Consider the following 241,618-nt stretch of genomic DNA (forward strand, 5'->3'; position numbering starts at 1 on the left):
GAGAGCAGGAGGCGGGGGTGCAAGGGTATAAGATTTGCTTCGGGCACCGAATACTCTTGCACCAGCAATGGGTTCCAGGGGAGGGGGTGAAGATCCAGAGGGTAGAGGGGTGACAGTGTTTAAAGTTTAGGTTCCTGGAAGGAGCTGTGCTTTTTTTTGGCAGGCCTGAGACAAAGAGTGAATGAAGTGTGTGGGGGGGAGACACTACAATAATTGTTCGCACAGGGCAGCAAAAAAGCTAGCACCAGCCCTGGATCAAGGAAGAACATTCTATGTGATATACTTGGATTTTAGTAAAGCTTTTGATACAATCCCACATAGGAGACTCACAAACAAAATGAGAAGCTTGGGAGTGGGTGCCAAGGTAATAGCGTGGATTGCAAACTGACAGGAGACAGCATGTAATGGTAAATGGAACCTGCTCTGAAGAAAGAACGCTGTTAAGTGGAGCGCCACAGGGATCGGTTTTGGTACCGGTTCTGTTCAATATCTTTGTGAGCGACCTGGCGGAAGGGATAAAGTTTGTCTATTTGCGGATGATTCTAAGATCTGCAACACCCATATCTCAAAAATGATAAAAACAGGATAGAGGCGGTCCAAAGAAGAGCAACCACAATGGTGAGGGGTCAGCATTGGAAGGCTTAGGAGGAGAGGCTGAAGGTAATTGTTTGGGTACTTGCCAGGTACTTGTAGCCTGGATTGGCCACTGTTGGAAACAGGTTGCTGGGCTTGATGGACCCTTGGTCTGACCCAGCATGGCAATTTCTTATGTTCTTATGATCTGAATATGTCACCCTGAAAGAGAGGAAGTGCAGGGGAGATATGGTACAGACCTTCAGATACCTGAAAAGTTTTAATGATGCACAATCATCAAACTTTTTCCGTTGGAAAGAAATCAATAGAACTAGGGGTCATGAAATGAAACTCCAGGAAGGACAACTCAGAACCAATGTCAGGAAATATTTCTTCATGGAGAGGGTGGTGAGTGCCTGGAAGGCCCTTCCGGAGGGGATGGTGAAGATGAGAACAGTGAAGGAATTCAAAGGGGCATGGGATAAACACTGTGGATCCCTAAAGGCTAGAGGATGGAAATGAAGAAAAGAGTGTATGAGGGTAATCAGGGGTAAACTTGCTGGTGTAGCAGTTACTACCCCTAACAAATAAGCATTGATACTGTTAATGCAAATCCATCATTGCTCTCTGCTTCAATGATAGTGGGAAAAGGGGAATTGGATTCAGTTAGCAACCAACAAGGGCCCCGACTTTTACGATTTGGGGAACAAATAAACATGGGGGCAACTTGCTGATGCGCTTTTACTACCCTTAATTGCTAAACCTGATACTTTTGCTGCAGCTCCATCATTTTCTCTGCTTCCACGGCAAGGGAAACTGGATTCAAACAGCATCCGAGGGCCCTGACTTTTACTGTCTGGGAAACTGATAAGCATGAGGCTAACTTGCACAGTGCAGCAGATACTGGCATAAGCATAAGCTTGCTGGGCAAACTGGGTGGATCATCTGGTCCTTTTCTGTTTCTGTGTTATGCCTTTATTTTTCAGTATAATGTAAATAGTTATTTCACTGCGCATGACTGCTTTACTGGTTTCCGAAAAAAGTATTGGCGTTTATTTATGCCCCTCATTATTATTCTCAAACTCTGACCATTTGTCCTGAAGGCACTTTTCAACGTCCTTGTCCTCAGATAAAGAACTAGGAAATTTCCAAATTTAAGCTTCACCTGAACACTCAAAGCTTTTCAATCCATCCAAATTAAAACATTTCTGTCTTAAGCACTCTAGAAAATAAACTATTAGAGGCTAATATATAATCTATGCATGACAATTTCATGTGAGCACAAGAGACATGGGTTTAATCTTTCTCTGTCGAAGGGAGAACTCTCAAAGCGTTCATCAACAACAGAGATTTACATAGATGTGAAATCCACTTATTATTCCCTAATCTAGGGAATCAAACTTCTGAGGATCTATCACAGCTAGGATCACTGATGCATTTAAAATTGCCAGCCATCCCCTCATATGCATGAATCTAATGTGCACCAAATGTGTGAAGAAAGAATAAGTTTTAGGTATATAGACATTACATAAAGTAAAATCCTTTCCAAACAGTTTGCCCAATACTATTATAAATTTTCTTTCTTTGTCTTTAAACAGAAATAAAATCAAAGTAAACCTTTTTATGCATCAATATTGTAACTCCAGCTTTACGGTTTTTGGCAGGCCAATACATTGACCCACCCACGCTCTATGTAATTTCAAGCTTTCTACATCTCTTAAGTACTTTTCTTGTATACAGGCAATTTGTACCTTATGTTTACATACAGGCCGATTCAGTAAAGTCCGTGGGAGAGCGGACGAACGCCCGTTCTCCCGGCGCGCGCACCGGCCACTCGCTGGTGCGCACGATTCAGTATTTAAATTAGGTGGTGCGGTAGAAACAGGCAAAAGGAGGCGCTAGGGACACTAGCGCGTCCCTAGCGCCTCCTTTTAGCCCGGAGCAGCGGCTGTCAGCGGGTTTGACAGCCGACGCTCAATTTTGCTGGCGTCGGTTCTCGAACCTGCTTTCAGCCACGGGCTCAGAAACCGGACGCCGGCAAAATTGAGCGTCCGGTTTTCAACCCAACAGCTGCCGGCCCATTTAAAAAATTTTTTTCTTTTTTTTTTTTACTTTTTTTACCCTTCAGGACCTCCGACTTAATATCGCCATGATATTAAGTCGGAGGGTGCACAGAAAAGCAGTTTTTACTGCTTTTCTGTGCACTTTCCCGGTGCTGGCAGAAACTAGCGCCTACCTTTGGGTAGGCGCTAATTTCTTAAAGTAAAATGTGCGGCTTGGCTGTACATTTTACTTTCTGTATCGCGCGGAAATACCTAATAGGCCATGACGCTATTAGGTGCCGTGGGTTGGACGCGCGTTTTCCGCCCCGTACTGAATAAGGGGTAAGGGAAAACACGCGTACAAGAGCAGGTTAACAGTGCGCTCCGTCGGAGTGCACTGTACTGTATCGGCCTGATAGTGACTGTAGCATTTTTTTTCTTTTAATCAGGTAACCTAATCCTGCAATATCAGCCATTTTTTAGCCAAATCATAAGCATGACCTAATAATGCATCAGTTAGAATACTATTGGTGACCAACGAGCCTGAAACACCAATCTGTATTAAATGATAAACATTCCTATTAGCCTGCTATGGGAACTCATGTAAATGCCATAAACACAAAGCAACAGCCCACCCCTTCCCCCATCCTCCCATTATTATACCATCTAACACAGGAACATTGCAAGAAAGAAACTGGCTCATCAAGTGGGCACACCCTGGCACATTCAGGTCCACTTCCCAATCCACTCCTTGGAACCTACTGAGGCAGAACATCTCTAAATAACAGTATTGCTAAAAAGAGGACATGAACAAATAATTTTGCAGCCAGCAGAGTGTATTCCAACACTGAAAAATATCAAAAAGAAAAAAGAACATTGCGTTGGTTTCTGTGTGATCCAGTTACAGAGACAAAATCATCAGTTTTCCACAATGAAGCTCACTTATAAAAGCTTTCGCTTCCTGGACATCTTCTATGATTTTGAAGTCACCATTGTAAACAATCCTCAGTTTAGCTCGGTATTGCAAAGCAAATTTAATGTTCTTTTTTAAATATGTGAACAAATAGGTGCAAAGTCTTTTCTCTTCAGCGGGATCACATTAAAATAATCCTGGAATATTAGGATGTGATTGCCCTCATAATCCAGCTCTCTATGCTTGTGGTATGCTTCAAGGATATCAGATTTGTCTGCAAAATGTAGGAGTTTCATAATAACAACTCTCAGCCTGCCAGAAGCTGCATTCTGAATGCCCAGCCTACACGCATGTTCAAATTTAAATTTCCTGACCAAGCCTGTCAGGCCTAGGTCTTTAGGCAGTCAAGTTACGCTCTGATATCTTTTCAGCAAATTCCTCAAACCTGAGATTTATTTATTTACTTATTTATTAAAGTATTTATTGTCCACCTAAAAAGAGATTGTGCTAGGCAAATAACAATAAAATAAAAACATAAAACAGTCAATAAAATACATGAAAATATTATAAACAAATAAACATAAACAAAGATATTAATAACACCTATACTGCTTTAATCATCATCCTTACATAAAGGCTTCAATATAAAGGATGGCAGAATGGCTTTAAGCTGCTTCCTGAAGACCACAATGTCATTAATCTCCTTCATGTAATTAGGTAAGGTGTTCCAGCATACTGGACCAGCAAGAGCAAAGGCTCAACTTCTCGTGCTATTATGGTGTACAATTTTAACAATGGGAGCAAGGAGTACATTATTACTACATGAATGCAGATTTCTGTTTGGAGAATAAGGAATCAAAAGAGATTTAAGATGTTGTGGCCCATTCTGTTTCAACAGCTTAAACACCTCTTGTTGTTGTCACACAATGGGGTAGATTTTTAAAGTTATGCGCGGTTGTAGATTTGTTCGCGCAACCCGGCACGAACACATCTACGCCCTATTTTATAACATGCGCGAGCTGCCGCACGCATGTTATAAAATCCAGGGTCGGCGCGTGCAGGGGGGTGCACAATTGTGCAACCTGCGCGCGCCAAGCCGAGCAGCCTGCCTCCATTCCTTCCGAGGCCGCTCCAAAATCAGAGCGGCCTCGGAGGGAACTTTTTTCCGGCCACCCCGACCTTCCCCTCCCTTCCCCTCCCTTCCCCTACCTAACCCACCCCCCAGCCCTAACTAAATCCCCCCTACCTTTGTTAAGAAAGTTACGCCTGCCCAAGGCAGGTGTAACTTGCGCGCGCCAGTGGGCTGCCAGCGCGCCATTCCCCAGCCCAGGGGCTGGTTCGGAGGCCTCGGCCACACCCTCGGAATGCCCCCGGGCCAGCACCACACCCACAGCACCACCCCCAGAATGCCCCGAATGCTGCGCCGCCCCGACATGCCCCCGACACACCGCCGATGCACAACACACGTGAAGCCCCGGGACTTACGCGCGTCCCGGGGCTTTGCGCGTGCCGGCAACTTATGCAACATAGGCGCACCGGCGCACAGGGCTTTTAAAATCTGCCCCAATGTTAGGTTTCACATTAGGAGTTACCACCCAGGAAAGAGATCTAGGTGTCATTGTGGATAATACATTGAAATCGTTGGCTCAGTGTGCTGTGGCGGTCAAAAACGCATACAGAATGTTAGGAATTATTAGGAAGGGAATGGCAGATAAAACGGTGGATGTCATAATGCCTCTCTATTGTTCCAAGGTGAGGCCACACCTTGAATACTGTGTGCAGTTCTGGTCATCGCATCTCAAAAAATATATAGTTGCACTGGAGAAAGTACAGAAAAGGGCAACCAAAATGATAAAGGGCGTACAATGGCTCTCCTATGAAGAAAGGCTAAAGAGGTTAGGATTGTTCAGCTTGGAGAAGAAACGGCTGAGGGGGGATATGATAGAGGTCTACAAAATCATGAAAGGACTTGAACGGGTAAATATGAAATGATTATTTACTCTCTCAGATAATAAAAGGACTAGGAGGCATTCCATGAAGTTAGCATGTAGCTCATTTAAAATGAATTAAAGAAAATTCTTTTGCACTCAGCGCATAGTTAAGCTCTGGAATTCATTGCCAGAGGATGTGGTTACAGCAGTTAGTGTAATTGGGTTTAAAAAAGGTTTGGATAAGTTCCTAGAGGAAAAATCCATAAACTGCTATCAATCAATAAGCAGTAGTAGCTTGAGATGTATTTAAAGTTTGGGTAATTGCCATGTACTTGTGACTTGGACTGGCCACTGTTGGAAACAGGATGCTGGGCTTGATGGACCCTTGGTCTGACCCAGTATGGCAATTCATATGTTCTTATGTAGGTGAATTTTAAAACATGCTCCCGTGAGGGACAACCCAGTTTTTCCAATTAGTCCATCAGTTTGCCCAGTTGATATTGAGGTCTTTCAGACCCCTCTGGTTCTTCATCCTGCACACCACCCAGTTGACCCAAGCTCCTCACCCCAGCTTATAAACCCTAACATTTGAGATCTACAGACTTGCTCCTCATCTGGAGCAGCTGTAAAGTTATGCAGATAACAAGCCGTCGCGTGCTCTAGTCTCCAGTATTAAAAAATGGAGTTCCGCAAATAACTGTTGGCCCCGCCCCAGAATGACAATGCTCAGCCCATGCCCTGCCCCTTTTCCACCTTCTTATTTTTGATGTGCGCACGGGAATATGCGTGCATTCTTTGTGGCTTTTTAAAATCCTCATTGCTTGCACGCAGCCCACGTACGCAAATATGTGGGCATTTTTGCACGAGCAACGTTTTTAAAATCAACCTTTAAAGTTGTACCTGAGGCAGTGGAGAGTAAAGTATACCTCGTCATTAACTTCAATTGAAAATCAATTATCAATAAAGCTATATTAAGAGTCCAGCAGGTTTTTTGCCGTATATCTTAAAGACTGTTAGAACAATGCTTGAGGCTTTGGAGAGAAATCTTCCCCCTACAGGGAATCCTGAAAAGAGAGTGGGCTTATGGAAGCTATGGAAGGAGAGGACATCTTAAGCCCTTGAAATTGAGGAATTCCCTCAGACTCCTTAGTGAGAACTTTAGCCCAGAGGTTCCATAATCTTTTTTTCACAAGACGAGGGGGAAAAAAGCTTTAGTGAACCAGACCCTTGAGTGCAGTGCAGTATGCAGAATAATGAAACTAACTTGTCAGTTATGATGAAATCTCGAGTGCCTGTCTTTCACAGCATATACCTGTGAGATGAGCTACTAAACAACTATATTAATTAATTCTTACAATAGTGCAGATCATACCCAGCACTAAATTACATGAATATTCTACTTTTTCTAATCAAGAACTTTTTGGGTACAAATGAAAGGAAAAAGTAGCACATGCTAACACAATGCATTATTTGCAACCTTGCCCTTATTACTTCTCAGTGTATTTGTTGTTTGCATAAGCAAATTAATTGCTTATTATACTTTCATGTTTTCTGCAAATATTAAAATGCAGTTTAATGGATTATAATCTTGTATTGTGTGACAGAATTTAATTGTAGTACTAAAACATCACAGAAGGGTGCTTAAGCTTTAATTGCTATAAGCCTAACACCATATCTCTGGTAACATTATGATTTGCACCAATAAGCCTAGCTCTGGAGTATCCAACATAGTATCCACACAGTATATGCAGATATAGAAACGAGATGGGGTGGGTCTCAGTGACCTGTTGTGTCAGAAGAGAGGGAAAGGGCAGTAGTAGCCACAGAGTGCAAAAATCAGTGCTGGTGTTGGACCTTGGTCTGGGTTTAGGTTGATAGGGTAGGGCCTGCTGGCCAATACCCCTGGCACTGCGACCCGGCCTCCGGCTCAGGTTACAGCTTTGGGTCTGGGCTCCAGCTCCAGCCTAGGCCAAGGCCTAGGCATCGGGACCGGCCTCTGGGTTGGGCCGTGGCATAGGTCCTAGGTTTGGGCTACAACCTAGACCGAGGCCCCGGCGTCAGGACCCGGCCTCCATGTTGGGTTGCAGTATCAGGCTTGGGTCCAGGCTCTGACCTAGTCCGAAGCCTCGGCCTTGAGTAGGCTGAGGCCGTGGTGACCTACCACAGTCTAGGCCTATACAAGTCCAAGGCTTTGGCCTAGTCCTTGCTGGCAGATCCCCACCGGACCCGGTAAGTGAGGGCCGGGGGGATCCTGGCCCTGGCATTTTTCTGGGAAGGTGGGAAGAAGGCTTCAATTTTGGTTTTTGGCCATTTGTGTCTATGTGTGGGTGTGTGTGTGTGTGTGGGGGGGGGGGGTAATTGCTTGATTCATTTTTTTCACATGAATTAAATGAATGAAGCAATCCACAAACCAAAATTATTGGGGAAAAAACTGAATAATGAAAATGATTTTTTTCCTCTGCACATCCCTATTAGCCTCGACTTCAGTGATGGAGGAGTGAGAGGCAGGAGATGATGATGGTGAGAGAGAGTAGGCCACACTGACAGTGCACGAACAAAGGATGAGTGAATCCTCTGCCACAGTTTCTCAGGATCCATTTGTCTCCACTGCCTCTTCAATGCCAGCGTAATCTACCCCTAGACAGAGGCAAGGGATCACAAAAGAAATCTGCGATCTGGAGCCATTTTCAAATAATGAAGGACTCATGCCTTGCTCATTGTAACTATTGCACAAAAGAGATCAGCCGAGGGAAGCAACTGGGCCATTTAAGTAATTCTGGGATGGAGCATTACAAGAAAAAGCAGCATGCCCTTCAATATAAAGCTGGGAATGGTAGTAGCAGTACCCTTTCTGCAAGCCAGAGGACATTATTTGAAAAGGGGACGAGTGTTCTTCAAGCTGCTTCCAGGCCTTCGGCTCCTTCTACCAGTCAGGTGGCAGGCCAGCAGCAGCAGCAGCCCCCATCTATACCTAAGAAGCAACAGACAACAATGGAGAAAATAGCATCGTGTTCGTTGGCACTGTCACAGGGAAAGCGGCAGGCAGCATCCAAAGTGGTGACCGGGAGCATTGGCGAGATGGTCACTTTAGATGATCAGTCCCTGTAGGGTAGTGGAGAACATGGGTTTCAAGTGTTTGCTGCAGATGTTAGCGCAAACCATAAAACCCTCCAGGACCACTTTCAGCAGAAAGATCATCCCCAGTTTGTATACCCATTGCCATGGTCACATCCAGGCTCTGTTGGCGAACGCACAGGGGAGCAGTGTGCATTTTACAAGCGACATCTGGACATCCATAAATGCCTTACACTCCTTTCTGATAGCACATTGGTGAATCCTAGCTGAGGGTAGGGGCAGGCATCAGCTCCACAGGGGACAGAGCAACAGGGTGCAGGTGGGCTTTGCTGAATACTCACCTGGTGGACAGTGCCTAAACCTCTGCCAATATTTTAGGTGGCATTAGAGAAATGCTGGAGGGCTGGATCAGAAAGCCATTAGTCTAAATGCAGGATTCTTTGTAATTGACAATGACTCTAATATGGTAAAGGTAGTATCCGACGGGGGATATAAGGGTGTACAATGCTTTACTCACATCCTGCACCTAGCAGTGTAAGAGACCCTGGGCTGGGATCCAGGGACTCAGAGCAGGTGTACCTGCATGGTTTACTAGAGAAGTGTAGGAAAATAATTAGCACTTTCACTGAAATATGAAGGTGGGGAATCTTCTCTGTGAAAAGCATGAGGAATTAGAGATACCTCACAAGTTTCTCATTATAGATGTGGGCACCTGCTGGAATTCTACCTACATGATGCTGCAGAGGCTAGTTGAGCAGCAGACACCCCTGCAAGATCTGTCTCGGGAAATGGAAATAGATGTGCAGACTTTCCTAGGGCATGAAAGAGCTTGTGAAAATCCTGAAGCCTGTTAAGGATGCTACAGAGGAGCTGAGTGCCACAAGTGCCATCTTGGGAGATGTCTCCCGTAGTAAAAATCCTGTTAGAAAAGTTGGAGGGCTTTCAACAGGAAGAGGGAATGAGAGCTGAGGAGCTGTACTGTCTGGCATCTTGAAACTAGGACCTCTAACCAGAATCCACACATACATGCTTGCTACATTAAGTGATCCACATGTGAAAGGGAGACTTGCACCGCAGGCCAGCATTCTGACACATATGATGAGCATGCAGACATAGGAGGTCTGTCAACTAGAGTGCCAGAGGCTGAGGCAGAGGAGGAAGGTAGCAGAGGAGGAAATATCATTATTGGTCAGGTCAGACAGTAGTGCAAGTCAGAGCAGCACCCTGTCATCAATACCTAGCACACCCTCCTCCACTGCAAAACAGAACATTCTTCACGTCTGTCCCAGGAGATCGAAAAAGTAGCTGGGAAGAGAGCCATAAGTCCAACACAAACAAAGGAGATGGCAACGCAAATCTCAGTGACACGCTATCTCACAGAGACCATTGAGGACATGGACACAGATGTGCTGGCATATTGGTTCCACAAGTCCAGCGTCTGGCCAGACCTAGCAAAAGTGACTCATTACTGTCTCTCTTGCCCACCAAGTGTGCCCAGCGAAAGAGTGTTTTCGATGACAGGGGACATTGTAAGCCCTCATCGCTCCAGGCTGTCACCACACTTGACGGAAAAGCTAGTGTTCTTGAAAGTTAATCTACCTTTGCTTGGGTTTCCAAATTTGCCATGTGAGTGGCAAGAAGAGTGAAAGGAATTTGAAGGTTGTAGCTGCTCTGCCTGTTCTGCCTGCTGTGTCTCAATACCAGCAAAGGAGCCTACATCAAGCATCCAGAAACATCCAGTGACTGACTGCATCTGCCTGCTGTGTCCCCAACACAGTCAGTTGGGCTACACTTCAGCAAACACATTGCTGCTGCCTCCCAGGCCCTAGAAGCCATTTTGAGGGCATTAACACACCAATTCTGAGTGCTGCTATGTCCCCAACTCCGCTAGTTGGGCCATACTTCAACAAACATACTGCTGCCACCTCCCAGACCTGAGAAGCCATTCCGAGGACCTCAATACACCATTGCTGAGTCCTGCTTTCAACGGAAAAATAATTGACATCAAAACGACTACTAGTAATTAAAGATTAAATTAAATTTATTTCTATAAATTAAAGGCATGTAAAATGTTGCGTAATATCATAAGAAAAGTCCATTGTGGATATACCCACTACTATGTCACATAGTAACATAGTAGCATTGTAATGATGGCAGATAAAGACCAAATGGTCCATCTAGTCTGCTCAGAAATTTATTAAGAGTAGTAACTGCCACTCTGTGCAGTTAGCCCATGCAGTATGTTAAGGGTAGCAACTGTCACTCCGTACAGTTAACCACATGCATTCTATTAAGGATAGTAACTGCCACCCCATGTGTTCTGTTAATATCCACATTAAATATTTATGCACTGCCATATATCAAAAGTGTGGGGAAAATATTCAGCAGCATATAGCCAAATAACTCATTAATTATCTGGCTAAATACTGATTTTTCACTATTTCCCCACTTATCTGGCTAATGTTTCGTCAGATAAGTCATTATCAGGCTAAATTTTAGCCAGATTACACAGGTGCATTCTGGAGTGGAGTTAAGTTAACTGGATAAGTTATCTAGGTAATTCTAGTTGTGTCACAGATAAACTTATCGGCTATCTTTAAGATACCAAGTAGGGTTGCCAACTGTCTGGATTTTCACTAGACAGTAAGAAATTTAAAGGCAGTGTCTGGAAACCAGATGGAGTGCTAAAATGTCCGGAAATTATCTGGATTTTAACCCTCCAGTCTGGCACTTCAGCTATCTCAAAACCTAGCCTGAAGGAACTGAGATTTAACTCCACATTCAAAGGAGGCACTACACTACTATCGGCAAGTTGCCTTCATACAGCCCCTCTCCTTGCTGCATCACAAGCACAGGCAGGAGCTTGTTAGCAAAAAGACCAGTGGCTCCTGTAACTGCTTCTCTAGCTGCTGACAGATCTCCTCCCACCTCCAGTGCAACAGAAAGAAGTTCAGTGGGGCCATCGGCATCTCCTCCTTCCTGCCTGCAGCGCAACAAAAAGAGGCCTGGAAGGGCCATTAACATTTCCTCCTTCATGCCCGTGGTGCATAGAAAGAAGCTTAGAAGGCCATCAGGTCTCGTGCCTGTGGCACCATAGAAAGAGGCCCAGGGGGGCAATCCACACTCATCTGCAGTAAAACAACAAAAGGTCTAATCAGGCCTTCAACATTCTTGATGTACTGAAGCAGAGGCCTGGAGTATGTGTGTGTGTGAGTGTGTGTATGAGAAAGACAATGAGTGTAAGAGAGCCTGTGTGTGTGTGTTTGTGTGAGAGAGAAGGAGAGAGCCTGTGTGTGTATGTGTGTGTGTGCGTGTGTGTGTGTGAGGAAGAGCCAATGAGTGTGAGAGTCTCTGTGGGGGAGGGAAGAGAAAGAGACAGTGAATGTGAAAGAGACTGTGTGTGAGAGGGAGAGAGAGCCAGTGAGTGTAAGATAGCCTGTGTGTGTGAGGGTGAAGACAGCCTATATGTGTGAGGGTGAGAGATCCTATGTGTGGGTATGTGTGAAAGGGAGAATCAGTGAGAGTGAGAGAACCTATGAAGGGGGAGAAAGCCAGTGAGTGTGAGAAAGCCTGTGGGTGTGAGGGGGAGACAGTGAGAGAGCTTGTGTGTGAAATGTGAGAGATCTTGTGCATGTGTGGGTGTGTGGGGGGTGGAGGGATAAGAGAGCCATTGTGAAAGCCTATGTGTGTCTTTGTGAGGGAGGGAGAGAGAACCAGTGAGGCTGAGAGTGCCTCTGTGTATATGTGTGTGTGTGTGTGTGTGTGTGTGTGTGAAAGAGAACCAGTGAGTGAGAAAGCCTGTGGGTGTGAGAGAGGGAGAGAGCCAGTGATTAAGAGAGCTCCTGTGTGTGTGTGTGTATGTGTGTGTATAAGGGAAAAAGTCTCAGAGGGTGAGATAGCCTGTGTGTGAGGGAGAGAAAGCCAGTGAGTGTGAAAGAGCATATGTGTTTGTATGTGTGAGAGAGCATGAACATGTGTGTGTTAATGAGTTTTGTATATAAGAGAAAGAAAAAGAGGATAAAGTGTACACTTTCACTCTCCCCCACTAATCCACAACAATCTCAGAGTGACTGTAAATCACGGAGAGGGCTGTGGTGGCCCAGAAGTAAAAAGGATCATAGGTTCAAGGCTGCCCTGATTCCGCTAACCAGAGCCTTAGCCTGGACTTAAGAAAGGGCTACCTATAGGAGTACTGCAATAGGAGGCCTGCTGAACGCCTCCTGCTGCAGTAGAGTGAGGAGAGGCAGTGCCAGTGCTGGACAGGAGATGAAACAGGACTGCCTCTTGCTGCCACAGCTTTGGTCAAGTGGGCTGAAGGGGACTGAGAGATGCAGCAGGAACAGGATGCATAGGTTCTCACTGCTGACACTGCCCAAGGGGGCTCGGGCCTGCAGCAGCAGGAGACTGGAAACCTGCTTATAGCAGTGGAAGCTAAGAGAAAGCTCCCACTGCTGCAGCTGTTGTTCTGGGCATGCAAGAGCCATGAATCTGGGCGTGAGCATGGGGTTGTGGCAACCCGGATTGCCAGCATTGGTGGGTTAAAAATAAAACGTTTGGGTAAAAAAAAGCACCAGGGAGCCTTGGGCAAGCCCCTGCTGTCACTGTTATTGAAGGGAGATTTTATTCTGGCCACAGAGAGGCCTTATTAACTATAGAGCCATACAAAAAGAAGCCAGATAGGAAACAAAATGAGAGAACACTTGGGGTGAGGTCACAAACAGAGATGTGAACTCATTTGCATAATAATGCAGGGACAGTTTTAGTGCAAGGGAAACCTCATGGCCGATGAAGCAAATTTATTTACTGTACTGTAGTGGTGGAGGGTTATCAAGGGAGCACAGCAAGCGGCTACTGAGGAGATGGAGGACATTTTGACCTAATGTAATAAAAGAAATGTATTTATTGCATTCACCTAAAGAAGAGTGCTGGGAAAATATCAAAAGACCTCTTTAGGGCTGTTCTGAAACTTTTCTAATGGGACTATTTTTTTCATGACATCACAAAGTGTAATAATCCCTAGTGAAGTGGTTGGTTGTTACAGTTGGTGGAAGAGAGTTGAAGACTGGAACAGATCTTTTAAAAATTGGCAATTTTGAGAGAACTGACTGATAAAAGCAGTGCCAAGCAGTCATTTATGAAAACACAATAATTTACCACTGAGTTTTATTGATTTTAGAGTGAATGTGCAAGAAGAATGAGTTTTATTTAAGTACTGCAAAGGTGAGAAAATAGGATAATTAATCTATTGATGAAGCAAAAACGTGGTTATATATTTTAAAAAATCTGCTTATTTCAAGTGGAATGTTTGAAAAAATATATGTGCTGTTAATTATTTAATTAGTGAGCTCAGAAAAGAAGCTGAAGAAGTCTTTTTTTGTTTCACATAAAAGCCTTTTTAAATTAAGACACAGAACGTGACCTTTTCTGGTGGCTCCTCTTAGCTTTAAATCAGGAGTCTCCAACTACAGCCCATGGGTCATTTATGGCCCTTGGCTGAATTTCATCCAGCCTCCAGTAGCGACAGCAGAAGGAGCTTGATCCAACCTGCAGCAATGACAGCAGAAGGAGCTTAATCAAGCGTGCAGTGGCAGCAGACGTGCGTTCTACCATTGCTGCCACTCAGATATTTGAAGTTGGAAGTGCAAGCAGCAAACATCAGTATGGTGTGGGCAAGGCATGCCGATGCAAAGCCACCTCTGATTGCCTGTATTATGCATTACTGGTGTTAGTGACGCTTGTGCAGGCAGAGCTGCTTGGACCAAAGACAGGAAGAAAGGCTGTAGAACAGTCATGAGCAGTTTTGGGGAGCTGTGGAGGATGGTGTAGTCCACAGGGAGGAAGGCCCTGGTGGTATTTATCTATGCATTCTGCAAGTCTGTTGGGGACAAGCACTTAAGGATATTGGTGCCTGGAGCTCCTGACTGTGCTGCCATCTCTTCAGAGTTATAGCTCTATGAAGAAAATGGACATCATCACCTAAAGATGTGGGTTCTAGAGAAGTACAGTGCAGAAAACTTTATTATTATAACCCAGATACTGAATCAATGTTTCTCCCCAGGTTAGGGTCTCCAGCTGGAGTTGTTTTGCTAATACCACAAATCTGGCATGTTGCAAGGGAGGAGAGGAAAATGGAGAAGGAGTGGAGGAAAAAGAGAATGAGAAAATCTGGGGAGTATGTGAATATTTATTTATTTTATTTATTTTTAACTTTTATATACCGACGTTCCTGTAATAGTATACAAATCACATCGGTTTACAATGTAACTGCAACATTCGCTCTGGGGCAATACAGAGAACAGGGGTGACAATTAACTGTGGAACGGGTCATAACATAACATATCATAACCTAATATGTCATCTCAAAACAAACGAGATGATAACTGAGAAAAACAACAGAAACAATGCACTGGACTATGGAGTCAGACTGGAGTGTCAGCTTGAAAGAGTCTGGCTGAAAGTGAGGGAAAATTAAGTGTCTGGGAAGGCTTTGCTGAATAGCCATGTTTTAAGTTTTTTTTTTAATGTAGATGGGCAAGGCTCTTGCCTGAGGTCCGGAGGCAACGCATTCTATTGATGGGGTCCTGCTGTCGATATGGCACGCTTTCTTAAGGATGTTTTCGCTTGGGGGGCATACAGAGTGTCTTTGTAGGCACTTCTGATTGGTCTAGATGAGGTATGTGGTCTTAGTTGTATATGTGTGTTGAGAGATGTGAGGTTGTGTTTCGCTTTATGTATGATCATGAGGACTTTGAAGAGAATCCTGGATTTGATGGGTAGCCAGTGGAGGTTCTGGAGGGTGGGGGTGATATGTTCCCTTTTTTGGTATTGGTGAGAATCCTGGCTGCTGAGTTCTGAACCATTTGAAGAGGTTTGATAGAGTTGGCCAGGAGGCCGAGAAGAAGGGAATTGCAATAGTCCAGTTTCGACAGGATGATGGATTGCAGCACCAATCTGAAGTCCTGGAAGTGAAGTAGTGGTTTTAGGTTTCTGAGGACTTGCAGTTTGAAGAAGCACGCTTTAGTGGTGGTGTTCACAAACTTCTTTAGGTTAAGTTGGTTATCTAGGATCACGCCTAAGTCTCTAACAAATGGAGAGTGTTTAATAATTGAGTTGGCTGAGTTGGCTGAATGGGAAGAGGACGTGAGATAGGAGGCATGGCGAGGTCTTCTTGAGAGATGATAAGAATCTCAGTCTTGTCGGTGTTCAGGTCCAGGTTGAGCGTGGAAAGAAGATGGTTAATTGCTTGAAGGCAGTTGTTCCAGTGGTTAAGAGTTTTTTGTAGAGATTCTGTGATCGGGATGAGTATTTGGATGTCATCCGCGTACAGATAGTGGGATAGCTTTAGCTTTGTAAGTAGGTGGCAGAGAGGTAGAAGGTAGATGTTGAAGAGTGTAGGTGAGAGGGAAGATCCTTGGGGGACACCTAGGTTGGAGTGGACGGGGGGAGATTCTTTATTATTAATCCTGACTTTAAAGCACCTATTCGACAGGAAGGATCTGAACCAACTAAAAGCAGGTCCCTTGATATCTACGTCTGTTAGTCATTCTAGGAGGATAGCATGGTTCACCGTATCAAAAGCGGCAGATAGATCGAGGAGCGCCAGTAGGTAGGTTTGTCCTTTTTCCATGTTTATTAGAATGGTGTCTGCTAGGGATATAAGAAGTGTTTCTGTGCTTAACGTTTTATGAAATCCATATTGAGAGGGGGAGAGAATGTTATGTTCCTCGAGGTATTCTGAGAGCTGTTTGTTAACAATTTTTTCCTTGATTTTTGCAATTATGGGAAGGTTAGCTATTGGGCGGAAGTTGGCTGGGTCCGTAGGAGACAAGTTAGGTTTTTTTAGAATAGGTTTGAGAATGGCAAGCTTTAGTTGATCTGGCACTAGGCCTTGAGTTAAGGAGAGATTAATGATTTCCGAGATTGGCTTTGAAATGGTGTTTGGTATGCTGAAAAGAAGGTTGGGTGGTATTGGGTCTGAAGGATGCGAAGCTGGTTTCAGTTTTTTGATGATACTTTGTATCTCCAGAGAAGATGTTGGTTCGAAGGCTTCAAGCATTGAATTTTGTTGCGGCGAGGAGGGGAGGGCGAGAGGAGGCATTGCAAAGGGAGTGGAGAGCGAGGCGGCTAGGTTAGTGATTTTTTTCTCAAAGTATTTTGCAAGTTCTGTGGCTTTGTTGAGAGCTAGGTCATCCAGGATGATGGGGGGAAATTGGTGAATGCAGAGACATATGCGAAGAGGGCTTTCGAATCAAAGATGAAATGGTGGATTTTCTTAGCGAAGAAATCTTTCTTCATTCTGAGAATGGCGATCCTATAAGCGTTAAGTAGAGATTTGTAGGCAGCTAATGATGAGGTGGTCGGTTTTTTTTTGCCAACTGTGTTCTTTTCTTCTAAGGTCTTGTTTGAGAGCCTTTAGTTCTGGGGTGAACCATGGTTTTCTGTTATGAGAAGAGGGGCGTAGGACTTTGGTGGAAGTCGGACAAGCTTGATCTGTGACTTTTGTGGTGATATTAATCCAGGATGTGATGGCTGCATCTGCGTCTGAAAGGTCGAAATGAGTAAGTTCCTTGGAGAGAAAGCTGTCGAGGTGGTCGGATGAGCAGGGTTTTCTGAATTGTATTGTGGTTTTAGGGAATTATTGTGGTGGGTGATCTTTAATCTCAAGCGCAGTGGAGATGATCTGGTGGTCAGACCATGGGACTGGTGAGCTGTCAGGCTTGGAGGAGAGAAAGATACCATCATTGATGAAAATGAGGTCTAATGTGTGACCCGCTATGTGGGTAGGGCTGTTAATGATTTGAGAGAAGCCAAGGTAGCTGAGCGAGGAGAGTAGAGTTTCACAGTTATGAGATTGTGGGGAAGCGTCCACGTGCAGGTTAAAGTCTCCCAATATGATAGCTGGTTTGTCTGCGTTGATGTGTTTCGTTATGAGTTCAATGATGGGAGAAGGGTTGGATTCCAGGGTTCCAGGTGGGGCATAGATTAAGCAGATTTGTAGGTGATTTGACTTAAAGAGGGCAACTTCTATGTTGTAGGTAGAGTTGGTAAATTGTAAGGTGAGTCCTAAACCTTTTTTTGCCGCTAAGAGAAGTCCTCCTCCTCTTTTTTTAAGACTAGGCATGGAGAAGAGATCATAAAGATGTGTGGGAAGTTGATTTGTGATCACTGTGACTGTGGGTTTCACCCATATTTCCGTGATGGCACAGCTATCTGGATTTACTTCTAAGAGGTAGTCATTAAGGATGTGTGTTTTTTTGGTGGGTGATTGGGCATTAAAAAGTGAGAGAGTGAAGAGTGAGAGACCAAGGAACTGTGTGATAGGAGAGATCATTATCGGTAATAGTCTCTGTTGGCAAATGAAGAGAGAAGAGGAGATTCTGGAGTGGTTTTTGCAGTTTCTCGGGTGATATTTGATTGAGGGGATGGTGGAGGTTCCTATCTATGTGATTGAAGTGGGGATCTCTCTCGAGAAGAAGTGAGGCTGCTGTGGAGCAGGTAGCAAGAGGAGGCCGAACCTGGCTAGAAGGGAGCTGGAGACTAGGGCACTCTAGTTTTGGAGGAAGATATCGAACGGCTTGAACTCTGTAGATTTAAATTTAAAGGCTTGGGGGCTGCACGAAGGGGCTGCACGAAGGGGCGCACAAAGGGGCGGGCCCCTTTGTTGCGCACCTTCGGCACGCGGCGCTTGGCGTGCGGCGCCGGTCGGGTTCCAAATTTGAAAGCCTCTGGGGCCTCGCTTGATTGGCTGTCGGGAGAGGCAGCTCCTATTGGCTGGTCCCTGGAGGGCTGGCTCGGGGGCGGGCCTCACGGACGGCGGGACAGCGCTGGCGGCCTCGCGATCGGCGGTGGAGCCGCCAAGGGTAAGTGTTGAATTTAAAGGGCCTTGAATACACTACACACACATACAACCCATCCTGGCTTTTTAAACAAGCATTTTATAAAAATAAAGAGAAGGAGAAAAATGGTTGATGGAGAAGGTTGCACCAAGCTAGAAGTTATTATTATTATTATTATTAACCTACAAAAACATATTAATATTAAGTCCAAACCACCTTATTTGTACCTAACAATCAGGATTAACTTACACACTTAGTTTATTATTTTAAATTGTTACCGTACTATGATGGCACATGATTAATTTGTAATATATACCACCCATATTTCTCATTATTGTGCCCTTCTGTAAACTGTTGTGATGGTTATTTAACTCAACGACGGTATAGAAAAGTTTTTAAATAAAAAAAAATAATAAATCCCACCATCCATCCACACCCCCACCACAATCTCTTGGGGCAGATATTAAGGAAGGGGAGAGGCAGGGGCAAGATTGCTGTGGGTGTGGTATGGTCCCAACTTTGGAGAAATCTAGAAATATTATTACTGACAATATCTGCCATACCCCTGCCTCTCCCTTTTCCCAGCATTTCAAATCAGCAAAAGGCCAGACATGGTCCTGCCTCAAACACTTCTCAGTAAACATCTCTGAGAGGGCTCTCCCTCCCCTTCCCTGGCTCAGCAAACTCCAAGGGGGACCCGGTTGCTGCCCTCTCAGTGATTTGAAATGTCCTAAGCTTGGAGACCCATGCTTTAAATCCCAATTAAGGTGATCTCAGCAAGGAACATTATCTAAGCTTTAACCTTAATGCCTGATTTGAACTAAAGCTGGAGTGAATAGGAGAGGTGATTTCCTGCTGGCAACAGTAGGTTTAAAACCTTTTTCCTTAATGCCAGCAAATAAGCCAGTGCTAACAAGGAACAGTAACAAAACTTCTATGATAATAATGTAGTGTAGTGCAATCGCTACACTGTGAATAGAGCCTGTAAAAGAAAAAGAAAACACAAATAACTTAATAGTATTTTAAGTAACTTAGATTTAGTGTGTTAATTATTTTTGTAGCCCTTTAGGATATAAGATTCATGAAGTTTGAGTTATCAGAAACCAATTTTTTTATAGCACATTCTCTTCTGCCAGCAACACCTAGACAGATAAAATAAAACATAAAATAAAAATATACCTTACCATCTATTTGTAGGTCTTTATTCCCATAGGATGATGATAATTGTCTCCTTGCTTTCCCTCGCCATCCCAGGAGACTGGACTGGGTGGGCCTAGTGTCCTTATACAGTAAGAAAGAAGGTTTTGAGTGTGGCCCCTTCTGGGAAGCATTGTTTTGGCCTCCTATTTTCACCAATTACAATACCTCTGGCACCGTATTAGGGATTGGCGATCTCCCCCCTCCCCAGATAGTAGTTTACACATAGTAAGTTCTCTTTGGAAAGCTCCATCTCTAAATATTTAACAGAGAACTCAAAACAATGGGGATTTTGAATACCAAAAGAATCAGTCAGATGTTGTGTCCTGCATGGATAACAATTATTGGATAACAATTATAGAAATATCTGATTTAATCAGCGGTATCGCATTTATTAGAAGAAAAAAAAGTTCCATGAGTAATAGCAGGATAACTCCATTGGCATATCCCAACCAAAATTATTTGCAGTGCAGCATCAATAACGCCTCTAGTGACACTGGGAGCTGCTGCTGGTTTCTCAATCACACCATCATAAACTGCTTCTAGCATCTCTTCTTCTCTGTGTGCAGCACATCTATGTTATCAGAAACCTGGAGAGAAAGAACTAGGGACAATGATTTGGCAGAAGGGGGCTCCTGGGAGCCCCATGTTACACTATTGTATAAAAAAGAGTGACTCATCGCATGAAGTACAGCTGGCAAGAGCCCTTTGATAAGAAATTGATAGCATGTTAGTGGCTAGGAAAATACTGGAGATCCAGTGATAAGTAACTAAACCCAGATAATCTAGGTAAAATTTAGTAATATTCCCAGCTCTAGCAGGCATATTTGGAAGAGTTGTAAACTCTACGTCAACAATCAATTTGTTCAAATATTTCAAAAGATCAAATTTTTAAGAACCAGATCCCATTAAACAGGATGACATTGTTTATACATTAAGTGCAAGTCAAGTAGTTTTATAGACCTTCATACCGTCCCGCGGTCTTTTTGAGCATCTCTGCTCTTTGTTTAAGCCGCTTGTGGGATCATCTTTAATCATAGGTCTTTAGTTCATCCGTGTTCAAATTTTACTTTTTGTTTTTGTATTAATACTTTTTTGGCAATTTTTCATTTAAATAAAATTTGCTGTAAGTTATTTCAGAGTAAGACAATGAAGTCCCCTTATCATTTCACTTTTAAAGTGATAAATTCAAGGTACTTCCCTTCCGATGGTAACAGAGTACAGTTCGACGTGATCACGTTTCGCGTCCAAAGCTGCCTCAGGAACTTCTCTGGTTGTGTGTTAATTCTCCATTGTTAATAGGATACTCTTGGTTACATTTTAATTCTTTCTGAAAAGACAAAACGTTATTACAACCATTTTCTTGGGATTGTACTTGCCTTGCCTAGCTCTTGGGGTGTACTTACAGAGCCGCGAATGTATACATTGCGTCATCGCAGTGGGGGAGATGCCTCCTACTGAAGCGATCTCCACAGTCTCACTTTTAAGCGCATGCGTTTTGTTTGAATTAGACAGATTATTCATGATTGTGCACGGGTGCAACAGAGCTTGATCTTCGTGATTTCGCTTTTAAACGCATGCGTTCCATTAAAATTGGACAGAGTAGTCATGATTGTGCACAGGTGCAACAGAGTTAGCTTGGCTTGAATTGAAGATCACCAGGATTCACATAAACTGGGTCCATTCAATCTCTCGATTCAGTACCTGAATGTAAACCGATGTGATATCTCAGATTGAATGTCAGTATATATAAAAAAAAAAAAAGCAGAATATCAAAAGTTTGTACATAAATAAAGGGGACCGAAGCTCTAAAACAGTATCTCTTCCCCCCCCCCCCCCCCCGGCCAAATCCATTTTTCTGAAAAGGACTCCTTCCTTATGGGACCCCCTCCAAAAGTGTAAATTTGTAAGTCTTCCCTCATCAGCAAATCCCCTCCCAGGGCCAGATTTAAGATTATGGTGCCTCATAGGCAGAGGACTCTGGAGAGAGGGGAAGATTTTGCACCCTGACATCAGGATCTGCTTCTCTCAAACATCCAACACCCTCCTTAAAACCTTCCTAAATCCTTCCCTTATCAATAGGAACCACCAGGTAGTAAAGCGGTAGGCGTGATTCCTAGTTGCTCCTGTTCTGCTGGCACCGTCATCCAATATGGTGGCAGCTGGCTTGAGGTTCCCCTTTGCAATGCACATTTGGGGCAAAGGGAATCCTCAGGTTAGCCAATGTCATTTTGGACGATGGTGCAGGTGGAGCAGGAACAAGTGAGTTCTTTCCTGCCCCTGTAATATCTAGGGGCTCCTATTGTTAAGGAGTGGTCTGGTGGGGGTAACAAGTGGGATTCTTTTGTGGATGTGTTGGTGGGATCAAGGTTTGTTGATTGGGGGAGGGAGCACCTACTGGACAGCTCTAGTGCTTAAGAGGTGTAAACCTAGTTTGGGTGGAGGTGGGGGAGATGGTCTAATTGAGGTTTAGCCACTTCTTTCAGTCATGGTCTAAAGTAGCTGGGGCCAATTATCAGCCGTGTACTAGCATGCCAGTGCTCAGCCTAGAACGTACCTATTTTCAAGGCAGGACAGAGGCAGTGGCGGCCAAAGGCTGCTCCACCCCTTAAAGGGAAAGAAGGAAATCTCTTCTCCAGTGCCCCCTTGCGAGGGCACTCAGCCATAGAAAGTAAACTACACCTATTGAGCTGTAGTTAACTTTTGTTCATTGGAAGTATTAACGTTTTAACATGCTAATGAGCATATTAGCATATGTTCATTTGCATTTTAGCACAGGAAGTGGCGTTTGAAGCACTTTATTGCTAAATTATATTAATGCTTTTAAATAGTTAGCATGGCTTTCGCACTTTAAGGAGTGGGAGAAAGTTTTAGTAAGCAGACCCCTAAGTCTGAGGCCTACTGCACCAGAGAAAGCACTGGTCACTCATGACATTTTCACAAACGTGAGATTATTTTTATGGCCATGTCATTTTTTTTATTGACTCTCTCTAAATGCAGTGACATTTGGCAACCGTGTTTCAGAAGCATGCTGTACATTAGTCTTCTTTAGGGAGCAATCTCTGGAGGCTCGGCCTCTAATCTTGCGATCTGCGGCTGCCGTCACCCCTAGCGCCTCCACTACACACTCTCAGCTACAGCTCTTACGAAAGGCACGCACGGGAAGTTTTGTAATCGTTTCGGAGGAAGGCAGGGAAGCCAATCAGTGAGCGCTTGGCCGAGCCACGTGATGGCTCTTTCAATTTAAGCAACATTCTAGTCAGGAGAAAGTAATAAAGGGAAGGCACGAGGCGAAAGTAGGCGGGTCGGCTGGCTGTCGAACTCAGTACCAATTGAAGACAGTAGCAGCACGCGCGTTGAAAAATGAGGCCGCCGCGGGATAACGGCTTCTGAGGTGGCACTCGCGGTTCGGTCCCCGCTTGGGGCCGTCTGCGGGAGGGTCGGGGCCCGCAAGAGAAGGATGGCTGTCCCCACCGCTTTAAGCAGGCGGGCGCCCCACCAGGGGTCTGGGCCTGAGGGCGCGAGCAGCGTGACGGACATGGAGGAAGACGAAGGCGAGCGGGAGCTGCTGCTGCAGCGGGGCGAGCTGCTGGCGCTTGGAAGTCAGCTGAAGGAGGCGCTAGATACGTACGCGGCAGCGTTGCGGCTCGGCCCCGTGCAGCCCGGGCGCCTCGGCACGCTGGTGGACGCCCTGCTGCTGAGCTATCGCGCCCGCCAGGGCATCGCGCCCGTGCGGCCGCAGCCGGGCGGCCAGCAGGGGCCGGAATTTAGCTGTCCCGGCTGCAGGGGCTTCCTGGGGGAGCCGGTTACGGCGCCCTGCGGCCATAGCTACTGCCGGCGCTGCCTGCGTGGAGAGTTGCTGAGCAGCTGCCGCTTCTGCCAGCAGGCTCTGAGCTTCCGTGCGCCGGAGGACAGAACGGAGTCTCGTCCTAGCGTCGTCCTTAACCAGCTGGCCGAGAAGTGGTTCCCGGCCCAGAGCCACAGGGCGAAGGCGCTCAACAGGCTCGGGGAGCTCCTGCGCAGGGGGCACTTCGGGGAAGCTCAGGGGGCCATCGTGGAGACCATGAAGTCAGGTAAAAGCACAGGGGCTCTGACCGGGGCTATGGGGCACGGTCACCCTATTCAACTACTGATCTGTCACCCTCTGACCGGGACTGTGAGAGACTGTCTCCGTGCTCCCGTTTCTTCTCCTCCTCTGACAGGTGCTTAGGAGTGTGCACTGTTATGGCCTAGCAGAGAGTCCTAGGCTTCCCCAGATGACAGGCGGGCGTTATGTAAAGAGAGCAACGCAGGCGTAGAAGCGCGAGGGTTATTTAATGAAGTCACAAGGGCTGGTAGCGGTTTCATAACGGTGGGAGGGGTTAGTGAGAGAGTTGGAACGTATTGACGAAAGAGCTGTGTGTCACCTGGTTAAGTGCCCGGCTATTGGCTTGTGCTAAAGGCTTGTCATCCTGTGGCTGGTTCGGTGGCTGCAGAAATGGCATGTCATTGTAAAATTTTATGTTTGTACAAACATTTCTTAAAATAGCTTAAGGCCTGAAAACAGGCCTTCATAATTGCTGTGCCACTACAAAGTATGAATACTTCAGGAACTAAGATCGTTAAATAAGCTTTCCAAAACACTAACGTATTTTTATTGGCTAGTAATTGGGGTTTTGTGTGTTTTTTTTTTTTTTTTTACTTTGTGAGTGGGAATGAAGGAGGATATCACTAAACAAAACAGATGTAAGCTGAGAACTAACAGGCCGATACGCTCTCCCGGCGCGCGCACAGGACACTCTCCTGTGTGCGCGATACAGAAAAATAATTTATTTAAATTATGGTCCGCGGCAAAAAGAGGCACTAGGGATATTAGCGCGCCTCTTTTTGGACAGGAGCGGCGGCTGTCAGCGAGTTTGACAGCAGACGCTCAATTTTGCCGGCATCTGTTCTCAAACCCGCTGACAGCCACGTGTTCGGAAACTGGACTCCGGCAAAATTGAGCGTCCGGTTTTCAAGCCAAGGGCCCATTAAAATTTTTTTTTTTTTAATTTTTTACTTTTTTAACTTTTGGGGCCTCCGACTTAATATCGCCATGATATTAAGTCGGAGGGTGCACAGAAAAGCAGTTTTTACTGCTTTTCTGTGCACTTCCCCAGCGCCGGCAGAAATTTAACGCCTACCTTTGCATTATGCGGGCGCTATTAGGTTCATGTTGATGGCCCTATTAGGTATTCCCGCGCGATACAGTAAGTAAAATGTGCAGCCAAGCCGCACATTTTACTTTAAGAAATTAGCGCCTACCCAAAGGTAGGCGTTAATTTCTGCCAGCGCCGGGGAAGTGCACAGAAAAGCAGTAAAAACTGCTTTTCTGTGCACCCTCCGACTTAATATCATGGCGATATTAAGTCGAAGGCCCAAAAGTTAAAACAAAAAGTAAAAAAGTAAAAAAAAAAAAAGTAAAATGGGCCCATGGCTCGCGGGTTGAAAACCGGATGCTCAATTTTGCCGGTTTCCGAACCCGTGGCTGTCAAAAGGTTTGAGAACTGATGCCGACAAAATTGAGCGTAGGCTGTCAAACTCGCTGACAGCCGCCGCTCCTGTCCAAAAAGAGGCGCTAGGGACGCGCTAGTTTCCCTAGCATCTCTTTTTGCCGCAGACCCTAATTTAAATAAATTAATTTACTGTATCGCGCACACAGGAGAGTGTCCTGTGCGCGCGCCGGGAGAGCGGGCGCTCACCTGCTCTCCTGTGATTTTTACTGTATCGGCCCAATAGAGCAGGGGTGGGCAGTTCCGGTCCTCGATGGCAACAAACCAGTCTGGTTTTCAGGATATCCCTAATGAATATGCATGAGAGAGATTTGCATGCACTCTGCCTCAGTTTTATGCAAATCTATGTCATGCATATTCATTAGGATATCCTAAAACCTCGACAGGTTTGTGGCCGTCGAGGACTGGAATTGCCCACCCCTGCGATAGAGAGTAGTAATTGTACAAAGTGACATCCCTGGATGCTTTCTTTTTAAGTTGGTCAAGCTTTTCAAAACTAAGCCCCACATCATAAGAATTTGTGGCATCTTTATGATGCCAATAGCCACAATTAAATCATAGTAGAAAGATGTTCTTAAAATTGGTTCCCAGGTTATGTCAAGATAAGTCTGACATAAATAGCAAGCTTTGATGTAGTCCTCTGATTTGTTGTCAGAGCTATAAGACCACATCTTAAAAGGAATCTGTATTTCAGTTGACACTGCAATTTAATTCTGGAAGTAGATAATATTATAAATGATGGTATATAAAGAACAAAATGTTCCATCCACTCAGGGCAACCTCTAGGCTAACCAATGTCCTCTGTAAATAATGACACCCCCCACCACCTTCTTTACCCACAAAGAAAAATGCAGCCTCTTCAAGGATATATCTTTTTTTTTTCTCCCCCCCCCACACACACACTCAGACTTTACTCTCTTCTAGACACCATTTGTGCCATCCTCCCATCCCACCCTAACTCTAGAAGGTCAGACAAGACCAAGATGGGACAGAAGTCTAGTGTAAATTCTGTGCTGCAAGTTCCTTAAATATACACTACATCCAACTTCCTCAACAGTGGGTGCAGCGCTAGGAAGTTTCCCCTGCAAACCACTAGATACAAAAAGGTAAATTCTGGTCTCACCTCTGTAAAGCAACAAGAAATGCATACATTCTCTCCACTGCCAGGCTCTTTTAAATAGAGCAAAACTGTGCAAAGTCAAAGTACAAGGGGGAATATATTTCTATTTCTCCAATGTTGCACTATGCGCGGATGCTGACTTACTAGGTCTTTCTGTTTAATATTTATCTGCATATTTCTGTTTTTAATTTGTAGGCCTTTATTCTGTATGTAGTGTGGCCCTGGTTAGCAAGTTTGCCCACCCCAGAAAAATCTGGACTAGTGCGCACAGCGCCGCGCACATCTGTGCCGTGCGCACAGCGACGTGCATAAACGGCCTGAGCGCACAAATAATACCATGCGCACAGCGGCGCGCACAAGTAGTAGCCTGCGCGCACATCTGTATGCATTCCGCACACAACTTAGCCTCCCGGCGCGCACACCTACATTCACAGACCAAGTTTTGAAGCTTCCCAAGAACACAAACCATGGCACCACCTGCCAAGAAGGCCAAGGGAGAAGCCCTCTGCCCAGCCTGCCACCTTAGAGCTGTGCAACCTGAAGTGACCTCCTCCTTATGCCAGCAGTGTGAAGAGGCTCAGGGGGAACCTAAGCAAGGACCTTTACAGCCAGTAGAGGGATCCGGATCCACTAATGATAGTACCCCGGACCTCTGTATCTCCAACTCTGCACCTACACAGGAAGGCACCTCGGGGGCCTCCACTATAGCGCCGCCTGGAATCAACATGGACCTCAGGGGCCTTTCCCTGGGTGGAATTCTTCAAAGGGTTGCAGACCTATGTCCAAGTGCACTCAGTACCGGCTGCAACTCTGTCCCAGTCGCCAACAGAAGTGCAAGACATTCCAAGTACCTCTCGGGCCCTTCGAGACGTGCCTTTCCTAATCAAGAGCCTCCCTACCGGGGATACAGACACCTCTGAGGAAGAGGCAGACTCCCTGGAGGAAGGAGAAATTCCCCCCCCAGGGATGGAACCATACTGAACCATGCTGCGATTCTTCTCCAAAGACTAGTTACCAGCTCTCGTGTCCCAAACCCTGAAAACGCTGGACATTCCAGGCACGGACACCACAGCAGAACCAAAGATAAACCCTATCTTGGTCTCCCTCCATCAGGCCTCATGCTATTTTCCAATGTTGCAAGCGGTATGGCAACTGATTTGACCTGGAATGGAATGCCCCAGAGGCTAGCTTCAAAGGAGGATGGGCCCTAGAAGCCCTAGATCCCTTGGAACCCGAGGCTAAGGAACTCCTGCGGTTCCCAAAGGTGGACGCCATGGTCTGCGCAACCTCCAAGCACACTACCATTCCCATCGAGGGACATAAGAACATAAGAAATTGCCATGCTGGGTCAGACCAAGGGTCCATCAAGCCCAGCATCCTGTTTCCAACAGTGGCCAAAAACCAGGCCACAAGAACCTGGCAATTACCCAAACTCTAAGAAGAACCCATGTTACTGATGCAATTAATAGCAGTGGCTATTCCCTAAGTATAATTGATTAATAGCCATTAATGGACTTCTCCTCCAAGAACTTATCCAAACCTTTTTTGAACCCAGCTACACTAACTGCACTAACCACATCCTCTGGCAACAAATTCCAGAGCTTTATTATGCGTTGAGTGAAAAAGAATTTTCTCCGATTAGTCTTAAATGTGTTACTTGCTAACTTCATGGAATGCCCCCTAGTCCTTCTATTATTCGAAAGTGTAAATAACCAAGTCACATCTACTCGTTCAAGACATCTCATGATCTTAAAGACTTCTATCATATCCCCCCTCAGCCGTCTCTTCTCCAAGCTGAACAGCCCTAACCTCTTCAGCCTTTCCTCATAGGGGAGCTGTTCCATCCCCTTTATCATTTTGGTTGCCCTTCTCTGTACCTTCTCCATCACAACTATATCTTTTTTGAGATGCAGTGACCAGAATTGCACACAGTATTCAAGGTGCGGTCTCACCAAGGAGCAATACAGAGGCATTATGACATTTTCCGTTCTATTAACCATTCCCTTCCTAATAATTCCTAACATTCTATTTGCTTTTTTGACTGCTGCAGCACACTGAGCTGACAATTTTAAAGTATTATCCACTATGATGCCTAGATCATTTTCCTGGGTGGTAGCTCCTAATATGGAACCTAACATCGTGTAACTACAGCAAGGGTTATTTTTCCCTATATGCAACACCTTGCACTTGTCCACATTAAATTTCATCTGCCATTTGGATGCCCAATCTTCCAGTCTTGCAAGGTCCTCCTGTAATGTATCACAGTCTGCTTGTGATTTAACTACTCTGAATAATTTTGTATCATCCGCAAATTTGATAACCTCACTCGTCGTATTCCTTTCCAGATCATTTATATATATATATATTGAAAAGCACCGGTCCAAGTACAGATCCCTGAGGGAGGAGCGGCACTAAAGGATGCCCAGGACAGACTAGAATCCATCCTTAAACGGTCCTTTGACGTAGCAGCAATGACTCTTCAGATCACTTCCTGCTGCGCCCTGGTGGCATGTTCTTGCTTGCTCCTCTCCAGAGACGCAACCACGCCTGTTGAGACAATGGAACCTGCGGTATCCTTCCTCATGGATGCGACCTCAGACCTAGTGCACATGTCAGCCAGGAACCTTGCCTAGGCAGTGGCAGCCAGAAGACATCTATGGCTCCAAAATCGGTCAGCTGATGCAACATTCAAAGCAAACCTCACGAGGATGCTCTTTAAGGGATCTCTCTCTTGTTCGCAAGCGAATTGGAGAAGCTAGCCAACAAATGGGGCGAATCTCCAGTACCTCGTCTAGCGGAGGACAGGAACAAAAGAAATCAGTGCTCCTGCTCCCGAAGAACCAAGGGCAGAGGAGCTCAGCGCTTTAGACCATACAAAAACACACAATACCAAGCACCTTGCCCCACAGGCAGGGCTCAGTCCTTTCAGAACATACACAACAAGAGGGGAGCAGGCTCAGGTACAGGCCCCGGCCGCACCCCACAATCAGAATCAACAGACCTATCCACAGGAAGAAGTCATAGGGGGCAGACTTACTCTCTTCTGCCAAAGATGGATCGAGATAATGTCGGACAAGTGGGTCCTAACCATCATTCGGGAGGGATAATATCTGGACTTCCACAGCATCCCCTCCCCAAGACAAATTTGTGAGATCACCATGCCACTCCCTCTCCAAGAGGACGGCAGTGGAAACCACACTCACAAGACTACTCAGCATAAAGGCAGTAACACCGGTGCCCACGCACCAACAAAATACTGGTCACCATCTATTTTATAGTTCCCAAGAAGGAAGGAATGTTCCGGCCCATCCTGGACCTCAAGACCGTCAATCGTTACCTGAGGGTACCACACTTCCGCATGGAAACCCTATGCTCAGTCATAAGGGCAGTACAGCTGGGAGAATTCCTGATCTCACGGGATCTATCCGAAGCCTATCTCCATATCCCGGTCCATCACGAACAGCGCTTCTTACGCTTTGCGATACTGGACCATCATAACCAGTTCCGGGCGCTACCCTTTGGACTAGCTACCGCCACTCGGACCTTCACCAAAATCATGGTGGTAGTGGCGGCAACACTGAGGAAAGAAGGAATCCTCGTACATTCTTACCTGGACGATTGGCTAATCAGGGCAAAATCTCCAGAGGAAAGTCACCACGCGACCACCAGAGTCAAGAATCTTCTGCAGAATCTCGGGTGGGTTGTCAAGACAGCCAAGAGCTGCCTGCAGCCCTCCCAATCACTAGAGTACTTGGGAGTCCGGTTCGACACCAAGCAAGACAAGGCTATCCTTCCCCTTCCAAGGAGAAGGAAACTGATGGGTCAGCTGCGGAACTGTTGAACTATACTCGCCCCAAGTATGGGACTACCTTCATGTCCTCAGTCTCATGACATCCTGGAAGTCGTTCCATGGGCAAGGGCCCACATGCGCCCACTACAACGTTCCTTACTGTCACGATGGAACTAGACGTCCCAGAACTACTCCATTCACCTCCAGCTACCAGCAGAGGTTCGGACCTAGCTCCAATGGTGGCTACAGGAAGACCATCTGAGCAAGGAAATAAAACTATCCCCTCTGAACTGGATCTTGCTCATCACGGATGCGAGCCTGCGAGGGTGGGGAGCCCACTGTCAGGACTGACAGCCCAGGGACAATGGGACAAGGAAGAGGCGGGATGGAACATAAACAGACTGGAGGCCCGAGCAGTCAGACTAGCGTGTCTACGATTCGGCCACAGACTCCGGGGCGAGTCTGTCAGAGTCATGTCTGACAACACCACAACAGTTGCCTAGATCAACCACTAGGGAGGAACCAGAAGCCAACAGTTGTCCCTGGAGATAGTCCCCCTCATGGAGTGGGTGGAAACAAACCTGCAAGGGATCTCAGCCTATCACATCGCGGGAAAAGACGACGACTCTGTGGACTACCTCAGCAGAGAGAGAGCCTAGACCCAGGGGAATGGATGCTGTCGACCACGGCCTTCCAGTTGATAGTAAACCGCTGGGGAACCCCAGCCATGGATCTACTGGCAACCCAGTCCAATGCCCAAGTTCCCAATTTTTTCAGCCGCAGACGAGAACCGCAATCCCGGGGAATCAACGCCCTTGTCCAGACCTGGCCACAGGAAGACCTGCTATACGCCTTTCCCCCATGGCCACTACTCTGCAGGATCATCCGCAAGATAGAACACCACAGAGGACTAGTACTTCTAGTGGCCCCAGACTGGCCAAGAAGGCCATGGTCCACAGAAATGCAAAGACTTCTTGCGGGGAACCCTCTGTGCCTTCCTCCACACAGAGATCTTCTCCAGCAAGGACCGATCCTCCATGAAGACCCGACTCAATTCTCTTATGGTCTGGCCCTTGAGAGGACTTGCCTGAAGAAAAGCGGATATTCTAAGGCAGTGGTTCTCAACTGGTGTGTCGCGACACCCCAGTGTGTCGCCAAGAACACGCAGGTGTGTCACCACACTTCCCGGACCCCTGCTGATCCAGCTGCTCCTCTGTCCTCCTCCGCCCGGGCTTAAAATGCTGTCAGCCTGGGCAGAACGCAGCAGGACAGCTGGAGTCAGCGGCATCGGCATGGCCACGTCTTCCTGCCCCCCGCGGCCCGGAGGAGGAAGTGATGAGCAGCGTGCGCGGGAAGAAGAGACCATGCTAGTGTGTCAGCGTTGGCCCGAAGAAGAGAAGAGAGGCGCGGCCGGAGGAATGAGCAGCGCGGCTCAGAGAAAAAGGAAGAAGAACGTCAACCCCCCACGGCCGATGGGACGACTCCTCCGTGAGGGCTGAAAATGAAGGTTAGGGTTGGGAGGAGACTGCTGCTGCCGCTAGATCCTGGGAGGGAGGGAAGGCGAGAGAGTGAATAAGCAAGCATATGTGTGAGTGAGAGCCTGTATATGTGAAAGAGAGTATGTCTGTGATTGAGAGCCTGCCTGTGAGAGAGAGAGAGAGAGCATGAATGTAAGTTTACAGTTGGGAACCTATATGTGTAAGTTTGTGATTGAAAACCTGTTTGTGTGAAAGAGTATGTATGTATGATTGAGATCCTTTGTGTGTGTGAGAGATCATGTGTGTGTATGATTAAGAGCCTGTGGGGCAGATTTTAAATGCCCTGCGCGCGTCTATTTTGCATAGGCCGCCAGAGCGCGCAGAGCCCCGAGGCTTCGTAAAAGGGGTGGGGAGGGGGCGTTCCCGAAATGACGCAGCGTTTCGGGGGCATGACATGGTGTGGCGCCGGCCCGGGGCGTGGTCGAGGCCTCCGGACCAGCCCCCGGGTTGGGTGATGGCGCGCCAGCAGCCTGCTGGCGCGCGCAGATTTACGTCTGCTTTTAGCAGGCGTAAATCTGCCAACAAAGGTAAGGGGGGGGGTTTAAATAGGGCCGGGGGGGGTGGGTTAGGGAGGGGAAGATGGGGGGAGGGCGAAGGAAAGTTCCCTCCGAGGCCGCTCCAAAATCGGAGCGGCCTCGGAGGGAACAGGCAGCGTGCGCTGGGCTCGGCGCGCGCAGGTTGCACAAATGTGCACCCCCTTGTGCGCGCCGACCCCGGATTTTATAAGATACGCGCGGCTACGCGCGTATCTTATAAAATCCAGTGTACTTTTGTTCGCACAAATTTTTAAAATCTACCCCTGTGTGTATAAGTAAGAGAGAGAGCTTGTGTGTCTGTGTGAGATTGAGAGCTGGTTTAGGTGAGGGAGCCTGTGTGTAAATGATTGAGAGCATGTTTGTAAGCATGTGAATGAGAGTCTGTGTGAGAGAAAAAGACAGCATATATATGTGTGATTGAAAGCCTGTGTGTGTAAGCGTGAAAAGATAGCATGTGTAATTAAGAGCCTATATAAGTGAGAGAAAAAGCATGTGTATATGTGAGTGACTGAGAGCATGTGTGTATAGGTGTGTAATTGAGAGCCAGTGTGAGAGAGAGCGCTGGTATGTGACTGAGAGAGAGGAGAAAGTTCCAAGCAAACCACCCCTCCTCCTGCTAATTCAAAACAATCTCAGGACACCTGGATATCAAACATTTCCAGGTATGCAGAGCAAAAACATTTTTGTATCCTTATTTTTCATTACTGGGTCTTTGTGTCTGCTATTTTGAAATATTTTATTGGTATCTAGAAATTTTTTATGAGTTTTTAATTATTGGATATTGCACTCAGCTGTTTCGAAATAAATCTGTTCTTTTTGTTAGTATGGTCTTACTGCTACTGATTTTATATTTCTTGATTTGTTTTATAAGGATGGGTGATTTTTCTTTTTTCCTTTATTACACTACATACAGAGACTCTGGCTTGTTGCAGTTTCCAGTTCATTTTTTTCTGCATGCTTCTAGTTATGCGTTTTGGTTTCTTTATTCTTTGTTAGGTGAGGGTCAGTACATGTGACTCAGGTGAGGTTTCTGCTGGCGTGTAGTTTCTGTGTAGGGCTCTATAGCAGCCTGACTTGGTCCGTTTTCCTAATAGGAGATGTATTGGTGTCTTAAGGCCTGGTGTAATATTTCAGTGTTTCCTTTTCTTAGGTAAGGTGGTTACTGTTTAAGTGCTGGAAATTGGTGCTGTTTTGGTGTGGGATGTTTACTATTTATGCAATTTCTGTTCAGACAGAATATGTATCTTTTCCTTGTGTCATTTTAAACAAAAATAATTACCGGACTGTTACTTTTTATTTTCGCCGTGAATTGTAATGAGCAGTGTGTCACACATGTGAGCATGGCCTGTCTGGTGTGTCACGATGGGAAAAAGGTTGAGAACCACTGTTCTAAGGCAGTGATTGACACCTTGCTTCAAGCATGCAAGTTCTCCACATCACTAGCATACATACAAATATGGAGAGTGTGAGGACCGCGAGATCCTCCTTCAGACAGTCAAAATCCCCATGATCCTGGAATTTCTGCAGGATGGCTTGAAGGGTTTGTCTCTCAACTCCCTCAAGGTTCAGGTGGCTGCGCTGGCCTGCTTCAGAGCCAATTGACGGCATCAGTCTATCAACCCATCCAGATGTTCCCGCTTTCTGAGAGGGGTCAAACAAATCCGACCACCATTAAAGTGGCCGGTGCTCCTATAGAATCTCAATCTAGTACTAGACTTTCTAGCGGGAACTTCCTTCAGACCAACACGCGGCCTGTCACTACGGCTCCTGACCTTGAAGACTGCATTCCTAGTGGCAATATGTTCAGCCCGTCGCATCTTCGAGCTTAAAGCGCTATCCTGTCGGGAACCGTTCCTCGGGTTCACACCGGGAGCCATACAGCTACCTCCTTCCTAGCAAAAGTGGTTTCTCAATTTCATCTAAACCAAACCATCTCCAGACGAACATAAGGACTCAGAAGACTCATGCCTTCTTCATCATTTAAACATCGGTAGACTCCTAGTCTGATACCTGGAAAGATTGGAATCTGTGCGAAAGACGGGACCACCTATTCGTCCTTCACAGCGGGAAGAAACGGGGAAGCGGACTTGCAGGCAACCATAGCCCGCTGGATCGAAGAAGTAATCAAGGCGGCCTACGTAGAGGCAGGGAAGCCTCCACCTCTGCAAGTCAAGGCCCATTCAGCAAGGGCCCAGGCAGTGTCCTGGGCGGAAGCCAAGATGCTGTCCCCCGCCGAGATCTGTCGGGTGGCGACATGGTCCTCTATACACATCTTTTCCAGGTTCTACCACCTGGACATCCAGGCCCAGGAGGACACAACCTTTGTAAGGGCAGTACTAAGTGGACCACGGGCAGCCTCCCGCCCTGTTCGGGAGTAGCTTTTATGCATCCCATTGGTCCTGAGCCCATCTGCTACACTCTAGGAAATGGAGAAATTACTTTCCTGATAATTTCGTTTTCCTTAGTGTAGACAGATGGACTCAGCACCCGGCCACGGCTGTCCCAGAAACCAGGAATCTTGGGTAACAAACCCAGAGAACAAGACAAACACGGGTAAGCCAAGTATTACCCCTAGTTCAAGACACCCATAGTTGCTGGGTGTCGGCGTTATTTGGTTGAGTGCACTGGCGGTCTCCAGTTTGGAAATCAGTTGAACCAGTCCTAGTTAATCAGGTTATTAAAGCACACTTATATCCACAATTGCTTTTCGAGGAGAATACTGAAGAGCTGAGCTTCCTACACGGGTATATGTAGGCTGATGTTAGCTTTGAAATCTGATTCAGTCTCCCATCTGCTATCAGGAGTACACTATACCCATTGGTCCTGAGTCCATCTGTCTACACTAAGGAAAACGAAATTAGGTAAGTAATTTCTCCATTTTGAAACGTGAGCCAGAATATCTGTGATAACTATCGCAGCTCATCGCATGGCCTGGCTGTGTTGCAGTTCCATTGGCAAACCTCCCTTGTGCAGGAGACAATTTGTTCGGAGACAGATTTAAAGATGCGGTCAGTTGAATGATCAAAACATAGCAGTCCAATCTCTTTCAGGAACAGGGGGACCCGCAATCCTCTTTTAGGCACTATTTTCAAAGAATGCCTTTACTAGACGTCCATACAAGACTTAAACCCAATGTAGAACACAGCAGCTGCCTCGTTCACAACCACAAATAACTCAACCTAGACCTCATCAGAGGGAAAGGAAGCAACAAAAAATGGTTCAAATACCTCTACAGAAACCTACACAACCTTTTTGAAAATGCTACAGCCATAATTAACAATTGGGGGCTGACTTTAACATTACTTCCCAGAATGGGAGAAGTTTGCCTCAGACCAATGGGTGCTCCAAATTATGAAAGCAGGATACCATCTCCAAACCTCAACTTCCTTACCTTACCACCAGAGTGACTGATGTTTCCACTGTTCATATACTAGAGCAAGAACTACAAAATCTGCTTCAACATCAGGCAGTCCAACTAATCCCAAGCAACAAAATCAATTTGGGTTTCTATTCTCAATACTTTCTCATTCTGAACCAATCAGGTGGTCTCCGTCCAATTCTAGACCTTCGAAATCTAGACAATTCTTACAGAAGGAGAAATTCAAGATTACATTCCTCAAATTAGTTCTCCCATTCATACAACAGAACGATTGGATGTGTTCTCTAGACCTCAAGGGCACATACTCGCATCCTGTTACATCCCTCCTGCTGGCAATTCCACTGCTTCCAGGCAAACTCCAAACACTACCAATACAAGGTTCTGCCCTTTGGTCTTTCCTCTGCTCCCAGAGTCTTCACCAAATGCTTGGCTGTGGCGGTAACCCACATGACATCAGGGAATTCGTATATTCCCTTACCTGGACAATTGGCATATAGTTTCACCTGACCAGAACTCCTTGTCTTGACACCTGACTACAACAATCACGTGTCTAGAATCTCTAGGTTTTCTGATCAATTACGAGAAATAGGTACTAAAACCAACTCAAATTATTCAGTTCATAGGAGCGAAGATAGACACTATTCAAGCACATGCATTCCTTCCCCAGGAAAGAATAGATCACCTGCTTCTCCTTGCGACAGATCTACTGACAGACGACAAATTCAACAGCCCACCACATTCTTATTTTTCTGGGACACTTAGCAGCAATTCATGTAGTGCCCCATACCCGACTCCATATGCGTCATTTTCAATGGGGGCTGAAGGCTCAGTGGATTCAGTTCCTGATGCCCATGTCAACGAAGATAACAATCACAGACTCGATGGTAAAGGAAATCAATGGGTGGTTACATTCTAACAACCTAACACTGGGATCTCCTCTTCAGGACCCAGAACACGAATTAATCATAACAGATGCCTCAACACAGGGTTGGGGAGCACACCTACTACATTACAAAACAGAAGGTCTATGGATGCAAGTCGAAAGATTGTATCCAATCAACCTGTAAGAACTCATAGCCATGAGATATGTACTAAAAGTTTTCACACATCTATTGAGAGGTCAAACCATAATGATACACACGGACAATCAAGTCGCGATGTTCTACATAAACAAACAAGGAGAGTCAGGTTCCTGGACTCTTTGCAGGGAAGCCGTCTGGATATGGGGCTGGGCTCTCCAAAATTCAATATTGCTAAGGGCAACCTATTTACCAGATGTAGCCAATACGTCTCACCAGAAGTTTTCACCCCCACGAATGGTTGCTGAACCAAACGATTGCAGACAAGATATTCCTTCAGTGGGGTTACCCTTGGATAGACTTTTTTCGCAACGGAACACAATTGAAAAGTTCCACAATTTTGCTCAGTCTACCCCAGCCCCATCAGATACAGACAGGATGCTTTCCTGATGTCATGGTCTCAAGGGCTTCTTTATGCATTTCCATCAATTCCTCTCATATGGAGGACAGTTCAGAAACTGATACAAGATCAATCATGAATGATATTCATAGCTCCTGCATGGCCCAGACAGCCCTGGTTCACTTATCTAGTACAGTACTCTGAAGCGGATCCTCAGAATCTAGGTCAAGATCCAAATCTGACATAAGAAGATGAAACCCTCCTTTACCCCCTCCACGCCTCCCTTCACCTAACGGCATGGATGTTAAGCGCAAGATCTTTAAAGGATTTCACTCTTTCAGAAAACATTCAGCACAACATTATAGCATCTAGGAAACCATCAACACAGAGAAATTACTCCTTCAAATGGAAGCAGTACACTACCTGGTGCCACTCTCAAAAGGTCCCACCTTTCTCTTCAAGACCTACTTACTTCAGCTTTCCAAGTCAGGCTTAGCTACTTCATCAGTGAGAGTACACTTAAGTGCCGCTTATCATACGTGCAGCTTATGAAAGACTCAATGATAATTCCATAGCCTCACATCCTTTGATAACTCGTTTCATAAAAGAACTTTTCAACCTCCATCCCCCTCTTCGAAAACCTCTGGTTCTCTAGGACCTAAATATAGTCCTATCACACTTAATAAACCCCCCCATGTAGTTTTTTTAGTCGCAATAACTTCAGCTTGCAGAGTAAGTGAACTCCAAGCTTTGGTTCACTACTCTCCCTACCTACAATTTTTTCATGACAAAGTATTTGAGAACTCATCCGAAATTCCTACCTAAAGTAGTATCAGCTTTCCATATCAATCAAAGCATTATACTTTCAATATTTTTCCCCAAGTCTCATGCTAACAAAGGGGAGTCTCAACTCCATTCACTAGACCAGTAGTTCTCAACCTTTTTTTTTGGCCGGGACACACCTGACAGATGGTTCTCACATGCGTGACACGCTGAACATGTGACCATCACGGGGCTAAATGTAAACATGCACTCTGCATCCACAGGAATCCCCTCAACCCCCAGCAATGAGTGCAGAGCAGATCTAGGGCATTACCCTGTACTACTCGCCATACAAAAAAAGATATTCTGGTTCTGATGACTTCTCAGTAAAAGCAAAACAAACTCCCTTTACTACCAGGCGCAATAGCCTTCCTTATGAAAAGACAGTAATTTACCACTAATGTATATCCTATTGAGAAAACACATCAAATAAGTTTGATACAAATGCCTACATGCTGGTAAGCTACCTCACCGTGGTCACACACCCAGAACTGACTTTCACCAAGTACAGAAAAACCACAAATTATAAATTTGGAGACACAAACTGGAATGGAAAACCAAAAAAGCCACTTTGCATGCAGTGCGAACCTGGAGAAATGGAAAGAGAAATATAGCACCTAACAGACTCTCAGGATTTGCAATAATACCCACAAACTAACCCACACAAAGTTACACCTGTATTATGGAACACACTCAAACAGTAACACCCCTATCTAAGAAATACAACTATTAAACCAGGCCCTAAACAGCAATACATTTCCTATTGGCAAAACAGAATAAGCCAAGTTGCTATAGAGCCCCACACAGAAATAATTGTAAAGCTATACTAAAAATATTACAAAACAGCTGCTGAACAGAATAATATCCAACAACTCCTAAAAAATTATTAAAACATGTCCAAATATCAATAAAATATTTCAAAACAGCAGACATCGCATAATACCGAATAATTAAAATGGCAGTCAAGAAAAAATAAATTTAAAAAGCCACCTTTACTTACCATCTCCAGCAACTTTCCTACTCCTTTCCCTTCCAAGCCAAAGGCACTCACCAGAAGTAGCAATGGCTGCTGAAGCTCTGTCCTCACAGTCCTCTTCCTTAGCTCCCACAAACAGTTACATGCTCTCTCTCAAACACACACACACACACCCACCTACCCACCCAATTAGACCCCATGACCAGTCTTTCTCTAATCTTCCTGACCAGTCTGTTTCTCATACGCACACTAGTCATTTCTCTGACCAGTCTCTCTCTTTCTCAATCACACTGGGTCAGCAGGGGACCTGGAAGTGTGGCGACACACCTGCGTGTTCTTGGCGACACACCGGTTGAGAACTGCTGTACTAGTGGATTACCTTACCTCAGCCCATGTACAGAACACTTTTACCCAATACAAAATAAGAGACCACGAATCAGAAATAGAAACGTGCAAATAAACAGAATCCCCCCCCCCCCCGAAACTTCAGTGCAACACTAAAGAAGAAAAAAATAGAATACATTTCCTCCAGTATTATATAAAATACAAAGAGATCAGATGCATGCTCCCAGAGCTGACATATTCCAATTACTAAACTAGAAATAAAATCCTTTTTTGTTTTGTTTGTTTTGTTTTTATTTGGATATTTTTCTGCTTGCATCTTGTCTGCTTTCTAACTCCTTTTCCAAGGTGGTCTTTCTGTTTTTTGTCTCCTTCAGTTCTCTTACATCTCTCTGAAATTGACCCTCCATTTCATTTTTCACCATTTCTCTCTGACCGAAATAAGGGGCATGGAACAGCTCCCTTTTAAGGAAAAACTAAAGCTTGGAGAAGAGATGGCTACTATGACTTAATTGTGGCAATTGGAATCATAAAAGTGCCATAGATTCTTATGATGTGGGGCTTAGTTTTGAAAAGCATGGACCACTGGATCCACTACAGGTCAAGGGTCAAACAAGGCACAGAGGCCTTGTGCACAAGAGAATGCACAGAGTTAAGGGATCTTAAGTGGATTTAGTCTCCAGAATGAACACCCCATCAAAGCCAAAGAAGTCAGCACCTGAGAGAGGCTCCATGATTAACTTGTGAGTTATCTGGCTAAATGCCTCCGAATTTTGACTTCAATACGTTTAACTTGAATCTGTTTGTCAAGTGGTAGTGTAGGAAATTAGCAAAGTTAATAAAATGTCAGTGAGTTCTTAATATTGCTATAAATGTCCTTGCCAACTCCAATAGGAAAAAGAAATTCTGAAACGGCCATAAGTCTCTTGTGAAATAGTGAAGTCCAAGAAAATCATGGTTAATTCAATATTTTTTCTTGCTCGAGTTAAAACAAAAACGATTGCACTCTAATAAATGTGATTAAGTAGCAAATATAGAGCATAGATGTTGGTAAATGAGACAAAAGTTGCAGAAATATAACATAACTGAACAACACATTAAAAAAAAGTTGCCAAACCATATAATAGACTTAAAACCTAAAATGCTACATAGAAGAGTAAAGTCACATTAAAATGTGCAAAGAAAAACAAAATTTTTCTAAACTAGAAGTTATAAAAATGTATTTTTATATTAACGAGCAGTACACTGTATAAACAAATGAAAGCTCTAATGTAAAATTATAATAGAAAAAGTCTGAGAGACAAAAATTGAACATAATAGATTACCATTGTTAATGCCATTTGATATATTGTAGCAATGGACAATACAGACCCTCTTTTTGAACCAAAACAATGAAAAATGACATTCAGCAAAAAATGTAGACTGTTTCCTTCAAAAATAATCAATATAAAAAAATAAGGGAAAAATATCTAACCTTAATGCATATGTAATATGTTTGAGAATAGAATTTGATAAGTTTACATACCGCTGGAAGAATTTGTAAGATGTGTAACATTTTAAGAATGTCCAGAGTCACCTTTTGATACCTGCTGAGCTCAATGGGTGTGTTTTTGATAAGGACCACTAGTGCCAGTTATTTTTGCCTGCAGGACCCTACCTCAGTGAGGAGGGTTCTAATCCATCTAATTGGCAAGTATGCCTTTCAACCTATCGCCATATCTAAGGCTGAGGGAGTTGAGGGATGAGAGACCCCCATAACAGAGGTGCTGCAGTGGCTTTCAAGCTCTACTTCCCATTTTAGGGATGACACCTGTCTGCAGACAGGGGAGTCCTGGTTCATGCAACAATTGTTGCATTTACTGGACTGCGTGCTTCTTTGGGGGAAGCATATACTACCATGGCTGAGCCTAAGCTAAGTTCGGGGCAATCTGTTGAGATCGCCCTTGTACCCTTATAATTTCTAGGCCAGTGAAGAAATCCTATTCGACAGGGTATTGCACTTGCAGCACCTTGGCTTCCTGTCTTAATGGAATGTTTCTGGATTTCTTCCATGTGGAATTCGATCTCAGTTTCCATTGTACCAAGCAGGTTGAGGGCTCTATCTCGGTGGGTAGCTTCCTACTGGAATTGGCAGTGAGTTATTCGCATGGGGGGGGGGGGGGGTTTCAACATAGCAATGTGCTTACCCCTGCAGTCCAGCAGTCTGCCTCCTTGTGTTTTTCGCTTTTTCTGACTTACAGTTGGAATTTCGGGGAGAGGTGGGGAAAAGCTAAGGCATTTATGGTATATATACCTGCAGGGAAAGAGACACTACTTTTCCCCTATATTTTCACCAAGCTCTGGCCAGTACTGCCTTTAACTTTTCTCACTTCACTAGGTTGCCCAAAGTGTCTTTCTGCTCACTTGAACTATCCTGTAGACAGACTGGTTAGTCCTGCCCTTGACAGGATGCAGAGTGGGTGAGCTTCAGGCCTAACATATATCTCCCTGCTCGGGGGATTGCCTTTCATCCCCTGAAACTCTTGATGCTGTCCTACTGGTTAGGTGGTCTAGTGCTTTGGCATGTAGGATCTGTCACAGACCCTGCTATTGTTGCTTATAATTCTTCCAAGTGGTACTTGGGTTTTTTGTCCATTATGCCTATTAGCCAAACATGGGCAAACTTCTGCAGAGACATTCTGTTCTTGTTATGTCAGTGGACCGCAGTTTCTTTCTGAGGAGTTCTTGAGCCCCAGTTGGCTTTTTGGTTGTCTTGTAACACCTAAGAAAACTGTGCAGTCTTCATACAAGAATTCTCTTGTTTACGCCTCTAGACTTTTTCCTGTATTCAGGAGGTTCTAGACCTACTGTCATTGTTTGGGTTTACTGATCTGAAACCCTACTTCTGTTTTCCGTGATGCAGAATATGTTTCTTGTTGGCATTTGCATCTCTCCCTTGCCTTATATGCCTCTGCTACACATCAGGGTTTTGTGTCTCAGTGTTTTCTATGGCTTTCTGAAGGACTTGACAGGTATACATCCAAATTCCATAAAACCTTCAGACAGGTTGTTAAGCCCTTAGTAGAAATACTTGTTTAAGGGAAAAATTGTTCAGGGAAGAGATGGGAAACCTGCTGAATCAACGGCTCTTTAAGTGAGCCAAGGATAATCTATTCAACATTAATTATAAACCGTTAATTTCAGATGTATTTAGAGAGATGGAATCATTTGCAGTTATCCTGGTTGGGAAAAATTAATGTGTTCTGCTACATCTTCCAGACCCTCTCAATTCATATCCCAAATGAAACGTTAAGGGGTTGGGAGAGGAAAATCTTTTGACTCATTTGAAGAGAGAGGACACTGCAAGTGGCTAGAAAGGTACTATATCAGCCAAAACTTCAGGGAGGCTTGGGAGTGCAAGGTTTGTTTTTTATTATATCGCAGCTTAACTAAGGACAGTGTTGGAATGGCATTGGGTGTCCAAGAAAAAATAGTGCATAACCCTAGAGCATGATATGGCTGGGGTATCTTCTTTAGAAAGGTTAATTTTGAGATGGGAGATTGGGAGGGGTTTTAGAGGGGATGTCTCCATTACACTAAATTACATTAGCAATGTGAGTAAAATACAGAGATGTTTTGGTGGGGGATAAGTGTTATTGGCATAGAACTAATTTCCTTTTTAATAGTGATTTTCCCCCTGGTAACTAAAGAGGCATGGTGGCACAATGGGAGGCTTTGGGACTTATGAGATTGGGCCAAGTATGGGGGGGAAGGAGTACTCATTTGTGGAGCTAGGTTGGAAATATTTTAGTGGAGATTTATAGGTTTGCTTGCAAATAGCATTGTTTGGCTCGAAGGTATGGCGGAGGCCCTTAAGAAGACAAGGACGCTGTTTGAGTTATACTGTGATAGGGAAAATGGGGTCACTAAATTTAAAAAAATCTATGTCTTGCTCTTAGGGGATTTGAGTTACAAACCAAGCTAAATTGTTGGGAAAAAGATTTTAGGGCAGTATTGGAGAAAATTCTTTATAGATGGTATTTGACGCCAGTTAAACTAAATAAGATATTTCCTTCTGTCTCTGATCTGGGGGGGAAGGGGGGGTGTCACTTTTTTTTTTTTTCATATGGTGGGAGTGCCCTAATGTGGCTGGGTATTGGGACTTGATTATAGACTTGATATGGGAAATTTCAGGCTGTAAAGTGGCTAATAAGCTGAGGTTGCTATTTGTGAGCATGGAAATTGATGATCTGGAAGAAAAGCGAGACACCTGGTATTACATATAACTGTTGCTAGGTGTGAGCTAGCAGCCTGATGGCAGAAGAGTGAGTTGCCGACAAAGGTGAATGTACAGTTGTGGTTAACTAAAGTCTTTAATATGATGAAATTAACTGCCCTCATACATATACAATCCCAAAATTGGAAAATCGTGGGCAAAATATATTGTGTGGAAGGAAGTTTTGGATTCTAAAGATGCAGTAAATTAGTGAAATGGGGAGGGCATAGCAGAGTTACCTGCCTCCAGAAGATTGGTGGGGGGCGGGGGGGATGGGGGAAGATGGGTGGGAAATTGGATTGGGCAATTCTTAACCTTGATTTTCTGGGCTTAGGCTAAGTGGGTGCTAATGAATACAAGTTAACAATTAAGTTAAATGTGTGTTGGGGTGAGCGGAAAGGGGTATATGAAATTCCCTCTTATTGTGTTTGGGTAGGGGGGGGTGGTGAGGGAGGTTGAAGTCATAAAACATGGGCGTTTTATGTTTAAGTTGTTAGAACATTATTAATTAGACTTTATGGTACAGCTATGAAAAGGTTTTATACATTACAATAATATGAATGTGTTAAGTGTCATGCTGTTACTTTTTATCCTGTTAATAAATATTAAATTAAAAAAAGGAAAAGTTTGAAAAACAAGAGGAAGGAATAAAGTGTGGAGGAAAAAATATACAAAAGAACAAAATTAAGATGTACACCAATTAGAAAATAGTTTTCATTTTAAAAATTTTAAACTATTCATATATGCAACAGAAATTTTTTTTTACTTTATTGAAGTCTCACAAATATTAACAAGCACATCAGCTTATAGAATCATACAAGAGAAAATAATAAACAATATTTTCTTAGGAAATAAGATCCTTTTTTCTAGCAATATAATATATCTCACTTGTAACATTAAAGAAATAATGGAGGATTCCAATATGAAAGGATGCAAGAGCGGATCCTTTTAAGAGGAAATAGAAATTACTGAAATGGAGAGGCAGTCACAATACCAATTACATACAAATGCCGTTAATCGAAGTTATACATTCAGACAGGATCAACTGTGGGACGAGCATTCAAATATAAGCGCAAATGTACAAGATCAAAATATACATGTTTAACGCTTTGATAAATTATAATACATTGACAAGGAAATTGAAGATTAAACTTAGCACCCATAGCCAAATCTCAGGACGCATTTGAAGAAACATTTTCCTACGTTCCTGAGTGGAACGAGTAATATCAGGAAAAATCCACACTGGATGTCCAAAGAAAAGAATTTTCTAATTGCATCTGAATATACCCCTGCGTTGCTGCAGGAGGCAGAGGCCTAGAGGTTTTTTGGTTTTTTTTTTCCTCCTAAGTAACATGTAGGTTTTAAGATTTTGATGTAGGGCAGATTGTATGTAAATAGTGATCAAACACACTTTTTTTTCAGAGCCTGATGACCTGCTGCTTCGAGTTTACAGAGCGGAATTATATGCTGGTCGCCTGGAGTTTAAGGCAGCTCTTCATGATCTGAATGTGGTTCTTTCCAGGTTGCCATTTTGGCCTGAGGTGAGCTGCTTTGGGATTTGTGAGTAATCGGTATAAGTATATCTGCATTACAAGCAATGCTCTGCTAATCTTTTCCCCTACATGTGGAGCAATATGTGCATGCACATCTAGATTTGATTACAATCTTATATTCATTGCAGTATGTACTGCTTTGAAAGTAGTTCACAAACACACTTAACATAAAGTTTTTTGTTTTAAAATGACTTAAGTGTGACCTGGAATTTGACTGTAAATAAGCATTGGTGCATTTTTAATATATGTATTTCATTAATCCTTTGCAATTGGTGAAATAATTGAAAAGCTAAGAATCTAATATCAGTTCTCTCATTGTTTGACACTTGTCTATATCCATATGGAAAAGGACAGCTCCAAGGAATAGGAGTGATCGGTATTCTAGATCCAAAAGTTTTTGCAAACATGAATAGGCTATTTTAGGCTACATAGATACAACTAGAGATATAAAGAGTTTGAGGCAAGAGGACATAGTTGCACCCTCTGACTTCTCACAAGAGCTTAAAGCTGGACTTTGCTACTACAGTTTAGTATGTAGAAAGATAAAATTGGTAATCCTAATAATTTATTTACAAGCTGTGATCTTCCTTTAAGTATTATCCAAAGCTGGGGATGAACTCTCACTGAAGGAAAGGACCTATGTATTCTCAGAAGCTCAAGTATAGCTTTTTGGAGTTTTATTATTTTGTACCTTCAGCGCTTAGAGGCTCACTGGTACCAGTACTACTATTGGTAGCTGGAAGATTGCACTTCCAGTAGCAGTGATTAAATTAATCCCGCAAATTGCTGAATATAGTATATATCTGTTGGCCCAGTATAAGGGATCACAACCTACAAAGAATCCAGTTTTGGACTAGTATAACTTAGTATTCTGTATAGTAGGAGCTTATGACTATTTATTTTTAATATGGAATAACTTTGATTATGGCAGAGTACAAGGATAATTAGCAAATACTAAGTTGGTTGAGGGGAGTAGCCTAGGATACCAGGCTTCTGCTGCTGGTACTTGTGACCTTGGTTAAGTCACTTGCCTCAGGTACCCACTTAAATGCTGTCTGACACAGGGACTTGTACTTGTATGCAATTTGTTGTTCAGCACTACATAAATACCAAAAATGAAAGGAACTTGGAAGTTTACATATTATGCTGTTTACTGCTTATATTCTGTCAGCTTCTGCAGCATTCGCTGCTTCTGCTGAATAGCATTAGGAGAGAATAATGGCAAAAAAGGAAGGGGGCAACATTTTCGTAAGCAATATTGCAAGAGAGCCATTGAGTAAGGTTTTCTTTCTGCCGCTCATTTCAAAATCTGCAAGGTATGAAACATGAGAAGGGATTTGACAAAGCTTAAGAAAATAGAAAATAGCTATAAAGTGTTATTCTCACAGGACGAGCAGGATGGTAGTCCTCACATATGGGTGACATCACAGGCTGGAGCCCAATCACGGAAAACTTCTATCAAAGTTTCCGGAACTTTGACTGGCCCCTACTGGGCATGACCAGCATGGCATTAACCCTGCAGCCAGCAGGGGTCCCCCTTCACTCTTCTTTTTTCCGCGCAGCAGTAGCCACGCAGTTAAGGAGCTCTGCAGAGATTCCTGACAGGAATTTTCCTCACGGAATTACTAAAATTTAATTTACCCCACAGGGGTCCCTCCTTCAACTTTTTCAAGCCGCGGTACTCCGGTAAGCTTTTTACCCGTTTTCCGTCTATTACAGTCTAGTTTGGTCCTCGCGGCCTACTGGCCATCGACCATACCGTGGCTCAATTTTTTCATGGCCATGGTGTTGGGGTTCCGCCGGTGCCCGGACTGTAATTGCACCATGTCCATCACAGACCCCCACAAAGTCTGTGTCTCGGATGTGAGCATGATGTCCTTACCTGCACCAAAAGGTCGCAAGGCCAGAATGGAGAAGATGGGACTTCTCTTCCGCGCTCAAACCCCGACGTCGTCGGAACCAGCACCGTCAACTTCGTTCCAGTACTGACCTCCGGCCGGTGACTGTCCGGCATCGACGACTTCTCGGCCTTCAACATCCTCTACTCCCCCTCAGGACTGAGGGGATCGTAGAGATAAATATCGCCACCGGCATCGAAAGTCTCAGACCATCAAGGAAGCAAAATCATCGACCTCGCTATTGTCCGAGCCGCCGTTGAAGAAACTCCATCCAGAAAATGCACAGACCCTTTTCAGCGACCGGGTCACCGAGGCAACCATCACCCAACAGACTAATCGGAGAAAATTCTTTTTCACTCAACGGACAATAAAGCTCTGGAATTTGTTGCCAGAGGATGTGGTTAGTGCAGTTAGTGTAGCTGGGTTCAAAAAAGGTTTGGATAAGTTCTTGGAGGAGAAGTCCATTAATGGCTATTAATCAATTATACTTAGGGAATAGCCACTGCTATTAATTGCATCAGTAGCATCTTCTTAGTGTTGGGTAACTGCCAGGTTCTTGTGGCCTGGTTTTGGCCTCTGTTGGAAACAGGATGCTGGGCTTGATGGACCCTTGGTCTGACCCAGCATGGCAATTTCTTATGTTCTTATGCTCTTATGTCTTCCAAGGATCAATGCTCATCTCCAGAATTGCCTCTTATCAGCTCTATATGACCCAATATAATAGAGTCTTATTTAAGCAGATACAAGACTGGACAGACTCCCTGCATCAGCAATTTCAAGATCAACTCCAAACCCTAGCAAACATGAGTTTTGAGACAGGCAAGCATGAGATCAGATCATCTTACGATATCTTTGACACTGCTACCAGGGTATCTGCAGCTGCTATCTCGGCAAGACGATGGGCCTGGCTCAAGTCTTCTGACCTTCACCCTGAAGTACAAGACAGATTATCCGACCTGCCTTGTGTAGGTGGTGATCTGTTTGGCAAGCAGATTCAACGAACGGTGGCGGAACTGAAAGACCATCATGAGACCCTAAGACAGCTCTCTCTGATGCCTTCTGAGTACTCTTCAAAACAGCCCTTCCGAAAGGACTCTAAGAAGACATTCTTCCGCCCGAAGTAATCCTACCCGCCACCAGCTAGAACCCGTTCTACGAGACCATTTCAAAAAACCCAGGCTTGTCAGACACGAAAACAAAAACCGCAAGCAGCTCCTCAACCAGGTCCTGCTTCTGGTTTTTGACTCCTGCATAAAGAGCAGCAGCCAGCTTCCATTGCCTCACATACCAGTGGGTGGTCTATTGTGCCATTTCCACAACAGGTGGCACTCTACCTCAGACCAGTGGGTCCTGGTGATAATTGCTCAGGGTTATCATCTGAACTTTCTCTCCATTCCACCGGACTCCCCACCTCTACCGACGTGGAGAACATCCGATCACTCCATTCTACTGGAACAGGAGGTCTCCCTCCTCCAGTCCAAGGCAATAGAACAAGTACTCTACTCTCAGCAAAGCCCTAGGGTTCTATTCCCGATACTTCCTAATCCCCAAAAAATCAAGGGGGGGGGGGGTGTTTGTCCAGTTCTGGAACTACGTGCCCTCAACAATTACCTCCAGCGAGAGAAGTTCAAAATGGTAACCTTTGGTTCTCTTCTTCCTCTTCTACAAAGAGGAGACTGGCTCTGCTCTCTAGACCTCCAGGACACATATACTCATATTGCGATAATTCCATCCCATCGCATACCTGAGGTTTCTAGTAGGCCCCAAGCACTGTCAGTACCGAGTGCTTCCATTTGGCCTCGCGTCTGCACCACGAGTCTTCACAAAACGCCTCGTCGTAGTTGCAGCTTTCCTCAGGACTCAGTGTTCACATCTACCCCTATCTAGACGATTGGTTGATCAGGGCTCCCACTTAGCAAACTGCTCTGTCGTCCCTACATCTTACCTTACACACTCTAATTTTGCTAGGATTTCTCATCAACTACGACAAATCCTACTTAGTCCCATCTCAAACCTTATCGTTTATTGGGGCAGACTTGGATACCTTGCAGGCAAAGGCTTTTCTGCCTCGACAGCAAGCTCTCACTCTCATGTCTCTTGCACGCCAGCTGCAGTCTCAGCACTCCACGACTGTACACTGCTTTTTCAACCTCCTGGGACACATGGCGTCCTCAGTTCAGGTCACCCCAATGGCCCGCTTGGCCATGAGGGTCATGCAGTGGACTCTAAGGTCACAATGGACTCAATCCATTCAGCCCCTGTCGACCATTGTCCACGTAACCGACTCACTCCGTCAATCTCTCACCTGGTGGAAACATCAGGTCAGTCTCCTCCAAGACTTGCCCTTCCAGGCTCCAGACCCTCTAACTCTCACCACCAATGTTTCCAACCTCGGCTGGGGAGCCCACGTTGGCCGATCTGCAGACACAAGGATCTTGGTCTCCAGAGGAAGCCAAACACCAAATAAATTTCCTGGAGCTTCGAGAAATCAGATATGCTCTCAGGGTATTTCAGAATCGCCTCTCCAGTCAAGTCATCCTGATCCAGACGGACAGCCAGGTGGCCATGTGGTACATCAACGCCAGCAGCTCTCATGGCAGGAGCCCCAGCACATCACACTGTCCTCACCACAGACACTTCCACAAAAGGATGGGGCACTCACCTAGTCTACCTTCAAACTCTAGGCCTGCGTTCCGCCTGGAAACGATCGCATCAGATCAGCCTACTGGAGCTCAGAGCCATTCGAAACACACCTCTAGCCTTTGAACAAGCATTCCAAGGGAAGACAGTCATGGTCCACACGGACAACCAGGTGGCCATGTTCTACATCAACAAGGAAGGAGGGTCCAGTTTCTGGAACCTTTGCAGGGGGGCTGTGGAGATCCTAGAATGTGCAGAGAGCAGCTCCATTGCCCTAAGGCCATGTACCTATTCGGCATAAACAACGCAGGGTCGACAGACTGAGCAGGATCTTTCACCCCCAGAAGTGGGAACACCATCAGGACGTGGCGGACAGACTCTTTCAAACCTGGGGCCTGCCACACATTGATCTTTTTGCTACAGAACACAATCAAAAGATACAGACCTTCTGCTCGGTGTATCCCAACGACTAGCGCAGGACGCGTTCTTCATCGACTGGATGGGGGAGTCTACTCTACTCTACGAATGTGTACAGCGAGGACCTGGTCTTCGCTGCACACATTCAGAGCTCACTACTGTTTTGACAAGCACCCTGCAGCTGATGCAGACATGGGCAAAACAATTCTCAAGTCGGGCAGGTCTTAAAGCTGCAAAGACAACCAAGATGAACTGTCCGCCTATCTTCTCTACTGTCTTGAGCGCATTACCTCACCTCATCATTGGGACATGATCAGAAACTTTGCGCTCAATACTTCAGCTGGGGCTCCCAAACAGCATGGCTAGTTCATGCTGCTTATCTACAGGAAAAGAGCAAGTTTGCTTACTGTAAACGGTGTTTTCCGTAGATAGCAGATGAATTAGCCATGCTGACCCTCCCTCCTCCCTGGACAGTTATTGCTATGCTTCCTCTGCTTGGATACGGACTGAGGGAGATGGGATGGGGGAAGCGCGGGAGGATCCAAGCAGGCACACTACACTGAGACTGTTCTAAGAGAGCTCCGGCAGCTAGCTGCCCGGAGGACGTCCCAGACAGCATGGCTAATTCATCTGCTACCTACGGAAAACACTGTTTACGGTAAGCAAACTTGCTCTTGTGACTGTTTCTGTTGGAGCATAAATTGTACTGGGGTGGGGGGCAAATGAATATTTTATAAACAAATATGGGATAAGAGAATAGCTGCAAATGATACCATTACAAAGTAATTCAGGTGTCCCTAGACATTTCAGAATTCAGGAAATATATATAATGAATACAAGCTAAATACTAATGTTATTTTAGAATGTGATGAGAGAATTCAGTATTAGAGCTAGGAAAATAAAAATAATTTGTATGGCTTTTCCTAAAAGATGATTGGCGGTATGGGAATTGAATTTGTCTAGGTTTCACAAAGTGTTCGAGACCAGTGACAAAATGCTTTTTGTAGAAAGTTCAGCTAGATTACTTGAAGGAGATGGGGCACTTGTATACTGGGGACCCAGCATTCTCTTCACAATCTTGTTCTTGGATAATCACTTTTTTGAAAAGCATTTCTATGGGAGTGTGGTTTGTTGTTTTTTCCCTTTAAAGAATAACATCAATTTTTTTTTCCTTAGGGCTACTTCAGGAAGGCAAAAGTGCTGCAGGACTCCAGCTTTGTAGATGATGCCTTACAATTATATCTTCAGTGCTTAGCTTTGGATGAGGGTTTTGCACCAGCAAAATTGGCAGTAGAAAAGGTAATGTGTAATTTCATTAACAGAACTAGAGATGAGGCTCGCATCACATTGACAGAAGCAAGTTCCTGTTTTAGTATTCATTTAAAGTGGCTCAGGCATGAAGAATGAAAAATGAGGATAGTGAATATCTGTGAATGCAAATGAACAGATTCGTGGAGGTATATATTGGAAATTGTATTGGGCTCATTGTGCTTTTTACTGCATCTAGCTAAACTGATATCCTATAAGGCAACTGTCATAGGGTTTAAGAGGTGTGGACAAGTTAACATAAGACTTGACATACTAGGTCAGATTGAGGGTCCATCAAGCCCAGTAACATTTCAGTAGTGGCCAATCCAGGTCACAAGTACCTGGCACAATCCCAAACAGTAAATACATCCCATGCTGTGATTGTGCACTGATAATTAGTGACTATTCCCCAAGTCTGCTTATTTATAACAGTTTATGGACATCTCCTCCAGAACTTGTCCAGATCTTTTCTAAACCCAGCTATGCTAACTGCTGTAACCACATCCTCCAGAAATGGATTCCAGAGCTTAATTGTGCATTGTGGGAAAATATTCTCAGATTTTGTTTTGAATGTGCTACTTACTAATTTTATGGAGTGTCTCCTAGTCTTTGTATTTTTTTTGAATGGGTAAATGTAAATCTGTTTCCTTTATATTCCACTTATGATTTTATAGATCTCTATCATATTACCCCCTCAGCTGTCTTCAAGTTGAACAGCCCTAACCTCTTTAGCCTTTCCTCACAGGGGACCAGTTCCATCCCCTTTATCATTTGTCACTATCTCTATACCTTTTTCCAAAGCAACTACAGTATAACTATTTTTCCCTGTACGTACCAAGATCAGTCCAGACTGCTGGATTGTGTCTCCCTTCCAGCAGGTGGAGTTGGAGAAAAAAGTTCAAGGCACCTCATGATAACCCAGATAAGCCTGCGATCCTCCAGTATATTTCTGACTCCAGCAGGTGAAGGAAGACATTCCCTGCGGTCCTGATCCTCTCTACAGCTGAGTGTTTTTATCTCTGTCAGTCAAGGGATCTTTTAATCCCGGCTGATCTTTAACTAGATCAACTGTGAGTAAAAAAAAAAAAAAAAAATTTCTTATGGCAGATTTCTAGTCCCTGTGTCCGCAAGCCTTGTTACCCGGAGGACCCCTGTTAATTCCCGGGTAGGGGGCATTTACCGGTGGGCCGGTCCCTCACCCTCTCATTCCAGAGACGATTATTCCTCTGAAGGGAGCTAATTTACAGAGGTATTCCAGGGAGGTGCATTCCCCTGAAGCAGTGGCTCCATTTTGTGTGTGTGGGGGGTAGAAAGAAAAAAAAATTTATGTGGATATATATAGATAGATATATAGGCGCGTGGCTCCGGCAAATCTGACGGCCCCCCTGCATCGGCTGGCCCCGTCCCCGATTTGTGCGGGAACAGTGGCCATTTTGAATTTATCCAGTGACGAGGTTGCTCAGCCTTTGGGAGGAGGGGATCTTCCCCCGCCACTTTCCCCTCCTAATTTGAATCCCGAGCGCCCGATTTTGCAGGAATCAGAGGCCCTCCCTCCTGTCTTACCCTCAGGGGGGGGGGGGCCTTAAAGCGCCAACATCCTTTTTCCTCGCAGTTTATTTTGGTAATGCACAAAGCATATTTAGAAGCGGAGGCGGGTGCTGGGGGTCAGCAACCACCATCAGCTAAAGTACCCACACCTACAGAAGGACCTATGCCCCACCTACCAACTATATCTCAGGATCCTACCCTTCAAGACCCTCCCACGATGGGCACGGGGGATACGGCGGCCGATGAGGTTGAGGATGCGGCTCTTGTAGAAGGGGATGACCCTCAAGTGCTCCGATTATTTCGCAAAGAGGAATTGGACCCTCTTATACCTTATGTTCTGGAAGAGCTTGCTATTCCGGCACTGCAGCCGGTGGCGGATCCCTCCCCTGGGGATCCGGTTTGGGCAGGGCTTAGGGCTCCACCTAAAGCCTTTCCTTTTCATCCGAAGCTTCGGCAGCTACTTACTCGGGAATGGGACGTGCCGGAGGCCAGCCTGAGGGTTACTAGGGCCATGGAAAAGCTCTTCCTGCTCCCGCAGGATTCCTTAGAGTTGCTAAAGGTCCCTCAGGTGGACTCTGCTGTCTCTGCAATCGCCAAGCACACCACCATTCCGGTGATGGGAGGCACTGCTCTGAAGGACCTACAGGATAGGAAGCTCGAAGTTCTTCTCAAACGGATTTTTGAGGTTTCAGCCCTAGGCAGTGTGCAGTAGTCTCATGCAGAGGGCTACCCTTCGGTGGGTGCAACAGTTACTCACTTCTCCAGGATCTTCCCTCGGCGGAGCTGGAACAGGCGAATCGTCTAGAATCCGTGGTGGCTTATACGGCGGATGCCTTATATGATCTATGACGTATCTCTTCTTGCACGATGGCCTCCGCAGTTTCAGCTAGAAGGCTTCTTTGGCTCCGCCACTGGGCGACTGATGCCACATCCAAGTCACATCTGGGCTCCTTCCCATTTAAAGGAACCTTGTTATTTGGTGAGGAGCTGGAACATCTCATCAAGGACTTGGGGGATAATAAGGTTTACAAACTTCCAGAGGACAAGCCTCATTCGTCTTGCAATTTTGGATCGTTTCGGGGACGTTTTTGGGGCCAGCGACGTTTTCGGACGGGTAGAACCCAGTCTTTTGCTCCATGACAACAACCTTCGCGGTCCCAGGCTTGGGCCTATTCCTTTCGTGGGAGACGGCCTCTCCGTACAGGAAACTCCTAAACCTTCGCTTCCTCCAAGTCTCCTCAATGAAAGTGCGCCGGCCCGTTCCTCTGTGCCAGAGATCGGAGGACATCTCTCTCTGTTTCGCAAGAGTGGATCAAAATCACCTCTGATCAGTAGGTCCTAATTATCATAGAACACGGTTACGCTTTGGAATTTGCTTGCCCTTTGCGGGACCTTTTCTTGGAGTCCCCGTGTGGGTCCCACCTAAAGCAACAGTTGGTACTCCAGACTTTGAACCGGTTGAAGGACCTAGGGGTGATTGTTCCGGTCCCACGGTCCAAGTATCGGACAGGTCGATACTCCATCTACTTCGTGGTTCCCAAGAAGGAAGGGTCCTTCCGTCCGATACTAGACTTGAAGACTGTCAACAAGACGCTTCGGGTTCCTTGTTTTCAAATGGAGACGTTGAGGTCTGTCATTGTAGCCGTCCACAAAGGCGAATTTTTGGCCTCTTTGGACCTGACCGAAGCTTATCTACACATACCAATCCAGGAGTGTCACCAGAGATTTCTCCAGTTCATGGTCTTGGGCGAACATTACCAGTTTCAGGCGCTACCGTTCGGTCTAGCGACGGTGCTTCAAGTGTTTACCAAGGTGATGGTGGTAGTGGCAGCAGCCCTCGGATAAGAAGGGATTCTGGTTCATCCCTATTTGGACGATTGGCTCATTCGGGCGAAGTCGCAAACTCTTTGCAAGATGGTGGTCCAGAAAGTTTTACATAGTCTTCATGCCCTCGGTTGGGTAGTCAACTTCGACAAGAGCCATTTGATGCCGTTCCTGGGAGCGCGTTTCGACATGGCTTTGGGCAAAGTTTTTCTTCCACAGGACAGGATGCTCAAACTGTCTCAAGTGCGCCGCCTTTTGGATCTACCATTACCCACGGTGTGGGACTATTTGCAAGTTCTTGGTTCTATGTCATCTACTCTAGAAGTGGTCCCCTGGGCCCTTGCACATCTGTGTTCTTTACAGAGAGCGTGTTGTTTCCCGTTGGGACCCCAAGTCCGAGGAGTTCCATCTGCCTCTGCCCCTCATGGAGCCAGCCCGATCCAGTCTCGCTTGGTGGTTAGTCCCCAATCACTTATAGAAGGGAATGGGTCTCGAAAAGCCACAGTGGATAATTGACGACGGATGCCAGTCTCTTCGGCTGGGGAGTAGTCTGCCAGTCACAATCAGCTCAGGGACAGTGGACAACGCCGCAGGCCAAGTGGTCCATCAATCGCTTGGAGAAAAGAGCGGTTCGTCTGGCATTATGCAGTTTTCTCCCACTGGTTCAGCATTGGTCAGTGAGATTTCTCTCCGACAACGCCACGATGGTGGCGTACATCAACAGGCAAGGCGGTACGAAGAATCGTCCAGTCGCCACAGAGGCAGGCAAGTTGACGGCCTGGGGAGTACGTCATCTGTGTCGTTTAGCGGCATCTCACATAGCCGGAGTGGACAACATTCAAGCAGACTTTCTCAGTCACCAGCAGCTCGACCCCGGAGAGTGGGAGCTGTCCGGGGAGGCAATGAGACTCCTCACTCGTCGGTGGGGGACGCCCCGGCTAGACCTGATGGCTACACGCATAAATGCAAAGGTGGTTCGTTTCTTCAGTCGAAGGAGGGAGCACGGGGTGGAAGGTGTGGATACCCTGGTCCTCCCGTGGCCCCAAGACGTCCTCCTCTGTATTTCCTCCGTGGCTGTTAGTGGAAAAAGTCTTGCGACGGATAGAGTCCCACAGGGGCCCCGTGATTCTCATGGCTCCGGAGTGGCCACGGAGACCGTGGTTTGCAGACCTCATCAACCTAGCGGTCGATGGCCCCTTGCGCCTCTGCCATCTTCCCAACCTGCTTCGGCAAGGTCCGGTATTCTTCGATCAGGTGGCTCGCTTTTTGTCTAGAGGCTTGGCTTATGAGAGACGACAGCTGAGAAAGAGGAGTTACCCAGAAGCTGTTATTACCACCCTACTCAGCTAAAGGAAAACCTCTACCTCTCTTACGTATGTTCGAGAGGTGGAAAGTCTTCGATAACTTGGTGTAGCGGATTAAACGTGTCTCCGCGCCGGGCCACTGTAGTTAACATTTTGGCATTCTTGCAGGAAGGCTTAAAGAAGGGACTCGCTTATAGTTCGCTCCGCGTTCAGGTAGCGGTGCTGGGCTGTTTGCGTGGTAAGGTTGATGGTACGTCTCTTGCAACACATCCAGACGTGGCCCGTTTCTTGAAGGGGGCCAAACATTTAAATCCGATTCGGGTACTCTGTCCGTCGTGGAGTTTGAATTTGGTTCTTCGTGGTCTTTGTGCCCCACTTCTTGAATCTCTTAAGCGTACCGCCTTGAAGGATTTGACCCTCAAGACGATATTTCTCGTCACGATCTGTTGGAAATTCAGGCCTTGTCCTGCCGTGAACGATTTTTGCGCATATCTGATTCGGGAATTTCGCTGAGGACAGTCCTGTCCTTTCTGCCAAAGGTGGTTTCCGCGTTTCATGTCAACCAGTCGATAAGAGTTGCCGGTGTTTCCAGAGTTCGATAGGTCTTCTCCTCAATCTCGGGACTTAAGGAGGCTTGATGTGCGCTGTGAGCTTCTGCGTTACTTGGAGGTGACTAATGCCTTTCGTCTTTCAGACCACCTTTTTGTCTTATGGAGCGGTCCTAAGAAGGGCTGTCAAGCTTCTAAAGCTACCATTGCGCGATGGCTGAAGGAAACCATCGCTTCAACGTACATTTGTTGTGGCAGACCAGTTCCTGATGGTCTGAAGGCGCATTCGCTACGCTCTCAGGGGGCGTCATGAGCCGAGAGCCAATGTGTTTCACCGCAAGAGATTTGCAGAGCGGCGACTTGGAAATCTTTGCCAAGTATTATCGATTGGATGTTAGGGCTCTGGACGTAGAATCCTTCGGCAGTAGTGTGCTAAGGACTGGACTCTCCGGATCCCACCCCATTTAGGGCAGCTTGGGTACATCCCAGCAGTCTGGACTGATCCTGATACAGGGAAAGGAAAATTGGTTCTTACCTGCTAATTTTCATTCCTGTAGTACCAAGGATCAGACCCAAAAAGCAAAGTGGAAGCCGATCCAGTTGGCTGTGTAACAGTGAAGAAAACAAGAATTGGATGATGGAAAAAGCCCTTTATTTAAACGTGCCCAACTCTGGCCGAGTTTCGCTCTAGTGTATAGAGCTGCCTCAGGGGCAACTAAAAACAAATACATATAAAAACATATTAAAAAATGAACACACTTGTAAAAATTAAAATAAATCAACATATGAGTGTACAAACTCCAGAGATAAAATCATAACAAATATGTGTGTTTGACAACAAAATGGTGTGCAGAATGATGCAGACAAGGAACACGGGGAACACAAGAAACTGTGTTTGTAGAAATAGTTAATACACTGGATATAAATACAGATGACAAAGTGCTGGAGAGGCTGACTTTGTGTTAGAAAGAACTAAAATATTATGAGAAGTCAGGGAGTCAGTGATAATGTGAACTAAAATATGAGTTCTAGTATATTTTTCACATTATCACTGACTTCCTGACTCCCTGTATTAACTATTTTTATTTCTAGAAATACAGTTTCTTGTGTTCCCCTTTATTCACATGTTTAACTGCCTTAAACAAAACAAAAAAAACAAAAAACTAGCAAATTGAGGCGAGATTTCCCTTCCTCCTGGTGGAAAAGTCCATAAACAGCTATTAACAAGGTAGACTTGGAGAAAGCCATCACTTATCCCTAGGAGTAACATGAAATAGGTATACTTTTTGGGATTTACCAGGGACTTGTGAACTGAACTGGCAACTGTCTGAGACAGGATGCTGGAATTGATGGACTTGTTCTGACCCAGTATGGCATATCTTCAGATAAAAATAGTACCATAAGAATTTATCTGTATTGTTTTCTAGATTTTATGTGACTTGCTGTCACCTGTACCTGAAAATGTCAAAGAAGGTCTGAAGGAGTCTGTTTGGAGTTCACTACAACATACTCGGAGCAAACTTTTTGTGCTTGGTTCAGGAATGGAAGAGTCTTGTCACTTACAGCCCAGTTCACAGCAGGTAAACTTGTATCAATATGCAATTTTTTATGTTTAATGAAAAATAGTGTCGTATATATGGTAATTCCCAGAGTGGTTAAGTTTGAACCTTGTGTAGATATGCAATTACGAAGACTTCATATTCTTTGTTGCTTTCTGTTCACTTCCAGTTATACAGTTAAATCCATATTCAGTAAGCTGGTGAGCGGACAAGTAATCCCTCTAAAATTAGCAGGAAAAGTTGACTGATATTCAGCAAGACAAGTCTCTTGCTGAATATACTTGGATATAAATTTATCCAGAAAAATCTTAAATCTTACAGGCTATTTTTATTTGGGAAAGTTTGCCCAGATAACTTGAAACTGGGAAAGTTTGCCCAGTTTCAAGTTATCTGGGCAAACTTTCCAGGGGGCGGGCAGAGGAGAACCTCAGAGGGCAAGCAGGATTGCATTCCTCACATATAGGCGACGTTCAGTATAGTGTTCAACACAGAAGTTTGTTTCTAGAATCTTGACTACTTCATTGTGCAAGTTCAGCATGCCAACATACATAAGAACATAAAATGTCATACTGGGACAGATCAAGGGTCCATCAAGCCCAGCATCCTGTTTCCAACAGTGGCCAATCCAGGCCATAAGAACCTGGCAAGTACCCAAAAACTAAGTGGGGGGCCCTTCAGTTTGTTTCTGTGGAGCCTCAAGTCATGGTTCTTGGTATTTCTGCTTTAGGCCTCATTTTGTTTTCTCTTTCTAAGCAAGATTTTTTGTCATAGGGCTCCATGGTATTCTTTCTTCTCTCCTGGTAGCTTCCTTAGGTAGGTTTTTGGTGGTTAACATTTTGTTCTGACTCTGTGCCAGGCTTGCTCTGTACTTAGTGAACATAATTTATCACCACTATAGAGTTTGGTTTTTGCTTCTGTCTTTTTTTTTTTTTTTTTTTTTTTTTTGATCGATCATATCTAGTGGGTTCCAGTGGTGCCCCAATTGTGCCAGGGTCAGATCCACCTATGGAGGAAAAATATCAAGCAGTGTTCCAGGTCCATCATTCTCCCAGCAAGCCATACATCACATTTTCATGATTGTACGGGATGTACTTTCATCTTGGTACCCAGCGTTGCTACCGCCTAACCTCCCAGGTCCAAGCAGAGCAGGCATTCCCAAATGTACATGGGTTTCTCCAGAATCAACAGCGTCTTATTCTCCAGATTAACAGATCGAGCCCCAGTTTTCTCCCCCATCAGTTCCACAGTAGACTGTCAGATATGTCGCCTTCGAGCTCCACGGACATTCCTTCTGACCCATCAGAAGAACCCCCTGATCATTCTTCATCACTAGATCTGACACATTCTAAGTTTATGGAAAAACTAGGAGAGCTCCTGGGTGTAGACATCAAGAAACTTACAGATCCTCGAGAAGAGCTATTAGGAATCCTAAAGATCCTGGAAGTACCAGCAGAATCATCTGCTCCACCCTACCATAAGATTCTTGACGCCGTGCTGTTCAAAATGTGGGAATCTCCTCATTCCATCCTTCCTGTGTCTATGAGATTGGACTTAAGTTTAGGTTACAGAAGTCGCCAACTTATGGAGTCATTCAACTCCCGTACGCTTCTGCGGTGGAGTCCGCGATGAGGCGGGTTAAGAAATCCAAATTGCACGTGTCTTCGCCACAGTTACGGGAACAAACTTCTTGATATGTCCAAGAAAACTTTTCAGAGTGCGATGCTGACATCTCAAATACAACACCCATCAGTTTTATGTGGTACAATACTTATGAGTGTTTGCAATCACTGAAACCATTCCTACGCTCTGAAACTGGCCAACCAATCACCCCCCCCCCAACCATTCTATGACATGGAAGAGGGTTTGAGACATCTGCTGACAGTGGTCTATGAACCTTTTGAGACCTCCTTCTAGACATCTGCCACTAAAATTGTGGCACATCACTTAGCATGGCTTCATTCCAGCTCTGTTAGAGAAGAAGTCCATGACAAATTGGCGAACCTGCCATGTTTGGGAGACAACCTTTTTGGTGACTGTTTGTTTGAAGGACACCCTTGCACAAATTAAGGAACAGAATGTGGCGGTACAGTCGCTTTCATCAATATCTGATTCCCAATCCACATTTCGCAGGTATTACCAGTTTTATTTGAAATCTGCTTACTACCAATTGTAAACCGATGTGATATGTGTACATGAACGATGGTATATAAAAATCAATAAATAAAATAAATAAATACCAAAAAAGGCCATTCAAGCAATTTCTGTCCTTTAGACTGTAAACCTATCAGCAATTCCAACAACCTTGTCAGCACCCTCAACAATCTCAACAGAGGCCACATCAGAGAGACCGAAAACAGCAGAAGCCTTCACAGACAATTCCCCCCAAAAAACCCTCAGTCATTTTGAAGATACCGAAGCCACAGCCACGCCAATGGGAGCAAGAATCTTCCATTTTTCCTCAGTGGAGCTGTATCACCTCAGACAAGTAGGTCTTGAAAATAGTAGGCAAAGGGTAATGTCTAGAGTTCACGACACCACCCTCCCCTACCTGTCCAAACAGTTGAAAAGTGTATTCCAGCTATCTCTCTTGCAATATGAGGTTCAAACGCTACTCGAACAAAAAGCCATCTGAGCAGTACCAAAACACCAGATCAGCATTGGCTACTATTCCCCATACTTCCTCATCCCAAAGAGGTCAGGGGGACTTTGCCTCATTCTGGACCTATGTCCTCTCAACAAGCACATCTGGAAGGAAAAGTTCAAAATTACTTCACTCAAAACTAGTCCTTCCATTCATTCAACAGAATGACGGGATGTGCTCTCTGGATCTAAAGGATGCTTACATGCATATACAATACACCCCTCCTGTTGGCAGTCCTCTGCTTCCAGGTTGCCTCAACTCACTACCAGTACAAAGTTCTCCCCTTTTGGCCTTTCCTCAGCTCTGAGGGTTTTCACCAAGTGTTTGACTGTGGCAGTGGCTCATCTAAGGTGTTAAGGAGTCAAGATTTTTCCTGATCTGGATGACTGGTTAATAGTCTCCCCGGACCAGATTTTGTTACAGAACCACCTGGAAACAACCATCAAATGCCTCGAGTCTCTGGGATGCCTCACAAACTATGAGAAATTGGTACTCAAACTGACCCAGGTAATTCAGTTCATAGGAGCACAGGTAGACTCAGTTCAATCTTGAGCCTTCCTCAAACGCGACAAAATACAGAAAATTCAGTCTTGCACAGAATTACTTCCCAGACAGGACATCCAGTGCACCATCTACTTGTGCTTCTCTGACATCTGGCCTCGGCCATTCGTGTAGTATCTCACACCCACCTGCATATCAGACTACAATGAGCACTAAAATCTCAATGGACCCAGTATCTCGACCCTATGATAAAAAGGATAACACTCTTGAACTCCATGCGCAGGGACATTCAGTGGTGGCTGCAACCGGATGTACTGACTGGGGAGGGTCACCCCTGTGAGAGCTGATCCACACACTCTCTCACCACAGGCATATCCACCTAAGGTTGAGGTGTGCACCTTCTACAATACAGGACTCTGGGTCTCTGAACTCTGACGGAATAGTCCTACCAAATCAGCCTCCTAGAACTCAGAGCAATGAAATATGCTCTAAAATCTTTTGTTCACCTGCTCAGGGGGCCATAGCTTAAGGATCCACACAGCCAATCAGATGGCCATGTTCTATGTAAATAAGGAGGATTGGACTTCTGGCTCCTTTGCTGGGAGGCAGTCTGGATGTGGGAATGGACAGAGAAAAACTCTGTGACCCTGCGTGTGACATATTTGCCCGGGATAGCAAACACGTTAGTGAATTGTTTAAGCGGAGTGTTTCACTTCCATGGGTGATCCCTGAATCAGTTGATAGCAGACAAACTGTTCCAGAAATGGGGTCTCCCATGTTTGGACCTTTTCGCAATAGATGACAATCGGAAAGTCAGGGATTATTGCTCAATACGCCCAGCCACCTAGGAAGCATCAGGATGCCTTTCTTCTATCTTGGTCAACAGGTCTTCTGTATGCTTTCCCTCCAATACCCTTTGATCTCCAGGACAGTTCAAAAGTTCCTTCAATACAAGTCTTGAATGATCCTCATTGCTCCAGCGTGGCCAAGACAACATTGGGATGCATATCTAATTCTAAATATCCCCCCCACCCACTGCCTCAGTAACTTTTTTTTTTTTTTTTTTTCTTTTTACTGGCGCTTGAGACTCTCAAACAGTATGGCTAATTCAGCCTGCTTATCAACGGGAAAAAAGCAAGTTTGCTTACCGTAAACAGTGTTTTCTGTAGATAGCAGGATGAATTAGCTATGCACACCCTCCCTCCTCCCTGGACATGTCTGCTCTAACCTTCCCAGTCACGTCACTGCCATTTAGCTTTTCAATAGCTCTGAGGAGACTGACGTGTGCTATGCATAGGAAGAACTGTGCAGATGCAGCAGCATTTGAAGCTTTGCTTTCTGGGAGAAGTCCACGAGAGCACAGTTGACGTCACCCAAACAGCATGGCTTATTCACCCTGCTATCTATGGAAAACAGTTTACGGTACGCAAACTTGCTTTTCTCTTTTTTTTTTTGTTCTGGGCAGCCTGTAGCTAGGGATTCCCCATGTGAGGACTGCTATCCTGCTTGTCCTTGGAGAAAGAGCTGCTTACCTGTAACTGGGTTTTGTGAGACTGTCATCTTGCTGTCCTCAAAAAACACCTCCCACCTCCCGTTAAAGGTTTTCTCCAAGTCTAAGCTAAATTATAAATTAAAGGGGTCCCTGCATAGATGTGTTGTAGTACAACAAATTTTCTAGAAATGTTTTTTTTTTTTAAATCAGATTTCGATGCCGGGCTCCATCTGTCAGCTCTGTCCCTTTGGGGAAACCCCAAAGGCTGCTTGAAGTACAGTACATTTGTATTGTTTCAGGTGGATTTTGGGGGGAGGTACATGTTGCAGTTGTGATACGGGGTAGGAGGGGACCTGGAGAACATGTGGAATTCTCCATTTTCAGGTGAGAGGGCATAGGCCAAGGACCGTGCAACTTAATTCTTTTTGGGGGGTTGTGAGAGGGGAGGCTGGGATAGATTTATTTATTTAACATTTTTCTATACCGACCTTCAAGGAAGAATACCATATCAGGTCGGTTTACATCGAACAGGGGATAGATACATATAACCAGAGGAACAACTTTTTATAATCAGAGGAAGCAAAAAAGTAAGGAAGTAGAAAAGTAAAAAGTTACATTAAAACAAGGATCATGAACTTGGAAGCTGATTCAGCTGGAAGAAGAAAGGTCTTAAGAGAGTATTAATTAAATTAAATACAGTGATAAAACACTGTGCCCTGCTATGCTCCTTTTTTTTTTTTTTAATACTTATTTTGGGGGAGCAGGCTTGCTGTCCAGAGGGTTTCTTTTTCTTTAACCAACTATGCTGAATATAGCCAGTTAGGTAGGTGTACCAATAATTTGAATCTAACTTTAGAATTGCTCTAAGGCAGTCCTAAAACTTATCTGGGTGACTTCTATAACTTGATGTTGAATACTGCCATTATCTGGTTAACTTTGCTCTGCCCAGGACCTCCCCAACTTGTCTGACTTATGACTTGCATGGATAACTTGGGGGCAGTTAAGCAGACAGGAAACTTTAAAACCTTGGGATTTATCTGTCAGCTAAAGTGGACAAGCTCCTTTGAATTTGGACCTTGCTCTTTCCATGGACAGCTGGTTGTGAGAGGGATTTGAGACCTTTGCTAACTGGGTCTTGTCATTTTCATTATAAATTACTGTTTAATTGCTGGAATCCCCAGAGAAATGGAAGTATTTTAGTAGACCAGTTTCTGGGCTAACTGACAATCCATGGAGGCCGCTCCCCCTCAGATAACTTAACCAGCCGAGGTCCCTGTTTATGATGCAGTCACATAGGGTACTGTAGCTGCTTGCACCTGTGGCATGCACTAGAATCCTGTCCCTGGACAAGGTGAATCAGCACGCCTTAGACAGTCGTCCATCCCTTCTAACACCTGTATAGTAGCAATTTAATTTTTCCTCCAAGATGTAAATTTTAACTTTTAAACACAAACTCGTTAAGGAAACGTGATCTTTATTACTTGTAACTGATTTTTTATTGCCCCATTCAATGGGAATGATAATCATTTGGCTGGATGCATTGGATGCCATTATGACTATTGCTGTTGCACCAAAAAATCTTAAACTATCATCATTGGCTTAGCTTTATTCTGAAGGATTTGTAAAGGCAAGTAATCTAAATCTAAGATCAAAATCTTACAGTGTTATATTTAGATTTGGCTCATGCCTTTTCATTGGTAGCACAAGGTTAGTTACATTCAGGTACTGCAGGTATTTCCTTGTTCTTAGAGGACTTAAAAATCTGAGCCTTCCAAACCTAGCAACAGTAGAGCATTTACATGCGTAAGTGGATGTGCAGAAATTTTTATGCTACTATTTTATAAACTATGTAGTGGGAACAATAGTGTAGTTCTGCTCTGAAATTCTGTGCATATTTTTCAGTGCATACAAATATTTCCAATGGAAGAAAACATACATTATCTACCTGTTTTTTATGAAAGTATACATGTATGTTTTCTGTCAATAAGCAGACTGAATTAGCCATGACGTGGGTGTCATCTTATGGCACCGAACAGTCTTGTTGCTCCTAGCTGCTTAGAGCTTTTAGATCCACTGAGCATGTGCAGGAGTTCCTTCATGGGCATTGCATTATGAGCCACCTCTGTCATTTTTGTTCATCCCCAAGCATGGATGTGTACTCTGTATCTCCAGATATTTTTTGCTTTGAAATCTTTAAATCCTCTATTTTTTAATAAATTTCTTAAATGTTTACCTTTTTTAGTTGTGTTGCTGCCTCTACACCACCCACAACAGTACTTTTCAATGCTAACAGAAAAAAAAACCCCAAAAGGACTTTCTCTTCTACATGTCTGGCAAAAAGCAGCTTACAAGTGGATTGAAGACTTGAATTTTGTGGCAAGGTGTAATGTCCCTTACGGATGGGCACAAGCTATGTTGTTGATGCTTTAGAACCTGACCAAGATCAGCCAAACTCATATGCCTGTGGATGGATGTCCCTGTATTCAGTGTTCAGGCTGTCTAGGATTGCAGAGCTTCATAAATCTCTTCAGAGTCACAGGAGATCCTCTTCTGCCTTGCCAGGAAAAGTTAAGCAGGAGCTCCTCAAACTCCCCTCTCAGCCCAGGCTGAGGTGCAGGGTTGAGTAGTACAATCCGCCCTGCATCTAGAAAGAAGTGGAATTGCTCTCTGGGGCTGTCGGAGCCTGTGTCGAAGAAACACAAATCCTATAAGCATGGTACACCATCTGTACAAGGCATGTCTGCATGCACGATGCATCAAATCCCTTGGGGCATGGGACCTGCACTCCTTCTCATCTCAATGCATCAACATACCATTCCTGCAGTGCAGCAGTTTCACTACTGCATGATCCATCAATGCATAGTACAAGAATACACAGAATTGGTGCCCTTTTCAGACTAATAAACCCACTGCAGTTAGCGCTTGCCTCGACGAAACATTCCTGTTCCACACTGGCTTGGTCAATGCAGCTCAAGGGAGGCCCCTTGAATCTCTCAAAGCTATATTCTTCCACAGCTTCCAGGCATTGGACTCCATCAAAGCACAAGGCTCCTGGACTGGAGTCTTCCTGCTGCATTACCTACACAGCTATATGCCGATCACCCTCGCTTAAATGCAGAAGGAGATTTGTTGCATTTGTCCCCTCCAATTGCAAGAGCCCTCACTCCTTCAAGATTACTGTCTGAGAACTTCCTGTTGGAAACTCCAGAGCCAGTATGTCCATAGTACCACTCTCCTCCAATTAACTATCTACTGAAGCACAAGAACCTATTCTTGTCTCTGAAGAGGCTGTCCTACCATCTATATCAGGTCAGTGGACACATCAGTAACGCGCCCAGATTGCAAGTCTGGTAAGAAGTTTCTTTATTCCTTTTAACTAAGGAGACAGATGGAACTATCCAGTCTTTCCTCTCCAGCATTGCTGTGGTGATCCCTCCGATCAGTCCCAGTTTTGCCTAATAGGGCAAACACATCATCAGAACCCTTCCTATGGGGTTCTTCATTATCCCATTCGATTTGCAGTGGAGTCAAGTCTGTTAAAAGTGGTTAACCGAAGTGTTTCCTCTTAGGGACAACCTGGAGAACCTATATTTTGTCTTCTTCATCATTGGCAGTCCTGGATTTGTCAATAGGCACCCATTGTACCTGTGCCTAGGGTGGTAAGCATTTAGGGGCTGCAGGCTGGCTAAGATTTGCTGCCTTCCAGAGCTACTGAATCTCATTCAGCAGAGAGCGGTTTTTGTTGCCCTGTACCAGATCCTTACAGGAGATGGAGGTTAAAAGCACCACAGGTGCCTAGGAGTAGCAAAGTCCTAACCTGTCCCTGGTCATTGAGGTCCTAGATTAGTGAGCCCATGCCTTTAGGTTCAGAAGAAAGTTCTATAGGGTATACCTTTGACCTATTTCCAAATCCTCCTTACCATTCGGAGCCCCCAGAGAACCTTGCCTATTCAAAGTTTGTGGGGAAAAATGGGAAAGATACTTGGCACTTCTGTGCACAAGGATAAAGATCGCCCCCCCCCCCCCAAGCCAGAAGTCTCTTTGGTTTCCTCCAAATAGGGGATACCTCATCAGAATGAGTGGCTCTTCCAGTCCATGATATTCCAAATCTTTTAGATGAGAATGTGGTGTTCCTATGGCCAGGAGGCTAGATCTGAAGTATAGAACGGTCACCGGGATTTGGCATCATCCAATTACCTCATCAGTCCATTGTCATCGAGTCCACACTGAAAAAGGCAAAAGACAATTCATTCAAATTTGGCTCCAGAGAAACTATCACCCAAATCAAAGAACAGAATGTGGCAGTTCAGTCCCTCTTAATGGTTCCTGAGCAGCCTTCCTCTTCAAAATGTTTTGTATTTTTACAAAGTTTTTAGTGTTCATGACAAGATGAGAATTGGTTAAATGTTGGAGAATATGTAACCCTTGAAAAAGGCAATGGAAGTTCTCCGAACCATTGGCCAATGTCTGAATGCATGAGTAACTTATGAGTACAATGTGACTGTCGTTTGCACAAATAAGATAAGTAATATTATTGGTTTTAGATGTTCTATTTTTTTGGGATAGTAATAGCAAAAGTAGAGAAGCCTCATGCCAAAGTGCAAATGTAAACAAAGAAATGTGAGGAAATAATTTAAATCCAAAAGTACTATTTTTTTTTTTTTTTTTTGATGATCTGGTACAGTCATGAGATTTACAAATGTCAAGTTCAAAGTAACAGTTTCATGCTGAGATCACTGTATTGGTTATAGAATTCACCTTAGTGTCCCCCTTTAAGCATTAAAGTCCCCTGACATGGCCATGTTTCACCAGTCAGCTTCTTGGGGAGGGACCTCACTGTAAATGAAACAAAAAGACAAATCTTATTCTAAAAGTACAGAGAAAAACACAAATTATATAAACAGTGCAAATTTAAGAAGCTTTGAATATAATACAAAACAAAAAGATACATACCTAGAATACCGTGCAGAAGCTTATAGCCTGGTGATATACATAGCACAGTGATATACAAAACAGCTCCAGAATGAAATTCCTTTAATCCTCCAAAAACTGTGTGAAAAATCGCGTGACTAGGGGTAGCCAATAGGAATAGGTGAATCGATCCCTTTCTAAGAGCAGCTTAGATACTAGAGAGAGAAATAGAATAAAGTCAGGGAATTAAAAAAACGACACAAAGAATCAATTGACTTGGGAGCCCATCATAAGCATTTCAAACATTTCCCTTGCATTGTAGAATTACATAGACCCACTATAGAGCAGAATGTAAAGTCACATTAGAAATAAACAGAATGCAGTGAACTAATACCTAACAAGGATACCATAGACCTTCTTAGACATCAGGGATAGCAAGGAGTTCAAACAATGGAGCCCATAGACACATTGCTTAGGCTAGCCAATTAAAACCAAAATCCCTGTTGTAGAAAATCATCCATTGCATGGATCTACATAAATGCAAACCATTCAGTTTCTCAATTAAGTCCTGCTGGATGTAGTGAATGTAATTTGAAAATCCATTTTTGTTCTTTCTGTATGAGCATACGATCCCTATCCCCACCCCGGGGTCCAGGAGGAACCACATTAATGGCGCAAAAGCACAGATCTGCGATCAAATGATTCGTGCCAATGTGTAGTAAGGGGGGGTGGATTCTATGTCGCTGGATGGCACTATGGTTTTCAAAAATGAAGGTTTTCAAACAGCGGTATGTCTTCCTCATAAACAGTAGATCACAAGGGTATTGAATGAAATATGCCACCCATGTTGAATTACATTTAGGTGAAAACTGCAGTGTTTATATGGTGTTCAAAAGTAGTAAGAGTTGTGATAGATCATGTGCATGGCATTTACGACAAAGTTGATGACAGGTAGAAATCTGGGGTGAATTATCCTCTGTGTTGAAATCAAAGGATACAAGTATATCTCTTGAATTCCGGCCACAATAAAAGGCAGAATGTGGTAAATCTTCACAACAATTAAGAGGCGTAAGCACTGACTAATGGGAATGTATGGATTTGCAGATTTGACCAGCCAGTGATGAAAACGTGAGTACACATGTGAGACCTGACAAAGGTTCCTTTGGTTGTTGATGAATCAAGTCCCTATTAACATAGAGAGCACGTTTATATGCTGCTCCGGGGGTATCCTTTTTTATAGAATTGCTGTTTACAGATTTGGCTTGAACCATGAAATTCTGGCGGAAAGAACATGTACATCTAAGATGGAAGAACTGTCCTATAGATATACTGTCATGAAAAGAGTGTGGCTGGTGGCTGTCATATGATAGGAAGGTGTTTGTCCATGCTTTTTTTTTTTTTTTTTTTTTATATGGAGTCACCAATTTCTTATCCTGCATAATGATCAGAACATCCAAAAAGGATATTGGGAAATCACTGATAGTGAATTTTAAATTAGGTTTTAGACATTGAGCCAATCAATGAACATACATAGCTGGATTTTAGTACCTAGATCTTCTTTTTTTTTAATCTGGCTATGAATCTCTGCCATGTCACAATCAAAGGCCAGAATGCTGATGTGTAAATAGAACCCTCAAATTCGGCCACGTACAGACAAGCAGTCTCAGGGGCCATTGTGGCCCCCATTGCTGTACCTTTAGTCTGAAGAAAAACTATTGTCAAATTTGAAGTAATTCTTGGTCAGAGCTAAACAAGTGAGAGTAAGCAAAATCAGTTGGAACCCGGATAGGGGGTGGCAGTTGATCTAGGGCATGTCTTACTGTGGCTAGGGCTTGGTGTTGGGGAATATTTGAATAGAGAGCTTCAGTACCTAAGCTCACTAGTAGGACACGATCTGGTGGGAAATGCAGGGATTCTATGGATGCAATAAAGTGGCTAAAGTCCCGCACATAGATCTAATCAAAGGTACCACAAGTTTTAAAAAGTGGTCCACAAATTTGGATAATGGCTCTAATACAGAGCCCTTACTAGAGATAATGGGACATCCAGGAGGATTAAAAGGAACTTGTGTACCTTTCGAAGGTCATAGTATACTGGAATTGGGCTGACAACTTTACAGAAGAGAGCGGTTAGAGCAGAACTCCATGCAGCCACACTAACCGAATACCTTAAAGTAACATTGCATTCCGAGAGGCTTATGGATACTTAAAGAACCTCTCTGGTCTACTGGTAATTCATCATTCATAGAATACTGGAACAAGATTTTAAATAAATGCTCCCAAGACCTAATGATTCTGATTGAGACTACCAAGCAGGTCTCTCAGGATTTTCAGGAAAAGTATCAGCCCAGCTGGAACTTGGATACTACGATATTTGATAACCAGTTATCTGATTTCAAACAGAATCTTGACAAATTGTTGCAGGAAATACTCCAGCTCTTGGGATAGGAAGTACATCTTCAGGAAATCTCCGCCTCCCACATTGCGGGAAAAGACAATGTAAGAGCCAATTTTTTTTTTCAGCAGACAGTCTGGATCTAGGAGAATGGGACTTGTCAGTTTCAGTTCATAGTGGGCCACTGGGGGCCTACTGTTTATAGACTTGCTGGTGACATCGCACAATGCAAACATTCCTCCCCTTTTTCAGTCACTGGATATCTGAAGTCCTTGGGTATCGACACTCTTGAGCAGAGGTGGCCAGAAGACCAGATTCGGCATGCTTTTTCCCTTCCCCCATGTTGGACAGTGATCTGGAAGACTGAAGGACGTACGGGATTGGTAGTTCCAGATTGGCCCAGGAGGCTATGGTATGCAGATTTGCAGAGGCTCCTGGCGGACTCTCTTCCTGTTTACCAGTCTACAGGGACTTGCTATGACTGGACCTGTTCTTCGTGTAGATCTTCGGTATGGTCCTTGAAAGGGCTTGGTTGCTGAAGCATGAATTTTCCACTGCTGTGATTTCCACTTCTTCTTTAAATTACATTCGGCTTGGTGTGAGGAATGAGGCATGCTTCTTTGTTAAGATCCTGCTCATTTTGGAATTCTCCCAGAATGGTTCATGTAAAGGCTTGGCCCATAAATTCTTGAAGGTGCAGGTGGCAGCTCTTGCCTGTTTTCAAGGGTCAGGTGAATGGCAGACCCTTGTCAGCCCATACAAATGTGGCCTGGTTTTGTAGGGGGGGAGGCTTGTTCATCCTCCCTTGCAGTTGCTGGTGCCCTCATGGAGCCTTAATCTGGGTCTAGAATTTTGGCAGATTTCCACTTTTCGGCCACTGCGTAGATTCTCCTTCAGGTTAAATTCTTGAAGACTGTTTCTCGTGGTGAATGGTTCCATGCTTCATGTCTGAGCTGTGGGCTCTTTCTTGCCAGGATCCATTCCTGTGGGTGACTCCAGGGGCAGTCCAGCTTCAGACTGTTCCATCCTTTTTTGCCGAAAATGGCCTCTCTTCATTTCAACCAATCAATTTCCCTGCCAAGCTGGACAGGAAGAGAGATGTGGATGAATAGTCTGTTGTAGACCTTGGAAGTTTAGAGGCATCTGATGTGGTATTGGAGGTTATTAAAACCTCTCAGGAAGGCTAACCGCCTCTTTGTTCTCCACAGTGGAGGTAAACAGGGTGAGTCGGCATTGTAGGTTACCTTAGCCCATTTGGGTTAAGGAGGTTATCACAGCTGCTTATGTGGATACTGAGTTACCGTTGCCTAGACAGGTTAGGGCTCCTTCCACTAGAGCTCAGGTTGTGTCATGGGTGGATATTAGATTGTCTCCCATCAAGATTTGTCAAGCTGCGACATGTTCCTCCTTACACACACTTTTTCCAGGTATTACTGGCTGGATGTGCAGACCCAGGAAGACGCAGCCTCTGTTCGTGCGATGTGGGATGGACAGCAGGCAGCCTCCTGCCCTGTTCGAGAGTAGCTTTGGTACATCCCACTGGTCGTGGATTAACCTGTCTGAATGCTGAGAATTGAGAAATTACTACTTACCTGACTTCCTTTTCTCTAGTGAAGACAGGTTAATCCACCTTACTGCCCTTAGCTTCTGGTTTGTGGTTCTATTATCCTCCTGAGTGGCTGCGTTCCAGAGTGTTAGTTTCAGATTAGTGATGCTACACTTTGGCTGAGCTTGGTGTTTCCTGTTGACTGAGTGCTTGAGTAGTTGTCTATTGAGTTATAATCAAGTGTTTGTCCACAATTGGGTTTTGCAGAGAATACTGGCAGGCTGATGGCAGTACATTGGTATAAATGCCGTGATGTCAGCTTTGCTCCGTCTCTATCTGCTGGTAGAGGTGCATAACCCAAGTAAATAGTTTCTCATTGATCATTGCACCCTTACATGGAAATCCAATGCAAATGAGGGCATTAGCTAATCCCTCCCAATGCAGAAAGCTGGGCTGGAAATTTTAAATCCTGGTCAGAGATGGCGTAAACTTTACAACGCTAGGAAAAAGTCAGAATGTCACCACACCTCCTGTGCCCCATAAAGCTTCAATTTCCACCCAAGCAGCACCCAGCAGAATCCCCTTCAGACCACGTCTCCTCCATGTAGCCCAATCCTTTCGCTTTTCCTCTGTCAGCTGTATGTTCCCGGGTTTCTCAGAAACCCATAATCCATTCTTCTCGCACCCTCCTTTGTTCAGCGGCAGAGGACACCAGCAGGAACCCCTCTCCCAGCTCTTTGGAAGTTGCAGAAGCTGACAGTGGGACCCTTTTCCATCTTCCTTTCATTTGCTTCTTCCTGCAGTCCTCCCCTACCTCTAAGGCTCCCTCCTTACCTCTGCCTCTTTTTAGCCTCCTGCCCCCTATCCTACCGCACGAGTTAAAATGTGCATTTAGCCTATGTTGAATGCACATTTTCCCACTGTGAGCTTTATTTATTTATTTTTTTAAACTCCCAATACATTAGCATATCAACTTACTGCATCGGAGTAAAAAAAGTAATGTGTTAAATGTGTGCCGAAATCCAGACCACAGCTTCTTAACACACAGATTATTGCATCAGTCTTAGTTTGTACCTCAGGCAGTGAAAGGTGAAGTTACTTCTCAAAGCTTACACAGTTAGGACATTTTGTATCTTTTTTTTTTTTTTTTTTTTTTCTTTGTGGTTTTTACAAATTTTTTAAAGTAAGACATTTGTTTTGTTTTGTAGAATTCTGAGGTGCCAAAAGCTAGTAAACGAACTGTGATAAGAGATCTGGATCAAGCAGAGTATATACAGGAACTGAACTTGGTTGAAAAACATGCCAAAGAAGATGGTTTAAAAAGGGTTTCTTCTGAACCTTTGTTGTCTGGTCAAGAGAGGGGGGCCCTGCTGAAACGGAAGCTATCTATATCTGACCAGGACTTAGTCATGTGTGATGACAGGACCAAACACAAAAAACAAGGTGAGTGGGGTTGGGACCTCCCATCCTGTCAATCAACTGTGAATTCCTGCTAAAACTCTCTGCTAAAAAAAACAACCTAGTTTCAACTTGTACAAAATACTATTTTAAGATTTCTTAGCATTTAGATAGGTGCATCTACCCCAATGGGTTATGCACCTCTACCAGCGGAAATGGAGTAAAGCTGCTGTCATGGTATATATATACCCCTGCACTGACATTTGCATACCAGTATTCTCAGTCCTCCAGCATGTGGTGGATGTGCATATCCCTAATGGGGATTAAGGTTTTTTTTGTTTTTTGGGGTTTTTTTGTAGAAGGAGAAAAGTTTATTACCCTGCTCTCCTGTGTGATGCCTTATAGTCCTTCCCTCAGTCGAGTTTCCTGAGGTGTGATATCTTTGGATCTCTCCCTCCGATGAATGCCTTAGTCTGGTAGCTGGTTTCTGCTAGCATGGGCTTAACTTAAACTGAAAGGCAAGTGGGTGCAGGAAGCATAGCGCGGTAGTGAAGTTCTATGCCCTCTCCTCCCACAGCTGGAGACACTCTGTACTCAGCCGGGATGGACTGAGCTCAGATAAAGAGTAATTTAAAAAAAAAAAATGTAAGAGATAATTTTAGGAATTCCTCTCCCCTCTGGTCTCTATGCTCGGTGAGCCGATCTGATGTCCATTCCTGCCTCTGGGGGATCTTGGGGACTCAAGCAGCTTGGGTTGAGCAGCCTTCTGGGCTAGGCCCTGCTCTCAGGCTTGCATTGTTCACCGTGTGGTAAGCTATGGCAGCATTTGCATGGTTTTTTTTTTTTCAATTCATAAGGCTGCCCTCTTCAGGTAAGTTGGTTCGTGCCAGGCTGACTGTGCGTCTAGCTGTGCATCTACCTGGGCACTCAGTTGTGCGTGTAGGGGCGCCTAGGTGGACGCACAGTGTGTGCTTAAGGGTGCCTAGGGAGGCACTCAAGTTCCATATGTATGGTGATCGAACGAGTGAGCGCTCAGTTTGTGTGTCTACCTGAATAGAGAATTAGGCGCCTAATTTTTTTTCAAGCGCCTATTATGAGATGAGTTACCAGCTCTGATTTCCCAGATATTGAAGATGCTGGGGGTACCGGGGGCTGATTCCTTATCTGAGCCAAAGAAAAATCCCATTTCCTAGCGTGTAGCAGATGGACTCAAAACAAATGGGTATAGTGTGCTCGTGCTAGCAGTTGGAGACGGATCTGACGTCAGCATGGGTACATATACCCCCACAGGAAGTGCCGCAAATCAGTAATTTCCGTCTCCAAAGCAGTTTGGAGCTATCTCTCGCTTGCTGAGCGTGTTTCCAAATTCTTAACGACTAAATTCCTAGAAGAAACCTTTTGAAGTCAAGCCCCGCACTCCTGCGGTGATACCTGGCAGTCACTCACCCAGTTGAGTTTCCCGAGCTGACTTCCGTGGTCCCTCGGAGGTAAGAGCCTCTGTCCGGTGGCCTGTTCGCGGCAGGGACCTAGCCCTCGAGTGAGAAGAGCTCGGGCGCGGCTTGGCCCCCGAGCGAGACGAGTTCGGGAGCGGCCTGGAGGCAGCCTCTGTCCCGGCTTGGACTTGGCCCCCGAGCGAGACGAGTTCGGGAGCGGCCTAGAGGTAGCGGGCGCACTTCCTTATGCGCGGCGGTTGAAGGTACTCTCCCCCGCAGCCGGAGACCGGCCGGGTTGCAGCCGGGAAGCGCCGAAAACAAGGTAAGGCATATATCTTTACTTGGTCTCCGAGGAAGTGTGGATGCGCTGGGCCTGCCTACGAGGCAGCACGCCAAGGAGGTCGCCATTTTTGCCTGCCTAGTCATCTTCAAGCCGATGAGCGCACGTCGCTAAGCTAGGCGCACGTTGATAGGACGCCTGTGGATAGGCGCACGTTGATAGGACGCCTGTGGATAGGCGCACGTTGATAGGACGCCCGTGGATAGGCGCACGTGGACGCCCGTGGATAGGCGCATGTTGTTACGCGCACTTGTTAAGCACACATCATTGGGCGATACCGAATTTCAGGCGAATGGAGCATAAGAGAGCCCATGCGGCCGCAAAGCCGGCACCTCCAGAATCTGGCATGAAAGCTCTAAGCCTCTGCTCAGCATGCAACCTCAGAGCCACACAGAGCGAGGAAGCAGACTCACTATGTGCCCAATGTGAGGAGGCCATGGGAGTCCCAGGACAGGACCGGCCCCAGCCCAGCGGTTCCTCAGGGAGCACACCGGACTTAGCGGGCCACGGCGAGCAACCAGGGAACCCGAGAGACCTGGTGCCCCTACGGCCAGATCCGGCTTCGCTTTCCTGGGTGGAATTATTCAAAGGGATTCACGCCTTTGTCCAGATGCAGTCTGTTCCTCGAATGGGTCTTTCCGTCCTAGTTGATCCGGTCCCTGGACCCTCGAGACCTAGGCGCAGCCACTCACCACCCGACAGCCCCGCTTATGGGGATTCGGATTGCTCCCAGGACAGTGAGGAGCCCCCCGAGGAGGGTGAACTTCCCTCTGAGAGAGAGCCATATCGGACCATGAGGCGCTTCTTTCAGAAAGAGGATCTTTCAGGCCTGGTCTCGCAATGCCTATCGGATCTGGCCATTCCGGGCCAGGATATCCCAGGGGGCCCTAAAATGAACCCCCTGTTAGAGGGCCTGCGCCAACCGGCTCACCATTTTCCCCTCCTAAAGGCAACACCATTGCCAAACACCCAGATGTCTCACGTTTCCTGAAAGGAGTCAAACACATTCGCCCGCCACTGAAGTGGCCAGTGCCCTTGTGGAATCTCAACCTAGTATTGGAATTTTTGGCGGGATCAGCCTTCAGGCCCCTTCGAGGCCTGTCCTCCGTTTGTTAACCTTGAAGATGGTGTTCTTGCTGGCTGTGTGTTCCGCACGCCGCATCTCAGAGCTACAAGCACTATCCTGTCGTGATCCATTTCTCAGAATCACTCCAGAGGCTATCCATCTTCGCACAGTGCCATCCTTTTTTACCCAAGGTGGTCTCACACTTTCACCTCAACCAAACCATATCCTTGCCTACCACGGAAGGTTTGAAGAAGTCGGAGGAAGGTCGAATGCTACGCCATCTCAACATCTGCAGACTGCTGTCCAGATACCTGGAAATGTCAGAAGCAGTACGAAAGACGGACCACCTGTTCGTCCTGCACAGCGGGAAGAAGCAAGGGGAAGCGGCCTCACGGCCAACCATCACCCGCTGGATTAAAGAAGTTATCAAGGCAGCCTACGTGGAGGCGGGAAAACCACCGCCTCTACAGGTCAAGGCTCATTCTACCAGAGCACAATCGGCCTCTTGGGCAGAAGCTAAGCTGCTGTCGCCTGCAGAGATATGTAAAGCGGCGACGTAGTCCTCCCTCCATACCTTCTCCAGATTCTACCGTCTGGACGTCCAGGCCAGGAAGGACACAGCATTTGCGAGGGCAATCCTAAACGGTCCTCGGGCAGCCTCCCACCCAGTCCGGGAGTAGCTTTTGTACATCCCACTTGTTTTGAGTCCATCTGCTACACGCTAGGAAATGTAGAGATTACTTACCTGATAATCTCGTTTTCCTTAGTGTATGCAGATGGACTCAGCATCCCGCCCGGCTGCCGGCATACATGGGGATTCACCGACTCACGGTAAGCCATGTTTTCTTATAATAGGCCATCCACCCTGCCGGGTGTCGACGCCTTCCGGTTGTGATCACTGGCGGTCTCCAGCTACTATCAATCGGTCAGGGTAATCCTGTTCATTTAATTGATCGGTCAGCTACAGCTTTTGCAAGGAAGATTACTGATTTGCAGCACTTCCTGTGGGGTATATGTACCCGTGCTGACGTCAGATCAGTCTCCAACTGCTAGCACGAGCACACTATACCCATTTGTTTTGAGTCCATCTGCTACACTAAGGAAAACGAGATTATCAGGTAAGTAATCTCTACATTTTGATTTCTTTGCATAAAGCCTCTTGTTTCTTCCCTATTATGGAATCTATTCAAGAATTGATTGATCTTGAATGGGGCACTCTGAAATCTAATTTTAAAGGGGGACGATCCTTGGAAGGGCTGTACCCCCCTTGGATCCGGCTGTGATAGAGCAATTGCACTTTCCGAAAGTGGATGCTTTTGTGTGCCATCACCAAGCTGACTATCTCCGTAGAAGGGGGAGCAGCATTGAAGGATGCACAAGATAGAAGAATTGAGGCAAGCCTTTGAAGCGATGGCAATGAAGTTGCAGTTAGCTTCTTATTGCTCCCCGGTGGCTCGCTTTGTTTACTTCTTTCTCAGGAAACCGATGAATCTGGTGTGAATTCCAGGGCAGTGATGGAACCAGCAGCTGCCTTTTTGGCAGCTGTAGGCTGCGATCTGGTACGCACTTCAGCCAGAGAGGTGGCTTTGGTAATAGCGGCTAGGCATCAGCTATGGCTCAGAAACTGGTCAGCTGATATGATTTCAAAGTCTAATCTTATGAAATTGCCCTTTAAAGGATCACTTTTGTTTGGGGTGAGCTGGAAAAAATGGCCAAGAAGTCCTAGTTTCCTTGGTTGTCGGAGGATAAGAATCAAACATTGCGCTCTTTCAGCATGAGAGGTCGTGCTAGGGGTTTCGGGTGCTTTCGACCCTACAGAGGAGTGGCTTCTCAGAGGACTCTGCCTTTGGATAGGTATCAGTCCCTTCATCCCAGGCAGCCCAGAAGGGACGTAGGCTCAGATAGTAGTGCCCCTCCAAGCCTTTTAATGAAAGTGTGCTGACCCACCCCTAGGAACAGGGTGGGGGGGTGGGGTGGGGGGGGGGGGAGGGTCGCCTGTCCTTTTTTTTTTTTTTTTTTTTTTGTCAGAAGTGAGTCGAAATCACATTAGACCAATGGGTTCTGGAGGGTGATGATAGATGGCTAATCTCTGGAGTTTCTCAGTGTCCCTCAAGATGTTTTCATGATGTCTCTCTGCAGAAGAGGCAAGCAATGGAGTATTCGTTATCAAGGCTTCTCAGCCTGTTGGCTGTAGTCCCAGTACCCATGTCACAAAATATGGGCCGATATTCCATGTATTTCATTGTGCCCAAGAAGGAGGGCTCCTTTTGCCCCATTCTAGATCTCAAGGCACTCAAGGGTAACACATTTTCGCAGGGAAACCTTAACGTTCAGTGATAATGGCAGTACAGTTGGGAGTTTCTGACGTCTCTGCATTTGTCAGAGGCATACCTGCATATTCCCATCCATCTGCAGCATAAACAGTTTCTGCATTTTGCTGTTTTGGGGTGACATCAGTTTTAAGTGCTGCCTTTTGGGCTGGCCACTGCACCCAGAACCTTTTCCAAGTTATGGTGGTGGTTGTGTCAGGTTTGAGAGAGGTTGGCATTCTAGTTCAGCTTAGATGATTGGTTGATTTGGGACAAGAGTCAGGAAGAGAGCCTTCAGGTATCATGCAAGGTGATGTCCTTGCTACAGGAACTAGGTTGGGGAGTGAACTTGGCCAAGAGCAATCTACAGCCATCACAGACGCTGGAGTATCTCTGTGTTCGGTTCAACATGGAGCAAGGCAGGGTGTTCCTGCCAGAGGGCTGCATTCAGAAGCTGATGGTGCAGGTGCGACTATTGAGAAACAGTATACCTGACAGTGTGGTGGTATCTACAGGTGCTCAGGTTGAGGGCAGGCACCCCCTAACGGAGGTTCCGTGGGCAAGGGCGCATGTGTGCCCTCTTCAGCATACTCTTCTGGCTCATTGGAGTCCACGGTCTCAAGACTATGCAATATGGCTTCACCTACCAGTGGAGATCAGCATACAACTGCGGTGGTGGTTCTTCTTGGCTAGAAACACTTGAGCACTTACATCTATGCTTAACAACCATTAAAAAATGGCTTAATCAAAATAAGCTTTCTCTTAACACAAAAAAGACAGAGTTTTTACTCTTACATTGTCCTCATTCTGCACCTTATACAGATACCATTAGGCTGGATAATTCATCTTTCGATTTGAACAAACCTATTAAAAGGCATACTTCTTGATGACACGCTTTCATTTAAACCCCAGATTAAAGCCACCGTTAAATCTGGATTTTTCAAATTGTCTGATATCAGGTCTATGCCATTTGTTGTTCAATTCTGATTTTCTTACTATAGTGGAAAGATAATAGCTCGCACATCTAGACTACTGTAATAGTCTTTTGTTAGGCCTACCTAAATCCAATCTGCAGCCGTTACAATTACTACTTAACCCTGCTGTTAGACTAGTTTCTAGTACTAAACGATTTGAACATATTACACCTGTTCTACTTCACGTAAAATGGCTACCAATTTCAGAATGCATTAGATACAAAATTTCAATGACTGTGTATAAATTACTCAGTCCTGACTCTCCTCCCTGGGTGTATGCCCTTCTCAGAATTTACCATCCTACTCTGCAATTAAGATCATCACAACGTGGTTTGCTGGATGTGCCTTCCGTCCATCATGCTCATCTCGCGTCTACACGGGAAACTGCTTTCTCTGTAGCTGCTCCCTCTACTTGGAACATCTTACCTTTTGAGGTCCATATGCAGGAAAATCTGAAGAAATTTAGGATTTCTCTAAAATAAAATAAAAAAAAAAGTCCTCCTTCAATGCTCCTAATGTAAGGTCTGAACTTCTAATGCTGGCATTTCTATGATGTATCAGAGTCTACGTTATTGTATGTGATGATATTGTTTGTTTTTGACATTTTATGGATGTTCTGTTGTAAATCGCCTAGATCACAATCCTGTTGTGTTAAACGATTAATAAATTTTAATAAATGAAATGATTTGTCTACTGATTGCAGGGTTGAGTGGTTTGGATAATGTTCTATGTAAGCCATTGTCATCGCCAAGGAGGAACAAAGCTAGCAAGTGTCGCAGGAAATAGCCCAACTCACGGATGGATGGAAGTGCTGCTTCAAGAGATCTCAGCCTCCCACTTTGCAGGAAAAGATCATGGAAGAGCCAGTTTTCTTAGCAGATAGTCTTGTCCCAGGAGAATGGGAATTGTCAGATGGTGGTCCAGCTCATAGTGGACTGCTAGGGCCTTCTGTTGCTACACCTACTGGTAATATCTCACAATGCGAAAGTTCCTCACCTCTTCAGACGCAGGAGAGATCCAAAGTCTTTTTGGGCATCAATGCCTTCGTGCAGGAATGGCCAGAGGGTAAGCTCCTTGTATGCATTTCTCCCATGGCTCATGTTGGACAGAGTAATTTGGAGGATAGAGAGTCACTCGTGCTTGTGCTTCTGGTAATACCAGATTGGCCCCAGAGGCCATTGTATGCAGATTTGCAAAGGGGCCTGGTGGACTCTTCTATCCATTTACCGGTTCACAGGGATTTGCTACGGCAGATCAGACAAGATTGTCTTACTGTTTGGTCCTTGAGAGAGCTAGGTTGCTGAAGCGTGGATATTCCACTGCGGCGACTGCCACCTTGCTACGAGCAAGAAATTTCTCCACTTGCTTAGCCTAAATGTGGGCTTGGTATGAGGATCAAGGGGTTCATACTCATTCAGTTAAGATTGTGCTCATTTTGGAATTTTTGCAGGATGGATTGAGTAAAGGGTTGGCCCCTAATTCATTGAAGGTACAAGTGGCGGCTCTTGCCTTTTTCTGAGGTCATGTGGATGGTGGACATTTGTTAGCTCATCTAGATGTGGCCCGTTTTTTAAAAGGGTGAAGCAGCTTTATCCCTCCCTGCGGTTGCTTGTGCCCTTTTGGAGTCTTAATCTGGTTTCGAATCTTCTGGTGGGTCCCACATTTCAACCGCTGAGTAGCCTTTCCTTGAGGTTACTTATCTTGAAAATGGTGTTTCTGTGCATAGAGTCTCTAAACTACTGGCCTTGTCTTGCTGGGAACAGTTTCTGCAAGCAACTCCAGGAACTATACAGTTGCATACTGTAGAAGAGAAGCTGGAAAGCTATGAGCACAAATGCTTGTAGTCTGGGTAATAAAATCCCAGACCTGCAGACTCTAATAGTGGAAGCAGATCTGGACATTGTTGCGGCTACAGAAACATGGTTCATGGAGTCACATAACTGGGCTATGGTCATCCCAGCCTATAACTTAAGGAAGGACAGAGAGAACAGGGAAGGGGGAGGAGTAACGCTTTGTCAGAAGCAATACCCAATCAATTGAAATGCAAGGGACCTGTGGTAGGGAAGAAGCATTATGGGCTGTTCTTAAAAAAAAAAAAAAAAACAACAACAACAAAACAAAAAAAACCTATTTACATCAGTGTTGTCTACAGGTCTCCAATTCAGACAGACGAGCTGGACAGAGATCTGATCGAAGACATAGAAAAAATGGGGAAGAAAGGGGGAAGTGTTGCTCGTTGGAAATTTTAATCTGCCAGAGATGGACTGGAGCATCCCTTCTGCAGAATCTACAAGAAGTAGCGAGATGATAGATGCCCTTTAAGAGGCTATGCTCAAGCAAATGGTAATAGAACCCACGAGGGAGTGTGTGATACTTGACCTAGTGCTCACAAATGAAGATAATGTCTCTAATGTCCAGACTAGTGTTCAACTGAGTACAAGTGATATGGTTTGATGATATGAATAAGATCCAAAGAAGTTGCATGAAGTCACTCGAGTTTTGAATTTCAAAAATATGGACTTTGACAAAATGGGGGATGTATCTGGAGGAAAAAAAGAAGACTGGGAGAGGTGGAACAGTGGGCTAAACTAAAAGAAGCTATTGCAAAAGCAACAAATCTATATGTAAGAAAAGTAAAAGTACAAGGGAAAAAAACAGTTTTGTTCTCAAAGGAAGTGGCTGCAAAATAGTGTTCAGGAAGTATAAAAGATCCCCAAAAAAGGAACACAGGGAACAGTACCTGGTGAAACTGAGGGAGATGAAGAAAGCAATCAGAAAAGCAAAAGATCAAGCGGAAGAAAGGATTGCCAAAGAGAGAGAGATAACAAGACATTTTTTCAGATATATAAGAGAGAGAAAGAAAGCCGAAAGTAGTATAGTGAAATTGAAAAGTAATGAGGAGCCAGTGTGTCAAGACAGACAAGGAAATGTCAGAAATATTAAATTCTTCAGTTCAGTGTTCATTAAAAAAGACCCTGGAGATGGACCGTTGCTGGTTGACAATGCCGTAGAAGGAAATGGGCTAGACACAATTCCTTTTCCTAGCTCTTACCATACATACTCTTCTGTAAAACTGAATGTAGACAAGTCCATGGGGCCAGATGAGGTACATCCCAGGATACTGCTTACTGAGTAGATTGGATGGACCATTTGGTCCTTTTCTTCCATCATTTCTATATTTCTATGTACTGTCCCATCCTTTTTTCCAAAGATGGTGTCAGATTTTCACTTGAATCAGTCAATTTCCCTGCCAACTCTAGACAGGGAGAGAGATGTGGATGAATATCACCTGTTACTGTCCTTGGATGTCAAGAGCCATATCTTGAAGTATTTAGAGGTTTCTGAACCCTTCAAGTAGATGGGACCAGATGTTTATACTTCATGGTGGGAGTAAACATGGTGAGCTGGTGTCGTGGGCTACAATAGCCAACTGGATTAAAGTGGCAGTCACAACCGCGTATGTGGATGCCTAGTAAGTTTAGGGCTCATTCCACTAGGGCTTAGGCAGTGTCATGGGGCAGAGATTAGATTGCTGTTTCCAGTCGAAATTTGCTGAGCTACTATATGGTCCTCCTTACATATCTTTTCCAGGCATTACAGCCTGCTTGTGCAGACCCAGGAGGACACAGCCTTCATACATGTGGTATTAATTGGACCACGGGCAGCCTTCCATCCTGTTTGGGAGTAGCTTAGGTGGATCCTCACCAGTGGGATGTACCAAGCTGAATGCTAAGAAAGGAGAAATTCCTACTTACTTGATTTCCTTTTTATCCCCGGACAAGCAGGATGCTAGTCCTCGCATATGGGTGACGTCATTGACGGAGCCCTAGTGCGGGAAAACTTTCTGTCAAAGTTTCTAGAAACTTTTGACTGGCCCTGTGAGGCCACTGAGCATGCCTAGCATGCCATGATATTCTCTGCCACAGGGGTCTCTCTTCAGTCTTCGTTTTTCCGTGCTGCTGTAGGCATTGCGGGTTAGGAGCCTTTGTGAGTTCTCTCACAAAATTTGTGTGACAAGTCATATTTTTCTCAAAATTCTCCCACATGGGATCTCTCTCTGTTTTCCACTGGCTGGTGAGTAAAATCTGTGTCTCATTTTACTCCTCGAGTAAAACTAATTTTTCTCTCAAGATTTCTCTTTTGCCATCTACAGCTGTCGAGACAAAATGGCTACAGGATTTTAAAAAATGTCCCCTTTGTAATCATACAATGTCTATTACGGTCCCACACCTCGAGTATGTGATGTGCCTGGGTGAGAAACACGATGTCAATTCCTGTCCAAAATGTGCAGAGGGTGAAGGGGAGGAAGTCCCGCCAGGAAAAGATGGAGCATCTGTTCCATCTGCAACTTCTACCATCTCCCTCGACTTCGACGAAATCGTCTCCAGCAGGGGCCTCCAAGCGTGTACTGTTTAAAAAGCGCCGCCTGGAAGGATCGGGGGACCCATCCGTCGCCGCCGACGTCTTTGATAGCTTCGGTTAAATCAGTCGGCGAACACAATTCAAAGCATCAACATTGACACCAACGTCCATTGGCATCGGAATCACCTCTCTCCCCAGGGGAATCGAGCGCAAAGTGGCCACAGACCCAGGAAACACCCGTTCCTTCAACTCCTGGGCCTGTTTAACCAGAGACGCCGATTGCTGCACCTCCACAGGGCTCTGTGGATGATATGCCAGCTCAACCGCCACCGCTTACAACTGCTCTGCCCTCACCAGTTGTAACGCCAGAATTGTCTGATTTTATCAGACAAGCGGTCCTTCAGGCACTCAAGGAACAACACCTTACTCTGGTGCCTATGCCGGTAACCATACCGATGCCGGTGACTGCACCGAAGACTGTGTCCGCATCGAAGCTAATCCCTCCATCGACACCAATCTTCGCACCGATTCAGATGGTTCCATCGACGCCAATACCTTCAAAATTTTTGAAGCATCCGCTGGGGCAACCATCGATGCCATCACAGATGCCAACCCCTATGCAGCCGATGCCAACTGGGGACCCGGAACGACCAGAAATGGCATTTTTTCAACTTCTTATGAACAGGTTGGAAAAAGTGGTCGACGCCCTTCCTCCAAAACCATCAGAGGACACTTCTGCAGACATACCCTCTGATCCGCTACCAGGACCTTCGGGGCTCCATCATCCAACGAGATCCTCCCTGCTATCTCCATACCGGGGTGATCCAGATGACATTTGGGATGATACTCATACAGATACATCATCTGAGGATTTCATGTTGGAGCCCTCTCCTCCAGATCAAAGGAAAAAGTCTCCACCAGAGGATTTATCCTTTACCAGCTTCATTCAGAATATGGCAGATACCATACCCTTCAAATTGGTTGCAGAAGAGGACACCAGACATTGAGGTACTCCAATTTGTTGACCCTCCAAAGCAGGTATTAGCTATACCTATTCGAGGTCCTCCTAGATCTACAACATCGACTCTGGGAACACCCATGTTCTGTACCTGCTGTAAATAAACGAATGGACACTACGCATCTGGTACAGTCTGTTCCTGGATATCAGAAATCGCAGCTCCCTCATAACTCAGTAGTAGTGGAGTCTGCGCAAAAGAAGTCTGAGAATACGTCCACATTCTTCGAACCCCCCCCCCAGGGAAATATCATAGATTTTTGGACTCCCTGGGTAGGAAGATATACCAAGGAGCTATCCTAAACACCAGAATTTCCTCCTACCCAACTCTACATGACTCAGTACCAGAGGAATCTCTGGAAACAAATGCAAGACTTCACTACATCTTTGCCGCAGCAATATCAGGAAGCAGCCCAGACAATCATCCTTAAAGGACTTGAAGCTGGGAAGCATGAAGTCAGAACTGCTTATGATAGCTTCGAAACAGCTTCCAGAACAGCAGCTTCAGGGATTGTGGCTAGGCGTTGGGCATGGCTTAAGGCCTCTGATCTTAGACCTGAAGTCCAAGATAAATTGGTCGATTTGCCATGTGCTGGGGACAACCTATTCGGTTCAAAGGTCCAAGACACTGTGGCACAACTGAAAGAGCATTCAGAAACCCTGCGACAACTATCCCTAGTTCCACAGGAACCTGCTCCACAGACATCTCGCCGTCCTACACGACTTGAACCCAGATGTCCATTCTATCGACAGAGACGCTACTACCCTCCAACATTGAGAGGCAGGTCTACTAGGCCGCAACAAAGTTCTCAGTCCAGGCAGACAAGAACCGCTCTGCCTCAGCCCCCGCCTCAGACCGGGCCTACTGCGGGGTTTTGAGGCTACAACCAGAGAACAAATCCATCTCCCCAACCCTCGAGCAGATCTACCAGTAGGAGGCCGGATATCATACTTTTACAACCACTGGACAAACATAACAGACCAATGGGTACTGTCCATAGTCTCTCGAGGTTACAAACTAAATTTCCTCTCAATTCCAACAGATTCTCCTCCGAGACCCCTCTATCTCAGAGACAATCACATAATTCAATTGCAAGTAGAATTATCCACCCTTCTGAAAGCCAGGGCTGTAGAACCAGTGCCCCTGACTCAGCAGGGCAGAGGATTCTATTCCCGTTATTTCCTCATTCCAAAGAAAACCGGAGGCCTACGTCCAATCCTAGACCTCAGAAATCTCAACAAATTTCTAAAGAGAGAAAAATTCAGGATGGTGTCTCTAGGCACCATGCTTCCACTTCTTCAAACAGGAGATTGGCTTTGTTTTCTGGATCTTCAAGACGCTTACGCTCACATTCCAATATTCCCTCCTCATCGCAAGTACCTGCACTTCATGGTGGGGCATCAACATTTTCAGTACAGAGTACTACCATTCGGACTTGCCTCTGCTCCCAGAGTATTCACCAAATGTCTGGCAGTAATAGCAGCACACTTGCACAAGGAAAGTGTCCATGTCTTTCCCTACTTAGACGACATCAAAAGTCAATCTCAACAAGGAGCTCTGGCTTCTCTCAGTCGAACAATTACTCTACTTCACTCCATGGGCTTTCTCATCAATTTTCAAAAGTCCCATCTTACTCCATCTCACCTGCTTCAATTCATCGGAGCAGTATTGAACACCATCCTTTCAAAAGCCTTTCTATCACAGGATCGAGCAGAAACACTTTCCCTACTGGCAAACTCGATTCACTCAAAGAAACAAGCAACAGCTCATCAGTTTCTAACCTTACTAGGCCACATGGCCTCCACAGTTCGTGTCATCCTATGGCAAGGCTAGCCATGAGTGGTAACCCAATGGACTCTGCGAACACAATGGATCCAAGCCATTCAACCACTGCATTCTCCAATTCAAGTAACCCACCAGCTACGTTCCTCTCTACTATGGTGGGCGAACAAGGACAAATTGCGCAAGGGCCTACCCTTCCAACAACCAGTCCCACAGATAACTTTAACTACAGATGCATCCACCTTGGGTTGGGGAGCTCACATAAACAATCTCCAAACCCAAGGTACTTGGACAAAACTCAAAGCAACATTTCAAATCAATTTCCTGGAACTTCGAGCTATACGTTATGCACTGCATGTGTTCAAGGACTGCCTTTCACACAAGACTGTTCTCATCCAAACAGACAACACAGTTGCCATATGATACATCAACAAACAGGGAGGTACGGGCTCGTATCTCCTTTGTCAAGAAGCTGCACAGATATGGGGCTGGGCCCTGAACCACTCAATGTTTCTCTGAGCCACTTATCTGGCAGGCATTCACAACGTAGTGGCAGATCGACTCAGTCGTCAGTTCCAACCACACAAATGGTCCCTGGATCCCTCAGTAGTGACCAGGATATTTCAATGTTGGGGGCTTCCAACAATAGACCTCTTTGCGTCACATCTGAATCACAAAGTGGAAAAATTCTGTTCTCTACACAAACAGAAAAACCAGCCAGCCAAGGACGCCTTTGCTTGCCCTTGGAACTCAGGCCTTCTATATGCGTATCCTCCGATACCACTCATAACAAAGACTCTAGTGAAGCTACAACAGGACAAAGGGACCATGATACTCATAGCCCCATATTGGCCTCGACAAGTATGGTTTCCCACACTTCTAGACCTCTCAGTCAGGGATCCAATTCATCTGGGAGTAGCTCCCACTCTCATAACTCAGGATCAGGGTCAGTTACGCCATCCCAACCTTCAATCCCTATCCCTGACAGCATGGATGTTGAAAGCTTGATCTTACACTGGTTGAGAGATTGAGTGGTTGTATCTCAAGTGCTTATAGCTTCACGTAAACCTTCAACACGAAAGAACTATTCTTCGAAATGGGAAAGGTTTACCTTCTGGTGCAGGCAAAACAATATTGATCCTTTCACCTGCCCCACAACTTCTCTACTAGATTGGAGACCAGAGTCTGAAAGACGGTATAAGTAGACTTCATCTGTAAGAGTCCATTTAAGTGCAATCTCAGCTTACCATAACAAGATAGGAGATGCACCAATATCCTTATAATCTCTCGTCAGCAGGTTTATGAGAGGTTTAACTCAACTTAAGCCATCAATTCGGCCACCAGTCACAGAATGGGACCTGAATCTGGTCTTAACAAGACTCATGTATTCTCCTTTCGAACCCATGAATTCCTGTGATCTCAAATTTCTCACATGGAAGACTATCTTCCTCATAGCCATTACATCGGCTAGAAGGGTTAGTGAGTTACAAGCACTTGTCACATACTCACCCTACACAAAGTTCTTACATGACGAGTGGTTCTCCGTACACATCCAAAATTCCTCCCCAAGAAAGTTACGGAATTCCACTTGAACCAATCCATAGTTTTACCCACATTCTTTCCAAGGCCTCATTCTCATCAAGGGGAACAGGCCTTACATACCTTGGACTGTAAGCGTGCGCTAGCATTTTACTTAGACCGCACTGCAGTCCACAGGAAATCCACTCGGCTCTTTGTATCTTATGATCCAAACAAACCAGGTAAAGCAGTGGGTAAACATACTCTATCCAACTGGTTAGCAGATTGCATACAGTTTTGCTATGAAAAAGCAGGCCTTCCTCTCCAAGGGCGAGTTAAGGCACATTCAGTAAGAGCAATGTCAACCTCAGTAGCACACTATCGTTCGGTGCCAATGCTTGACATATGTAAAGCAGCAACATGGAGTTCTCTTCACACTTTTGCAGCTCATTACTGTTTGGACAAGCAAGGACGACAAGACTCAGCCTACAGACAATCTGTCTTACAGAACTTGTTTCCAGTATAACCCAACTCCTTCGATATCCAACCTGCTGTGATCTTCGGCTGCGTCATTTTCACCATCAATACTTCAGTGTTGCTTCACTACAAAATGACGCAGCCTCTAGCTTGATAATCACCCACATGTGAGGACTAGCATCCTGCTTGTCCTGGGATAAAGCAAAATTGCTTACCTTGTAATAGGTGTTATCCCAGGACAGCAGGATGTAGTCCTCACGAAACCCACCCGCCACCCCACGGAGTTGGGTATGTTACCTTTTTATTATTTTATTTTTGCTAAAGCTTATTGCTACATACGAGACTGAAGAGAGACCCGTGTGGCAGAGAATATCATGGCATGCTGGGCATGCTCAGTGGGCTCAGAGTGCCAGTCAAAAGTTTCTAGAAATTTTGACAGAGTTTTCCTGCACTAGGGCTCCATCAATGACGCCGCCCATATATGAGGACTACATCCTGCTGTCCTGGGATAACACCTATTACAAGGTAAGCAATTTTGCTTTCTTTAGTGTAGATAGGTGGATCCACCTTCCCGTCCTTGACTGCTGAATGGTTATGCTGCTGTTGTCCTTTATGCTGTGTTCCAGAGGTTACTAGTAAATGTTAATCCAGTCCCTAGACTAGTGTTACACTCCTTGTCTGAGCTCAGTGGTTTCTTGTTAGCTGAGTGCTGGAGTGGTTGTCTGTTAATAATCAAGTTTTAGTTTGTCCACAGTTGGCTTTTGCAGAGAATACTGGCGGCTGATGTCCATGCAGCTTTGCTCTGTCTCCATTTGCTGGTAGAGATGCATAACCCACTAGTGTGAATCCACCTATCTTCATTAAAGAAAAGGAAATTATCAGGTAAGTAATTTTTCTTTTAAAATTTAATTTTCTCAGAATTTCAACTTCAAAAATAGTCCCCTGTAGATGCATTTTCTCCCACATAATTATTCTTGTACTAAAGAATTTAATTTACTTATGACTCAGATAATCTGACCATCAGAAATCCCAGTCTAGAAGTATATGTATTTAGAGTTCCAAAACTGAAAACTCAGAAAAATTGCTCAGACACTTTTGAGTACTAGGAAAAAATTGACTCTTGACTATATTTTGAGGTGGGAAGCACTCAAAAATGTCTAGCTCAATACCAAGTAATGAACAGAGATCTAAATTTTTAAGATATGCGGACAGCTGAAGAAGAAATGATGAAAGCTGCAAGAGAAAAAGGAACATTAAACTGAGTGAGAAACAAATTCTTTTTCAAGATTTAGCTTTACGAATCCTGTGTTCAATGTTTTTATAGCAATAAACGCACTTGCAAAGCATAATATGAAATATGCATGAGGTTTTGCACTGGTTTCTTTACAATCTGGCTGGCAAAATAAAAGCATCACTGAAAACGTATCTCAACACTTATGTAATCTGCGAAAGAGGAAGATCATAGGCCCAAGTTTCAGGGATACACAAATTTATGGCAAGATGAGGCAGACTGACAGCTTTAGTTTAAAACTTCTATACTTTAAAGTTCTTAGAGTATGTTTTGTTGACATAGTGTCTGGAATATTAATTATTCCTTTTATTGAGTGTTATTTTGTGTAATCTTTTTAACATGATTTTGTTCTGAGATGAATAACCACTTTGAATATAATTTGTGTTTGATATTAAGTCTGTGTCTGAAATCACGACATAATTTTCAAAAGGATTTACACACGTAAAAGCATATATTGTGGCAATCTTCAAAAGCATATTTACATGTATAAATCCTTTTTGAAAATTACTTCCTTGTTTGTATATAAGACCTTGCTATGAGGAACTCGCCTGACTCCAGATCAACAAATAAATTGAAACAAAGATGGATGGAATACATTTATAGTTCCTTTTCATAGAAAAAGGATCATTTACAATTTGATATGGAAGGGGCTTTCCATTAATTTACATAAAACCTTCTCTGATCCTTAGTGAAGATAGATGGTAGTCTATATGTCCCTTGATGAGCAGATATATATTTAAAAAAAAAAATGTATAGGCCTAACTAGTACTTCAGCCCATTTAAGGATGGGGCAGTCTGGACTATCTCACCCTCCTTTTTCCTTTTTTTCTCCTTACTTTTCTTACCTCCTCTTCCCTATAGTTTCCTGTCTCCTTCCTTCTCTTCTATCCCTGTGCCTGGTGGATCTCAGTCCTCCAGCCGGGAGTGAGGGTCCCACCATCATGCTAGCCTCTCCAGCGCTACCAAGTGTTTCTACCAGCAGTGGAATATGGGCCCCCCTGGCATTGTGGCCACTGCTCAACTGCAGCTCATAAGGCTGTATGCCTCCCTCCTGTCAGTCATAGCAGCACAGGGGTGGAGCACATTTCAGGGACTGAAAGAGGAGTTTACTCACCAATCATGGTGTTGCAGGGGTAGGGAACTTCTCAGGAGACAGAGTGGAGGCAATCATTTGAATACCAGTAATGTGGATGCAGGGCAACTTTCCTCTTTCTTATAGTTAGATGTTTGTTCTTTAGAGAATATTATACAATTAATCCTATTGAGTAAATACTATTGAATGTAAACATGTTAGTGTTAACTGGTTGATTTTTAAAGAGTTCACACATAAAACAGCCACATACTCGCATACATACCTGTGCGTGTGTCATGAAAAAAAGCTGACCATGGTGCGCATTGTCTGCTTATCCCTGTAACTTGACTTCTGGACCTGATGAGGAGCAAGTCTGGAGATCTCATGTTTTAGGACATTTAGCACCTTGTGTGGGTTCGGGGTCAAGTGGGAGGCTTGCACGATGAAGAACCAGAGGAATCTTGAAGAATGTATGAACTGGGCAAACTGGCGGACTACTTGGAATAACTGGTTTTACCCTCTTGCGAGCATGTTTTAAAATCCACCTGTATACATGCATAAAAGCTGCTAAAGCCCTAGCTCAGGGATGGTGAACTCCAGTCCTCTAGGGCCGCAACCTGGCCTGTTTGCGGCCCTCGAGGACTAGAGTTTGCCATCCCTGCTTCTCTTCTTCTTCCCCCAGTTGTAGCTTCCCCTGTTTTATTGTAACTTTTTTGCTTCTAACCACTTGTTAATTGTTCAAAGTTATCTCACCCCTGGTTACCTGTAAACCAGCATGATGTGATTGTATCATGAATGCCGGTATAAAAAAGCTCTAAATAAATAAATCCCTGCCCTAGCTGAAACACATGCTGGAGGGCATGATACGTGTATACTTGCGTGTATTTATTTTATTTATTTATTTAAAATTTTTATAGACCGACATTCATCAGGGATATCACATCGGTTCACATTGTAACACAAACAGACGCCTGGGGAGGCGTTTTACATCGAACAGAGTGTACAATTTAAAATTGCAGAGTCTCTCACCTCACACACAGATATACAAATGTTTATGGGCACACGCACATTCCTTTTAAAACTACCCTGTCAGATTCTTTCTCTCTTTAAAAGAGATTCAAAAACAGCTATTCTCAGCCTGTTAGGGTTGTGTATGTGTAAAAAAAAAAAAAAAGCCTGAAGATGTGGTTGAGTTCTCATCAGATAAAAGACCAAAGCCCTTTTACAGTCCAGTGAATGGAGAGTCTTTTCCTCTTTATATGCATGATGCTTTGGAAAACATGAAAAAAACCCGCAATTTGATTCAAATGAAAAGTTGAAACCATTTTTAATAGAAACTCAGGGAGAGCACTGAGCAAGATCATTCTTAAAATGCAGGATATAAAAATTCAAGGTCTACTGGATGATATATTCTCCATATATGATTATGCCTTCTTTGTTTTAACACACATCCTTTTCTAGAATTTATTCTCCCTAACTTCATCCTTTGCATTTCCCTCCTAATATCAAATATATGAATAGAGAATGTTGGAAAGAAACAACATATTTTCACCAGGTCTATATGATCATTCTACAATTAGTTTGACTTTATATATTCCAGCAGTTTTACCGAAAAGACTGTAGATGGCAAATGCATATTAATCTCCTAAAAGATAAAATGAGAGAAATTACTGAATCTGAGACAGAACATTTTAAGGACAATTGTGTTGTACCCATTAACCATCTGTGATATAGGAAAAGCTGTAATTCAAGAAATGTTCATATCTAAAACATTAGCAGTTAAGAAAAAAAAATAAATTGTAGCCTTAAACTGAGAGAGCAAAGATAAAGAAAAATTACTGTCCCTCAATAGCAATCTTACAGAATTTGGTCAGGACTAAATATGAATACAATTTCATCTGAAGAAGTGAAATGCACCTTTATGTTGCACTATATTTAGGTCTAACACTAATGGAACTAATTGTCTTATGTTAACCTATCATTTTTTTTTTTTTTTTTGTAAATATCTTGTTTGACAAGGAAATACTAATACCGACCACTCATACAATAAGTTATAACATTCTGTAAATGTTTATTTTAAATCCACAACCATGTAATAGAGAGGGAAAATTAAAGTCTTCAACTCTTTTTCTGAGGACAACGATATCAGAATAGAGTACCTTGTGTGTAATCCACTGTCTCTCGCCCGCAATAGGCCTCAGACAGTATCAGCTGTCTCGGCACTATATTTCCATCATTTATCATTGCCTCATAAACGTTTCAACTTGTCCACCAATTATTTTATTAATTTTTTTGTGTTTTTTCATAATACCCATAAATATTTATCCCACCATTTTATCATATTAAAAATCAAATACTTAGCTCCCACTGTAGCGTTCACACATTACCCAGTATGGACCATGTTTCGGCCAGCACAGCCTTCATCAGGGGACATCCTAAAAATAAAATCAAGAACAAAAAGTTATTGCTGCAACCCCATCTAATACTCTTTCAAACATCATCTACCTACATTATTGTTATTAATTATCCCCTATTACAATGTTCAAAATATTCAAACACTCACTGAGGAGAAAGCAAATCATTCTCATAGACACCCAAGCAGATCAATGGCGCCATGGCGTTCAAAGGAATTCTCTCTTCATTTCCTCTTGACTTTATACATACGTCACAACTTCCACCGGAAATAACCATTACTTACATGCCAATCAAAGTACCACTCCACTATACAGGGGATAATTAATAACAATGTAGGTAGAAGATGTTTGAAAGGGTATTAGATGGGGTTGCAGAGAACTTTTTGTTCTTGATTTTATTTTTAGGATGAGGGAATAGTGGTGAAGGCGTACAATTTGTAACAAATACATAAGGTGTCCCCTGATGAAGGCTATGCTGGCCGAAACATGGTCCATCTTGGGTAAATGTGTGAACGCTACAGTGGGAGCTAAGTATTTGATTTTTAATATGATAAAATGATAGGATAAATATTTATGGGTATTATGAAAATAAAACACACAAAATTAATAAAATAATCAGTGGACAAGTAGAAACGTTTGAGGCAATGATAAATGATGGAAATATAATGCCGAGACGGCTGATACTGTTTGAGGCCCATTGCGGGCGAGAGACAGTGGATTACTCACAAGGTACTCTATTCTGATATCGTTGTCTCAGAAAAAGAGTTGTTGAAGACATTATAAACAGTGATTAATTTTCCCTCTATATTATGTGTTGTGACTGTCGCTGCCCGACGTCTCCACTACGCCCACCTTACCTCTTTGGCGACTCCCTCTTTGCCTGTTGGAAGTTTGGCTGCTGCGGCGTCTTCTTGCCATTCCCCTCCGGTGTCCCCGGACCGGCTAGACGCTGCACTCCGCCATGTTTCCCAGCAGCCTAAGGGCACGTGCGCGGCACGGCTCCGACTCAAGAACCAGCAGTGGCGCGAACCTCAGGGGCGTCCCCCTGAGGTGACGTCATCCTCACCGGATATTTAAGGTCTCTGAAATCGCTAACAAATCGAGTTAGCAAGGGCTTTCCTCCAGATATCAGCGGCTGGGATTCGCTCTCCGCATACCTTGCTACTCTGCCTCCTCAGACTTACCAGGGGTACCCGCTTCTTGGGGGCCTCGCTTTCTCTCTTGCTTTTCAGATCGCAGTCTGGAACCGGTACTCGCTCCTCGAGGACCCACGTTCCTAGACTTGCTACTGCATACCACTTCTGCCAGGAAGTCATCGCTGCCTACAACACCAGTGAGTTTCCATCTCTCTCTCAGAGCTTTCCCTGGAACCAGGTACTCGCTCCTCGGGTGCTACTTCATTCCAGCTCCTGGGCTACCTCCATGAAACCATTGTGTGAGTGTTACCATCAAGGTTCTGTTCCTGAACTCTGCAATCCCTGCCTACTCACTATATTCAGTTTCTCTACAGCTCAGTTATCCAGGATCGCTGTTCCAATATCTCTGGGATTACAGCCCAGCCGGGCATTTCCAGCTCACTACTGCCACCTCTGGTGGTTCGATATACTGTTTAATAAAATAACTAGTGTGTGTCTGTCTCCATACTCTGAGCCTGACTGGTGGTCCCTCTCGGGATCTTCCCCCGGGGGCAAGGTCATCTGCTACCGGCCCAAGGATCCACCCACAACTACCACGAACACTAACAGTATGGTTGTGGATTTAATTTTGGGAGGAGTTGCTTCTTTGTTAGTGATTTGATAACATTTTATTTTCAAACATTTCCCCCAACTATCCTCATCCCATTCCCTCCCTCCCCTACCTCTCTAAAAAAAATTTGATACCAATTTATCTAGATTCCTCAATACACTAAAAGTACTGATGGGTGGCATTCTCCTGGCATTTGGTCATTTTCATATCTGTCAGATGTCACGTTTCTATTAAGCAAAAACGCCACCAATAATCACCTCTTATAGAATGATTTCACTATAACCTCTGTGTAATTGGGACATGAGAAGTGGTTGCTTTGAGATAAAAGATTTGACATGGCTTTAAGATTTAAATTGTTTTAAAAAAGAATTCATGCAATATAAAACAAAAAAAAAATGTGGTTGGAGGAAGATTGCTAATGATTACAAATGAATGTATTACCCAGTTTTTTGGGGACAACAATACGAAATATGAAACTTTCCCTTCCTTGTTAAAAAATTTTTTTCTTAATTGTTTGGGTAAAATAATTCAATAAAGACAAAAATTAAAGGTCAACCCTGCATGGGAGGCTGGAAAGCCTGAATTTAAATGCACAGAGGTTATGGTGAAATCATTCTGTAAGAGGTGATTAAATATGCAAAAACACCACTAGTAATTTGATATTCTCTTTCTCTGTCTCTCTCTGTCTCATTATAGTGCAGTTATAAATTAGAGACTTTGGCTGTATAGCTGTTTCCATTTGACCTATAAATTGTACACTTCTGTCTAAAAAAAAATTTCAGTACAATAACTTATTCTATTCTGAAATATTGCCTATAATAGCTATTTCAAAACTCTCATCCAAGGAATACATTTTTTCCGTGGACAAATAGCCACATAAGTGGGTGACATTATCTAACAGCACCAGAGAAATAAACTTTTACAGCTCTTGAAGACTAAGTCTTTTGAGCATATGCAGGATTTTCCACGCTGCCATCCCCACACAAGCTCCTTGTCTTTTCAATTTGCTGTAACGAGCAGTTGTAAAGATTGGCAACAGCAGAGAGAGAGCTGAAAATCTTAAACTTTTTCACATTTTCTTTATACACTTTTTGTTTAAATTTACTTTTTTTTTTTTTAATTACATAAAAAAAAAGTCTGCAAAATCACTTAAATTAAGGAAGAGCCTCTTCAAATAATGTGAGAAATGCCAACACAAGAAGGATTTTCAAGATCTACACTGAATTTGTCTAGGTCCTGAGCTTTTGTGTCTCTGTAAACGCTGAGGTAAAAAGCTATGAAGCTCAAATAAGAGCTTTCTTCAGGCGATGATAGGGTTAGTCCTTCAAAAGGACATTCAAAGTAAAGAAAACATGATGAGCCAGAATCCCAGTAAAGATCGTAAAGAGTCTGCACCCTATAAGAAAAGACACCAAGCTGAGGAAACTGCACTGAAGAAGGCACTGGAAAAGATATTGCCATTGAATTTGGTGCCGATATCTAAGTGTCCATCAACTGATCTGTTACATAAGGAAAAAAGGAAGGCATAAAAACATAAGGCATTGTTAATTAATCAGGTCCATTCTTTACCCCTGTTACCAGAGGCATTTGTTCAGATGATGTATGAAAACCTTACAAGACTAAATCTGTACCATCAACCTACACTAATATTGGAAAAGATCTCATCTCATTGCAGCTTTCTAATCAAAATACTGTTCATTCTTGTAATCAAAGGAGTCCACCCATAATAGTTCTGTATTAGGAGGACTGAGAACTTTTCTTCTAATGCATGCAAGGAATCATCTGCTGATATACTATGAGAACCATCGCCTGAACCTCAAAAGTAATAGTATACTGTGTATGACATGGCTTATCTGGCTTTCCTACAGAAAATGCAGAGAATATCCGTTTCCAACTTAAAACCAATCAAGAAATGGAAGATGTTTTCAGGGGTTATTTATTCAACCTAAAAAAAAAAAAAAAGGTAAATACTGTACCTGGTTAGGTTTTATTGGTTCGTCAGATCAAAAAATGGAAGAGTCTTTTAACTCTTCTAGTGACTAAAAAGCTGACATAAAGTACAGAGTACAATAATGCTCAGGTCACTTGAAAGTTTAAATTTCCATATGACTCCCTTGTGGCAGAGTCTGCAGTGAGGAAGGCTTGAAAATCAAGCCGCCTTTTCCTTTTCCCCAACAAAGGAATCCAGACTATTGGATTCCTTTGGGGAAAAACATTTTCGGCCAGCCATTCTTCAGTCTAGAATGACAGGACATCAAATATAAATGGTTCAGGGGACTGAGAGGAGAGCATTTTTCCATCCTTGCTTCCTGTACCTTTGGCTGCCCGATGCCTGCTTCAGCTGAGTTCCCTGACTGTCCCGGATGTCATTTACCTGGGACGTCAGGAGGGGCCTTTAAATTTCAATGTGCTACGGCTTTATAGTTTATTTAGGTTTTCTATACCATTACATCAGTCGTAAGACCATCATAACGGTGTACAATTAAAATGAAAATACAATAGTGTCATGAGTACAATTAATAACTAATACCATAACGTGTTGGTAACATTAAATTATTCTAAAACAATAAAACATTATTACATCCTTTAAATATAAAAATCATAAAATAAGATCAATAAGCTAAAAAGATTACAATATAAAACTTGCTGGTTTATTTGTCATGCCTCTGTATATGCACATGTAAAAAGCCACGTCTTTAAGTCTGTTTTAAATTTCTTAATATCTGTCTGCAATCTTAAGTTGGTTGGCAATAAAGGCCTGCAATGGAAATCGTTCTGTCCCGAACCTCACTGAGTCTTGCTGATTTGATTGTTGGAACAGACAAGAGACCCTTATTACTAGATCGAAGGTCTCTTTGTGGGACATGTAGGTGTATAGAGTAAGCCATTCTGTGTTATTTCCGTGTATTATCTTATGCAGAATGCATGCTACCTTGTATTGTACGCAGAATATTAAGGGCAACCAAAGTAAAGAAATCAGTACGGGGGTAATATGCCCACACTTTTTTGTTCCAGTCAAAACGCGTGCTGCTGCATTCTGTAGGACTTGCAAAGGCCTAATAGTGCTGTTAGGGAGGCCAAGCAGTAATGCGTTGCAGTAGTCTGTGTTTGATAGTATCAGGGATTGTAATACAGTTTTAAATTCCATTGGTGCCAAAAGAGGTTTAAGCTTTCTGAGGGTGAGGAGTTTAAAATAACCCTCTCTTATTTTTAGTGCGATATGCTTTTTCATTCCTAGTTCTGTATCTGTTGTTATCCAAGGTCTCTAACAAAAGCGCATGGCTTTATCTTTGAGTTATTTTTAAGGCAAATAGGTTGGATGTCTCTTACCATGAATTTATGTTCCAATAAAAGTATCTCCGTTTTGTTAGTATTTAAGATCAGTTTTAATGGTTCGAGTAATTGATTAATCGTGTTGAGGTACATTGATACAGTTTTTAAGGATTGATCTATTGAGCCATTGATGGGTACAAGAAACTGTATATCATCTGCGTATATATAAAAATTAAGTCTTAACCCTGATAAAAATAATGGCAGACAGGTAAAAGATAAACATTAAACAGTGTTGCAGAAAGGGTGGAGCCATGTGGCACACCAGTTTCTAATGGGACATTGTTAGAAAATGCATTTTTTATTTTCATTTGAAACCTTCGATAATTTAAAAAGATGTAAACCAATTTAAAACAAAGTTCTGTATTCTGATTTCTTTGAGACGGGCAATTAAAATTCAGTGATCCACCGAATCAAAGACAGCCGACAAATCCAATAACACTAAAAAAAATAAAATAAAATAAAATATAGAAAAAAAAGTAGCTCTGGCCAGAGTCAAAACCCCTCAAAATTGTATCTGATAGATTAAAAGGGATTCGGTATTAAAATTTTATCTAAAACCGAACTGATTTGGAAATAAAATATTATTTGATTCCAAGTAATTATCTAGTTGTCGATGTACAACTTTTTCTATCAATTTTGATACAAATGGAAGATTAGATATTGCTCTGTAATTGACCACTTGTGTAGCATCAAGCTTAGGATTTTTGCCTTCAATTATTTCCAAGTAAGTGCTCTCCTCATTAATTTCTTTGGTTGCCTTCCCATCTAGCTTTATGGGGACGAAGAGAAAGGGTACTGTTTGATTCCCCCCCCCCCCCCCTTGATCCTTCAGCTCCCCCTTCGATGTCCCAATTGATCATTCTGGGATTTCAATCCTCAAGCTCGAGTACCCCTTCAGGGCTGATTTAGCCAGACAGGTCTTCTCCTGTCGCTTCTATGAATTCCATTTCTCTCAGCCCTGACCTCCGTCCACCACCTGTTTTAGAACCAGTGCTTTCTCCGCTTTATGGTGCTGGGCCAGCATTTTCAATTTCGGACCCTTCCTTTCGGACTAGCCACAGCCCCTCGCACCTTCACCAAGGTGATGCTGGTAGCAACAACGCTTTGGAAAGAGGGGGGTCTTGGTGCATCTATATCTGGACGACTGGTTTATCCGGGCAAAATTGGAAACTGTCTTCAGTCGGTCAGCAGAGTTCTCGAGATGCTTCAGTCTCTTTGCTGGGTCGTAAACCTGGCAGAGTCATTTGTCTCCGACTCAGTCCTTGGAATACCTGGGCGCTCGGTTCGACACTTGTCCAGTATTCATGAGTACATTTTCAATCAACTTGTCTACCAGATTGGGTAAATATTGAAAGAACTTTTGAAATCCTTTATCTTTGGATATAATTTCAAAACCAAGATTTGGTTATGAATACATATCTAGTTTTTATAACTTTTTGGTTAATATAATAATTACATAAACTGATATTTCCCAGAAGGTCACTGGGGCACCTTTGAGTAATACATTACATACAATTTTAAACTTTCAGCTAGAGGTCCCCTCCCCCTTTACAAATCTGTCCTGCACTCCCACCCTCACTTGTACTTTGCATTATTCTTAAATTTTGGTATTCTGCTTTTGTTCTTGCTGTAGGAACCATTGATGGGGATGCTGCATACTCACGACTTAGTCAAACTGTTCCTGAGGACCTAATTGATGCATCTGATTTCGAGTGTGCTCTGTGTATGAGGTAAATACTAGTTTCCCCTTTGAATACTAAATACAGTAAATATAACTAGATGTGAATATCTAAGTGAACTGCAAAGTATTTGCGGAGGGGTTAACATTTAATCAAGAAATATAATTCTATAAGGATAAACACATTGAGTCAATACACAGGGCAGAATTAATGGTCATTTTAATCAGTTCAGCCAAAAATATTTCAGAAAATATATTAGCATAATTACATGGTTCCAGCTATATTTCACTGGCTTCCTGTAGATCTATTGAGGTCAGTATTCAATGTCACTTATTTATTTATTTAGCGTTTTTCTTAGCCAGATAAGTTTGAACATATACGGCTAAGTGGGGCTGTTTTAATATTAGGCCGTGTTCAGCAGCCGCCACTTAACTAGATAACTGTTTATCTAACTAAATAGATATATGGCTTAGTGGTGGGCGAGATGAGGGCATAGCTACATATCTTGTTAACAAGTGCTGATATTCAGCCTTATTAAGCTAAATTGTCCGGATAAGTTAGACCTGCCCAATAGAAATGCCATGTTGAGTCAGACTAAGGTTCATCATGCTCAGCATCCTGTCTGGGATGTTGGGCATGAATTAGACCTATTTCCTGTTACTCATTCCCTGAGATAGCAATAGCTTTCTTTAGTTTGTCAGTGTTTCCCAACCCTTTGCAGGAGGCACACCTAGCCAGTAGAATTTTCAGGATTGCAACAATGTACATGATAGATTTGCATACCCTAGGTCTCCAAGGTATACAAATCTATTTCATGCAAATTTTATTATGGATATCTTGAAACTCAACAGGTTAGATGTGCCTCTGAGAGACCAGCATTTCCCTAACCCTATCTGACTGTTTATGAACTTTTCTCCAGGAACTTCCTTGCTATGCTAGTCTCCTTGCCTTTTATCTTTTTTTTTTAATTCTTTATCTGCTTTTCAGTTTACAAAAATTCATCATTTTTGCAATACAGAAAATGGAACAACCAATTGTAATATTAGAAGGAAAACAAAAAAACCCCCAAAAACTAGATGAAACTAAATCCTATCACAATTACTTCACCATCTTTTGTTATTGAAATATTTCCATTTACCCAAAAATCAATATCATTAATGGGACAACTCCATGGAATTTTAAGAGAGAATTACAGGAAATAAAATATTCAAAAGGAAAATGGCCTTTACATGCTCTTGCCTTTTATCTTAAGTGGGGAGGAATTTTGAGGGCATTCTGGGACAGAAATGAATACTTTAGATGTGGCCAAGAACAGGGTTAAAGTTATCTAGGAACATGTTCAGGATAACGTTACCGTAAGTGGTAAAAAAGAAAAAAAATGGACCTACTGGCCCTACCTTCCACCCGAGAGACAAATGTTGGGCTTGCTGGCCAAGCCCCCCAAAATTTTGCAAACTGTTGAATGGGGCCATTTGCCACTTTCCTGCCCCACCAGGCATTCTCCAAACTTTTCTGTCCAAACTGAGGGGGTTGGCGACTATTGGCTTCATTCAATATCAATTTCTGCAAAATCTTTGGGAGGGGGAATCAGGCTGGCAGGTCCACCAGTGGTCTTATTCTGATTATGGCATGGGGCAGGCAGGCCTGCTTGACGTTTTTTTTTTTCTCTCCCCTCCCCGCTTGCTACTTAATTAGCTATATTCTTTGAATCTAGCTGGATAAGGTAAAGTTAACCAGGTATGTGTACCTGGATAACTTTTTTAAATTAACCAGCAATATTCAGATGCAACCAGTTGGGTTTCAGTTATCTTGCAAATGTAACCCAATAGCATTCACACAAGGGTTTTTTTTTAAATGCTTTGCATCAACCTTTTTATTAGCAACTTGAATACCAGATCAAATTGAAAATTGAAATTGGGTGAGAAGGCAATTCATACCACCCGTGCATTACTTAAGCATCAATTTGCTGGGTATGCTTCAGATCGCTCTTAATCATAACGTCTTCACCATACTGTATACTCTTCATATTTTTTAAAACATTTTTAAAGTCTTTGCAAATAAAAGAATAAGTAAGATTAACGTTACCTCCTGCTACATGCTTAAGCAATGTAGAGCTCAGCCCGACATGGCAACACATTTCGCTTGTTGCTGCTTCAAGGGCATCTGGTCAAAGTTGTACTTGACTTTCCAGCAAATTAAACTTTGAATCCAGTCTGCACAAATGCCGGTTTGCTCTTGTTACTGTCATTCTAGTTTGATCACGGTAACAGAGTAAACCAGCATTGGTTACCTGTACAATCCAGAATCTATTTTAAAGTATTAACGATAATATTTAGCATCATTCATTTCAATAACACCGGCTTATTAGGAGTGACACTACAACCACACAATCCTCAGAACAGTAAAATCCCAAAATAAAGGTCTACTGTCTATTCCCACAATAAGGTTTACTCATCTTTCCCAAACAAGAGATTTAGTGTTTTCAATTTCAGGGCTAAAGCTCTGGAACTCTCTGCCTGGGGCATTACGTATTTTACCAGACAGAAAAATTTGAAATTGTATTAAAAACATTGCTATTCAAAAATGCTTACAATTTAACATAAAACAGAATAGATAAAACTACAAAAACAAGAAGGACAAAAGATAATCAAATTATGAAGAATAAACCAAACCAGGGAATGCAAGTCTCAAAACAACTCACTGGCTAAAACACAAAAATTATCATTTCATGTCAGTTACCTATACCCTTAGCCTTATGCGCTAGATCAATTAAAATACACTAGAAAACTTCACTTGATGCCTGCCAATGAGTACAACCTCCTTAACCAGTTGTTTCAGTTATAACTATGAATGTCACTCTGTAAACCATTGTGATCTATACATGGAATGATGTTATATAAAATGTCTAAATACGTTTGTGCAGACTGGATTCAAAGTTTAATTTGCTGGAAAGTCAAGCACAACTTTGACCAGGTGCCCCTGAAGTGGCAACAAGCGAAATGTGGCACCATGTCTGGCTGAGCTCTCTGTTGCATAAGCGTGTAGAGGGAGGTAACGTTAGTCTTCCATTTTCTTTTATTTGCAAAGACTTTCACTTTTTTTTTTTTTGAAAAGTTTTTAAAGTATACAGTGAGGTGAAGACATGATTAAGAGTGATCCGAACATACCCAGCAAATTGGTGCTTAAGTAACGCACGGGTGTTATATTCTGCCTTCTCACCTAATTTCAATTTTCAATTTGATCCTTTTATTCAAGTTTCTAAAAAAAGGTTGATGCAAGGCTTTTAAAAAGAACTTGTGAATGCTGTTGGTTTATATTTGTTTAATAGGTGTATTATACATTTATGTTGACTCAGTAATAGGAGTAATTTTTTTAGTTATCTTGCTGCGTATAGTTAGATAATTTTATTCAAGGATATTCTGCAGGATGTTTATGTTGCTGAATATCCCTAATAACTTAAGGCCTCATTTGCTAAACATAGATACAGAATGGGAGAAAAGCCTTAATAGATATGTTATCCATTTCACCAATTTTTAAATATTGAACTTTTATTTTCCTTTCTAACATAAGCATGTTTTCTTTATGAAATAAAGTTTTACCCTTTTTTTTATTTCAGGTTATTTTTTGAACCAGTGACAATCCCCTGTGGTCATTCCTTTTGTAAGAAATGTTTAGAGCGCTGTCTAGATCATGCTCCACAATGTCCCTTGTGTAAAGAAAGCTTAACAGAGGTAAATGCTTTTGAATGCCCCATTAAATTTTTGACCAGCTTCATAGATATCCGGTTTGTAATAACAAAAACAATTCATAAAATTAGTTAAAATGATTAACTTAAATCAGTTAATGCAGGTTTTAGCTTAATATCTTAATATTTTATTTACTATACTGCAATGATAGTTTCTTAGAGAACAAGCAGGATGGCAGTCTTCATACATGGGTGACTTCATCCGATGGAGCCTGACATGGAAAACTTATGTCAGTTTCTAGAACTTTGAGCCCCTCTCAGCCTGCTCTGGCATGCAATATACCACGCATCCAGTAGGGATGTGCATGGTTCGTGTTCGGGGTGGACCATTTCGGTCCACTCCCCAAACCCGAAAATTTTTTTCCATTAGTTTTCGGAAACGGACAGAAAAAAAAAAATTCATTCCAACCCTCCTGACACCCCCCCCCCCCCCCCCAAACTTACCAAAAAGTGGGGGTCCTGGGACTGATCTCCCCCTCTCGGGCCGTTGGCTGCCACTAATCAAAATGGCACCGGTGGCCCTTTGCCCTTACCATGTGACAGGGGCTACCGGTGCCTTTGGTCAGCCTCTGTCACATGATAGGAGCAATGGATGGCTGACGCCATCTTAAAAAATGGCAAACAAATGCACCTCCCTAGCATCCAGTCTCTTCTTTTCCGCTGAGCCCAGTGGTCTCACAGCAAAAAATGTATCTTTATTTAATTTTTTTTTTTACTTTTTTGAAGCTTTTTCTGGCGTCTTTCACTTTTTTTTTTTTTTTTTTTTTGGGGGGGGAATACAGGATTGCATGGTCAACACAGGGTCCCTCTTTCTCCCCCCCCTATCATTTCAGTTCATTTTTTTTTTTATACATCAGCATCTGTCCCCCATCGATACAGAGTTGCATGAGCTTCGGCTGTAATGCCCCTGAAGCAACCCCATGATGAGGAGCGCCAGTCCTGCAGGGATCCCAAGAGTTTGCCACGGCCTTTACTGGTCCTGATATCCACCACAGAGCCTCCTCTTGATTCCAAAAGAGGGTTTGGTCAAATCTACTGGCTCCCAGTCAGTCCTGGCATTGGCAATCTTTGAGGAAGAGCTGGAGAAGCATGTGCAGCTGGCTGAAGAGAAGGCATTTCGAGGCATCAGCATAGGGGCACCGACAGAACCGGACCTGCCATTGCTCTAATCCCTGCATGTGCTCATCTGAGTGCCATAGACATCTTCACTGGTGAGGATGATGGCCCTTGCAATCCTTGGGGAGATGTTTCAGATATCGGATCTCAGAAAAGCCAAGCACACTCAGACCCATTCCTCTGTGCCCTCTGGGAAGGATCAGAGCACCATGGATGCTCTTGGGAGAAAGTGGTATGTTTATCCTCTGCATAGCGGCTTACCAGCTCTACATGGGCCAGTATATGCAGGCCATCCAGAAGCAGTTACTGGAGGTGGCCGAGCAACTGCCTCATCAGCAGGACACTCTCTCCAGTCACTTGTGCACAAGGGGATGTGGAGTGCAAGAAACAGTCTGCTCGACCTATGATGTTTTTGAGACTGCATCAAGGGTCTCTTCAGCAGGGATTGGCACACGCAGACTCACCTGGCTGCGGGCCTCTGCTCTCTTCAGGAGGTGTAGGAATGACTCGCTGACGTGCCGTGCACAGGAGAAAATATCTTCAGAGTTAGTGAGGGATGCAGTAGCCCAAATTTAGGACCACCATGCAACACTCCAGCAACTCTCCACTGGTACTTGGGACCAGTCATCCTCATCCAGAAGGCCTCTGAGATCTGGCCACAGGAAGTTACTCCCACCCGAGGAGAGGGGGAGGGTGGGCGATGGGCAGGGAGCTGCTGCGGTGCCAGCAGGTCCCTCCTCTCCCTGCTTGTTCTGGTGGGGGGGCGGGGGGAAGCACGCCTAGCAAGTCCCAACTGGGGCTTCCAGTGCTGCAACCTACCTGGCCGTGCTTTGCCTCTGGCGTCGCCACCGAAATCTTCTGATGGAGCCTGGCACAGAAAACTTATCCTAAAGTTTTTAGAACTTTCACTGAGCCTCTCTGACCACCCTTTGTAAAAAAATCTTAAGTCTAAGTCAACCAAGTTTGGTGTAATTTGTCTTAATTTACTGATGTGCAGGGAGCTGCTGTGGTGCCAGCAGGTCCCTTATTTATTTTTATATACCGACATTCTTGTATAATATACAAATCATACTTTAGTGACTTATCCACTTTAGACAAGATTTTTTACAAAGGGTGGTCAGAGAGGCTCAGTGAAAGTTCTAAAAACTTTAGGATATGTTTTCTGTGCCAGGCTCCATCAGAAGATTTCGGTGGCGACGCCAGAGGCAAAGCACGGCCAGGTAGGTTGCAGCACTGGAAGCCCCAGTTGGGACATGCTAGGCGTGCTCCCCCCCCGCCCCCCCACCAGAACAAGTAGGGAGAGGAGGGACCTGCTGGCACCGCAGCAGCTCCCTGCCCATCGCCCACCCTCCCCCTCCCGAACAGAAAATTGTGGCGGCGACACCAGAGGAGCTTGCCCCTTTGTGTGCCCCTTCATGCACGCATGAATTCAAGCCCAAAATGTCTATATAACACTATCATATCCTTCTAGCCTATAATCTTCTGCGTGCCTGAAATAGATTGTCATTGCACTGCACTGAAAAGTACAATTATGGACCACATGTACTTCATTGAGCCCATAGTAGGACGGGACGGGGCCTGAATGGAGATTTAAAGAGTGCTTCGGGTAGGAAGCAAAGAAAGATCACAAACCTGGTCATCCCAAAGATAAGTACTATCACTTCCTCTATCTCATCCTGTCGTCTACTCTGCTTCTATTAAATGCTCAGTGTGTCAAAAAAAACCAATCCCTTTGATTAACGACTTACTAGAAGATCTACAACCAACTATATTTTGCATCACTGAAACCTGTCTGAAAGATAGTGTACTGCTAAACCAAATTTTCCATCCTATGAGGTATTTCACTTTCCTAGACCTAAACAAAAAAATGGAGGTTTATTAATAATCTGTTTAAAAAAATAAAGTGGCAATTTTAAAATCTCATCAGCTAAACATAAGACTGGTCTGTCCACCTGGTGTACTATAAAAAGATTGCTCATCACTGATGGAAACACTTTAGTGAATAATTCAATCACCAGAATCTACACTAATTATAGGAATCTTTAACCTCCAGGTAGACAAAATATGGAGAACCATAACTTGTGAAACGTTTTTAGAAGCAATGGAAGCCCTGGGATGGTCACAAATAGTCTCGAAAGCACTCATAAAGCGGGCCACAGTCTAGACCTCATATTTGCTAATACAAATAATTGCCTAATCAATACCTCATGCACGATATTGCCCTGGTCTGATCACCACTTGATAAAAGCAGACAACCAAATCCATAATAGTACAGTTAATAAGATTACATTCACCTTCAGGAAAAAGAGATGGAAGTACTTGCTGAAACAATAGAAAATAAAATCTGTGAACTAAATCTAAACAATACCACATCTGCATTTGATTCATGGGATAAGATAGTCAATAAAGAAGTGGAGATGAGCGGTATACACACTGGTAACAAACCATATGTGAGCAGTATAGCTCTAAAAGTTCTAGGATTCTTGGAGTGATGAGAATCAAAACAGTGAGAAGTATCTCCAAATAAACGAATCCTAGAGAAACAATGATGAATCCCAAGGAAAATATAAATCTTCTCTTACAAAATACCATACACTAAGGAACAAAGCAAAAAAAAAATTACTATGCCAAACAAATCCACAGGGTTATATTTAACTCTAAACTGCTCTTTGAGATTGTTTAAAAAAAAAATTTTAATTAAAGACCGTCATCTGCCATATCGAGAAACTACAACTTCACAAATACCTCTTGCAACGAATACACCACTGCACTCATAGACAAAATCAATAAGTTGAAAAAACAGTTCACTAACAATCCTCCAAAAAAATGCACCTGAAGATTCAAATGACATAGGTAAGTGCTCCACATTCGACACTATCAAAAATGGAAACAGTAATATTGCTAAAATTAAACCTGCTTCTCACCCATGTGACCCAGTATCAGCCAGTTCATTGAAACAAGTACACCATGTTATCACTCCGACAATCACAACCTTAATCATTCACTTGAGAAGGAATTATACCACATGGATTAAAACAAGCGGTCATAAAGCCAATCCTAAAAAATAAGTCTGGCAGGAACTGACAGTTGGGACAACTATTGTCCAATATTCAACTTGCCATTCCTAGCAAAAGTTCCTGAGAAATCAGTATTATCCCAACTTGTAAATCACCTGGAAGATAAAAATATTGTATACCCAAATCAATTTGAATTTAGGAAACGTCACTCAACTGAGACATTACTTCTCTCATTAACAGACTCTGTCCTATGAGGGCTTGATGCAGATGAATCCTATTGCCTTCTGTTAGTTGACTTTAACAGCAGCCTTTGATACTGTGGATCATAGCCTGTTATGGCATCAGATGAGGAGCATAGGGATCGATGGCACAATTCTCAGATGGCTCACTTTATTTCTTTCTAAGAGAACATTCCAAGTCAAACTAGACAACCATTTAAAACACTTTACAGTGTGATACAGGGGTCCCTCAGGGCTCAGCCCTCTCAGCAACCTTATTCAATATTTACATGCTCCCACTATGTAAATTGACTATTCTAGGAATAACTCTTCTTGTATGCTAATGACTTAGTTTTGCATCCCATTCTCCAAATCTTTTGAAAACACAGCTTCCCTGTACGTACCAGGATCAGTCCAGACGGTGGGTTATGTCCCCCGTCCAGCAGATGGAGTCAGATCAGAGCTCGAGAGTGTCACCTCATCTACCAGCGCACCCTCTGCTGGAGCTCAGTATCTTTCTGACTCCAGCAGATGCGAGTTGGGGAATTCAGTGCTTCCCCAGTGTGACAGGTTTTTGGTTTATTTTCGTTCTATTAACAGTTCTTCCTGTCATTTTGTTGTGTCTTTAACAATTTGGATCAAGTTAAAAAAAAAAAAAAAAAAAAAAAAAAAAAAAGTTGAAAAGTAGTTTAATTTCTGAGGAGGCGTGCTTTCCTCTGCTCTGCCTCCTCCTGCGCTTTCCTCTCTATACTTCGGGGTAAGTGTGGGTTTTTTCTTTTCAGCTGTTTGCTTTGTTGTTTTGGTCAGCTTACCGGCCACTGAGCACTTCGGTCCCGCGGCCCGGCAAACTTTCTCGCGGGCCTGGGCGCGCCGGCAGGGGGATTCCCGCCGGTGCAGGGGGACTCGTTGTCGGGTAGGGAGAGGCCTTTCGGCCCCCCCGTGGTGCGATCTTGTTTTTCGGCCCCCCCCGAGGCTTTGATTTCGCCGGCACGGCTATGCCGCGATTCTCCCGGTGTGAGTCCTGTGGAGACCCGGGGTCTCGCTTTTCGCGGGAGGGACTCTGCCCCCGGTGCCTTCCCGATGGGGAAGGTGAGGCGCACACTTCGGGGGCGTTTCCGACGCCATCCTCGCCACAGCCCGGGAAGCGTGGGCCGGCCACCTCTTCGCCGAGGGCGGGAAGGGCGGCCATTTTAGATGAGGATCCGTGCGCTGCCATTTCGCCGGAGGATGAGGACTCAGTTAAGGGGCCCCCTCGCCTACACCGATGCCCCGAAGAAGGTCGGCCTGCTCATCTGCATCAGGGGGACCCGGCTGCGGCTGCTGTGCCTCCCGGGCTGCCATTTTTTTCTCCGGATTTTATTTTAAAGCTGCATACTGCCTATTTGCAGGGCTTGGCAGATCCGGGAGGTGCTTCAGCCGGTCCCACGGCGCCTAAGGTTCCTAAACTTGCGCTCGCCCCTCCAGGGTCCCTGCCTCCGGCTGGGGCAGTTCCCGGGACCTCGGCCTTGCCATCTCAGCCACGGCTGGTAGGAGCGGCTTCCCCGTCGGGGTTTGACCCCTCGGATCCTTCGGACCCTTCGCCCCAGGAGGGACAGGCGGAGGGCGACGATCCTCGCGCCTTGCGAATTTTTCATAAGGAAGAGCTGGAGGATCTCCTTCGGCAGACCCTGCAGGAGCTGGATCTGGATCCCCCACCGGACCCTCCGGCACCGGTGGCTCCGGCGATCGCAACATCATCAAAGAAGGGGGACCCAGTGTTGGCCGCTCTCAGACCTCGGGCAAAGGCTTTCCCAGTACATGAGTCTTTCCTGCAGCTCCTCACAGGGGAATGGGACGTCCCTGAGGCGTCGTTGAAGGTTTCCCGGGCCATGGAAAAATTATATCCCTTGCCGGAGGATTTCTTGGATTTCATTCGCTTTCCGAAAGTGGACTCTGCGGTCTCAGCGGTGACGAAAAGGACGACAATTCCCGTCACGGGCGGAACGGCCCTACGGGACACGCAAGACCGCAAGCTGGAGACGTTTCTCAAGAGGGTGTTTGAAGTTTCGGCCTTGGGAATGCGGGCCGTCATGTGTACTTCTTTGACTCAGAGGGCCAGCCTTCTCTGGGTTCAGCGGCTCTTGACGTCCCAGCAGTTGCCTCCGGAGGAAGCCGCCCAGGCCGACAGCCTGGAGTCCGCTGTTGCTTATGGGGCGGATGCCCTGTATGATCTGTTCCGGGTGCTGGCTCGATCCATGGTTTCGGTGGTGGCGGCTCGGAGACTCCTCTGGCTGCGTAATTGGTCTGCGGACGCCTCGTCCAAATCGAGCCTGGGATCCCTTCCCTTTAGGGGGAAGTTTCTATTTGGCAATGATCTCGACGAAATCATCAAGTCGCTGGGGGAGAACTCGGTACATCGCCTGCCGGAAGACAGACAGCGTCCTTACCGAGCGTTTGCTTCCACTAGAACCAGGGCTAGAGCACAGCGGCGTTACAGGTCGTACCGACAGCCTGGTTCTCGCGCAGCTCCCAGTAGATCGCAGCCTTGGTCCCGTTCCTTTCGCGGGCGGCGTCCCGCGAGAGAGGCCTCGGGACAGGGGAATACCTCCACCAAGCCTTCCCAATGATGCCAGAGCGACCCACTCCTCCAGCCCGCCCATTGGGGGCAGGCTCACGGCATTCTTCGAGGAGTGGGTAAAGATAACCTCAGACCAGTGGGTGCTGGACACCATACAACACGGTTACGCCTTGGAGTTTGTCCGTCCGCCAAGAGACAGGTTCGTCTTCTCTCCTTGCGGCTCCGATCTCAAGCGGATGGCGGTTCAACAGACGTTGGACCGGCTCCAGGACATCGAGGCTATTGTTCCCGTTCCCTCCGCCGAGGTGGGCTCGGGCCATTATTCCATCTACTTCGTAGTTCCCAAAAAGGACGATTCGTTCAGACCCATATTGGACTTAAAGGAAGTAAACCGCTCACTACGGGTCAGTCGGTTCCGCATGGAGACGTTGCGGTCGGTAATTGCAGCAGTCCACCAGGGGGAGTTCCTGGCTTCTCTGGATCTGACAGAGGCGTACCTACACATCCCTATACGTCCGAACCACAGACGATATCTCCGCTTCAAAGTTCTGGATCAGCATTTTCAATTCCAGGCTCTACCTTTCGGTCTCGCGACGGCGCCTCGAACTTTCACCAAGATCATGGTGGTGGTGGCGGCGGCCCTTCGGCGGGAGGGGATATTAGTACATCCCTACCTGGACGACTGGCTGGTGCGGGCAAAGTCCTTCTCGCATGGACAGGCTTCGGTGTCCAGAGTGTTGGAGATGCTTCGCTCTCTCGGCTGGGTGGTGAATCTGGCCAAAAGTGCCCTAGTTCCCTCCCAGCGCTTGGATTTTCTGGGGGCGACCTTCGACACTCAACAGGGCATGGTCTTCCTACGAGCGGACAAGGCCCTCTCCTTGCGGGAGCACATCAGACACTTCGCGTCTTTGCCGGAACCCACCGCTTGGAATTATCTACAGCTTCTGGGAGTGATGGCATCCACCATAGACATGGTTCCCTGGGCATTTGCACACCTACGCCCGCTGCAGGCGTCCCTGCTCTCTCGTTGGAAGCCGTTGTCACAGGAGTATCAAGTGATTCTGCCTCTTCTTCAGTCGGCTCGCGACAGTCTAGAGTGGTGGCTGGTCCCGGCTCACCTGGCTCGCGGCGTCTCCCTGGAAGTTCCATCTTGGGTGGTGGTGACCACCGACGCCAGCCTCGTGGGGTGGGGCGCCGTCTGCGAGCGCAGCGCCACACAGGGGACATGGTCTCCGGTGGAGGCGACGTGGCCGATCAATCGTCTGGAGACCAGGGCAGTGCGCCTCGCTCTCCAACGTTTCCTTCCCCTGCTTCGGAACAGGGAAGTACGGATTCTCTCGGACAACGCGACTACGGTGGCTTACATCAATCGCCAAGGAGGAACGAGGAGCGCTCAGGTTTCAGCCGAAACCACGCCTCTGATGGCATGGGCGGAACTTCACCTGGCTCGGCTTGCGGCCTCTCACATTGCCGGCGTGGACAACATTCAGGCAGATTACCTGAGTCGACAAAGGCTGGATCCCGGCGAGTGGTCTCTCTCCGACGAGGCGATGGCTCTACTGGTTCGTCGCTGGGGAACCCCCCGCCTGGACTTGATGGCGACCGCGCTCAACGCCAAGGCCCCGCGCTTCTTCAGTCGCAGAAGGGAGCGGGGGGCAGAGGGGGTGGACGCTCTCGCTCTGCCATGGCCAGAAGGTCAGCTGCTCTATGTTTTTCCTCCCTGGCCCTTGGTGGGGAAAATACTTCGCAGAATAGAGAATCACAGCGGCCCCGTGATTCTCGTGGCGCCGGAGTGGCCGCGTCGGCCGTGGTTTGCAGACCTGCTGCACATGTCGGTGGACGGGCCGATCCGTCTGAGTCATCTTCCCCGGCTCCTGCAACAGGGACCGGTATTTTTCGAACAGGCGGCACTCTTTTGTCTTGCGGCCTGGCTTTTGAACGGCGCCGCCTCCGCCGCAGAGGCTATCCAGAGGCGGTAATCTCCACGATGCTCCGGGCGCGCAAGCCTTCCACTTCCGTAGCCTACGTTCGTGTCTGGAAGGTTTTCGAGTCTTGGTGTATCGACCATGGAGCCCGTCCCACGGAGGCGACGGTCCCACTGATCCTTCAGTTCTTGCAGGACGGGCTGGATAAGGGACTGGCATATAATTCTCTCCGAGTGCAAGTCGCGGCTCTGAATGTCCTGGTACAGACAACAGTCTCCCTGCCCCTCCAACCGGATATCGCACGTTTCCTGAAGGGAGTTCGACATTTACGGCCCCCGGTCCGGGATCCCTGTCCGTCGTGGAGCCTCAACCTGGTTCTTCGAGTACTGGCGGGCGCGCCTTTCGAGCCTCTACATGGCACCTCGCTGAAGGACCTCACTATGAAGACCGTTTTTCTGATAGCGATCTGCTCTGCCCGCCGCATCTCGGAACTGCAAGCGCTCTCCTGCAGGGAACCGTACCTACGCATTTCAGAAGCGGGGATCTCGCTTCGTACGGTACCATCTTTCCTTCCGAAGGTGGTTTCCTCCTTCCACATGAATCAGACTGTGGAGCTTCCAGCGTTCTCTCCCGCGGATGCAAAGTCTCTGCGTCATTTGGACGTCAAGCGGGTGCTCCTACACTACCTGGAGGTTACCAATGACTTCCGGGTTTCCGATCACCTGTTTGTGCTCTGGTCGGGGCCTAAAAAGGGCTCCGCCGCATCAAAGACGACCATCGCCCGCTGGATCAAGGATGCCATTTCCGCGTCTTACATTGGGTCCGGTCGGGATCCACCTAGGGGCGTCAGAGCTCATTCTACACGCTCTCAAGCTGCGTCCTGGGCGGAGTCTCGTGCGGTCTCTCCACAGGAGATCTGCCGGGCGGCGACGTGGAAGTCACTGCATACCTTCGCTAGGCATTATCGGCTACACCTGCCGCCTTCGGCTTCTGAGCACTTTGGCGAGCAGGTTATCCGAGCAGGGCTCTCAGGGGCCCACCCGGTTTAGGGAAGCTTTGGTACATCCCACCGTCTGGACTGATCCTGGTACGTACAGGGAAAAGAAAATTATTCCTTACCTGCTAATTTTCGTTCCTGTAGTACCATGGATCAGTCCAGACGCCCACCGCTTTGGGACTGGGAGCCTCTGCTCGGCTTTGTGTCTGTAGCTGTCTCTTTCTATATTCTTGCTATGGGGGTTGGTACAGCTCCTCACAAGTTTGACTGTTGCGACCTAGTTATGGGTCGTCCCTGTTCTTGTTCTTGGTGTTTACTTACGCCAGTTTGTTTGATCCAAATTGTTTTATGTTTCTTGCTCGTTTTTGAGCTTTGTTATTCATGATACTGAGCTCCAGCAGAGGGTGCGCTGGTAGATGAGGTGACACTCTCGAGCTCTGATCTGACTCCATCTGCTGGACGGGGGACATAACCCACCGTCTGGACTGATCCATGGTACTACAGGAACGAAAATTAGCAGGTAAGGAATAATTTTCTTCTCTATACGGTCTACATATATGAAAACAATACAAGAACTATCGCAACTCAAACGAAAATTCCTGTACATACCCAGATCAGTCCAGACAAGCAGGTTATGCATCCCTGCCAGCAGATGGAGGCAGAGAACAAAACCTTGAGACACTGTTACATAACAGTGCCACCTGCAGTTCCTCAGTATTTCTCTGTCTCCAGCAGATGGTAGAGGTGCTAACCTGCCGTCTGATTAAATTCAAGTCGAGAGACAGATCAACTCCCATCCCTCAGGTGGAGCAGGGCGACCGGGGGGTTGGAAACCCGTGGCTGGGGTTCGCTCTCATCTGGCCGGAGGTCCTGATAGCCAGGAGACTGACTCCCTCAGAACCACTGAGGCCTGCACCAGCCTGTCAGGAAAGTACCTTGCCTTTTTTAAGCTGCTGTTTTGTTTGTTTTTTTTGTTTTGTTTTGTTTTTAAAAAAAAAAAAGCGAGAGGGGTGTTGTCTTTTTGCAGCAGCTTCAGAGAGCAGTCTGTGGTGAGTGCCTTGGTTGCAGCGTGGGCTGCTGGCATGCCAGGAGGGGAAGGCGAGGATATGCTTCTCTCCCCTCTTTCGGGCCCTGGTGTTGAGGGAAGTCGCAGCTGTTTATTTCAGGACTGCGGATGCGGTTTCCTTTCAGGTCCCTGATCTCTTGGGGTGTGGGGCTGACGCCGTTGTGTTTGTTTCCTCGACGGGACCATTTGATATTTCTTTGGAATTTCCGCGCACTCTTCTACCATGTTTGGGAGGGCGGCCGATGTGCGCTGTGCTTGCCGTGTGTGTGGCTTGAGGCCTCCTGGGCGTGCCAGCGTGTGTGATTTGCCTGTGGAGCTGCATAAGAGATTGGTTTACTGTGATTATGGCACCAAAACAGTGGGTAGCGGCCTGCAGAGCCTGTAGAATCTAGTCTGCTCAGCTGAGCAGCAAAAATTTGGGCACTGGCTGCCAAGTAGGTGGTGAAAGGGACCTCTGGGTTCCATAGGGAAGAGGGCCCTCTGTTTAGTGTGCTCCCCTTCCCTTCTGTGCCCCCGAGGAGATCTCAGGGGGTACTTGTGCCAGGTGGAGAGCGTGTACAGGACTCTGTGCTCAGCACAAACCTGCTGGATGGGCCTCCGCCTCTGTCACCTGTGGTTCAGGAGGACTTCAAGGGGGAGTATAGATTTGGGGGCCAGTCTCTCTGATCAGGGGGCTGGGGACCCAGAGGATTTTTCTCTGGAGTTTATTCTGCTCCTCCTCAAGGCCTTTCTAGCAAGGAAGGGAGCGGCTGTGAAATGGCCGAAGAGGGCTCCTGGGCGGATGTCTAAGATTCCTAAGGTGGTTTCTTCAGGGGGATTCAGTGACCCGTTGTGTTGTCTGAGTTTGGGTCGAGCAAGTCTGGAGCCTGACCCCGAGGCGGAGGACTCTGATGCAGTTTCGGAGGATCATCTTCAGGTGCAGGACGCAGACCCAGATGTGGACACGGATACAGCCCTGGACGGGAATCTGGACCCGAATGAGTTGCCGGTTTCAGAGGGTGATGATCCCCACGTAGTCCGCTTGTTTAAGAAAAAGGAGTTATGTCCCCTCTTTCCTCAGGTTTTACAGGAATTGGGAGTGAAAGTGGCTCAGGAAGAGTCGGATAGTGAGGGCGTGAACCCGGTCCTGGATGAGCTGTGGGGGCCACCTAGTGCTTTTCCTTTTACTGAAGAAGATTCACAAACTGGTGAACAGGGAGTGGGACTCCTGACCTTCAGGCCCTCTTCCAGGAAGGGCCATGGCTAAGCTCTATTCCCTGATGGAGGAGACCTTGGAGCTCCTGCGATTCCCAAAGATGGATGCGGCGGTTTCAGCAGTCACCAGGAGGACAACCATCCCAGTGGCAGGGGTGGCTGCTTTGAGGGATGTGCAGGACCGCAAGTTGGAGATTCAGTGGAAGCAGCTGTTTGAGGTGTCTGCATTGAGTCTCCAGGCTGCAGTTTATGGTAGCATGATGCAGAGAGCGTGCCTCTGCTGGGTGCAGAAACTTTGGGAACCGGCTTCTTCCAGGGATAGGGTTTCCCTACATGCTACGCACTTGGAGGCTGGTACGGCCTATGTCGCGGATGCTCTTTATGACCTGGTCTGCACCTCTGTTAGGAGCATGGTCTCGGCAGTAGTGGTTCGCAGGCTGTTGTTGCTCTGAAATTGGTCCACGGACATGTCATCCAAGGCCCAACTGTGTAATCTTCCTTTTCCTTTTAAGGAGAAACTCCTGTTTTGGGGAAGATTTGGATCAGCGGTGAAGATTTTGGGAGAGTCCAAGGGAAATAAGCTCTCTGAGGACCGTAAGTCCGGCAAGAAGGTTTTTCTGCTTCTGTCCCGGTTTCGGGATTAGAGTAGGTTCTGTTCTGGTAAGTCTGCCTCAGGCACAGGGGCTTAAGCAGTCAGGTGGATGTCAGCAGTTTTTTCGAGGAACCCACAGACCCGCCAGGGACGGTGCCGGTCAGGGCACCAGTGGTAGCAAATCCTCACAGTGAGGCCAGCCTTTTCTGTAGAAGGGGGCAGATTATCCAGCTTTTATGAGGAGTGGGCAAGGATTACCTCGAACCGCTGGGTGTTAGAATTGGTTAGTGATGGTTGTGCACTAGTTTTCTCGTCCCATCGGGTAAGCCTTTCTGGAGTCCCTCATCTCCCAGAAAAAGCGGGAGGCTGTGCAGGGGACTCTGCAGAGGCTGTTACGCCTCAAGGCTATCGTGCCAAATCCCAAAAGAGGAACAGGGTTGAGGACAATATTCCCTTTACTTTGTGGTGCCAAAGAAGGAAGGCACGTATCTCCCCATCCTCTACTTGCAGAAGGTGAACAGAGCTCTAAGACTGCCGCATTTTCGGATGGAGATGCTAAGGACAGTAATGGCGGCGGTCCGCAAAAGGGAGTTCTTGGCATTGGACCTGACAGAGGCTTACCTTCATATCCCCATTCGGCAGGAACATCAAAGGTTTCTGTGTTTCAAGGTTTTGGGCCAGCATTTTCAATTTCGGGCCCTACCTTTTGGATTTGCCACGGCGCCTCGGGCCTTCACAAAGGTGATGGTAGTGGTGGCATTGGCCCTTCGAAGAGAGGGTGTGTTTCTTTGCCAGTCATCCAAATACAAATAGACCAAGGAAGAGGGTCAGGTCAATCCAGACAGTTATGGTCACCTTGCAGTCGCTAGGTTGGGTGATAAATGTGGCGAAGAGTCACTTGGTTCCTTTTCAGTCTCTGGAAGTGTCTGAGAACGCTTCTTTGGAAGCGTTCTCAGACACTCAGCAGGGCAGAGTGTTTCTGTCCTCCGGTAGGGTAACCTAGTTGCAGGCGCAGGTGTCACGGCTGCTTTGTCTTTCAATGCCAACGGCCTGAGACTATTTGCAAGTCCTGGGGTCCATGGCCTCCACTTTGGATATGGTACTGTGGGCATTCATACACATGAGATGGTTGCAAGACGCACTCTTATCCAGGTGGAATCCCATGTCAGAGGAGTATCATCTGCCCTTAACTCTCCTACAAGAGTCCAGATCTAGTCTGTCATGGTGACTATTGCACCCCAACCTGGAGAAGTGTGTGGATCTGGAGACCCCGGACTAGGCGGTAGTGACCACTGACAGCAGTCTCCAAGGTTGGGGTGCGACATGCCTGGGGTGTGCAGCCTAGGGTCGGTGGAGGACAGGACCTCGTCTGTCAACCACCTAGAGACGAGGGTGGTTCGGGTGTTGGAGGAGTTTCTCCTCTGGATCAAAGGCAGAATGGTACAAGTTTTCTTGGACAGTCTGACTGTGGCATACATCAACCGCCAAGGGGGAACGAGGAGCCATGTGGTGGCACTGGAAGCTTGACAGTTGTTTGCCTGGGCAGAGCTCCATCTGGAGGGGAATAGCAGCATCTCATGTCACAGGTGTGGACAATGTGCAGGTGGATCTTCTCGTCTGGGAACTATGCCTGGAGGCTTGGAATCACATCTGTGCCAGATGGGGCAAGCCTCAGCTGAATTTCATGGTGACGCGTGCTAACGCCAAGACTTTTTTTATCAGTCGCAGAAGAGAGCCCGGTGGGGTGGGCTTGGATGCCTTGGAGTACCCTTGGCCGACGGGGATCCTGCTGTACGTGTTTCCCCTGTGGCCTCTCGTTCTTCAGTGCATAGAGTCTCATCCAGAATCAGTGGTGCTAGTGGCACCAGAGTGGACGCATTGCCCTTGAGTCGCAGATCTCGTGTATCTTGCAGTCGAGGGTCTCCTCAGATTGGCTCATCTGCCTCGCTTGCTGCGACAGGGACCCATTTTTTTGGATTGAGAGGATCACTTTTATCTCACAACTTGGCTTTTGAGAGGCGGCACTTGCGTCTGACGGGCTATTCGGAGCAGGTGATTTCTAGCCTCCTCCAGGCACTGCTATTAATTGCATCAGTAGCATGGGATCTTCTTAGTGTTTGGGTAATTGCTAGCTTCTTGTGGCCTGGTTTGGCCTCTGTTAGAAACAGGATGCTGGGCTTGACGGATCTTTGGTTTGACCCAGCATGGCAATTTCTTATGTTCATTAGCGTATGCCAGAGTCTGGAGGGTTTTTGATTCTTGGTGTCTGCAGCGCTACCTAGATCCCCTTATGGTGGACTTGCCTCAGATTTTATCCTTTTTACAGGAGGGCTTGGCTTACAATTCGCTTCGTGTACAGGTGTCCGCTTTGGGTTCCCTTAGGGGCAAGGTACATGGGAGATGTTTAGCCTCCCATCCGGATGTGATGCATTTTCTCAAGGGAGTGAAGCATTTGTGTCCCAATTGGAGTCTCAATTTGGTTCTTTGGGTGCTTTGTGGGCCAACCTTCGAGCCCTTGCATAGGGCAACACTGAAGGATCTAACCTTAAAGGCATTTTTTCTGGTGGCAATTTGTTCTGCCAGGTGGATTTTGGAGTTGCAGGCTCTGTCGTGCAGAGACCTCTTTTTGCATATTTCCAATGATGTGGTTACATTGAGAACAGTTCCCACCTTTTCGCCGAAGGCAGTGTCTTTCCAAGTCAATTAGATGGTAGATTTTCTAGCTTTTCCAGAGTGGTCCCAGGATTCTCCTCAGGAGGGGGAATTGCACCTGTTGGATGTACGCTGGGTTCTCTTGTGTTATTTGGAGGTCACAAATTCCTTTTGGTGCTCAGATCATCTTTGTATTGTTTGGAGGAGTGAAGAAAGGTGATAAGGTCTCAATTGTGCGATAGCTTAGGGAGGCTATTTGCTCTGCTTACATTTGTAAAGTTGTAGAGTTCCAGAGGGGCTGAAAGCACATTCTACTAGGGAGCAGGCAGCTTCCTGGCCTGAGTGTCAATTACTTTCTCCTCAGGAAATTTGCAGAGCAGCAGTATGGTCTTCTCTGCACACTTTTATCAGGCATTACTGTTTGGACGTGCGCGCACAGCAAGATATGTCGTTTTGGTGAGGGTGTTTTGCGCGTGGGTCTTTCAGGTTCCTGGCCTGTCTAGCGGTGCTTGGGTACATCCCGCTTGTCTGGAATGATCTGGCTATGTACAGGAAAGAAAAATTGGTTCTTACCTGCTAATTTTCGTTCCTGTAATACCACAGATCAGTCCAGAAACCCTCCCTGTCACTGCTGAAAGTGTTTTTCTGATAATCGTTTTAGCATAGTTGCGTCTTTCTGATTAAGTTTGTGGAGTTTTCTAGAGTTCAGAGGGGCTCCAGGGCAGGCGGTTTCCAGCCCTACTTTTCATGTTCGTCCTAGAGGGGTTTTAGGTAGGGGTTTCTAATATTTTGGCTTGAATACAGTTAAATACTGAGGGACTGCAGGTGGCACTCTTGGTTATGTAGCAGTGCCTCAAGGTTTTGTTCTCTGCCTCTATCTGCATAACCGCTTGTCTGGACTGATCTGTGGTATTACAGGAACAAAAATTAGCAGGTAAGAACCAATTTTCCTTTAAACCCCAAAAAGACTGAAATCATTTGGTTGAGTAGAAACTCATTTTAAACCGCATGCCCTATACCTGGTTAGCTTTCAAATTAACCCCTAAAATCAAGTATGGGATTTAGATGTACAGCTAGATGAGAACCTCACAATGAAAATGCACATCAGTAAATTGAGACAGTTTACGCCAAACTGCGTATACTGCATTAGTTGAAAACATTATTAACTTTTGCGGACTTTCATACTGTATTGCAAACGCTAATCTTCTCAAATCTTTACTGTAATTACTACTAGGTCTTCCAGCAAGTCACTTAAAACCACTACAACTATTACAAAATGCTGCAGTAAGACTATTAATAGGATCAAGGAAACATGATCACATTATACCCACGCTGATGTCACTGCATTGGTTACCAGTACAATCCAGAATCTACTATAAAGTATTAATGATAATATTCAGCATCATTCACGCCAATAACACTGGCTTATTAGGAGTAACACTTCAACCGAACAGTCCTCAGCGAACACTAAGATCTCAAAATAAAGGCCTTTTGTCTACTGCCACAATACGGAGTACACATCTGATGCAAACGAGATCGAGTGTTTTCACTAGCAGGTCCAAAGCTCTGCAACTCTCTACCTGAGGCACTACGCATTTTACCAGACAAAAAGAAATTTAAACATGAATTAAAACATGGCAAATTATAAGCATTTTTGAATAAACATAAAATCATCAGAATAGATATACCTACAAAAAACCAGGAGGACAAAAGATAAATTATGATTAATCAAACAAGAGAATGCAAGATTCTCAAAACAGCTCACTAAGACATGAAAACTATCAGTTCATTTCAATTATCTGTAATCTCTGCCGTGTGTAATATATCAATTTTAATAGGTACAAGAAAACTAGACTTGATGCCTGCCATTGAATACCACCACTGTAACCAGTCTTTGGTTTTTATAATTATGAATGTCACCTTGTAAACCATTGTGATCTGTACATGGAATAACTGTATATAAAATGTCTAAATAAATGTAACCTATGTGTGAGGACTGACATCCTGCTATCCTCAAACACCACCTGTTTACAGGTAAAGCAACTCTGCTTTATATTTTGCTATTGGGGATCTAGGGGATTTTGGTATGCAACTCCCAGGAGTAAGAGTAGGCAGAGTTCTAGAAGGGAGGAATTGCTTTTAGAATACAAAGGGCCCTGGAAAAAACAAGTTAGGACTTCAAGCCTATTCCCTGAAGAGAAAGATAAAAGGAAACAGAAAATAGGACTGCTAGGAGGTGTACTCTTAACCTACAGGTAGCAATGTAGTTGCTGGAGGCAGTAACTGGGGTAGAGCCCCAGGACATGGCCTACCCACGCCTGAGTAACATACTAGAACAGTAGAAAATAAACACTTGATAGTCTGTGTAGTTTGACTGCAAGTGAACCCTGAGATGGCAGAAGTACTTTCACTGTATGCAGCTCTTCACAATTACCAAACATCTAAAATGCTTAATCTTATTTTGCAGTATCTTGCAAGCAGGAAATACAATGTTACACAGTTGTTGGAGGCATTAATAATAAAGTATCTCCCAGATGAATTATCTGAGAGAAGGAGAATATATGATGAAGAAATTGCTGAACTCTCAAAGTAAGTTGATCAATTGTAGTCTTACTAATAAAAGAAAAACTGCTGAACAGAATCATAAGAGTATCAGGCAAAAGCTTTGCAGGCGGTTTGGATATGTTTGCCTTTAAGTTTTAGTCTTAAATATTTGTTCTAAGGAGCTATTTTGCTTTGTGGGACCTCTCTATTTTGTTTTGTAGTTCAAGTATGCTGTGTTGGAGAAAACATATGAACAGTAATTCCTCCTCATCCTACTACACCAGTCCAGACAAGTGGGTTGTTCCTCCCTACCAGTAGATTAAGGTTGGAGTAAGGCAGGAGATTCTCCGGTGTCCTAGGGCCAGGTGCTTGATTTTCTAATACCTATGTAGTGTGCCTACTCAGATGGTTCCCAGCCCCAGAGAAGGGGTTAGGGTGAGCCTAAGGTGTTTGAGTTGGCAGATATTTATAAAAAATAATTAATTAAACATTAAAAAAAAAATTTGAGGATTCTGTCTGCCTCCCCTTCCTTCCCTCTGTTCTCTCTTGGCATCTCTGCCTTTAAAGGTTTATTATTAAAGGGGAAAAAAAAAAAGGGAAACAAAACAACTTGAGGCTCTTTGAGCAGTGTTGCTAGTATTTGGGAGTAAGTTACGAGGCTGAGCTTCAGTGCTTCTCTAATTTGACCATCCATGTTCCTGATGGAGGATTGCCGGTGCTTCATCCACTTGGGGATTTTATGCATGGCTTGCCTCAAAACCGAAGGAATGCCCTGAGAGAGTTCTATAGCCTTCATTCCTAAATCTACAGTACTAGTCACCATAGGAATTGTTGACTTCCCACTTGGGGAGCAGGGTGCTGGGGGCTAAAGAGTCAGTGCATTTTGGTGGGAGTCGCTGTTTTAGCTACAGGTCCCTTGAACATATGGCCCCCTATCGAACACCCCAGCCATTTTTTTTTTTTGTTTGTTTGTTTTTTTGCACCCATGTGCTTCTTCGAGATGTGATCTCGGAAGCTGCTGTTCTTTCAGGCCCTGCTTCCTTGGGGAGATCTCCCTGGAGTTCTTTAGATTTCCCCATCAGGCCTTTTGTGCTACTCAGAGGTCTGCTGGAGACATGCAGTTCTTGGGGTCTTCTGGCAGAGGAAATGTAAGTCCTAAATGAGCCCAGGGATCTTGTGATTTGGGAGATGCCTCCCCCCCATCAGAACAGCGTGTCCATTTTAGAGGATCTGGATGAACTTATGGATACAAGCAGCTTGGAAAAGTGCCCTCAGTAAGAGGATGATTACGTTTTCTGAGGACAAGCAGGGTGGTAGTCCTCACACATGGATGACATCATCAGAGCCCGATGCGGAAAACTTATGTCAGTTTCTAAACTTTTGACTAGGCGCATTCAGTATGCCCTATACCATGTGTCCAGGCAGGGTCCCTAGAGGCACCGAAACCTCCCCTTACTAATACAGGGGTCTGCATTGCTTCCGAGGAAGCTCCGCCAAGGCCGGCAGAGACACAGAGGTCGGTAGTCCCTCATCCAGTTCCATCGGTGCTTGCACATCTGGATGTCAGCCAAGCACCTAGGCCCACATCCCCTGTGGTATACAGTGAGGATGAGGGTCCCTAGGGGAATGATTAGACTGAATCCTTCGAGGATTCAGATGGTCTCTCGTCAGACCCTTCTCCAGAAGTGAGAAGGAATTTCCCTCCCTGAGGACTTGACCTTTGCAGGGTTTGTCAGGGTAATGGCTGAGGCCATCCCATTCCAACTTTTGACTGAAGATGCCAGGCACAAATGCTTGAGATTTTTCAGTTCATTGAGCCTCCTAAGGAGATCAAGGCAGTCCCGGTACACAAGATTCTTACGGAGTTGCTGCTGAGGATTTGGGAACACCCTCACAGCCTCCCATGAATAAGAAGGTGGACACTGTTAACCTTGTCCAAAAGGCTTCCGGATTTGATAAGCATCAGATGCCCCACCATTCTGTGGTGGTCGAATCCACCCTCAAGAGGTCCAAGTGCTCTTGAACCCATTCCTCAGTGCCCCTGGAGAAGGACCACAGAGCATTGGATGCTCTTGGAAGGAAGGTGTTCCAGGGCGCCATGCTTATTGCCTGCATTGCTGCATACCAGCTCTACATGAGCCAATACTCGGAACATCTGGAAGCAGGTGTAGGAGGTGGCTGAGCAGCTGCCTCAGCAACAAGAAACCCTCATGTTGCTGGTGCACAAGGGTTTGGAGTACGGAAAACACGAAGTCCATGTGACCTATGATGATTTCAAAACTGCATTGTGAGGATCTCTGCAGCGGGAATCGTTCCCAGACTGTCATGGCTGCAGGCCTCTAATCTCAGACCTGAAATACAGGAACTACTCGCTGATGTGCCATGTACTGGAGAGAATCTCTTCAGAGAGAGAGTGAAGGATGTTGTGGCCCAGTTCCAGGACCATCATGAAACCCTCCAACAACTCTATCAGCACTCCTCCTCATCCAAGAGGCAGGGGCCCAGGAAGTATTTCTTTTGCCAAACGAAGTACTATCCTCCACCTCCTCGATTCAGTACACACCATCAGAGCTCCCAAGCTCCAGCCAGCTCCTCAGTCAACTCCAGGGACGGGGTTTTGACTGGGCCATAGAGAGTGTAAGCCAATGGCCCATACCCTGGATGATGGACCCTCTGGTCGGGGGCAGGCTGCAGTTCTTTGCAAACTGGTGGCCCAGTGCAGCCTTGGACCAGTGGGATTTGTCTATAGTCCACCAGGGGTACCAATTAAACCTATTGGGTGTTCTGCAAATTGCCCTCCATGCCCATTTTGGGGGCCGGTAGTGCATCAGGTGGTACTACAAATGGAGCTCTCCTCCCTCTTAACAGCCAGAGCTATCAAACCCGTGCCAACAGAGCAAAGAGGGCGGGGTTTGTACTCCAGGTACTTCCTGATTCCATAGAAAATAGGAGGACTCAGTCCCATCCTAGACCTGAGTGCCTTGAACCAGTTTCTAAGAAAAGTTCCAGGATGGTTTCTCTGGGCACCTTGATCTTCCTTTAACATAAAGGGGACTGGCTATGCTCCATTGACCTAAAGGACGCATACGCCCATATCGAGATCTTCCCCAGTCACAGGAAGTATCTCACATTTGTGGTGAGAAAATAGCACTTCCAGTACGGGCCTCACAAGTCTTCATAAAATGCCTGGTCATGATGGCAGCACACCTCCACAGACTAGAAGTGCATGTTTTCTCATATCTGGACAATTGGCTGGTCAAGAGCATATCTCAGGCAGGGGCCAGCCGGTCCATGTACTTGACCATTTGGGTGTTGGAGCTACTAGGGTTTGTTCTCAAAGTCCCATCTCGGTGTGTCACCTCATTTAGACTTCATTGGAGCCCTGCTAGACACGCCTCAAGGAAGGGCCTTTCTGCCATGCCTAAGGGTCATTGCTCTGGTGACCATTGCGACAGAGGTGCAACAGAGCTGGCAAGTATCAGCTTGGCACATGTGATAGCTGTTGGGTCACATGTCTACGACCCTCCATGTCATTCCCTTGGCATGCTTGCACATGTGCAGAGCCCAGTGGACCCTAAGGTCGCAGAGGCGCCAAGCCACTCAGCTGCCAGGATTGCATCCAAGTCACCCCGTCTCTCCAGGACTCTTTGTCCTGGTGGTGGGTACTCTCCAGTCTGAACAGGGGATTTCTTACTCAAATTGTTCTAACCATGGATCATCTACTCTAGAGTGGGGAGCCGATGTAGATGGGCTCGACATCCAGGACTATGGTCCGCTTGGGAGCGTTCTTGTCAGATAAACTTCCTAGAGCTTCGGGCGATCAGATACACGCTATGGGCTTTCAGAGATTGACTGTCCAACAAAATTGTCCTGATCCAGACCGACCACCAGTCCAGATCTGTTCCTGATTGAAGTACCTGGCCAGAATGGAGAATGTGATAGCAGACAGGCTGAATCAAGCCTTCAGACCCTACGAGTAGTCCCTGGACTGGGGGTAGCAAGTTGGATTTTCCGTCTCTGGGGGAGCCCATATATCTGTTCACGTACCCCTGCAACCAGAAGGTGCCTCTGTTTTCCCTGTCAAGGTCAGATGGCAAACCAGCCTTGGACGTTCTTGCCTGTCATTGGGGCAAGGGTCTTCTGTATGCGTATCCTCGGATTCCCTTAGTGGTGAAGACTCTTGAAGCTTCACGAGGAAAGAGGGACTATGATCCTCATAGCCTCTCATTGGCCGAGACAGGTCTGGTTTCCACTCCTATGGGAGTTGTCCATCCAGAAGCTGATCCGCCTGGTGACTTCCCCGGACTTCATCATGCAGATTGCCTTGATCTTGCAGCATTCCAACCTCCGTGCCCTGTTGCTTACAGCCTGGATGTTGCGAGGCTAATCCTGCAGCTGCTTGATCTTTCTGACGATGTGTCTTGGATCCTGGTGGCTTCCAGAAAGCCTTCCACTAGCAAGTGTATGCATGGTGTGAGCAGAAGTCCCTAGATCCATTCTCCTACCGCACACAAAAACTGCTTGACTTCCTTCTACACCTATTGGAAGCTGCTTAAAGTGTCAGAGTTCATCTTAGTGTGATTGGCGCATACCATCATGGTGTAGATGGTACACCCATTTCTGTACAGCATATAGTTGTATGTTTCATACCGGGCCTGCTTCAATTGATGCCTCCCCTAAGGCCTCCTGCTGAGTCTTGGGATCTCAACATGGTATTGGCTCAGCTGATGAAAGCTCCTTTCGAGCCTCTGTACACCTGTGACCTGAAGTACCTGACCTGGAAGGTCAAAGTTTTGGTGGTGGTCACTTCAGCACACAGAGTCAGCGAGCTCCAGGCCTTAGTGAATTATCCATCTTATACTAAGTTCTATGATGACAGGATGGTCTTGCGTATGCACCCTAAGTCCCTGCCTAAGGTTGTGACTGATTTCCATCTTAACCAGTCAATCATCCTGCCAATTTTCTTTCCCAGGCCCCATTTGCACCAAAGCAAATGAGTACTGCACAGTTTGGACTGCAAGCAGCTTTTTACCTGGAGCGGACAGAAGCCCATAGACGGTCCTCCCAACTTTTTATTTCTTTTGATAGGAGTAGGTTGGGCATTGCTGTTGGGTCAGACAATATCCAGTTGGCAAGCAAATTGTATTTCCTTCTGTTATGGGCAGGTGGGACTGTATCTTGGGAGTCATGTCAAGGCTCATTTTGTCAGAACTATGGCAGCGTCAGTAACCCACTTGTGAGCAGTTCCCTTGGAGGAGATCTGCAAGGCTGCAACATGGAGTTCTCGCCACACATTCACATCACATTACTGTATGGATAGGGATGGCCGACACGACAGTAGGTTTGGCCAGTCTGTCCTCCGGCACCTCTTTGAGGTGTAGAACCCAACTCTCCCAACCTAGGGCCTGTTTCATTTCAGGCTGTCTCCCCCACTGTTACCAGCAGTACTGATGTTGTGCCTATTGGCACTTGGTTAGGTGTATTTTGGCCCCCTTTCGTGTTTGATCAGCCTGTAGCTAGGGATTCACGAACGTGTGAAGATTACCATCTTGCTTGTCCTCTGAGAAAGCAGAATTGCTTACCTGAAAAAGGTGTTCTTTTTTTGTAATTTACTTTTTACTGATAAGTCACAGCACAACCAAAAATAAACATAGCAATCAGCAATGTACAAAAATGTCAGAATACAGACATGGCAAAAAGAAGCAAATTGTCATTTGAAAACATGGTAAGGTCATAAACTCAGATGACCAACATCTAAAGATAGACCAAATTTATGAATAGTAGAACCTCAACCTGTATAGGGGACTGAGTAAACAGACTACCCCCCTCACCATCCCCCCCACAATTCATCATTGCCTTATCTACCCCACCCCCCTCCCACAAGTAAGGCTGATGATATAATGGAGTGCCCCTTAATACAACACTATAGATCATTGATTACACATTACATATCACTCATGGTCTTTCCACAATAAATAGGTGGCCCACGTTCTCTCAAATTTCAGTAAAAGTTCTGTGAGCTTCTCCATTGAGAACACTAGCCAGCCTAATATATAAATGATTTTTAGTGGAAATATCCGGTTTCCACCACCAGGCCGCAAGTTCGTAATGAGCACCCACCAGTATAGTAAAGCGCAAGCGATTCAAAGCCACACTTAGATTCCCCATTTCCATATTGAGCAAAAATAATTTAGGATCCTTCTGGACTTCCAGCCCTAGAATCTTCTGTATGAGCATTGTTACCATCTCCTAGTAATGAGCTGCTTTATGACATTCCCAGAAAAAAATCATCACCCCCCTCCCCCCAAATTCATGCCAACATGAATCAGAAATGGAGGGATATCCTGTGTAGTTTGACCGGGGTTAGATACAATCAATATAGAAGTTGTAAAAGGTGTTCTTAGAGGACAGCAGGATGTTAGTTCTCATGAAATCCACCTGCCACCCCACAGAGTTGGGTTTCTTCTGTTTTTATTTTTTCATAATTCTGTTACGAGACTGAAGAGAGACCTCACGTGGATGTGTGGTATAGGGCATGCTCAGTGTGCTTTGTTACAAGTAAGCAACTCAGAATCTCATCCCTTTGGAGAAGGTGGATGGCAGTCCTTTATTTACCAGGTGGTCACTGCCCTAAAAATTTCAGAAGACAAACCAGAAGAAGCTCCTGAATGAGATTCTATTAATGGTCTGTGTACAGGGTTGGATTTAGGCACAGGCAACATAGACCCGAGTAGGGTGCCAAATTCTGAAGGCACCCAAAAACCAGAACTCCCTATGCTGCTGTCAGATTTTCAGAGGGTGAAACCCTCTGCCATGGGCATCATAATCTTAAACCTGGCCCTGTAAGTGGAAGTCCACTAAGTATTTTCCCCTTCACTCCGAAGTGGAGGAAATGGTGAGAGCAGCTCAAGGGCGTGTTAAACATTTGGTAAGCTGTATCTGCTGCCACAGGAGCCATTGCAGTGCTTTTTCTTGATACCCAAGGTGGATGTGCTGGTTTCAGTGGTTATAAGAAAAACTATTCCTATAAGTGACACTTCTCTTAAGGATCTTCAGGATAGGAGGATTGAGATTCCTTTTAAACACATTTACTGCTTTTGCAGTGTCTCTACAGATGGTGATTTATGATGTCATGGTTGCTCAAACCTCTGCCCTAGGTCCACCAACTTTCCAAAAGGGATGAGGTTCCCTGCCTGGAGTCAGTAGCAGCCTTCCTTGAAATTGCCTTCTAAGATCTTATCAGGGTTTCATCTTGCTGAGTTGCTGCATCAATTTCTGCTTAAGAGACTTATGGCTAAGGTATTGGGTGGTGCATTTTTGGTCAAAGACCCATCTATGTAAACTTCAAGGGGAAACTACTTTTTGGTGAGGACTTTTGAAGGGTTTGAGATCGCCCAATCCTCCTTCAATATTCCTACTATGTCTGTTTTTGACAATCCAGTTGGAATCTAAGTCTTTACTCCTTCGATTTTAATTGCTACCTGTTCTTATGATTTTAATTTAACTCAAACCTTTTAATTTATTTTCTTGTATTACATATCTTTGTCTGTATTTAGTATTTTAACATTTGTATTCACCTTGTAAACTGTTTTGACTACCTCCCAGTAAAAAAAAAAAAAAATGGTATATAAAATTTGTTTAAATAGGCTCCTGAAAGATAAGGGATGAGCCTTTTATCAGCCCAGCAGATATTGGGCTCAGTATCAGGATATCAGGAGGTATAGATCAGGCAAGCAGTCTGATTCTCAGTTCTTCAATTTAGGAGCAAGGAACCAGTCCTTTCATGACTTTGTCGAGATTGGACTCTACAGCCTCCTTGGTGTCTCTTATCTTCCCCCTTTGAGCCTCTGAAGCAGGCGTCTATCAAGGATTTGTTTCTAAAAGTGGTGTTTGGTTGTGATCAGCTTGGCATATTTTAGAGCTGCAGGCCTTATCTTGTAAAGATCCTTTCCTGGTATTTTTTGCCAATTTGGTTACTATTCAGCCGGTGCCTTCTTTCTTATCTAAAGTGCTTTCAGTATTTCATCTGAATCAGTCCATTTGCCTTCCAGCTTTATCCAAGAAAGAGAATCAGAATGCAAGCAGATGTTTGAGGTATTTGGGTGTCTGTAAGTTCTCTTAAGATATTTGGAAGTTACTAATTTCTTTGATGCTCAGATAGGCTATTGGTGGTGTTTGGAGGCCATCACAAGGTGAGGCAGTCTCCAAAACTATCTTAGCTAAATGGATTAAGGGCTCAATCTCCTTAGAGTACATACTTAAGGGTCATCAAGTTCTGCTATTCTCAGTGCTCGTTCTGTTCCTGGGCCAAAGCTGAGGCTGTTGTGCCAGAGGACATTGTGAAGTGGCTACTTAGTCCTCGTTAAACTTTGTCAAGCGTTACAGTTTGGATGTTAGGGTAATGGAGAACTCAGCTTTTGGAACTGGTGTCAAGATGGCCTTTACTTCCTCTCTCCCAGATTAGTTGGGTTTGGATACTTCCTACTTCTGTAGACTGGTGTGCAGCAGGATGAGGATGAAGGAAAAATGTATTACTTGTTAATTTCTTTTGCTTTAGTCCTGCTACACCAGTTCAGGTCCCTCCTGGGAAGTTGGGCTGTGGTATAGTAGAGGACATGCTGCTTTCAGATTATAAGGATAAGAAGTGCCTAGTCACAGGAATTTTACAAGGTATGTATACTTTTTTTTTTTTTTTTTTTAAATCTCATGAGAGGTGCTTCTGTCAGAGGTTCTGAAATTTGTTACAAGTTTGGGATGCATTTAGTATGTTAGAATGCTGAGGAATTTTCTGGACTGTATCATATGTAAATATCTGTGGTGATGTCACAGAGAAAGCTGTGCTCTCTACTTCATCTGCTGGTAGGGAGGAACAACCCACTTGTGTGGACTGGTGTGGTAGGACTAAAGGAAAGGAAATTTAACAGAAAAAATATTCTCCATCTTATTTGTCTGTTATGCTGGACTTTCCTTTTTGTTTAAAACAATAAGGAAAATCATAAGAAATGTGTATTATATAATGTACAACTCACCCTGATAGGGCACCGAACATTGCAGTATACATGTCGAGATCTTGGGAAGAGTAAAATACATAGGACTGTGAAGAATTATTTTCAGGAAAAGCTGCATATGGTCTAAAAATGAACAAAACTGACAGATGTGTTTATTTTGTAGATTCATGCATTCTTTCTATTTTAGGAGCTTTCCTCATCAGGTTGGGTAACATTTGACGGAGAAGGGTAATGTCTGATTAAACTTGCACATCGAGAAATTCAAACTATGCACTGCTGAGTGACTATCTGCTTTCCTCGATGTTATAGTTTAAAAGCAGTTCTGTCTTCTTTTAAAAAGTTTAATGCCAGCAGCCTGTTCCGCTCTGGTTAAGGTGGAGCCCATCAGTTAGCGTAGGCTTCATCTTCACCAGAATGTTTCCCAGTTTCTAACAAACCTAAAACTCATTTCCCTGCACCATTGAATCATCCACATATTGACTCTGGAGCTTGGCCTGCCTCTGGGATCCTGTGCATGGATCAGGGGGCATTTCTGAGAATGCAACCCTGGAGGGTCTAGATTTCTATTTACTAAGATTCTAAATTTAGCCTCCAGAATCTCCCTCCTTCACTGTGCTGTACCATTAATACCTACATGTACCACAATGGGTTCCTCTCCAGGTGGGGTATGAGGTCCGCTACCTTTGTACCAGGCAGGCAAGTTACCAAGTGATCCTCTCACTCACCAGCCACCCAAATATCTACTTTCCTAATGATCACATCACCTCTACAATGGCTTTCTTAACTCTTCCTCCTGGGCACAGATCCCTGGTGACTCCTTTCTCTGTGCAAGAGGACAAAGCATCACCTGGAGGGCAGGTCCTAGGTATAGGATCATTGCTATCACACCAAGTTGATAGTCTCCTGCCAGGTGACCTTGGTCCTCTAGAATTGCAAGATGACTTCTAGAGTAGAGTTGCTCTACTACATCTCTAAAGGTCTCCTTTATATATCTTTCTGCCTCAGCTCCTCCAGGTCTGCTACTCTGGCCGCCTCGGACTCATTCTCTGCGAGCCAGAAGCTCTTTGCACAGAACTCTCATGTACAACCTCACCAACAGATAGATAATCATACGTTTATTTCATTTTTAAAACCTGCACCCATCATAAACGTGCATATTAAAAACAAACCAAACAAGACTGCATATATAGTAAACCTACATGTGCATAATATAGGCCTGGGTTTTACATGTGTAAATGCACTTTACCCATGTTAAGTCGGCTTTTGAAAATTGCTACAATATGCCATTGAATTGTCAATAGTTTTACCCATGCTAAGTGCACTTATTGTGGGTAAATGGTTTTTGAAAATTGCTGTGACTGTATGTTACACTTACATGCTAACTTCTTTGAAAATTCACCTGTAAATGAATACAGCACTGCCTCAAAATATCTTGGCCAATCATAAACTCATTTCCACATATCTGCCAAGTTGCCACCCATAAGATATTAAATGCCTGTTTAAGTTTTTAATGCCTTTTTAAAAGCTTTTGTGGAGTTCCATTTTCTGTAATGGCCTCAGCAAAATGTTTCAATATACTGGGCCAGCAACTGAAAAAGCTTTGCTATGGATTTCATCAAGATGGGGCCCGTTGTGGAGAGGGAACCTCTAAACTTTTCTTGGCCAGAAGATAGGGCACAAAGTGAATTATAAATGTGCAGTATTGAGCTTATAAGCATAGCAAATTTGAATTTTATTCTCCATGAAATGGGCAGCCAGTGGAGTAAAATAAGTAAGATGTAATACACTCACAAATCCTAGTCCAAGTTGTGCAGCTGCATTTTGCACTATCTGCGATGTTTTCAAGTTATTGGCTGGAAGACCCATATATAAAGCATTGCAGTGATCATGTGACACTCGGCTATCCAGTCTTTTGCACTATCTCTCTGCTGGGGTTTTGTCGGCATCTTAACTTGTTGAATGGATAGTCTCTTAAAGGTTGATTAAGGAATAGGTATGTCTCAATTTAAGGGTAAAATATGCTTAGGGTTTTTAAATTTTATTAGGTGTCTTAAAATCTATGGTTTTTAAATTTGATAATTAGGTGTTTAATATTGACCAGCAACAAGCCTAAATCAGTCAGTGTTAATTGAATGTTTTAAATGACTGGTTGATTTACGTTGTTTGGGTGTTTATAATTAATATATCAAAAAAATAAGACTGGGGGGGGGGGGGAAGGTTGGCTGAGTGGGAATCAAACTAGAAAATAGTTGAAGGACCCAGTACTCTTACCACCTCAGATCAAGTAAATGACCTTTGCTCCCAGTTCTATCACAGGCAAACACATACTAACCTTACAACTAGCACACAGCAAAAACAACCAGAAATAGTTTAACCCAACAAACTTTTTTTTTTTTTTGTCTGAAGTTTTAGGCACTTGTTCCTAGCAAGTCTTAAGCTTACCGTCAGCAGATGAAGGTTCTGATGTAACACTCCCTCTGGAGTGCTGACAGCAGATAGGAGTATCTTTGCAGGGCATGGAAGAATAGGGGCATTGGAGGGATGGGAGCAGGAATGAATAGCAACAGCAGTGTCTGGGATGAGGAAGAGCATCAGCAGAGAATGGTGGAGTCGACAAGAGTAAGAATAGCACATCTAACTTTTTAGAGTCCCAAAATGTACAACACCCATATTGACTGTATGTTCTTAATCCACACTGCTTTGAAGTTGAAATCCTGGGATTTGTAAAGCTGATACTTTTTAGGTTTAGAACAATTAAAGTAGTCTCTTGACATTTGTGGCATGATTTCCATCTTAATTACCCTGTAATTAACTGTAACTAAAAGGTCTGATTGCATAGTGGATTTCAAGATAGAAGTCTTGTCTCCTTTTTGACTGTATAGTGTATGAGCACTTTGGGCTAATTTAGGTGGTGTCTATTTTTCAGCTTGACTAAGAATGTACCAGTATTTGTTTGCACTATGGCATACCCTACTGTGCCTTGCCCTCTTCATGTCTTTGAACCAAGATACCGACTGATGATTCGAAGATCTATGGAAACTGGAACCAGACAGTTTGGAATGTGCATCAGTGATCCTCAGAAAATGTGAGTGTAAATGTGAAGATATAATTTCTTCTGTTCAGATGTTCTCCACAGACGAGCAGAAGCAGAAAGCCACCCAAATGGGTAACGTCATCCATAGGTGCCAAATTATAGCATGCTCTGGGGATAGAAAACAAGTCTTTCAGAGCATGCGCAGGAATTCTGTGCTCCTGTCACCTCACAAGTCCATTCAGTCTTTAGTCTGCTTGTCCACTAGTTGCTTTTCTATTTGTTTTTCTTTTTAAATCCAACCCCCCCCCCTTTTTTTCCCCTTCGCAGACCCTTCAAATTTTGTACCAAATGTTGCCACAAAATATTGACACAGGACCTTCTTGAGCTCTAAGATGCCGAATCCAGATCATGAAACCACTAGCTGAGGGCCCAAGCCACACAGAGGATTGTCCCCTAAGAGCCTGCATTTAAAGGGACATGCAACTAAAAGTTTTTCTCCTGAAAGAGAGAAATCCAGTTGTAAAGGACCAGCACCCAAAGGGTCAGAATCCAGAAAGGATAGAGAATAAGGCCTCTGCTTCCTAGAGCTCTAAAAATGAGAGACATCCTTCACTTATGGAACCAAGTTTCAAAAAACACCATGCCAAAAAAAAATCAACAAACATCATAGCGCGGTCACATTTGTTTGGCATTGAAAAGTTATTGACGTTTTTATAATCAGCTACATCTTCAGTGCCACAGACTTTGGAGCTGAAAGTTGCCAGCGCTGACTGCTGTTCTCAGCATAAATGCATACTGGTGTTGGCCATTCATCTCGACATAGACACTCTAGCCGTTCTCTTCTACTTTTGTTCCGGAGTCTTGATTCCTCATCCAGAATTTTTTGACCTCTTGCTACTTTCTCTTTTCTAAAGTGTTGTTCATTTGTCCAGGAGTTATGGACAGAATTTATTTAAAATTTTTTATAGATCCCGTCATTTGGAATAGACCATCATAATGGTAAATTTGTGAGCTCTTACGTAAAGGAAATGCCATCTCATTGCAGAACCAATTTTCAGAAGCCATTTTGGAAAAGCTTTCAAAGAGCTTCAATCTGGCTGCACCTTTTGATAAAAAGTAATCTTTAGCTTCCATTTCCTCAAAGATGTTATCTTCACTAAGCCTCCAGTTATCTCACTGGATTCTTTGCATCTCTGATCTGTTGTGTTCTATGCAACCTTCTCCTGAGTTCCTTTGGATATATCTCTTGAGCCTGCTGTAAGCACTATCCCAATAGAAGATGTATCCAGTTTTTGTACGGAAAAGTCTGAAGCCAAGCTCTTTAACTTGGGCGAAGAATCTAATCAGAGAAGAATTTGTGTTGAAATTTATTCACCCCCACCCCCCCCCCAAAAAAAATGTAAAGCTGTTCCTGAGCATAAAGTATTACAAGATCTTCTTCAGCAAAGATTTAGAAAACTCCTCTTTACTACCTGTAGCAAAAAAAGACATTAAGTATAGAGTGCAACAGTGTCCAAATCTAATTATCACATGAGTCTTTGGGGGTGGGGTTAGCTGTGAAGAAAAGTCAAAATCTTCCTGAAATACTCCTCCAGGGAAAGAATTTAAATTGGATGCTATGGGTAAAAAGATGGTCCAAGCAGCTACTTTACAATCCAGAATTGCAGCTTATCAGGTGCCTATGATTCAGTATATGTATAACATCTTGCAAAAAAATGAGTCTGTAGTCAATACTTAAAAGGTCAATAAAAATGTAGCTGTCTTTTGGCAGAGACTAAAGAATGATTCTTTGATACAGCTTTTTTTTTCTCAAAATCATTAGGTAAGACATGGAATACATAAGCCAGATCATATAACAATTTAACTTCCAACCATCTAAAGAACAAAGTAATAACATCATCTGAGCAATCATAAACAAGATATAATATATTCCTGCCTTACAACTTTTCAATATAGTCTCTCGCCTTCTCTTCCCCCCCCCCCCCCCCCCCCATGAATGTAGATGGAACAAAGTGTTGATACAGCTTCTAGATATTCGGCAATTGCCAGAGAAGGCTTGCCTGTCTTACAGCATCAGGATTAAGAGGATGAACATAATATAAATTGGTAGATGCACCATGCTCAGGAGACATCTTTCTTTGGAGAACAGCTTAAAAAACTTGTAGATAAGATAAAAGAACATTATGCTGCCCTGCAGACTCTAATACTACAACTGATCAGTCTTCCCGAAGTTGGTACCAGCAGTAACCATCTAGGAAATTGTATTATCCAAGAAGAAGGTGTAATTCTTACTCATACTGTAGGCAACGTATGCTACAACATCAGTCTCAGCCACTTCACCCAAGGTCTCAAAATAGACAGGACACAGCAAAAGCACTCAGCAGCTGCCTCAAAAGCCAAGCATGAGTTTTCGATTACCAACTCATGAAGCACATTCATTCTTTTCCAAGCTGTCCATTCAGGGGCGGGGGAACTGGGAAAGAGGGCAGTAGACTTCAATATTTTCATTCCCAGTAGTCTCACATTACTTGAAATTGGGTACTCAAAATAATCAAAGGTTATTACCTAAATTTTCAGGCTTTCTTCTCTCTGCCAAGTCATTCTTCCCAATAACTTAAGGTTCTCAAAGAGCTAAACTCCCTCCTGTTAGCTCATGCGATAGAACTTGTTCCTCTATCAGAGAAAGGAATGGGGTTCTATTTCATGTATTTGCTCATTCCAAAGCAGGAATTTATTCAGTCCAAGACTTCAGAGATTTGAATACATTTCTAAAAAAGGAAAATTTCAAAATGATTTTCCTAGCCACTATTCTTCTGCTTTTGGAAGCTGGAGATTAGCTAAGTTGGATCTCAAAAGATGCTTATATTCGCTTCCTGTGTAGTCTGTGGATTGGTACCTTCAGTGTTCTCTAGAGCATTATCAGCACAAATTTCTTCCATTTGTCATAGCAGTATCTCCCAATGTTTAGCAGCTGTAGCTGCACATTTTAGAAAAAGACAAAGTGCTAGTCTTTACTTAGATAACTGGCCAATATGAAGCACATCTTATGAAAGCTTTATATAAGGCGAAACAAGTTCCTCAAAACTTTGCAAAAGATTCTCAAAATATGGACTTAGTCAAAGTTTAACAATATTCAGCTTTCAGCAATTTATCTCCGGAGAAAAGACAATTCTTTGGCAGATACGTTGTTGATTTCATAAAACTCACAAATCTCTCCATCCACACCGTACAGTGTATTTTGTTTTTGTTTCATTAGTGGGGAACTCAAAGTATAGATCTCTTTGCAACTACTCACAACCACAAATTTCCCCTGTTTTTCTAGAAGGTCAGCAAGCAACTCCCTGTTGTCAAATGCATTCTTGATCCCTTGAAATGTATGCATTCCCTCCCATTCCTCTTATTCTAAAACCAATACTGAAATTAAGGAAGAACCACAGGAAGGATGATTCTCATGCCTCCTTGACCTTGATGGATCTAGTTTACATGGTTGCAGAAACTAGTTGTAGCCCCACAAGTTAGATTTTCCCAAATCTCCTAACTCAGCTTGAAGGCTCCCTACTTTACCCCAACCTTCAATCTCTAGCTCTGTCAGCATGGATATTGAGTGGAATAATGCTTACCATGCCCTTCCCACCCAAAGTAAGGCAGGTTCTTCTAGGACAAGCATTATGGTAGTCCTCACAGATGGGTGACATCAGGTGAAACCTGGTACGGAAAACTTTGACAAGTTTCTAGAACTTTGACTGGTACACTGAGCATGCCACTGTCCACGCAGGGTCCCTCTTCAGTCTTTTTTTTTTTTTTCCTCGCAAAGTAGTTGCCTCGTGTTTAATGGAGCTCTTAGCTCATCCTTTTCAAAGTATTTTCCCGGTCATTTTTTTTATATTCTCTGTGCTGGGTCCCTCTTCTCCGGTCAGTGCCATCCAGCATGTGGTAGGTGTCTTAAATTTTCCCTTCGTATGGTTGATTCCCAGCAAGTCGCCTCTCAGTGACCAGCCATCGACTGCTCACAAGCTATTTTTCATGGCATTGTCCAGTTTTCACCAATTTCCCCAGTGCCCACAGACCATGTTGATTACTGATCTTCATGAGATTTGTGTCCTCTGCTTGAGGACATCACACAACGTTCGAGGATGACCAGATAACCCCCAAAGGCCATCATGCCTGGCTGGATAAGATGGAAAAGCTTTTTGCCAGAAAGTCTGATCCATCTACTCTGGCATCAGGGGTGTCAACACCTAGGGGCTGAGGGGGGTAGTTAGATACACTGTCCCTCTCATGAGAGAGGAGCTAGTGATAGGCCGTCTCCAATGTCATTGCACTCAAGCTCATCAGGATCTTCATCTTCCTCGGCTCTGGGGAAAGGCCGAGCACCAAGAAGTCCCGCAAGCATCCTCAACCGGTTGGTGCACAGCGCGGTGTGTTTGCTCGCTCATTCACTCTCTCTCTCCCCCACCCCGGGAACTCGCGGCAGCAGCAGCCTCCTCCCGCTAACCTCTTCATTTTCAGCCCTCGCGGAGGCGGAGTCCCATCGGCCGCGGTTGAAGCTCTTCATTTTCCTCCGAGCCGCGCTGCAGTCTTCTTTTCTTCGGGCCGATGCCGAGCGCACTAGCGTGGCTGGCCTCTTCTTGCCGCGCACGCACCCGATACTCTCCACTTCCTCTTCCGGGCCGCGGGAGGGGGGGGGGGGAGAGAGCACGCTGGTGCCGCTGACTCCAGCTGTCCTGCCGCGTTCCGCCCGGGCTGACAGCATTTTAAGCCCGGGCGGAGGAGGACCGGGGAGCAGCTGGGTCAGCGGGAAAGTGTGGCGACACTTGTCTGCGAGCCAGATGCAGCCCTCAAAAGAGCCATATCTGGCTCGCGAGCCATGGGTTCCCGACCCCTGCCCTATCTGGACGATTGGTTAAACAGAAGCAACACCCAGCAGGGGATGCTCCACTCCCTGATGCTAACTACCCGTGTGCTCCAGGCTCTGTGGCTTGTCATCAACTACACCAAGTCTCATCTCAGCCCATCTCCTCATCTGGGTTTTATTGGAGTCAGACTAGACATGGTTCAGGCCAAGGCGCTTCTGCCCCCAACAGAGTGCTTGCCTTAGCATTGCTGGCGGTTTGGTCCATTGCAGTCATCAGGTTTCTGCTCGTCTGTTGCTCTGTCTTCTGGGTCACATGGCTGCACCTGTCCATGTTACCCCATTCACCCATTTGTGTATGCGCAGTGCTCAGTGGACACTGCACTCTCAGTGGCTGCAGACAACCCAGGTCCTCAACGCTGATGTTTGTATCATGCAGCCTCTTCAGGCTTCCCTGTCCTGGTGGGGAAAATCTCACCAATCTGGAGTAGGCACTTCCATCTCGAGCTCCCCCGCACCAGATTGTGCTTACCACCGATGCATCCACCCTGGGTTGGGGGGGGGGGGTGTGCATGTGGACAGCCTCCATACACAGGGTCGATGGTTGGCACAGGAATCTCGCTGCCAGGTCAACTTCCTAGAGCTCCGAGCAATCCACTATGCGCTCTGGGTGTTTTGGGACATTTTGTCTCACAAAGCTGTTGTGATCCAAATGGACAATCAGGTTGCAATGTGGTACGTCAACAAAAGGGGAGGCTCGGGCTCTTTTCTCCTTTGTCAGGAGGCAGTACAGATATGGGTCTGGCCCCTAACCCAAGGTATGCTCTTGTGAGCGATTTACTTAGCTGGGACAGAAAATGTGGCAGACTGCCTGAGTCGGGTATTCCGGCCACACAAGTAGTTGCTGGACCCCTCAGTAGCGGACCATATCTTCCACCTGGGAGGAACCCCGGATGTGGATCTCTTTGCCTCCCCTTTTAACAGCTAAGTCAGCCACTTCTGCTCCCTGTACAGGAGCAATGGGAAGCCAGTCTCGAACGCCTTTGTCCACTACTGGGGCAAGGGTCTTCTGTATGCGTATCCTCCGCTTCTGCTGGTAATGAAGACTCTCATGAAGCTCCAGCGGGACAAGGGGACCATGATCCTGGTGGCCCCATATTGGCTGAGGCGGGTCTGGTTTCTAATCCTGCAGGACCTGTTGGTCAAAGAACCCATCCGTCTGGGGACCTCCCCCCAAAAATGATCATGCAGGATTGGGGCAGGCTGTGCCATCCCAATCTCAGGTCATTAGCTCTGACTGCCTGGATGTTGAGAGGCTAGTCCTGCACTCCCTCAACATCTCTGACAACATATCTCAGGTACTGGTAGCTTCAAGAAAGTCTTCCACTAGGAAGTCTCAAGGCTCAAGTAGAGGAAATTCTCAGTCTGGTGTGGAGGTCATGGCTTGAATCCATTCGCCTGCCCCATGCTGCAGTTGCTAGACTACCTGTGGCACCTTTTGGAGGTTGGCCTGAAGACCAACTCAATCAGGGTCCACCTGAGTATCATCAGCACTTGCTATCAAGGTATTGGTGGTATGCCCATCTCTGTGCAGCACATAGTAGCGTGATTTATGCGGGGGTTGCTTCAGATGAAGCCATCTATTCATCGGCCTGTTTTTTCCTGGGACTTTAATGTGGCCCTAGCATGGCTCATGAGTGACCCGTTCAAGCCTATGCGTTCCTGTGATCTGAGGTACCTAACCTGGCAGGTTCTCTTCCTTGTGGCGGTCACTTTGGCTCGCAGAGTTAGTCAGCTTCAGGCATTGGTGACGTATCTGCCCTACTTGAAGCTCTTTCTTAATAGAATGGTCCTACGTACTCACCCTAAGTTTCTGCCTAAGGTGGTGACTGTTTTTCATCTTAATCAGTTTATTATTCTGCCCTTTTTCCCAAGGCCTCATTCTCACCAAGGTGAACGGGCTCTACACAGTTTGGACTGTAAGAGGGCTTTGGCCTTCTATCTTGAACGCACTGCAGGCCACAGGCAGTCCACGCAACTCTTCATATCCTTTGACGAACAGAAAGGGCGTTGTGGTGTGCAAACAAACTCTCCAACTGGCTGGCGGATTGCATCTCCTCTTGCTATGTGCAGGCAGACCTTCAGCTTGGAGGCCACTTTGAGGCTCACTCAGTGCGAGCCATGGCGGCATCAGTACCCACTTATAAGCGGTTCCCATTGCTGAAATCTGAAAAGCCGCAACGTGGAGTTCCCTACAAACATTTGCTGCTCATTACTGCTTGGACAAGGATGGTCGACATGATAATAACTTTGGCTACCTATTGTAAACACCATTGAAGAAACAATGAAACTTGCCAATATGTATCTTGAAATAATCAAACAGCTCTTAAATCAGATGGAACTGGTAATAAACATCGACAAAGAATTGTTATACCTTGAACGTAAAAACATACATCATATACAACCAACAATCACAATCAAAAATATTCAAACCGTTGAGTTAGCATTAAAAGTATGAAATCTAGGAGTAATAATTGACCCTGAGCTAAACATGAAACACATCTCGCTGAAAATAGAAGGATACGCAAAACTAATGATCCTGAAAAGACTAAAACCTCTACTAACTCTAAACAATTTTCACACAGTTCTACAGGCAATGATTTCGCAAGCACAGATTATTGTAACTCCCTGCTTTTAGGACTACTACAATCTACGATTCGGCCACTACAAATATTACAAAATTCAGCTGCTAGAATTTTGACTGGCAAAAAAAGAATGGCCACATTACAGGAACACTCGCCAATTTACACTGGCTTCCAATTGAACAAAGAGTACAATATAAGACACTATGTATAATTCATAAACTAATCCACGATGAAAAAGCAGACTGGCTTAACACTGCACTGCGCGTACATGTCCCGCAAAGAAACCTGAGATCTGCTAATAAGACTTTACTAACTGTCCCCTCTGTCCAATCAGCACGCCTCACGCAATTAAGGGAAAGAGCACTGTCAATGGCTTGCCCCATGCTATGGAACACCATGCCACTCGAAATAAGGCTGCAGAGAAATTTGAAAATATTCAAAACCACTCTGAAAACCTGGCTATTTAAACAAGCTTTTTATAAAGATAAGGAGAGAAACAGTTGAATGATAAGGACGCACCAAACTAGAAGTTATTACTTTAAACCTACAAAATGCATTTTAATGTTAAATTAAAACCGCCTAATACGTTCCTAACAAATAAGCTTAACTTACACTCATAGTTTTTTTTTTTATACTAAATTGTTACCGTTCTATGATGGCACATGGTTAATTTGTAATCTATACCACTCATATTTTTTCATTAACGTGCCTTTTTGTAAACCTTTGTGATGGTTATCTAACTCAACGACGAGTTTTTAAATAAATAAAAAATAAATAAATCTGTCCTTTGTAATCTCTTCCAAGCTTAAAAACCCAACTCTTTCTGGCTAGGGCCCATTGTTTGGGTTCAAGCCGTCTCCCTGTGTTACAAACAGCACTACAGTTATTTTTGGGCCCATTGGCACCTGCTTCAGTGCCTGTTGATCATAAACCTTACCGGGAGTAGCCTGTAGCTTGGTATTCACCGATCTGTGAGAACTAGGAAAAAGCAGAGTTGATCTCTTGTAACAGGTGTTGTCCTAGGACAGCAAGATGTTAGTTCTTAGGAAACCCAACTCCGCAGGGTGGCCGGTGAGTTCGCATGCATTTTTGTTTTATTTTTTTGCTCATGAATTCTATGTTACGAGACTGAAGAGGGGAGCATGGATAGTGACATGCTGGGCATGCTCAGTGTGCCAGTCAAAGTTCTAGAAACTTTGACAAAAGTTTTTCGTGCTGGGTTCCAGCCAATGTCACCCATCTGTGAGGATTAACATCCTGCTGTCCTAGGAAACTCCTGTTACAGGCAAGCAACTCGCCTTTCTCTTGGCAGCTAGAATATCTGTAACCAGATGATCATATAACTTTTAAATGGAAGAGATTTTCCATTTGGTGTACCTCTCATAATGAAGACATATTCACTTGTCCTACTGCATTGTTACTTCATTTTTTTTATATTATCAATTGAGGGTTCAAATCAGATTCAAATAGAGCATATTTGAGTGCAATAGTAGCATACCATTGACATTCAGAAGGACTGCTTATTTCTCAGCACCCAATAGTATTTATCAAAGGTTTATACCACTTATGACTGCAAATCTGGCTATCACCTGCTCAATGGGATTTGAATGTAGTTCTTTCACAGCTAATGAAATCCCTGTTGAACTTTGGCTACTGTAGATACAAAGTTTTGTATTTCTTATAACAATCACTTTGGCTCACAGAATTGGTGAATTCCAAGTGTTAGTATATTATGCATCTTATACCGAGATTTTGAAGAAGTGGTATTGAAAACCCGTCCAAAAGTCTTACCTAAGGTAATATGTCAGTTCTATCTGAATCAGTCTGTTGTGCTTCCAGTATTTTTCCCAAACTCTCTCTAATCCAGCTGAACAAAGAACCCTATTCTTGTTAAACTGATCTAAACCCTTCAGAAAATCTTGTGGTTTTCTTTTTTGTTCAAACTTATTAAAAATTCAAGCAAAAAAGGCCTTCCAGTGTTAAAAAAAAAAAAAAAAAAAAAAAAAGACATTATGTAAATGGCTCTCAGTGCATTTCTCTCTGCTTCTAGTCAACTGGAGTTCCTGTTTCACAAAAAAATACCATACCAAGTGAGAGCAACTACAACTTTATTGGTGCATCTTCAGCTAAATAGATTTCAGGATATCTGCAAAGCAGCCACCAGGTCATCCATACACACCTACATTAAACATGTTTGGATCAGGGCTCTCATAATGATAGTAACTTTGGCCAGGTTGTTTTAAGAAACATTTTAATCAGAAGCTTCAGCTTCTTTTCTTCTGTTCTCTTCGGATTGTGAAACTTTAAATACACAGAAGATTGTTTATATATCACAACCCTCTGCATGGGAGTCCTCACTTCTGTGGCAGTCTTTGTTTATGCTTGTCCATAGAGAGTTGCTTATGAGTATCAGGTGTTCTCTGTGGACAGCAGAACAAATAGCCACACAATTCCTTCCACCTCCCCATTCAATTGAAGCTAATTTGTGAAAAGATTGAGGGACTTGTGCAGCAACAGCAGCGCAGGAACTCCTGTACATACTAGAAAGACCTTTGTCTTCTGAGCTCTGAGAAAGCCTGCTCTGACTCTGTGCTGTTGATGACATCACCTACTTGTGCAAACGTTCTGTCCATGGAGAATACCTGTAACAGATAAGCAGCCCTGCTATGCCCTGTTCAGATTATATGCTGACAGATAATGACATTTTTGTTTTAGCTTTGCAGATTATGGATGCATGCTGCAAATCAGAAATGTTCATTTTCTACATGATGGGCGATCTATTGTTGATACAGTTGGTGGAAAGCGGTTTAGAGTTTTGCAGAGACTGATGAAAGATGGCTATTGTACTGCAGACATTGAATATTTGGAAGATATTAAGGTAATTAAATTTGTTTCATTTGAATGTTTTATGTTCAGTTAAGACTCTCTAACCTGCCTTTTACTGTTCTTGAAAACAGAGTAACCAATTCAAATTTGAAGAAGCAGAGACTTTGAACTGTTTCCAAAATATATTTTGCTATTATCTAATATCCAATTCCTTGTCAACTCCTGGGTTTATTATCCCGTACCTGCAGATGGAGGCAGAAAACCAAAACTGTTTGGCATCACCTTTCTCTTATCTAGTACAGTACTTGAATCAGCCAATAATTCTTTGCCTACAGCAAATGATAGGTCAATCTGGTGCAGTCTTGGATACCGAGCTTCTGGATATCAGACTATTTGGCTCTCCTTCAGTTGTACTCATGCCCAAGACTGTGTTCCAGCTGAAGATGATCTTCTCTCCCAAAAGGGAACTGGACTGATCATCTATGCTTTCTCCCAGTGGTGAGGGTTTATGCTGTGAGACACTACCTCTTCCCAACTTTATCTGTTAGAGGCTGGTTTAGACTCTAACAATACATAGTTTTTTTGGGGGGGAGCAGTAGCAAGCTGGTAAAGCAGCATCTGTCTGGCTAATTTCTTTCTGGGCCAATTCTGGCAGTGCAGTGTATGATCCTCCCTCACCCCAGGTATGCCAGAGTGGGGACGAGATAAGAGGGCTGCAGGGGTTGGGAACAGAGCGGAACTGCTGGTGCCTTGTGCAGTTGTGGCAGTATAACATTGCTTCACTGCTGTAGTTTGAGAGCTTCCAGCAGCTGCAGATGAAAAGATGGACCCAGGGACCATAGGGCTGGGTCATTTTAGTGGAGGGGCAGGGGGGAGATTAAAATATTGGCGAGAATGGTGGCTAATTTGAGGAGTCAGCAGGGCAGTTCTCTAACAAGCTCAAAACAGCCTTAGGAGGCTCTAAGTAGCTTGCAGCTGCTAGAGAGAAATTCCTTCTTTGGGGATTCAGGGTCTGCTCCAGGTTTTGTTTTGCCCATATGTCATGCTGCTTCTGTGCCACTCTTTCTGTGTTATGCAGGAATGGGCTGGAGTGGTCTCAGGGGGTTCATGTTCTCAGAGTTCAGAATAACATTTAGAGCCATCCTATTGGGGGCCCATGTTCAAAAATGTCTAGGATTGAGTTAAGTCTTTTGGAAGGATCTCCCTTCGAGGGCATTAGAAAAGGTCAAGAGATATCTAATCATTTAGAGGAATTGGAGGAAGGGAGTGAGATCCTCTGAGATCACAGAGGACTCTTCTTTCCAACTTTTCTGGAAAGAGGAAATTCTTCTTTTGATTATCTAAATGTTGGAAGCTTTTGAAAATCAGAGGTGCAAGCAGAAACAGCTACTCCTACAGGGGATCCTAAGCTTTCCCAATACATTGGACTGTTCAGGATATGAATATGGTGGAATGACTGTCTTCTGAGACTTAGGAAGGTGTTATCAAAGCATCAAAGATAACTGAGATGAATCACATGTTTAAAAATCAATCAGCAGAAGAAAGAGAGTGTGGAACAAACTAAATCAGTGGTTCTCAACCCTGTCCTGGGGACCCCCCAGCCAGTTGGGTTTTCATGATATCCACAATGAATATGCATGAGAGATAATTTACATGTTATGGAGGCAGTGCATGCAAATTTTCTCTCATGCATATTCATTGTGGATATCATGAAAACCCGACTGGCTGGGGGGACCCCAGGACAGGGTTGAGAACCACTGAACTAAATAGTCCTTACAAAGTCCTTGAAAGGAAATCTTAATCTTTTAGTATATAGATACTCCACAATCTTCAATAAAAATATTCAGTTTAAAATAGGTTAGTGTCCCCAGGCATGGTCACATGTTTCACAACACCGGCTGCATCGGGAGGGACAGTAGACCACAATTTAAAACGCTTAATGCATTCTTTTGCTCAATGTGCGGGGGACACTAACCTATTTTAAACTGAGGGGCAGGTTCAGATTCTTCCCGAACCCCCCAATAAAGTTTTGCTGATCCACCCTCAGAACGAGGAGATAGGGGGTCAACTGTCCCTCTTCTACCAGCAGTGGGTTGAGATCACTTCGGACAAATGGGTACTGGATGGTCATACAAGGATACGTGCTGGAATTTCACAGCACTCCTCAGGACATGTTCATGATGTCTCTTTGCCACACCTAGCAGAAGAACCAGGCATTGGAGTCTAACTTGATAAGGCTTCTCAGGATGAGAGCTATATTTCCAGTACCTATGCCCCAGTAAAATACGGGGCTTTATTCCATCTATTACATCGTACCCAAGAAGGAGGGTTCCTTTAGCCTCATCCTGGACCTCAGTGTCAAATGACATTGAGTAATTCATTTCTGCATGGAAACTCTCCGCTCCATTTATTTATTTATTTATTTTATTTTTAGTTTTTATATACCGATCTTCTTGCATTAGATACAAATCAAACCAGTTTACAAAGAACGTAAACTTGCCTGTAGGCTATACATAGAACCATGAACATTTAAGAAAAACTCTGGGAAACATAGAAAGTTAATTAACCTGGAAAACAATTTGAATTATATAGAAATAAGTCACAATAAGCGATTGATTCAATTAAATTGGGCTTGGTTTCAATTAGGTTGAAGAAAATGAGATGAAGTATAGAGTGCTAGGAAAAGGGGAAGAATAGGCAGAATAAGACCAAAGGGTAACTGGAGGTCTCTTCAAGGGAAATGAGTTAGAGAAAATGAAAAGTGAAATATGAGAGCAAAAATAAACAAACCAAGCCAAACTTGTGATGAGGAATGAGCAGGGATATGCTGCGAAAAAAGGAGAGAATGTGTTAACTAAAATGCTGTTTCTGGAAAGGCAAGGTTGAATAACCAAGTTTTTAGTTTTTTCTTGAAGGAGATTGGGCAGGGGTCCTGTCTGAGGTCTGGTGGGAGAGTGTTCCATTGAATGGGACCTGCGGAAGAAAAGGCCCTGTTCCTTAGAGATGTTTTAACTTGAGGGACGAAGAGAGTACCTTGGTAAGCTCTTCTCATAGGTCTTGTGGAGGTATTAGGGCGAACCTGGAAGGTGAGATCGATTGGAGCAAGTTTGTGGAGGGTTTTGTGCATGATTGTCAGCACTTTGTAGAGGATTCTATATTTGATCGGGAGCCAGTGGAGGTTGTAGAGGATAGGTGTGATGTGATCCCTCTTATTAGTATTCGTTAAAATCCTGGCAGCTGAGTTCTGTAACATCTGAAGTGGCTTAATGGTGACAGCTGGGAGCCCAAGCAACAACGAGTTACAGTAATCTACTTTGGTAAGTATGATTGATTGCAGAACCAAACGGAAATCATTGAAGTACAAGAGGGATTTAAGCTTTTTAAGTACTTGTAACTTGAAAAAGCACTCTTTTGTCGTATTGTTGACAAACCTTTTTAAGTTCAGCTGGTTGTCCAAGAAGGACCCTAGATCTCTAACGTAAGAGGTGTTTTTGATGTTATCTGGCATCGTTGAAGGGAAGATAGGTAGAAAGTGGCTATCGACTTGAGATTGATTATTTGGGTATGTAGTCTCCTTAGTAAGGTTTTCATCTTGAGATATGATTAGGAATTTGGTCTTGTCTTTGTTGATGACAAGGTTAAGCTTGAAGAGGAGTGAGCTGATCTCTTGAAAGCAAATGTCCCAGAATATAAGAGATTTTTTTAAAGAATCATTGATAGGGATGAGAATTTGGATATCATCCGCGTATATGTAATGCTTGATTTTCAGCTTGGTGAGGAGGAGACAGAGGAAGCAGGTATATGTTGAAGAGGGTTGGTGAAAGGGCAGAACCTTGAGGGACACCCAAGTTGGATCTGATTAGGTGTGATTGTTTATTGTTGATTTTAACCTTGAATGATCTATTGCTAAGGAATGAATGGAACCAGTCCAAGGCAGAACCCGCGATGCCTGTATTCACTAGTCGGTCTAGCAGAATTGAATGGTTGACCGTATCAAAGGCAGCTGAAAGATCCAGAAGAATCAGTAGGTGAGATTGTTTGTTTGTTTTTTGTCCATGTTCACAATGATGGAGTCAGTAAGCGAGATCAGAAGTGATTCCGTGTTTAGCGATTTACGAAAGCCATATTGTGAAGGTGCTAAGATCTTGTGTTCTTCCAGGAATTCTGTGAGTTGTTTATTAACTATTTTCTCCATGATCTTGGCAATGAAGGGAAGGTTAGCAATGGGGCGGAAATTTGCTGGGTCTGATGTTGACAAGTTAGGTTTTTTTAGGAGAGGTTTCAAGATAGCTTGTTTTAGAGAATCTGACACAAGTCCTTGGGTTAACGAGCAATTGATGATTTTTGCAATGGGTTTAGCAATAGTATTTGGTATTGAAATGAGGAGGTTGGGAGGGATGGAGTCTAGAGGATGGGATGAGGGTTTGAGTTTTTTCAGAATATTTTCCACTTCGAGAGAAGAGGTGGTCTCAAAGGAGTCTAATCTTGCGGTCTGTTGAAGTGATGGTATACTCAGATGGGGGATGGGAGGGTTTGGTGTAGAAAACTGTTTGGTAAGATTGATAATTTTGTTTTCGAAGAAGGTGGCCAGTTCTGTGGCTTTGATGAGAGCATGATCATCTGGGATGGACGGTGGTAGAGGTTTGGTGAGGGCAGAGATGTAGGAGAAAAGAGCTTTGGAATCGAAGATGAAGTGGTGAATTTTTTTCACGAAGAATTCTTTCTTTGTTTTGAAAATGGTGTTCCTGTATATATTAAGGGTGGATTTGTAACTTGCTAAAGTCTTGGGAGAGGGATTTCTACGCCAGATATGTTCTTTATTTCTGAGGTGTAGTTTGATCGTCTTCAGTTCAGGAGTGAACCAAGGTTTTCTGTTGTCTTGGGCCTTGTGAATCACCTTAGTAATTAGGGGGCAGGTTTGGTCTGCGACTTTGGTGATAGAAAGCCAAGAGTTGGTGGCGGAGTTCGCATCTGAGAGGTCGAGCTGTGGCAATTCTTTGGTAAGGTAATTAGTAAGGATTTCCGAAGAGCATGGTTTCCTGAAGTGAACCGTGGTTTTTGGGAAGGCAGGGGGAAGGATGTCTGCTATCTTGAGGGACGTGTTTATAATATGGTGGCCGACCAGAGTACTGGTGTACTTATCGGAGATGATGAAAGAGAGATACCTTCGTTAATGAAAATCAGGTCTAGAGTGTGGCCTGCTTTATGAGTTGGGTTGTTAATGATCTGTTTGAAGCCCATGTTCTGAAGCGATGATAAAAAAGTTTCGCAGTTGGGGGAGCGTATGACCAAGTCTACGTGAAGGTTGAAGTCTCCCATTATTAATGCGAGTGAATCGTAGTTGATGTGTTTGGTAATGTATTCAGTGAGGGGAGATGGATCTGTTTCCAGAATTCCGGGTGGAGCGTAGATCAGACAAATTTGTAGCTCTTTGGATTTGAAGTAAGCGCATTCTAGATTAGAGATTAGGCTTGAATTTTGCAGGGATAACTTTAGGCCTTTCTTGGCTGCAAGTAGAAGTCCGCCTCCTCTTTTTTTTTTATGTCTGGGAATCGAGAAAATATCATATGTTTGTGTGGGCAGTTGGTTAATAATTACTGAATCTGTAGATTTTAACCAAGTCTCTGTGATGGCACAAATGTCAGGATTGGCCTCTGAGAGAAAATCATTGAGACTGTGAGATTTTTTCGAGAGAGATTGGGCGTTGAAAAGGGTCAGGGTGAAGAGGGAGAGACCAAGGAATTGTGTAAAAGGAGAGATAATAGGGATTAGCCTTTTCTGCTGGAAAGTGCGACATGGAGGTGGTTTCTCATTATTTCTGAGGTGAGTATTGATAATGGGGATGTTGAAGGAGTGCATTTTAAGAGTGGAGAGAAAACTTAGTGGTAAGAAAGCCAAGGAGCAGAATTTCTAGAGAGGTCTGGAGCCTAGAGAGAGACAAAAAAGGCAGAAATAGTTATAATAAAGTCTATCCTCAGGGGCTGCACGAATGGCCATACAACCGGGAGAGTTCTTAACCTCCCTGGACCTTTCCGAGGCCTACCTTCATATTCCAATCCGGCAAGAACATTGTTTCCTATGCTTTATGGTACTGGGCCGCTAATATCAGTTCAGGATGCTGCCCTTTGGCCTGGCCACCTCCCCTAGAACATTTTCCAAGATTATATTGGTCGTAGCAGCTGTACTGAGAAAAGAGGGAATCCTGGTTCACCCGTACTTGGACAATTGGTTGATCCGGGCAAAGTCTGTGGAAGAGATTCTCCAGGTGACCAGCAGGGTGACGTCCCTGCTTCAGGAACTCTGGTCGTAAACATGGACAAAAGCTGTCTCAAGCCCTCCCAGTCCTTGGAATATCTGGGAGTCCAGTTTGACACCAAGCAGGGCAAGGTCTTTCTCTCATCCATGCGGATAAGGAAGTTGATGTCCCAAGTGCATCGGTTGATGAACACGATGTGCCCGACAGTGTGGAGCTATTTTCAAGTCCTTGGTTTGATGGAGTCAAGCCTGGAGGTAGTACCGTGGGCGAGGGAACACATGCGACCACTTCAACACTCCCTGTAGTCAAGTTGGAACCTGCTGTCTCAAGACTATTCGATTCGCCTCCACCTACCTATGGAAGTATGCTCTCAGCTCCAATGGTGGCTGCAGGAAGCTCATCCAAGCAGGGGTGTAACCCTATCCTTGCCAAAGTGGCTGGTCCTCACAACAGACGCGGGCCTCCGGGGTTGGGGAGCTCACTGTCAGGAATTGATGGCCCAGGGGCGTTGGACCAAGGAAGAGGCACTCTGGAACAGGACAGCAGGATGTTAGTCCTCACGAAACCCACCCGCCACCCCGCAGAGTTGGGTTTGCTTACATTTTATTCTTTTATTTTTCCCTTGTACTTTTGCTACAAACGAGACAGAAGGGGGACCCCTACTGGCTACAGGGTTAGTGGCATGCTCAGTGTGCCAGTCAAAGTTCTAGAAACTTTGACAAAAGTGTTCTGTGACAGAGCTCCATCTGATGATGTCACTCTTATGTGAGGACTAACATCCTGCTGTCCTGGGAGAACACCTGTTACAGGTAAGCAACTCTGCTTAACTCCTTGAAGGTCCAGGTAGCAGCTCTCTCCTGTTTCAGGGGCGAGGTGAATGGGAACCCACCTGTCGACTCATCCGGACATGGCCTGTTTTCTGAAAGGGGTAAAGCCCCCTCCAGCCACCCCTATGGTGGCCGGTTCCCTTGTGGAATCTTAATCTTGAGCTTCCTGCAGAAAGATGCTCAAAACATGGCTCTTCCACCAGGCCTTCCCAGACTAGCCACCCTCTCTACCCTCCCTCGCCCTCCCTGCTGTAATTATGTAATTGTTTCATCATTCATGACCACGATCAATGTTTGTAAATATGTTTTGTTTTTTATCTCCCATTCCCCCTCCCCCTCGCTTTACCTCTCAGGCTTCCCCTAGAGCCTCTACTCTCTCACTCATAATCTCCTGGTTCTCCCCTTCCCCTGTTCCATGTAATTTCAACCTTTTGTTACAATGTAAACCGATATGATGTGTATTTTAATGTCGGTATAAAAAGATGTTAGATAAATAATCTAGTATTGGAGGCAGGGCCCTTCTTTCAGCCACTGCTCAGTCTTTCCTTGTGCTTGTTAACCCTGAAAACTATGTTCCTGGTGGCTGTATGCTCAGCTTGTATTATCTATGAACTATAGGCACTGTGTCGAACAGTTCCTCCGGATGATTCCAGGAGCATTAAAACTTCATACCGTTCCATCCTTCTTGCCCAAGGTAGTCTTGGAGTTTCATTTAAATCTGTCCATTTTGTTGCCATCCCTAGATAGGCACAAGGATGCGGTAGAATACCACCTCCTCCGCCATTTAAACATCAGTAGGCTTTTGGTGCGATATCTAGAAGTTTCAGAACCAGTCCGCAAGACTGACCACTTGTTTGTTCTTCACAGTGGAAGGAGGCAGGGTGAACCAGCTTCGTGGGCTACCATAGCTCGCTGGATCAAGGAGGTGGTCACGGGAGCCTATGAGGCAGGAAATCCATTATCCTTTCAGGTTAAAGCTCATTCCCCTAGGGCTCAGGCAGTCTCCTGAGCAGAAGCTAGACTGCTGTCTCCTGTTGACATCTGCCGAGTGACGATGTGGTCCTCCTTACACACCTCCAAGTTCTATTCCCTGGATGTTCAGGCCCAAGAGGACACAGCCTTTGCAGGGGCGGTGTTAACCAGACCACTGGCAGCCTCCTGCCCCGATCGGGAGTAGCTTTTGTACATCCCATTGGTCCTGAGTCCATCTGGCTACGTGCTAGGAAATGGAGAAATTACTTACCTGATAATTTTGTTTTCCTTAGTGTAGACAGATGGACTCTGCATCCCGCCCATGGCTGCCCAAGAATGGTGCCAAGGAAAAAAAGAATATCTGTGAAAATAATATCAATTCCAAGAGATTACAGAGAGCCTTAGCCCAATCCCTAGATCAGGGCATCTATAATCTTGCTGGGATTCAGCGTTTGAGTACAAATAGTCAAGTTGGTTTTGATCAAGTTTTTTTTCCAATAGTATGTCCACAATGGCTTTTGAAGAGAATACTGAAAGGCTGAGGTAACTGCAGGGGTGTATCTAAGGTGACATCAGCTTTGAAACCTGATTCCATCTCTATCTGCTAGCAGGGGAGCATATAACCCATTGGTCCTGAGTCCATGTGTCTGCACTAAGGAAAATGAAATTATCAGGTAAGTAATTTCTCCATTGATGATCTTGATGGGGAAGACAATGCAATCAATGAGTAGCTTGTTATAGTTCAGAGTATGATCTCTAAATCAGGAGAAAGTCTGTTTCCTGATTTAGAGATCTAAAGCTAATTTATAACCATTTCTTGACTGTCTAGAGACAGATTTGCAAGAGCTGAAACTGGCAGGCCAGGTTGGCTGGTTGCAAATAATATCCATTTTTTTTAATCTGAATATATTTTGTACCCACCGCATAAACTTGCTTGAACTTTACACACAGGAGCCAGATAAATGTTAAAAAGTGCTGAAAGTGCCAACACCTGAGGAATATCTGTGTTAATGGCAGACCATTGTGAGCCTTCAAATCCCATTTTCACTTGTGAGTGTTCAGATAGATAAGTCTTAAATCAGTCTAACACAGTTTCCACTATGCCACATTCTTGCAACCGATACAACAGAATATTATGGTTGCTAGTGTCGAATGTAGATGAAATGTCAAGTGAAACAATGACACAGCTATTCTCACCCTCTAGACCTCTTCTGAGTGCATCTATTAAGGAAACCATGAGAAGTTCTGTGTCCTGGAATGCCAGAATCCAGATTGATGAGGATCCAGGATTTGTTTATTTTCAGTAAAATTAGTGAGTTGCCTTAAAACCATTGTTTCGAGAAGTTTGGTCATGAATGAATTCGAAAATATGAGTCTAAAATTACTTGGGATCAGAAGCATAAAGTTTTTTTAATGTGGCCAAACAGAAACTTGCTTAAGGCATGACTGAATGTGACATTGTGTCTGTGACAATCTCTGTAAGAACTGGTGAAACTCTCTCTTGTGGCTTTTAAAACCAGTACTGCACAGATATTCAAGGGACAATATAACTGTTCATTCTTGCAATAACCTGAGAAAGATACATTGTCAAAGGAGGCCCTAGTGTGGATCTCTTAATGGTACAAAGCTTTCATGCCAAATTAGAACAGTAGAAAATCATATGGTAAGTTTTGTTGTTTTTGTGGTGAAAAACGCGAATTTGAAGCCGTGAGCGTCTTTGACAGGAGGTAATGGTGAATTTTGCAGAGACAAATGAGTTAGAGCTTGGAAGTTTATTGTATGTGGATATCGTAAAACAGCGAAGCTGAGCTTGGAGAACGAAGACTGCATTTGCAGCGATATTAAGCAGAGACTGCCTTGATGTTTTGAAAAAAGCGAGATTTGAAGAAAAAATAAGAGGTGTTGAAGATCATCCAAAAGATTGAATAAAGCAGTTGTGTCTACAATTTAAAGTAGATTCGGTGGCCAAGTGAAACCAATGATTTTTCTATACATCACAAAGTAATGAGTAGAGAAGTGGTTCCTGTTCATTGACGAGAGTCATCTATTGAATATATTGGATTGAAAATTCCCCTGAAGAAGCCGTTCACGCGAAACAAGGGCCCTGTTGGGATTTATTAAAATTTGGGATTTATAAAAATTCAATAGATTAAATGTATCGGGGGTTTTAAAAATTCAATATAATTTAACATATGACAAGTATCTGGAATCTATATAGCTCGTTGAGTATTTGCCACATAAGGAGTATGTAAGATAAAATAATTATATGAACAAGATTAGCCAAATGAATTGGTCCAACAGTGTGAAATTAGAAAAATCAGAAACAGAGGTTAATTTCATTATGGCTTATGGAATCTGATTTTGGAAGTAGTTTTTATGAGTGAGTTGTTAGAACGATTATGTATGGGTATGAGTGATATAATGTTTTTTAATTGAGATATTTAAAATATGTTGAGGGTATTTTGATAACCGCACAATTAATGGATGTTAAATGCAATTTGTTGTGTATGTATGAACTATTTGAAGAATAATTTAAAACTTGTTTGTGAGACAGACAGTATAAAAATATTATATGTGCTTGTATCCACTCTGGAAGGAGTGGTTTTTTTGCTGTGTTTATAGATATAGATATGACCTCTCCATAATGTATTGTCATTTGAAACTGATTTTTTCGGATTCATATATATTTAAAAAAAAAAAAAAAAAAATCAGTGGAAGGAGTGTCAGAAGCTTGTGTTGCTTGACTACTGTTTTATCAGAATCATTAGTAAATGTTTTTGCTATGTAAAATAACTCCTTGGGATTATCGCCTACTTCCCTAATATATGAGGTCTTTTGGCATCAATCTGAACTGTTCATTGAAACGTATCCTGTAGTTGGCTATTAATTCTAGTATGTGAGGTTTACACCAGTGTTGCTTGCTCTTGTGTAAAGTGCGACGCTTTTACTGCTGGTGTTAGGCAGGGTTGGGATTTTTTTTTATTATGAAGGTGAACTGGTTTGAGAGGGGCTAAGATGTCTAGTGGCATTCAAGATGGAGTCCCATAAGGGGACGACAGAATCAATGTCAGCTGCATGGAAGGACATTAGCCTAGGTGAGATTAACTTAGAAAATTTCATGCTGTCAATATGACCTCTCCATAATGTATTGTCATTTAAAACTGATTTTTTTGGGTAATTTGAAGATGGTAAGAAAAAACACATTAGCAAGTGGTTAGATGCTTCATGGTGCTTACTTTCTGCCTTGATATTAAAATGTACATTTGGTTGATGAGTAATCAATGGCAAAATAACTTTCAAAATGCTGAACTAGCCTGTTTTCCTATAGAAAAAAACTGAGATTTTGCATGTCAGGAGCATTGAGGGCACATGAAAATTATGAGCTGGGGATCACAGTGCTCTTTCTGTGGCAGAAATTTGAATTAAATAGAATAAATAATTCAAAGTTTTGGGGTGGGAGAGACATACAAACATGTCTTTTGTAAATCCAGTTTCCCTGAAGGAAACTAAGCTAAAAAGCAAACAGTAAATATTTTTAAATGCTTCTGGAAACAGCATCAGCTTGTGTTAAGCAACCAGCAATCTACTATGACAGTGTCTGTCAATATTTCTAAGAATGATAGTCTGTCATTTATATCTGGTATTAAATCTATGAGGATCTCTGATTTGAAACTTAGGCATAGTCTGAGTTGCTTTGCCAATGAAAACATTATGAATATCCTGTACTACATTGTTTGCTTTAGGGATATTTAGTGTAGCAGAAGGCTTCTATAACAGCGCAGGAGAAAATTACAGTTCTAAGATAAGTGATGTGGTGAAGCAATTTGAAGAATTTATCCAGATTCGTTACAAGTGATTTTATATATATAGTGCATGTAACATTGTATGGCCAACAGTCTATTTATACAAATAATGGGAAATGAAAAAAATCTTAAATTGAATAGTGATTGACCGATTAAATATAAGGCAGAGTTTTAAAGTTGTTTCCAAGACTATACGATGAAGCCTATTATGAGGGTCAAACTAACATAAGTTCGTTGAGTCAAGAATATGGGATTTTCGGACTTTATGGTACTTCTTATATAATTTGTCACAAATTTACCTAAGGGTCCCATTGAAAAACTGTAGGTGACTGTGGTTTGCTAAGTGACTGAATTGTTAGAACAGATTTTTGCATACTTCGAACAACTATACAGTATCTCATTTGCAACATCAATCCTATAAATGGTTTGTTTTTTTTAGAAATTAGATTTGATGTCTCTTTGTAATGGGTTCTGCCACTTTTTTGACACTTGAAACCTGATCCCAAATGAAAGAGCTTGGGAACCATTAATGTAATGCTCAAGGAGGCTATGAAAAATGCTGTGTTCGGTTTTGGTACAATTTTTGCATTGTGTGCATATTAATTTATATGTTGGTAGGTTTGCAATGTGTCAATTTTCAAAAGCCATTTATCAGGATAAAAGGGATGTCTGAAAGCTGTCCATCCTTAACTTGGCTGAAAGTACCTGCAGGGTTCCATAGCGTGTGCACATTTAGCTGAGGGGCATATTTTGGGTACGATTAGGAAATACCATGTATACATGGAATTTTTAAATGCACATGTGCTATTTCCCAGCCTAATTTAATCCCCACAAAAAGCAGGTGGTATCCATAGGCCATTCATACCCATAGGCAATTTTCAAAGGGAAAGTACATGCAAATTTTTCCTTTGCACCTGCAGACTTTGTACAAATTTTCAAAGTACCTGGGGACTTTACACCTTGGTCAGTTGTTTTGAAAATTGTCCCCTTAGTTGTCTAAGATTTCAGATTTACTTTTTTCTCTGTGGCATTCAGTATCAATTTCTACTCTGTACAGACTTTTGCAGTGCCACACTACATGTGCCTTTTCACATTTAACATAGGTTGAGGATGAAGAAGAGATGCATAAACTTCAGGAGCTTCATGATTTAGTTTACAGTCAAGCTTGCAGCTGGTTTCAGAACCTAAGAACTAAATTTCGGAGCCAGATTCTTCACCATTTTGGATCAATGCCGGAAAGGGAGGAAAACATACAGGTGAGCAAAAGTGTCAGTAATAGGAGCTATATGTTTCATGAACAGGATTCAGACATTTTTGTGTAAATCACAATTGGAAATCTTATACTAATAGTATTGTCTTGTGTGCATGTGAATGCCATGTAAGATTTAGTAGTATGATTTTCTCACAGGACAAGCAGGATAGTAGCCCTCACATATGGGTGACATCATCAGGATCATCACAGAACACTTTTGTCAAAGTTTCTAGAACTTTGACTGGCTCCTACTGGGCATGCCCAGCATGGCACTAACCCTGCATCCAGCAGGGGTCCCCCTTCATTCTCTTTTTTTTTCCGCACAGCAGTAGCCACATGGATTAAGGAGCTCTCTAGAGATTCCTGACAAGGAATTTTCCTCACGGAACTTCGTTAAAAAATTTCAAAAAATTCTACCCCATCCGGGGTCCCCCTCTCTATAATCCATATCCGCGGTCATAAGGTAAGGCTTTTACCCTCAGTTGCAGTCAATTCCCGTCTAGTTTTCCCTTTGGGGCCTCCCGGCCATCGACTGCATCGCGTCTAAATTGTTGTCGAAGCAATAGCGTCTGGTTTTCTTCGGTGCCCCGATTGCCCTCGGACAATGACCATCACAGACTCGCATAGGGTTTGTGTATTGTATTTGGGGTCGGACCATGATGACTTAATTTGCACCAAATGACACCGAAGGGCCATAAGGCCTGCTCAGAGAAGATTGTTTCTTTTTCAGACAAAGCCACAGACTCCATCAAGCGCTTTGACATCGTCTGAACTAGTGCCATCGACCTCTCACCAGCAGCGGGACACCGGTGCTGCCCACCCGGCACAAACTGTTCCAAAGGCGTCGACTTCTTCCTCTTTGGCTCCGGAAAAGGACCAAGGTGAACATCAGGAGAAGCGTCGGCACTACCATCGTAAAGCTCAGTCCGCCGATCTAGGCAAGCCCTCGGCATCGACGTCGACAGAGCCACCAAGTAAGAAACCCTGCCCAGAGAAGCCCCCATCCTCCTCTGCGACTGGGTCACAGAGACTTTCCCCACCTTTAGTGGTGCCAGGAGCCACGACTCTACTTTTACCGGTGGACCCTCCGGCTATGCCAGCGCTGCCTCCTACTCTGGAGCTGGGGTTTCATGCCCCAGGCTTCCGCGAGGAATTGGATCGGATGATCCAAGAGGCCATCATAAAGGCGCTACAGGGCTTCCAGCCTCCATCAACACCAGCACAGATTCCACCTACGGTCACTGACCCGATTCCCACGGTGCTCACACCACTACTCGGGAGACTGGATGCGTTGATCGGTGCCCTTCCACCGGTGGAACCGAAGACACCAGTATGTCCCACGCCTTCCATCCCGATTCCTTTGTCGTCGGAGGATGAAGATGCACCAAGGCCAGAACCTATGCCCGGACCGTCTGGAGTCCTGCCACCGACTCGCCCACCGGTTCCATCTGTGCCTATTCCACCATTGATGCCGCATCGTCCTCAATCGGTGCCACTGTCGGTGCCTCCTCCAGTGCCATCGGTGCCTAGACCTGATCCCTCAGGTATAGCACCATTTGGAGATCCCATGGGAGCCAGAGACCAACCTTACGATCCTTGGACCGATGATTCTTCCCAAGATACTGATGACCTGCCTTCAGAACCATCTCCTCCTGAGGAGAGAAAATGTTCTCCTCCAGAGGACCTGTCCTTTATTAATTTTATAAAAGAAATGTCTGAAGCCATACCATTCCAGCTTCAGACAGAAGAGGACTCCAGGCACAAGATGCTGGAAGTGCTCCAATTTGTAGACGCACCCAAGGAAATCATGTCCATACCTGTTCATGAAGCTCTTCTGGACCTACTAAAGAGGAATTGGGAACATCCAGGCTCTGTACCTCCAGTGAACCGGAAAACAGATGCCACCTACCTGGTACAAACAGCCCCTGAGTTTCAGAAACCACAGTTGGCCCATCATTCTGTGGTTGTGGAGTCTGCCCAGAAGAAGGCACGTCGTTCTAAGCCTCATTCTTCCATGCCTCCAGGGAAGGAACAGAGGTTCCTGGATGCATTTGGCCGACGTGTTTTCCATGGCTCAATGCTTATTTCTCGCATTGCTTCCTACCAGTTATACATGACCCAGTATAACAGGGGCCTTTTTAAGAAGATCCAGGATTTCTCTGAGAATTTGCCCGACCAATTTCAGGATCAACTCAGTAGCCTGGCTCAGAAAGGTCTAGATGCCGGCAAGCATGAAGTCCGTGCTGTGTATGATATTTTTGACACCGCCTCTAGGGTGTCTGCAGCAGGGATTAGTGCACGGAGGCGGGCCTGGTTAAAGTCCTCCGACCTAAGACCAGAGGTACAGGACCATTTAGCTGACCTGCCCTGTGCTGAAGATAATCTCTTCGGGGACAAAATCCAGGAAACCGAGGTGCAGCTTAAGGACCACCATGAGATGCTACATCAACTTTCTTCGGTGCCTTCTGATTTCTCGTCCACCTCCAAGAGGACATTCAGAAGGGGCTCTAAGTGGCCGTCCTTCAAGCCAAGGAGATATTATCCTCCTGCTTCTCAGGGTCGCCCCTCCAGGCCTTACCAGAAGGGTCAGTCCAGACAATCTCAGCCTCAGAAGACCCAGCCAGCCCCTCAGCCGGGCCCAGCTTCAGGATTTTGACTCCTCGCTAGAGAGCATATGCCAACCTCCTCTACCATCCCTACCCGTCGGCGGTCGGTTGTGCCACTTCACCAACATATGGCACACGATCACTACAGATCAATGGGTACTTGCTGTAGTGACTCAAGGTTACCACCTCAACTTCCTGACTGTACCAGCAGACTCCCCACCTCGGCCGACATGGGGATCATCCGACCACTCCTCTCTCCTAGAGGAGGAGGTTTCCGTCCTCCTAAAATCCCGGGCGATAGAACCAGTGCCCCTCTCCCAACAGGGGCAGGGGTTCTATTCCCGTATTTTCCTCATTCCAAAAAAGTCAGGGGGCATTCGTCCAATCCTGGACCTACGCGCCCTAAACAAGTATCTACAGAAGGAAAGGTTCAGGATGGTAACCTTGGGATCCCTGCTTCCTCTTCAACAAAGAGGATTGGCTTTGCTCTCTAGATCTTCAAGACGCGTACACACACACCTCTATCACTCCATCTCATCGCAATTTCCTTCGGTTCCTAGTCGGCCCCAGACACTTCCAGACACTATTCGGCCTAGCATCCACACCTCAAGTCTTTACCAAGTGCCTTGTAGTGGTCACGGCCTACCTCAGGGGTCAAGGAGTCCATGTCTACCCTGATCTCGATGATTGGTTAATAAGGGCTCCAACCCAAAAGGACACACTAGCCTCCTTACGTCTAACTCTCCATACACTTCTGTCTCTCGGGTTTCTGGTCAACCATGCCAAGTCCAAGCTAGTTCCATCTCAAACCCTATCCTTCATAGGGGCGGACTTGGATACCATACAGGCAAAAGCCTTCCTCCCTCGAGATCGTGCTCGTACTCTCATGTCCCTAGCACAATACCTCCAGGCTCGAGATTACTCGACAGCTCGTCGTTTCCTCACTTTGGGTCACGTGGTATCCTCCTTGCATGTCACTCCCATGACCCGCCTAGCCATGAGAGTAACACACAGTGGACCCTGAAATCCCAGTGGGCTCAAGCTTATCATCCAATGTCCAGCATTGTCCATGTTACCAAGCAGCTCCACCTGTCGCTGACCTGGTGGATGCAACACTCCAATCTCCTTCAAGGCCTTCCTTTTCAGGCTCCAGAACCTCAGATTACCTTGATGGACGCCTCCAACCTAGGCTGGGGTGCTCATGTCGACAGCCTGCAGACTCAGGGAACCTGGTCTCCAGAAGAAGCCAAACATCAGATAAATTTCCTGGAATTTTGGGCAATCAGATATGCCCTCAAAGTTTTTCAGGATTGCCTGTTAAACAAAGCCATTCTGATTCAGACCGACAACCAGGTGGCGATGTGGTACATCAGCAAGGAAGGGGGAACGGGCTCCTACCTTCTGTGTCAGGAAGCTGCGCAGATATGGGCGTGGGCTCTTTCCCACTTGATGTACCTCAGGGCGACCTACTTGGCGGGCGTAAACAATGTTCTAGCGGACAAGTTGAGTCTAACCTTTCATCCGCACAAATGGTCTCTCAACCCCACGGTAGCGGACACAATCTTCCAGCGTTGGGGTTATCCACGCATAGACCTCTTTGCGTCCATCCACAACTGCAAAATAGAGAACTTCTGCTCCCGCACTCGCAGCTGCCACTAACAGCCGAAGAACGCTTTTGCCCTCTCGTGGTCCAGCGGTCTCCTCTACGCGTACCCTCCACTTCCACTCATATCGAAGACTCTCGTGAAGTTACGGAGAGACAAGGGCTTAATGATTCTAATAGCCCCTCACTGGCCATGCCAAGTCTGGTTCCCAATCCTCCAGGACCTATCAGTACACTGGCGCATCCCTCTGGGGAAGGATCCACTTCTGATAACTCAGAACGATGGGCGCCTATGCCACCCCAACCTCCCAGCCCTGTCCCTGACAGCCTGGATGTTGAAAAGTTAATACTCCAACCCCTTAGCCTTTCGGAGTCAGTATCCCGAGTCCTGGTAGCTTCACAAAAGCCTTCCACGAGACAATCTTATCGTTCTAAATGGAAAAGGTTTACGGTCTGGTGCACATCCATATCCATAGACCCCCTTCACTTGCTCCTCTGCGAAGTTTCTGGACTGTCTCTGGCACTTGTCCAAGTCAGGACTGAAAACTTCCTCTATAAGGGTGCATGTCAGTGCGGTAGCCGCTTACCACAACGGCGTGGGAGATGTCTCTATTTCGACACAACCCTTAGTCACGCGCTTCATGAGAGGCTTGCTCCACTTGAAACCTCCACTGCGCCCTCCGGCTCCTGCTTGGGACCTTAACGTGGTCTTAGGATAGCTCATGAAACCTCCATTTGAGCCTCTCCACTCCTGCGATCTCCGCTATCTCACCTGGAAAGTAATTTTTCTTCTCTCTATAACGTCTGCTCGCAGAGTTAGTGAATTGCAGGTATTAGTCACCTATTCGCCTTAAAACTAAAATTCTATATGACAGGGTAGTGCTCCGCACCCACCCTAAATTTTTACCAGAATTTCATCGTAATCAATCCATCTTACCTACTTTCTTTCCAAGACCCCATTCAAACCCAGGAGAGCAGGCTCTGCATTCCTTGGACTGTAAATGTGCCCTAGCCTTTTATCTAGAGCGCACGTCAGCCCACGGGAAGTCCACTCAGTTATTTGTTTCTTTCGATGACATCAAATTGGGAAATCCAGTGGGAAAACAGACCCTTTCCTCCTGGTTGGTGGACTGTATCTCCTTTTGCTACCAGCAAGCAGGCATTCCGCTACGAGACCGTGTAAAAGCACACTCTATCAGGGCCATGGCAACCTCAGTGGTACACCTCCGTTCGGTACCACTTGCTGACATCTGTAAGGCTGCTACCTGGAGCTCTCTCAATACTTTCACAGCCCATTATTGCTTAGATAAGGCTGGCAGGCAAGATTCCATCTTTGGCCAGTTGGTTCTTCACAGCTTATTTTCAGTTTAACTTCCCAACATCCTTCCAGTGACCCATTTAGGGTTTCAGGATGCCCTCCTACCCAAATCCGCCCCTGTTGTTGTACCTGTTGCACGTCTTTTGGTGCATTTCTCGGGCATCCTCAGCTTGCTATTCACCCATATGAGAGGACTACCATCCTGCTTGTCCTGTGAGAAAGCCCTGCTTACCTGTAACAGGTGTTCTCACAGGACAGCAGGATGTTAGTCCTTACGAAACCCGCCCACCACCCCATGGAGTTGGGTTCGTTCACGATTTATTATTTTATTTTTTGCACGTACTTCTTGCTATACACAAGACTGAAGGGGGACCCCGTGTGGCCACAGGGTTGATGGCATGCTGGGCATGCCCAGTAGGTGCCAGTCAAAGTTCTAGAAACTTTGACCAAACTGTTCCGTGATTAGGCTCCATCCTGATGTCACCCATATGTGAGGACTAACATCCTGCTGTCCTGTGAGAACACTTGTTACAGGTAAGCAACTCTGCTTTCTGTTACACAGCTATAGTGAGCCACACTCATTTTCAAGCATATGAGGGTCTTCAACCTGCAGCTGTTGGGTTGGGGTTTTTTTTTTTTTCTTGGCCGGTGAGGAAGAAATCCCACTGGCTGCTGTCACTGTACTGGGTTTTTGTACTTTCTGCTTCTGTAGTCCTAGAATATTTTGAAACCCGTTATTTTAGGGTTTTACCCCTTTTAGTCTTTAGACTTTTTGACAATTGTAGTGTGTTTTTTTTTTGTTTGTTTTTTTTTTGGCTTGACGTACAACCTGAACTTTGACTCTTCTGAACTGCATTGTACAGCTTGCTACTCAGTTGGGGAGTGAGGAGGAGGGGGGGGGGGCGTTATCCTCTGACTTTCATTTCTTTGTCAGAGTCCAAAAAAATCCAGTGTCTGTAAAAGGTGCCTAAATTACTCCCAGAAGCTATCCTTGATGGATCATGAGTACTGTTAAGTTTTTGAGCAAAGACTACAATACCTTGTTGTGCAGCTGTTGAAAAAAAATGTTGCCATGCTACATTCATACTCAGCAAGCGAAACTAGGAAGCCTATCTGACCAGTGCAAGTAAGTCCAGTTGGAAGCTAGCCTTGACGCCTGCTACATAAGCTCAGAGAACAGACAATGGTTGCATTGGTGGTCAGGCCATGTAAAAGCTACCCTCAACTAGGTTTCACTCTGGTTCAAGGATATGTTTTGGAGCATGGTCAAGTTCTGCTTCTCCATTTTCAGTCAGAGGAGTTGGAAGGACTTGAGTTGTAATTTGAAGCAGGTGAGCACTAAGCCTCACTTGGAGTTGGAGTCTTTGTATTCCCTGTCAGCACATGGCTCAAGAGAGTTTGGATCTAGTACAAGTATCCCATGTTCTGTATGGACCAGCTGACCTCGCAATCTGAAGTCAGTCTAATTCCTATCTTTTTATTGAGGAATCTGTCTTGGTTAGAAGGCTGAGATAGAAAGGGGGAAAATTCTGTACACCATGGACTTCTACTTGTCTGGTAGATCTTCCCTCTTGTAATCTATACCAGTTCACTAGGTGTGGCTCACATACCACAATAACAAGCTTGAATGAAGGACAGGAACCACAGATTTGTACACGACCAATGTGCTCTTGACGCAGTTAAGATGTTGTTGAACACTGTTTCAGACTCACCTCCATAAACCTGAACCTAGCTTGGAAAACTAGGGTTAAACCCTTGTATATAGGTATCTAAAAAGCCATATGATGGGCTTGTTCAGATCTGGGCTCAGTTCCCAAGCCTGACTCATGCTGCTTGAACTGGCCCAGGCTATGAGGGTCATCATGCGATAACATCTAATTGACAGACTCAGGATACACATGTACTGAAAGAGAGCCTATGGTCTGTGGGCCTACTCTGAAGGATTTTCACTGCACTGATTGGTTTAGTCTAGATAGAAAGCTAGAGGCTGAACAGGGGAGAGGGGGAGAAATCTTAGCTCCTGGTGCCATAACCTGGTAAAGATGAGCTCTACTAAACATAGAAACCTGATGGCAGAAAACAAACCTACGGCCTAACCCGTCTGCCCATCCATATCAACTACTCAGTTCTACAATCCCTACCACTCCCTCTGAGATCCCCTTTGCTTATCCTTCTACACTCAAGCAGGCCAGTCCATATCTGTGGATTATGCACTCCTACCTGCAGATGGAGATAGAGAAACTGATTCAGTGACATCACCGATGTAGCCCTGCCCAGACAGCCTGCCAGTATTCTCAATCTCCAGCAGATGGTGGACATGCATATCCCCTCATGGAAATAGGTTAGTTTAAAAAAAAAAAAAACCCAAAAAAAAAAAACGAGAGAGAAAAGGAGAAACAGAGTTCCCGAGGTGATCAGTCTGGTACTCTCCCTCAGTTGAGCATTTGAGTCAAGGCATTTTTGCCAGGTTTCTGCTTTTAAAAAAAAGACGTAAGACGGGTGTGCACAGGAGTGAAGGCTTGCATCCTCTTCCCCCGTAGCCACAGGCCCAATTATATTTCCAGTTGACAAAAGGCTGATCTCAGATAAAGAGGAATTTTGTTCTCAGGCTGTCCCTCCACCTCACTCCCAGCACTACCATTCAGGATCAGAGGCGGTGAGGTGTAGAGGTACCGGGATGTTTGTCTAGTCTGGGGGGGGGGGGCAGCCACCACAATCGCTCGGTCCTTGTGTTCCCATACCTGGACGACTGGCTCGTCAGGAGCAACTCCTGCTCCAGAGCCTTGCAAGCTCTAGCCTTGATGGTTCAGACCCTGCAGACTGTGGGGTTCATTATCAACTTCCCCAAGTCGCACCTCTGTCTGTCCCAGCAGCTAGACTTTATAAATGCCAGGTTGGATACAGCACAAGCGAAAGTTTTCCTGCCCAAGGACTGGGCGATTGCCCTCGCCTTGCTGACCACCCTAATCCGCAACAGCAGGAGGGTGTCAGCCAGTCTCCTACTCCGCCTGCTGGGCCACATGGTGGCCTCCGTCCATGTGACTCCCTTAGCCTGCCTCCACATGAGGAGCCCTCAGTGGGCCTTGCGGTCCAATGGCAGCAGGCATCCCAGGATCTAGAGGCTCTGATCATGGTCATTGACCCTCTCAAGCTATCCTTGACCTGGTGGAAAGCCCTCCCCAATCTAGAACGCGAACTTCCCTTCCAGCCCACACTGCTTTGTGGACATTCCGGGATCAATTGTCATCCAAGGGCATTCTAATCAGGACGGACAACCAAGACACGATGTGGTACATCAACAAGCAGGGCGTCATGGGCTCGTTCCTCCAATGCCAGGAGGCAGTGCATGTCTGGAACTGGGCCCTCTCCCAAGGGATGTATCTGCGGACAACCTACCTGCTGGTCACCTCAACATGCTGGCAGACCGCCTCAAACGGTCCTTCCAGCCACACGAGTGATCCCTCAACCCTGCGGTAGCAGCCAAATTATTCCGCCTCTGGGGCACGCCAGATGTGGACCTGTTCGCCTTCCTTCTCAATCACAAGTTGAGCAGATTCTGCTCCCTAGTAGCAGGGAACAGCCATCTGGCCTGCAATGCCTTCTCCCTTCATTGGAGGAAGGGCCTCCTGTATGCGTACCCACCTCCCACTCCTCTCGAAGACTGTCAAAGTTTCAGGAGGACGAGGGACCATGATATGGTCGCCGCATCTAAAAAAAAGATATAGTTGCGATAGAGAAAATACAGAGAAGGGCAAGCAAAATGATTAAGGGGATGGAACAGCTCCCCTATGAAGAAAGGCTGAAGAGGTTAGGGCTGTTCAGCTTGGAGAAGAGACGGCTGAGGCGGGGGATATGATAGAGCTCTTTAAGATAATGAGAGGTCTTGAATGAGTTAGATGTGAATCTGTTACTTACACTTTCAGATAATAGAAGGACGGGGGCATTCCATGAAATTAGCAAGTAGCACATTTAAGACTAATCGGAGAAAATTCTTTTTCACTCAATGCACAATTAAGCTCTGGAATTTGTTGCCAGAGGACGTGGTTAGTGCAGTTAGTGTAGCTGGGTTCAAAAAAGGTTTGGATAAGTTCTTGCAGGAGAAGTCCATTAACTGCTATTAATCAAGTTTACTTAGCTAAAAGCCACTGCTATTAATTGCATCAGTACACCAACTTGAACATACAAGGGAATCCTCGTGTGGTGGTATTCTTGTACGGAGGTTTTCGATAAGGGTAACCGATTTGCAGTTATCCTTTCTTTAATCTCCATCTATTATTCTTTTATTAAAGTCAAAAATATTTTAATTGTGATTTTTCAATTTTTCTTAAAATCCCTTCTCCCCTGCCGCTTTTCCGACCCACTGACTAGTCTTATGTCATACTTATCAAGGTCGTCGCCCTTATTGAGGTCTCATGGATACGGAGCTGCTTGTCCGGGACTATGGGAGAATTTGCTGTGTCCTATGTGGGGTTCACAGCATACTGAAATCTTGTCAAAAAGCTTCTGCTGTCTCACGTGCGACGCCTTCTGTGTTTGCCTGCGTCGCACGTGAGACAGCAGAAGCTTTTTGACAAGATTTCAGTATGCTGTGAACCCCACATAGGACACAGCAAATTCTCCCATAGTCCCGGACAAGCAGCTCCGTATCCATGAGACCTCAATAAGGGCGACGACCTTGATAAGTATGACATAAGACTAGTCAGTGGGTCGGAAAAGCGGCAGGGGAGAAGGGATTTAAGAAAAATTGAAAAATCACAATTAAAATATTTTTGACTTTAATAAAAGAATAATAGACGGAGATTAAAGAAAGGATAACTGCAAATCGGTTACCCTTATCGAAAACCTCCGTACAAGAATACCACCACACGAGGATTCCCTTGTATGTTCAAGTTGGTGTATTGTTGAAAAGGGAAAGAGGTTGGTTAGCGATCAGTGAATACTGAATTAATTGCATCAGTAGCATGGGATCTTCTTGGTGTTTGGGTACTTGCCAGGTTCTTGTGACCTGGTTTGGCCTCTGTTGGAAACAGGATGCAGGGCATGATGGACCCTTGGTCTGACCCAGCATGGAAATTTCTTATGTTTTCCCTGTTTCCAAGTTCTATAACCTTGTTATATGTACCGCCTCTTGGCGTAATTTTTATGTTTCAATGTAAACCGATGTGATCTGTATTTTAATACAGGAACACCAGTATATAAAAATCTAAAAATAAATAAATAAAATGTTCTTATGATCCTCGAGGCACCCTCCTGGCCTCTCCAGGTTTGGTTCCCACTTCTCCAGGACCTGTTGGTGCATGCGCTCATCCCGCTGGGGACAGCACCTGACCTCAGAACCAGAGAATTCTGCGCCTCCTGAACCTCCAGGCATTGGCCCTCACGGCTTGAATGTTCAGCGCATGATCCTCCAACCCTTACAGATCTCAGATGGTGTTTCTTGGGTCCTGACCGAATCCCGGAAACCTTCGACCATGAAGTCCTACAGCTCAAAATGGAAACACTTTTCCTTCTGGTGTTGGGTTGGACCCTTTCTCATGCCTTCTCCTCCAGCAGCTGGACTACCTGTGGCACTTGTCAGAGTCTGGACTCCAAACCAGTTCCATCAGAGTGCATCTCAGCGCGATCAGCGCATACCACTGTGGTGTCACTGGTGCGCCCGTTTCGGTCCAGCCCCTCATTGGCCTTTTCATACGGGGTCTCCTCCAACTGAAGCCCCCTCTTTGACCACCGGCAGCATCCTGGGACCTTAACGTTGTCCTGGCAAGACTGATGCAGCCTCCCTTTGAGCCTCTGCAGTCCTGGAAGGTCATATTCCTGGTTGCAATCACTTCCTCTCGCAAGGTCATCAAACTTCAGGCCCTGGTTACATATGCACCGTACACAAAGTTCTTCCATGACCATGTGGTCCTGCATTCCTGCCCAAGGTGGTGACTGATTTCCACATCAATCAGTCAATTGTTTACCCACTTTCTTTCCAAGGCCACATTCCCACCTAGGGAAACGAGCTCTCCACATCTGGACTGTAAACAGATGTTGGCCTTCTACCTAGATTGCATGGCGAGCCACAGACAGTCCACCAAGCTTATCGTGTCTTTGACCCTAACAGGCTGAGTGCAGTGGTGGGTAAACAAACCCTATCGAACTGGCTGACGGATTGCATTGCCTTCTGCTGTGCACAAGCAGGCCTTCATCTAGCTAGCAGGGTGAAGGCTCACTCTGTGCAGGCCATGGCAGAGTCTGCTAATTTGCGTGCAGTCCCTGTCACAGAGATTTGCCAAGCTGCAACCTGGAGTTCTCTCCACACATTTGCAGCTCACTACTGCCTTGATAGGGATAGCCGCCAGGACAGTGCTTTTGGTCAGTCCGTCCTGTGCAACCTGTTCCAGGCCTGAACCCAACTCTCTCTACTGTGCTCCCTGTGGGAATAGACTGCCCCCGTTTTCCCACAGTGCCACAGTTGTGTTGTGCCCGTTGGCACCTTGTTCAGCCGCTGTTGGTCTCTTTCTGGTTGAATGGGGCAGTCTGGAGCTCTGTACTCACCCACGTGTGAGGACTACCACCCTGCTTGTCCTAGGAGAAAGCGCAGTTGCATACCTGTAACAGCTGTTTGCCTAGGACAGCAGGATGTTAGTCCTCAGGAATTCCTCCCGCCTCCCCACGATGTTGGGTTCACCTTCGGTTTGTTTTATTTTGCGCTCATTTATTTTGCTATGTTACGAGACTGAAGGGGGATCTTGCATGGACGCACGGATGAGCATGCCCAGCCTGCCACTAATCTGCTGGCCAAAGTTTCTAGAAACTTTGACAAAAGTTTTCCATGCCGGGTTCCATCAGATGATTTCGCCCACATGTGAGAACTAACATCCTGCTATCCTAGAAGAACACCTGTTACAGGTAAACTGTGCTTTTGTGCAGCTTGTCAAATACGGGCAAGTCAGCTGTCACAGTTCTTTAGCTTATGCCAGTGTGGCCTAGAGGCTCAGGGCGAATTGACCTCTAAGGATTTTACCACCATTGGAGCAACCCTCTTACCTTGTCAGGGCTATTCAGCCCCATCAGGAAGGAAAGCATTCCAGGCCTTCACCCTCGATGGCCAGGTTTTACAAGCACCGAAAAGGGAGGAGCTGCTTTTGGTGAGAAAGCAGAGGAGCACAGCCCGTTGGATGGATCCAGGAGTACTTCGGATTCCTCTTCCTGAGAGAGATGTGGAATCTCTCCTGATTTTGGAGCCATTCAGGGCCCTGCTCAGTTGCCTGAAGGTGCTTGGACTATACGAGAGTGGCGCTATGAGCCCCATCCTGGTTACTTTAAGGATGGCAGCGTGTTATTTTTCTTTTCCATTCCTGGAGGCAGTGCAGACGTTTTTGACCTGGAGTGGTTATGCTAGTTTTAAAGGGGTGGGACGATCCTTGAGGACCTGTACCCCCTAGATCTGAAGACGAGGGAGCAGCTGCACTTGCTGAAGTTGATGCACTAGTGTGCGCTGTTACCAAGCAGACCATTCCGGCGAAAGACGTGGCAGTGCTAAAGGATACACAGGATGGGAAGATTGAGGCTATCCTTAAGCAGGCATTTGAGGCAATGGCAATAAATTTGCCGATCTCTTCTTGCTGTTGTATGGTGGCTTGCGCGAGCTTGCATATCACTTGAGGCTCAAGATGAGGGGGACAAGAGTGGGCCGAAATTGGACCCAAGTACTGCATTTCTGGTGGACATGGGCTGTGACTTAATGCATGCACCTACTAGATGAGTAGCTTCTGTTATAACAGCAAGATGCCTCCTGTGGCTGCAGTACTAGTAGGCGAATGCAAATTTTATATCAAATTTGACAAAGGTACTGTTTAAGGGTTTTTCCTTGCTCAGATTTGACTGGAAGATGATGATGAATCAATGGGGTGATTCCAAGATTCTGTGGTTGTCAGAAGACTAGAGCGTGTCCACGCTTTGTCGGGGCAAGAGGCCACATGACTGACTTCAAAACTGAAACCTTGCGCTCTTTTATTAAAGCAGTACAGAAAGGGGAGTTTATCGCATCTCAATCTGACTGAGGCATATCTACATATCCCCATACAACAGGAATTTCAGCATTCCTTTCTAGGATGGCATTATGAGTTTCAAGCCTTGTTTGGCCTGGCTATGGTGCCCAGAACCTTCTCCAAGATCATGGTGGTGGCGTTTCTACACAAGGAGGGTATTCTGGTCTGTTCATACCTGGACAACTGGTTGAATCAGGCCAAGGGTGTGAAATAGTCTCTTAGCATCTCGCAAGGTGATCTTTCTCTTTCAAGAGCTGGACTGGGTAATGAACTTAGCCAAAAGCAGTCCATAGCCAACACAGACCCTGGAATTTCTCATAATGGAATTAGAGGCGGCATGAGGCAGAGGGTTTCTGCTATAGTAAAGAATCTGAAAGTTAGAGATTCAAGTGCAATCCTTGGGATTAGCTGTTGGTGCAACAATGTGAAGTAATTTACAAGTCTTAGGGTCGATGGCAGCAACGTTGAAGGAAGTACCCTCTGTGAAGGTGCATATGCAGCCGCTTCATCATGCTGTGCTGTCATGTTAGATTCTGCAGTCCCAGGAGTACAGAGTAAGGTTCTCCTTGCCGATGGAGGTGCATGCAAAATTATAATGGTGGTTTCAAAGGGAACACCTCATGAGGCATGCCCTTGGAGACAGACTGACTGGTGCTCATGACAGATGTGAGCTTCCAGGGTTGTGGGGATTCACTGTCAAGAGTTCATGGCGCAAGGTCTGTGGAATGCCGAAGAACAACACTGGACCATCATTAGATTGGAAACACGTGCAGTTTGCTTGGCACGTCTACTGTTTAGCCAAGGGTTTGACAAGTCAAACAGTAAGGGTGTTGTTGGACAATGTCATGACAGTCGCCTACATAAATCAGGGTGGAACCAGAAGTCATCACGCGATAAAGGAAATAGATGTTGCTTTGCCCATGCCTTGAGAGCATCTTCAGGCTTAATCTGTCTCTCATATTTCTGGGAAGGACAATGCGAGGGCAGACTTTCTCATCAGACAGGCATTATACTAACATAGTTTCTCGATGGGGTCAGCCATATCTGAATCTAATGGCTTGCCACAGCAACGAGAAAGTGCCACTGTTCTACAGTCATAGAAAGGACCCAAGAATGTTGAGAATTGATGCTATCATTCAACAGTGGCCATGGAGCAAGCTGATATGTTTTCCCTCCCTGGCCAATATTTGGCAGGGTAATTCAGAAGTTTGTCATTCCAAGTCTGCTTCTGGTGGCTTCAGACTGGCCATGGAGACCATGGTATGCAAACCTCCAATGACTAGTAGGCAGTCCTATGAGGCTGCAGGTCAGGGAGGAGATTCTGCATCAGGGGCCAGTCATGCACGAAAATCCAGATCTTATGGAGGGCTCGTCTGCTGAGACGTGGATGTTCGCTGGCAGTGATATCCATATTGCTATTAGCTAGAAATTGGTCTACATCTCTGGCTTATATTGGGGTTGGAGAATATTCGAGAACTGGTGTGGGGTGAGAAGTTCTCACCCTGTTGAGTGGAGTTTCCACTGACTTTGGAATTTCTGCAGGAGGGGTTGGTAAATGGCTTGACCCTAAACATCCAGAAGGTGCAGATTAATGATAGGCCCTTCTCCTCCCATCCAGATGTTTCTAGATTATTGATTCCGTTGCATGTACTGGTGCCTCTTTGGGATCTCAATCTGGTATTGAGATTTTTGGTGGGCCTTACTTTTCGGCCAGTGCATGATCTTGTGATTGCTTACTTTGGAAATATATTTCCTGGTAGCGATCTGTTCAGCAAGGTGTATCTCCGAGCTGCAAGCTCTTTTCTGCCATGAGCCTTTTCTGTGGATAACTCTGGGGACAGTTCAGCTCAAGACTGTTCGTTTTTGTTTTTTTGCCGAAGGTGCTATTGGAGTTCTATTTGAATCAATCTAGTTCCCTACCCACACTGGACAGGGATAGAGATGAGTGGGATTATCGGTTATCATATGCCTTAGATATGAAGTGGCATCTAGTGCTGTATTTGAAGATTACTCACTCTGTGAGTAAGACTGAACGGCTGTTCGTTCTCCATGGTGGAGGTTGACAAGGGTTATCTGCCTCATGGGTGACTGTAGCCAGTTGTTAGAGGTTAGGGCTGCCTATGTGACTGCTGATGTACCATTGCCTAGGCAAGTTAGGGCACATTTCACTAGAGCACAGGCAGTCTCGTGAGCAAAGATTTGGTTATCTCCTGTCTATTTGCTGGGCAGCAACATGGTCCTCTTTACATACATCCTCAAAGCATTACTGCTTGGATATGAAGGCTCAAGAGGACGCCTTTGTTACGGTGGTGTTGACAGGACTCCAGGCAGCCTTCCACCCATTTTGGGAGTAGCTTTGGTACAACCTATCGGTGTGGACTGGCCTGCCTAAGAGCAAAGGAAGGTGAAATTAATTCTTACCTTATAATTTCCTTTCCTCTAAGGAAGGCAGGCCAGTCCACAAGCCCATCCTGGGCTGCCTACATGGGTTTGGTTTGTCCTTTCGGGGACAATGCAGTGTCGTTTGAAAGACTGGTAAGTAAAGAACCAGCCCCTAAGATCAGTTAATGTTAATTGTTTTACTGGGCTTAATACTTCTGTGTTGATAACTGAAAAATTAATTCTTTATGCAATAAGTTAGAGGCAGCATGAACAAGGCAGGTATATAGCATACTAAGGCCATCCGAAATAGGCTTCCTTTTGTAGAGTGTAGTCAGTACTGCAGTTAGGAAAGCAACAATTGTGAATAAATTCCTCCTATCCCTGCTCTTGATTGGTCAGTATGCTCCATGCCTGTTTAAGACAAGGATATTTATATTTAATATTATTGTATACCTTTTTTGTTCTGTTTAATTTGCTAACAAGTGATTCCTTTATGAACTTTAGGTAATGCCAAATGGACCTGCTTGGTGTTGGTGGCTTTTAGCAGTCTTACCTGTGGACCGCAGATATCAGCTTTCAGTCCTCTCTATGATGTCTGTACAAGAACGTCTGATTAAACTCCAACATATACTGACCTATTTTTCTAGAAACCAGTCCAAATGACTAACCACTTGGAACTTCCTTAAAACCCATCCTGTGTTAACTCTCATTACAGCTGGAGTTGTTGCTGCCTTTGCACTTCTAGGACTGGTTTCCGAAGTAAAAATGGAGCTTTACGTCTTTTTTTTTTTCTGTTCAGTTGGCTGATTTGTAGGGATATTTAACTTTCTCCAAGCCTAAAAATCAATTGCATATTACTTGTACAAAGAAGAAAAAAAATCAGTCCAGCCACAATGTATGAGAACTTATGCATTTTGATCGAGTTGCACTATGTATATAGGAATAAACTGTTTTGTGAAACCTTTGCTACAAGAATCATTTTGTCACCAGCTTTTGTTTAATGCTGTAAGAACAGCAGGACTCAGGCGGACCACCTGCGTTTATTTTGGAAATTAAGTTTACCTTGGATATGACTTCCTGTTACTATTTGCACATGTTTGAAATACAAGTACTGATTGCTCTAGAATTACCGCTTGTTGAATTTGCTTGAGCATAAATCTAGCATAGGGTCTTTATCATGTAAATATTTGCATCATAAAAGACACTAATTGAAGATTATTTTTCAAAAAACAATGCCACATTCTGATCTGGTCAGATTTGTTTGAGGTAAGCATCTGTTTCTGACAAAATTTACCTAACTACTTGGTCATATCCACATTTTCTTAAGCTTAGTAGAAAAATACTTTTTTCTTGTTCGTATCCCAGATCAGTCCAGACTCCTGGATTTTGCCTCCCTGCCGGCAGTTGGAAACAGTTATACTGACACTGCCATATAGATATAGTGTGCCACCTGCAGTCTGGAGTAAATAAATAATAAATAGAAAGAAGCAAAAGAAAGTTTGGATGCTCCCAGGGTGTAGGTCCTGGAGGGGCCGTTCCCCTCCCCCCCCCCCTCGTTCGAGGTGGATGAACAGGGGTTTGGTAACCTTTTTGTTAGCTCGATCCAGAGTTCTGTTCATGAAGCACCGTTGGAATCCGCTGGCTACACTGAGACATTAAGTGAGTTAGAGGGTTAGTGGCCCTTGGTGTGCTTCTGCCTCAAGAGAAATCTAAAAGCCGATGGTGCTGGTTCCTTCAGTCCTCTCCCTCTCCTCCCCTCTAGGGTACGCTCTGCTGTAGTTCCTCAGATGTGCTGTCATTTTATCTATTTAATTTTGATTTAAAAAAAATAAATAAATGTAAAAGTTTGTTTTGATAGTCAGCTGGCTGGAGGCAGGGAGTGTGGATATTGTCCATCTTGCAGGGTGGGGTGGATAGCTGGTTCAATGTCTACTAAGGGGAGGTGGAGAGTGGGTTTTTGTTGCCTCAGGGTTGGACATGATAAGGAAAGTTTTCTTTATAGTCCACGGTCTTGCTATCTGCAAGCAATTGAAGCAGGTGGCACATTTCTACTGGCTCCTGGGTCCGGGTAGAAAAATCTTGTGGCGCCATTGTGAATCCTTCATTGCGCCATGGGGATTGGCCCCCACAAGGAGCAGGAAGGAGTTCAGCTTGGCAATTCTTGCACCGCACAAGTAGTGACTGTTTGGCAGGGAAAAGAAGTCCTGTATCACCAAGGTACACGTTCCTGTCCCATTGAAGCAGTAAAGTATTCTATGCGCCATGTAGTATATACTGACTAAAGTGGGGGGGGGGGGGGGGGAAACAGGAGTCCTGATACCAGGGCAAGCTTTTTGGCAGCTCCATGTTTGAGGCTTCTGCTGAGAGCAGGGGGAAGGAGTCCTAAGGTACAGGGACAAGTGTTCTCACTCAGCATATATTCACTTAAAGTAGGGCAGCACTACTTGGTTTAGCTCCCGCTGACAGCGTGAGGAGGATTACCATGGCGCCGAAGCAAATATTTTCTATTCAGCAGCAATATGGAATCTCTCCCACCACGAGCAGGAGGGGCTGAGTCAGGTGGTGTTATTGTAACTTTCCCATTTCAATCACTCCTGCTATGTGCAGGAGGGCAAATGCAGCGGGCCATGCTTGGCTTGTTCCGTGAAGGTAGCTTGTTCAGTCGTCTATGCTTAGTCCTTCCTGAAGAAGCAGACAGGTGAAACATGGCTGTGTCGGGACTACAGCTTTTGAAACTTTGGTTTAGTACAGTGATATAAGAACTTCAATTTGTTGAATTACCAATAAATATGCAGTACTTAAATAAAACCGTTTGGCAATGTACTCTTCGGCTCTACCAACCTTCATGACAATTTTGCTCTTCCAATAAATGTTTACTTGAGATTCCTACTGTACACCTGGCCAGTTTAGATCTCACGAGATATCAAGCTTTCTCGATTTGCTGGCCCTTCATTGTGGATCTCCCTCCCCGATAATCTGATTACTATTCACTTCCAAGGAATTCAAGAAGCAACTAAAAACTTAACTATTCATGCTTTCATACAAATACCCTTTTTTTTAATTTCCTACTCCCCTCCCTTTCTTTTCACTCTGATTTACCTCCCATACTTTTAGACAAATTGTATATTTTATTAGCGTATTCAGTTACTTTTTGCTTTTATTATAGAAACATAGAAACATAGAAATGACGGCAGAAGAAGACCAAACGGCCCATCCAGTCTGCCCAGCAAGCTTCACACATTTTTTTCTCTCATACTTATCATTTTCTCTTAACTCTTGGTTCTATTTCCCTTCCACCCCCACCATTAATGTAGAGAGCAGTGATGGAGCTGCATCCAAGTGAAATACCTAGCTTGATTAGTTAGGGGTAGTAACTGCTGCAATAAGCAAGCTACACCCATGTTTATTCCCTTTACCCAGACTATGTCATACAGCCCCTATTGGTTGTTTTTCTTCTCTCCTGCCGTTGAAGCGGAGAGCCATGCTGGTTATGCATTGAAAGTGAAGTATCAGGCCCTTTTGGTTTAGGGTAGTAACCGCCGTAACAAGCCAGCTACTCCCTGCTTTGTGAGTGCGAATCCTTTTTTTTTTTTTTTTTTTCTTCTCCCCTGCAGTTGAAGCTATTCTGGATATGCGTGAAGCCTCAGCTTTTCTTATTCCCCTGCTGTTGAAGCAGAGAGCTATGCTGGAAATGCTTGATGTATCAGCCTCTCCCATGCCATGAAGCAGAGAGCCATGCTGGATATGCATTATGTATTACATATGTCTGATTTGTAAACCGCTTAGGTCTACCCACATTGAATAAGCGGTATATAAAAGTTATAAAATAAATATTTGAGCACCTGGAATTTCAACCTGATATAGTCGGGATTTAAAACTACTTTTCACATCTTTGTTTGCTAAGTTTGATTATTAGAACGAATGCCAATATTCTGAATTTACCTTACTCCTGCTTGTGGGAGTTTGGGTTCAGGATTCTTCGTGTTGGTTTAATAGTTACCATCTTGGCTTGGGTACAGGTCAATACTAGGAACTGCAGGTGGTACACTAGGTTATATGGCAGTGCCAGTAAAACTTTGTCTCCATCTGCTGGCAGAGAAGCAAAACCCAGGATACTGGACTGATCTGTGGTATTATCTGAGGATCTACTTTTAGATACAACTATATGTAGACTTATCAGGTTTTTGTTTTCCCAGCTCACAACCATACCTTGGCATCATAGAATGTGAGTTTCTGTGCTAAATAGCACATATTTGGACAGAGGTTTTGAAACTGTGCAGATGTAGACAGAAAGGTAGCATTCTAATATGTTGGTGCTAAGTACTATAGCACTTAGATGAACTGAGAAAATCACCTCTGGGGACAGGAGAAAAGAGGCTAACAACTTCTTTGGACATGTCTAGGAGGGATTACTGTTCTAAGGCATCAAGTTGTGAGAAGCAATTTCAACAGTAATATAGATTTGTATTTGTCTATAAAACATTTTTAAACTGTGAAATATGGTTTACAAAGAAATTTCTAGATATAAAATGAGGAATTCTTATTGCATTTTGAAAAATCAACAAGATAAAGCAGACTAATCCAATTTGCTTTGTATTTCTCATGTGTTGAGGACTGGTTACCCTGGCTGTAGCATCTGCTACTGCTGGCTAGTCCACTGTGGATGGTTTGTGTGAAAATGCAAAATAAGCTTTAAAGGTCTTCAATTGAAATACTTATGAACGATTTTAAGCTGGTACATGTTAAGTTCTTATGCCTTATTGATACCATTGATACTTGGGAGGAGTGGTATGTTTTGCATTCATGCTGCAATAGGTACTTTGGTAATTAACTCAATTGCATTTTCATGAATCTCATATTGGTGGTGTTGTATGTAAATCATATGCAAAATGTTGTACAAGTCTTGCTTTGCTGAATATTTAATTTTGAATAAAAATTTATAAAATGTTAATTTTGAAATGTTCTGAATAATAGATATTGCAGGTACTATCAAAGGGAAAGTACTTGAACTAGATTGACAAGACTATCATCAGGGCTCCTGGAAAGGACTGTGGGATTTGCCATTCCCTGTAGAAATTAACATGGGCTGAGCTGGGTCAAGGAGAAAAATGGTGCAGAATAGCCTGCATCTCCCTCCCCCCATCTTGTGCTGATAGGGTGGCAGGAAGAGATCTGGGAGGGAGGTTCTTGGAAGTGGAGAAGGGATCTGGAGAGATGTTAAGCCCGCTTCCACTCACACCTGATTTTTACTATTTCTCCCTACCCTGAATCATCCATCTCCCTTCCTGTGCCCACACACTATCTCCCTCCTTTCCTCCGGCACTCACTCACACATCTCCATGAGTGTGTGGCTGTAGAGGAGGAGGCAGGAAGGGGCAAGAGCCTGACTACCCCCATCCCAATCATAGATGAAAACCTTGGCCACCCCCTACCTAAGTCTGGCTGGACTACTTTGATTGGGGAGCGAGGCAGTTTCATATTTATTTTGTGATGCTTTCAGACTCTGGCACTTTCATTGGGCCCTTTAAGGATGTTGGAATAGCAATGGCAAGGACTACAAAACTTTGAGTCACTACTACATAACTGAAAGTGCCACCTGCAATCCCCTCAGTATTGACCGGTACCCAAGCAAAGATATATTTTAAAATCCCTCGCATAGGTGAATAGATCTAAAGGGCTGGAAACCCCCAAAACTGAAGACTTCACTCGTCCACAAATAAAAACACTGAAACTGGAACATCGTAGATCCTGCTAAAAAAGAATTCCTCTTGTTTTGGGGGTTTTTTTTACGGTAAAACTTGAGTATCAACTTGGCAGGAAATTCAGTCTTTCGGCATTGAAGGTGTGGGTCTCTGGACTGATCTGTGGTATTACAGGAATGAAAATAAGCAGATGATCTATTTTCCTTTCCTAAACTCTATGCGCCCCCCCCCCCCCCCCCCCCCCCGAACTATGCCAAGAACACTGCACCCAGACCTTTAAGAAAAAACAAAAAACTTGGCTGTTCAAACAAGCCTTTTCATAATCACATCCCTCCACCTCCACTGCACTTTCCATTGTACATGCTTCCTCCTTCCTCCCAATTGTACTTGCCTCAGTACTATTTTCCTCCCCATACTCAACCCCCTCATTCCCTACCCTGCCTTAGCCCCTTCCCCCTGCCCTTTATTTCTCCTAACCACCTAGTTTATTTATGCCTTAAGTTTAATTGTTAACACTTTGTTACTGTCTTCCAGACTTTGCTTTACTGCCTCCCTTTAACAGCCAAGTTCCTTTAACACCCTGTTCCCTGTAATTTCTCTTTCCTTTTTCAATGTTAATTTATACCTGTTCCATCTAAACCGATGTGATATGCAAATGAATGTCGGTATAGAAAAGTTTTAAATAAATAAATAAATAAAAGAATGCAATTAAAGGGTCAAATTATCCAATTGGGAAGAAGGAATTTTGTTATGAAGAACTTGCAGCATGCATTTGTTTGGCTTTTCCTTAATCAAAAAAAGAGCTAAGACCTAGTTTTGCTAGACTGAACAGGAGACAAATGGACAGCAGAGCTACAGCCCAGAAAGCTGGTAAGGGGGGAGTTCCTGTACATACCCAGATCAGTCCAGACCAGTGATTTATGCACTCCCCTCAGCAGGTAGAGTCAGAGAGCAAAGCTTCGAGGCACTGTTATTCCAAGTGTGCCACCTGCAGCTCACCAATATTTCTCTGACTCCAGCAGATGGTGGTCATGTATACCTGCAGCTCTGTGTGAGATGGATTTTTCTTGCTCCCTGAGGTGCTAGGTTCAGTGCCTGGGCCATCCCTCAGGTAGAGTCGGGGGTGGGGGGGAATTGGTTATCCCTGGCGGTGCTAGCCCGTGTGGTTCTGAGTCCCCTGATAGCTAGGGGACTGGCTCCCCCGAAGGTTCCCCCTCAGTGTCTGCGGTACAGAATAATAATAAAGCTTAGGCTTTATTTTTTTTCTGTTACTAGAAGTTAGATTTTGAGTAAAAAAAAAAACAAAAAACTGCTCCAAGTTCCATGTTCACCGCAGCTCCCAGGGTAAATCAGTAAAAGTCCCTTTTCGCGTGCGATAGCTTAAAAAGGGGCGGGGGCGGGGCGGCGTCTGCCCCGGAAGAGGAGGAGTCGGGGCGGATGCCACGAAGACGGCGTGGACGGCAAAAAGGTGTAAGGAGCCTTTTCACTTCCAATTTCGCGCCCAATAGCACCACCTTTTACGATGGCACTATTGGGTGCAAAAGCGGCAGCAATCGCACCGCGGAGGTGCAATTGCTGCTGGCTATCGCAGGCCCGCCCCCCGCTTCACCCCCCTGCACCGTGTGATTCATGATGCCGCGGTATGTTAGAAAATCTAGGCCTAAGTTTGGACAGACCAAAGACCTGTCCTAAAGTAAGATGGCTATAGTTAGCTAGATAACTTTAAGATAGCTGGCTATATTTAATAATGCAGCTGGATAAGTCACTAGATGGCTGCTGTATGAAGGTCACAGAAGTGTTTAACTAGCAGAATTAGGTAGTCTTCGACCACCATATCTGGTCAAATGACTTGCACATTAACACTTTGGCATTTAGTGTTAATCTACAACTGGCCAAAAAATGTAAATATGCTAACCCTTGAGATACAAATTCACTTTATCTTCATTAGCTTCTCCATCCTTGCTATGTAGCTCTTCTCGCCATGCTAAAAGAACACAGTTGTATTTAAATGCACAGCTATCCTGATCTGACGATCCATTCGGACATTTAACCTGATCATCAGAAGGGTCCCATATATTTACTATAAATATTACTACTGTTTGTGCTGTGGTAAAAAGACAAATTTCCATCTTATAAATGATACATTTTTTCCTGAAAAAGATTTATTTAGATAGGCCCCTGTTTCTGTTATGTTGCAAACAATGAAGCACCATTCACTCCAATTATTTCCCACATTGGATCAGTAGACGTGAAAGGATTAAAGCTTTAAGAACAGAGTGAAGTTAACACAGGGAATTCAATAGTTACACAGTCCACGTTGACATGCTGCTCTTTAATGCCCTATATCAGCAAGTTAAATTTCTTAAATAAGGGAAGACTTTGAAGAATAGGCTACAACATATTTCATGGCCATAACATCCAACAGGAACAAAGAGAAAGGAAAATTGCATCAATGTACTCATTGGGCTTAATTTGTAGACAAAAAGAACCTGAAACTGTGGAGGCTGAAGATGAGGTGGGACCTATGCAAAGGGATAGGATGTCTCCAAATACACTATTCACACTCTAAACCTGGCCCATAAGCACTGGTGGGCAAAGGATGACTGGGGGTTAATCACTGGTGGGGGATGAGGTTGAAGGATCATTGGGATAAAGAGGAGATGGAGGATACATAAAAACATAAGATATGCCATACTGGGTCAGACCAAGGGTCCACCCAGTCCAGCATCCTGTGTCCAGTAGTGGCCAATCCAAGTCACAAATACCCAAACATTAAATAGATCCCAAGCTATTATTCCTTATTAATAGCAGTTTATGGACTTTTTCTCTAGGAACTTATCCAAATCTTTTTTAAACCCAGGTATACCTAACTGCCATAACCACATCCTCTCTTTCTAACTTCCTCCTCCAACCCAAGCCCCCCATGAATCTCACAGTGGTCTACAGCCTGCAAGACTAAATTCCAATCCCTGGTGGTCCTTGCATCCCTCCTAATCCCCAGAAAATTACCCTTGCCAGTAACCCCTCCTTTCCCTCTTGGGTCAGTATAGCCCAGGCTTCCTCTTCAATCTGGTGCACCTCTGCAGACTGGTATGCGCTGCCGGCTCTCCTCAGTCTTCTCAGGAGTAGAGGGGCCTGGAATTCAAAAGCATAGCCTGCTCTTTACCTCCTCAGGGAGGGATGGAAAGGAGCAGTGCCACATGCTCTCCTCACTCACTCTCTTTTCTCCAATTGTGCTGGAAAATTGTACAAAAATTAAGGCCATGTGGATGTCCTCATTTCAGGGTAAGCAGCTCCAACACACTCTCTGCTCTGCTTTCTCCAGGACCTGAATGGCAATAAATGATCTGTAGACCACCAAAATTACTGCTAACATTACATATCATATGCATATACTATAAAATACTATAGCAAATATGCGAGTGGCCACATACACACAAATGCCATTGTGTGGTTTGAAAATTATAAAGTATCGATCAAACAAAATCCAAAAATGCTCTTCACCACCAAGAACTCAATATTATGTGAAACAGAACCGCATCAGCAAGCCTTAGACGACGTGCTTAGTTGTGATCTAAGCCGTCCGGTCTTTTCTATCATTTGTGGTCCGAGAGAGATTTTGAAAATGCACCAACCGGTGCTTAAGATGTCAGTAAACTATTTATTTGTCTATGCCCATCAACTTTTCTTTTAGCCCATCAACTTTTCTTTTATAGTTGAGTCTACTCTTGGAGATATATACGAACATGCAACTATAAAAGAAAAGTTGATGGGCATAGACAAATAATTTACAGACATCTTAAGCACCGGTTGGTGCATTTTCAAAATCTCTCTCGGACCGCAAATGATAGAAAAGACCGGACGGCTTAGATCACAACTAAGCACGTTGTCTAAGGCTTGCTGATGCAGTTCCGTTTCACATAATATTGAGTTCTTGTTGGTGAAGAGCATTTTTTGGATTTTGTTTGGTCGATACCTTTTGTTTTTGTTTGGCTTCGTCATATACAGGTTCACAGTGTGGCTCTTTGTATTTATTGAAAATTATAAGAACATAAGAAATGACATAATGGTCCAGACAAGGGTCCATCAAGGCCAGTATTCTGTTTCCAATAGTAGCCAATCTAAGTCTCAAGTACCTGGCAAGTACCCAAACATTAAATAGATCCCAAGGTCCTAAAGCTGGTAAAAAGCAGTGGCTATTCCCTATTGATTAACAGCAGCTTATGGACTTCTCCTCCAAGAACTTTTCCAAACCTTTTTTAAACCCAGCTACACTAACTACCTTAATCACAACCTCTGGCAATGAATTCCAGAACTTAAATGTGCGTTGAGTGAAAAAGAATTTTCTCTGATTTGTTTCAAATGTGCTGCTTGCTAACTTCATGGAGTGCCCCCTAGTCCTTGTATTATCCAAAAGAGTAAATAACCGATTCACCAGTTCAAGTCTTTTCATGATTTTGTAGACTTCTATCATATCCCCCCTCAGCTGTCTCTTCTCCAAGCTGAGCAGCCCTAAATTCTTTAGCCTTTCCTCACAGGGAAACCATTCCATGCCCTTTATCATTTTGGTCACGCTTCTCTGTACGTTTTCCAGTACAACTCTTATCTTTTTTGAGATGCGGCAACCAGAATTGCACATAGTATTCAAGGTGCGGTCTCACCATGGAACGATACAGAGGCATTATGACATTCTCCGTTTTATTTGCCAGTCCCTTCCTAATAATTCCTAACATTGTTTTCTTTTTTTTGACCACCACAGCACACTAAGCCAAAGATTTCAATATGATATCATCTCTGACACCTAGATCTTTTCCCTTGGTGATAACTCCTAATATGGAACCTTACATCATCTAATTACAGCAAGGGTTATTTTTCCCTATATACATCATCTTGCACTAATATTTCATCTGCCAAATGGACACCCAATCTTCCAGTCTTGCAAGGTCCTCCTGCATTTTATCACAATCTGCTTGTGATTTATCTACTCTGAATAATTTTGTGTGATCTGCAAGTTTGATCACCTCAGTGGTCGTACCCCTTTCCAGATCATTTATAAATATATTAAAAAGCACTGCTCCAAGTACAGATCCCTGAGGCACTCCATTGTTTACTTTTCTCCACTGTGAAAACTGACATTTAATCCCAGTGTCTGTTTCCTGTCTTGTAACTAGAGCGCAATCCACAAAAGGACATCGCCTCCTATCCCATGACTTTTTAGTTTTCTTAGAAGTCTCTCATGAGGGACTTTGTTAAACACCTTCTGAAAATCCAAATACACCACATCTACCCGTTCATCTTTATCCACATCCTTATTTATCCCTTCAAATAAAATGTAGCAGATTTGTTAGGCAAGACTTCCCTTGGATAAATCCATGCCAACTGTGTCCCATTAAATCATGTCTATCTATATGGTCTGTGATTTGCATTATTCATGCATGCAAATCGCATGCAAGACGGTTATTGTAATAGGGGAGGGAACCTGGGTGAGGAGTACTCTATTGCAGCGATATTGTATGATATATGCGATATAATGCACGTTAGAGCCCTACCACGGCTTGAAGCATCTCCCTAAAAGCAAGCCCCAATACTGACTTTCCTCCCCCAAAGAAATAAACGGCACAGCCACTTCTAACCTTCTCCAGAGAGCCACTGCTGGCTGCTAAGCAGACTTATCTTTCTTCCATTTCTGTTCTCCCAAGCCTTAGGAAGAGCCTTCACTAGAGAGAGAGGAGGAGGGAGGCAAGAGGGTGATCAGTCCTGCAGGCCCTGTTCCTCCCCTCCCCCCAATTTAAAGACTACCAGGTTCCTATGGATCCAGGAATTGTTCTCTAGACGCTCCTTAGACCCCCCTAAGGGTACTGAGATAACCTTCCAAGAGCTTGAGCAGGGCAGGCCCTAGGAGAATGTTCCCATTGGGAAAATCAACCCTTGGAGGTTGTTGTCCCAGGAGCAACAAGGACTCAACCAGGCTGGGGCCGCACCCTGATTTTAAGAGATTGTCCTCCACATGTCTGCAGTTGCCACACAGACTACTGAATTGAACTAGGACCACATTCTCCTTATAGCCCAGTGTGAGGTCATAAGAGGTGTGTCCTCTGTTTCCATCACCTATGGAGGAACGACATAATGACTGGCCTAGCAGGGAGAAAAGGAAATGAACATTTTCATTTTTATTCATTTTCGGCAAACAGTGTGTATTACTTGCAAACAGTGAACACTAGTTGCCGAAAATGAATGAAAATGAAAATACAATAATTTAGAAAACCATGAAAGAAAAAACAAAATGAAGCCAGGATATGAATCAAAATATTTTTTTCTCTGCATATCTATAAGGAACCAACAGGAGCGAAAAGGCTGGATTTGGGAGCAGAGTAGCTGTTCTCGGCCGTGTCTGTCTCTATTTTTTTATTTAGCTCACACCTTTTCATTGGTAACTCAAGGCAAGTTACATTCAGGGAAAGTAAATATGTCCCTGTCCCCAACCCCAGAGGATTTACAATCTATGGGCTTGATTTACTAAGGATTTTCTCCCATTCTGGGTCTATGGGAAAAATGTGTATATTTGATTTATAAATCACCTATCAAGTTATTCCTAGGTGATGGATATGTGGAACATTCATAATAATTACATATAAACAAATATTAAATACAATCTTACAATAAATAAAAAACATCAAAGTCTATAGACTAAAAACAATAAATCATACATAGAACAACAAAAAACTAGCATATTACAACCTTAGTCAATGAGGCCCTAGGGTTGTACTTGAGGCAATGGAGGATAAAGTGGCTTGCCCTAAGATTTGAATCCTGGCTTCTCTGGTTCTCAGACTAATACTCTAACCACCAGGCTACTTTCCACTCTTCCGCTTCTTTCCCCTCCAGGCTGCCAAGAGGGGAGGTGCTGGAGAACACATACTGTGGCGCCTCTTAAACCTAGAAATAAGTGGTAGAACTGCATTCCAGGCTGTTTGCCCACAAATAAGCCCCGATCTTAAAACAATTTAAAATATACTGCTCTTAAAATATTCCTAATATGCATTCAAAGCTGAATCTAATTGAAAACCTAGATCCTTCACAGAGTCAACAAATGGCAAAATTTCTCTATTACAAGAAGACGTGGAAAGACGAGCAAACACTAAATAAACCTCAGCAGAACAGGTGTGTTGCAAAAGAGGCTTGCATATGGTCAAAAGATTTTGATAATGTAGGTGAACACAATAAAAAAGCAATCTTGCCTTTAAGATGTGTACATAGCAATATTTATTTGACAAAACAGGACATCTGATATTAAAAGCGGCCATAATGTGTACTAGAATTGCTATTACTGCAGGCCCACTATCCAGTTGTTTCAATATAAAATCATTGACAGAGCCCAATAAAGTTTCTGTGCTATGGCCACTATGAAAACCTCATTGATACAGACTCGAGACATTTTTATCCAAAAACTCAATGAGCTGGGTCAATACTACTTTCTCTAGCCCTTTAGCAATAGTAGGTAAATTTGAGATTCGCCTTTAACTGTCACATGAATTTCCCAATGACTTTCCCTTTTTTTTTTTTTTTTAAACTGGGTGAACAGCAGCCCTTTCTAAGACATTAGGGAAAAACCTGCCTCCAAAATGCATGAAATAATTTAATTACAATATTTTAAAGTGTCACTCATAATGGCTGTTGCAGACTACTTAGAAATCCATTGTCGGGTGCATTCTAAGATATTTATTATCAATAAGAGTACAAGTAGTAGGGCTCAAACCTGTATGTCTATTGCCTCACCCATGTTAACCCTGGGGCTCCCCCCAAAAAATCAGTTTTGACTACTCCACTGGATGGGAGATTTTAACTTAACATGGTAACAACTACAGAAAAAGACCAGATGGTCCATCCAGGCTGCCCAGCAAATTTTTTATGATAGTAACTTCTGCTCCATGCAGATTATCCCCATGTTTCTGTTAAAGGTAGTAACTTCCGCTTTGTGCAGGTCACTCCCACGCCTTCTGTTAAGGGTAGAAATAGTAACAATAAAAACCAAGTAACTGTCAAATCCATAACAAAATTACTGCTAACATTTTTTTTACAGGGTGAGCAGCCTTCTTGATAATTCAGACAATACTGCTTGAACATGCTTTGCTTTTGGACTTTGTCACAGAAGCAGCCCTGCACTTTTCCCCCTAATTTCCACGTTATCAGTACCCTGGGCCATAAAAGTCAGGGTCCAGCTTTGGTTGTCATCTGAATCCTATTTCACCCCCCCCCCCCCCCCCCCCCCTTTTTTATTTTTTTTGTTTCCCTGTTGGGAGATTTTAAGCTGTCAGACATGGACTGGAATATCCCATCTAGAAAATCAGTTAAACGTAGAAAGATCCTGAATTCAGTTCAAGGGGCGTTCCTCAGACATAGAGTAATGGAACCCACCAGAAAAGAGGAGATACTGGACCTAGTACTTTACAAAGGAAAAAAGCATTTATTTTCAGATAGATGACCACCTGAGCAGCAGCAGTGATCATCAGATGGTTTAGTTTGCTATAATAGCCAAGACAGAGAGGAGTGCAAATGTTAGAGGGTAGACGCACTGGCAGGGTGGAAGGACATAGGTTAAGTGGAAGACTAGGGGACTAAACTAAAAGGAGATATTTTCTGATTTCATTTAATGTTAGTATTCATTCCATAAAACCATAGAGCCTTATTCAAGAAGGATTTTTGCCCACTGAAAAAATAAAAATGGCTTTACTGAGGAAGGGTGAACAGCAGACGTACTCCAAAGCTTTTTAACGAACCGGAATACCGGCAGCGCCAGTGCAGCTAAAGGGGTCAGGGGAAATAGGAAGCCGGGACACACCAAGGCCGAACGGGAGGGGGAAGCAAGGCCGGAGCAGCAGACGCCATCGCCACAAACCTAGCACGGACGAGTAGCGCCGGCTCTACACAGACTGAGAGTCACAGGTCGCAAGGGCAGCAGGGCTCCAGCAGCGCTCCAGCAGCGCTCCAGCTTGCAGGATTTCCTCTGACTCTCCACCCCCACCGCGCAGATGGACACGCCCGGGGGGGGGGAGGAGTGAAAGGCGGGGCCGGCACGGCGGAAGTGCCGGCGTAGGGGCCGCACGTGTGTTGGGGAAGCATGGAGCTGGAGGAGTCGGGTATCCGAGAGGAGTGCGGGCTCTTTGGCTGTATCACGGCCGGAGAATGGCCCACGCAGCTAGACGTGCCGCATGTCATCACCCTGGGGCTGGTAGGGTTGCAGCACAGGTAAAGGCCGGGCTTGGGGCCCTGTGGTCTCTGTACTTAGCGCTGCAGGCAGGGACGGTGAAGTGCACCGGGCGGGCGTATTTTTTTAAAAGGGAATTATGTAGGAGAGCGCGATTTGCAGTTCCACATGTTAAATGGGAACTTCTTATAGACAATCGATTTTTGCTGTCCTCCGCCCTCCTCGTCTTCCCGCTATAAAACAATCCTGGTCCAGTTGCTCTGCAGTAAGAAGCTTTAGTAATGTTGCTGCTGTACTATGCTAATGTAATTTTTTTTTTCAGGCAGGTCCCGAAAATTGTGTGTTGAAGAGTAATAGATTGTTTTCGTTAAGGAAAATATTTCCCAAATAGTTGTAAAATGAAGAATCGGTTGGAGATGAGCAATCAGATTCATTTAACATAGCAACTTAGCAAACGAAGGCAGTTGAAGACAAAAAGGATCTATCTAGTCTGCTCAATAAAGCATTATCCAGTTTATTTTATGTGCGTTTTATGAAGCTTGCCGGATATACTTGGTCTGTAGGTGGGCAGCAGAGTGGCTTCCTATTTATAACTAATTTTACTTTCAAGGGCATTCGCCATCAAGCATTCAAGTAACGTGCAACTTGGCGCTACTTTATGGAGCCTTGCAAAATGTTTTGGGTAAAACTTAAAAGATTTTTTGGATAACGAAACTAATCGCTTCCAAAACCTGCCAGACATGAGTAAGATATTGAGTTTATGCCCCTTCACGTTGTATTTTTTTCTTTGCCTTTCAAGGGGTGTGGATGAGGATGATGTACAGAACTTTTGCATAATTATTAGTCTGCAGGCATAATAAAGTACACCAGTTTAAATATAAATTTGGGGGGAGGGGTGTGGATTAGTTATATTTCATTGCTCCTTGTCATGAATGTTTGCAAATGTGCTAATGTTCTATGACAATATTTTGTATTTACAGTTTTTGGTAGTGAGGAGGCATTACATTTTTGTTTAGTGGGGCTTTTAAATGAGATATTCTAGGAGCTAGATTGTTCTAAATATCAACGTGCCTCTTCCTTGAATTTTTTGCATCCACTTTTGTGATGTTCCTAGATCTGCTTTTATTTGTACCCTAACATATTCCCTCAATAGCCTTATGTATTTACAAACGTTTGATATTTTGCTTTTTGCAAGGAATTAATCAAATTAATGATTTGCAAGTATAGTAAGGCAACTACTGGCTGGTTATGTATGTAAATTTAATAGTGGAAGTCCTGGGGTTCTATTTTAGCAGTGCCCATCATCTCATAACCTGAGTCCACACACCGGTGTTCGATGTGTGTATGTTTGATGTTGGCATGAATTTCTGCTGGGGGGTGATGGGGAATCATAGCTAATAGTGCTCATCACATGCACATTTATGTTGATGAGGCTATTAGTTATTATCCCCAATGGCAGAGGAGACCCTGGCATGCCACAAACGGAGCGCGCGAAGATGAAGGCCCACGTGTGCCGCTTGCGGCGAAAATGAAGGCCCCCGGTGAGAATGAATGTGTGTGTGTGTGGGAGAGGAGAGGAGAGGGGTGGGGGGGGGATGCTTGAGTGTGGTTGCTAGAGAGAGAGCCTATATGAGGAGATTGTGAAGGAATGTGTATATGTGAGAGATTGGGAGCTCTCATGTATGTGAAGGGATTGTGTATGTGTGAGAGAGAGACATAGGTAGCCTGTGTGAGGATGTATGTATGAGAGAGAAAGGGAGCTTGTGTGGGTGTGTATGCAAGAAAGAGGGCCCTGTATGAGTGGATGTGTGTGCGTGAGAGAGAGGGTGTGTGAATGTATACTAAAGAGGGAGCATGCGTGTGAGAGAGGGAGGGACAAGAGGAGCCTGTGTGAGGGGCAGTACTGAGAACGGGGTCAAACTCTGGGATTGGCTATAGAGTGGAAGGGGTTGAGCCTAGAGGTGGTGGGGAGAGAAACTGGCAGGTGAGGAGTTGGGGCCTGAGGGCAAAGGGGCCAGAGGGAGTAGGGAGAGCAAGTGGAAGGGACACTCTTACAGTGAATTTCTAGGGAAATTCTGCTCAAAATATTTAAAATTCTGCATCTCTAAGTAATAACTTTTTTCTGTATTACTTTAAAATGTAATTACTTAGATTGTCATGGAAATTGTGTTATTTTGACCCATATAAAGTTTGCAGGATTTTCAGAATTTTAATTTTTTGTGTGCAGAATTCCCCCAGGAGTAAGATGGGATAACAAGTTATGAGGATGCCTCCCCCCCTATTATGGGTTCTTCCTTGCCTCATGTCTTAAATTCACATACTTGCTAGTTTCTGTTTTTGCTTACGTGGTCAGCAATGAAGCACGAGTAAAGTGTAGAAGAAAGAGTACCTGAATATAATCAGCTTTGAAGTGTCAGAAAAGTGGAATTTAAAATAAATGGAGGATTTCTTTTCTGCAGCTGGATTACTTTGAGGGTGCATGTGAGTAGTAACAGGATTTGTTTTTCTTTTAGGGGTCAGGAGAGTGCTGGTATTGTGACTAGTGATGGAGAAGCTTTGCCAGCTTTTAAAATGCATAAGGTAAAGATGTCTGCTTCACACAGGCTCTGCTTGAAGTCATTTTAAGTTCATAAACCATGGTACATTTAGTATCAAATTGGTCTTTTTTTTTTTTTTCTGACTGCTCTCCTAGGGTGCGATGTAGATAACGTGCATGGTAAAACTGTACAGAAAAGAAATTTAAGTCCCGATGCAGTAAGTAAATAGTATGGTTATGAATCTGGAGATTAAAAAAAAGCGCACAAACCTGAGTTAAAATGTGTGCTTAGCCTTTTGCGTAAGCTGAGTGTGCATTTTAACTCATAAGAGAGGGGGAGGAGTTCAAGTGGAGGGAGAAGGATCAATGTTGAAAGCAAGGGGCATTAAAAACATTTTTTCATGAGTGCATAAGTCATATTTTATGTACAAAGTATATTTCCTGCACCTGACTATAGGACCCAGTGCTAGAAAGACAGCTTCTGTCCATGGACTAAGGTTAGCCCTGGAAACTTTACTCCAGCTGTGAGTAGAAGTAATGTTTTTTCTTGGTGCTGGAATCTTAAGGTAAGCCAGTGCACCTCTCTGGGGGGGTTAATAGCTAATGCCTTCATTTTAACATGAGATTTGCATGAGAGGGTACTAACTTACATGTGCATTGTGATGCACAAAACTCCTTGCTATATCAGCAGTACAATTAGTGCATAAAAATGTACGCACAACTGCGTGTTAACCTGTGCGCTCTGCCGGCCGCCCCCTAATTATATTGGCCCCCTAAGAAGAGTGAGTTGACTGCCTCCAGAGCGTATACAAATTGAATCTGGCTGCTACATCTCCCTCCTCGTGTGCCCACTGTTTAGCCTCTGCTCTGGGTATTCTTTGTCCAGTAATATGATAGTCTTCGACAATAACTTCAGTTGCCCGAATGCATTCCAGTGGTAGCGGTTGTAATGGATTGGGGGTTAGCTTTAATGTGAACTTAATGGGTTTTAGAATAAGAAAGTGAAGTGGTTAATATTGGTGAGAGTTTCTTATCCTGCAGCTCTTGCATTTTGACTGAGGGGGTTGGCACTTTGTTTTGAGGGTTATTTCAAGGAATCCTATAGGAAGCTGGCTCTGCTATGTGGCCAGGAGCCAAATGAGAGATGAGTCAGAGCAAAGACTGTAATTGCCAGCGTGACCATTTGGTTCCAGAGCTCCTGGTGTGTACTAGGCACACAGTAGCATTAACAGATGGCTGAATTAGCAGAAGCTTGAAACATAATTAGTAATGCCACCCTCATGGTTTCTGTTCTAGGTTGTGAACAATCTTGGGAAAGCTATGGCGAGGGCTGTCAAATTGTGGTTTTGGTCATTAGATGGGGTTGCTGTTGCCGAATATATGCTGGAGCTCCCCTCGTTCTTCACTCAGAGAGCCAAGCCCTTGCTTCAGTTGCACAGGAAGTGCCATCTGCACAGATGTTCTTCTTGTTCTTGCAAACAGTAGTCTCTCTCTCTCTCTCACTTATTTCTTGCTGGGCTGATTTTTTTTAAAAAGTTACTTGGTTTTTAATCCTCAGGATCGGTATGATGCTGCTGTCCCGCTGCCTTCTCTCTGCTGATGCTAGGGATGCATCCCAAGATGCATCTGTCGCAGTGACATCAGAGTACCATGCCCTGTGCAGCATGAGAGCCGCTGCTGTTTGTCAGAACCTCCTGTCAGCTCCCTGCTGCTCTCACCTTTTCTAGCCATCTTCCCTCCAGGGCACCTCTTCTGCTTTCTGCCACCACTTCAGCCTCTCCTTGGCCAGCCCCCCAATTCCAGTCACTGATCCTCATGACCTGCCACCACCACCACCCCAGACAGAGACATCTTTCCAGCATTTCTTTGTCGTTGCTGCCAAAGCTTTCCCATCAGTCTGCCCGTACTGTCTTTTTCTTATTGACTCTGGTCCGCACAACTAGCCCTGCTACCAACTTTATGCATAGTCTGATTTTCCACCCCCCCCCAGCCAGCCTTGCAGTTATCTGACTCTGCTCTCGTCCCCCGAAACCAGCGCTGCTGCTGACCTCTCATATCCTCTGGAACCTTTTTTCTGTGGGAGGCTACCTTGATGGAGCCAGGTGCATGAACTATCCACAGTGCCGCAATATTTTTTACCCAGCAACTCATGCACAGAGGAGGAAACACAAAGAAATGCACAAGAACAAAGAGGAAATGACTTAAAAACACTTTTCTTAGCCAGACACTAGTGCAAAAAAAAAAAACCCCCCCAAAAAACAGGATTTGTTCCATAATCTATCCCAGTCCTGGCAAATTTCAGAGCCGTAATGTGACTTCTGCCTTGCTGGTTGCAGTGGCATGTATCAGGACAACCCTGTCATCGTCAAGACGTTTGTGTGACAAGTTTAAAAATCTGTCCACTTATGAAGGTTAAAAAAAAAAAAAAAAAATGCACCCACCCTGAAGGATGTCACAGTGAGTGTGACAACGTCCGTCCGAGTGAGGAAGTGGTGGCCATGATTTCAGCTACAGACGGGTAGTGCAGAAGATTCAGAAGTTAAAATGTAAAGTTTTCCCCCAAGGTTTAAGCATCTTGTTTGCTAACCTGGAATGTGCCAGTGGCCTGTATATCCCTCCCTCATCCACAGAGAGACGCGGAGCTGCATGGCAAGCTCAAGGTCACCCCCGTAGGAAAGCACAGAGCGAGTCCTTCGGCCCTCACTTTTCTCTTCAGTACTTTTCACGTGCTTCCTTTGCTGGAATTCCTGCACGTGCTTCATGCATTAGCTGTAATTAAGTCTAAAATGCCCCGAAAGAGCTTTTCCCCATTGGAACAAGGTGTTTTATTAGAACAACACAACACAGGACTTCCAGTGGCGAGCTGCCCTTGATCAGACGCAGGGGAGGGAGGTCCTGCGGTACACCCACCCCTCTCATGTAATCATTATGTGATAATAAACATTGATGGAAGCCAGTAATACCTGAGAATTCCACTTTAGCAGCACCCAAACATTGGATGACGAACTTGCTACGAAATCGAGCAAGGATATGTCTAATAAAACTCTGCAAGGGTGTGCAGGATGTGCAGACGATGGGAGAGCAAAAAATGTCACTTGCTGAGGGCAAAGATAAGGTTGTGGCAGTTCTCAGATGAAATGATATGAGCGATTTTTCAGGAGCATCTCAGAGGTACTTGGTACTTGAGGAGTTAAATGAATGTTTTGGAAGCCAGAGCAGAGAACCGCATCCCAGGAAGATGAAACGGCAAGAATAAATCAAACTATTTTCAAGCTTCTGAAAACTAATGCCTCGCTCTTTGGAAAGACAGAGGACCAGGAAAATTGCAGAAGCAGGTAAGCCTTAATGGCCTCAGACTCAGTTGGGCCTGGCAGCAAACTAATCCAGTGCAACGTGAGCGAGTACACAGAGTGGGAACACCCTGGGGCGATGGAGAAAGGCCATATCTGGTTATGGCCTGAGTGTTGAACGGGGCAAATAAAATCCAGCTGTTGCAAGCATATCCCTGGAATGAAAGGGGACAGGATCCTTATATATTGGATGATAATTCCACACACATTGCAGCACAACGGAGAATCGAGGTACCATTCTGCGCTGAGCTGCTTTGCAAAGGAATAAAAGCAGCATTGGTTCTCCTGGCTAAGCTGCACATGCAGCACCAGGGTAAGGTGCTCTTCCTTAATTTAAAAGAGGAGGCAAGTGATTTTCTAGCCAGTATAGCATGGGATAACTCGGGGGGGATCATGTACTGTAGTAACAGAAGGAGCTGAAGACATGCTAGCAGGAGTTTGAGCAAAGAGCATGAATTTTGTGATCTGCCCCATAAACTTGCATGTTTAAAATCCTACAAGCCTGCACAGGTTAATTTGTTGGCAAGGAGCTGGTTTTTGGATGTTCCTTGGGATGTTTTTCAAGCTTTTCATAGCAGTATATCGTGGCGCCATCGCGGGTTGCTCCCTGTTGGCCTGCGCTGTGCTGCAGCAGGCATAAATAGTTATTTTGATGTGGGTGTGAAGAAACTTTTCTTTGGTCATGATGTAAGCAACGTGTGGAGAGCTCTAAAGACTGACATTCGGTGCTGTGCCGCAACCAATGTGGCAAGGCACATCAGTGCTGATTTACATTCTATAAAATGGAGAGAAACAGTGGATGCCAAGAACTGTTTTATTGTGACTACTTGAATTCTCAAACTCAAGCTCACCGGTGCAGTAGATGGCTGGAGCACTGTATTTCCTGCTATTTTCAGTTTAAATTGACTCCTGCAGAAAGTTCAGTTTTATTGGAAGCCTTGTTCTTTGCTGCTTCATAGAGTTCTCATTTTTTTTTTTTTGTAGTCTTTTCACAAGACTTTGATTTACTCAGTTTAATGCCATTCAGGAATCTCAGATATATGCCTAGGTTATATCTTTTCGAGTGCATTCACTAATTCTGGGATTCATGTGCTAGAGGGGGTTACTAATTGGGTGTGCCCGAACTGAAGTAGTGTGGTAGCTGGGGGGAGTGGAACCTCGGAGCCAGGGCAAGGGGCTTGGTGCTATTGTAGTGTTTGTGTGGATGTGAAGGGTTATTTTTTTTTTTTGGGGGGGGGGGTGTCTTAAGGGAGAGCTATGTAGAACGGGTTGGCCATTGAGCATCTATTCAAGCAATCTCTCTTTTTGCAGCGAAACAGATAGCGGGAAATAATTGGTGCTATGCATTTCGAGGCTGGGAGGCACCCTGGCATTGACTGTACCTCACATGATCTGGCGTTGAGTGCGTGATCAGAGTCCTCCCTATTTGGTTTTATGTTATGGTTCAAATAAGTATTACAGCCTTGATTGTAGATGGGATCTGTTTCTCAATCGAGCATAAAAAATTATTGGGACTACTTAGGCACATAAAACCCAGTATTGTGTATTTGCAAGTCCCTCACTTAACAGATGTCAAATTTAAAAAGAGATTGGGTTGACTAATGCTATTGTTCTTCCTATTTGAGGTGGCAGAGAGGGGTGGCAAACCTGACTCATTAAAAAAAACAAAAACAAAAAACATCTTTGTGGTGGGAAAAAACATGCAGGATAAAAAAGGGAGTTATATTGTTAGTTACAATCTATAATCATAAAATAACACTGCAATGTGTGCACAAATTTATTCGCCACAGGTTTGTTTTTTTTCAAAGTATTGTCACCCAGCTGTTTGATGTTCCCTGAATGTCAGCTAGTGGTAGGAGGTGATTTTAATGTAGTTTCAGATAGTAGTATTGATTGCAAACCTCCTAAGATTGTAAAAAAAAAAAAAAAAAAAGGTAGAGTGAGATGGGGCAAATATATTTTGTAAGAAACAGGGAATGGTAGACATAAGGAGGATGATGCACCCTGGGGAACTGGACTTCACTGTCTATTCAAACACTCTAGAATCAATTGATTTACAATTGTGCTCGTAAGTTTACATACCCCTGGCAAAATTTGTAAGATGTGTAGCATTTTAAGAAAACATGAGTGATCAGAAAAAACACGTCTGTTTTCAATGTGTTTCAAATTGTGCTATTCTGTGATGCATAATAGTTTTAATCATTAAACAAACCATGGCAATAAAGGAAATAATAAAATGGTCCTGTTCAAAAGTTTGCAAACCCTTAATTCTTAATATTGTGTATTGCCCCCTTTTTGCATCAGTGATGGCTTGCGGTCTTTTGTGATTGCTGTGAATGAGGCCCTTTATTTTCTTATGCACTGCCCATTCTTGCACAAAGGCTCCAGATCCTGTAAATTCTTTGGCTGTCCAGCATGAGCTGCATATTTGAGGAGAACTCAATGGCTCGATGGTGCAGAGGTCAGGAGACACTGATGTCCACTCCAGATCCTTCACTTTCTTCTGCGGCAGCCACTGAAGGGTCGACCTGGCCTTATGTTTTGGATCATTGTCATGTTGGAAAGTCCAAGTGCGCCCCATGCGCAGCTTCCAGGCTGAATGCAAATATTCCTCCAGTATGTTTTGATAAAATGCTGCATTCATCCTGCCATCAATTCTGACTAAATACCCTGGGCCACTGTAGCTCACCCACACCCCCCAAAACAGCAGAGATCCACCTCCATGCTTCACGGTAGGGATTGGTGTGCTTCTCTTCATAGCGTTTATGGTTGTGACCATAAAGTTCAATTTTGGGTTCATCACTCCAAATTATTTTGTTCCAGAAGTTTTGAGGCTTCTCTAGATGCTGTTTGGTGTGTTATAAGTGGGCTGTTTTGTGGCTTTGGTGCAGCAATGGCTTTTTTTTGTGGCAACTCTACCATGCGGCCCATTTTTGTTCAAGTATCTCCTGAAACAGCCACCCCACTTTGTTTCAGAGAAGCCTGTATTTCAATAGAAGTTGCTTGTAAGTTTTTCTTTGCATCCCGACAAAGTTTCCTAGCAGTTGTCTGAAATCTTTCTTGGGCTACCTGACTGTGGCTTGGTATTAACAGAACCCATAATTTTCCACTTCTTGATCAGCGTTTGAACAGTACTGATTGGCATTTTCAAATCTTTGGATATCCTTTTGTTTTTCTTTTTTTGTATCCTTTTCCTGAATTATAAAGTTGAACTTTTGCTTTCCCCATGCTTCAGTAACTACCAAAGTCAGAGAAGCCCTGGATAAAATTCACGAGGGTTTCTCAAGAGTTAAGAAACTCATTGACTATTTATACACAGATACTAATTACAATCAAACAAGGCACAGGCGTGGATACCTAAGCTTCATTGCCATCTCAGCCTGTGTGTGTCAACTTGGGTGTATGTTATCATCCCAAACATTCAAGAGTATGCAAACTTTTGAACAATCCCTTTTTATTATTTCCTTTATTGCTATGGTTTGTTTAATGATTGTGCTATTCTGTGATGCATAATTTAATTTGAATCACATTAAAAATAACAGGTGTGTTTTTTGTCTTATCACTCATGTTTACTTAAAATGCTACACACCTTACAAATTTTGCCCGGGGTATATAAACTTATGATCACAACCATATTAATACTAAAAGCTTTGTTCCCTAAGGTTGGGTCAGCCAAGATCAGACCCACCTCTAGCTCTAATCACGCAGCAGTTATTTTGGAGCTAAATGTGAGAGACCAAAAGAATACAGATATCTGCAAGAGAAATGGGCGAGCATCTCGTTTAATGACCAACCCTCAAGTCACTTCCGCATTGTTATGGGAAGCGGGCAAGGTGGTGATGAGGGGGAATATCATTGCTTGTATTTCCAAACAAAATAAATTTAAAAAAAATAAGGAAATGGTAAGTGACAAATTTACTCAAGGAGGCAGAAGGGGCTCATCAGCAGACCAAATCTGAAGAGGAAAAAGTGGCCTTAGATCAGGCAAGATCAACACTAAACCAGCATTTATATTAAAAGGAAAAAAATTACTAAGATATTATTATAAGAACACACTGTATGAAAATGGTAATTGGGCAAGTAAGTTACTAGCTAACCTAATAAAAGTGAGAGGGACACACTCCTACATTGTTGGATTTAAGGATAAGCAGGGACGACTTAACAGTGACACCATGGATATAGCATGTGCTTCACTTTCAAGATCTCTATGGCAGGAAGTTAAAACTCCTCATCCCTCTGACAAGACCATATAGTGGGGTTCTTTGTCTGCAGATGTGTTTCACTCATTGTGCTGCCAAAAAAAAGTAGAGATTTGCAGCAAGCCACTTCATATCAACTTATCTCGCTCATTGATGTGGATGTTAAGCTACTAATTGCAGTCTTAGCTACTAGGCTTAACAATGCGATCCTGGCTGCGATTGCTCCTCATCAAATATGGTTTGTCAAAAAGCACCACATGGTACAAAATATTGTATTTTTAATTCTGCAAAAAGGTTTGGAATTGGGAAAATATACTTGTAATCACAGGTATTTCAGTTTCTGAATTCCTCAGGAATAAAAGAATGTCATCAGCAGACTTAGCTAGTTTCACAGATCAATGAAGCTTAATAGCCAGGGACTCTCCTGCTAGTATAAATACGAATGGTGAGAGAGAGGAGCCCTGCCTTACTCCTCCCTGCCATTCAAAACTATTTGACACTAGACCATTAACTAACAAACTTGCCCTAAGACTGCAAATAGAGTTCTCAGTCAGTTTAAAATATGGACTTGAAATCCATATTGCTCTAATATCTAAAACATCTAGATCTGTTTTACCGAATCAAAAGCCTTTTCCATGTCTTGGCCTAAAATCATTCCCGACTTTATATTCTTCGATAGTACCATAATCAATTTCCTATTTTGATAAATCAGAAGCCCTTTCAATAGCTGACAACTTATAGAATCTTGCCAAGGCCCATTTCCTTTCCTATTGGCTACTGTCAAATTGAAATATTTAGGAGTTCTCATCCCATGAGAACTGGGTAATCTAAATACACTAAATATTAAAGAAGCCGTATCTCGGATTAAAACTCGGTAGTCTATTTGTCAAAATCTCCCACTGTCTCTCATGGGGAGATGTGCTCTCCTAAGAATGGTGATCCTGCCCAAGCTTTTATATAAACTCCAAATCCTCCCATTTGGGCTTAGTAATCGGGTCTTCCGCTCATTACATTCATTGTCTTTGAATTTTATTTAGTGGGGAAATTGAAAAGTAAGGACCTGGGGAATGGGGGTCTGGGGAGATTTGCATCTGCCAAACCTTAATATATGTAATGTGGCTTTCTAGTCTCGTTTTATCTGGGAATGATTTTCAGATGAATGTTCCTGTGGTTCCAATGAGATGTTGATAGAATTACTGCGGCCATGGTCACCATTGTATTTTATCCACTTGAATACCATCAACATGCCGCAGACAGTAAGAGAATGTTCTGTTCAGAGCTGCTATGTTGGTACGGGGATGACTTCGAGAACGGTGGAATTTAGAACTAAAATTCTCCATGCTTTTAGCTCTAATGGCTAATCAAGATTTCTTGCCAGGTCTAGAGCTGGGCCCTTTACGCTTAGGGTACATAAAAGAATATGTATAGCACAGTCAGCTGACAATAAGGGATGCCTGCATAAAAGCTTTTTCGTAGATAATGTGCAGAATATGTCCCAACTTCTTTTATGCCTATTTGCAGAGAAGACATTTTATTAGTATCCAATCACCATGGTAGAGATAACTATCAAGAGGGAGCAGAAGTTGTTAGAGAAAATGTATGGAGTGGGAGGATTGAAAGAACTCCAGATTTTTTTTTTTTTTTTTTGTACAGCAACATTAGACGAGCTCAGGACATATTGGTCATCGACCCTTAACACCATTCTCACATGGGATGATATTCAAAGATTATTAAGTTGCATCGAGATAATAGTGATACAAATATGAAAGAAATGAAATTTAAAATCCTGCACCACTGTTATATTGATAATATAAGAAGAATTTGTATGGGATTGGATAAGTCATCAAGGTGTGTGAAATGCAAAATGGATCTTGGGGATTTTTTTACATGAGTTTTTATTATATACTAAATTGTCCAGTTTTTGGTGGGAGGTCCTGCAGAGGATTAATATGTACAGGGATGCCTTTACCTGTAACAGGTGATGTGCTGCTTTTTAGGGGGGACCTGTTAAATATCTTGGAAATTAATCAAGATATGAAACAGTTTTATAATTTTGGCTCTGCAGATTGGCAAATAATTTGCCAAGCGTCAAATACATGATGAATATGTAAAGATGTGGGAAACTATTTTTGAATCTGTAAGTGATGAAATGCAGAAAATTCTTACTGATTTGGGGTATTCGCTGTTGGTAGATGCTTGATTTCTTCAGAACAGGATTGGATGTATTTTTTAAATCTTGCTGCACTGGATCATAGGGGGAAGGAAGTGTGCTTGTAATGTATGAATGGGTGGTGTATGGAAGTGCAGATGAGGTAGGATAATGGGAATTGTGAAACAAACACTGGAAAACTATAACATGCACAAAGTTGCCCAGAAGATGATTGTTGTATATGTTAAATTGTTCTTTGTAGCAAACTGCAATTCCTTTTCATTTGATGGGTTCACAAAAAGTTATGCAATTATTGCATGATGGAATAAAAAAAAATAAAAATTGTAATAATTTTGTTTTATCTTCTCTTGTAAGGGAATGGGGCTGGTTAACCACGTGTTCAGTGAAGAGAATCTGAAGAAGCTGAGCGTCTCAAACCTTGGGATAGGACACACTAGGTACTCCACCACGGGCCACTCAGAGCTGCAGAATTGCCAGCCCTTCGTGGTGGAAACTCTCCATGGGAAGATTGCCGTGGCTCACAATGGGGAGCTGGTGAATGCCACGCGGCTCAGGAGGAAGGTATGACTGCGTCCCCTTGCTCTAATGGAAACTTAGCCTGTGCTCGGCCTCCAGGAATTGATGACGTATAACTAAGCTCAGTTCACTTGGAGTCCTGGCACAGTGAGTTGCTGATTTAGTGACCGTTTCTTACATTACAAAGCAGGTGTTTGGCTTGACTGCCGTGTCCCCTCCTGTAGTTCTAATGGAGTGTCAGTGCTTGTATTGGGATACCAGTTGGACAAATTCCCTGCAGGCAATCAGTCCTTATAGAATTCTTTAAAATAAGATTGGATTTTTAATTTTATAATAAAGTTTCTATATATGTAAAATGCATACACATTTTGGAATAAGGTAATGTGTAGTCATTTTGGTTTTGTTTGCTACAGTGGCTCTTCATCTGGTCCTTGGAGAGCACCTGAATTTTCAGATTTTCAGGGTATCCATGCATGAGATATAGTCATATGTGCTGCCTCCTTTGCATGCAAGTGTATCTGGCACATATTTGCTATGGATGTCATGACAAGCAGACTGGCTGGATGCGAGAATCGCTGGTTTTACTAGATATGAGATTACCTGTATACTTACAGTGAATGCCAAACTTAAATCCGGTTGAAACTTGCATCATTCGAGATCAGGACTGTCCAGGTTCTTGCAGTTTGGGTGCCGGATGATTTCTAGTTAGGCCATGAGAAAAAAAATACTCTGTTCTGCTCTCTTGGCCAGAAGTATCACAAATACAAAGTGAAGGAGAAAGGAAACGGGGAAGCAAAAAGCATCACACTATTCACTGTGAATAATGTCCATTTGATGTAGGCAAGGGAGTTTCAGTATAGCACTGAAGTGGGCTTGAAATAAGAATTCTCATCTGTTCCTCAGATTAGTGCTTATTTTAAAAGATCTTAATTGTTTCATGTCAGAGAGAGGTAGTTTAATGCTTGCTAATTTTTTTTCAGGCAGATTGAATGTCGCGCTGAATAAGAGAGACTGGTATTCTCTTGAGAGAAGGTGCGGCCTTGTGGTTAGCGCAGTGGAATGAGAACCAGGAAAACCAGGGTTCAAATCCTATTCACATCCCCACTACGCTTGTTTTAACGTGGTTTCAAGTACTTACTTAGATTGTAAGCTCTGTGAGTTTCGTGTATTTTAATTTGAATAATGCTGTAAGCCACCTGGAAAGGCAGGGTAAAAATCCAAAATTATTATATATTAGAGAAATGATGATGTGTAATGTTTGTCCTGCTTTTTATCTTTTTATTTTTTTGTTGGTTCCTTCCTCCATCTTTGGGTTTCCAGCCCAGCTACAGACTTGTATATTACTATGGAAGGCCTAAAGCTGAGACCTTGCCATGGACTTTTGTTCATGCCTGCTTGTTGTGCTCCCCTTATGTGCCCCCAACACCCTGACTCATATTATAGCTTAGGTATAACCAGCAAGAAATCACCTGATTTGAAGTCATGACCCAAGCTCGCCTTTTGGAGTGGAGCTGAGGTGCTCGCTTCATTGTATAGAGCAGAGGTTCCCAAACCTGTCCTGGGGGGATCCCCCCTGCTAGTCACGTTTTCAGGCTATCCACAGTGAATATGCGTGAGATAAAGTTTGTATGCTGTGGAAGCAGTGCATGCAAACTTGATCTCATGCATATTCATAGTGGATAGCCCGAAAACTTGACAAGCTGGGGGTCCCTCAGGACAGGTTTGGGAAAAAGTGGTACAGAGGATTGTCTTAAAGACCTGTTTGGGGGGGAGGGGGGGTGTGAGTGACCATTTCAGTCTTGTAGGATCTGGGACTGCAATTGACCCTAGGCCGCCCCCCTTGGCACTGCAGTGCATCCCTGCCAGTCTGTATTCGTCCAGTTCCTTCTCCTGTGCTCTCTGAGCTTCTTGCATGCAAACATCCTCCCTGTATAGAAGTAGAAAGATATTTTTCCACTCTAGCTTTGGTGTAGCTTTTTCTGTGAACCTTGAAAGTGTGCCAAGGGCATGATAAGTATAAGCTATCAAGCTGGGGGATGTCGCACTTGCTCGTAGATAAATGCGTTATTTGGAAGAAGAATTGGTCAGAACGTTACTGTAACTTTTTTTCTTCTTTAATGCTGTCCTCATAAGTTGAATATTTTGACGCCAGCTAATTTTGTAGTGCTGGGGATATTTCTGGGTTCCTTCCCCTCCACAGTTTTTCACTAAAGCAAGACCCCTGTTAGAGGGCTGCTTTAATCAAAGTATGAAAGTGGCGGTCTTATTCTTCAGTCTCCTTAGATTCTTTGCAGGGCGTGTTATCTTTTCTTGTGGGACCATCATAGTGTACAAAGAATGTTTCCCTCCGCCCCCACACCCCCCTCCACCACGACCAACTTGGCTACTAAAGCTTAGCAGGCCAGTCTAATGACAAATCTATGAAGGCCATAATCTTAAATGTATAATATAAAAATGTGGAAGACGCCCATGTGTATTTTATTTCATGCAGTTATCTGTTGTGGTGCAGGAGACAAGGATGGGGAGTTTGTATATCCCTGGGATTTATTAGCTGGCACAGAGTACTTTTTCTGAAGAAGGCACAAATCTGTCCCTTGCTGCACTCCCCACCATCATAGCGGAGGCCCAAGGATGTAACCCAGTGCTGCAGCTCTTCTGAATCAGATCAGTGGGCAGAAGTTGTCTGCTCCTACCCGCCGCATGTCCTCTCAAGGGGTCACAGCTGCTGCCCAGCACAAGCAGGCAAGCTCTTAGAACCAAACAAGAAGCTTTCTGGCACTAAAGAGCTGTGTGCAGCCAGGACGGATACATGTTTAATGTTGTTAAATCAAGCGTTGCAGTTTAATGGATGAACAACAGTTAAAGCAGCAAGACAAGCTGCCTCATTCAAAATATAACCTTTTTACACTTTCTTTTTTTAAACAAAAGATGTACACACATTAAAGCCACATCCCCTCTAGATTTTCAGAAAATGTTTGCGACTAAAGTAGAAAATATTCGTGCCTCTTTTCCCCACAAATATGGCTCAAGACACACAGGCTGATAATTTGTCCTCTGCAGTACCATGATGAACTAAATTCCATATGTTACATTTCCTAGCGTGTAGCCAGATGGATTCAGGACCAATTGCTTTATGCTCCCCTGCTAGCACATGGAGACGGAGTCAGGTTGCAAAGCTGAGTCACCATACATATACCCCTGCAGTAACCTCAGCTCCCCAGTATTCTTCGTCTCCAGCACATGTTGGACATACCTCTCCCTATAGGGATTGCTGTACTTTTTGGAAGGAGAAATTCTAAATTGGAGAAAATTGAGCCCCGCTCTCCTGCGGTGATACCTAAAGGTCCTCCCCCAGGGCGGGAAGAGAGCACGCCGGTGCCGCTGACTCCAGCTGTCCTGCCGCATTCTGCCCGGGCTGACAGCATTTTAAGCCCGGGCGGAGGAGGACCGGGGAGCAGCTGGGTCAGCGGGGGACTGGAAAGTGTGGCGACACTTGTCTGCGAGCCAGATGCAGCCCTCAAAAGAACCATATCTGGCTCGCGAGCCATGGGTTCCCGACCCCTGCTCTAGACGGTTTAGAAGATTCAGATAATGTACTAATTGCCCATATTCTAACTTCAGGGTTGGAATACAAAACTTTTTTATATAATTATGGATAAGACCTTGAAAATCAAATTGGTGTAATATTACTTATAAAAATGACCATGAGACCCTATCAGCATCCTTTTCTGCGTCAAATCCAATAAGGATATGATCTTTACATTTATTATTGATATAAGTCCAATAAAACAAGCAGTCTAGAAACATTTAAACTTTATCTTCTCTCTTGAATGAAACCAGTTTGACCAGGAGAAATGATGGCAAGACATTTTTAAGTCAATTTGCCAATACTTTTACAAATATTTTTGCCATAATTTAACAATGATATTGAGCGATAGGAAGCTGGTAATCTCAAATTCCTATCAGATTTAGGAAGAACCACTATTTGCAACCTTAAGGTCTCTGAAATCTCTCCCCTGTTAGTCATCTCAGATAAATTCCTGAGATTATCCAGAAGTAAAGGCTTAAGCGGCTTATTAAAAATAAGCATTTAATTCATCAGGTCCAGGAGATTTAAAATTCTGAAACTCAGGGATAACTAAAGCAGTCTTCTGAACTTTAATTGGCTCATTAAGATATTCTAATTGCTGCGAAGATAGCTCAGGCAGGGTAATATTGGAAAAAAATTGATTGCTGCTATCAAAATCTTCTCCCTCTATTGAATATAACTTTTGATAATATTCCCTAAAAAAGCTACAGATGTCCTGTGAAGAATTTGAAATTGTTCCTAAATAATTTTTTTAAGACATGTATAAAAAGCAGAACTGGACTGAACCCTAACTAAGGCCTAGATTCATCATTTTGCTATAAATTTTGCATTTCAGCTGCTCCTGGAAAGAGAGAGGGAGACTGACTGACTCTTTAAGACTCTCATATGTCAACTATTTATACCACTGTAGGAGGGTCATCTAATAACTCGGTGAGGTTTTGGTGGTACAAACCGCACAGTACACATCAGTGAAGATTAGATGCAATTTGGGATGAGGAAAGGTACACAAAGATGAGATTTCTACAATGTACTCGCCCAAAGCCTAGACCACCACCAAAACCTTACCTCGAATTAGGTGACCCTCCTAAAGTGGTATAAATACATGACTGTGTGCCATCCCAGAGGTTGGCTCTTGCTCGCTCTCTCCCCACCCAAAATATCGCACAGCTTAATGCCAGGAGAAAAGGTGTAGCTCTTTCTGGTGTTATAATGTGCGTTACGCTGTCGCACACAGCGTTAAAACATCTCTCGTTTTCATAAACTCCTCCCCTGTGACTACACTTTCAAAAGTTGCATATGCATCTCACAATGCGAAAAATAATGCATGTGTTATGGCGTCGTCATGGGCGGTTAGGCCCTAGCACCCATGATAATGCCATAATGCATTTAGATGAATGACCCTGTATATTGGCTAACATTTTACTCACTTTATTCCCATAAAAAAAATGTTAAACTACTTCCTTGTTCAATTCTTTATCATTCAACAAACAGTGAAGGGACAAATGCTTTCTGACAAAATGTTCGCTTCAGTTTGTCATACTCTTTATTTTGATCAAGCTCCCTCTCTTTGGCAATTATGTAGCTAATGATTTCTTTCCTCAAAACTGCTTTTGCCCTTGGTCATGGATTTGAATGTACCTTTAAGATTTGTCTGTATGTCATTCAGTTAGACAATGCTCAAAGCAATGTTTATTATTGTAATTCACCTTGAACAGTGCTGCATAGGGCAGAATAGAAACAGTTTAAGTAAATTGTCCTTTCTCAACGATTCTTCAGAAGTTTTTTTTTGCTGTATTCATACTTCATCTGTATTGATTTGATGCCTTCATGGGGATCTGATGATCAGCAGCGCCTGATATACTTGCATTCATAAGATTGATGTGACTGGCTGAGGAGGAAGTTCATTCAGAAAATCTAAATCACTAATTGTCCTTTGAAATGTAAATAATGGGAAGGAAAATGTGTGCTGTGTATTGGCTTGATAGATTGTTTTATCTAAATTCTTTTGCTAGTGCAATAAAGGTATTGTAGATTTGTAGTCACATCTGAAAACTCTCAACTTTAGTTGTGTAATGTCACAGTAAAGTCCCCTCATATAAGGCTGCCTGTATTCAATATATTAATAGATGTAATGTGTTTATGCAACTTAAATCTAGTCTAGTCTCCATATCATTTCAGAATATTTTCAGTTCATTTAGTGAGTTGTATCTTTCTCATGTTTTTCAATAGTTGATGCGCCATGGTGTGGGATTGTCTACGAGTTCTGACAGTGAACTCATCACCCAGCTGCTGGCTTTCACCCCTCCCTTAGAAGAAGACGATACCCCAGATTGGATCGCAAGGTAAAGGGAATCTGAGTTGGGTGTTTAGATCAGAAACAATAAAATGCTGGCCCAGCCCAAGATTCAAAACAGAGAAAGACGCTGTGCTATCCCGTGGACTTTACTTCACCAGCTGTTGTCTCATAATCTGGCAAAAATGGTCAGTGAGAAATAGGTCATGTCATTCCTGTTGTGCCTAATTCTGCTTGTCACGCCTTAGATGTTGGGCAGAAATGAAAGAGAAGCCAAGAGGCTTGATTTGTTTTGGGTTTTGTTTTTTTATTTTTTTTGGACAAGAGCTTTGCTAATTTTGGTGGTTCTAGGAGAACTGTAGGCTAGGAGGAAGTTCAGCGACAGGATAGCATGCATAGAGTGGTGCTTAGAACCCTAAACAGCAGTGGTATGACTGCATTGGCTGACATGACATGCGTAGAGGACTCTGGTTAAAGCCCAATCTTCAGTGAGCATGCAAAAATTGGATTTGATTTGTTTGGGGTTTTTCTTTTTTCAAACAGCTTCTCTAATTTTGGTGGCTATGAGGGGATTATTGAACAATTTGATGGTAAGACACAGAAGGGGAGCCTGGGTGCTGGGTTTAGTATTGGTCTTGTTAGAATTAAAGTTGAAGATGACCAGGCCTGAATTGGCCTGCCAGCAGAGGTGAGGGTCGGTGCATTTAACTGATCTCGAGCATACTGGTGACAGATCTGGAGGGCAGGGGAGATTAAAGGATTGAGATGGGGGAAGGGGCTAGTTGGTGTTGGGTTGCACAAGGGAACTTGTGTGCTCATCTACCCAAAATGGAATAATCTCAATTGGCCAAACTGCAGGCGCCAATTTGGTCTTTATCTGCTGTTGGCTGTCAAGCAGGTTACAGTTGCCTGAGGCTCTGCTCCTGTTTTATTAAGGCTGAATGAAAGTTCGCATTAAAGAGGCATTTCTGGCCAGGCTGGACTGTATCTGGAGGGAGGGCAGAGTATGGTGCTGAGCATCCTTTCTCGGGAGGTGGATAGAAAGGTAATTTTGGGGACCGTTCTGCAATCTGTCCCTGGCTGATCTCTGACACCACCACCACATTAAGGTCCAGAGGAGAATTAGAGAACTGCCCAAAGGTTTCATAAATGATAGCTACATCTACAAGCAGAGAAAACTATTTAATGTTTTTTTGCTTGTGAAGAATACAAAGTGCTGCAGTATCTCTTCCCAAAGACACATTTTAACATGGGTGGTTTCTGTATCGTTCTAGTAAAAGATTGCTTGGTTCAGGGAGATCTGGGTTAATATCTCAGTTGGAGCAGTTGCATGGAACCTGCAGTGGGGTGGGGGGTGGGAGCGAAGGCTGAATAGGAGGAGTCACGAAGTCTTGAAACGCTTCCCCTGATCATACAGGCTTTTTGATTCTCAAGCTTTGTTTTTTTTTCTTTTTATCGTCTTTTTTTTTTTTTTTCCTCCTCAGAATTAAGAACTTGATGAATGAAACCCCCACCGCCTATTCTCTGCTCATCATGTACAGCGATGTCATTTACGGTGTGCGGGACCCCTATGGGAATCGCCCCCTGTGCATCGGCCGTCTCATTCCAGTGAATGCAGATGGGAAAGGTAAAAATAGAGTTTAAAGTTGAGGAGGAAGCTAGCGATGAGGGTGCCAGCAGCTGTAGGGAGAGCTTTCATGTCTCTGCGGAAGTACACGCGTTGCCCAAAGAGCAGGAGATGTTGCTCTGACAGACTACCAGGCTTCAGAGCATCAAGGTCTTGTGAGGATTTATAGCTTCTGCTGGAGCTTCCACATGTTGATTATGTATATATACACACTCAGGACCAATGTGTTTTTGCTCCCCTACCAGCAGATGGAGACAGGTTTCAAAGCTGACATCACCCTAGATACACCCCTGCAGTGACCTCAGCCCTTCAGTATTTCTCAGTCTCCAGCAGATGCGGACATGCTTTCCCTATGGGGATCGCTGTACCTTTTTAGAAGAAGAAATTCTACTTTTAAATTGGAGAAAAGATTGAGCCCCACTCTCCTGCGGTAATACCTAAAGTTGACAATTCCTGAGGTGATTTCCGAGATCCCTCAGAGGTGTGCTTTGGTCCGGCAGCCGGTTCCTGGCGTGGACTTTGCTGCTGAAGCAGCTTAAAGGCAGCGGGTGCAGGAAGCCAAGCGCAGCTGTGACTGCCAAAGCCCTCACAGTCTTTGTACTCAGCCGGTAAGCGCTGAGCCCAGGTAAGTTTAAAAAAAAAAAAAAAAGATTCCTTCTGATTTAGAGACATTGGAGGGATTTCGGTATAACTTCCTCAGGTCTCCTTGCTCAGCGCGCCGTACCGACGACGTTCCTGATCCTGTTGGGGTAAAGGGAAGTGGGCTTCCAAGCGGGTTGAGCTAGGCCCCTGCTTTAGGGTTGTTAGGCCGCGGCGGTACCATTTTGCGCGCATCTTTGTGTTTGCCGTATTGCCCTCCATAGTACCTTGGTACATGCAGTGCATTGTCTTTGCACATGCGTATGTACACGTACAACTTACTAGGCACAGAATACAAGTAAAGCCGGGCGCATGGGCTGTGCGTGCGCCTCATTGTGGCCTGCGTAGGTGCCCGAAATCTGTGCACATAAAAATTTTGAGCGCAAACCGTCTGAAAACAAAGTTACTGTCGACAGTGGCTCCAGCAGCAAAGAAACATAAGCGCCTTTCTCTCTGAGCTGCTTGCCATATTAGGGCTGCACATTCTGACCTGGATTCTTGCTTATGTCAGCACTGTGTTGAAGCCCAGGGAGAACTTGCCTCCATGGGATTTGCTAAGCCCGGCGCCTCCCATTCAGAGGATGAGTCAGCCATTTTCTTAACCGGAAGTACCCAGGATCTGAGAAACACTGGGACTGGGTCATCCATGGGAGAGGGACATTTAGCGGCACCTACTCCAGTACCTCCTGGGCTAGGCATGGACTCAGCCGCCTTCTCTTGAGTTGAATTCTTTCAAGGCCTTTAAGCCTTTGTACAGGCTCAGTCTGGTACCTCACTTGCCCCTGTCCAGATGGAACCTCAGCTGCTAAGCCCTCCCTCTCCCAGTCCTATCGGCAGACCTCGAGACATGCCTCGCCTCACCAAGGGTATCCCTGGCAGGGACCCAGACGCCACGGACAAAGAAGAGGATCCAGATTTCTTGGAAGATGGGGAAATCCCCCCCCTTTTTTTTTTTTTTTTTTTTGAACCGTATTGGACCATGTTACAGTTTTCCCATAGAGACGAATTGCCGGCCCTGGTTTCCCAGACCCTGAAGATGCTGGAAGTTCCTGGGGCAGACTCTGACGGAACCAAAGAGTCCCATTCAGATTTCCCTACAGAAAGCCTCTTACTACTTTCCAGTACTGGAAGCCATCCAGGAGTTGCTTGACCTGGAATGGGATGTCCCAGAAGTAAGTTTTAAAGTTGGACGAGCATTAGAAGCTCTATACCCACTAGATCTGGCAGCGAGAGGACGTTTGCGTTTCCTTAAAGTGTATGCACTGATCTGTGCCATCTCTAAGTGAACAAGTATCCCAGTGGAGGGAGGAACAGCTTTAAAGGATGCGCATGATAGGCATTTGGAGTCTCTCAAAAAGGCCTTTGACGCATTAGCAAGGACCTTACAGATTGCTTCTTGCTGTTCCCTGGTAGCTGGTTCATGCCGCCCTCTCTTGGGAAGTAGATGACTCTGGGTCAAATTCCAGGGCAGTTAGGGAACCCACCGCCGCCTTTTTAGCTGAGTCGGGCTCGGATCTAATCCGTACCTCGGTCAGAGGACTGGCCTCCGTAGTGGCAGCCAGAAGATAGCTATGGCTGTGGAATTGGTCAGCAGACACAACCTCAAAGGCAAATCTCAATTATACCCTTTAAAGAATCACTCCTCTTCAGAAGCAAATTGGAAAAGATGGCCAGAAAATGGGGTGAATCTCCAGTACCCTGGCTACAGAAAATAAGCGAAAGCAGTTACAGCGCCCCCTCGCTCATGGGGGTCAATCCAGGGGCTCCCAGCACTTTCATCCCTACAGAAACTCGACATTTCACTGGTCTCAGACCTTTGGGAGGACTCAGACCTTTTGGAGTCGGCAGCCAAGAGAAGGTCAGGCTCAGGTTCAAGTTCATCCTGAACCTCCCAATGGAGTTTTGCCGACCTGCCCTCGGAACGAAGAGATAGAGGGTCGATTGTCCCTCTTCTTCAAACGGTGGGTCGAGATCACTTCGGACAAATGGGTACTAGAGGTCATACAAGAAGGATATGCACTGTAATTCCTCAGGACATATTCATATCATCTCCTTGCCAATCCCAGCACAAGGAGCAGGCAACAGAGACTACCCTGTTAAGGCTCCTCAGGATGAGAGCTATAATTCCAGTACCTGCACCTCAGGAAAATACGGGGTGTTATTCCATCTATTTCAACATACCCAAGAAGGAAGGTTCCTTTCACCCCATCCTAGACCTCGAGAGTCAACCGAAATCTACAAATGATTAATTTCCACATAGAAACCCTACGTCCCTGGAACTATCAGAGGCCTACCTACATATTCCAGTCATGGTGGCACCAGGCCACTCAGAGCCTCCAAGATTGCATCCAAGTCATCCTGTCTCTCAGGGACTCATTGTCCTGGTGGTGGATACTTTCCAGTCTGGAATAGGGGATCTCATTTCGGAGTCTTCCCACTCAAATTGTTGTAACCACGGATGTATCTGCACTGGGGTGGGGAGCTCATGTAGATGGGCTCAGTACTCAGGGTCTTTGATCCACTCAGGAACATTCTTATCAAATCAACTTCCTGGAGCTTTGGGTGATCCAGTACACGCTATGGGCTTTCAGAGAACAGCTGTCCAACAAATTTACCCTGATCCAGACTGACAACCAGGTAGCCATGTGGTTTGTCAACAAGCAGGGAGGCACAGGATCATACCTCATGTATCAGGAAGCGGTCCAGATCTGGTTTTGGGTTCTGTCCCATGGGTTGGTGCTCAGGGCCATGTACCTGGCTGGGACAGAGGACATGGAAGAAGATAGGCTGAGTCGAGCCTTTAGACTCGATGAGTGGTCTGTGGACCAGGGGGTAGCAAATTGGATATTCTGCCTCTGGGGGAGCCCAGATGTAGATCTGTTCGTGTCCCTCTGCAACAGGAAGGTGCCTCAATTCTGCTCCCTTTACAGGTCAGACAACAAAACAGCCTCTGATGCCCTTGCCCGTCACTGGGGCAAGGGTCTTCTGTATGCATTTACTCAGATTCCCTTAGTGGCAAAGACTCTCTTGAAGTTTCACAAGGACAGAGGGACTGTGATCCTTATAGCCCCTCATTGGCTGAGACAGGTCTGGTTTCCACTCCTGTGGGAAACCAGTCAGTCTGAGGACTTCTCCAGATCTCATCATGCAGGTTGTGGCATCCCAATCTCCAGGCCCTGTCACTCACAGCCTGGATGTTGAGAGGCTGATTCTACAGCCACTTGATCTTTCAGAAGAGCAGTCTCTGGTCCTGGTTGCTTCTAGAAAGCCTTCCACTAGAAAGTCCTATGGACTGAAGTAGAGGAGGTTTTTCATGTGGTGTGAGCAGAAAGCCCTAGATCCCCATTCTCCTTCCCCACATAAAAACTGCTTGACTACCTTCTGCACCTATCGGAGGGTGGCTTGAAAACCAATTCCGTTAGAGTTCAGCTGAGTGCAATTGGCACACGCCACCATGTTGTAGATGGTGTGCTCATCTCTGTACAGCCTATAGTTGTACATTTCATGTGGGGCTTGCTTCAATTGAAGCCTCCCCTAAGGCCCTCCCACTGTATCTTGGGACCTTAACATGGTGTTAGCTGAGCTGATGAAAGCTCCTTTGAGCAGCTGCGCACCTGTGACCTGAAGTACCTGACTTGGAAGGTCATATTTTTGGTGGCAGTCACTTCATTGCGCAGGGTCAGCAAGCTCCAGGCCTTAGTGACTTATCCAACTTATAGTAAATTTTATCATGACAGGGTGGTCTTGTGTACGCACCCTAAGTTCCTGCCTAAGGTGGTGACAAATTTCCATCTTAGCCAGTCAATCATCCTGCCCATATTCTTTCCCAGGCCCCATTTGCCCTAAGGCAAGCGAGCCTTAGCCTTCTATCTGGAGCAGACAAAAGCCCAGAGACAGTCCACCCAACTTTTTGTTTCTTTTGATAAGAATAGGTTGGGTGTTGCCATTGCCACACAGACAATATCCAATTGGTAACAGATTCCATCTCCTTTTGTTATACCCGGGCAGGACTCCATCTTGGGGGTCATGTCAAGGCTCATTCTGTCAGAGCCTTGGCAGCGTTGGTGGCCCACTTGTGAGCAGTTCCCATGGAGGAGATCTTCAAAGCTGCGATGTGGAGTTCTCTCCACAAATTCACATCACATTACTGTCTGGAAAGGGATGGCTGACATGACAGGTTTGGTCAGTCTGTCTTTCGGAACCTGTTTGAGGTGTAGAACCCAACTTTCTCAACCTAGGGCCCATTGTTTGGGGGTCTCGCTGTCTCCCCCTCTGTTGCCAACAGTACCGGTGGTGGTGGTGGTGTGCCCGTTGGCACCTGGTTAGATGTCTGTGGGTCCCCCTTTTGTGTTGGAGAGCAGCCTGTAGCTAGAAATTCATCCATGTGTGAGGCCTACCTTCTTGCTTGTCGTTGGAGAAAGTAGAATTGTTTACCTGTAACCAGTGTTCTCCAAGATAGCAGGATATTATTTCTCACGAAACCCACCCACCACTCTGTGTAGTTGGGGTTCTCCTATTTTATTTTAATCATATTTCTATGTTAATAGACTGAAGAGGGGCCCCGCATGGATGCAAGGTATAGGGCATGCTGGGCATGCTCAGTGTGCCTAATCAAAGTTCTAGAAACTTTGACATAAGTTTTCTGCATTAGGCTACATCTGATGTCACCCATGTGTGAGGACTAACATCCTGTTGTCCTTAGAGTTGCTTACCTGTAACAGGTGTTCTTTCTCCATCAGTCACATTTGTGTTATTACAAATATCAATCAATTACATATGAAACTCAAACACATTGCAACATCAGTTATGTTACCAATGTATTATACACACCATGTACACTATATGCTCAACACACTATTCAGTCATTTATCCAGTAAAATATATATATTATCCTTCTTTGTGTAACAGCAAATGATTAAAGTATGGTGTGACATTTTTGTGGAAAAAGGGATATACTTTTGTTAATTGAAGTCCAACAAAGTTATTAGTGAAAGAGGTTAATCCTAGCTCTCAGATTTGAGAAACTCCTTAGTAACAGCACATTGCAGCATTTAAATATTTGTAAAACTCACACACACGACTACAGTGGAATTGAATTTGTGTAACCTGAGATTGTATTAAGAGTTACATATATTAAAAGTAAAAATGTTTCCTTCATTAGCTTTGCACAGCTAGATTAACCCATCCCAGCATGCCCTATCACTGCAGGCTTTGCTTTTGTTCATTAATACTTTTTCGTTCGATACATAAAAATGAAATATCGTCCTTCGTCATCGCTGCTTTTCCCATCTGTTTTCCCCATCCCCCAGCAGATTGCAGAAGGAGCATCATGCGTGTATGCGTGCCTTCTTGCAGAATGCCTTGAGCTAATCTGACAATCCAGGACACGCTCTTCTGATAATGCAGCTGAATTTCTGATAGTAGAACAGTCTGCTTTTTGTTTTCTGCAATTTCTTTGTAATGTAAGGAAATGCCTGTGTATTTAGCTGATTTGTACAGTACTTCATGTTATGACCTTGTATAATTAGCGTAACTATGTAGATTCATAAACAACCTACAACCACTTCCTCCAAAATGCTGAATAAAAGTGAGGAAGGCCTGCCTTTTGTTAATCCTGTATTCTTAGGGGAGGAAGATCTCTAAATTTCGTGTGGAAGAAGCTGGGCTTCTTGTGATGGGTATCACTCGAACATAAGTTGCCATACTGGGTCAGACCAAGGGTCTATCAAGCCCAGCATCCTGTTTCCAACAGTGGCCAATCCAGGTTGCAAGTACCTGGCAAGTACCCCAAACAGTAAATAAATCCCATACTACTACTGGTAGAAGGAAGCAATGGCTATTCCCAAAGTCATTTTAATAGCAGATTATAGACTTCTCCTTCAGGAACTTGTCCAAACCTTTTTCAAACCAAGCTCCGCTAACTGCCTTAACCACATTCTCTGACAATGAATTCCAGAGCTTAAATGTGTGTTGAGTGAAATCTGTTTTAAATATGCTACTCATTTGGTCACCTCTCATTGGATCACACACTGTCTATTTGCTCTGCTCCTTATTTCTGCCTTTTCAAATCACTTCCCTGCAAACACTGCCTCTTGATTCTAATCTGATAGTCTGCTTTTAACATTGCCATTGATAACAGGCACCATATAAATAAATGAAATAATAGATAATCACTTACACCATTTATCTCTAGCAAAGTCATACCAGTTAATATCGGAATCTGGTTAGAGTTCTCAAGTCAGCTGCAGACTAAAGTTTAAAATATGCCAACTATTAAAAAGCCTTCATAACTCTGATTAAACTCAAACACCCTCCAACTAATCCTAATGAGAAATTTCAGGATATTTAGAGTTCTTCATGCATAAAGGTCCTTTCGTCAACTCCCTGTTTCATTTGTACAGTTATAAGAAAATTGGTTCTTACCTACTAATTTTCATTCCTGAAGTACCAAGGTTCAGTCCAGACAAGTGGGCCCATGCATCCCCATCAGCAGATGGAGGCAGAGAACAAAACTCGGGCACCGCCACACAACCGAGCGTGCCAGCTGCAGTCCCCCAGTATTAACCTGTACCCAAGCCAAGATGCCTACTGTAAAACTTGGGCGAACAGATACTTAAAGGTAGTAGTCCAAGGAAATCTTCAGTATTTCTGACTTATTTGGGCATTCTGTATTTTCAGTGCAGTTCCAGGAAAATGCTGGCAGTTTATGTATAGTAAGGCTAGGATGAGTTCTGCACTCATTTTAATGATCTAATAGCTCAAAAAATCCCAAAGTAAAAGCTTGGAGGCTGAAAATCTACTTGTTAATATAAAGTATCCTTGAGATCTCACATGGCACATTTTGGTGAAATCTGATTTGACCCTTTTCAATGTGCGACCTATGGACCAGTGGCTCTCAGCTCAGTCTGGGACACACACACAGCCAGTCTACTTTTCAGGAAATCCACAATGAATATGCATGACTGCTTCCATTGCTTGAACATCTCATGCGTATTCTATGTGGATATCCTGAAAACCAGATTGGCTGCGTGTCTCCAAGGAGAGCCACCACTATGGAGGACAGCAAAAAGTGCTGTGTGTGAAATGAGGGCATGACTGCGCTGAATAGGTGGAGGTCCAACTGGACGACCTCCATCAGTGTTTGGTCAGCCAGGACAAGGATGGTAATCAGCCAGTTGGGTTTCTAGGAGAGCCATGATGAAATTGCATACACTGCCTTCATCATATGCCGGTATATCTCATGCATATTCATCGTGGCTATCCTGGAAGCTAGTCTGAGTAATCCTCAAGGACTGGGTTGACTACCATCGACCTAGATATCTTTTCAAGTTGATTTTATCTCTGTATTTTACTTTGGCTTGAATTAGCAGATGAGTAAAATGTTTAGAGAACAAAGGGCCAGTTCTAATTGGCATTTTTATCTGCTCTATGTAGAGCAGATATAAAACAGAGAAAGCGTAAAGTGGGTATCTTTTTTTTTTTTTTTTTTTTTTTTTTTTTCCTGAGACCTATTTATGCGAGTTTTTATAATTTATAAAATACACATGGTTTCCCTTCTGGATCTTTTTTTTTCAATTTTCTTCTGGATGATGTGTTATCATACCAAAATATTTGTTTTTAAAAGTGAGAAAGAAAGTAGCAAGATAAAGTGATACTTTATTAGGCTAAGTTGGTTTTTAAGACTCAAGCTTTTGCAATTGTGACGGCCTTTTGTATCAGAGGATAGATCTGTTAACCTCTGATATTTTCTCTGCCACTTTATGAATGGTCTTTTCACAGAGAAGGCAGAAAATTTGGTGTTTTAAAAGAGAATAATGTTAGGAGAAGGCTTACAGCATGGAGAGGGGGATTCCAGAGGCAAGATTACTCTTACTGAGCATCCTTGCTGAATAAGTGTAATCATCTTGGTACAATCTTACAGTCCAGAGGATAAAATAAGCACAGAATTGGAAGGTACTCTTAGGTCTGTAATGTGTTATGCATGCAGGATGCTGGTCCCTGTAGCAGTCTATCCATTAAACACACTTTACATTTCCATTGATGTTCTAGACCAGACTGCTACCTGCGCCTAGACAATCGAACTTTTGTAGCTGCAGTCTTGCTAAAGAATCCCTTTCTTGGTTGCAGGTAAAAATAGCTCAGAAACGGAGGGCTGGGTGATCTCATCTGAATCTTGCAGCTTCCTCTCGATCGGCGCTCAGTAAGTTTCAGCGCTGGCCTGTGTTTATAGGTGCTTTATTTAAAATGGCAATAAACAATAATTGTGCAGTTTTAAAATTTGATCCTAATAAACCATTTTCTCTTTTCTTACTAACTTCTATGCTGCTTAACTCTGCTCCCCTACAGTCTCCATATCTATTGGGATAAAATTAGTAAAAGATTCAGCAAATAGGAGATTTTTCTCCAGTGCTTCTTGTGTTCTATTGCATTGTGCTGGTTATTCTGCCCAGGATCTGGAAGAGAGAAAGGGGGGAGGGGGGACTTCAGCAGTGAAATGGGTGTAGGGAATGGGATGCCAAGCATTGTTGCCATAAATATTCAGGGATTTTAGGATAAACTGTAATGCAAGTCTGGAACTCCCAGTGTCCCAGCACTTTTGTGCTGACTGCTCAAGCTTCCAGGCGGTTTGTTCTATCCCGCCTCTTCCTTGCTCCATTGTCCCTGACAGTGGGCTCCCCACCCTCGTAGGCTCGCATCTGTGGCGAGCACGATCCAGTCCGTTGGGGATAAGCTTGCTCCTCTGCTTAGGTGGTCTTCCTGTAGCCACCACTGAAGCTGCTGAGAACGTTCCTCTGCTGGTAGTTGGAGGCGAACAGAGTAGTCCTGGGAACAGTGGATTCCAGCGTGACAGTAAGGAGCATTGGAGTTGGTCGCATGTGAGCCCTTGCCCACGGAACGACCTCCAGGGTTGATACCACGAGCGGGAGGACTTGAAGATTCTTCTGAAGGATTTTTTTGCCAATGTTTTTCAAGTTTTCTTAGGTGTTTTAACCAGGGTTTCATTTTTTTGTGATGTCTTCGGTGTAAGACTGCGAAGGGTACCCTAGGACATTTATTCTGGACGTGCCCCTTCATCCAAACCTTATGGGGCCAAGCCCATCACCTTATTCAGAAGGTCACGAAGGTTCAGATCCCTTATTACAGTACAGTACCTGCTCTTTGAGGACTTGAAGTGTCCAATTTCCCAATACTCACCTTCGGTTATGGGTTTGTAAAACCTTGCTCTTGGTTAAACCAGTAATCCTTAAACACTGGTTATCGCCAGAAGCACCTACTGTCACACGCCTGAAAATTGCTCTACTTGATCTGTGTACTATGGAATTTTATGTCGAAAAAGTAGACCTAACAATCAAGCGTAAGTCGTTTTTGGTAACATGGCAAGCATACTTACAAACGTTGCCTCACAGAACTCACAGCTTTTATGTGAACTCTATTGTGAAAAGATCTACTTAATTGCATATTTGTTTGTTCGAATGTAAACTCCCAACTCTGTGGTTTCATTAACATGTATACCTGTGCTGGGGGGAAGGGGGAAAGTGGGAGGAAAGGTTTGGGGGTTTGGGAATTGACTAGGTTTACCATGTTTGTCACCTCTGTCGAGGGAGTGGGCGTGAAGAGAAAACACACCCCCCACCCACACACACACATCTTTCTGATTGTAATGACGCATTGTGAAAATTAATTAAAAAAAAAAAAAGTTTGAAACGTAAGAAACTGCAGATCAAAAAAAAAAAGAGAATCTTTTTCCATTCTCTCAATTTCTTTTCAGATATTATCGTGAAGTTGCACCTGGAGAGATTGTGAAACTCTCCAAACATGGAGTCCAGACCCTTGATATTGTGCCCAGACCCAGAGGAGACCCAGCAGCTTTCTGCATTTTTGAATATGTTTATTTCTCTAGGCCCGACTCCATATTTGAAGGTAAGAAGAAGAATTTTAATCCACTCTCTTCTAGATATGTGCTGCATCTCCAGTTCTCTCTGGCCCTTTTAATTGCAGCATCAGGGAAACAGTGTCCTACCACCATTACTGCCTCATCTCCAGAGCTTGATGACTGCATTTAACCACGGGACAAGGTGGAAGGATAAGGGTAGGAAAACAAGCTACCAGGTTTAAGTGCCACTTAGCCAAATAAGCAGTTCTCTTAGTTGAGTCTGTGATTTGGAGCTGGTGAGTTGCAAGTTCAAGTTTTTAAGATCCTGCCTTTCAAATAAGAAAGCTATAACTGTACTGAAATGTTATTCTTCCCAGATGAATGTGCATAACTGTTGTGTGTGTGTGTGTGTGTGTGTGTGTGTGTGTGTGTGTGTGTTAACCTCCATAAATGAGGTGGTGCAAAACTCACCTAGTCCCACGGCACTGAGAATAGTTCCTAGCGTGTAGCCAGATGGACTCAGGACCAATGGGTTATGCTCCCCTGCCAACAGATGGAGACAGTCAGATTTCAAAGCTGACGTCGCCCTAGATACACACCTGCAGTGACCTCAGTCTCCAGCAGATGGTGGACTTGCCTCTCCCTATGGGAATTACTGTACTTTTTGGATGGAGAAATTCTACATTTAAATTGGAGAAAAAAATTGAACTCTGCTCTCCTGCTGTGATACCTAAAGGTCCCTCCCCCAGTTGAGAATTCCTGAGACGATTTCCGAGATCCCTCCGAGGTGTGCCTTTATCCGGCAGCTGGTTACCGATGTGGACGTTACTGCATAAGCAGCTGAAAGGCAGCAGGTGCAGGAAGCAGAGCCACGGTGGTGATGGCCAAAGCCCTCTCCCTCTGCGGCCGGAGACAGTCTCTGTACTCAGCCGGTAAGTGCTGAGCCCAGGTAAGTATAAAAAAAAAAAAGAGATTATTTACCTCCCAATTCATAGACTTTTTTGGAGGGGTTTTGGTAAGACTTCTCCGGTCTCCTTGCTTGACGTGCCGTACTGACTGTGTTCCCGATCCCATTGCGGTAAGGGGAAATGGGCTTCCAAGCAGGTTGAGCAGACCCCCAGTGAGCTAGGCCCCGCTTTATCGGCACACAGCATGATAGGCCACGGTGGCACCATCTTGTGTGTGTCTTTGTGCATGCCGTATTGCCCTCCATAGAACTTTGGTACTCTGTGTGCATAATGTCACACATACATGCTCATACAACCTACTAAGCGCAGAATACAGGTAAAGCCGGGTGCATGGGCTGTGCGTGCACCTCACCGTGTCCCACCTAGGCACCCGAAATCTGTGCACATAAAATTAAGTGCGAGCCGACAGAACATAGTTATCACCGTGCATGGCATACGGCAGCCAAGAACCATAAGCACCTTTCTCTCTGCATTGCTTGTAATATTAAGGCTTCACGGTCTGACCTGGATTCCAACTTATGTCAGCACTGTGAGGAGCCCAGGGAGAGATGGCCTTCCCGGACATTGCTAAGCCCAACTCCTCCCATTCAGAGGATGGGTTAGCCACAGATTTAACTGGAAGTACCCTTGAATCTGAGTACCCCCGGGACTGGATCATCCATGGGAGAGAGAAATTCAGCAGCACCTACCCCAGTATCTCTTGGACTAGGCAAGGACCCGGCTGCCTTCTCTTGGGTGGAATTTTTCTAGGGCCTTCAAGCCTTCATACAGGTGCAGTCTGCTACCTCACTTGCCCCTGTCCAGACGGAACCTCAGCCGCTAAGCTCTCCCTCTCCCAGTCCTATCAGCAGACCTCGAGACATGCTTCGTCTCACCAAGGGTATCCCTGGCAGGGACCTGGACGGCATGGACAAAAAGGAGGATATGGATTCCATGGAAGATGGGGAAATCCCCCCCCCCCCCCCCTGGTTTAGAACCGTATTAAACCATGTTACACTTTTCCATAGAGACGAATTGCCAGCCCTGATTTCCCAGACCCTGAAGATGCTGGGAGTTCCTGGGGCAGACTCTAACGGAACCAAAGAAGAATCAATTCTGATTTCGCTATGGAAAGTCTCTAGCTACTTTCCAGTACTGGAAGCCATCCAGGAGTTGATTAACCTGGAATGGGATGCTCCAGAAGCAAGTTTTAAAGGGGGACGAGAGTTAGAAGCTCTATACCCATTGGATCCGGCAGTGAGAGAGTGTTTGCATTTCCCTAAAGTGGATGCACTGGTCTGTGCCATCTCTAAGCGAACAACTATCCCAGTGGAGGGAGGAGCGGCCTTAAAGGATGCACACGATAGACAAATGGAGTCCATCCTTAAACAGGCCTTTGACGCAGTAGCAGTGACCTTTATAGATTGCTTCTTTTTGTGTCCTGGTAGCTCGTTCGTGCCTTCTCCTCTCCTGGGAGGTGCATGACTCGGAAGTGAATTCCAGAGTGGTTATGGAACCCACTGCCGCCTTTTTAGCCGATGCGTACTCTGATCTAGTCCATAGTTCAGCCAGAGGAGTGGCCTCAGTTGGTAGCAGCCAGAATCCAGCTATGGCTGCAGATTTGGACACACAACCTCCAAGGCAAATCTTACAAAGATGTCCTTTAAAGAATTGGAAAAGCTAGCAAGTAAATGGGGTGAACCTCCCCGGCTACCGAAGATAGCAGTTACAGTGCCCCTCGTTCCAGGGGCTTCCAACACTTTCACCCTTACAGAAACGCGACATATCAGAGGTCTCGGCCCTTTGAGAGGTCTCAGTCCTTTCGTAGTCAACAGCCCAAGAGAGGGGCAGACTCGGGTTCAGTTTCGTCCCGAACCGCCCAATGAAATTTTGCTGACCCACCTTTGGAACGAGGAGACGGGGGTCGACTGGCCCTCTTCTACCAGAGATGGGTGGAGATCACTTCAGACAAATGGGTACTGGAGGTCATATGAAAAGAATATGTGCTGGAATTTCACAGCACCCCTCGAGACACATTCATGTCTCCTTGCCAGTCCCAGCACAAGAAGCAGGCAATGGAGACTACTCTTTTAAGGCTCCTTAGTATGAGGGCTATAATTCCAGTATCTGCGCCCCAGGAAAATACGAGGCATTCCATCTATTTCATCGTACCCAAGAAGGGAATGTTCCTTTCACCTCATCCTGGACCTCAAGAGCGTCAACAGACATCTATGAGTCAATCATTTCCGCATGGAAACTGTAGGCTCTGAGATAATGGCCGTACAATTGGGGGAGTTCTTAACCTCTCTGGGCCTATCCGAGGCCTACCTACATTTTCCAATCAGTCAAGAACACTGTTTCCTACGCTTTCTGGTACTGGGTCGCCGTTATCAGTTCCGGGCGCTGCCCTTTTGGCTTAGCCACCACACCCAGAACATTTTCCAAGATTATGGTGGTCATAGCAGCAGCATTGAGAAAAGTGGGAATTCTAGTGCACCCGGACGACTGGCTGATCCAAGCCAAGTCTGTGGAAGAGGGCCTTCAGGTGACCAATAGGGTGACTGCCTTGCTTCAGGAACTTGGTTGGGTCGTAAACTGGACAAAAGCAATCTCAAGCCCTCCCAGACCTTAGAACATAAGAACATAAATTGCCATACTGGGTCAGACCAAGGGTCCATCAAGCCCAGCATCCTCTTTCCAACAGTGGCCAAACCAGGCTACAAAAACCTGGCAAGTACCCAAACACTAAAAAGATCTCATGCTACTGATGCCAGTAATAGCAGAGGCCATTCCCTAAGTCAACTTGTTCAATAGCAGTTAATGGACTTCTCCAAGAACTTCTCCAAACCTGTTTTTAAACCCAGCTGCACTAACCACATCCTCTGGCAACAAATTCCAGAGCTTAATTGTGCATTGAGTGAGAATTAGTTTTAAATGTGCTACTTGCTAACTTCATGGAGTTGCCCCCTAGTCCTTCTATTATCCGAAAGTGTAAATAACCGATTCACATCTACCCATTCTAGACCTATCATGATTTTAAAGACCTCTATCATACGCACCCCCCCCCCCCCCCCCCCGGCCATCTCTTTTCCAAGCATAACAGCCCTAACCTGTTTAGTCTTTGCTCATAGGGGAGCTGTTCCATCCCCTTTATCATTTTGGTCACCCTTCTCTGTATTTTCTCCAGTGCAAATATCTTTTTGAGATGCGGTGACCAGAACTGTACACAATACTCAAGGGATGGTCTCATGGAGCAATATAGGGGCATTATAACATTCTACGTTTTATTCACCATTCCCTTCCTAATAATTCCTAACACTGTTTGCTTTTTTGATTGCTGCAGCACACTGAGCTGACAATTTTGGAATATCTGGGAGTCCGGTTCGACACCAAACAGGGCAAGGTCTTCCTTCCTACCATGTGGATAAGGAAGTTGAAGACCCAAGTGCGTCAGTTGATGAGTATGATGCGCCCGAAGGTGTGGAGCTATCTCCATGCTATCGGTTTGATAGCAACCCTGGAGATAGTGCTGTGGGCGAGGGAATACATGCTACCACTTCAATGCTCACTACTGTCCAGTTGGAACCCGCAGTCTCAAGACTATTCGATTCATTTACCAATGGGAGTATGCTCTTGGCTGCTGTGGTGGCTGCAGGGAGCTCAACTGAGCAGGGTTGTATCCCTGTCCTCTTCGAACTAGTTGTTCCTCACAACAGACATGAGCCTCCGGGGCTGGGAAGTTCACTATCAGAAACTGACTTGCCAGGGGCATTGGACAGAGGAAGAGTCCCTCTGGAACATCAGCTGCCTGGAAGGCTGGGCAGTTAGGCGTGTCTACAATTCAACCACAGACTCTAGGGTCAAGTGTTCCGTGTAATGTCAGACAATGCAACTATGGTAACCTACATCAACCGCCAGGGTGGAACCAAGAGCCAGGAGATAGATCTCCTTATGGAATGAGCGGAAATACATCTACAGATGAACTCAGCCTCCCACAGTGCTGGAAAAGACAACGTCAGAGCAGATTTTCTAAGCAGGGAGAGTCTGGATCCAGGAGCGTGGGTGTTGTTGGCCAAAGCCTTTCAGCTGATGGTAGATCACTGGGGTCTCCCGTCCATTGACCTGCTGGCCACATCTCATAATGCGAAGGTTCCCCGATTTCTCAGTTGCAGAAGAGATCAGTAGTCCCTGGGGATCGATGCTTTCGTTCAGATCTGGCCGGATGAAGAGTTGCTATATGCCTTCCCTCCATGGCCCCTGATGGGCAGGGTCATTCGCAGAATCGAGCAACATGGGATTAGTCCTACTAGTAGCTCCGGATTGGCCCCGGCGTCCATGGCATGTGGACATGTGGAAGACTCCTGGTGAAGATCTCCCTGTGCCCCCCACCAGACAGGGGCTTGATATAGCCGGGACCGGTCCTTCACGAGGATCCGACTCTATTCTTTCTTATGGTCTGGCCCTTGAGAGGGTTCACCTGATGAAGCGAGGATATTCTGCAGCAGTAATTGCCACCTTACTCCGCGCGGAAGTTCTCTTCGTCCCTAGCGTATGCGCGGGTCTGGAGTGTATTTTGAGACCTGGTGCAAGTAACACGGTGCCCCCCTCAGGCAGTCAAAATCCCCCTAATTTTGGAAATTTTGCAGGATGGCTTGAATAAAGCTTTGACCCTTAACTCCTTGAAGGTGCTGATAGCGGCTCTCTCCTGTTTCAGGGGCAAGGTGAACAGACCCGCCTATCGGCTCATTCGGATGTGGCCCATTTTCTGAAAGGAGTGAAGCACCTCCGGCCACCCTTACGGTGGTCCTGTTCCCTTTTGGGATCTTAATCTAGTATTATAATTTTTGGCAGAACCCTCCTTTTGGCCACTGTGCAGTCTTTACTTGTGTTTATTAACCTTGAAAATGGTGCGACGTGCCAAGCATATAGCCACCAGGAACAACTGTGAACTACGGGCATTGTCATGTCGGGAACCATTCCTTCAGATGACTCCAGGAGCATTACAGCTACGTACCGTTCCATCCTTCTTGCCTAAGGTAGTCTTGGAGTTTCATATGAATCAGCCCATTTCGTTGCCATCCCTAGATAAGCACGAGAATGCGGAAGAATGTCGCCGCCTCTATCATTTGAATGTCAGTCGACATTTTGCTGCAGTATCTGGAAGTTTAAAAACTGGTCCAAAAGATGGACTGCATTTGTCCTTCACGGTGCAAGGAAGCGGGGCGAACCAGCTTCGCGGTCTATTGTAGGTCGCTTGATTTAGGAGCTGGCCACGAGAGCCTATGTGGAGGCAGGGAAGCCATTACCTTCTCAGGTTAAAGCTCATTCCACTCTGACTCAGAATGTCTCATGGGCAGAAGCTAGACGGCTGTCTCCCATCGATATCTGCCAAGCAGCGACGTGGTCCTCCTTACACACCTTCTCCAGGTTCTGTCACCTGGACATTCAGGCCTGAGAGGATTCAGCCTTTGCAAGGGCGGTGTTAACTGGGTCATTGGCTGCCTTCCGCCCCTACTGGGAGTAGGTTTTATACATCCCATTGGCCCTGAGTTCATCTGGCTACAGGCTAGGAAATGGAGAAATTGCTTACCTGATAATTTCATTTTCCTTAGTGTAGACAGATGGACTTAGCATCCCGCCCATGGCTGGCCAAGAACAGTGCCAAGGATTCGCCCGAGGAATGGATTCCAAGGGATTACGGGTAAACAGTCATCCAGTCCCTAGATCAGGGCATCTGTATTCTTACTGGAGTTTATGGTTTATTGTTCTTCTATACCATCACATCAACAAGGCCTTCACAACGGTTTACAATCAAATAAGAGAAATACATTAATGTAATAAAAGTAATAACAGCTAAAATTAATAAGAAAAAGTACAGAAATTATATAAATTAGCTGTTAAAATGAGATTCAAAAACTAAAAACATAAAGAACATATTACATCACTCTTCCTAAAAACAAATATTAAGAACATCTAAAACATTAGAATTCAGTATTACTTATCCTAAAATATAATTTAAAAGCTCTCTTAAAGAAGGAAAAGTTAAGCAGATATGTATCTAATGCTCGTGCTCTGTATAGGCGCATTTAAACAGCCATGTTTTTAGTTCTGCTCGAATTTTTTTTTTTATCTGCTTGTAATCTCAATTGAGTTGGAAATGTATTCCACACCTTTGTTCTTGCTATTGATATTGCATGCTTCCTTACTTGGCTAAGTCTGGCAGATTTTATTGTCAGAACTGTCAAAAGTCCTTTGTTTGCCGATCTCAAGTTTTTTTGCGGAATGTGCAAACGTATAGATGTATTTAACCATTTGTTTCTTTCACCATATATTGTATTATGAATTATACAGGCTGTTTTATATTGTATCCGATAAAATATCGGAAGCCAGTGTAGAGAGACCAGGGATTGTGTGTGATGGTCACATTTTCTTTGGCCAGTTAATATTCTGGCAGCTGCATTTTGTAATACCTGGAGGGGCCTAATAGCGGATGCCGGTAGACCTAGAAGCAGCGTAGTACAATAATCAATATAGCAAAAATCAGCGCTTGTTGGTTGAGTACAGTTACGGTTATCTGTTTTTAATCATATTTTAAATCATGTTTTTTTCAATAGTATGTCCACAGTGGCTTTTGAAGGGACCACTGAAGGGCTGAGGTCACTGCAGAGGTGTATCTGGGGTGACGTCAGCTTTGAAATCTGACTTGTCTCCATCTGCTGGCAGGGGAGCATAACCCATAGGTTCTGAGTCCATCTATTTACACTAATGAAAACAAAATTATCAGATAAGTAATTTCTCCATTTCTTGCTCCATGCCAAGTATTGAAAAACTGGAGAAAGCCAGGCTCATTCAGCTGGCAGTAAATTCAGTATTCATGTCGTGTTCAAATAATTTGCAAAGTTTACTCACTGGTGCCAGGCAGCAACCAGCGTTGGTCTTCTCTTGTTAACAGGGCAGTGATAAATGCAGTTTACTCCAAGGAACCAGGGGAGTCCCAGGTGAAGGGTTTAGTTCTGTTCATTGTTTGTATAAATGACATTTCAGCAGCATTAGTAGGTTTTCTTTTTTTTGCAGATGGTGTTAATATCTGCAACAGAGTGAACATTCAGATGTGGTAGAAAAGAATAAGTAGCAAACAACCATTCCGAGGACACTACTTTCCATTTTATAAATCTAAAAAATGGGAAATGAGTATCAGAAAATCGGGTGCTCAATTTGAACTAATCCTCAGGCTCAAAAAGTATCAAACCAAGCACTGCTACTGCAGTAGAGAACCGTAGAACCTGTTGGGATGATGACATATAAGATAAATCTAATTTGATATAGAAAGATTTTTTTAAGAAATAAATATGAATAATTTTTATGTTTAGTGAGGTGATAAAGATATGTGGAGGATAGTTTGTATGGGAATAGTATATGGCGTAAGCTAAGTGCTCTTTTGCATATGATGCTGGTTGACTCCCATTGCGGGCAAGAGCCTGTAGATTAGTTCAAACTGAGCACTCTGTTTTCTGATACTCATTTCCCATTTTTATATGGCTAGTTTTATAAAATAGTGTGTAGTGCTCGGAATGGTTGTTTTGCTAGGTAGAAAAGAATAAGGCATGATCCATGAGAACTTGGAAGTGTAGCTGTTTGACAAATGATATATTTAAGGTGAAGAAAGTCCTAAGAAAGCGATACATGATGGCGTGAGGAGTGAGGTGCTGTGATGCACCAAACAGGAGAGGAATTTGGGATCATCATCATGTGATTTATCTCCAGATTGTCAAAGGAGCGAGAGCCAGATGAATGCTGGGGTGCATAGAGAGAGATGCATTACCCCTGCCTTTTTTCTGATTGTCTCTTTACAAATCATTGAGTCCTGCACAATGTACAGTTCTGGAGGCCACATATCTAAAAAGATATTGACAGCATAGAGAGAACTCAGGGAGGGGGGCTGCCAAATGCTGCGGGGTCCCCACCATGAATCATAAAGTGAGACTTAAGGGCCAAAAAGATGTATACCATAGAGAACAAGATGGGGAGGAGTGTATGATGGATATTCAGATATTCATGAAAGGTATAAATGAAATACAAGAGGCTCGCATTTTTCAGTGGAAAGGTAGTTCTAGAACAAGGGCTCTTGGTATGAGATTGAAAAGGGGTAGACTGAGCAATATCACAAGGAAATGATTTCTACCCAGAAAGAAAGGTGGATGTATGAAACAGTCTCTTGGTGGAGGCAAGAACAGCATTGGAACTGAAGAAAACTTGGTATAGGCATAAGGAATCCTTAATTGCAGAGAAGCGAGGATGGAGCCAGCGAGCAGAAAGGTTGGGTGGGGAAGAACGGAAAAGGGCATGCTAAGTGGGCTTTGTGGTTATCTTAATTCATATTCTGTATTCATTTATAACAGGATTGCCAAGAAATGGCACTGTAGAAAAAATCTATAGTGCCTGCGTTCCATAATGTAGTAACTTTTTTATAAAGTGTATATTTTACATTTATTCTGAGGGGGGTTTTTTTGTGTGTTTTTGTTTTTTTTTTAATATTTCTAAGCTTTTAAAAGTGCAAGTGGTTGGGCTGACCAAGACTACTCTCTGGACTGGTAGGGAGTGTTCACACCCCCAGAAGGGAGAGATTTCAGTCCTCTCACAAGGGCAGCCATGAGTTGCTGAATTATAGAGGGAGCTGCGATTCGTGCCACTTAATCGGAGATCAGCTGCTACCATTTAAGGGGGAGATAAAGTGGGGAAAAGAAATTGGGGGGGGGGTAGTCTGCATGTGGAGGCTTGTAGAGCCGTAGTGTGGTGGTTGAGTTAGAAACCTACAGGGCTGCAAAAAAAAAGGGTATACTGTTTAACAGCCTAGATAGCAGGAGATCAGCAGCTTCCTTGCACCCTTCTTCCCTGCTCCCCCTTGCTCTGTTTTGGAGCTGCCTCAGTGCTGCATATGGTGGAGGAATGAGGTGGGCTGCCGAAGTGCCTTGTCACTTTTGAGTTCTCTGTCTGGAAAGGCAGGCTTGATCTGTCAATTGTTCCTCTTCCGAGGCAGAATGAAAATGTCAGAAAGGAGGAGGGGGCCTTCTTATTTCTATGCACAAAACCAATCATTTGGCTTAGAGTTAATTTGCTAAAGCAGTACATGCATGTCCTTAATCCATGCAGGTCAGATGGTGTATTCAGTGAGACAGAGGTGTGGGCGACAGCTTGCCATCGAGGCCCCGGTGGAAGCCGACCTGGTCAGCACCGTTCCAGAGTCTGCGACACCAGCCGCCCTCGGCTATGCAGAACAGGTAGTGCATGCGCTTCCAAGCAAACACAAACTCCTGCCTCTTTTTATAAATCTACAGGGTATCTAAATTTGTTCCTTCTCGAACTTTCTTAGAACTTGGAAAATTCACATCTAGAAATACATTAAAACATGTTTGGTCCCCTCTTCTTCCCTTAAATATTAGAAGAAAAAAAGAGGCTCCCGAGAATGATTTTTAGAAGATCAGATTCTCACTTTTTTTTTTTTGGTGGAAAGAGACTTATATCTGTTTTGTTTACAGCTGGCTTCATTTTTATCAGATTGGAACAAGTGAACATCTAAGAGAACACAGTTTGATCTCCCAGACACTCGCCAATCTCCTGTTTCCCTTACATTAAATGGGAAGGATATTGATACAGGGAGAGACGTGCTTTGGGCCTGCAAGATGATTTTCCAGAGAGTAAACCCTCTGCAGAGTTTCCCTGTGAAAAACTGTGATGGACCGGTGCCATGGGGAGTCTTTTTTTTTTTTTTTTTTTTTTTTCTCATTTTCCGTGCGTGCCTTGCAGGTGCAAATTATCGGGCCGATACAGTAAACCACGCGGAGAGCAGGCAGTTTTTACTGCTTTTCTGTGCACTTCCCCAGCGCCGGCTGAAATTAACGCCTACCTTTGGGTAGGCACTAATTTCTTAAAGTAAAATGTGTGGCTTGGCTGCACATTTTACTTTCTGTATCGCGCGAGAATGACTGATAGGGCCATCAACATGCATTTGCATGTTGCGAGTGCTATTAGTCTTGGGGGGGGGGGGTTGGACGCGCGTTTTCGATGCGCTATTACCCCTTACTGAATAAGGGGTAAAGCTAGCGTGTCTCAAACGCGCGTCCAAATGCCGGTTAACAATGCGCTCCACCAGAGCGCACTGTACTGTATCGGCCTGTATGTAGTGTAAGACAGGTGTGGGGATTTCAAAATGCAATCCTTGTGTTTTTACTTCTTGTGACCCATCCTAATCCTGCCTCCAGCTCCGACCATGTTCCTCATATAGGTGGGGAGATTTTTCAAAGGAGTTTTTTCCCCTACAGATAAACACCCATTTGCCCACAGAATCCATTTAAAAATTGCCCCAGGAGGAATATTTTTTTCTTTTGTGGTTTTAATTGAATGTTTACCAACAACAAGGTCATCTTTATAATACTTGCATAGAAATATACACTGCAGGACTTTTTTAATTTGACTATTAAACAGCTGATTGGCTTAAAAAATATATATATATGATTTTTGCAGTGTGGGCTGCAGTACGTGGAAGTTCTGTGCAAAAATCGCTATGTCGGGAGGACATTCATCCAGCCAAATATGAGGCTGAGGCAGCTTGGCGTGGCAAAAAAATTTGGAGTTTTGTCAGACAACTTTGCGGGTAAAAAGGTCGTCCTGGTAGACGATTCCATAGTGAGAGGAAATACCATTTCACCCATTATAAAGCTGCTGAGGGACTCCGGTGCCAAGGAGGTAAGTGGACTGCTGAAAGAGGTTCATGGCTATGTGCATGTTGATGTCTAGTTTCATTTGTGATCAATTTTTGGTTTGTAGGGCAGCTTGCTCCATTTTAGTTTCCAAATAGCCTTGTTTGAGCAATTGTGCTCATCCAGAAAAAGGCACGGCAACCTGCAGAGCCCCAACCAGACTTGCTCACCCACTAACCTAGTGGCTAGAACAGCAAGCTGAGAAGCAGGAAGACCAAGTTTCAAATCCCACTTCTCCCACTGGCATTCTTTTTTACTCTGGGCAAGTCACGTCATGCTCCATTGCCTCAGGTTCCTCAATTTGTGACTTACCTGGAGCTCAAAAATTTGGAAAGGCAAATAATTAAATCTGAAATCCCCAGAAACTACTTTCCCAGTGTAGGAGCAGTTGGATCGCATTCTTGTGTTGATTAGAACTGCCTTATAACTGAATACCATTAGGTATGCAGGGATCCACCCAACGCCATTTTAAGTGACTGCAGCACCTACTGTATCTTAAAGGACACATTTTAACACTGATTTAAAAAGGCAGGCCTGGATTCTGGCTAGAGAATTTCAAAGTATCCAGTTAGGGGAGTTGTAGTTGGTTGGATGCTAGGGTTGCTCTTGTTAAGCAGCCTGAAAAGTTCAGAGCCACATGCATTTGGGGGGGGGTGCAGAAATCCCAAGGGAAGAGAAGCAAGAGGCCTGGGGGTGATCACAGTTAATGAAAATGTGTGACAAGGCAGTTGCCCAAACTAGGGGTGCATAGAGACACAATCCATGGAAACATTCCTCATCTGGAGTAGTGCATCCGATTCTGGAAGTCGTACCTCCAAAAGGATAGCAACAGAATAAAGGTGGTTCAGACAAGGATTGCTAAACTGGCGCAGTGTCTGAACCAAGACCCCTTTAAGATGAGACTTTAAGACTTTAAAGTGTGAAACACGAGACACATTCAGATACCTCAAAGGAATAAATACTGCACAGGAAGGAAACCTATATCAGTGGAAAGAATATTCTAGAACGAGTCGTCATGATACAAAACGCAAGGGGGTAGATTCATGCTAACACTAGAGAATCTTTTTTTTTCTTCACAAAATGCATGTCAGCCTCCCAATGGAAAAGCAAAAGCAGAAGCAAAAATAGCAACAGACATCAAGAAGGCAAGGGATAAGTACAGAGGGTCCTCACTTGCAAAAAAAAAAAAAAAGTGAGAAGCCTGAAATCAGCTGTCATCTGTGGCTTTGGAAAAGGATCAGAATGGACATGGTCCTTATCTGCTACCATTTTTCTGTGTTTCTATGGGTGCTGTCATGTGACAGTGCCTTTGAATGAACTCCTGTCTCCTGATTTTAATGAATTAGTTCCTGCCACACTTTTGACTATAAAAGGCTTTTCTGTTGGCTTCTGATTATAATTATACAAGAGGATCACATCCACATCCAATCTCATTTTTTCTATTGCGAATGGCCCCTCCTCTTAGTTAAAGTCCTTCATTTAGTGAGTCTCTTTTGAAGTGTTATGAAACATGGACTGTGTCGGGGTATCATAGGTGGATGATGGAAGATTCATCTAAAAGCTAAGTTGATTTTATATGCATGAATACTAAAATTCTTAAAAAAAATATGAGCACAGAGTGCACAAAACTGAGCTGGTTGTGACCAGCGATTTAAAGAGAAAGCAAAGAAGGGTGCGATTTTGGCCAGTAGTGCCTATTATGAATGGTCCTTAAATAGCATCAACCTGTGTGCGGAGAATTTGTACTATATCTGATACCTTGCAAAATCGTCTAAACCAATGGCTCCCAAGCCTGTTCTGGGGGACTCCCAGCCAGTCAGATTTTCAGGATATCCACAATAAATTTGCATGCACTGCCTCCATTGTATGCAGATTAATCTGATGCATATATTCATTGTGGATATCCTGAAAACCTGACTGGCTGGGAGTCCCCAGGACAAGTTTGGGAACCACAGGTCTAAACTTCTTTTTTACCATGTTAAGCAGAGCAGTAAATATGTAGCCTTTCCAGGCTAAGTGTTAAGCTGCAAATATGCCGCTGACAGCGTTTTTCTTTCCTCAGGTGCACATCCGCGTAGCTTCGCCTCCCATCCGATTTCCTTGTTATATGGGGATAAACATTCCAACAAAAGAAGAGCTAATAGCCAACAAGCCAGAATTTGATGACCTAGCAAGTTATATAGGTTAGCCAATTTCTACCTAGACTTCCTTGGCTCAAAGTACTTACCTTTTTTTTAAATATGGTATTCCAGCATCTTTCAGCCTGTATGTCCAGTTTGATTAGAATGCAAAGGTTTTATTTATTTATTTATTTTCTCCTAAGCCATGCCAGGATTGTTCATGATGGATTTTTGTAGCTGTTACCGGTTGTGAGTCCTTTGTGATTGTGTGTCCTGGATGGTTGGAATTAGGTCATTTGATTTATGCTGCATGAGTGCTGGTAACGGTTCACGGTGACACTGTAAAATGTTCCGTGGTACTTTTAATTAGGCCATGCTGGAATCTAGTGTCTGTTGCTAGGAAACAGCAGTATTTAAAATAATAAAAAAAAAAGACATCCAGTAAACAGCTGGTTGTTCCTGCTAGGCTGATCTGGATTGTGTGGTGAGATTTTGTTTCTGCTGGTGTTCCAGCAGCTGCAGCCACATTGTTGCCGTTAGGATTCAGTGATCACTTAATTATGATCCTAAATTATAAAAGTCAGTGTTTGTCTGTCTGTTTCACGTTTCCATAAATGAAGTGCAGGAGGGGAGAGTCGCACTTTCTTTACCTACACACAATTTTATAAGATGGACAGCAATAAATAATTCTCTTATATATACACACACAGTGCTTCTTTCACTTAAGCATGCACAATCTCCCTCTCAGCCACTCACCTACATCCCTTTTCTTGGAACAAACTCTGTTTATCACTACCCTTTGTCGCCTCCCACTCAACCATTTTGTAATCCAGTCTGTCATTTTTCGGCCCTTTACCAATGATGCTCTATTTATAAGTCGCCTATGCGGAATTGTCAAAGGCCTTACTGAAATCAAGTACACTACATCTAGTGCTGTCCCTTGATGTAGCGCTCTGACCACCCAATCAAACAAACTAATTAGATTCACCTTTTAAGACCTATCTCTGGTAAAAGCATGCTGCCTTGGATCCTATAAAGCAAGTTTTCCTAGCGTGTAGCAGATGGACTCAGGACCAATGGGGTTTAGTGTGCTCCTGATAGCAGTTGAAGACGGAGTCAGACTTCAATCTGACGTCAGCACCAGTACATATACCCCTGCAGGAAGCTCTGCTCTTCAGTATTTCTCCGTCTCCATAGCAGTTTTGGACTCTACACACGCTGGCACAGTGTTAGAGAATCCAAACCCAAAAGAAGAAAGAAAATTCCAAAATCTTACCTCAAGACGAGCCCCGCTCTCCTGCGGTGATACTTAAGGGTCCCTCCCCCAGTCGAGAATTCTGAGGTGATTTCCAAGATCCCTCAGAGGTAAGCCTCGGTCCGGCAGCCGGTTCCCGACGGGGACTTAGCCCCTCAGGAGGGAGCGGCTGAGAGGCAGCGGGTGCAACTCCGAGCGCGGCGGTGAAGGTATTTCCTTCTCCCCCCGCAGCCAGAGACTGCCCGGCATGAGACCGGGAAGCGCCGAGACAAGGTAAGGTAGAAAACTTTAAGTGTTCGGTCTCAGAGGCTCGGATAGCTGCACAGATCGCCCGTCGGCGCCTGTCCCATCGGGTTGAACAGCCCCTTCCAGGCTAGACCCCGATCTGGCTCGAGGGTCCTCCCACGTGGAGACCCTCCGGGGGGGTCGCCATCTTAATCGCGTGGTCGCCGGCGCCATTTCCCCCCCTTGATCGCCATACTGTCCACCTAACTGAGCCGTGCACACAGCTGCGAGCCAGACGCATTGCATAGTTGTGCGCACAGCGGCGCGCGCATAGGTGCCATGAGCGTAGTGCCACGCTCAACAGTCAGGCGCACAAGTTCTGTTAAAGCTTACTCTGTGCTTATGGCCAGGGACACAAGAACACTTAGACTCAGTAAAAGTATAATGTATTTTTTATTAGTCAATATAAGTGTTCTCGGGAGATGCTGGGTACTGGGTGCCCTTCGTCTTACAATCTGACCAGCATCTCCCCGTATACAGAAAGTGATCCTTGTTTTATAGATAACATTCAAATACAGGGTAGAAGGTTCTAGAGACTTGCATGACTGCCCAAAGGATCATTTACATAAGTTGTGATGTCAACTGCATGATTAAATCATCGCTAACTATCCTGATTGGCTTCCCAGGATGTGTAGCCCATTTCCCATGACTTTCTTTGTTCTGGTAAACTCTTACTGGTCAAGACAATCAACACGTCTGTAACTGTGTGGATTACAAACTCCTGAGAATAGTGCCTGAAGCTCCCCTGTGGTGACTCTATGAACAGACATCACCTGTCTGGTGCCAGCTTGCCTCCACAGCACAGTGGCGCGCGCATTCCTGTAAGCACACAGAATGGCCTGCATACACATCTTCGCTGCCTGCATGCACACACTCTGTGCACTCGGAGCGCATATCTAAGCCTCCCGGCGCACGCACAACTGTTATACGCGCACAAACTGGGTTTGAACGCCCCTACGCGCACAAACCATGGCACCACTGGCCAAGAAAGCCAAAGCGCAAGCCCTCTGCCCAGCCTGCCGCAAGAGCTGCGCAGCATGAAGAGGCTACTGCCCTGTGCCTATAGTGCGAGACTGCTCTGGGGGAACCAGGGCAAGGTGTCCCCGTCCCCCCCCCCCCAGCCAGTACAGGAATCCAGATCCACTGATAGTACCCCGGACCTCTCTATTACCAGCTCGGCCCTCCCAACGGGGCCTTCGGGGAACACCGCTGGGTTCAATATATACCCAGGAACCTTTTCCTGGGTGGAATTCTTTAAGGGTCTGCAAACCTTCGTCCAGCCGCAATCGGCGCCACCGAATCCACAGCCTCTACTAAAGGAGGCTCCGGAGGAGGCATGTCTCTGGGAGGCCCTTCTCGGCCTCCCAGAGACATGCCTCCTCCGGAGAAAAGCCTAACCCTAGGCGATACGGACACCTCGGTGGAAGACCAAGACTCCCGGGAGGAAGGGGAAATCCATCCAGGAATGGAACCATACCGAACCACACCCGTCGAAACATTAGAACCAGCAATATCCTTCCTCACGGATGCGACCTCCGATCTGCGCACTTCAGCCAGGGGAATCTCATCCATTGTGGCAGCCAGAACGCAACTCTGGCTCCGAAGCTGGTCAGCCGACGCGACGTCCAAGACGAAACTCACAAGAATGCCATTTAAAAGAACCCTCCTGTTCGGCAGCGAACTGGAGAAGTTAGCAGAAAAATGGGGGCGAATCTCCAGTACCTCTGTTACCGGAGGACAAGATTAAGAGAAGCCAACGCTTCTCTCCCTTGACATCCAGGGGCAGAGGATCATAGCGTTTCAGACCGTACAAGAATACATACCAAGCACCTCACCCACAGGCAGGGGCCAGTCCTTTCGGAACAAACGCAACAAGAGGGGAGCCGGCTCAGGTCAAGGCCCCAGCTGCACCCCACAATGAGAATCAATAGACCCATCCATAGGAAGAAGCCATAGGGGGCAGGCTTGCCCGATTCTACCAAAGATGGGTCGAGATAACGTCGGACAAGTGGGTCCTAACCATCATCCGAGAGGGTTACTTTCTGGACTTCCACGGCATCCCCCCAGACAAATTTGTGAAATCTCCCTGCCATTCCCCCTCCAAGAGGATGGCAGTGGAAACCAAACTAACCAAATTGCTCACCTTAAAGGCCATAACACCGGTGCCCACATACCAGCGAAATACTGGACACTATTCCATCTATTTTATTGTTCCAAGAAAGAGGGAACGTACCGGCCCATACTGGACCTCAAGTCAGTCAACTGCTACCTAAGGGTACCACACTTCCGCATGGAAACCCTACGCTCGGTCATAAGGGCAGTACAGCTGGGAGAATTTCTGACTTCCCTGGACCTGTCAGAAGCCTATCTGCACATCCCGGTCCATCACTATCATCAGCGCTTCCTATGCTTCGCAATCCTGGACCATCACTACCAGTTCCGAGTGCTACCCTTTGGGCTAGCTACAGCCCCTCGGATGTTCACCAAAATCATGATCGTAGTGGTGGCGACACTGAGGAAAGAAGGAATCCTTGTTCGCCCATATCTGGACGATTGGCTGATCAGGGCAAAATCCCCAGAGGAAAGTCATCAGATAACCATCAGAGTCATGAACCTCCTGGAGAACCTCAGATGGGTAATCAACGCAACCAAGAGCTGTCTGCAGCTCTCCCAATCTCTGGAATATCTGGGAGTCCGGTTCGACACCCAACAGGACAAGGTCATTCTTCCCCCTACAAGGAGAAGGAAATTGATGGATCAGTTAAGTAAACTGTTGAACGGTATGGGACTATCTACAAGTCCTCTGACTCATGACATCAACCCTAGAAGTCGTACCATGGGTAAGGACCCACGTGCGACCACTACAACGCTCCCTACTGTCATGATTGGAGCCTCAAGTTTAGTTTTGTGACTGCTGTATGGCGCTCCCTTTGAGCCTTTGAGAAGAGCGACTGAAAGTCCTAACTTTGAAGACAGTATTTCTGGTGGTCATTTGTTCTGCCAGATGGATTTCTGAATTACAGGCGCTATCTTGCAGGGATCCGTTTTTACAGATATCTAATGATGTGGTCAATGTTACAAACTATCCCTGCTTTCTTGCCAACGATGGTGTCCTCTTTTCATGTTAATTATCTGACACTGGATCCTCCCAGCTTTTCCGGAGGGGTCTAAGGAATCCCCTCAGGAATCTTTTGGATGCAAGGTGGATTCTGTTGCGATATCTGGAAGTCACTAATGGTTTTCGGCAGTCGGATCACCTTTTTGTGTTGTATGTTGGCGTGAAGAAAGGGGATAAGGCCTCTTAAGGCCACTATTTCTCGTTGGCTGAAGGAGGCCATTTGCTCAGCTTATATTTGTAAAAGTCGCAAAATTCCAGTGGAATTGAAAGCGCATTCTACAAGAGCGCAGGTGGCTTCCTGGGCAGAGTGTCAGTTATTGTCTCCCCAGGAGATTTGTAGAGCTGCAGTGTGGTCCTTTCTTCATACTTTTTTAGCAGACACTGCCGTTTGGAAGTGAGGGCACAGGAGAATGCATCCTTTGAGAGTGTTCTTCATGCGGGTCTTTCGGGTTCCCGCCCAGGTTAGGTGTGCTTGGGTACATCCCACTTGTCTGGACTGATCTAGCTGTGAACAGGAATGGAAAATTTGGTTCTTACCTGATAATTTTCTTTCCTGTAATACCACAGAGCAGTACAGAGACCCACCCCACTGCTGCCGAAAGACTGAATTTCCTGATAGTCTATGTACAATTTTTCAAGGACTCTTGTACAGTTTGTATATATGTTGAGTTCAGACTAAAGCCAAGCAGGAGAAGTGGGTAGGCAGACTGAAAGGGCTGTATGGTCTTTATCTGCTGTTGTGATCTATGTGAAATGAGTTTTTTTCTTTTTCTACTCCAGGCTTTATGCAGAAATCTACAGCTATACATGAATAATTGCTATATTTTTTGTATTTTATTTGACGTTACTGCTCATACAAGTTTGAAACTTGGGCTAATTCAACCTCCTTTTATGTCTGTTACTGTGTGTCTAGCATAAACATGCATTTATTTATTAAAGGCTTTTATATACCGACTTTCTTGATACAAATCAAATCAACTCGGTTTACATCGAACTAAGCAGTAACTATAAACCAACCAATCAACAAGAGACAATTTAAAAGGAGCATAAAGTTACATTATAACAAGGATGCCCAGTTAAGGCATCCTTGTTATAATGTAACAAGTGCATATGCATATTTGTCTGTATTGTTTCTATTGTAATTGGCCAGATCAATTTTGTTGACTTTGAGCCCAATCCTAACCTACCTGGCTATGTGTCACACAGGAGAAGCAGCTGACCGGATTGAACATGGCCTAGCCTTGATCAGCAGTGTAGCACAACATTGCCCACTCTGATTTCATGCATGCCCCTGAGGAGTCCATTTTAAAAGGGTTTAGGTGCCTAACTTTGTGACTTAGGCCAAAAGTCCTTTGAAAACATGACTAGGTCTGGATCCCTAAAAAGTGAATGGAATCAGGGAAGTAAGTTAGATGCCTAAATGAAGGGGAGTAAATAGGTCTAAATTTAGGGACCTCTGCTTTAGGAGCCTAAAGGTAAGTGGAACCCAGGTTTGACCAAAATTCACTGAGCTTTAGGTGCCTAGGTCAAGCACACAGCTTTTTTTTTTTTTTTTTATATCAGCCTCTTAGTCTCCATGCATTAATGTATACATTTTAAGGGACACTGCAAGAATTCACATGGTTATAGGGGCACGTACCCCATCATTACCACAGTAATAGTATAGCCTTGGGAGTTCAGTAAAGAATGTTTATGGTTTTCAATTCAATAGGTGATTTTATAGGTGGTGGTGAATTGGAATATGAGTGATGATATTGTGGGTTCAGGGGTTATGGGATGGATGAGGAAGTGGGTAGATTGTTTGTTTTTATTTGAGATATGTGTATACTGTTAACTTCCCCCCTGTCCTGTTAGGTAGATTTAGTGCTATGTAACTCCAGGCTGAAAGGGTAGGGCAAGAAATAGTCTAAATAAATGTGCTAACTAGTTTTCCCATTTTTGTGTGTTAAAAGTGCTTTTACATCTGGAACATAAGAGTCCAATCCATCTACCCTTGTATTCTTTAGGAAACTGAAAAGTGATTGTTGTGAAGGCTTTTTTGAATGGTAGCCTTCAATAATGTGTTTTTCCTTCATAAAGGTGCAAACAGTGTGGTTTATCTGTCTGTGGATGGCCTGACATCGGCTGTGCAAGAGGGCATCAGATCGGTGAAAGAAAAAGAAAACGGCCTCAACACCAACAACACATCGGTGGGGGCGATTGGCCACTGCACAGCGTGTCTCACGGGGAAGTATCCTGTAGAGCTGGAATGGTGATTGCTGGGGACTTTCTACCCATGGACGATGCATCTGCAGCTACTGACTGAACTGGACAGTTCAAACATGACTCAATTGTCACAGCTCAGAGATGGTCGTGCAAGAATCTCCAGTGTCTTAGCAGCAGATTTGGGGAGCAAAGAATAAATACGGTGATCTCTGCAGCGCAGTTTTGCCTTTGCATGGATAGCGCAAACGGCCACAGCAGTGCGGCCTGTATAACACACATAGCACATTCTTTTCTTTTTACAGCAAGAGAGAAACATTGCGAAGAATGGATCAATGTATTGTGGTGCAGTGTGAGAATGCAGACGTGGAAAGGCCGGGTTTGGACAAGCCTGTGACTGCCTAAGTGTTAATAACTGCGATCAGTATGAAAAGAAAGGAGCAGCCCAAAAACCCTGCACGGGGCAGCCAGTAGTGAATTCAAAACTTTTTTTTTTTTATTGTATTAAACAAATAAAAAGGATGAGCACTTGGATCCTGAAATGCTGTCAGGTACATTGGCTTTCCTTCTCCCCTGCTTAAGATTGCTGATCATTTTGCTACAACAGAATGAGCAGGGGAGAAGGAGAGCCAAAAAAAAATAGTTTGGGTTTTCCTGCTGGCTGGCATGGGCAAGCTGATTTGGTCTTAAGACTGCTATTTCTTGATAATTTTTCTTATTTGTGTGTTTTTAACCTTGCTTCATCTTTTACTTTTCCTCTGTAGCAGGGTTTGTTTTTTTTTTTGGAATGGTTTAATCCTCATATGGGATCTTGGATTAATTAGTTAACCCGCGCTCCACACTTGTGATGTAACTACGGAGTTCACCCTCCTAAAACTTTAAACATTTAGGACATTGTTCCAAGTATCCCAGTGCAGAATTTCTCAAATATTCAGCCAGTAACAATAATTGGTTGACTGATGGACAAAATGCTGCCAGGGTAACGAGAACAGACAATTTCATGCTTTCCTAGCATGTAGCCAGATGGACTCAGGACCAATGAGTTGTATGCTCCCCTGCTAGCAGAGGAAGACAGTCAGGTTTCAAAGCTGATGTCACCCTAGATACACCCCTGCAGTGACCTCAGCCCTTCAGTATCTCTCCATCTCCAGCAGATGTGGACGTGCTTTCCCTATGGGGATCGCTGTATCTTTCAGAAGAAGAAATTCTACTTTTAAATTGGAGAAAGATTGAGCCCTGCTCAACCTCAAGGTCCCTCCCCCAGTTGAGAATTCCTGAGGCAATTTCCGAGATCCTTGAGAGGTGTGTCTTGGTCCAGTAGCTGGTTCCCGGTATGGTCTTTGCTGCTGAAGCAGCTGGAAGGTAGCGGGTGCATGAGGCCAAGTGTGGCGGTGATGGCCAAAGCCCTCTCCCCTCGCAGCCGGAGACAGTCTATACCCAGCCGGTAAGCACTGAGCCCCGGTAAGTAAAAAAAAAAAAAAAAAGAAAAGAGGATTCCTCCCGATTCAGAGACATTTGAAGGGTTTCGGTAAGATTTCCTCCAGTCTCCTTGCTCAGCGTGCCATGCCGATGTCATTCTCGATCCCGTTGGGATAAGGGAAAGTGGGCTTCTGAGTGGGTTGAGAAGCCCCCCCCGGTGGGCTAGGCCCCGCTTTAGATTCGGTTGGCATACTGCATGGTAGGCCGCTGCGGCCTGTGCACAACGCAGGGCACGCGTGCGTATGTAAGCACAAAACTCTCCAGGTGAGGAATTTAGGTAAAGCCGGCCTTGTTTGTTCTTCGTGGTGAAAGGAGGCAGCCCATGAACCAGCTTTGCGGGCTACCATAGTTCACTGGATCAAGGTGGTGGTCACGGGAGCCTATGTGGCGGCAGGAAAGCAGTTACCCTTTCAGGTTAAAGCTCATTCCACTAGGGCTCAGGCAGCCTCCTGGGCGGAAGCTAGACTGCTGTTTCCCATCGACATCTGCTGAGTGTCAACATGGTCCTCCTTACACACCTTCTTCTCCAGGTCCTATCACCTGAACATTCAGGCCTGAGAGGAGGCAGCCTTTGCAGGGGCGATGTTAACTGAACCGCAGGCAGCCTCCCGCTCCGATCAGGAGTAGCTTTTGTACATCCAATTGGTCCTGAGACCATCTGGCTAGGAAATGGAGGAGTTACTTACCTGATAATTTTGTTTTCCTTAATGTAGACAGATGGACTCAGCATCCCACCCACGGCTGCCCAAGAACGGTGCCAAGGAATCGCTCGTGAAATGAATATCTATTGCAAGAGATTACAGGTAAACTGATGCCCAGTCCCTAGATCAGAGCATCTATAATCTTGCTGGGGTGGTTGAGTACAGCTACATTTGGTTTTAATCAAGTTTTTCAATAGTATGTCCACAGTGGCTTTTGAAGAGAATGCTGAGGACCTGCAGGGGTGTATCTAGGGTGACGTCAGCTTTGAAACCTGACTGTCTCCATCTGCTAACAGGGGAGCATTATAACCCATTGGTCCTGAGTCCATCTGTCTACTCTAAGAAAAACAAAATTATCAGGTAAGTAATTTCTCCATTTGTCACACATTTCATGCCATAATTTCACTAGGGTGTCAGTGACAATATGCACAATTCCCCAGTT

The 241,618-nt window shown here is 44.5% G+C and overlaps 2 protein-coding genes across 5 annotated transcripts; both read left to right on the plus strand.

The window, feature by feature from the left end:
* Nucleotides 1-22,796: 22,796 nt before the first annotated feature.
* On the plus strand, nt 22,797-173,572 carry LONRF1 (LON peptidase N-terminal domain and ring finger 1). 2 transcript variants are annotated; one of them, XM_029587202.1, is made up of 12 exons: nt 22,799-23,640; nt 44,698-44,816; nt 50,960-51,082; nt 57,743-57,895; nt 72,568-72,802; nt 99,524-99,620; nt 103,186-103,300; nt 121,116-121,237; nt 133,127-133,285; nt 143,447-143,609; nt 156,519-156,671; nt 173,117-173,572. In XM_029587202.1, the coding sequence occupies exons 1-12, from the start codon at nt 23,028-23,030 to the stop codon at nt 173,273-173,275; spliced, it is 2,211 nt and encodes a 736-aa protein (XP_029443062.1). In that variant the 5' UTR covers nt 22,799-23,027; the 3' UTR covers nt 173,276-173,572. The 2 variants fall into 2 exon arrangements, with proteins under 2 accessions (XP_029443064.1, XP_029443062.1); XM_029587204.1 differs by lacking the exon at nt 57,743-57,895 and having other exon boundaries at nt 22,797-23,640.
* Nucleotides 173,573-187,333: 13,761 nt separating this feature from the next.
* On the plus strand, nt 187,334-239,218 carry PPAT (phosphoribosyl pyrophosphate amidotransferase). Of its 3 annotated transcripts, XM_029587209.1 has the most exons (11): nt 187,334-187,560; nt 190,033-190,099; nt 200,129-200,335; nt 206,109-206,221; nt 207,657-207,799; nt 216,566-216,638; nt 218,208-218,359; nt 228,410-228,537; nt 229,781-230,002; nt 232,079-232,199; nt 238,874-239,218. In XM_029587209.1, the coding sequence occupies exons 1-11, from the start codon at nt 187,433-187,435 to the stop codon at nt 239,047-239,049; spliced, it is 1,530 nt and encodes a 509-aa protein (XP_029443069.1). In that variant the 5' UTR covers nt 187,334-187,432; the 3' UTR covers nt 239,050-239,218. The 3 variants fall into 3 exon arrangements, with proteins under 3 accessions (XP_029443069.1, XP_029443071.1, XP_029443079.1); XM_029587211.1 differs by lacking the exon at nt 190,033-190,099 and having other exon boundaries at nt 187,380-187,560; XM_029587219.1 differs by lacking the exons at nt 187,334-187,560; nt 190,033-190,099 and adding an exon at nt 193,110-193,390.
* The last annotated feature ends 2,400 nt before the right edge of the window (nt 239,219-241,618 follow it).

The sequence above is a fragment of the Rhinatrema bivittatum genome, chromosome 1 (genome assembly GCF_901001135.1).
Source record: "Rhinatrema bivittatum chromosome 1, aRhiBiv1.1, whole genome shotgun sequence".
Taxonomy (NCBI): Eukaryota; Metazoa; Chordata; class Amphibia; order Gymnophiona; family Rhinatrematidae; genus Rhinatrema; species Rhinatrema bivittatum.

Excerpts from the sequence above, each read along its gene's own strand:
- LONRF1 (XM_029587202.1), top strand. The coding sequence starts at position 23,028 with ATGGCTGTCCCCACCGCTTTAAGCAGGCGGGCGCCCCACCAGGGGTCT. Across the intron at positions 72,803-99,523 it reads GACCAAACACAAAAAACAAG|GAACCATTGATGGGGATGCT; the intron begins GTGAGTGGGGTT and ends TTCTTGCTGTAG. Across the intron at positions 143,610-156,518 it reads AATATTTGGAAGATATTAAG|GTTGAGGATGAAGAAGAGAT; the intron begins GTAATTAAATTT and ends CATTTAACATAG.
- PPAT (XM_029587209.1), top strand. The coding sequence starts at position 187,433 with ATGGAGCTGGAGGAGTCGGGTATCCGAGAGGAGTGCGGGCTCTTTGGC. Across the intron at positions 187,561-190,032 it reads CTGGTAGGGTTGCAGCACAG|GGGTCAGGAGAGTGCTGGTA; the intron begins GTAAAGGCCGGG and ends TTTTTCTTTTAG. Across the intron at positions 206,222-207,656 it reads ACCCCAGATTGGATCGCAAG|AATTAAGAACTTGATGAATG; the intron begins GTAAAGGGAATC and ends TTTCCTCCTCAG.